Source organism: Atractosteus spatula, chromosome 11 (genome assembly GCF_055471065.1).
Source record: "Atractosteus spatula isolate fAtrSpa1 chromosome 11, fAtrSpa1.hap1, whole genome shotgun sequence".
Taxonomy (NCBI): Eukaryota; Metazoa; Chordata; class Actinopteri; order Semionotiformes; family Lepisosteidae; genus Atractosteus; species Atractosteus spatula.
The window spans coordinates 31,756,581-32,044,938 of record NC_142716.1 but is presented as its reverse complement, the minus strand read 5'-3'; the positions used below and the strand labels follow the sequence as shown (position 1 = coordinate 32,044,938).

The window sequence follows — 288,358 nt, the reverse complement described above, 5'->3', positions numbered from 1 at the left end:
ATAAAGGCTATTGTGTGATTGTTCCACCTTCTACATCCGCATTATTTCTATCCGTTTTTGTAACTGCCTTGCATTTTATTTGGAGTTGCGCGTTTTCCACGTATTGTAAAGCTCTTTGAAGCGATAGATTTTACACATCCATTCTAAAATGACTTTATTGTGAAGAGTGCTATAACAGGTGGACTCACCCAGATCTGCAGCTTGACCCTCTTGTCATTGCGGTACACAGTCTTGACCTTGAAGTCGATGCCCACGGTGCTGACGAAGGAATTGCTGAAACAGTCGTCGGCGTAGCGGAACAGGAAGCTGGTCTTGCCCACGCTGCTGTTGCCAATGATCAGCAGTTTGAATATGTAGTCAAAATTCTGGTCCGAAACGGGAGTCCACCTTGGCCATCTGAGTGAAAGGAAGGAACACCATGATATCAAACCTCTGATACTGGAGTCTTTTACAGTCACTTAGAATAAACAGTGTAATACACTTAGGACCACATGCAGCGACAGAGTTGGGTCTTGGGCAGCAGCTTCGTGATGATTGCTTTAACCACTAAACAGCCTTGTTTCCCAGCTGATGCAATCATAGTATCGTGGTATTAAGTGTAAATTACAATGGATTTACATCTGAATAGATTGTAAAGACCCATAATGCTTTTATTGTGTGTAAAAATGTGGCTTCAGAGCTCTTCTATTATTATTTCCACAGTACTCAGAAATAGGGTATAAAAATCAGCAGATATCATTGTGACATCCACATTCTGTCCCAATTCTAACAACACAGTGGATGCACTGTCCTAAAACTAAGCTCTTTAAGGCAAAGCTTAATTCTGGTAAATTTGTTCTTGCAACTTCTCAAGTCTCAAGTTTGTTAAAGTAGTCAAGATATATAAGGGCTCATTCAAAGCCTTATTTTAACCATTATTAATGAGTTTACTAATTTATGTAGAATTAACCTGGTAGAGGAGGTATTTGTATATCTGTTTGCTAAACACATAGACTACTCATAGCAGAGCTGCGGGCACACGTTGTTTGTCTGCCTTTTGTGACAGAGCTGCACATCATGAAGTGGGTAACTAAACTGTATGGAAAGAACTAATTACATGTCAAAGAATCATGACACTAGGAGATTTATAGGCCGTGGGCTGCCAAGCAAGCAATAATCTTCCAACATTTATGGTCACACACCAGTTCATTATCAGCCTGGAACAATAGTACATAAACAAAAATACTGTGCAATCAGGCATTGAGCCATCTTTTAATACTTTTAAAAGCCTTTACTTCAAGGACAATTTTGCAAAAGAACAATATGGCTCTGTGGAAACCACTGTTTCTGAGTTTTTTTTAAGTAAAACTGGATATTTTATTACTTATGTTTTTTCCTTAATTTGCATGACATCGTGAGAAAAATTGTACACACAAATATTTGATGAGCTTGGCCTGTAGGGAGGGCTGTTTCACTGTCTGTTTTTTTCAAAAATTGCTCCACAAAACTTAGCTTTTTGTATGTCCAGCACAGAGATCTGGTTGAAATAACATGCTGAATCATAGAGAAGACAAAAATACAATGTGCTTTGGCTTTTTCTCAGTTACTGTCACTGCTCAGTGGTAATTATTTTCCAGCTCAAGCAGAACAATGATCAGCTGAACTCCTGTTAAGCTACCATTCGTAAAAACAATAAACTTTTCACAACAGCATTAGTGTAAATTAATAGCACTTGTAATGAGGTGGCTTTCAAAGGCTTTCACTCTGGAGAATTATGTGGTCCCATTTCAAAATGTAACTAAAAGCTCAAGGGCAGGGATCTCTCAAGAAACAGCACATTGATGCAAATGATTTCACATTGATTCTTTTTTTTCCACTTTTGGAAAATTTTTGGACATATTCTGGCACTTACTTGCTGTTAAAAAGTGAGGATGAATTTTTTGGTGTGGCAAAAAAAGCTTTGCAATTGACTCTAAAAGCGTGGATTTTAACAGAAGCCATCTCGTTCTCCAGAAGAAATTATCCTGTTGCCTTGTTGGTGTGTTATGCATCAGCAGCTTGTCATCAGAGGTCTGAATAACCCAGTGAAACAACACTGATCACAGTCAACTCCAAAAAAGGACAGTGAATTTCAAAAGTAGACTTTGCTAAGAAATTACAATTTAAGCCAGACCTTCTCCTAAGAATGCAACCCACTAATTCTGCATTTAATGATGCAAATTCCTGCTTTATGCCAAATACAAATTTAACAAAGTGCTCCTGTGAATAGGTGTTTGTTATCACTATTATGGCTCTCCTACATAAAAGGGTCTGTCATCTCTATTGTGATAGGACTATTCAGGTATTTCAGAAAGGATGTCCACAGGACTCCAAAATCCACATAATGAAAAGATACTCGGATGTATTTCTAAACATACTGTATGCATATTACAAGCCAAATGAGGGTATAATGAAACTGAGCAACTGGACACGGATGGAGAAAGGCTTGAGATTTTATTATGCCAGTGAAAATGAACAGAATTTACTTTACCAACATTTGTCAATGTGTAAGGAGGAATGGAACTGAATTCTTCAAGGTATTAAGTGCAATAAACATCTAAAATAATTATTAATTTTGACAAACATGAGTAACTTCAAATGTAACATACCCAGGGAGGGAGGCCTGTCTTCTGACATCAAACTGAAGCAGATATCTCATAAATGCAGTAGCTAGTATTACAGAATAATTTGCGAGCTTGTTACAGTGGGTAACAGTGTAGCAGAGAGTAAAAAAAAAGCACATTTTACCTTCTCTATTGTTGCTACTGTACTTGCTATGTTATCCTGAAGAAACACTACTATGTAACTGAAACATGAATTGGAATATTATCTTAGGGTAGTGTTTCCCACTAGCAGTGTTTTTGTAGTATACAAATACGTACAGTATCTTTGTAACATTTTGCACTGTATCATCATTGGAAAGGACAATCTAGATTTCTACAGTTGACACTTCCCATAATCCCATATTAGGAGACAGGAAAGGCTAGGAATGAAATAATTCATTGCTTGTTTGGTAGCTGGTAATGTATTGATCCAGGAATTTCATCCAGTCTTTTTCCCAAAGGAACCGACAGAGTCACATGTTTGGCCACCTGAATCCAGCCACCCAGATCTCTGTGGGTTGTAAGAGGACCAGGGGAAGGGTCATTTATAACCGGTATTTCCGTAACGAAACGCTGGATATACTAGATATAGACCGAGGCAAGATGGCCGCCAAGGATAACCAGCTGACCCGCTGTTGGAAAAGATCTATGCGGCGAAACAATGAGACACAGGTGAGCTGCGTCAGGAAACGGAAAATAAATGCCCCAGAAGCAGTGAGTCGGGGCGGAAGTCGATAAGGTGAAAGTGTTTCGGAGGAAGGAGAGATTTAGGAGTGTGTCTGAAGGAATTTAAGAATAACGGACTATTGGATACGGGTTTTGACTAAGATTACGGATTACGTTTTGGATACGGCGCAGAGTAGTGTGGACATACGGATTTGGGAACTTGGATCGTTTAAGGATACTTGTAACGGATTGCGGAACGGATTTGGGGAGACATATGGACGAAGAACACAGAAGATCAGTGTGGTGTGAGTTAGATCTTTTGCACCTATTTTCCCCCGGCGACACCACAGGGTGATGAAGTGTCTTCTGGTGTACACCCCGAATGCTTTTATTTTCTGCTTCTGCCGCGAAGCCTTTGTTTTCATGTTGGTCTTTTCCAACAGCCTGCAGGGTTCCTCACATTTTTCCAAACCCCACCGAGACATAAAGGTTTGGAGTTGTAATTAAGACTAGTTTGTCAATTCAATCTTCAAAGGCTCAGGCAGTACAGAGACCAGAAGGCCCTGTGGCTCTCTGGAACCAGAAATGAAGGATTGCTGCTTTAGACGCAGATGTTTCGGTTGACTCAAGACTGTCTCAATCCTTTTCAAAGGTTCCTCCAAGTAATGTGGTACCTCTTTGAGTCTTAAGTAAAAACATTCATAATCGTTTTTTTGGGGGGTTAAAAAAACTTTGATTATGGTGTAGTAATTTAACATTCTGTACCATCTAGACAATATAGGCAAGTAAATGACCAGGGCACACAAATGACTACACGTGCTAGGTCAGGGGTCCCCAATCCTGGTTCTGGAGCATCGTGTGTCTGTAGGTTTTCTAGGTCTCTTAAAAGCACCAGGACCTGAAAATTTGGGAGGATTAAACTAGGGCACTTAAGCCAGTAAAGAGCTGATACTGAACTGCCTGTTCAAAACTGTTGGTTAATTTGACAAAAGATCTGCTTACTGGTGCCACTAATTTTAGGGCGGTTTAAGCATTAATGTGGAAAATTAGGAGGTTAGTAGAGTTTTCCAAATTGTTTTCCAACAATTTAATCTAAATGTAGAGAAAGAGTTTAATGGAAATAGTACAGTATACTGTATGTGTAGTAAGTGTCACATAGATTAAAATACTCCACATCTCTGCAAACACATGGATCGCTATGCCCAGGATTTGGATACACAAGGAGAAATATAGCTCCAGTGATATTCAAAAGTACTGGGACAGCAAAGTCAAAACTTATTTTTGCTTCACAGCCAAGCAATTTGGTTTTGCAATTATGAGATTAATTTAAATCATAAGTACCATATGGGTTTTATTTTTGAATAATTCCATGAATACATTTGATCACATTACAACATAAATGTGTAGAACCCAGTGAGGACTCAAGAGACAATAAGTAATGGGACACATTCACCTTAAATACATTTCACAGTGTAACAGCATTTTCTTGCCTATATCTGAGGATGAAAACTGCAAATATGCATCCCATTGAGCTCACCGAACTCTTCATATCATTACTTGAGATACTTTGCCAAGTCTTTGCTGCTGCCACTTTTGAGGTTTTTCCAGTTCTATGGGAGTTTTTCCTCCGGCATGTACAATGCATGCGCAGCCGGATTTTAATCTGGAGATTGAACATTTACATGAACAAAATGAACATTTAGTTGTTCCTCTGCAGCCTATGGATGTTGACTCAGTTTCCTACTTGAACCTCTTCATAATAATGGGAGACCCAGTTCCAGAGGCTGTTATGCCCACCTGGGCTGTAACACAACCTTCACCATGCTTCACAAGGTGCTACTCTTTGGGACCTCTGCAGTTCCTTTCGTTCTCCACACCGTCACCTTCCTTTTCCTATGGCAAAGGTTTATCTGGGTCTCATCTGTCAACAAAACTTTGTTCTACAACTCGTCTGGGTCATCTTTGTACTTCCAAACAATTTCTGATCTGGCGTCGGTTCTTGGTGTTAATGAAAGGAGCCTTTGTAATTCTGCTGTCTCAAGGTCCTACAAATTGTCGATTGGCGGTTGGGATATCGTCACCTCTGCACGCTGGAGGATGATGATGATGATAGCGCTGACAATTGTTTTAGGGCTTGTTGTGGGAATTTTTTGGCCATAAACTGCAGATGTTTAGATTCCATAGTAGTTTGGGTTTTTAATTCCAGTTTGGTTGAGCTCAACCTGGCCTGTCTGAATTTCCCACTTAATTCACAGGTAAAGCCATATTTCACTCATCTATATTGTACTGGGGCTGTATATTTTATTTAAAACTTGAATTCTCAAACTGAAGGCTTTTAAGGGTGAGAGAGGTTACAGTAAACAGAAAAAAATAATGAAAAATATTGATAGTATTAGACATGCAAACTCAATATTTGTTGGATATGCCCCTTCCAGCATTTTACACTAGCTGGGTGCAAGATTTGCTCAAGATCTCAGGTTGCTAGGAAATCACGTATGGACAGCAGTTTTCAAATCTTTCCACAGGGTCCCAATCAAGTCAGAACTTTAACTGGGCTACATAAGAACACTCGCTTTCTCATTCTTAAACCACTCCAGTGATTTGTATCTTTTCCCTCTTGAAAGATGAATTTTTAAATAGGTTTTAAGTCTGAAGCAGGATTTCCTTAAAATTTACTGATGCTTTCCTCTCTCTATCATGCCAACAGTCCAGACAAGCTCCCTGTCCTTGCCGATGAGGAGCAGAACTATAATACAATGCTGTCACAAACCAGGTTTGACAGCTGCAATGATGTTGACTGAGTGCTGTACTATGTAGGTTCTGTGTCAGATGCAATACATTGTGTTTAGAAAAAGTTCCAGTTTTGTCTCATCTGACCACAAAACATTTTGATTTTTGTTTGCAGTACCACTACACTCCTCTATTGCAAAACCCATGCAGGATTTGAGAAGAGTTTCCACTCTACCATACTGTGGAGTGACTGAGATTGTGTTGATTGATGTGCATTTTCTCCCAAGTAACTGAACTCTGTAGCTCTTTCCAAGTCGCTGTTGGCCTGACAGTTGCATCCCTAATCAGTTTCCTCCTCGTGCAGCTGCTCAGTTAGAAGGGACAGCCTGATCTAGGCAGTGTGTGGGTGGTGCGATACACATTTCACTTCTTAATGATCGACTTCACCGAGTTCAAAGCGATAGCCAGTGTTTTTTTATCTTTCTTATGCCTTTATCCCCATTTGTGCTTTTCTCCAATTTTATTCTGAGTTGCTTTGAAAACTCCTTAGACCTCATGGTTCAGTTTTTGCTTGACATTCACTACCTGGCTGAAAGACCTTAACAGAAACAGGTGCATTTATTGCACAATCCTGTGAACCACTATCTCACAAGGGGTCCTTAACTTTCTTTTTTGTATGGAGTATATTACAGTATGTGTATAGAACAAGTGATACATGCTACCTCAAAGACTGCCAGCTTTAAAGCACCAAACTGTTTTGCCCTTTCTGTATAAGGATGTTTGAAAACTCAATGTAGAAAGAAAACACCAGTAAGACATGGCTTGTGGGCTTCCACAACTGGACCTGTGAACCACTGCAATAGAGTAGGCTTCCACACAACTTGATGCCTTTAACCAGGGATGGGCACCTCATGTTCTCCCTAGGGTCTGAGGGTCTTCTTGGATTCACCTTTGATATGTGTTTCTGAACTGAACTAGTCATTTGACTGAAAGATACTCTACCTGTCCCACCTCCAGGAGCTCAGCCCGCGAGGCCTGGGACTGCCCTTCCCTGTCTTTACTCATAGTCAGCCCTGGGCAAGTAAAAAGCGAGCTGAGCAGGCTACATGGCACACAAGCAATTCACAGTGAAGGGTGAATGCAAGAAGAAACCAGACTTGGCAGCTCTGAATGTGACACTACACTAGTGATACGCACTCCTGGTCTGCAACCCTCCAGGTTTTATACGCAATTTATAATGCCAGTCAAAGAAGATGAACACCGGGAAACTGTGGTAAACGGTTAAACCAGGACCACTCAAGTCCACAATGGTTTCCGTCCAAGTCATGAGTCCACAGAAGAATGAAAACCAGTAGACACAACGGCACTCTTGGGCCTGATGTGAATATGAGCATTATTTACCAGTAACAAGAGACCACTGTGGAAGAGATGTAGGGATTCTGAACGCCATGTCACTCCTGTCCTGCTGCATAACTGCATTTCCAGGTCATTTTTGTGAGAATTTGTTCCCAATTGATTTATCTGGGTAAATGAAGGCTCACACATGATTGTTGTACAACACTCTACACGCAAAGCTTCACTGACTTTCAGCACCACTGCAAGGAATCCGGCTCACTCTTACATATCCGGGTGTCTTTCACCCTAGTCCCGGAGAACTTACAATTTACCCTTTAATCCAAAGATTTTGTACAATAAAAAGACATTGATCAATCACACAAGTACTGTATATTGTTACAGACCGCATAACAATACACCCATATGGTTGTAACTGGATTCTGATCAAAATAATGTCTTTACATTCCTAAAAATGTGTTATGTACTCATACTTTAAAAGAAATGAAAGGTTAATACCTTATGAGCTTTTTTTCTGGCCCGATCCTAGATTATTGAGAATTTAATGTCTGACAATTTGTTTACATTAGGGGGTCAATAAAGATGATAGACCATCGACTATCTATTTGATTTGTATGATCTATACACTAAACCCTGCAGCATATAGCCATTAATTATCAGGACCTCCAATATTATTTATTACCTTCATCGGCGCGCAATGTTTTGTTGAATAAATAATGCAAGGAGGGATTAAGAAGGCAAGGCGGCTGTGATACAGCCCAGTCACCCTCCGCCCCCCGTCAAGCAACAGCAATATGTACACTGCATTGATTTTGTTTTTCTATGAAACGGTATGACTATCTGTCACGACTCTCCCTCACGCAGGCAAGCGCTCCCGCATTCCCACGAGCTCTCCCTGTACCAAACGTGCACGCGTCAATCAGTCCTCTACTTCAACCCTCATCTGTTCCCCGGTCATTGCTCGCGATTGAGATTCTCTCCCGGAGCTACCCTACAAACTATGCCTTTGCCTTACGACGACTTCTCCCCTGGACCTCGACCCTGCTTTACCGACTACCGCTTTTGCCGCTCGATTTAGTACCTTCGCCCGTTTTATGATCTCTCGGATCCTGACCCCAGCCTGTCTCTTCGTTTACACCTCTGCCTTCAGATTCCAAACCGACGCCTCTTCTACGCCTTCCCGGACTCCGACCCCAGCCTGCTCCCTCGACTACGCCTTCGCCTGCCGACTCTACGCCTACGCCTCTACTACGCCTTCCCGGACTCGGACCCCTACCTGTCTACTCCGACTACGCCTACGTCTAGCGCCAACCCTACCAAGGGCACCGCATTGGATCTCCATCCTCCGCAGTCAGCCCCTGCGTGACAGAATCGTGAGCCTAAGTATGGATCCCGCGTGCTCTTTTAATTCCATGGCGCTGCTGTCCCAGTACTCTCAGGCTCTTGACCAGCTCAATGCTAGCGTTCAACATCTCGCTAACCTAGTCTCTGGCTCCCTTCCTCAGCCTCTCGTTTCCTACCCTCCCGTAAACCCCATTCAGCCACCGGTCTCTCTTGCCTCCTCCCACACCGGACCGATTTGATGGCACCCCGAGTATGTGTCAGCCTTACCTGACTCAATGCTGGATGGCTTTCAGCCTTCATCCGGATTGTTTTTCCACCGACTGCGAACGTATTGCATTTATGGTCGCGTACCTTTCTGGCCGGGCGATGCAGTGGGCTGCAGGTCTTCTCGCCAGGAATGCCCCCGAGACCTCGGATGTAGCACAGTTCCAGGCAGCCCTGATGGCCACCTTCGGACAGGTGCAATCTTCCTATTCCGCCGCCTCGCGTCTGTCGGCTTTGTCGCAGGGTACCCGCCCCCTCCAGGAATATGTGACGGACTTTCGGTTCTGGCCACTCAGCTCGCTTGGAATCAAGAAGCCCTCATTCATCAGTTAGGGGTGGAGAAAAAGGTGCAGAACAGCTCGACCTGCTGCCCCTCCTGAAAGACAGTCATTAATAGAATTATTGAAATGAGGTATTATATCAAAAGTACGCTGATAGAGCGCGTTAAGATGAGCAGATGTTTTTCACTGCAATTAGATGAGTCTGTAGTCGATTTGGCCAATTTGCTCGTTTACGTTAGATACGGGTTTGAGGGTACGTCCCGTGAGGACTTTCTGTTCTGTAAACCGCTACCAACAGGAACTACAGAAGAGCACATATTTCAGCTTCTGAATGAATTTATCGACGAGAATGGCATCGACTGGATAAAATGTGTCGGAGTTTGTACAGACTGTGCTAGAGCAATGACAAGCCTACACGGTGCAGCGGGAAACTTCTTAGATTCTGGATTCGCTGCCTCATTGAAGATTCCATTACTGCCCGTCTCCCCACCCATCTGCATCCAGTCCATCGATGGCTCCTCCCTCTCTCCAGGATTGGTGCAGTGGCAGACCATTCCTCTCTCCCTGCGCATTGGTGCCACCCACCTGGAACGTACTCAGCTTCTCCTACGTTCTCCTTCTCTGTCACTTATTCTTGGTTTCCCTTGGCTACAGTTACACAATCCCCGTATTTCCTGGCCCGACAAGGAACTCACTGCCTGGAGTGATCACTGCCTAACCCACTGCTGTTAGCTCCCCACGAAACCTCATGTTCTTCAGCTCTCTCACGTCACCTCCCCACTTATTCCCCCCGAGTATGCCGATCTTCACGTTGCTTTTAGCAAACGAAGAGCTCTTTCGCTTCCTCCTCATCGCCCTTACGATTGCGCTATTGATCTGGTCCCCGGAGCCTTACCACCTAGAGGGCGTGTTTACCCCCTCTCCGTGCAGGAAACGAAGGCACTGGATACCTACATTCAGGACGCCCTGCAGTCTGGTTTCATCCGCCCGTCCTCATCTCCTGCTTGCGCCAGTTTTTTTTTTATTACCAAGAAGGACGGTTCTTTGCGGCCGTGTGTTGATTACTGAGGTCTGAACGACATTACTGTTAAGAATCGTTATCCTCTGCCTCTCATTCCTGCTGCTCTGGAGTCTCTTCGTGGCGCAAAGATTTTTTCCAAACTCGACCTGCGGGGTGCTTGCAACCTTATCCGCATTCGAGAGGGGGACGAATGGAAGACGGCTTTTATCACCACTCACGGCCATTATGAATATTGTGTCATGCCTTTTGGTCTTGCCAACGCTCCGGCCGTCTTTCAGAATTTTATGAACGACATCTTCAGGGACATCATTCACCAGTATGCGCTCGTCTACCTGGATGATATATTAATTTTTTCCAGTAGCCTTCAGGAGCATGTTATTCACGTCGGGGAGGTCCTCACCCGTCTTATTAAGAACAGTCTCTATGCCAAACTGGAAAAGTGTTCTTTTCATGTTTCCACTGTCCAATTTCTAGGTTATGTCATCTCTCCCCTGGGCATCGAGATGGACCCCTCCAAGACGGCGGCCATTAGGGACTGGCCAACCCCCCGGAACTTGAAGCAGGTTCAGCGCTTTCTTGGATTCTCTAACTTCTATCGTCGTTTCATTCGTGATTTCAGCTCCTTTGCCGCTCCCATCTCTGCCCTCACTTGTAAGGGTCCGACCCAGGGCAAGTGCACTGATGAGGCTGATCGTGCCTTTTTACGCCTGGAACACCTCTTCACTTCAGCTCCCCTCCTTCGTCACCCTGCTCCCTCGCTGCCCTTCGTTCTGGAGGTCGATGCATCGGCGCATGGCGTTGGAGCAGTTCTGTCGCAGCGCTCTGGGGACAATTCATCTCTCCATCCCTGTGCCTTCTTTTCCAGGCGTCTCTCCCCTGCCAAGGTAAACTATGCGGTGGGAGACAGAGAGCTCTTGGCCATCAAGCTCACCCTGGAAGAATGGAGGCACTGGCTGGAGGAAGCCCAACATCCGTTCACCATTCTCACGGACCATAAGAACCTCTCCTATCTCCAGTCTGCTCGGCGCCTCAATTCTCGCCAGGCCAGATGGTCCCTATTTGTTGCCCGTTTTGCCTTTTTCATCGCATACACCCCCGGCTCTAAGAATATCAAGGCGGATGCCCTCTCCCGTCTGTTTGATCCACCGGAGCTCAAACTCCCTCCCGAACCCATCATACCCCCTCATCAGATAATTGCGGCGATCCGTCCCAACATCGAGCATATCGTCCGAAATGAACAGCCTGTATCTCCCTCATGCCCCTCGGATAAGCTGTTTGTGACTGATCGGGTCCGTTCCGAGGTTCTCCAGTGGGCTCATGACTCTCTTTGTGCGGGTCATCCTGGCGCCCGCCGGACTTTGGAACTTCTCTCTGAGGACTTCTGGTGGCCCTCCTTACGGGCTGATGTTTCGGATTATGTGAAAGCCTGTCCCACCTGCGCTCAGATCAAGACACCCCGTCACCGGAAGGCTGGCTTACTCCAACCTCTTCCAGTACCCACGCGGCCTTGGTCCCATATTGCTGTGGATTTCCTCACGGACCTTCCCAGGAGTCTTGGCAACAGGGTGATTATGGTTGTCATCGACAGGTTTTCCAAGGCTGCTCATTTCGTTCCCTGCTCCTCCCTGCCCTCCGCTCAACAAATGGCCAATCTCTTTGTACAGCACGTTTTTCATCTCCACAGAATTCCGGAGGACATTGTCTCTGATCGGGGTCCACAGTTTATCTCCAGCTTCTGGAAGGCCTTCTGTTCTGCTTTGGGCTCCAACGTTTCTCTTACTTCTGGCTATCATACAGAATCCAACCGTCAGACTGAAAGGCTTAACCAGGACTTCCTTACTTACCTGCGGGCTTACGTCTCAGCCACTCAGAAGGACTGGTCCTCTTTACTCCCATGGGCTGAGTACGCTCACAACGCTCTATACTCATCGGCTACTGGCATGTCTCCCTTTCTATGCTCCCTGGGTTATCAACCTTCGCTCCTCCAGAAACCCCTTCGGACTCGAACCTCCCCTCTGTTCAAATGTATATCTCTGCCTTAAGGAAACTCTGGAAGACTGCTCGCCGCGCCCTCCTGAAGGCCTCACACCGTTATAAATCTTTCGTGGATCGGCACAGACGCCCTTTTTCTCGACTTCACAGAAGGCAATTTGTCTGGCTCTCCACCCGCAACATCTCTCTCCATCAACCCTCCCGCAAGTTGGGCCCACGATTTATTGGTCCCTTCTAGGTCATTTCTCAGATCACTCCTGTCACTTACCGCTTGACTCCCCCCCCCACTCTTCGTATTCACCCCACCTTTCATGTCTCCCTTCTCAAACCTTACCACAGGTCACCCCTCTCCAGACCACAACCTCTTCCGCCTCCACCTCGTTCCATCGCCGGATCCACCACCTGTACAGTCAATAAGCTCCTCAGATGTCGTTGGCATAGGGGTTCGAGACAGTTTTTGGTCGACGGGCTCGGTTATGGTCCTGAGGAAAGAACCTGGGTCTCTGCACGGGACATCCTGCATAAGACCCTTATCTCGGACTTTCTTCACTCCTGTGCTCCTCCTCTATCTACGGCGTCTGGAGCCGCCCCTGAAGGGAGGGGTACTGTCACGAATCTCCCTCACGCAGGCAAGCGCTCCCGCATTCCCACGAGCTCTCCCTGTACCAAACGTGCACGCGTCAATCAGTCCTCTACTTAAACGCTCATCTGTCCCCTGGTCATTGCTCACGATTGAGATTCTCTCCCGGAGCTACCCTACAAACTACGCCTTTGCCTTACGACGACTTCTCCCCTGGACCTCGACCCTGCTTTTCCGACTACCGCTTTTGCCGCTCGATTTAGTACCTTCGCCTGGTTTACGCTCTCTCGGATCCTGACCCTAGCCTGTCTCTTCATTTACGCCTCTGCCTTCCGATTCAACACCGACGCCTCGACTACGCCTTCGCCTTCCGATTCTGTGCCTACGCCTCTACTACGCCTTCCCGGACTCGGACCCCTACCTGTTTACTCTGACTACGCCTACGTCTAGCGCCAACCCTACCAAGGGCACCGCATTGGATCTCCATCCTCCGCAGTCAACCCCTGGGTGACGCTATCAACACCTCCGAACCCGTTCTCCTGGGATTCGGGTCGTAATTTGATTCATTCGGGTTGTATGCGAGAGCAGACTCGCTCGACGATGTGCTATTACTACTAAATGCACATGAAAATGAAACACCGTTCCGTTGCTTAGCAACTGAGGGCTGTAGAGGGGGGGAAAAAAGCAAAGCTTACCATGAAATCATCTGGAAATCTCGAAAATAGCCGACAACATAATCAATACACCTTCTCAGGTACAGTCTTTGGCAGACGTATTAAAGGTAAAGGTGTATTATGAGTAGGAGTGTCTTCATATTTATGAATTCTAACGAAGGGCTGTTTTGTGCTCTTATTCTGAAATAGTCCAATGTCAACTGCAAAAAACACTGTGGGAGCTCCAGGGTTTAAAAATGCAAAAGCTTTAGTCATCTGTGCAAATCAGCCCTAATAAGACATTTTGCCTTGAAGTTACCACTAGCAAACATGCATAATACTCTGTTAAAATGAAATGCAATTCATTGTCATTGGCCAAAAACAAAAAACATTAATAAAAGCAAAATGAATGGCAGACAAAACAAACACAAAAAGGAGATTCTCACCTTTAATTTTCCTTTGTAGTTTTTTCTAAAACCCGCATGCAAAACTCTCAAGTGATCGAAGAGATGCACGCAACGAGCCGACAGAATTTCAGACGAGTTAACTAGACGAACTAAGGGATCTCGTGCAAAAAGATTTATCTTCGTTTTATTTTCTCAAGTGTAATAATATTATCTGTGGTCCAGACGTCGTTGCGCGACCTTCCCAACTGAATGATTATTTTGCCACGGGACGATGTAATTCGCACAACCTGCTCCTACCTCGGCGTTAGTCTCTGCAGAAGCTGCTGCAATTTAAGGTGGAGCAACGAAGAGGCTTTCTAAAAGCGTTCACCTCCCCCTTAAAAACATACACGTAAGCAGAGAACACTGCACCGTACAAGACCGGGACTGTATTACAAGGCCTATGACATGTATACTGTACATCTTATCATAAACGATCTACTGTACGGTCATCTATTCAAATACTCTCCCCTATATCACCATTATTGATTTGTTGATCTAGTGGGTAAATGTACAAGTTATGTGTATAGACCACAAGGGTATTTGTGATCATTGCTGTCCAAGATATAGCTCAATAAAATGTAGGGCAGGGGTAGGAATCGGGCTTTGAAACTCCCTTTAACTAAAGCACTTATGAGTGTAATTTGTTTGACTTGGTCATGCATCCACTGTGAACACCATCCTTCACCGATTCTGCCACACCTCAGTGTGATACAAAATCCAAAGCATTCATTTACAGTATGCCCATCGACCTGACCGATAGCCTTCTAGTGAGCACATGCAGGCATATTAGTCGTTCATGAAGAGAATGAAAATCTGAATGTATAAGAGAGACGCATTTAAGACATGTCAGAAACGTTTGTGGTTCTAAATGAGCAAGCAGGTGCTTTATAAGGGTAAGTCTTGCTGGCTTGCTGCTGGGGGGAGGGGTTAATGAGGTTTGATTCACACCGCCTGCATCAGCTGATGAAGAGTTTATCTATGAGAAGATCCAGAAGGAAACAGCACGATGATTCAAGTTCATCCATAACCCATTTTTGCAATGACAACTGAAAGAATGTGGCTACCTTTGGACATTCAGATATTCTTCTAAACAAACCTACAGCTATGTGCAAAATGTACCCATTTCCGTCTTCCAATTTGTCTGAGTACATGAAGCACATTGAAGTTGTTACATTTTGTGACAAAGGTCATACACATCGCAAAGGCTGATCTTAATCTTTTAATATGGTGGCACAGTAGTCAATAATAATACGGTTCAATAATAAAATTCCTCAATGAGACACGCTGTTTTCAGTTAGCATATCTGTTCTGTCAAGATAAACAGAAGAGAGGATCAAGAATAACTTAACACTATTCATTTTAAAAATCCAGGAAATGTGTTTCTTATAATAAGTATTGGTCCTGTGGTCAGGTTTCATCAGTAGTTTCTCTATTTCTTCTTATGGAACACTCGGGCCAGTGCAGCAGACACCCTGGTCAGCACAGATGACTTTGGTGGCTTCTCCCTGGGGTTTGGTTGAGGAGCAGAGACTCCTGAAATGACACAGTAGACTGGTTTGGCACATGAGCATTCAGGAATTTGTTTCGTTTAAACTAGAACGTCAGACCTGTGCACATAGATTTACTCACAGATGCCTCAAAAGTATCGAGCAGGAAATGACTGAATTAAACCCCCACAACTATGTGGCACTAAGAGCCATGGTCTCAATGTTTCTCCACAATTGGAAATAAATCAAACTAGATTATATCCAACTGTACAGAGGCAGCTAGAGTCACTGACAGATTTAGTGAAGAGTATTTCATTCTCTACTCAATGTATCAGACACACTCTCCCAGCACTTACGTAACACCTGTTATACAGCACTCAGCGCAAAGTGCATCTGAGGAAGGCCCCCTTTGAGATAAATCCTTTTTGGGGGTTCCCCTATGAAGTATTATTAGTTTGCCCCCAAAATATGTCTTTGTGCAATATCTTTTTTACAAAGGGCATTAGTTCTTTTAAGTTTGGACAGAGTTCGCCAGTCGTCCCCTGAATTTGAACAGGTTTGTTTTGGCTACTGTACTTTTTAATATTGTAGCAGAATGATATATACAGATAAAGAATAAGAAAGCGCTACTCTCATAAACGTTCATTACTTTCAAACACATTCAAGGGAACAGTGGGCACATACAGGCCAACCTGTTCAGAATTACTTCACATGCCTCTTTTCATATATATGTTTTTAATTGCCAGTTTCAAATTCTATAATGAAGGAAATGCACAGTTCCATTCAGTATTATGGTCAGACATTTCTATTTCAGAATCAGAGTGTGAGATAGAATTCACAATCCACCACTGAGAACTCACCTGGCATAGCACTGCGAGGCTGGCTCCATTGATATCTCTCTGGAGGGCCACTTTCCTTCTCGAAGATCTGTGTGCACACAGAGCAAACAGCCAACGGCATCGGCATGTTTTCTCATCAATCTTTCGAATCCTACTGTCACTTTATCCCCCCATTAGCACTTAAAAGCAATGTTTGTTTGCATAGAAAATGCAACAGAACCACAACATATTATCATAACTTTTTGTTTACAATAACATATCTGGTCCTCTTCCACAGTGTGAAACAAAGTGTTAAGCCCTAGTCCACAGTAAAACTGTATGTACTGTATACTACACTCCCTTGAAATTCTGTCAATAAGAAAGAACTATCATGAATCAGATCCGTACCTTCTTCCTTACAGTTTGTGGGATGCTGTTCTTATCCATCGGTTTCATGAGTTCCCTCTTCCCAGAGCTGTTGAAACTCGAGGATGTGCCCTGAATTTCATAGATCTCTAATAAGTTACCACGGTCGGCGCTGGCATTGTGGCATGGTTCGCTCTGCATCACAGCTGAAGTCGGCTGAGGTTTTTGGGGAATCAAAGGGAGAAAGCCAGAATTCACTCCCGGACGTGGAGCCTCGGAGGTCTGTTCCTTCCTCTTTCCCCTGGGTCCTGCCTGTGGCATCCTCTCAAAGGCATCAGAGGACATGTGAGTCTCATAGTATGGCACGTTTTGATCATTTCTCAGCTTGAACTGAAGCCTGTTCTTCATTTTGGTGCCAAAGTTCACCATCTTCCTGAAAGGATTTTTCTTTCCTTTTTCTTTGTGGCGAAACTCTGCATACATCAAATTAGCCTGCCATACAAAGAAAGAGAGAGTTAACTTCAATGTCTGTTGTGTTTTTTAGTTGCCACCAAAATTAGCCTTGACTCTCTTTGGGAACAGAAATCACATTTTGATGTGTGGATTGGTACTGCAGTTAAAAACAGATCAAAGTTAACAAATCATAGAAATGCACAATTCCATTCCTAACTTAATGTAATAATTAGGGTAATAGGGTTAAATATATTTTGTCAAGTTTTGAATCTCTTATCAACATACCTCAAGAGGCTTGATTTCATGCTCAGAAGGCTGCCGAAGAGATGTGGATGTTGAACTCTCAGCCTCCAGGGAGCATTTCTTTTTTGCTTTAAGGGATTTCTTCTTTGTTGCCTTAGCATGGTGTTGTTCGTCAACATCCAGCTCTCTTGGTACAATGGACTCCTTTGGCTTTTTAGAAGACTCAGGGGCAAACCTCTCTCTTTTCTCAGTTGAAACATTTCTCAGGTCAAAAGATTCACCCGCTGAGACCCTGTCATGGCCCATCTCTTTCATGCCACCCGCCTTTTTCTTGGGGAAATCAGAAGAACTATTCATTGGAGGAGGTAGTATTTTGTTAGCACAAGGAGAAATCATGACTCTTATTTTCTCCGTAGTGCGATTGCTGTCATCCTTAGGTTTGAGGGACTCTGGAGGTGAATTTGTGCCTTGCGCAAACTCTCCCTCCTGGATATGTCTAGCGACACAGCAGATAATTCTCTTCATTGTTTCAGGGTTTCTTGAGCCGACCGCTATCTGTAAATCTCTCTTGCAGCCAGTCGCCTCCACCATACTCCGATATACAGCTCTAGTAGTTTTCTTCACATGCTGTAATAGTAAATGCTCTTGCTCATCTGCGTTGCACGAAGCAAGGCTGGGAATCCTTACTATTTTCTTCATCACATGTTCAGTGAGTTTCAGGGTCAATTCAGTGAGCTGGGACTCAGGCACCAGATCCAGCTCTCCTGTGTCGTCTCTAGGGAATCCAGGCCGTATTTTCTCAAACAACCCGCTGATGATGCGTTTCACCCCAAATGCGTCAGAAGAGGGGGCTGAAGACATCAGCGGCACACTTCTGTTGCTTGCTCCAGCCTTGTCATTGTCATTGGCTTTGGCATTGGCATTGGCACTGGCATTGTCATTGTCCAGCTGAGGAGGACGGACAGGCTTTTCGCCTGTCAAAAAGTGCAAGCTTGTGAGTTCTCTAACCAGAAGCTAACTCATTAGTCTGGCAGTAAACATAAGAAAAAACTGCATGGCAATAGTAAAACATGAATTAAAATAGATCGGGAATTCACTCTTAAAATAATTGCATACAGTAATAGAACATTTAAACATAATTTTCCTTAAATACACTTTTGATAGATGCATACTTAAAACATATAGAGTTTCACAGCTCAACACAGCAACAAACGAGTCTGCTGATTTTACTGTAGAAGTTGTGGTTTTTGTATTCTGCCCTGCTGAAGAAACAGGTTCAACAACCTGCTGTTCTAAAGACACATCAGCTGGCTTAGCTTCTGGTCTCCTCATAGGCTCCAGAGTGGCTCCTCTGTTACCTTTTGCAGGAGGTTCCTGTTTTTTGTTCCACGGTCTCTCTCTGGGGGACATTCCTTCCACTGTCTGGAGTTCACCCACTGTCAGTTGTCCAGGCTCATCCTTGCTGCTTGGCTGCCCCTGACGTGGTCTCTCTTTTATTGGGGGCAGAACCTTGTAGGTTTCTAAAGGTCTTCCTCTTGTTGGTTGGATAAGTTTCCCATCTATTTCTCTTTCTTCCGTGTGCAGGGAATGAGCAGTGCTGTCAGAGCTAGGAACGTTCCCCTTGGAGAATCTTTTCGTGTCACGATCCAGAATCACTTTGTCTTCCAGGGTCTCCTGTGTGCTTTCCACAGAGACACTCCTGGCAATCCCTGGTGACATAAAAGTGCATGTTGTGTCAACTGTAAGTAATGAAAGGGTAGACAATTCAGCAGAAAATGTAGGTTATGTTATTGAATGGAAGGCAGCATGGGAAAATGGCATGTCAGAAAATGATTACAAACAACCAAAGGACATTCACAACAAACTTTTAAACAACATGATTCATAGTAAGAGAATACAGCAAAGTTAGACATAATATAAACACAAAATATCACAAAAATAAAATCTTTACATGATGTATTTACAGTTGCCTTTCAGCTGATACTATTATTATTATGATGAGACTTGGTACCGCCAGTATTGAAAGCCATCTCATTAGTCTGGCAGTAAACATAAGAAAAAACTGCATGGCAATAGTAAAACATGATCTAAAATAGATGGGAAATTCACTCTTAAAATAATTGCATACAGTAATAGAACATTTAAACATAATTTTCCTTAAATACACTTTTGATAGATGCATACTTAAAACATATAGAGTTTCACAGCTCAACACAGCGACAAACGAGTCTGCTGATTTTACTGTAGAAGTTGTGGTTTTTGTATTCTGCCCTGCTGAAGAAACAGGTTCAACAACCTGCTGTTCTAAAGACAATCAGCTGGCTTAGCTTCTGGTCTCCTCATAGGCTCCAGAGTGGCTCCTCTGTTACCTTTTGCAGGAGGTTCCTGTTTTTTGTTCCACGGTCTCTCTCCGGGGGACATTCCTTCCTCAGTCTGGAGTTCACCCACTGTCTGTTGTCCAGGCTCATCCTTGCTGCTTGGCTGCCCCTGACGTGGTCTCTCTTTTATTGGCGGCAGAACCCCGTAGGTTAATAAAGGTCTTCCTCTTGTTGTTTGGGTAAGTTTCTCATCTATTTCTGTTTCTTCCGTGTGCAGGGAATGAGCAGTGCTGTCAGAGCTAGGAACGTTCCCCTTGGAGAATCTTTTCGTGTCACGATCCAGAATCACTTTGTCTTCCAGGGTCTCCTGTGTGCTTTCCACAGAGACACTCCTGGCAATCCCTGGTGACATAAAAGTGCATGTTGTGTCAACTGTAAGTAATGAAAGGGTAGACAATTCAGCAGAAAATGTAGGTTATGTTATTGAATGGAAGGCAGCATGGGAAAATGGCATGTCAGAAAATGATTACAAACAACCAAAGGACATTCACAACAAACTTTTAAACAACATGATTCATGGTAAGAGAATACAGCAAAGTTAGACATAATATAAACACAATACAAATACACTTTTGATAGATGCATACTTAAATGCTGCATTTACATGAGTTGAGTTGACTGAGTGGTCCTCAATTGCAAATAGTGGAGAAGGTGGAGAAAAACTTGATTTCTTACCTTCACTGTCACTATCATTGGGCTCTAATGGCAAATCATAGCTGGCAAACAAAACGTCGATGACGAATTGTACCAGCAATCTGGTGAGCAGGTCCAATGCATCGTTATGTATCTGTGAACTGTGATTCCTCTTCTCTAGGCCATGTCCTGATTTCATCACAGACTCTTTGCCTGGCATTTTTTGTTCAATAGTACAGAATTTCTTATTAAACACATGTGGAGCACCAAAAACATCATGTTCCTCTGATTCTCTTGATTGAGAACCTGGGAAAGTCAGACACAGTTCCAAAAGCTTTCTCACCAATCTTTCAGCATACAGAATCAAAAACTGAATGGAAAACACAGACGTTTTCAAATTCTTGTCTGCTGTTTCAGAGTTGGGATTGTTATCTGACTTTTTTGTGATGCTTGACTCCAAAATCACTTTTGAAACAGTATCGATCAGTTCCTCTGAAAACAGACTGGGTATTCCACTGGTGAGAATCCCTACCAGTGTCTTCCCAGCAGCGTTCATTGTGGGAGCCACTGCAATGGAGCTGTTTGAACAGCCCCGTACTTCTGGCCCTCCTATCTGAAGTAGCGAGACATTTGCTGTGGCTCCCGGCACCTGAAGTCCATGGGACACCTTGTGAATCCTCCCAACTGACTCATGAGCTCGGCTCTTAGAGGTGGGAGTTACATCACACTCACTTGTGTCTTTGTTAGTGGCACGATTACATTGATGTTCTGCACATGCCAATAATTCAAATCTAGTCACAATTCTATCGACAATTTTCATGGCAATAAAATCAATGTCGGACAATGAAATTGCTGCCTGGATAGTTCCAGCAGGAGTCGCACAGGTTGGTGAGGTGAGGGAGTGGTCTCCTTCCTCAACACTGGCAGCTCTTGCTCTCTCTGGTTCCCTCAAAGTTCCACTGGAGGGTGATTCCTTGAGGTCACATGCAGTCTCTTTTCCTTTTAAATCCAGATCAGGTGAAGTAGAGAGTTCCTTCCCAACCAGGGCTTGGCTCAGCTGTCTGTTCTCAGATGCCACTGTGTCTCCCTGTTTCGCTACAAGACTCATTCGACTTGGAAGCTTGGGGAAGATACTAGATGGCATTTGTCCAGGAATATTGCAGCTACAGTACTCGACCTGACCCATGTGAGAAGGGAATACTGTTGCAGGTGCATTGACAGTTTGAACATGCTGACGAGAGCATATTTTCTTACGGACAACTGCTTCTTCATCTGCCTTTCTGTCTTTCTCAGACTCTTTGGCATTGAGAGACAGGTTCAGCTCTGATACTTTAACAGTCTCAATTCGCATTATAATAGTATCTACCTGTAAACTTGCCAGCAAGGATTCCTCTGAGAGCGTAGCTCTCATTGTTTCCACCCTATTCATCTCACTCTTGATGGTCTGCATTAGCTGGCAGACAATGTCCTGGGCACAGGTTTTCACCATTAACTGAATATCCTGACTTTTCAGGATAGGTCTCAACGAACTGATATCTCTTAACACACCCAAATGCTCTGAAGCATTGGGACATATAGGAAGAACGGATTTTTGCATCAAGTGGCTCTCCTTGAAAGAATAAGGTTCACCGGAGTTAGTCTGTGGTAGAACTCGTTTTAAAGTAGGAAAATGTTTCTGGGAGCCATCTAATTTATCTTGTTTGTCAGGTGAACGTTTTGCTGCACTGAATGCAATCAGAGTGTCCTGACTAAAAAAATGTTTTACTTTAGTCATCACAGTTTTAAAGACATCTTCATTTACTGAATGAACCTGCCCAGATGAAACTGCTGTTTCAAATTCTGGTGGCAAATCTGAGTTGCAGGCTTCCTTTGTATCCTTGTGCTTTTCAGTGGCGGCAGCATGCTGAAGTTTTTCAAGAATAGCATCAACAAGACCAGAAGCTGCTGCATCGACTTCCAGATAAAAACTGGAAGAGCCTGAGGACACTGTCCTCTGGGAATGTTTTGGCATATCCAGTGCTGTAAGTAAAGCTGCTTCACCAGTAATGCTGACTGGAGTCTCCAAAAGATCAGAGGGATTAAAAGACTTGAGCTTTGCTGCAGCTCTCATCATAACTTGACTTACTAACAGCGTTGCTCTCCCCCGAGATTCTGATTTGTGTCTATCAGCTAAACACTTAGCAACAGGTCTAACTTCCCTTTTAACTAGCTGCTTAGGAGTATTATTGATCTCAGATTCCGAGATTCCCATTACATTTTCCCTGAGTACTCTTTTGGTTCCCACTGGTGACTCAAAAGATCGAGGATTTATATCACAAGTCAGAAAACATTTAGCTTCTGTTTCTTGCTTGGGAAAGACTTCCTCTACAGTCTCAATGTGCTTGAGTGGCACAAGCTGAAAGGAGCTGCTCCTGGTCACAGAACTTCCAATGGATGTAACCATTTCTCTGTTTTGCGGAACATCAGGAGTTAACTCACTAACCCTTTGCCTGTCTTTAACTGTCTTGATCTCTTCTAAGACAGCATTGATGATTTCCGATGCCACGATTCCTAACTCGGACTCCATTTCCTCCTGAGTCACTGTTTCAACGGTGTCAGTGAAACAAGGGTCAAGTTTCTCAGAAACAAGCTGTAAGATCCTCCTGGCAACCTGGGTGTCTGTGGATTCCACCTCCTGGGTCTCCAGATGGTCTGGCACACCATTTGCTGGCCTCTTGGTGGAATTTTTTTGTATGCTTGTTGATAAGGCAGAATTGACACACTCAAGGACATCATCTAGAATTTTAGATGCTAGATTACTGGACCTAGAGGAAGGTATAAGGCTTCTGACATGAGAATGCCATGGTTCTTCCTGGGGGGCAGGATGTTGTATTTCAATGAGTGCTCTATCTATAACATCTTGTACTATACAGTCTGCATTTTTGATTATGGTAGAATTAGGGATTCCAAACAGTTTCTTTAGAGGTTCAGAGCTGTCTGCCTCAATCTTTTCCCTTCGTTCAGTATCCACCAGTTTGGGTGAGGGTGTGCCAGTTTTTATGTGGCATGGTGCATCATTGCCTCTCTCTTCCTCTGCGTAATTCTCCAGGGAAGTCAAGGATGAGCATGGTGAAGCAAAGGGAGTGGAGGTCCTGCTTCTCACACGTATGAAGCCACTGCTCTTCCTCTGGACCTGCACTGAGCAATGGGAGCCAGTTCTGGTCAGGGAGTGAGAGCTGAGCGTAGCCTGCAGGGTCTCCTCGTTGGTGCTGATATGCACCTGGGACTGGAAGGAGCACAGAGACAGACTTCTGCTTCTCTCTTCATACAGAGAGATGGCTGGGAGTAGCACCCTGGTAATAGACACCACCACCCATGCCACTATACTCTCTGACAGGTCATTAAGCTCAACCATTGTTATCTGGTTTGAAACAAGAAAAGAAAGGGAAATTAGCATTCTTTTATTCACTGCCCTTTAATTTACAGGCTTGATGTGATCTGATATTGCCCCAGTAGGATGTCAGGCATAAGTATCACTACAGCTATAATATGGTAATATTCAGGTTGATCACAGTCTAGTGAGTTCATGCAGTTATTAAAAATACTGTACAGGTAAATAGAAATGCTAGTGGAGGCCTCCATTTTTACTCCACCTATGAGCTGGAGAGCTCTGCGTTAATGTCCCAGAGTCCCCTGCATCGACAGATAATCATCTGTCATCATCCTCTGTCACTCAAAAGACTGAAATTTTGTCAATACTCAATCATGGCCAATGATCAAATCATTCCCACCTGTGGTAGTCTCTTTCTAGATATGAACATGTGTATCCTGAATTATCCTATTGCTAGAAATTGTTTGTATCCTGACTTATCAAAATCAAATCAAAAACAGCAATTACATAGCCTCCCATAAAAACATCCACCAGCTTCTGTAGTTAACATGTCTAGACTATTCTCAGTCTCCTTCTCATTAGCAAAACTCTCCAGTTTAATGGTTAGTGCACTCCTTTTTTCGGGTGGACCACACTTCCCAGGGATGGGCAGGTTACACAGGAGAATCGTGTATACATAAACAAGAAGAAAACAACCCTGCTACAGCCAGCTGAAGCTTTAACTGCCACCGCCGTGTACCTGCAGACCTTTAAAGATACTGTAGTTATTTAACATCTACATCTGAACCACTCTGCCACACCATCTTTATTCCCTTTTCTGAATCCCAGACATGAGCAATACTCCCATTTGAATTCTTCACTGGTTCCAGAAGGTGGCAGCATCCACATTCTCATAACAAATGTGGCCCCAGCCCAACTGGCAACTAATGGAACAATGCGACAATGTGCTAGAAATCACTTCTATAGTTAAGTACAGTACAAAATGAAATGAATCCTTTTGCATGAAAAGAAGTGTAAAAAGCTTACTGTGCCACATAGGCTGTCTTCAACGATCTTTATTTCCCTAAAAAATAAATTATTCTTATTAATATTAATCCTGTACATACTTGTGTAGAACATTTTGAAAATAATAACTAGTCTTATCCACACACAGCACACACATAGGAAAGACACATATTCACACACTCGGGAATTGTATTAGACACTCTGCTTTCAAAGAAGTATAGTTAATATTACTAGTTTTGTATACATAATCATTCTCAAACACAGCCTAGAGTCCACACTATGCTTTTCCCCTCTGCAGGTGTTCACTAGAGTAAAGACAAGCACAGCTTACCCATCAGACAGCTGCCTAATGAGATAAGTGCTGGAGGATGAATTGGTTGACATCTCTCCAAAGAAGTTGGATGGAATATTATCTGTACGGAAGCAAAAGAAAAGAATTTCACTCAGAATATATTTAAGAATATATATAAGAAAACTTACAAATGAGAAGAAGCCATATAGCGCATCTAGTCTGATTAGTTGCTGTTAGCTGACTAATCTGAGGATCTCAACCATCCATTTCATGAAAGAAATCAGTGTACTTCAGCAACAACTTTGCTGGATGGCTTTTTACATACTCCTACAACCCACTGTGTAAAGAACTGCCTTCTAATCTAAGTTTTAAATGTGCTTCTAAGTAGTTTCCTCTTGTGTCGTCTGGTTTGTGTTTCATTGTGTTATCTGCTGTGTGTTCACTGCTGATGCTGACGTCCATAAGATTATGTTTGCTACTGCCTTTGAGAATTTTGAAAACATAAGTCTGTTCTCTTCTTTGTCTATTCTGTTAAAAATTTTAAAAAGCTACAGTATTTTAAAATTCTGCATTTATACTTTATTATCGTAAGCATTCAAGTACCAAAAACAACTCAGGAGGATTCTCGGCCTTCATTTCATAAAAGGACTATAGATCTCAGGGATCCAATTGACAATTGGCTACCTCACTAGTGTAAATTGCCAAGTTTTTAAAACCCAAGATAGATGGGTGTCTACAATTATTGTATGTAAATTCTTGAATCATGCTTCTGTATATATTAAATTATAAAATATTTTTTAAACTAAATACACAAAATAAAATTGCTGGGATATACTTTTTCTAACCTGCAGAAATTGTAGAGATGTCCTCCTTGATCACTGATCTGTTGTCTTTATCATTCTTCTGTGACTTCTCTGTGAAATAAAGGACACAATGTTAGAATGACCTGACTTAATCACATTATTTCAGACAGTAAAATGTTCTTCTAACAAACAGTAATGTAAGGCAAAATTAGTAATTCGAGAATCGTTAAGAATACTGCAAAATACAGAATATATTCTTGATAAGTAATAACAATTTAAATGATAATAAATGATGCCATGATGCCGCTTAATGCAATATCAATATACAGTACAACAGCTACAGTTCAAGCTTTGGAAAATGTTCATTTTAAAAACTGTTTGATCAGTTTAGTTGATGTGACATTGCCAAGTGACTTGAAAATACAGAAGTTACTCTCACCTCATAATTACCAATGTTGCATTTTGCCGTTGATTTGAAATCAATGCACCACCATATTTAAATCTCATTTAGACTTGTAACATTAAAATAGTTTTCTACAATTTACCTACAGTACTAGTGGATGGAAACAAAACCTTACCCTGTTTTTCTGAATAAAATATTTCATTAAAATATTGTTTTTTAACAGTATCCTCCTTTTCTCTCAAATTTTCCATCCTCTCCTGCAACTTGTCCTTTAGTTTGTCCTCTAGGAGAATCTAGAAATGACAATCAGGTTTTTTTTTTATGAAGGTGGTGTTTTGTATCTTCCCTTTTAAAACATTCCTGTGGTCAGGCTAGAGTGCGCTGATTAAATAAAACACCAGATGAAGCTCTTTAATGTCTGATTACTGGCTAACCTGTAAGTCTGCTGGCACTTTGAGATCTCACTGAGAAAAAGAGGCTTTTTATATGGGTAAAATGTTGTCTCTGCACATCTATAGTGCATTTTGATTAGTGTCTGCAAGACTGGGTAGATTTTTCCTAAATCTAAAACCAATGTATTTGATATTACATTAACATAATGATTCTAGGGGGTCTGCTGTGGGAAAGATTCAGAAAGGTTAAATAGGACCTAATACGATCATAAAATATTAATCAAGATCAAACTGAACTCATTATGCTGTAAGGTTTTTGATTTAACCAAAGAACATCTTCAAGGAAACTAAAATAAATTCTGATGGAAAAAGTTTCAGATTCAGAGACCAAATCCCCGTTTCTACGGTCTACAACATCTACCCAAACAATCATGTAGTTCTTCATGCAGCAAGTGGAGAAAATTAGAAGACACAAATGAAGGCACACCATGTGAGGATTCCCAGTTGAAGAATTATGGTACATTATGGGACAGGGGGCAGTAAAGTTTCAAATTCCTTCCCCCCCCAGAAAACAACTGAAACCCTGACACATCCCTGACTAGAACCTCAAGCGACCGACCTCCCTTCGACCTGTGCTGTACCTGTCTTTGTTTTTGTGATTTGGGGGTCTTCTTGCTCTGGACCGGTTGTGGGGTCTCTGAGAATTCTCCCTTCATGCTTCTCAGGTGTGCCCTCTCCGTGCCCTTCCACTGCTTCCAGGTCAGCTGTGGAAAGAGACGCGCAGCAGAAGTCATCTTTCTCTTTCTAGAGTTTGTTCCATAGAGCCCATTTGCTGGATAGTTCTGTTATTTACAGTATGAAGAACCAAGAAGGAGACATTTCCGTAAGATGACAACATTATGCTGGCAGGTTTGTAGGCCAGAAGAGGACAGCCAAAAACTAGAATTTAAGGAAAAGGCTTGGAACACAAGTCAGGGGGTTTCATTCAGCATCAGATTACACATACTGTTGAAATGTTCTTCATTTTAAGAACTTTTAGTAGTTCTCCTACCTTAAGCCACCATAAAAGGGTGCGTAAGTTTAAGCGTGGCTATACAGAATTAATGTACTTGGAAAGATCACTCAATTTAAAAAAGAAATGGTTATTTTGTACATGTGATGTGAAATAAAACTATTTTGGCATCTAATAACTATTATATTTATAAGACTATTATTCTGTGATTAGACAGACATGTCTTCTGTGTTACCTGAGCCTGAGAGCAGGTTCCAGGGCTGCAGGCCTGTGTCTGAGCAGACAAAATCTTTCCCATCTCAAGAGTATCAAAGGCTCTCTAGTCCAGGACGTCAATCATCTTAACAACATAAGTTTCTTTTAACTACTCACCTCTATTGGTCTCCTGACCTGCAGGACTTTCAGATTCTGGGTTGGTCTGTTGCCCTTTTGTGGAAGTTCAGGCAGGAACCTTCAAACAGCAACAGCAAAGAAAGCACTGAGTATAAGATAACTAATGAAAAAGAACTTCCATTAACTAAAATCAAAGTCGTGAGTGTGTTACGTTTGAGGAAAGAAACAAGGACACACTGTAACACATCTCTGAACTAAAGCTACAGCTGGCATACAAAATGCAGTCATTAAATTTAAAAAGGAGACACATCTTGCCTTAAGAACATTAAAAAGGTGACAAATGAGAGGAGTCCATTTGGCCAATCTAGCCTTTAACTAATCAATCCAGTCCTCATACAGGGGCCAGGGTGTCTACTTCAACAACATGAAACTAATCCAGGGTAGAACCAACAGTAGCTACACTGTTGATATTCATGATGCTTTCAGCACTGGGACAAGATAATCTACGTTAAACAAAAATGTAGCATAAGAAACGCCTACCACACATTAAACAAATCTCACAGGTTGGCTCTTAACTTATGGAATTAAATAAAAGTATGAATTCCTTAAAATTCCATTAAAAAACTGAATGGTTTTTCAGCAGAAAGGTTAAGCAGCAGTGACCTGCACAAGAGGGATGTTAGCATATTATTACCTGTCTTTCCCAGTCATTTCCTGGGCCAAGAATCCTTTGGAGCCCCTTTCCTGGACCATTTTCCTTAATTGGTAGATGGCGATATCTCTGGGAATCGGACTCTGGACCAAAAGCCTTGGAAATGTTGTCATTTTGGATCTCTGAAACACAACAAATACTTCACTGCACTTCGGTACTTTCTTCATTTACAAATCCCCCTTAAGATACTGATGGCAAAATGGACATTTATGGTTGCAGTAATATGCCTCACATATCATAGATAGCTAAAAACCTCCCAGCTATGCATGCGACCTTCTTCCAGTCTTCAAAAGGAGACAGAACCAGAGCCACAAAAAGACAGACTGTAGAAATTTATACAGAACGCTAAAATTCCCTAACGGGAAATCCATCTATAATCAGCAGCTTTAAAAACAATAACATTTCTATTGCTATTAGCAAGGCAGTCGTAAATAAAGAGCAAAAACATCATTTAGCATCATATATAGCATTTAACTGAAATCAGTTAAATTAAATAAAGGCAGTATTAAATAGAACTGTGTTTTGTATAAATAATATCACCAACTCTTTAAATTGTTTTAAATGTTTCTGCTGTACGGTAGGTAAAAACTAAAATGCAGTCAAATGCTGGACATTTTTTTATTTTCTATATACACTGGAATTGTGAAGATCGAAAATGTGTTCATATTTGGTCCTGTATAGTAACAGAGAGCTCTGGTTTTCATTGTCAAAAACAGGTGAAAAACAACCTGTTCGCTCAGAGGGCTGTAACTCATGTCTGAACACCAGTTCATCTGCTAAAGGCCTGTGTCTACTGTACTGTATATACAGGGATTTAAGCAATCAGTAAGCTGTTATGCAACTAAATTTTGTAAAGCATACTCCAAATGTCAAAAGCACCATAAAAGATGCTTGTTTTATTACTTCACTTATTGGTAAAATACTGTTTATTCGATTTCATATCTTAAACTATACCAAAGTTACCTTCCCTGGCTTAGTGTGTAAGAGCTCAAGACTAATTAACAACTTTTGATCAACTTTCTGTGTATGTAAGCTAAATAGCCTATGTTTCCAGTCATCTGACTAACGGGTAAACATGTCACCAAGGCTGCAGCAAGCTACTGTAGCTATCCTGATATGCACTTTGCTAGCTACAGTACCTTACAATTACATGAACAACTGTTGATAAAATAAGCTAATTTTATTTTATCTGATTGTAGTTCATATCTCTGAAAAGCAACAAAGAGTAATCCTTTCGGTAGGCAAGTGTTTTGGCATGCATCAATTTTTTCTAATGGGTAGGCTAGGGTTTTCCAGACAGGTCGTTTTCTATTTATTCACCTCTGATTCACACCCTAGTAAAAGCTGGCTGCTAACGTTTTTTAAGCCAGGTACTCTGAGCATTTACTGTGTTGCTTTCTCTCACTGAGCAGACAACAAAGAAAACGTGGTTCTGACACACTCTGAGGTGTGAAGAATAATGTAAGTCTCCCTAGGTCTGTCCTAAATCAATCTTCATTCATTGCTCTTTGTCCCTGTGAAACTGCCTCACTTGTTCCCTTCCACAGTCACTCCCAGCAGCCCCTGATTCAGACACACACTCCAGACTGTCTTACGTTCTCTAGATCACTGTTGATCTCCTCTTTCCACTGAGTGTCCAGCTTGCCCCTGCGGCAGTCAGAGGAGCTCTGGTGGACTTCAGGAAGTCTGAGGCGCCTCGACTCTGGCCGGTAGCCACTGGCCAGAGGGGGAATGACAACAGGGGGCAGCGGGTGCAGCTGAAAGAAAGAAGTTTTACCATTTTCAAGCTCTTTTTCACTGCCATGTTACTTAACACAGGTTTTCTCGTGGAATTTGCCCTGATGTCTGACACTTGCAGATGACATTGGCGAATTCCATCAGGAGCATAATACCGTGTTTGAACAAGAGAAGGGTTTTTTTTTTAATAAAAAGCAGCAAACTTAATGAAAGATCTCATCCAGCCATTTTTTGAAAGATGCTGGTGTATCAGCATCAATATGACTAAGCAGGCCGCTTGTTCCATACGCCCACAACCTTGTGTTTAAACTGTTTTTTAAAGACAATCCGAATTTTAACTTTTTGGATTACAGGGAGTCTCCGAAATACTGTACGTTAGGAACCAGGAAGTCACAATTTACTTCTAAACAACATACTGTGTACAGGGGACGTTTTTCCTATAGACAATCTAAATATGGAAGATTAGAGACCTTCACTACGTAAAAAACTAGGGTTTTGCTATAAAGATTACTGGCATAGAGTCGGGATAGGGATCATAAATTAGATTTCAGCGTGTATTTCATTGTACTTCAAGACGCTAGCCAAATATACGTGTACACATAGCATTTGTAAATCATTTTTACACGAATCATTCACTTTTTTCTTGACTTACCAAGCATTTAAAACATCACATCAATTTAAGCGGTATTTTAAACAAACCAATATTAACCAAACACTCGTTTGTGTGATCGTACCTTGAGAAGTGGACGGGTTTTGCTTGATTGTTAATAAACCTTCAACAACGGTTGAACCCATCGTCACACGGATGTAAAGGAACATCTTACGAAAGTTATCGTTTTTACGTTCACCAGTTATGCCAAATGAGAAACGCACGGCTCTTTTTTTTCTAAACGAAAATAAGTCGGCCCTTACGAAAATTAAATATATGTCACATACTGTTTTAAAAATATATTTATACAAATAGGAATACATAATTTTACGACAACAAACTCCACAAGAGCGTGAACAGTTTTAGGGCGCGTGATCAAATAACGTCGCCTGCGGACATTTTAACGTTGAGCCTCGCGGCTTACTGTATAACGGTGAGCTGTAGTTTAAAATAACTGGCAAGACGTCTGCGGAAACTGTCTCAACACAATTTTTGAAAAGGTAGGTCTTCTTTAACTTGTCAAGAGGCCTTTGAGCAAGCTACTCCAGTAATGAATACGAACCCTACTTAAGATGTTCAGAAGGCTTTTGATAAAGCTCCTCCTGAGAGGTAACGGACGTACTTGGATTAAATAAAAGGCTAATAAGCAGGGGGTCCTGGTAAGATAGATAGATACTTTATTGATCCCGTGAGGGAAATTGCAGTGCAACAGCAGCTTAACACACACAACACAGCCACAGTGTAACGAATTATATAATAATAGTACAATACATACAATACAATACAAGAGTTACTCACAGTCCGGACGCACAAGAACAAACTAGAACAGAACAGTACACAGAAAATCGTATCACACTCATATCACACATATGAATATAAATATAGATGTAACTATAGATATAAATATAAATGTATTGCACAGGTCCCTGGCATATATTGCACAAAAAGTGGTTGTAAACGGGAAAAAGAAAAAAAAAGAAAGAGAACAGATGTAGCAGTAGATGTGTAGATGCGTTTAGTCCAGAAACAGGTCACTGTCGATGTTGCCTCTGCCAAGACGCAAGGTGGATGCGTTGTACAGTCTTATGGCAGACGGCAAGAATGACCTCCTGTAGCGCTCCCTGTCGCACCGTGGATGAATCAGTCTATTGCTGAACGTGCTCTTCATTCCTGCCAGCCTGTCAAAGAGGGGATGGGAGAAGTTGTCCATGATGGCCTCTAGTTTGGACCTCATTCTCCTCTCAGCCACTACCTCCAAGGAGTCCAGGTCAAACCCAATGACAGAGCTTGCTCTCCTGATGAGCTTGTTCAGCCTTTTGGAATCTACTGCTCTAATCCCAGAGCCCCAGCACACCACTGCGTAGAAAATGGCACTCGCTACCACCGACTGATAGAACATGTGTAGCATCTTACTACACACATTGAAGGACCTGAGCCTCCTCAAGAAGTAGAGTCGGCTCTGTCCCTTCTTATAGATGGCCTCGATGTTCTTAGACCATTCCAGTCTATCGTCGATGTGCACTCCCAGGTACTTGTACGAGTCCACCATCTCCACGCCACTCCCATGGATGTAGACAGGAGTAGGTTTGACCTTTTTCCTCCTGAAATCTACCACCAGTTCCTTTGTCTTCGTCACATTCAGTTCCAAGTGGTTCACCCCACACCACTCCACAAAGCTGCTGACCAGTCCTCTGTACTCCTCCTCCTGCTCACCCTTGATACATCCCACAATTGCAGAGTCATCTGAGAACTTCTGCAGGTGGCATGACTTTGAGTTGTACTTAAAGTCCGAAGTATAGAGGGTGAAGAGGAATGGAGAAAGAACTGTCCCTTGAGGTGCCCCTGTGTTACTCACTACCTGTTCAGACACACAGTTCTGAAGTCTCACAGACTGTGGTCTGCCTGTCAGGTAGTCAGTGATCCACGAGGTCGTGGAGGCATAAGAGGGGGTGATCTCCCAAATAGAGGTCATGTAATAAAAGTGGTATTACAGATATGTGCATTGGGGGAACTGGTCTTATTTTTTATAAGATTTAAATACTGGGAGTCAAATCCAGTAGGTTACTTTTTATACAAATAGTTGTGGGATACTGTAAGAAGCCATCCAGCCAGGTTGTTGAATCTGATACCGTCTTCTTCCAATAAACAGCTGGGTGAGGTGCTTGGAGGAATTAGCGAACTATTTTTTGTTGGTAGCATTTGTTAAGTTTTTTTTTTTGTCTTGGCTGCGGTAAAGGATCAATTTAATAAGGATGATGTAAATCTGTCTATACCGTTTTAAGGCATGGCTTTCCAAAAGCAAATAATGACCGTTATTTAGGTCTCATAAAAGAGAACAGTATTACAGTGGACGGTGGTACATGACAGAGACTGTCATTCAGTACTTGAAGACGGAAATTAAGTTTAAATGTATGCATTAAACACTTTAGCAGTTAAGATTACAGAAGAACATACAAACTCCACACAGATAGCTCCCCGGGTCTGGAAATGAGCCCATAGCTGCAGGGCTGTAGGGCAGCAATGCCAACCACTGTGCCATCTTGATGCCCACTTAAGATTATAATTAAACTTAAGTTTCTGTAGTTAATTGATGGCCATAAAATCCAATACAATACAAGAAACATAAGAGCAATGTCAGACAAACACAGCTCTAAACATGAGAACACAGCACTAAACATGTTGCCTGCCTGAAACTGATATAGACAAATGAGTTTAGTTGCAGTCTCCTGGGTATATTCTAACAAAATAAAAATCGCTTTTTTTAAAAGATGTTAAAAGCATTTTAACGGTGCCATCAGTGGTTAACGAGAACTTAAATCAATACAAAATCGACATATAAAGGATGTGGATTAGAGAATATGTATTTTCTAATTTACAATTAGTTCTTGAAAATGTTGCCTGTTTTGTTCTGCACAGAACAGCTAACAGAAAGCTAGGGCTCATCATACTAACAATGTCATTTCAGTTGTAAGATTTAGAAGTCAACAAAATAGGTGAGATTATTTTTAGAAGCTTTAATTTGTGTATTACACCAACCTCCAATATGAATACATTGCCGGCCATTTTAATACTTAACTTTTAACTGTACACGTAGCTGTTATATTCCTAAGATACTTAGTTTAATAGAGCAACATTATTATTTACTATTGATGATGACGGCGATGGCAATTCTATTGATGAACTTACAGCTCCATAATCATCCACTTTATTCTTTTTCTTCTTTGTAGATGTAGTTCGGGACTCCATAGTAATAAGAATTACAGTCGTATATTACTTGGTGTTGTGTTTGCCTTCGTCTTCAAATGATTTTCACGGTAAATACCGCCGCTACCCATCAGCGGCGTGATTGTTACGTCACCACTATGCAGTGCTGACGAGTTTCTTTAACGTGTCCAGCGCGCTGCATAATTAAACAGGAAGCTGTATAATTAAAATCCGTGTGGTCCCGTAAGGTGATGTAATGAGTCCAGGTACAAATCTGCCCTGGGATTCTCCCAGGGTCCCAACTCTTCCAGCTGTCCACTTAACACCCCACTGAAGATCACAGCTGTCAATGTTCCTTGACAACATCGACACATCGTTATTAATACGCGCTATTTACAGCCATGGCCCTGGTTAAAGACATAAGACGCTAGGAATATCCACAGGCCTGGCAAGAAATATTTTAAATATTTCAGTATTGCTTTACTTATTTTTCCACCAATTAGTCTTATATTGCAGTAAAGCGGGTAGTTAATACTGCACAGAAGCACTCTTTGCAATGTCCATATGATCTAGCTAGCTGTGATGCTTGATTCCATTGGTAAACACCTGAGCATAAGTTACTTTTGAGTTAAAGAAGCGATGAGCACGGTATACGGTGCATCTATTCTGAAAAATTCAAATAAACCTGGCCAAAAACTAATAGGCCAACCAGAAATGAACTAAAACCCAGCTCATTTCGAAAGCAGTCATAAAGGAAAAAGGCACCGGTCTACTGTACACTTCAGAAGTCTTTCGGGAAGACAGTAGCTGCGCTGGTTTGCACTGTATTCAGTATTGCTTTACTAATTTTTCCATCAACTAGTTTTACATTGCAGTAAAGCGGGTAGTTAATACTGCACAGATGCACTCACTGCAACGTCAATATGAGCTAGCTAGCTGTGATGCTCGATTCCATTGGTAAACACCTGACCAGCAACGAGCACGATATGTAATACTGTACATATGTGCTGAAAATTTTAAAAATAAAGAAGTCCAATAGGCTGATCAAAAACTAATTAAAATCAGCTCATTTCGAAAGCAGTCATAAAGGTAAAAGGCACCGGTCTACTGTACACTTCAAAAGTATTTCGGGAGACAGTAGCTGCGCTGGTTTGCACTGTATTCAGTATTGCTTTACTAATTTTTCCATCAACTAGTTTTATATTGCAGTAAAGCGGGTAGTTAATACTGCGCAGATGTACTCACTGCAACGTCAAAATGAGCTAGTAGTAGCTGTGATGCTCGATTCCATTGGTAAAACTCTCGGCCGTAAGTTACTTTTGAGTGAAAGCAGCAACGGGCACGTTAATAAATTAAAATACAACTGGCCAAAAACGAATATGCCGATCAAAAATGAACTAAAACAGCTCATTTCGAAAGCAGTCATAAAGTAAAAAGGCATCGGTCTACTGTACATTTCAAAAGTCTTTCGGGAGACAGTAGCTGCGATGGTTTGCACTGTATTTCCAGTGTCCTTGCTGGGGGCGATGTCGGTCTGGTGTTGTATCAGCTCACCTTCTACAGTTTTCAGTTGTAAAGTTGCTTCGGTGACGCTTCGTTTTTCCCTCGTTTGCACAGGAAACGGTTTATTTTAGCTGAAACTAAATCTCTCACTTCTCAAGGCTTCTCTTTATCATTTCTCGTGATAAATGTTTTCTGCATATTTATTTTACGTGTTTACCGTAAATGTTCTGGATGCTTAGCTGGTATTTGTAAATGCTACAGTATGGGCCAGGTATTGGGACATTTTAGTTCAATGCCTTCCGACCTCTGGTTGTAGTTTTTTTGTAGAACGTTTGTAATACTTAACAAAGGTATAATGTTAAAATAGATTATTGGTTAGGTGTTGTCGCGGGTGGCATGGGGTTCAGTCCCTGAGCTGGGCTGTTATCTGTATGTTCGCCCCTTGTTTGTGTGAGTTTCCTCTCCCGTCGTCCAAACACATACCGGCAGGTTAACTGGATTCTGCGATAATTTGCACTGAAAGTTGGTGCGAGTCAATTGCAACGAACCGGAAGCAGCGTATTAACCGGAGTTTAACCCGTAGCTTCGTGTTAAACTAGTGCGCTACCTTCAGACCAATTGTCCGCTTGAATTAGTCCGCAGCACCGTACTAAACCTGTTCTCAATTGCAACGAACCCAAAGTAACAGCTGCTGCCCTCTAGATATGACTGAAGTCCGGCACTAGTTTAAACCATCTTTCATATGGTTTAAGCAACTTACTACCGTACTAAGCTGAACACTAGATCACATCAGAACGTTCTCGAATACAGTGTAAATAACATCGTCACTAACTGATGAACTTACGCATCCGTAGCCTGAAAATTACTGTAATATTTAGGTAAAATTCCTTTTCAAACACGCCGCAATAATTCATAATGAAGTTTATCAATACACGTGTTTGTTACTGAAAGTGTAATTTATTCACAATTAACTTGAATGTCTATATTTATTAGTAGCTGTATTACTACAGCTAATGCATGTAATGCCTTTAGTGTATGCAATAGTGAATTTTCAGATATCCTGGGGAGCGAAGAAAACTGAAATGAAAAATACATATTAAAGCGGAGACGTGGTAACTGCGACGGCAATGGCGTCGGGCGTCGAGCGTCTGGCTTCTGACTTTTGACCGGAAGGTCCTGGGTTCAATCCCAGGTAGGGGCAAGTAATGAAGTTCCTTCCAGACGGCTCCCAGGTCCATTCAGACTGCTTTCCAGAAGAGTACCGGGGGTTAATACTTCCTGGGGTAATAGGCCGGTCGGAGCGTGACAACATCACGTCCAGTGTCGGGTGGTCGAGAAACATGGTGCCCCCCCCCCCATTCCCCGTGGGCCTGTATGGCCTGGAAAAGGGACCTACCAACTATTTTCTAACGGGCTGAAAATCTTCAATGTATTCTCTCACATCTGGGTGTTAATTAAATTGTTATATATTTTTTATGATTTTATATGATTTTTTATTGATGGAAGTCTGCATTTGTGTTTCTTAGGAAAAAGAAGGGATATTGGGGCTTTGGGGGGTATGGAGAATAAGTTGTGCAGGCAAATGGAAGGGTACGTTAAAGAAAAAAAAATATCGTCATCTTTTTAAAGGTGACTATTTAAGACAGTTCTTCGGAACAGTGTCCCTTCTCTTATCTGTGGCTGTGGTCCAATGATAACAGATAACAGTGGTGAAACAGCCGTAATGTGCGGGAAAGTCTTGGAGACGGAACAGGAAGCTCTTCTCGGTGTGTCGCAAGGTTGTTGTATTAGGAGCCACATGCACAGGGACGGCGTGGCTCGTAATGGACTGGTACATGTACAGTACGCAGACCCACTGAGAGGCGTGCAAAACGCTGTTTTAAAATTCCCAAGGCTCAAAAGGTCAGAGGAACAGGAATGAACTGAAATGACCTGAAAGATCTGTGCCAGACGTCTCCAACTGGTTTGCGTTTTTAGCGCTGCAATTTATTTATTTTTTGTTAGTAGACGCAATCTACTCTAATGAGTTATTTCTGTTTAAGAAATAAAATTGTCAACGCTGTTGGACATTAGCTGGTGCTTTTCGTAACGATTTACTAAATCCGCTGTAAGGAATCTGCAGTACATGCTTTTCTCCAGTCATCGTTCCACATACTGTACATGTACAGTAACTTATCTAACTACCTCAAAAGTAGAAGATCCACAAAAATAAAATAAAAAAACCCTCTTAGATGAGGTGCAAAAACGTAGCCCCTAAAATTGTACAACACTTACATTTATATTCTTGCAGACACAAACGTTACTTCTACATAAAACCAAAATAGCGATGTGTTCAATTATTCCTCTGGAGGATCTCCATGTGAATCTGGATCCTTTATCAATGGCAATAAAAGCAGCTGTAATACATGTTCAAACGCAAACCCGCGGCTGCTGTTCTCGTTTGACTCGTGACTAATTGCAATTGAGCATCGCATTAGTAGTTGGGTACGCTTATCTGATATAATTGAACATAAGTGTCATTCTTAAATTAAAAATAACATTACATTTAGGGAACGTATATACTAACATGAGCCAGAAAAAAAATAATAAATGTGGCCTGCATACGAATTTACTAATTAATTTGTTCTGCTCGTTTTTTTTCGTTGCAATTGAGCTCAAAGCTGGACATGATATCCACATCAGCACCGTATTAACTAGTCCCCAATTGAATACGCAGCTATGCGCTAAATCCAAAATATCGTTGCAATTAACCCAGGGTGTCTGTGTTCGTCCCGTGTACCCCGCCTTGCACCCGCTGCTAGCCGGGACAGACTCCAGCTCCCCCGCGACCCTGAATTGGAAGAAGCGGTTAGAAAATTGACGAATGTTTTGATGCCCCTGGGAGTCACGTGTGGTAGTAATCGATATTTGTATAGGCAGGTCCCAAGACACCAGACACGAATGCGCCTGCAAGTTACAAAGCAAGCGCTCTTTATAGTACTGTAAATGTATTGTTCGTCCCATGGTGGTTAAACACTGCCTTTAAGCATGGGAACTGGATGGAGACGGATATTCTTTTTACATTTTATCGCTGAAGAATCACATTTACTCCTGTTGTAAATTATAGCCGAGTGTTCTTTCTGATCTCTCCCTTCTTCCTCGTAACGTTATCCCGTAACCAATCAGAAAACTCAGAACATTTTGTTAACATTCTGAAATAGAAAATTCTACATAACTCAAAATATTTTAAACTGCTTAACTGAATAAAACAACAATAACAGGGCCTAAGCCTCAAGTATGAAAATATACAATAACCAGAACCAACATCTACCGATTTACCTATTCCTATGATAACTTAGTTTAACCGAGCAACATTATTATTTAATCATGATGATGACGGCGATGACAGTTCTATGAATGAACTTACAGCTCCACGATCCTCCTCTTTCTTCTTTTTCTTCTTTTTTGATTGAGTTCGTGACTCCATTTTGATAAAAAGCTACAATCCCTTTCTATTTTGTGTTGTGTTTGCCTTCTTCTTCAAATTATTTTCACGGTTGCGACCCAGTACCGGGGCTACTGTTACGTCACAACAGAGCCGAGAAGTTGAATTTCTTTTGACTTGTCCAGCGCGCTATAATAAAGTGAAGATGGCCTATTCAAATCTGTGTGGCACCGTAAGACCATGTCATCAGTCCAGGTGTCATGTATGAACCTGCTCTGTAGAGTCTCCCAGGGTCCCAACTCTTCCAACGCACGACCCCTGTTAAGATCACAACTGTCAGTGTTCCTTGACAGCATTGACAACCCTTAGTTTTTTATAATTCGCTATAACACGCACTAGTTACAGCCACGGCCCTGGTTAAAGACATAATGTTTAAACACATAAATTGCTAGGAATATACACAGGCCTGAAAATAATCTTAAATATTTCAGTATTGCTTTACTAATTTTTCCATCAACTAGTCTTGTATTGCAGCAAAGTGGGTAGTTAATACTGTGTGCAGTCTTTGCAATGTCAATATAATCTACTGTAGCTAACTGTGATGCTTGATTCCATTGGCAAACACTTGAGCATAAGTTACTTTTGAGTGAAAGGAGCGATCAGCACAATATACAGTACATCTTTACTGAAAAATTCAAATAATCCTGGCCAAAAACTAATAGGCCAATCAGAAATGAACTAAAACAGCTCATTTCGAAAGCAGTCATAAAGGGAAAAGGCACCGACCGGTCTACTGTACACTTCAAAAGTCTTTCGGGAAGACAGTAGTTGGGCTGGTTTGCACTGTTTTTCCAGTGTCCTTGCTGGGGGCGATGTCGTTCTGGTGTTGTATCAGCTCGCCTTCAACAGTTTTGAATTGTAAAGCATCTTTGGTGACACCGCGCTTTTCCCTTGTTTGAACAGGAAAAAGTTTATTCTAATTGAAACTAAACCTCTCACTTCTCAAAGCTTCCTAATTTGAAACTTCTACCTAGACTTCTTCTGACAAATCGCTGTCTGTTAATGGCGGGCAGATAAGCAGTATAGTTAGATTAGTGAATTTATCAAATTTGAGTGTTTGTGTAGCAGTAACACTACAGCTTTACATAATAAAAAGGGTAAGGTTTATTCTGACTACACCACCTACTCTTCTAGAGGATTGTGACCTCTCATTTCTATAGTCTGGGTTACAAGGGTCTTTAACTGGGTGAGCAACCATGGTGTCAATGCCAGAGAAGGGATACGGCATTCAAAAACACGTGATTTTGTTTTCCAACAGTAAGATAGATAGATAAGACTTTATTAATCCCGTAGGGAAATTGATGTGTTACAGCAGTCCAGCCCAAGACAAGCAAAAACAGACATCAGAATAGTTATAAAAACAAAAGACAACAAAATAAATATAAAATAAATACATACATAGGTGTGTGCAAAATGTGATGATCATAGTCACTGTAGAAATAATAAAATAATAAAAGTACTTACAGAGAAATCTGTATAGAAATAAGAAACTTACTAGCATACCAACCTGTAGAGATACTATAGAGATTTTTAACAATTCCCCAGTTCTAATATAAATTACCATATAGATAAAGAATGAACACAGGGATGAACTAAGATACAGCCAATCGAGATTACAGTAAATCAAAAAGCTGAAATATTTACATTAAACAAGGAGTACTTTGCAGAATAAAAAGTGGGCATGAAATATTCATTAAGCTTAGCAACAAACTTACTCCAATAAAGCACAAAGCAGTCAACATGAGGACCGTTCTCCTGGACTCCAGCAATGCTCAACTGAAGTTTGTTAAGCAAATGTTTGTTAAGCTTGTCCCCTGGAAAGAAAACCAAAAGGTACTGTACAAGAAAATCTCTCATTTGCCCTGTGGCCACTATACATCTTAAGGCACTCTCTCCATAACATACTTAGCAAGTGATAGAAATCTCCACAGATTGAATCACACACTGTTTGTGCCTAGATGTTCATCAATTACCGTACACTCAATCTGTGACACTTGGGGTGTGGTTCTGACCTGGAACAGAGGGATAGGAAGAAAGTAAAAGAGAAAGGAAAGAAAAGATGGCCCATCGCAACACCTGCCAATTATCATACGAAGCAGTCCTGCAAGTCACCATGCAGTTTGAATACAAGTTTCTGCATTGCTTATTCACGTTACCTCTGTTCGTGTTCAAGTAATGAAAATATTCAACAGGATCATACAATGCCTTACAAAATGAGGCATACACATTTTTATGTATACAATATTTTATTCAAAACCCAAAAGGTCAAACAGAAGAATAATAAAGGTAAGATAGGTTACAGTAAATGCCAGCAAAAACTAAAGAGATTTAATTGCATAAGTATTTAGAACTATGAACTCAGTATTTAGTCAAAGCACCTTTGGCAGCAATTATAGCCAAGAGCAAACAATTACCTTTTGGGTCTTTGCTCATTGGTTTGGAGAAATTGGACACAATTCTTCTTTACAGATTAGCTCAAACTCTCTAAAGTTTCTTGGGGATTGGTTATGCACAGCAGGTTTTTTTAGTCTTTCCACCTATTCTCAACAGGAGTAATGTCAGAACGTTTACTGCTCCACTCATTCATTTCAAGACATTCGCTTTCCTCCAATCTAACTTTGGATCACTGTCCTGAAAAGGTGATTTTTGATTCCCAGTTTTCGGTGGAGCAGGTTTTACTCCATTACTTTGCTCCATCTATGTTCCCAGTCTTATTAGTCTATTGTTAGTTATTAGTCTTAATAGACCTGCTGATGAGAAATGTAATGTGATTATAAAAATGTTACATTTTTGTCTGACCACAAGATATTTTGCCTCATGTTTGCAGTATCACTGAGGTGTTTTGCTGGAAATCCCATGTGGGATTCGAGATGTTTTTTTCAGGTCCCTACATGTCTCCTTTGTGGAGTGATCAGGATATTGTTGACCCATAGTCATTTTGTACCATCTCAGCCACTGAACTCTGTAACTCTTTCAAAGTCACCTTTGGCCTCACAGTGCCGTGCCTAATCAGTTACTTTCTTGCCAGGCTGCCCGGTTTGGAGGAACAGCCTGATCTAGGCAGTGTCTGAGTGCCTTCCACTACTTAACGAATGACTTTCTCATGCATAAAAAGCTTGATTGTTAAGGGTCTTTAAAATGTTTTTATGCTCTTTTCCAGATCTGTGTCTTATTATAATATAATATTAATATAATATAATATAATATAATATATATATTATATATATAATATATTATATACTATTATATATAGGCCACACAACTAAATGTGTTAAAAATAAATATATTGGATAAGCAATTGATACTGGCACGTGGTAAGCAAAATGTGATCTTGACTTCTTCCTTGTATAGTTACTTAGATTTGCTCTTGTTTGTTCACTCAGTAATTCGGTTTTTATATTGTATTGTGAACTCTCCATGTTGCGTTATGCGTAGTGGCATTATTTAGTCTTCAGTGGCACTGTAGAAACAACCAGCCAGGCCTCCCTGGCCTCCTGTTGTAAAATACAACTCTGATTTGACAAGGCGATTGATGAAAATTTGCTCTAATTGCTACCTGCAATTTAATGCACACACGCACCATTTCAGATGGCTTTTACAGATATTTCTTTTAAATGAACACGTTACCCTGTTAGGTGAGCATCTGGAACACTTTCATGGTTCAGGAGTTCTGACTGGAATGAATTTGACTTTAAGAATAATGGCAGGATGTCACTTTCCAAAGTGCATTGTCTACAGAAGTGAGTCATCCTGTAGAAAATGGGTCATGCCGTCAAAGCTCATGTCTAGATTTGAGGAATTGAAAGATCAGCAGGAATTTAGTGCTGATCTTGTCCTTCAGCCCCTGTTTGAAAAGCCGTGTTGAATGGAGAAAAATAATCGTGAAGAATAAACAAACAATTTCAGCATTTTGGAGAACAGCTGGTTTCATGACATCATGCACTGCAGAATTAGCTTTCCCCTCAAGTAACTAGTCAGCACCGTTTCCAGGTGGCTCACTTCTGAGAAGGACCTCTTGAAAACTAAATATTAACCCCAGATGCACAGACCTTTATAGACTGAAAGATGACAGGCCTGTGAGAAAACAACAGAAAAGGTCTCACATATCTGGTGTCTCAAAAACTACAACCAGTCTAGAAGGGCGTCAGTGTGAGTCTTGGAGTGAGCACAGTTTAGCCAGTGACAGTTTTTTTGTTAAGGTGTATAGGAAGTTGAAATTGATGACATGGAGTATTCATCATACTTCCAGATGAAGAGCTGCTTATTACTTGAGCAGATGTAGAAAACGTGATTCCAGACAATGAGAACTGAGGGTGAGTATCCCATCCCTGGACTGTGGTATAAGAGTTAGAAGAACAACCAGCCAGTTATGCACTGAAAGCAGTACAGAACCTAGACAAAAGGTGGTATAGGTAGTAGCAGGTTGGGTCATAAAAATTATAAAAAGAAAATCACCAAAGCAACACAGTAACTATCCAGTACCTTTCCAAGAGCATGTAATAAATCAACCCTCAGCTGATGAGAAGGAAGCCAGAAGTGTTGGCTTCCACCACCAAATTTGGTAGTTTGTTCCATACCCCCACAACCCTTTGGGTAAGGACGTGCTTCCTGTTTTAAGTTTTTCAGTTTTAAATGCACTTCCATGTAGTTTCCAGTTGTGCCCTCTGGTTTGTTTCACTGTTCATTAGGAGCAAATCTGCTGGGCTAACTTTCTAATTTTCTCTTTTCAACATAAAAAGGTCCAGTTCCTGCAGCCTGTCTGTGTGGAACATGCCTTTAAGCCCTGGAATGCATCCGGTTGCTTTTCACTGGACTGATTCCAGACTAGCAATATCTTTTCGATCAGATGGTGACTAAAATTGTACATAGAATTCTGAATCTGAGTCCTTACTAGCACTTTTCACAATTTCAGCATATCATCCCTTCCACACATTGCTTAGATTTAAATGATGTGTCAGAATAAACAGACTGTAGTCTTTTTCATAGGAAGCCTCTTCTACCTCAGCACTCTCCATTTTTTGTTATAGATTATGTTTTTGTTACCTGCATGCAAACTCCTGCACTTGTCTGCTTTACACGTCATTTTTCAGGAGTTTGCCCAGTCTTGAATTCTGTCCAAATATTTTATGAATTTCATTTGCTGCTTCTACAGTGTTTGCTAAATCCTGTTAATTTGGTATCAACTGCAGACTTGACTTGTTTACTAAGTATTACTAATTATAACAATCTAGATCATTGATATATATTAAGAAAAGCAGTATGCCAAGTACTGCACTAATTACTCCACCCTAATTTGAGTATTTACCCCTTATCTGTATAGTTTTTTCATTTGTCAACTGAATCTCAATCCAAACCCTCACATTTCCCTGAAAGCCAGCAATCTGAAAATTAACATTTAATGATGAACTTTAGCAACACACTTCTGAAAGTCTGAAAACACCATATTAAAGAACTATTTACAAGTTGGTTTAGGTAGACCAACCTTTTCTAAATTCGTATTGTTTCCATAAAGGTGATCCGATAGTTCAGTTTTAATAATTGTTTTCATTGCGTTCCATTACAATTAAGGTCAGTGGCTTCTGAATAACATCTGCTTTCTTAGTGCGCAATAAATAAGACATCATTGGTCCCTGGGAACTTATTAATCTTGGGTACTTACAGTATGGTATCTAAATCACTTCCGCCTCTTCTATGTTTAAATTGTATAATAGGGATTTTTTTCCTTCCATTGCTGTTGACCTGCATGCTGTTGTCATCCTCAGAGAACACCTGAGTGAAACACTCACTCCATTTGGTAAAGGCAAATATACCTTGTGACTGACCCCAACCTCAACTAAGGTGGCTGCAGGGATCTGAACGCATATAAACTCACAATGGTGATACCGCGGAGTACAAGAGGCTTTATTTCAGAGATCGTGCAGGTCTTTCCAGTAAGCCAATTCCTCAGCTGCCTTTCCTCCCTAGACATACAGTATATCAAACATCCAACCGCCAGCTAACACCATTAGGCTCTTTATATACAGTATCCTACATTGGTGAGTCATCAGTAGTGTAATTATCACCCAGTGTGTCTGTCTGTAAATGACAGATGATATACCAGCCTCTAGTGGCAGGTCTGCTGTGATGATAGTCTCCACAATGGCTGGAATGTCACACACCTACTATACAGTACATGTTCATGTACATGAGTGAAAGTGGGTTATTTGCTATCAACAGATTAGCTTAGAGAGAAATATTTTCACTGGATGATACAGCACAAAACTAGTTTTAAATGCAGAAACTAGGTCGTTTGGTTTCTGAAGGGGTAATAGGTAATTGTTCTTGGACGTGGTCATTATTTTTGTACTCTGCTCAGCTACCGTACATGAAGCGGCCCAGGAAAACTGACAGAACTCCTTGCGTGTCGCAGAACTCTGCAGAGGATGCTCCCTGAAACTGAGACGTACTGTAAGCAGCCAACTGTAAAGCCTATTTAGGTTGAACACAATGTATTCAAATAAACGTTTCTGGACTTGAAGGGAATGGCGTATTTATGAATCCAATTTCTTTAATGAGGTTCAGCCACAATTGTTTCTGTTGGCTGTTTTTCTCCCATGCTTATTTCTTTTGTGTCTGTTAGAGAACCTTAGTCCAGTCAAACAGGCAGAAGAAAAACGTAAACGGATAGGAGTTGAGATTCCGAGAGTAAATTCCCTTTGATTCATTGCTTTTATGCTTGACAGATATAAAAGAAACATGGCAGACAAATTGCTTACTCTTCTCAACTCTTGCTTTGGCTTTGCTTTAAAGTCTGCGTTGCATCTAATGTTCTGAAGGTGTTCTTGAGACTGGGGATATGAACCAGAGGTATGTGGTACCAACCCCAAGCTCACTCTGTGTATTTAAAACTGAGAACAGGAGGCACTTCTTTACCCATAGGGTTGAAGAGGTATGGAACAAGCAGGCATACCCTTTTTCTATTTTACCAGCAAGGAGTTATGATAACGCAATAGGTTTTCATAAGGAATTAACAAGTGAAATCTGAATTCCGTTTCTCAATAAGAGTTAAGAGTTTGTTCTTCATTTTAATTTTAAACGATGTTAAACCGCACAGTACCTTTCAGCTTCAGTACTGCTTTTTTGAATCCCTACTAAAGTGAGTGATTGATGCAGAGCTTTCTGGTGACAGATCCTGGTAGATTTTCACCAGACTCACACGGCAGAGTGTTACTGTATATACCCTCCATCTCTTCATGAGAATTGCTCTGACACCAGCCACATTCAATGGATCCAGTCTGGCCATTAACCTTGTTTAAAAATATTCCTAGTGACAATCACGTTGCTTAAATACTGGGTGAAAATGACTGGAAAAATCAGAAAAAACAGCAATGTGGTTATCCACGATGAAGTCACCACAATTTAAGGGGCAAGAGAGCTTGAAAAGCCTCAAATAACAAAACAAGAATCCTTTTAAACAGTATAAGCTGCTCTCTTGGGACTTGAATGTGTCTCTAACTGCTCGCATCATTAGACCCTTTGCCAATACTTCCTATTCACACAGTACAATCTGTCAATGAAATTCCTGCACTGTGTCATACTGATGGTTCTGTGTTCTGAGTCACGTCAGCAGGTGAGGTCAATCTTTCACATTCCATTATTGTGGGTATCATACCAGCAAGGTTTCTAATTACCTCATTCAATCATCACCTTTTGACCTAGGAGAGTTAGGTTTCTTTAGTTAAGAGAATAATTGGTCTAAGTGACCATTTACAGTGCTAAAGAGGAAAGAGGAATAAATGACATTTTAGTCCTTTGGGATTTATAGAAACCTGCAGTAGGTGTGCACTGCACAGTGCTCCCATTTCAAGCATTTGATACTGTAAGTGCTACCATGACAAATATGTAGAAGTGGGATTAAAACGGCTCCTGAAATGACTACTGTTCATTTTAAATGATGTATAATCCTTAACAAAGAGCGAAAAGCTGTAATAGGTGATAAATCGGGTGAAGCTGATTAGGAACACCAGACCTCCGCTCTGTGATAAAGGATGACTACTGGCTTTCAGACTTTTGTTCCTATAATGCCGTTTCTACCCCCAGTCACTACTAACTCAGTTAGGCCTAACTCTGCCTATGTGGCCTTCATCTGTCAATTAAATGATTTTACAACCTACAGACCTTGTCCCACCAGCAATGCACTCCTACACTGCACATTACAGTTATTTACATTTCCACATTCCTGTATGTCTTCTCTTCAAACATTACTGTGTTATAATCCCGCTGCACCTTGTTTAGGGTGGATACCCATGATGTATCCTGAGCACCAAGGAAACATATTTCAGATGTCTTCTGCAGTTTGTTTTAATACTCAGTATAAATAACTCATGAACTAGCTTTGTACAGTTATATACAGTATGTATATCACCGTTGGAAACATTGTACGGTATATGACTTTTAAACAGTGTAAATCATCTTGGCAAAAGGAAAACAACTTTGTTCTTCAAAGGGTCTACTGTATGGAAAGTAGTCAACACATGTAATTAAATAGAATGAGACTGCTATGGAATAGTGGCGTTACTGTCTTGACTGCTGGGATTTATGAATTAGCACCTTTTCAATTGCTTAACTTGCAGTTGCAGTTTCTCAAGAAAATTCACCTTCATGATAAACATAAACCACACATTTCAATAGATCTTATGTTGTACGTTTTTAAAGGATTGCTTTATTTTTCCCATTATTTAAATCTCTTACATCGTAGTGTGCCGTGAACACTCACAAGCTTGCATTTGCTCCATGAAGTTGGCTGCAGCACAAACGATTGCGGTGGGTTTTACCGTTTATGCTGTTTGTAGGGGGGGGCAACTTCATGGATCTGCTTATACCTTGCATCGCAAAGCAACCTTTCTCACTCTCAACATCAAAGCTGCCTGCAGTACTCGTGTATGAGGCAAGAGGGCAGTATAACTTATGAAACTAATGTCTGCTTCACTGAATCTATTATATCAGACTGGGCTGATCTTAGCCTGCCCGTGCACCTGTTGCTTGCTTAGATAGGCTCTGGCTGCCCCGTGACCCTGAATTGGAAGAAGGTTATAAAATGGATGGATGGACAAGCTGATCTGGTCTTTATGTGTTTCTGGGTAGACGTTAGAGAGAATAGCTTCATTACAGATTAAACACGACAAAGGGTACTGAAAGGCCATTCAGCCCATATACCTCATATACCCATATATTGGGTTGCCAGTAGTTAATCTGAAGAATTCATTTAGCCATTTCTTGAAAGGGGTCAGTGTTTCAGCTTGGCTGGGCAGCTTGTTCCAGACACCCACAACCCTTTGTGTACAGACGTGCCCCCCTGCTGATTTTTCATCAGCCTTTAACACAATGCAGCAACACATTTTGATTGAAAGAGTCAAATTAGATCTTATCATGTGGATCATTAGTTTTCTGACGAATAGAACACAAAATGTATCTATTAATGGTTTGACATCTGACTCCGTTTGCACTTCCACTGGTTCACCACAAGGCTGTGTTCTTTCTCCCCTCCTTTTCATCTTATATACCGATGATTGCCGAAGCAGCTATGAAAATCAGTATATCATCAAGTTTGCTGATGACAGTGTATTCATCTCTCTCTTCTCAGAGCCTGGACAAATTTGTCAACTGGTATAGTACTTCTTACCTTGAGATGATCATGTCAAAAACAAAAGAAATAATTGTTAATGTGAAAAAAACAAAGTAATGTAATTCCCACAACGCTCCATGGTAAGTCTATTGGTATAGTGCAAGCTTCCCAAGCTTCTCTCCCTGTCTGTGTGTCTGTGTCTCATGGAGAAAAGCTGGGGTATGCGAAAAGACGAATTCCTAATGCAAGAAATTGTATAGGGCGAATAAAGAAACATCAGGTGGGTAGCTGTGTCAGCATGCGTAGGCTGCAAAGGAACAAGTAATAGGTTTATTCCATACTGAAAAAAAGAAGAAAGAGAACACAACTTTTCGGCCGTGGAGCCTTCTTCAAGTCTTCACACACCTGAAGAAGGCTCCACGGCCAAAACGTTGTGTTCTCTTTCTTCTTTTTTTCAGCATGGAATAAACCTATTACTTGTTCCTAATAAGGAAACATTATCATTATTATTATTAACACAGTTACAAATATCTGGGCACCGTGTATGACGATAAACTTAAGTTCATCAAGAACATGGATGTCATTGTGAAGAAATGCCAGGAGCGCTGATATGGTCTGAGAAAACTGAGTTCTTATGGAGTCCAAAATAGAATCCTTTCAACATTCTATAGCTCTTTTATTGAAAGTACTTGAACTTTTCTTTTATTTGCCAGTTCACCTCACTCATTGACAAGGACAAAAACCACCTCCACAGTGTTGTAAACCTCAGCTCTAAAAACACTGGTGAGCCTTTCAGACCCCTGGCACAGCTGATTCCCAGCAGACCCTGAGGAAGGCCTGTGCCAACATCGAAGACCCAGCTCACATCCTTCATCAGCCTTTTGAACTCTTGCCTTCAGGAAGACGTTTTCACTGTCCACAGTGCCAGACAAATAAAAAACAATTTAGCTTTGTTTCAGAGGCTATCAGACTCGCAAACAATGAGTGTAAACAGTGTGTATTGGACAGAGCTCTGGTCCACCCCCACCCCCCACAAATGTGCATGTACTAATACCTTCCTAATACTGCACACTCTTACTTTCAATCACTTCTATGGTTCATTTACTGTTATACCTATGTATACTTTTTCTTAGCAATGTTTTATTTTCTTGTTTTGGCTTTGTTTTTGTTTTGTGTTGTATGTTGCACCGCTTGCTGCTTAAATGGCCCCTTCCAGGATGAATAAAGTATTTTGACTTGAACTGTTCACTTGCTTCCCGTTATTCTCACCTGTGCTCTCTGGTCTGTGTCACTGTTGACGCAGAAATGATTCGGACTCGTATTGGGATGTGCCATTTGTACCCCTGAGTGAGGTACTTCAGATTGCTCCAGTAAAAGTCCCTGCCCTGTAAGTGGAAATAAATTTAAGTCACGTCTGATAAGGGCACCAGGCAAATATATTTATATTTATGAATTCTGAACAAATCTATTGGGAGGACTTTTTCGATGTTTTTGAAGACTAAAAAGACACTGTTTCTTTAGACTGTCAGTGAAGGACAAGAATGATAGACTCTTGTCCTGGAAGTTTGTGTGTGTATTTTGTGTCTAGGAGTTTTCTTAATGTCTTCTGCTATTGTTTACTCAAAATGTTGACTTCACTAAAGGCACAGGAGGCCTATGAAGCACCTTGGAGTATTACAGTCATGCAGTGAATTAAAAGAGCAGAACAGCTATGTAACTATGGGCTCGGGTCGAACAAAAACTTGGCCCAGGTGTAGAGATTGACAACCCCTGGTGTAGGACATTTCTTTTAGCCCAGCAATGCATCATTCTTCTCTGGACTGATTCCACAAAAGCACGATCTATTTTGAAAGATAGTGACTAAGAGAGTTTTGCCATATAAATGAATTATTTGACTCTTAATTATTGTTTCTGTAAACGTACTGTACGTGTAATAGGAGCGGTTCTGTTTCGTCAACCCGCAGTGCATCCCAGACACGCGGATCCTTAACGTTCGGAGGCGGTGCCAAGGTGCTGCTGTCAGTGTGCGCGGTGACGTCACGGCGCCTTTCGGTGACTGTGATGGCGGACGGGATTTTCCTCAGTGCTGGTGAGAGAGCAGCGAAAGAAAGACGTTCGAGCTCCCCGCTCTTTACCAGCCACCACATCATTTAGCCACTTCTTTGAGAGGGGAGAGGGAGGTGTTTCTTGAGTGTCTGCTGTATGCTGTCCCTTCTCTGTGTAATATGTTGGAGAGGGAACCCGGGGAGTACGACAGTAGCCGGGACAAGACAGCAGGCAGCGGTGATTTTTAATCGAAACGAGTGATAAACACCACTCCGAGGAGCAGAGCCAGGAGAACACCGGGAGTAGAGCCGATCAGCGGGGACAACCGTCCAGCATGAAATTCGCGGAGCACCTCTCAGCCCATATCACTCCCGAGTGGAGGAAACAGTACATCCAATATGAGGTAAACATCGGGGGGGCAGATTTCAATGCATGAAAGAGAGAGGAAACCGGTTTCAAGACCCGACACTTGCTTGATGTGTCATTTTCCCGTTGGACTTGAGCAACCCTTAGCGGGCTCTGCGTGTGTCCGTTGCTCTCCCCGGGTGGTGAGATCGGGGCGCCGTGTGTGTGCGTGTTGTTGACGGGCTTGGGGATGCGCTGCGTCAAGCCGCACTGAACTCCCACGTCTGTGCGCTTCCCGTCTCCGGACCGTACTGTACCGGCGACACACCTGGAAACCGCACGGACACGGGTGCCGGTCCTCTCCCGCTGGGGGGGAACGGTTGAACCCGAGGGCCCACATTTGTTTTTTTTTACGGAGAATGCTTTAACTCCGCATGGCCAAGTGTTTTCTGAAAATGCTATTAAATTGTATTACATACGATGTGATAAATCTATAGTATAAACTATATACGTATCTGCCAGAGCTGTTAAAGTGCGTGCTTCTTTTGAGTTAATGGATTTAGCTAAGTAATGCATTTTGCACACGCAGCTAGATTTTATTGCTTCAGGTTCGCGACTATCCGATTTATGGAGGAGATACGGTGTGACTCAGAGAGGAGAGCTCTTTGTCCGGGCTGTGTCTGCGGGCGGGTCAGGTGCCTGCTGCTTTTGTAGAGGAAGAGTTGTCCTCGACGATGTACAACCTGATACGAAAATAAGAAATTGGCTTTCGGTAAGGGGGGATGTCAAGCCGTGGGTCTAATAAAAAGAGGAGATATTGAACTTAAAATTTATTGTTTCACTTTTCCCTGCGTTGTGTTCCTGACAGTTGGTGAACGTATCCATCTAGCGAAGTCATTACGTGTTCTCCAAGATTAAATATCTCTACCTTGCTTTGGCTTTGCAGATGTGTAACACCTGCATTATGAAACTGTTCACTGTTAATTAATATTATCCTGAGAAGGAAAATGTGATTAGAAATGTGTATATGTATTATATTTAAACACACAAAAAATGAGCATATTCTTGGGGCGTAATGGGGATTTGTGTTGTAAATTGTTTGGTCCAATTGATATAATTTAAGTGGTTTTGTCTTCTTTTTTGTAATTCAGATGACACATTGAGGCATGTCTCCTGGTAGAATCTGGGTGTGCTATAATGGCCACTCATATAGGGAAGGAGTGACCCCTTTGTGTGTTCTTAGAACATCTGTATTATTTTGCTTTGTTACTCCTGAAGGAGAGACATGGGATGTAAATCAGCGTGTAATCGCCGTAATTTCCTCTTAATCCACTTAATTCCTTGTGATGCCAGCGTCCCAGTCAAGTTTGATTTCTCAAACTGCCCGATCAGGATGCATGATGCCATGTTTTATTGCCCAACACAACAGCAATTCTATTTTGGCAGCATCAAGACTGCAAATTGGATGACAAAAACCCACACATCTGCGGGGAGGGGCTGGTGTTCTGTGTGTGAACCGAAACTGTGGCGGGGAGAAGATCATTGATCCGTCAGTAATCAGATTATTGATCTTGCACTCTGTTGTTTTAATGGCTGGCAGGTTGTGCTGTTTGTCCCCCCCCCCCCCATGCTTCCATCATGTAGTCTGAGACGTTGCGGTTCCACACGCGTGTCTCCTCGCCAGGGCACTCACTCGCTGCCTGCTGTCTCCTGGCCCTGCCAGTTGGCGGTCAGAGCTAGCGAAGGGGATTTCAAGTTCCATTTTGTTCCATGAATTATAGACAAAGAAGTGGATGTCTGCATGTTTCCCCATCACAATATTTAACCTCCAGCTTTCCGCTCTCATCACTCCTCCTGCGTGCCTGTGGGAGCAGAGTGGGAGCCGGCGGGGGGGGAGTATCTCAGCGGCCTGCAGAAAGCCAAGCCGAAGGAGGGCTTCCTTACAAAAACCCTTAGCGTGCTCCCGCTCAGCTCAGTCAGCCATCCCGCTTAGCCTGACTCAGGTCTCACTCGTCTGAGCCCTGTTCTCACGCCAGCAGCACTCCATTCATTTTCCAGTCGCTTTTTCCAGTTCTGGCTTACAGGGGGTGGGTGTCTACCCTAGCAACAGGTGCAAGGCAGGGTACAACCCAGTCCATTGCAGGGCACACACATAGAAACACACACTCGCACCAGGGCCAGTTTTCCCAGAAGACGATTCACCTACCAGTATGTCTGTGGACTGTGGGAGGAAACCAGAGCACCCAGGGGAAACCCACATGAACACAGGGAGAATATGCAAACTCCACACAGATAGCACCCCAGGTCCCAGCACTAGGAGTCAGTAACGCTAAGCACAGGGCTACCATGCTGCCCTCATTCTGACATGGAAAAATGATTGAATTATTACTGGCCTTGTGTTTGTTCCAAACATTCCCAGTATGTGTGTGTACACAATGTGCGTGCAGTTTTAAGATTGTTGTTGTGTGTAATAATTCTCCCTGGACTAGGTGCCTCAGGCGTTTTGAACTTGGTCCTTGTAGTGGCAGGGTCCAGCTGATTTTTGTCTAATTAATAATAGTCGTTCTGCCCGGTTTCAGGTTTCGGCCTCGTTAAGATTTCAGACGCTACGACTGCTTCTTGGCCATAGTGCTTTTCACGCTGAGTTGGGTGTGAGGAATGGATGTTATAATAAATGAATGAGTTCACATAATTTAATAAAGCAATTAAAGACAATTTTGATGTTGTCTGGTACCTGCCAAGCCACAAGACTATAATTATTGTGACTTCAGCTTATTCACAATTTTGTAAGTGTTTGTGAACCCAAGGCTTGCCGAACACACAATGTAGGTACACTCAAACAGCCTCATCCATTAGTTGGTGTTGTGATGCGAAATGATTCTCATTTTTTTAAGGCAAAAATTACACAAAAAAGAGATTTAATGCCAAACAAAGCCAGAGCTTTGAAATCTGATGCCATAATGTACAGTTAATGGTGAATAATATACTGTATATATACACCAGGGGTCTCCCACACCAACTTATTTTTCATTGTAGCTGAGTATTTTATTTGAATGAATCCATAACTGGATCAACAAGTTTTTTAGCTGGAACTTTTGCATGTTTTTTTCTTCAGTTCAGAGAAGTTCGTATTTGCTTATGATACGCAATACTTAAAAGGCAACCACCTACATTGCTTAGGAACTGTCAATCAAATAGCTCACGTTAGACCTACAGTACAGTTCATTCTATTAAGGGGTCCGGTTGTTTGAATTGGATGCTCAGGTGGAAAAAAGCCCAGCAGGTGTGTGTTTCCTCAGGATAAGGATTGGGAATCCCTGCTATATACAGTAATTATCATTAGCAAGGACCTGTGACCTTCCAGGTTCATGAACTGCTGTTTCTTGCACCAGCTGTACCGCTGAAGCAGAGAAGCATTTTTTAACTATTGAAGATCTCTGTACACATTTACAGAGCAGTTGTAGCAAGGCGGTTTTGGCCTGCTTAAGAGTCTGTACCCTGTCAAATCTGTAGTGGCACTTTCTGCAGGGCAGTGGGCATCTGTTTCCCTGGTGTGTTTGCAATGCATGGAGAGAAGCAGCTGTGAAGCCCTATTCATTACTATGAAGGGCATAGAAGTGTATTTTATATTTGGTTGCAAAACCTCTGTTTCCTAAGTGACCTGTGTTCATTTAAGCCATGTGTTTATCAGTAACTTTATTCTTGGCGTGGGTTAATCAATCCAGCTGGAATCTTTATAGGGTAATAAGCTTATGTGCGTGTATTTCCCTTGCAGAAATGTTATTAATATGTTTGGTTCTTCTGAAGCACTTAGTTATGCAGCATCTTTGTTTTCAAGTGTGTTATCCAGTGTGTGCAGGTTTAGCAATTAAAGGAAGAGAATCTTGGGTTTTATAATTTGATTGCATGTTCATTGAATCTGATTGTAGACCTGTATGATGCCGGGGCACCGTAGAGGAATATATAGGAGGTGTGGATCTCTGTGAAGCCCAGCTGTCAGGGTGTGAGGGCTAGTCTCTCGTGTACTAGGGGACATGGTTTTTCCTTTGTGCGCTCTGAGACAATGGTGTCCTGGGTAAAAGGGAGGGGTGGAAAGGGGCATTGTTTCTGTTTTGACAAAAATGACCCCTGTACACAATACGTACGGTATTGTTATTGAACGAATTGGGGGAGGAAAATGGGAATTGGAAATGCAGCTAAAACAATTTGGCCCAGAGAGCTATTGCTGATCCATTGATGGAATGGTGACGAGAGCACCGACTGGCCTGTTTCCAAGCAGCTGCCATCCCCCCTGAACATGATTTCTCTTTGTGATAGATTTATAGAGCTCTTTACATTCATTTCCCACTGATGGTTTACGCAAGTATTTGTACGCATCATAAGATGAAGGAGCTCTTTAAAATTGATATATGGATAAAAGGTGTTAATTAGTGATGACTGTAACTGTTCTGGCTCTGTAGCTTTCATATGCCTTTGTAGCCGAGTGGATGCAAAAGACAGACAACCGAAAAGTCATTTGACTTAAGTATTAACAAGGAAGAGTGTGCCTTTTTAAAAAAAAAAAACGGCGCACAAAACTGCCCTTTATCTGACTTTTCAGATTTTAGACCCGTGCTGTTTTTAACTGGGTTGAGTCCCCACAACATTTTTAAAGATTTTTCCAGACAGGTGTTTTACACGAAGAGTAAAACGCGATGCTGGGAGAAGTGTTTGTACGGTTGAACAGACATTTCTATGGATGTATGCAATCCTGAACCAAAACAATAACATGTCCGAAATGACGGCGGGCAGGAGGGCACCTCAGTAACTATAGTGGGGGCCTGTGCACAAGAAAAAGAAAATTGGGACTGAGAATTGTGCAAAGGGGGAATAGGGGCTTGTTTGATATATGACGACAGGTGGATTGGGAATGAAGAAACAGCAGTAATGTAGAGCCCTGCAGGTTGAGGGTTGAGGGCAGTATATTGTCGACTGCGCCTGTAACATGGCGTCAGTTGGACGAGCTCATTTTGTGTTAGGAGAATTTATTTTTTTCCATAGCTAAAGAAACGGCCCCGCTGACGTTTCCTCCATCGTAGCTGTTGATTCCAAGGCCTGGGAAGCAGCCTGCTGGAAGCAGAGGGCTGTTCTCCACCCTGTCTTTAGTGACCGAGTCAGTGGCTCTTTCCTGAGGCGGACAGAGCTCTGTGAGGTGTGGTGGTCGTCTAAACAACCAGATGACCATCTGGCCCCACCTGAGTAATGGTAGCTGTGTGCAGAGGAGGCTAGCCAGTAATTTATCAGCTCTCTTAAGGGTTTTTTTGTTGCCGTTGGTTTGTTTTCTGTGTCTATTTTAAGACTTGGCAGTGGTAGTGTACTTGTTTCTTTTAGAAATATGATTAGAAGCTGCCTGCATTTTCCAAGTGCAGCCGTTATCTAGCCTATGTGTTTATTTAGCGGTGATAGTGTCATAAAGGAGCCTAGCTTACCACTGTCTCCATTCCAAAGACAGTCCTACTGTGAGGCACCACAAGGCCTATTTATTTTGTGGTGAATGAAATCAGGTATTTAAATAACCGGCAGCAAAGTTATGTTAACCTCTTATCATACATTTTGTGTGAGCAAGTTAACTATCAAGAAAACATGATAGAGCACCTTTGTCTGCGAGCATGAAAAAGTAACTCACTTTCACTTCTGCAGGTCTTCCGTCATTTTCTATGCAGCTAATGAAAGAATGCCTTGACTGAGAAGACTCAAGTAATGGTGCTGCATGAAGTTATACATTTGAATTTGTTTATATCCCTAGACAACACTTGCCATTCTGTACTGAGGCTCCTGAGATCTGTGAGAAGTATTTAATAGACTTCCTGGCAGGACGACGGCCTAAATTTAATCTGGTTTTGTGTAAGTGTGAACTTGTGCTTCAGCCTTTTATTTTTGCTACGGTATCAGACAGCCCATTTCACAGACCATTGTCTGGATCAGACAGCCCATTTAACCACCCGAATAGCAAAGAGATCATCCCGCTGAATATAAACATCCATATTATTAGAAACATTCTGATCAGTGAGTCTGGAATGTTATCCGAATATACAGTTTCAGTGTACGTCCTCAGTATACTGTATTGTTTGTTGAGTGTATCAAATCTGTGAGGAATACCTTCTGACGTCAGTGCGTTCTGTGGTCCTTACGTATGCAAAATATTTTTTGAGTTCAGTTCTTTCACCTGGAGCGCTTATGCTCCTACTTTTTTCTTCTTCTTCTTTGCAAAGCTGTAATAGTTCATTAACACCCCGTTAATGGTGCTGCAGTATGATCCTGTAAGTGAAGACCACCGTGTGGTCCTATTGCACCTCCACACTACGTTTGTATTGCTGCCACCTCTTTGTCTCTGAGGTGTTGATGAGGTGGAAGATGGTGATCTTTTATTTTGGTATTTCTGTGCACAGTCCAGCCCTTTCAGCCATGTTGGGGACAGCTTCACCTCATCGGACTTTGGCAGCCTTATTTCTAGAGGAGAGTGCATACGGTATTTTTATATTACTTGTACAGTACGTCGCCAGAACCGGTCTCAGATTCAAAAAGCTGCTCTGCCATTTTTTGCAGTATTCCTTCCTGTTCCAGAGCTTGACATTTTTCTTTCTCTCCATTCAGGCTGCTAGAGTAGAGTTGTTTAATGTCCGTGTGCAAGACCTTATAAATGACTTTCATGAGCATTTGATTTAATGTTCGACTATTGTACAGCATGGAAACTGAAAAGGACACCAGCTGTGGACTGATACTGTAAATGCTGAGTTCCAGGGGGAAACCAGTTTAAGGTCTAGCATAAGTGACTGGATTAGCATCACAGTTTTCATTCTGTTTGAGCAATTTTATCTAATTAGCAGCACTATACTGCTGAATTTGTTGAACAATAGCACGAAGAAGGCGAAGAGGGGGGTAACACTCTCCCAGTTCATGTGAAGAAATAAGAGATGATTCAGGCACCTGTTGTTCTGGCATTTTATGGCTCAATAGTGACTTTGTGTGCTTTGCTATCACAAGGAGCTTGCCAGGTAATGCCTGCTATGAATGCTGTGCCCTTTATTTGATTTACAAAATGTAACGTTAGACCCTTTTCTCAGGAAACCACACAACTCTGATAAATCAAGCTAGAGATTTCTCTTTATTGCAATAAACCAAGGAGGACAGATGAAGGTAGCAGGTTTACTTTGTCTCTCACTTGCTTGCCTTAGAACAGCAGTAGGCTTTAATTCTTGAAGATGAGCAAAATGTTTATACAAAAACATACATTTGTGATTGGTCAGTAGCAGTTTCGTACCATATACGATGTAAACAAGGTCAGAAAGTAAGGCAGTTAGGTCACCCTTGGGCAATTAACCAAGACTTTAATCAGCTAAGACCCTATTCCTTCCATATTGCTAAATCACACGTAGGATACATGAGTTACGCCTCCACTCAGGAGATCTTGAGGAAACCTGGCCAGCCGGTAGTGTACAAAACAGCAAAACAGTTCTTGAGGGCCTAAGTGTTAACTCCTAACAGTCAGAGGGTCCTTCAGTAGGTTTAAAAAAGCAGAACAGCCCCTGAATATATCTGCACCGTCGAAGAAAGCCAGGGTGTCAACTGAAAATATGCTTCACTTTATTGATTACTGAGTAAGAGGGATGAAATGTATCTTGTTGGATTAAACACATGACATACAACATTCGTAATGCCCATCTGTGTTTTAACCCAGGTCCGGTGTGTTTTTCCGATTTTTCAGATGTCTGAAACTACAAAATGTGAGGAAGCTGTGGTTTGACTTGTAAATGCTGATACAGGATCGGCTTACAGAAGTGCAGGAAACATGTGGAATGTGATATGACAGGCAAAAACTAAATCTTCACTAGACACATCTTCATTATACACCTTCTGCTTTTCAAAAGGTCTGTGTACATCTTCCAAAAAGCACCAGTTACTTGTGATTCTGGTTCCTTCTTTACAAATTACCTATCGATTTCCTTGTACTCTCCCTTTGTCCGGGTCTGTTTTGGATGGGTTACAGATGTGCACACAGGTCTCGCTTCAGCTGTCGCGTCCATCTTGTCAGGATGGAATGAATGTGAATTACTCCGCTCTGCTTCCTCTCTCTGGTGGCACGTCCGCTCCACTATCCATAGACAGTATAGCGGCTTGTCAGCTGTGTTCCGAGCGCTGACTGGAGAGAGACAAAAGTGGAGGAATGAGGAAATGGAATGGAAATGATTAATGAGATGTAATGACCATTTTGAGGAAGAAAAGGCTTAGAAATCTTTAGAAAGTTCAAATATCTTAGTCTGTTTCTTCATAGCATCTCGGTTCTGATGAGGATGTATAGCATATAGGTAATATCTTATCTTGACATTTAAATATATATCATACATAGAGAATTTAGTAAAGAATGAACAGGTGAATGTTGAAATGTGTATATTTGGACATTTAATATTAAGTTTTAATAGAATGATGTTTCTTCTTCTGGTTCAGCTATTTCTGCTGTCAAGACAGCAGTCCTCAGATGCTGTAATGCTACAGTCTGTAATGTTGTAGATCACCTTGGTCCTCAGTTCTGCGGCCTATGTCTAATAAAGCTGGCCCAATCTATACTTAATGTGATTAAATAATTGGGCTCAGGTGGGGTGAAAATAAACTGATCCTGTGGTCCCTGATCCATCTGCCAGATCCGTGTCTTATGCATTTCTCAACTGGGAGTAATTTTTGACAGACGTTTCGAGTAGCTGGATTAGAGTTTAGCAAGCAGAATCAACAATATTACAGTGAAATCATTAGCCAGGCAGAGCGACTTGCTTGCTGTTACCGCATCACTTCAGCAGGCAATTAGCTGAACCTGCTGACGTGCAGAACAGAGGAGATAAGACTGTCTGCTTACTGTCCTGAAAACCCATGTGGAGGGGCATTGAGGTTTGCAGCCTCTCTTCTATCTGCCTCTTCTTCAGCGTGAAAAAGATTGTTACAATTGTTAAAAGCAATACACGTTCTGAACTATTAACCCACCAGGTTTAAATTTCCTGTATTGGAAGTTTAGTGTTATGTATACACCATAAGCTCTGAAGTGAGCTGCAATACATTCCTTGACATCGCACAGAAAAACTAGCTTTCACTCCTCAAGAGCTGATGCGAAGACCTTGACTGAAAATCATTTTCCATTCCTCTTCAGTGTTTTAGAATGGGTTTGTTGTTCTGGGGACTGTGGGAGTTCGGAAATGGAACCGAACGTCCAGCTAACCTTGAGTTTTCGTGGAAACGTATTGCTGATGCCAATTACTTTCTTAGAGTCACACTTGATATTTTATGAATGATTAATAAGCACGTGGAAAATGAGGAACTTGAGAATGGAAATTTGCCGTCCCTTGGATGTTTTTACCTCGCCAATCGGAAAAGACAGTTCAGGAGGGGGAAGTATTTTGAGTGGAAATAATAATACCTCAGCTGATTTAAAAGTCTCCATTTGCAAGTTCTTGACTCACTGTTGCCAGGTATGATTCAGGCAAGCGGTAGTAAAGATTACAGACTAGTCTCTTGGCCTTTCTGAGCACTGGCCCAGCGTTTGTCCTTTCCAGAGATGTCCACAGTCCCGGAGGTTTTGTGGTTACTCTGAAGTTTTCCAAAGCCTTGGACAAAACAGCCGATTAATCTAACATTGAAACTGAGCGCACAGGTGATTTGTACAAGAGTCCTGGTATTTTGTTCTTACAAGTCAGCGCTCGGTGATCACTAGTGCAGTACTATAGCAGGTGCTGAAAGGATGAACCTTGCTGGTGAAGAAAAATGATGTGATTCCCTTTGCAAACTGTGGGTGTCTGCCTCAGGAGGACCCTTGACTGATTAGCCCAGGGGTGTCTGCGCCCAGCACTCTTTTACACTGATCGTTTAAGCTAGTGACGGCTGGCTTTAGTACTCAAGTGCGCCACAGGGTTGCTGGCTTTTGCCTCATCTGTGCTCAGTGTGTTAGTTAAACTTTGATGAACTGGCCTTTTATTTGCCCAGGTCTTTAACAATTGAGGAGTTAAATCTTATCAGGAAGCCTACTGGTCTGTGTATCACAAGAGCAAGGTTTGACTGTGAGTGCTATCTGCCCTGGAGTGTCAGAATGAGCTGTAACAGCTACATTCTTATACTGTATGTAGGTGATTACGCACTAACGCTGGTCACTGCACATTAATTCGAAGGCTGTGTTTGGAGGAGGACTCGCTGTTTCTTTATGAACTGTAATTAAAGAAAAATAGACATTTGGGTGTCATTCATTAATGTAACATTAATTATTAAAATAATTAGAGAAAGTAAATGATGCAAGTGGAAGTGATGTCATTATTCAGAAATGTTTATGACCTCCACACCCCTATTAAGATGTTGTCGACGTTTCTGGCATTGGGATTGTATTACGATGGATATAATCACCGATTATTTCAAGAAATGTCTACAGTATTTCTGTGGCCCATGTGTGATTTGAAGAAGAGGAGGAGTTGGAAACAAGAGGAGGTTAATCACCCACTTAACCCCTGTGTTTGATATTCTTTGTCAGTACTTGGTGGGTTATTTGTTAGTTAAAAAGGAAATTTCAAAACTCTAAAAGTAAAAAGTTTGTAAAAGACAGTTAAAAAAGCTTTTCTAATCTGTTTCTTGACACATTTACCACTGTGTTGCTGCGCTGTATTTAATGACCTTCTGTAAATGTTCATTTAGTTTGAACGGGTCTGCCTTCTTACTCACGTTTAATTTTGAATTGTTCGATTTTCAAATTAATTTGTCAGTTAAAAAATTAAGTGCCATTTCTGAAGCTTAAATGATCATCTTATGAGCTCTGTATCCCTGTATTGCAGAGTCATCCTCCTCATTAGAGCATAAGAACGGTTACCAACTTAGAGGCCATGAACCATCTTGCCTGCTTCGTAGTTAATATCTCATCTGAGGATATCATCCTTCCTTTCATCCATTACCTTTCTTCTGTTCTCAGTCGAAGCCAGGGTACCAGCTTCAATAACAATAATAAAAATAATTATTATAATTGCTTACACTTATATAGCGCTTTTCTGGACACTCCACTCAAAGCGCTTTACAGGTAATGGGGACTCCCCTCCACCACCACCAATGTGCAGCATCCACCTGGATGATGCAGCGGCAGCCATAGTGTGCTAGAACGCTCACCACACACCAGCTGGTTCTGTTTGCCCTGCTTTGTGTGGGTTTGTGTCCAGTGAGGGGAAGCTCACCGATGTCTCTCTCTCTGCTCTCAGGTGCAGTCGTAGCCAATGATGGTCGTTGATGGTGGAAATCTGACACACGGTTCGATTCTCTGACTGTGCTCTATCTGTGCTCGTGCTCATACAGTATGTCTAAACAGGCCCTTTGGATTCGCTGATATTTTATGAGGATTAAAAAGATTTTAGGGAGGATATCTGTGTGTGGTCTGGATATATCTCCTTGACAGTGTTACTAACCCCTGTGCTGAGAGCCTACACTTCCGCCTTTAATTCACATTCCAGAGGCGTTTGCTAAAGGACATATCGGAACGCGAATCCACTGCGCTACAGTGAAGACGGAACAAAGTTCACGCTGCTTTCTCGTAAACGACTGTAGCTGCTCCCGCTATCAGACGAAGGCAGACCTGTTATTCGCATGCCTAGTGCAGAGGAAACCCATTGCCCAGTATAGTCTGGTGCATAAGCAAGTGCAGAATATTATCTGATGTCTGTCTAGAAGTGTGCATTAACAGATAACAAGTGGCAGCACTACATCCCCCCCCCCAACTCTTGCAATCTAGTGTTTCCTATCGCACGACCGGGAGACGATGTCTCTGAGCACTCTGCATACAAATGGTGCTGTGGTCAGGTGTTCACCCTGTAAAAAAAAACTCTGACCTTTTATTAATCAGCTTCAGGTGTTAAGTCTTTGTTTCAAACGGATTTTATTACCTCACAGATTAGCCTCTGGAGGCATGAGTTGTAGTGTCTATCTCATCCAGTTGTTTTTAACTAGTCACATAGTCTTTATTGTGATTTTTATTGCTGTTATAAACTACAGTGCTTTGTAAAAAAGCGTAGAAGTTCACGTCGAGGAAACATAAAGCCAAAGGAAATGTTTACATCTCGTGTTGTTACCCATTGGTGAATTGTACTCTGAACTACAGCTCTCCAGCCCCGATCCTGGAGAGCCCTGGTCCATCAGGTTTAATAGGTACAGTCGCCTTTAAATCATCAGCCTCTAAAGGCTGGGAACAATTTAACTAGGGGCAATGAAACAGGCGGTATAGTGAGATAAGTAAATTAGAGATCATGTGGACCGGAGGACAAAATGATGTTAAAAAAACCCCCATGAAAAACCACACTGAAAATCTGGAGCTTCAGCAAATCTGAAATCTGGGAAATCGCTCGTCAGCGGTGCTGGGGGAGGCAGTGCCCCGGAGCCGGGAGAGGCGCCGAGGGTCGGGCAGCGCTGCGAGCTGGGGTGGGGAGGGAGAGCGAGGCTTCTGCGGGGCCGGCGGAAGCGATCCATCGCGCTGTCGCTTGTACAGCCGAGTCACTCGTCTGCGCAGTTTGAGCTCCGTTCTCCCGGGGGGAAAACGCCGTAAAGAGCTGATCTGATTGAAACCCCAAGGCTGATACTAGAAGATCAAACATCGGAGTCAGATTCCTAGTCCTGGGCTATGAATTCTATTTCTGTAAAAGAAAGCAAAATGTAGTCTGTCTGGCTTCTCAAGGTTTTGTTTGACTAGGGGGAAGCTGTTCAAATGTTTTTCTTTGGTTAGACCTTTGCGTGCTACAGAAGAACACTTATTTACGCTGCCATCATTCCCCGTCTAGAATATCTTCTTCTGTGCTCGGAAACGCTTTTCGGACTGATTGCCGAAAGAGCTCGTTTATGTATTTCGCTGGTTTTGTATTTATTGGACAACCAATTTAGCTACATTGTTTTGTCATGTGTCCTGACTTGGAACACATTTGCCTCATCTTCCAGACCACCAACCCCTGATTTCACATCAAAGATTATTTCTTTTACTTCCTAGGGACAAAGGACGGGACTATCATAGGATTCCAGTGGGTTTAAATAAAAGTTTTGTGGTTGGGGAAAATGTAGTATTGATCAGGATCTAGGGGAGCACCTTGTGTGTTCTGAGCTCACTTGTGACCTTGTGTGAAGGCAAGGACACAGGTCAGCTCTCTTAAAAGAATACCTTGCATTGTACACTGCATTTAGTCATTTATAATACTATATGAAAGGATTCAAGACACAGATTTATCAGTCGGATCAGTGAGGGTGTAAACCAGTTGATTAAACAAACAAGTTTTGATTTGGAATGAGCACACATACTTTGTAGAAAATGGAGTGGTCAGAGAACATCCATGCACACATTTTTTTTGCACTGCTAATATGTGAGGATGATTGGAAAATTACCATTCTAATGTAGAATGTAGAAAATGTAGAAATGCATGAATCAATTAATGTTATGATCACTTGTAGTTCCATGGAGGGCATACACAGTCATATGAGGTAAATTCTGTCTCTTTTACAAGTAGACCACAACAGATTTTGAAAATTGTAAACATCCAGCCTCAGGCTGCCATTATGTTTACTGTATGACACTAGAGAAGACAACCAAGAAAAGGCATGAATGTGTGTTAAAGGAGTTTGTTGGAGTCATGGGTTTTCTAGAAGGATGGTGCGGGATTTGTCTCTTGTGTCATACCCAGTCCCTGGCTGTATACTGTATACTCAGGGAAAAGCAAAGCCTTGATTTAACAGTCCAGCCTTTTACCAGAACAGTTCGAATTGAGTCTTCCCCTGAGATCATGTTGGATAGTGAAGAGGGAAACTTTGAAGAGAAAGGTACTGCCACTGTTGTGCTGCTCCCCAGTTTAAAATGCATGTCCAGTGTCTGTGAATGTCATCCATTTTCCATGTGTCGTTTTGATACTAGCCTTGAAATCAAGATTAGATGTAAGACCTATTTATCAGATTTAACCAACGCTGACACATTGTGTCCTAAAGGGGGCCCCTGTACAATTCATGAAGAAGCTTGAGTTTTCACACCTTAAACATCACACTTTAATTAGTCTAACTGGCCAAAGTTTTTACTTAATATTTTTTACTTAAATGTGTTCTTTTTTGGATCACTACACTTCTGACTTACTAATGTGTTTACAGAACAGAATAAAACGTGCTTCTTTGCCCGTGGTCAGCCAATGTGTGAAGTTTTACTGGAAAAAAACTAATTATGATGGCAGTTGCAAATGTCTGCCTTTATTTCAGGATTTCTGTAATTATAATTGCAGTTATGCAGTGCCGTTCACCCCAAAGTGGATTATATGTTGGGGAGAACCCACCCCAGGTCCAGAGGGTAGTGTGCCAAATACTAGTCCCCTATTTAATATAGTGTCAGACTTTCACCTGTCACTCTTTAGCTCAGTTTAAGATGCTCTCTCTGACCATACAGCAATTTGTGCAGCAACTGAGTAATGTTGTCAAGTTGCTTGTGCGCGCAGCGTGTTCACGGTGGCCACCCAAGCCATTTCCAGTCCACTCCTGTGGCTCCCAAACTGACACTTGGAACAGGGCTCTGGAGTACAAAACAATGCAGAATTTCAAGGACATTTCAGCCCCCCAAAAACGAGTCTGAAGGATAAAAATTCACAACTGAAAGAGATCAGAGAGATGTTCCGCTCTTTTGCTGTAGTATTGCTGGTTTGTATCAGCTGGAAGGACATGACAGTGATGAAGAGCAAGCAGGGGGCCCAGCCTGGATAGCAGCAGCCTGTCTGTTTAGAGTAAGATGTAGCTGCTGCTGGAGACTGGCACACATGCTTCAGGCGGTCCTTCTCTGTGCTCCTGCAGAGAGGGCATCTGCTTGGTCCTGCTTGGCCCCGTTTCTAACTGCTGGAGGTCGGGCGTTTTGAGAACCTTGACAGAAGTCTGCTCGGCCCTGTAAAGTATAGCAACATGCATTGATGTATTACCGTGTCGTTGCAGGTCTGAATCGCCAAGCCGTCGGCTGCTTCAGTTTAGACTTGATAAAATATTGATTCGGCACACACCAAATGTAAGGTCGGTGGAGATCTCAAATGGATCAAACTGTAATACAGTGGGACTCGGATCAATCGAGAAAGTGAAGTGTGCAGTATTTGTGTAGCTCATTTCTGAACAGGGATTGCAGAGCTATTTTGTGTCCTTTCAATTGATAGGGAAGAGTGAAATGGCTGCGGTACGCGGCTTTTGAGTTGCGCCAGGCTGAGAGAAAAGCACTTTTAATGGCTACTTCACACTTCAGGAAACAAAAGGGACCTCAGAAGAATCAATTTAAGCGCCCTTAAGACCAAAAAAAAGGTGATGGGATCACAGACGTCAAAGTCATTTAATGTTCTTACGTCCCACGCTGAAAGGTTGGTGCTCAAAGACCCCCCCTTCTCTTAAATAAGCAGTATTGTCATGGCAGCGTGTCTTACCCACTGGAGGAAGCCCGAGACTGAAAGCAGTCCAGCACAGCGCTCAGTCGGGATCCACTGCTTTCTGCTCATCCCTCGGCTCAGGCTCCAGTGCTAAAGGCATGCAGCCACCTGGGCTGTCTGAGGAATAATGTTCTGAGTGAAGTCTCCCTAGATCTAATCAGGGGGAGGGCTCTTTGTGGGTCTGGTGCACAGTGCTCATTATCTCCGAGTTGCTATTCATTACTGCTCTAGTTCCAGGGCACAGACCCTGGGGTTGGATTTTTTTTTTAGATTCATCTCCATGCACAAGCCTTCTTGTTTTCAGTCTGTGGAACCTCTTGAGGGAGACTGGTCTGTCTGTTTTTTTTATTTTTTGATGGAACTCCTCTGGATCTTTGCTTGTAGATGTAATGCGTATTGTTTTCTTTTTTTCGCTAGACTATATTTTCTGGTTGCAAAAGTCCGTTAAATTTCACTCTCGTGCAGTAACAGGGCGTCCCTTTGCCAGAGCTGTCTTCCACTCTTCCACTTGCTTCACGGGAGTCGAAATAAAATCAGAAGTGAAGGGTAATACAGGGAGTTAATCGCAACTTTGTAACATAGCAGTTTGATCTCATTGAGGTCTCGCTCATACAGCCTGCAGGCGTTTATGTAAGTCATTACCCGGTGCTAGATACTGTATTTTCCGTCAACTTATTTTGAGTAGATGTTCATAGGCATGTTTGAAGTTTAAAGAGTACTGAATGTGTTTAGCTTCTGCACTCATCATTACAGTTCTAGTTTCTGCAAGAACCTCAAGCTTGTGGAGACCTGAAATTGGCAGTGCAATATCAGGTCTCTTTCCTTGTGGTAGAAACCAAGAGTTGGGTTTTAATTCAAGTTGCCTTTCCATTTTCTTTTACAAACCTGTTTCCAGTTTGTAGTCCACCTGCAATCGGCATTTATTTTACAAAATGTCCAAACTGTAAATAAATATAAATAAAACGATTTCCTCATCAACCTTTTGTTATAACCATATGAAAAAGGCAATTACCACCATCGTCAGTTTTGACACTTCTTATTGCTTTGATAAAATAGCTGCAAATCACAGTTACAGATTCCAGTTTATACCATTAAATTGTCCTGTCAACCCTTGTACCCCCAGAATACTCCCATCAATAGATAAGTTCCCATCATTTTTGTACATTTCTTTAATTGATTAATTAATTCAAAATATAAAATAGGAAGAAAAGTGGGAAAACAAAGAATTTATTCTGGCCCTGCGAGCTGAGTGGAAAAACCGGCCTTCGCTGGCGCTTTGGTTTTGTTACCCTTGTTTTGTGTTCAGTTCTTTCTCTGTGATGTCACAAGGTTAATTATCGTAATGACTTTGCGGCACTAATAAAATTACGCTGTTCTTTCAATTATGAAGTGACACCAGAGATTAATCTGCAGTTCTGTACAGGAAATTCAAATTTTCCTTTTTCTTTTTTTCTACCACCATCTAGGTCATATTTTTTTTCAAAATCTGGGGATGTTAATAATTGCAGTCTACCCCAGTTTCTGTTTTTTTTTTGTGCTAGAATGTGGTTTGAGAATGAGAATCAGTCTCGGGTTGTCCTGAAGATCTAAACAGACATCCAGCTATAGGAGTCACACTCACTTGAAGAAGGCTCCACAGTCAAAACGTGGTGTCTCTTCCTTTTCCTTTCAGCTTGGAATAAACCTTTACCTGTTCCTATCCAGCTATGGAGCCCTTTTGGAACTGCATTCATGGAGTTGTGACTTCAGTTATGTATGCGCAGTCTTAACACAAAGTCTGCTTTCAGTAGCTGTAGGTTTTTGGCCAGGCAGGGTGGTGTCTTTATAAACCCCCAGGCATGCATAGGCCATTTCCGCCTGGAAGGATGTTCCCTTAAAAATCTTGCATTATCCTTAAAAGTATAGACAGCACAGGCCTGACTCGGGACTTGAATTCCAGGTAAATGCAGAGCTTTTCTCAATTTGAGCCCGTTCTTATTAACACTAATCCCTCGGTTTAACAGTCCAATGGGAAGGAAGGGCTGTCCATTATTGTTGAAAGTCTGTTAGGAATGATGTTTTCAGGCCCCACAAAAACACTTTTGCGCGATCATTTTTTTTTATATATATAGTGTATATGCTTTCTGGATCTTTTGACTTATTAACAATTGCAATCAACATAATTGAAAATGGAAAATGTTTGTGTGCCTTTTGATCATGAATATACAGCCCTTTTATTTAATGTGCCATAAATATACTGTATAACATTAGCTGAAGCCTACAGGATACCATTGATATTCCTCAATTTTAAGTAGTGTTTGTTCTTGCATTTAATTATTGTTGTGGGGAAAGTCTACGACAGCTGATTTTACAATATTTTGTATAAATTCAAAGTCTATTAAAGTGAAGTCCGTTAAACTGAGGGTTTACTGAACTTTTTTCAGAGGACGCCTTAAGGAAAACAAATGTGTCTTGTTGATTTCTGAACGGGTGTATTCCTCACAGTGAGTGAGATTTTTTTCCCCATTCACTGTCTATTTTTACACACACCATAATTGCCTGACTGTTCTGGAATATTAATTGTATCACACCCAGGATGTGGCTGTTCCATAATTTCTCTTTATTGGTTTTCTTTTTGTATGGGTGTTAAATTAGCTGATCTTTGCAAACCAAACCCAGTAAAGTAATGTCGGTGCCAAAAAAAGCTTTTGCAGTTTTTACCACAAAACATAAATATTCATTATCTTAAAAGTTTTGGTGAAATGAGACACTCTCCTCAGCTGAAAGGTTCAGTTATTGACTGATCCAGTCTTACCTTTTCATATAGTATTAGCATCACATTAACCTACTGTATTGGGATCAATCTGAATTTATTCAGTTTACACATTACACATTTACATTGTAATGCAGTGCATTTCCGTGATTTGAAAATCCAATTTTATCCTGCTTTTTTATTATTATAAATCCAAGTTAAGCACCTTGGATAAAGTCATCAAATATTGACACCATAAAAGATGCAGTTTGAGCTGTGAGCTGGACAATCCGGTCTTTCTGACCTGGTTGGCGTCTTGTGGTTGTCCTGTCCAAAGCTTTTTTTCTGTCCAGCACCATAACCCAGATATCCGTTTGGTGTTTTGCAGGCTTTCAAGGAGATGCTGTATGCAGCTCAGGACCAGGCCCCATCCATAGAAGGTAAGGAAATGCCCTGTGGCAGGTCAACAACAAGCCATGCAGCCCATCCCCGAAATAAACCAGGGCTATATATAGGGAAATCGCTGAGATCCAGCCACTTTTGGGACAGCCCAACACACGAGCCTTTATTGCTGTAGCTGCCAGGAAATTTCACTGGTTGCTGAGACAAGGGCTGGGGCTATAATTAATGTGAAGTGTCACTCCTCACCAATGCGTTTCCTTGAACAAGCTTTAATTTTGTGCCTCTTTGCTGTGCTGGGGAGGGAAAGAAGGAACAAAAAAGGTCTTGAAATCCATTGTCCAGCTGTTTGGGCCTTGGGAGACTGATCCCACAATTTTTGGCATTTTTGCTTGCTTAGATTTGTCATGATGGGACTCTGTTAATGTTCCTGTTGATTCTGACTGAATTCTCAGATAATAAAGGTGTGGAACAGTTTCATGGGCTCATCTCACACTGGAGACCTTCTAATGGATTAAATCAGAGAAATGCATGCTGGTGCGGTGCTGCTAATGTTGTTTTGGGGCTGAAGGAAGCTATGCTTTCTCACAGAGCAGTGAGATGCATCTGGAATGAATAGTGAAGTCGGCTTCTTGCAGGAAAGGTCACATGCAGCGGCTCGTGTCAGGCAAATGTTTTTTCCAGACAGCGGTTTGTGCCTGTGTGAGTGAGTGGAGCGACGCAGGTTATTTAAAAGCACTGTTCCCATGAGATACAAAGTTGGTCATCCCCTTTGTTTCCATTTTGTGATTCTGTGTTGAGGAAAAAATAAGAAAAATATGCAAGAAAGCCCACTTTTCTGAAGCAGCCGAGCCCAGTCGCCTGCTGCCTGCTTCTGAGCCACCGACCCAGCCCACGTGTCTTAAGGGTGTTTGCAAAATGGTTATAGTAGAGTACATTTGGTACTGATCGTCAAGCTCAGTTCAGTCGAAAGCCCGCACGCTGGAATTGACCCTGACCATCAAGGCTGGAGGCAATTGAATGAAATCCTCCTGCAGCAAAGTCTGGATCTCGGCTGGGTGAATCATGTTAACAGCTCCTGATGAAGTGTCCTAAGTGGTCTCTGGAGCTAGAGAATGGGGGAGCATGGGATCTGGGTGTCTTGGGTTTCCCAGTGCTACAGGTGGTGGAGCTTTCATGTCTGAATCGGTACTGTTTGATCTGGACTTACTTGGGTGCTGTTTGAACCTGGTGGAACAGCGCCATACTCTCCTAGACCCATATGCTTTGAGAGAAATTCTGAAGATTAGGATAATGATTATAGCATATTTGTTATTTTAAATGCCCTCATTTCATAATCCTTATCCACAAAAGTAATGAAGTTAATAATGGTAGCTTGGAGCTCACGGCAAAGCTCTCTTGACAGAGCTTGTCAATGAATTAATAACTTTAAGAATTTATGAGAACAGGTCACGGTTCTGACCTTTAAGCTTTTAAGCCTTGTTCTGTAGGCAGAGCTGGACTTTTCTGTTTGTGGAAAATTGTTGTTTTGTTTCCGTGTAGCTAAGTGGAAAGTGCTTAATCATCACTGGACATGCAGACCTGCACATACATCATAGTGAAAGGATTTGCATGTCTGAGAGATAAAATATACTTTATGAGGAAGGATTCTGGATTTCCACAGCCTGCAGAAACACTGTAATTTGAATTCTTGCTCTAGACTTTGAAATACATACCGACAAGCCTGTAAAGCTTGTGTGCACAGAGTTGCCTGTGTCTCGTGTTAGGCCTAAACTTTACCCATGACATTAATGCATGGAGCTCTGCAGTGCATTTTGTGCTACGTTTACAGTGCATGCAAACTGACGGTTTAATTTCTCGCTTCTATTTTCATAATTTCTTCTGTCCTCTCAAGCTGCTGAGAGATAACAGCAAAGCACATTGTAGAATGCAATTAGTAGGCGTCTGAAAAAAAAACGAATTAACGATATTAAGAGGGACAAAACAGGCAAATATGAAAAACAGCTCTTTTATAAATCCTTATATTAACATCATGGTCTGTCCAGGCGTGATGCTGAGTGAATCTGAATGTGTTCAGATTGGGGAACTGATTCCCTGCTCTGTGAGCATTTGTCTTGGCCTGTCGCCTGAAATACAGCAAAGAGCCCCAAAGTGGGAGGCAACATCATCATCAAGTGCAAAGCTTTGCCACCCCCCATAATGAAATACCGAAGAACATTGATCTTTCTTATCATTGATATATAAACAAATGAAGTGGAATCGCCGATAAACTGGTTCACCAATAAGATGAATATTGGATCAGCAATATTAGTGATCCAATAAAATGAGTAATATGTTCTTTTCTAATGTGGGCAAAAGGTTTCCTTTTGTTTCTCTGGGCGCCTGGTTTACAGTCCCTGCCTTACAGTGTGTCCTACAATAACATGTTGTGTTGCAAAGGTTTGCCATCATGATGAATGTTCTGTTATTACAGCGTTTCGTCCCGTTGGTACGATATTCAGAAACAAACTTGTGCCAGGAGAGGTGTTTTATTAAGGGTGAAAATAAACAAAAAGAGGTTTACGGTGTCTCACAAAAAGCCTGTCAAGGAAAAGATCCATTATTTTCATAACCTGTGTTTAAAAGATGATGTGCTATTTCCATGCAGCCTGTGCCAACTGTAGCAATTTATTTTAAAAACAGCTTTTTACTTTGTGACAGCGGTTATTATTAGTGTTTATCTGTCAGGTGCAAAAAAACTCCAATCTGGAATTGAGTTGCCTTGGCGCACGCAGATAGGATGTGGGGTGGGGGGTATCTGGGGTGATACGGGCTGAGCTCACAGGTGGGCTATATGATTTGAACCACCCACTGTTTATAGTGCAGAAATGAAAAGCTGAGGTCTGATATCGTTGAACTAGGATTATCCTTTATAAAACTGTAAATAGAACAAACGTTACACATTGGTGAGACGCATCGTTTTTTTGCCCGGCGAGTTGCAACAAGTATTTGTATAAGCATTTAAAATTTAAAACCTAGTCATTAGGAGATTTCTTCTTCATAGTGTAATAATAGCTTATTTTTTCCGAGGGTTAGTTAGCATTGCAGTGGGTGTGGCTGTGTGATAGAGCTACTGTACCTTCACCCTGATTAAACTGTTTTTGTTCCTGCTGAGGCTGCAGTCAAAGCCGTCTGCCACTGCAACGCTTGTGGCTTCCCTGTAGCCCAGGCATCCTGTTCGGGATGAGGTCAGATTCGCCGCTGCGTCCGGGAAGACTCACGGGGATCTCTGGTGTTCAGCACAACATTCCCTGTTTTGAGCGACAGCGCGGGCTAGCCTCTTGCTGCTTGAGGGTTCAGATTGCCAGACCATAAATGCAGGTGTTTCAGCTGACTAGACAGACGAGTGATTGTAGGAAGGTTGATGGGCCGTTCATCATTGTCAGCTTAGTGACTCACGTCAGGCAGCAGCTCATGATGCTGACAATGTGTGGCTGAAGAGTTTTTAATTTAGTCGTTTCTAAAATGTACTACTTTCTGCATTTACATTTCTGACGTTTTTTTCAATGTGCTGATATGCTTTTGTTTTTATCTAGTAGTGTAAGAAAGTTTATTCTAACCTATAGATGCTCCAGTTCTCCTGGAATGCATTTTTTATTGGTCTCTTTAAAATGTAAGGTAAATGTAAGTGTAAGCTGATAATCGGTCCATTTTTTAGAGCTGAGATGCAATGAAAATAGTTTGATATATATATATAATCCAGGTGGATACAACAAGTTAGCCAGCTTGGAACAGGGTGAACATATTGTAGACTGGCTTCAAACCACATGGCCCAGATAGAGACATGCAATTCACTGTGTGTCACTCAGTCAAACAAGGGACTGTGGAAGTGTGGAACTAGCTATCCAGCCGTGCTGTTAAAGCTGATACTCTGGAATCTTTCAAGAAACAGCTGGATGTGATAAATTAGCTACTGAATGGAACCTTTCTTATGTTGTTCTGTAATTTCTAAAAAATTGTAGGCTTATCTTTTTATTAACCGAAAGGCTGGATGTTGTGTAAAAGGGGATGTCAGAAACCTTAAAGCAGCACAACTGAACTCGGGTTCTTAGTAAAATTACAGACTACTAAGAGGAGTAACTTAATTTTCTCTACTTAAGTAACATCTTGTATATACAGTACATTTCATATACAGTAATTAGTGATTTTTAGTTTTATACCTGTAGAATTTCTTTCTGCGGTTATTTTCCGATAAACTTCTGTTTCACCTGGTTTAAGAAGTCATGGATGTTGTGCAACAGCTGGTGCTTAGATAAGGCGTTAGGTGTTTCTTTGGGACTAGTCTGTATCGAGTCGTGCTGTAGAACAAATGATCTCTTTTACATAGAGTAGGTATCTTGTTCTCACACATGCAGCACACAGAGTAAATGTCTGAGACATTTTTTGTAAACATCTTCACCATGGTCTCCTTATCACATCCTGGCTGTGCTTTATATACATTGTGCTTGACAGCACCTACAAATCGTCCCACCTTACGCTGACAAAGCAACCAGCTCGTCTCTTGTTTGTGAGCTGCGTCCCCTCGCTGTGCACGACAACCTTCAGTCCCTTGAAGTCTGCTCAGCTCGGCGAGACCTGAAGGCCAGAAAGCACGACTGGCAGGGGCGAGTCAGATTATTATAGGTGCATTCTGATCGCCCTTTTCCTGATGTGCAGTAGAGACAAGCACACGCATACAGACGTGCGTCTCAACAGCTTGTGGCTGCTACGCTGTAATCTCTTGTCAGACACAGTTGAGTTAATGTGATGATTTTATTCATCATCCCCAATGAGGGAGTAATTATGTGGATAGCTGGAGTAAATCGGGAGGGTTTTATGACTGCCAGCGAGCGGTTTGGATTTAAATTCTGTAGATATCCCCATGCCCCAGGGAGGCAATTTACTGCGTTATGGCAGCTCCTCACACTGACCTTCTTGCTGATGCAGCTGTGGAATTTCACCGCCAATGGGGGATCAGTTGTTCAAAGACTCGGGCTAGTTCTCTGTACACCAGATCGGCAGTTTCCAGACCCCTCCCCTTGTCTCGGGGAAAAGCGCGAGACAGGTTATCGGAGAAAGGACAGAAACATCCATCAGTCTAGCTCTCTCTATGTGCTGCCAGTTAATCGAAAGAGGGCAGGGTATCCCGAGAAGATCAGAAAGGTTCCAGACGAGGGGAGGCCATTCCGCCAGGCTGGCCTGTTTGGTCGCGAGGAGCGTATTGTCCCAGGGATCTCATCAAGCTCAAGCAATGGGCTTGAACCACATGGCTGGGTGTTTTGTTAAGTCTCCCCCTCACCTTTTAGGTAAAGAAGTGCTTTCTGTTAAATGCACTCCCAGAGAGTTTCCCCTTGTCCTCTGGTTCATGTTTCACTGTTCATGCTGAAGAAGTCCACCGTGCTGACTTTGTCAATATCACCTGCAGCCAGCAGCCATATCACCCTGCAACTCACAACTGGCAACCCACTGAAGCTAAGCACGTGTGAGCCTGGTCACTACCTGGATGGGAGACCTCCTGGGACAAACTAAGGTTGCTGCTGGAAGAGGTGTTAGTGGGGCCAGCAGGGGGCGCTCACCCTGTGGTCCATGTGGGTCCTAATGCCCCAGTATAGTGACGGGGACACTGTACTGTAAAAAGGCGCTGTCCTTCGGATGAGACGTAAAACCGAGGTCCTGACTCTCTGTGGTCATTTAAAATCCCAGGGCGTTTCTCGAAAAGAGTAGGGGTGTAACCCCGGCGTCCTGGCCAAATTTCCCATTGGCTCTTACCATTCGTGGCCTCCTAATAATCCCCATCTATGAATTGGCTTCATTACTCTGCTCTCCTCCCCACTGATAACTGATGTGTGGTGAGCGTTCTGGCGCACTATGGCTGCCGTCGCATCATCCAGGTGGGGCTGCACATTGGTGGTGGTGGAGGGGAGTCCCCATTACCTGTAAAGTGGAGTGTCCAGAAAAGCGCTATATAAGTGTAAGCAATTATTATTATTGTTATTATTATTATTAATATCTGTGGAAATTTCTATCCCATTGTAATTGTCTCTGTTCAAGACGTGAAACATTCAGTTTTTTCTATTTTTCGGTGCAGCAGGATTCTTTTACATCCTGCAGTGCATCTGGTTGCTGTTCTCTGGACTTTATAATGACCAAATATTCAAAACTGAATATTCAATGTGTCAATGTAGCTTTCTAGCATAACGTGTAACAGAAATCTTAATGGCGTGTCTTCAACAATCTATCATCTTTTTACAGAGTGGCTTTTTTCTTGATATACTATCTTTTTCTTTTTTTGTTGAGTGTGTAAGATTATGGAACAAGCTACCCGGCGATTGTGGAAGATATTTTGGATTTGCTCAAGAAAAAGCTGGGTGAGATCTTGGATCAATTACCTACTGACTTGCATGCGTTGTTGATGTGAGCTTTGTGTAGCTTTTCTGTAGGTGATATAGCAGTTCTATGCGTGTTTCACACATAGCATCCCGGTATGCTGCACAAACAAAGCAAGGTAACATTAATAATGAAAATTGAGGTGATTTGACATTCATTTGTTTTTTTATTTTAGAAAAAGATCTTAAATTATTAGAAGATTCTTATATCCCACGAATGTGTTTAAATTTAGCACATTTGATTTTTTTTTCATAATACGTGCATCTGTTGCTGTATTTGTTAGCACATTTTTTAGCACACGTACAATGCTAACGCATGGACTGTATAAAGTGTTAAAATCAAACTTGGACATGCCAATTCATCTAGTTCATACAATTTTGTAATTAATTGGCTAGAAGCAGATTTACGGTACTGACTGTGGAAAAGGTGAAATGAGATAAAGGCAGAGAAGGAAAAACACTGGAGATATGAATCTTCTTTAATAACTTCACTGAAGAAATATCATGACCACATCCGCTCTAATTACATCACACTCAATTGCTTTCAGTCTCAAGTGATATGTAACTTCATCTAAATCCTCAGACTGGGCTTTTTAGTTTGAAAACTATGCTGCAAAATGCCCTTTTAATTAATGTGGAATGGAAGAAACAGTCAGGCACTGTGCACCTTATATCCGGCTGTTCACATTCTCGGGGAATTAAGTTACGTTGTTATTGGAAGAGATTCTCTCATCCTAGCGTTAATCCCACATCAGCAGGGTCCGCTTGTCAGGGGAGGAGAACAAAGTAATGTAGCCAATTCATAGAGGGGGATTATTAGGAGGCATGGGAAATTTGGCCAGGACGCCGGGGTTACACCCCTACTCTTTTCGAGAAACGCCCTGGGATTTTTAATGACCACAGAGAGTCAGGACCTCGGTTTTACATCTCATCCGAAAGACGGCGCTTGTTTATAGTATAGTGTCCCCGTCACTATACTGGGGCATTAGGACCCACATGGACCACAGTGTGAGCGCCCCCTGCTGGCCCCACTAACACCTCTTCCAGCAGCAACCTTAAGTTTTTCCCAGGAGGTCTCCCATCCAGGTACTGACCAGGCTCACACCTGCTGAGCTTCAGTGGGTTGCCAATTGTAAGTTGCAGGGTGACATGGCTGCTGGCGACCGTTATTGGAAGAGACTAAAAATGGTAAATAGTGGTGAATAAACTCAGAACGACACAGCCTGGGTAGGCTTTCCAGCTCTCTGCTCTAGACTTGAGTGGTCAGTTACACAAGTAGTGAATTTTGCAATCACTTGCAGTTACAGTGGCAATTGGCTTTGGGGTACAAACCTGTATTTTCCTCGATCACTTGCATTTTGTCATGTTGATTGTGGGTTTTTTTAATCATTTCATGATTTTGCATTATACCTCCGGAAGATGCGTACTGTACGTGCTCATCACCACACCTCCAGAAGGCTTGGACTTCAAGCAAGTGAATCAGCTGCTGTCTGGCCCCTTGGACCTGCGCTAGGGCAGTCCCCCTAATCCTGTTCTTATTGCCACACACACTGCTTTTTTAGTCACATTGAACTGAATGTACCACAGTACAGTTGCGAATATGGTGGTGATTGAAGCACACAATGTTCTCGCTTCAGCTAAGTGAGGTTTTCTAGCTCAGGTTTCCCTCAAACAGCTCAAGTACTGGGCGCTGCTGGTGGACTGGAGGGCTGCTCTTCTTCTGCTTGAACTGTGCAGGAAACCGTGAGGTCCTTGCTGAGACCGAGCTGTCACTGCTTTCTGGACTGGACTGGGGTGTGCCGGTGAGGTGTTCCAGTAAGTGGTTTAAAGGCACATTAGTCAGTTCCGTAGGGAAGCTCCAGTCTTTCCTGGTCACAACAGAGAAGCCTTCTGGACAGGCAAGCTAGATCTCCTTCCTCTGCCATTCAAAAAGAAGGGGAAGCAGCGTCAGTTTCACTGAATAGACACAAATAAAATACGGTATTATATTTGAATTGTTAGTCATATATAATTTCTTAATCTGTTAGATTTTTGGATTAAGGGAAATTTTAAACTGATTTTTTAAACTGTGGTATGAATCTACGTTCCCTACATGGGGAGATGCTGGAAGAAGAAGAATAATAATAATAATAATAAAGAAACCTGTTTAGGGTTAGAATGTTCATTTAGTACCTCTCCAATCGCCCTGGTGGGTGTCTGAATGGAGCTGATGATAACGAAAGACTGGTTTACTTAACTCAGAGGGAGATTGACTGTGGATCCTCTTTTATTTGGGACTGCACACAACAATTTGGCTGAAACTGCATGGTGACCTGTGGCATGTGTAAGAAAATGCACAGTTCTCTGTTGTGCAGACATTTACCTAGGCCGCAGATGTGTCAAAATGGAGCACATTGCTGTGTTGTCTTCTAGCAGAACACTCTGGTAGCCTGTGTCCTCCCCCGATCTTCGGCAGGAAGACCGATTGATTCCACTGAGGAATCACACTCTTCCCTTCCCATCAACGGAGAGTTTATTGCACCACAGCAAGGGGGCAGTCCTGTTTGATCAGCACAGTGTACTGTACTGTCTCCACCTCACAAAAAACACACCGAACCACTTGCGTTCTGTCTTTTTTTTCCAGTTATGTTTCTTATGGCGAAGGCACCTAACTTGCTTAGGGGTTGCTCTCATAACCTAGCTAAGAGACACACTTCTCAAGACCTTCAGTGCTTCGGAAGCGTGTGTAGCCTGCTCGCGGAGAGCTTGTCAGAAACAAGAAGGTCTGTGGAATATTCCACAGCTGTCTCTCCCCTCCTTGTGCAAATGCCATTAACCCTTCTCAGCTCCTCCTCACACGGGCTCAGGGTCTCCCAGGAGTCGTGGCCTTTAATGTTTAATGGAGGAAATCAATAAAAGGGAAAAGCAATTGTGGTGTCTCTCTCCAGGTTCAGGGTTGAAGCCCTGCATAGAGGAAATTTCAACAGTGTCAGTAATTCAGTGAACAGCAGCTGTATAATGGAAGAAGCTTAGGTGGGTAGCTGCGTCAGCATGCGTAGGCTGCAAAGGAACAAGTAATAGGTTTATTCCATGCTGAAAAAAAGAAGAAAGAGAACACAACGTTTCGGCCGTGGAGCCTTCTTAAGGTGTGACACTGCCACACACCTTCTTCAGGTGTGACAGCTGCCACACCTGAAGAAGGCTCCACGGCCGAAACGTTGTGTTCTCTTTCTTCTTTTTTTCAGCATGGAATAAACCTATTACTTGTTCCTAATGGAAGAAGCTACTGCTTTCCATAGGGGCAATATTGCTCCTGCAGCTGGATGAAGACAAAAAGATGTTTAAAAAAAGTCTGTCGTTTTCAAGGTGTTCTTTGTCTTCATTTTCTTTCCTTGTTGGTGATCTTTCCATTTTCAAATCACACACTCTCTGTAGATACCGTTTGTGTATTTGTATTGACTGTTCCTAATGGTGCGATAGGTGCCTTTAATTTTTGAGCTATGTTGTACGAAATCAAATTCGGTCAACACTGGTGCATAGAATAACGAATTCACCTGTCTGGCTAAATGCTAGAAATTTTATTTTGATAACATGTTACGTAATTTAAGAGTTTTTTGGGTTTGTAAGAAGGCGTAGAGATGTGTTTAAAGTCCAGTACAGTGAGTAGTGTCAGGGTCTAGATTTCAAGCTGACCAATTTTTCCATCAATTTAAAGACCCTGCACTGATTTTGCCAAGATGAGAAAAAAAAATATTCTTCAGTTAATATTGTAATGGGGATAGAGTGCTCTATTCTTTTAAGAGGACTTGGAAATATAAACAAAAATTGATGTACGACGTGCATAGCAGTGAACCTGAGCACTTTACACAGTTATGTATCTCAATAATTAATGCCCATTCACTTTGGTGACCATTGCTCCCTAGAACTGGTAAAATAAGATCCACAGATTAAATGAATTATATCAACCAAGTAAACGGGATGTTCTGGGTTAAACCTTCCTTATTTGCACCTGCTCATCCTGGGAGGCCTCTTTTTGTTTGCCTCAGAATTGCAGAGGTATCTCAGCTGCATGTGTACGCTGTAGCTCCTCGGGCAGGCTATCTGCCGCCCCCTAAAAATCATAGCCAGAACCCAGCGGCTCTGATAGCCCAAGGACAAAGACCTGTTCAAGTGGCAGCACCATTCAAGCTAGGGTTTCCTGCCGCACTGCATTATTGATAGGCTGTTGCACAAGCTGCCACGCTGATTTTATCAAGATGCAAATTGCTCTGTGTTAGCTATTATCACCCGTGGAAGTACAGTCGTGTGCACCTTTGACACACAGTAACGGGAGAGAAAGCGTGCTTTGGAAACCACGGAGGGCGCGCTTTCTCATTGTTGATGCGGCTGCGTTTTGGTGAACAGGGGCGGCAGGCTCCGCACTCGAGACCCTGCCGATTATTAAACTGGTTGGGCGGAAACGCCGGAATCTCCCCAGGCTCATTGGAAATTCACAATTTCGTTTCTCCATCGATAGCGGCAGATGAAAGTCTGCTCCGATAAATTATTCATCCGAATTATCCGCCTGAATGGGAGAGGTGAGCAGGGGTTGGGCTCCGAGACGTGGCTCAATCTGGAAACCTCCCAGGCAGTCCTCGCAGATTTCGAAAGCCTTTTGTTATCCTGAATCTCCCGGACAAGGGAAGGAATCCGTGTTTTGCTTTGTTTACGGGGTGAGGTTAGATACGAGGGACTACATCTGCCCAGCCATTTAAATCACACATCTCCACTTTTATGGATTTTAATTAATTGGCCAGCACAACTACAGTCTCAGGATGAGAATTTTAATTAACAAAAAAAAATAGGCTGGCGCCTGTCTGTTGTAATTTGGCTTCATTTACCTTTTGGACTTATTGCAAACAAGAGACTTTAACTGTGTAAATCAGATTCAGTTTCTAAAGCTGACCCGTAAGTCACTGCGAATCATTTAAACAGTGATAGTCTTTTTTTAATTAAATTATGAAAAGCATTTGATTTTTTACTATGTATTATTGTCATGTAACCTTCAGTGTATAAACCTAAATTGTTCTGTTCTTGCCTTGGTCCTTATTTATTGCTTTTCATAACAAGCATTCATGTGCCCTACCTAAATATTTTATAACTGTTGTTAAACAATTTCAGTTTTTTAATACTGCAGTTTGGAAACCACATCTCCTGTAGGTGCTGAACGCTGCTTGTGTCTGAATGTCTGTTTCTCCCACTAGAATGGCAGATCAACTGCTTTACATGATTTCAGGGTACCTGTGTCTTGCCACTCAGTCATCCCAGCCCATAATCTAACCTGCAGTACCGGGCAACAAGTCCATTGAATGAGCTCTAGAGCCACAGACCTAGTTTTTATAGGGGTCTTCAGCTAGTGGCTAAAAAATCAGGTTAATCTTGGGCTTAATAAGCCTTTAGTATAAATTCAATTAAGCAATTGAGAGCTGGGTTGGAATGGAGACTGAACAGTCATGGGGAATCCAATCCTGATTTGCAGTCCATTTGATATGAGGGAAAAAAAATGTTCCTATCCGTGTTTGCATTGCTTCATCCTCAGTACATCTTTCTCCCCCTGTTATATGGAGCCTCAGACTTGGAAGGCTTGTTAGGTCCTTGGTGGTGGAGGGTGGAATGTGATTTTTTTCTTATTCCCGAAATAATTACCTAAGACCAATGGTCCCCCATTCCAACGCTGGCCACTCGTGGTCTGACGGTCAGGAAGGATGGAGGGGGGTGGGTGAGTATGCTGTCGAATCTGGCATCTGTTGAGACAAGCCGCTACTCAGGCAGTGGATGTGTCCTGACTCACGCCTTCCAACTTTAACAGAAGCTGCAGTGGTTAAATACACTGCTTTAAGGAAAAACCGTTCAGCCGGATTCAGTCCGAGGAATGCTGCACAACCTCTAAAGAGCACACTGAACTGAGCAATTCTGTTTTCCCCTGAACGCAAAATTGTAGTGTGGTTATTGCATGTACGTTATAGCTTTATATATGAGTTGTTGTTAATTTGATCAGTCACGTTTTGGGCATTATTTTAGAATAAAGCAATTCTTCAAGTTTTTAGTTGGATTTGCCCAGATGATTGAGTGACATAAGAATCGATATTGAATTACTGCTGTACAATGAGAGGATCTCGGATCATTTTTGATTAAACAAAAACCCATTAGGTCCGGCAACCCTGCGTTTAAATTTACAGTCTGTTGCGTTGGGGTTTCTTCACCTGCACCTTTTGAAATGCTCGATCTGGGAAACCACGCAGCAAAGCTTGGCTGGGCAGCCGCCATGCTGCACAGAAACGGGCTGCTTCACTCCAGGTGGATGTACTGATGGTGCATTGGCTGCTATTATTCTCTGGAGGACCCCGCTGTTCGGCAGCCCGCGGAGCTGGGGGGTCTGTGGGGGTCACCTGCTGATGTATTTTTAATTTATATTTTAATAGGGCCTGGTCACCTAGGAGATGGCTGCCAGCGTGTCCTCCTGATGTGATTCTGAGATTGACTGGTCTGCAAGGTTTCTTGTGCAATAGGGGGGAGAGGGAACTCGGGGAGGTTTTAGGCCGTGAAGTGATGCGAGAAACTCGCGGGTTTACAGGAAGAAAGCCGTGCAGTCTTCTACTCGTGCTTTTCTTGATGTAAGCCATTAAAAGACCGAAGGTGACACCTGGGAGGAGTTCTGTTTTTTTTTCTAAATGACAGCACTACTGCAGAACCTCTGATCATGTCATTTAATAATGTCTGTCTGCATCTTCCTAAGGCTTTAGTCTCAGTTCATGAAGACAGCCTTCTTTACTCACCAGGTAAGAGGAAAAAGGCAACCTGCTGGGAATGTGTGGCTTCCGATTAGTTTCTTTTTAACTTGCATCTGCTGCCTTTTTCAGAAAAAAAACAACCGTCTACAGGTAACCACATCATTTATTTTTTGTTACTGTTGCTTTAATACTCAAAGAGAAATAACAGAACTGTTGTCTAGTAAAGATTAGAGGGCATATTAGGAATCATATTAATTGTATCACACGTTCACAGCTTGTGTTTAGTACTGCAGTCCAGGCATCACCAGGTGCAGTCTGGGATATCATTTATATATAACCCTGTGCCCAGGGTTCCTGATGTGATGGTACAGTGTTGACCATGGGTGTCCGCGGCCTGCCCCACCTCCCTCTGTGCTACTGTATGTCCAGTGTCTGTGGCATGACAAGTACTTTTCAGTGATCCCTGTGCAAGGAATAAGGGTCGCAGAGGTGAATGTTAACGATGTTGAGTTGGCGATTTCACTTTCTAGGGCATAAAATGGAAATAAATTAGGTCAATTCTTCACTTTAAAGAACAAAATGCCAGACAGAATCCTTTATAAAACCAAATGACAGAAAGGTGGTTATAACTAAGATTGATCTGGGATCTGAACAACAGGGTTTCTGAGAGAGATTTCGGGTTTTAAGAAACTTACAGAACTTTCTTACAGCCAAATCTGAATAAGTAGACAAGATGGATTGAAACTAAAGTTATGTGATGGATTGAAGCCAAAGATAACAGCATTTCTTTGAATATGGTTTTTTCAAGTCTTTAACTTGTTGATCATGGAGTTTAAATCATCATAGTTATAAAGTAACTAAAGATACTGTTAATCATTTGAATTACTTAACCAGTTTCCCCAGCTGACTTTTCTGACTGAGCATCAGTTAATGGCATGATAGGAAAGTTAGTCATCTGTCTAACCTCAGAATGTATGTTTATTACAAAATGTGAGCATGTTGCCCTGAATATTATTGTTTTACTGATCACACACACTGAGGGTATATTTGATATGTGACCAGAGGTGGCCCTGTCATATTACAGCCTTTCTCTATTTATTTCTGGGACAGCTGTTTTCTCAAAAAATCTAAATCCTCATACTTTGTTAATCACTGTACCACTGTGCCACCTATATCTGTGCCAACTAATAAAAATGTGTTTAGGGAGTTGCCTACCATTAATAAAGATTTGAGAAAAATTACAGCACTAGATTTTGTTTACAGGAGAGTGCCTGCAAAGAGAGGAAACTGAGTGGTTCTTGTGAATCTAGTGAAAGCTGCTTAAGAAATTTGCATTTAATTTTCCCGGGCAATATGCATACTTGATTTGTGCATCATTTACTTTTAAAAAAATTCCAACTCAAGCACAGTGGGATGAAGAATATAGTATGTGAATTATTTATATGATAATGTCTTGTCTGTGTGTTTATTAACAGTTGAATTATTTAGAAGGTGCTGCATTACATAGAGACACCCTTAACTTGCTAAAAGTATTCAAAGGACCTGGCATTTAATCTCAACATACGCTAGATAAAAGCTGATATTTTCTAATATAAAGTTTAATCAGTGCAGTTCTCAAGTTCAAGTAGCCATTCTAAAAGTTAAATATTATATATTAATATATTACTACCGATGTTTAAATTATATGGCTGTGTTTTCTTTTTGGTTTATTGTTGGCCATGTTTTAAGCTTTTTTAATATGTTTTTTCAGTTTGTTTTGTTGTTACTCACAGCTACTGGACAAAATACATTTTAGGTACCTCCACCTGCAGAGGCTAGAGAAACTTTATGGCTGACTGTACACAAATATAAAGACTGATTTAGAAAGCTTAGTGAAAGATATCCCTGGCTGTAAAACTGCACTGATAAGATTGCAGCTTCTTGTTTTCTAACTACTATGCAGTTTCATGTTTATTAAGGACAAGTGTCATTGTACTTTTCAATATACTCTAAAGGTTCTAGTTTCTTCAGGTACATTGCATTTCAGTGCATCCGTTGTGAGAAGTCGTGGAGTGCAGGATGCAAAACGTACAGTGGCTGATTATAAGGAGCTGCTGTTAGTTTGTGAGCTAATAGCTAGTCCATTTTATGTGACATTTCGCTCTGACACTGACGTCAGTGGGTCCAGTAACTCATCCTTTCAGCTAACAGGTATGAAAACCTGGAAAACAGGAGATTCCTGGGTAAGGCTGTTAGCAATGGAGTAGCACTGCACTCATACAGGAGCCCTGAAATGGAAATAGTTCCTGATTTTCTGTCAGTGTTTCAAAGGAGCAGTTGTTAGTTCAGTGTGATCTTCCCTTTCTCAATGCATGCGTCAGTGAGATTTGTATGGATTTGAATAAATCAACTACAGATCTGTATGCATCATACGTCTGTGTAATATGTGAAGATAAAAGATGAAGATAACATTTAATCAGGTTATTAAGGCATTCATAAAGATCTAATTATGTTTTAGGTCTAAAATATACGAGAATACAAATCAGCCTTAGGGGTTTACAGACATTTTCTCGTCACTGCAGAAAAAGTGCCTGCAGCGGAGATTCCCAATTTTTCCATGTTTTCTGTTAAATTGAGGATAATTGTGAGTTAAATGGATACTATCAAGCCTTGATCGTACCACTTTATTCCTTCTCTAAAGGCTACAGTTGTTGATGATTTAGAGACACAGAGAACCTGCCGGATTCTGAACTGCGAGTAGTGTTACTAAAACCATCAGTCAACCCCTCCCATGTCAAATCTGTAACCAGGGCTGTTCCTTTAGGTCCCTTTTCCCCTGTTCTTGGTGAACACGCAGTGATGTTTCAGCTTCAGTTCCTTCAGTACTTGTTCCATGAGCAGTACTGTGAGGTGTTGGAATCTTTTGGATTAGCAAGACTGGCAAGTTGTAATTAAGGTAATTGGTTGTAATTTGTTTTTTTCCCTGGAGTGACAGAATCTGATGCGGTTTGCGCACAGTGTTTCTGTATAAAGTGGTTGGCTTTAATTGCAGCGGCGAGAGAGGTCTAGATTTGAGGTTTTACTAGGGCAGCTCTAGGTAGCTGACACAGTATACTGTAGGTCTTTTCACACTCAGGGGGTTTCATTCCACTGACACCTTCAATCGCAGTTTACGTCCTCACATAAAAATAATCCCACGCTAAATGATGCCAGATTTTCATGAAGCTTTCCAGTGGTTCTTTAGAGCAGCAGCATACCCTGCCTCGCTAGCAAGAGCCTTTGATTATAAGCTTTCATCACTAAAGGAAATTGAACATTTTTGTCTTGTACTGCCTAAGCCTTACTGCCATTCTTTAGACGTTTGATAGTTTTCTTCTTCTGAGTGACAGTTCAGGTTAGAGCACCTCGCACTTGTCCAGGAAGGCAGGGCTTCAGAGGACAGCCCCATAGATGACCTCACTTTCTGTCGAGTGCACGCAAGCATCCACCCATACACGAAATCCCCTGCTGTTAGAACCTGCAAAGTGAAAAATCACAAAAGGTAATTATTAACTCTAAATTGCTATCCATTAGAATAGTTAGAAGTCTGTGAAGTTGTGATTACGGTGCTGTTTGTTGGTAAATTAAAGGTGCTTTAAGCATAATGAAGGAGTGAGAAAAGAGCTGATGAGAGAACGTGGAGGGAGGCAACACTGGCTGCTTTTTCGGGAAGCTGACTGCATGTTTTGTTTGTTTCTGAAGTTAAAAAATAAAAGCTAGTGGACGTACACCAGTAATCTACAGTGGAACTTAAAACCTGCTCTAGACATTACAGCAGTGACGGAATACAGCAGAAGAAAGGTTTGCTGAAAATAGTTTTGTGTATATTGTTGGCAGACTTTGTGCGAGAGCACATTATATTTTGGTTCTAATTCTGGACAATTTGCTTTTGTAATTGTAACAGGGTTGCACACAGACTGTTTCTCAAGGTGATGCTGCCCCCCTGAGATATCGCGCAGAAGGAAACCTGGCCTCTGGTGTAGCAGACTTCTGGGCTGTCTGGGTGTCTGCGAAGTCAGAGGTGCCTGTGATTGTGGATGAAGTCCAGCAGGGACAGAACCACACTTACCACACGAGTTCAACAGGAACAGCGCAGTATTGTTTCCTGGTGCTTTTCTTGGCTTTTGTTTGCTTATATTCAGATTTTAATGTTGAGTAGGCAGACCTGCTCTAAAATTAATTTTGCTGTGAACATTGCAAACATTTTAACATGTTTTAAGATATATATATAAAAGTATTGTTCTCCAGCTGACGAAAAAAAATATTGGCAGCAGTAGCAGCTTTCTAGGTCTTTGATCTTGCATGTAGCCAAGTATATAATACTTTTCCATATGTCAGTTACCACGTTGGGTCAGAATGACCCGAAGCTGTTAGCTTTTCACGTCAGAATGCAACATCACTTGCCCAGAAGCACTCATCACCCAGGTGCGGATGTGGACCCAGTCCACAGTGAACTGGGTCTCATCTCCTGGGGGCCATATAAAATGCCTGCAAAATATTTTACATCAGGTGGTTGGTTCACGTTCAGCAATACTGACAGTGGATGCGATGGCAAAGCTTGCTACCCCCAGTGTCAACCGTACAGAGCAGTATGATATCCTTTTCGGGATCGTGCACCTTTGACGTTTGACAGACTGGGAATTGCGGCAATAGAAAAGATGCCAATTTTGTAATTGTCGGCCGTTGTATTTGATTGTTTTCTTTACGTTCATGTTAATTAACATTAAGTTTAGCGATGTTTTGGTGTAGATTCTTTGCACCGTGTTTTCGAATTGAGCAGATCGATATGTCCTGAGTGTGTCAAAACACAGACTGTTGAAGATTGGTATCTGGGGTTTTCTGGATGCAGAGATTCGGCACACCTGTCTTTTCCTTGTTGTTGAAGAAGTTGTGATTCAGCCCAGCACACACCAGTCTCCCTGTGACTTTGGCGGAACTGACAGTGCTGACCTGCAGGTGGGCTGAGTCTTATCATAGCATTAACGTGTCTAAGCTAAGGGGGATCAGTACAGAGCAGAATTAATAGAATTAACAGGAGCATCATCTAACCCTTTTTGTCCTCCTGAGACTTGTCCTAGGGACAAGACTGTAAAAAAAAAAACATTTCATCATGCACATTTGTATCTGGAGCTCTGCCTTTATTACTGGTACATCTCAGAATCACTGGATGCCATTATTGAAGTGTTTAAAGATGTATTCGAACACAAACGCAAAGCAAAAGAAATGTTACCACCCCGACCCCTTGTTGTACAGTGGAAAAAGTGGATCTTGATAAAATCAATAATTCCTCTGCCCTCTACGTATTTGTGTTTGTCTTGTTTTTCTAAATCTAACATTTGCCTTTCACGCCTATAGAACTGAAAATGCCCGTTTCCTATAAAACTCAATATGCGGCCCTTCAGCATGTTTAATACCGAGCATAACCTAAATCGATCTTGACCCGTTCTGGCCTGAGTTGTCTTGTCACGTGGGCCAGACAACACCCCGCTGAGCCGGCCCCTCTGTCTGAGCCTGCGATCTGGCGATTGTGCCCTTTGTCTCACTCCTATCCGCTGTCTTGGTGCCTCTATCCTTTGGTCACAGTAGGTGCTGCCCTTTTTCCTTTGACATCAGCATCTTCCCCCTGTGTCTGCAGAGTCTGTGCTCTGCTTACCTTGTACTTAGTATGTGGTCACTAATATCAAGGTAATTGTGTGTTGAATCATGTTTTTTTGTCTTGGAAATAGGAGACTGCTTTTGCAATTATTACTGTAACAGTGTACCTACCAGAATGTTGTTTTTAACTCCTGGGGATACGTTTTCTAACTTTTGCATGAGTACCTGGATCTTTTCACCTTATGTCTAAGGGGAGTTATGTAAAATGCAGCAATTTGACATGTCTTGGGGAAATAAAAACACCTGCAAGTTCTGTTTAAAAGGTTATTTTTCTTGTTTAATTAATCCCAGATTTGCAGCATTTAGTGGAATAAAATCCTCCGAGAGGTACAAAAAAGGAGCAGCATTTAATAAGCGTGTCTCATGATGCAAGCCGGTGTTTGTAAGAGGATATCAGTAGGAAGAGTCCGGCTTGGCTGGAATCTGTGTGACCTCACTGCACTCATGGGCCCTAGAGAGCACTGAGAAGAGAAGAGCACAGCAATGTGTTCTGCAGGATCTGCCCCTTCTGAATCTGTACTCTTCTCCCTGTCTGCCTCACATAGATTAAAAAGCAGACTTTTGGAAGTTGAAAGTACTTTAGGCTTACAGTATAAACGTGTCTTTAAGAAAGGATGAGTAGATAATGGCAGCTACTGTACATTTTTTTGCCCTGTCCTCCCTGTTGGCAAACAAATGCTTACTTCGTTTTTTTCGGGACTTGCAAGGTACAGTAGCTTGTTCAAAGCACAAAACTCGAAAAAACTTGCTTGGAAAAAGAACCATCACTTTTGATAAGGACAAGGCACCCTATCCTCAGGTACACTTTCTTTAAACGCAGGTTTTCAGGATATCATTCTGTTTCTGAGTGCGTTAATACTGTATTCCTTTCAGAGTCCTTATATTTGAGCTTCTGCTGATTTAAATCCTAAATTAAAGTAATAAAAACAAAATAAAACCAGATTTCCAGACAATACTGTAGATATGACAAGAGGGGGATGGCAACTTACAAACAATATGAGTCATTGCGGAATTTTCTGAGCGGTTTTCTTTTATTTGCCTGCCTTTATGAAGCAATATCCTCTTTTGAGCTGAATTTGTCGGAACCAGCCCATCACCTTTCGCTGTGGTATTTCATGCTTTTATGTGGACACGTGTTGTATAACCAGTGCCCACCTGGGGCTGCCACCCTATCGCTCAGATTTTAAAGAGACTGAGCTTCCCAAATCAGCCATGCATGGAAACCGCAGCTGGTGCTGCATCTTCTTGTAACCATTTCAAAACATGTTTGTGTCATGACCTAGCCTGTTTTTTCTTTTCTTTTCTTCTCCAGAGCGGGGAAGTTTCAAAATATCTTGGTGGACCAAAGAAAGGGGCTTGAAGACAGTTCTTCAAAATGGCTTCAAAATACGAATTTTATTTACATGCGTATTTATCGTACTAAAATGGTCTCTTCAGATCTTTCATTCTACACGAGGCACGGCCGTTTTCGAAAAGTGGGCACTTTCAGGCAGATTTTTTTTTTTAATTTGCTGTTCACTTACACGTGTGATGCCAGGGTGAAGGTCTCTCCCAGCCTGAAGCGGGTGCAAAGTCTATCTCGTTCCCTTAGGCAAGCAGGATTTCACTCTTGCTGACTCTTGCATTTTGATGTTTTGACTGTAAGAATAGGTTTCTGTCCATAACCAGGCCCTTTTCTTCATTTTTAAAAGAATTTGCTGCTGTGCAGTGAAACATTTCAAATGGATAATGGTGGAACTGGTCATGTGTGTCCAATTAATCGATTTCCCATCTTGCAGTGAAGGGCTTCAGAATATCACCCATACTGAATCCAACTGAGCTGCCTTCCTTGTATACATTAATTATTCTGTCTTTTAGATATCACAGAATGCAATCCTTTGGACCCCTTTAGGAATAAGAAAGAGTATGTAGATCTTTCTGTTGCACATGGTATGGAAAGTGTTATTTACTAATGGAATTCATTCATCTTACTTTTGAAAGAACTTTGAATTTGAATACTACAAGTCGGTACAGTACAGTACAGTATGTCCACCCTTGTGCCCAGCTAAATCTAAACATGCAAATCTGATTCAGTTTGCCTTAACAGTGGCATACAGCTCCAGCCCAGGGCTGCAGCAGGATCTCCAGGTTGACAACCCACCTGAGCTCTTAATTTACTGATTCAACTAATTATCAGCTTGATCGGACTTTTTGGATTCTTTCTCTGCCTTGATTGTCGATTGTTTATAAAGACAGTAGAAACCTTCTTTTTTTTTTTCCCGGACATTTCCGTCTAGGAAACCAATCACCCTGCAAACCACACACACAATGGTCTCTGATTACTGTAGCCTTTTGCCTTTTTTATTAATACACTTCTTACAGTATATATTATAATAAATATCCATATTAACCAAGCCCAAGGCAAAGAAAAGGACTTGCATATTTAATGTTTGACATTTATGCCACTAAAGTTTGCATACAGAGATTACAGAAAATGCGAGACAAATTAAATCTATTTACAACTTGATTCTGATTCACTGGCCAGCGGTATAGCATCGCCGTAATATTACAGTCATTAGAAATGTAGTTGCTTCTGACTACCTGCTTCCCACGAAAAACTGTTGCTCCTAAACTTTGGCCCCTCACTGGCACCCAGACACGTGTTCCAGGACCCGCAAGCCGATTTATTTAAAATTGAAAAACAATACATACCGAACAGGTTAAACAGTGACCAACAAACTGCAGGCCTTTCATTACATACTTCCCGTTGGAAAGAGAACTGAAAGTGCTTATATGGGAGCACAGCTCATAGGAAGGGAAGACCGGACACATGATTCAGCAGGACAAGCACTGTAATTTACTTGAGCTGTTCTGGGAAGATGGCTGAAAACCGCAAGCACAGTTAAAATGCTCTAAAATTGAAGGGAAACTGTGGCGCACCAGCAGTGGAGGATATTAGCATTCAGCCAGATTGTCTTAATAGGATTAACTGTCTGAAATCCTTATTAAAAATATATATAAAGCTTCACAATCATTAACCACTATGTTCTTGACATAATAATATTTTAAAATTGCTTGCAGCACCTAATTGATTTATAGCTAGACTGTTTATCGTATAATGAAGTGTCAACTTTCCCGAGAATTCACCGTGCTGCTGTTACCTGATAATGATGTATCGAATGAAGTAAACATTTTATTACTTTATTAGTGGAGGCTAAAATCCACCTGGGCCTTGAACAGAGAGGGTAATGTCCGACATATGGTGAAGCAATTGCAGCAGACAGACTTCGAACGTGACACTCCATACTTATTAGTATGGCGGAAAGTAAGCGATTGCACTTGAAATTGCTGAGATGGTGAACATGTGCTCACACATGTCCAGCTAGTCAAGCAGCATGTTTCAAGCACTTTTGCCTTTTTAATTTTTTATTATTCCTTTAACTAGATAAGCTGATCAGTCTGTTCTCATTGACTCTGGAGACCTGTTTGCACAGCAGGGTATCCAGTATGACTGGAACAGTCTGAGTGAAACACCTTACTCGGGGGAACAGCAGTCTGTCCCAACTGGGATCTGAGCTCAGGACCCACCAGTCCAGTGGCCAGAGGCCAGAGTCCTACCCTCTCACCACACTGTTGCGTTTACTGTCATTTTAACAACCTTTGCCATTGGAGGTGCATTATTTTTTAATGAAAAGTAATGATAATACAGCAATTTTTCATGACTAGGTGCATAGACTATTTAATATACGATAAGATCGCTTTATCAGCCATATACAATTTCTCGTATTAGGAACTTGTCTTTTCGCATACCCCAGCTTGCTCTCCATGAGACGCACAGACAGGGAGAGAAGCTTGGGGTCAGAGCGCAGGGTCAGCCATTTATATGGCGCCCCTGGAGCAGTTGGGGTTAAGGGCCCAGCTCAGGGGCCCAACGGAGTAGGATTCCTCTGCGGCTGCGGGATACGAACCGGCAACCTTCCAGCCACAGTTCCTTAGTCACAGAATCACCGCTCCGCCCAGAATTTTTTCAATTTTAATTGGAATTACACCTTTGCAATTGTCGTCGAAAAGAATAAAGCTGAACAGACCCTCTCTGCACGTAGTGTGTAGTACAAGACAGGAGACAGCTGCCCAGACGAGCTGCAGTCCTGAGTTTGGCAGGTTCCTACGGCCTTGCTGGGCACTGGGGCCATGCAGAGAGGAGAACCGGAATCAGCTGCTCTCTCTCGTACATTATACTCTGGTTCGTAAAACCAGTCAATTCAAACGAAGGCTCTGCAGGATGTCATTGGCTTCCTTTATGCAGAAGGGGGAAGGGCCTTGTGTATCCACAGGCCCTTCTCTTCTGGAGCAGTTTGAGCACCCACATGCTTGAGCTTCATGCCGGCACAGTGTGGGCTCATTACCCATCTGTTGGCCTCTCTGGAACTGGACTGTATTCTCCAAAATGTAGAACTGAGTAATAACCTAATAACTCTTACAGTGAACAGTCTCACTGATGTCTTATTTCTGCAGGACACATTTGTCTTTAAGTGTTGATCTTACATGGCAAGAATTTTGATGCCACAGTGTCTTTGAAGGGCAAATGAATTGTTTTATTGGAAGCCTAGTAGCTGTTTGTTTTTGCCTTAAACATGTTAGTATGCCAAACAGGTTCACCTTTTTCTGAAATGGACTTTAGATGCAGATTTAGCTATTTACGAAAGCCTGCAACTAATCAGAGTTTCAGAAACTCCGAAAATAAACACGTTGGAGCTCTGGAGTTCAGAATGCAGCATGCAGGTTCGCTGCCAAAAGTCTTGTAAACAGCACAGCACATAGTTTGAGTATAAAAGAATCTGCACTCTGCTGCTCTATCTACTCTGTTGGATCTCCTGTTGTGAGGATACGTTCTGATTCCTGACGGCATTCTGCATTTGTTCCCTGTCATTGTGACACCACCGACCATCCCCTGTCCCGCCTGCATCGGCTGCCGATAATTTGTTGACTGTGGTTCTTACAGTCGTGAATAAACGAGAATTGTCTGGGAGAGAAGAGGAACACTTTAAATCTGCTGTTCAGAAGAGGCATGTGGGTTTGTGCTGTGGATGTACAGGATGATTTTTGAAGAATGTTTTTTTTTGTCGTACAAAGCTTCCACCTGATTATGTTAAAGTAGTTATATAAAGCTGTAGTATGTAAGCATTACAAGAGATTAAATAAGTCAGAAAATGTTACATTATCAGGGCTGTAAGATCTGGAGCCTATGGCATTGTCTTCACATTGCTCCCCTCATACAACAAGGTATATACACCAGCTATCTGCAACAGAGACACTTCAGCTTTCCTTATGCTGTCTTAATTATTTATTAGTGCAGGCATCATATTAAGCAATGAGCTGTTTTAAAGTGACTGGTTTATTGCAGCTCTGTACATCGGCTTCATGCACAAGAACATGCTATCAGGTCACAGCTGCTATGGTAATTTCCCTCCACACACATTATCAAGTCAAGAGGGCACCCAATTTGTCTTTAAAAATGTACACGCTGCTAATTGCGTGTCTGTGTCTGTGCATCATAAGCCACGACAGAGACTGCCCCAGAATTGCACACAGCTTCCCTGGAGCTGTTGTATATTTGTCCTCAAGTCTCCGTCAGCTCACGTTAGGGAGTTCAGGAGAGGTGGAGCTGCCCAGCCATGGGATTGCGTGAGTATCCCCTTTGATGGTGACGGCGGAACCTGAGCTGCCCAGGGCACGGGCATCTCAAGACAACAACTTCACAACAGTAGATCTCTACCATCAGCAAATCGGAGTTTTATCACTGGGATGTTGGAAGGGGAGAAACTGGTTCACCTTGTGAGAGAAGAAGATGTTTCTTACAGAGACAGTTGCGTTTTAGGGTTTGTTTGTTGATCCTAATCACTTGGATACCTTATTTTTTTCATCAAATAATTTTCACTTGATTGCATAATTGCCAGACGTTGATATCCTGGTACACAAACAAATCAATGCATAAGCTCAGTCAGTCCGTCTTTTTCAGCTTCTGCTTGTGAAACTGAATCAACATGATTTTTTCACGCAATTGTAACCTTTTTGAGTAACTGATACCCAATCATAATGTTGACAACACGTTGGGCATTTTAGGTTACGGTACTGAGGAAATCAATTTTAAATTAAGTCTCATGGTAGGTTATACAGGATGGCATGATTAGCAATGCTGCCTTGCAGAACTGGGGCCCAATTCATGGGGTGCTGTCTGTGTGGAGTTTATATGTTCTTCTTTCCCCCCACAGTCCAAAGACATGCTACTAGGGCTAATTGGCTTTTGGAAAAGCTGGTCCTGCTGTGAGTTTGTGCGAGCGTGTGTGTGTCTGCGATGGACTGGTGTTCCTGTCCAGGATCTATCCTGCCCTCATTGCCTGCTGGAATACTCTCTGGCTCTTCAGTTTTCGTGCAGCTTACTGTCATTTACAGTTTGTAGAACATGGCATTTTTTAATTCAGTGTTGTTTTTATTTCACTAACATCTAAAATACAGTTTCTGATTAATTCTATGTATGAACAATAAAGCCAGAAACCAGTTAATAAATCAGTTAAATATGCAATCAGTAAATCAGTAAATATGCAAATTTATTTGATCAGGAAATGTTAAACATCTGTGAAACGGATTGATAGATTAAGAGTGAAATGGGCATTTTCAGCATTTATTTTTTGTCACCTGGCGTCCCTTTCAACTGGGCCGATTCTGTTTCCCAGCTAAACAGACTGAATCTCACAACAAGCCCTGAGCTGCTTTTCAGTTCACCTCACGGCCACGAAGGCGTCTGTCTCATCAGTCCCTTCAGCGGAGTTCACAGCTGATGCTGATCACCGATCCCAAAGCCTTGTAACTCGCATTTCAGTAGTGTACTTTTTGATGTACAGTGTCCTCCAAAGGTATTGGGACAGCAAACTGTTACTTTTCCTTTAAAGTCAAGGAATTTCCAAATTAAAACCCAATTGATCATGTTATCAAGTCCATGCTTAAGAAAAAATACCCTAAGAATAGGCAAGACCTCAAATAGACTGCTGCACAGGCTCGGTCGAACATCTCAAATGATTCCAGAGTTTGATTAAATCACTGGGTCACAGACTTCATGCAGTTATTACCTCTGATGTGCTACTACATATTATAATAATGACAACTGCAAGATTTTGAAATGGCTGTTAATAATTATTCAAACATGCTACTCGCTCGTGGTAATGAATGTTGTGCTAAATGGGGATGTAGTGAGAATGCATGGACTCCTAATTGCCTTTTAACATGAGGTGTGTGGTTGTACAGTACACTCGGAGTAAAACGGTGGAGTGTTTATTAATGAGTCGTCCAGTCACGGTAACAGAGTTCATTATACAATCTGTGTTTCCTGATGCAGGGAGGCATATTTGTTGACCTTTCTCTGCTGTCTTCTGAATACTGTCTCTACTTACTGGGCACTCCCCACTGTCCAGGTCTGAGCTAGCAGAGTACCGGGAGACGACTGAAGGCTGGTCATGATTTATGCTGTGCAATTGACAGAAAACAGTGAGAGCTGATCATGACTCCAGAGTCATAATTACTCTGTCTTACAGCCTTTACCCACCTGCTAGGCTGCCAGTAGTTTGTGTATTGTAACTGTCTGCGAGGTGAAGTGGGTTTCTACACCCCAAGAAGTTCTGCAGAGCCCTGGTTTACAGACCAGCATTGGCTGTCCTGAAACGTATAGAGCACTGTTTGTTATTATGAAGATAAAGTGTACACAGTATGGAGATATTCAGGATTTTCTTAAGATTCCTTTTATTTCTTAATGTTTAAACTATTTGCTTAGTGTTTCCCAAACATACCACATTGTTGTACCTACTGTATACACTAAGTACTCTTTTGTAAATGAGGTAATTCAGTTGTTTTATTAAATGCAGTATAGTTTGTTTTGTTGTGCTGTATTACCTGTCAAAAGGACCTCTTGTTAGTGTGGAACGCTCATTTATCCCAGCAAAGGGTAGCTGTACTTTTCTAGTAAAGGTATGGAATACCATTGCTTATGTATGCAGGTCTGTATTTCAAAGAGAAAGCAAGTTGCAAACTATTTTCATGGCATTACTAAAAACTGCTCATGATAGCAGCTAGACAGGCAGGGAAAAACTGTGTTCATCCCTCATTTGTGGCATACAGACAGCAGTATGAATCAGGTCTGTGCTTCCTGCAGGTTAAAGCAGGCGCCATCCTAATTTAGTTTCCCTGGAAATTTTTCGTTTAGAAAGGAATTTTTAGGCAGCAAGTTTAGCGTCTATATCTGCCATCAGCAGCACGCTGTGTCAATGTGATTGCGTGACTAAAATACTTTTTTTATTTCGTGCGTAATTTAAACTTGGACTCACGCAGAGTTTTGTAAAATCACTGTAAGTCATTGTCAGGTCACCTCAACGAGAGGAAGTCGTAGGTTAATACAAGACAGGATGGATGAATGTTTTGATGTTGTTTTGCCTTCCCTGTCAAGTTACCTATATACAAAAGTAGGTCCACATTGCTAAATTGTCTTTGTATTTTTTTTTTCTCCGCTAACACAACTTGTCCAGAGAGCGCGGCTGTCCTTGAAACGTCTTAGCACACCACCGTCAAAGAAGGTGGAAGCTATCTGTGTTGTGCACAGAGGGCTCAGAAAATCCGGAGTGTGCATGCTCCTAATTCATCTCATTAACGTCAGTAGAAAATGTGACTGTCGGCCGCCTGCCAGTTCTGCTTATCATACCTTTGCAGCCTGCCTGAAAGCAGAGGTTCCATGGTAGCCGTTCACTCACCTCTGGGGCAACAGGATTTCTGAGACTTCAGGGAGATGCTGCGTACGGGATTACAGCCTGCAGATTTTTTTGTGGACTTCGCCAGGAGACCGGATTACTCCCAGAGATTCCAAGAGTTATCAGAAGTGTGGCTGTAAAACTTTGCTATTGAGAAAGTAAATTAAGCACATAGAACATAAGGTAACAGAGGAGGCCCGTTTTATGTTGTGTGGCCGTGTTGAGTTGCTCGTGTTCTTACTGATCCTAGGATTTCATCCAGTCCTTTCTTGGAGGACCCTGAGAATGCGATTGCAGCAGGAGAGATTGGAGGGCTGATATTGTAAAACCACCTCATCTGCTTGTGCTTTTGTTTCAAGACTATGTAGTGTAGATGTGCTATATAGACCCTTTATACAGCTTTGAATCTGTGTTTAAAGGGCTCAAAAAGATTTCGAAGGGTGGAATTAGAATTAAGCTCTTTCTTTTATGTAGTTATAATTCAATTACAGTAGATGTAAGGGACTCTGGTCTCATAAATGGACGATCACAGGGTCAAATCCCAGGTGGGTTGTGCCTTCAGCAAGGTACTACACTGAGATTGCTTTAGTTGTATAAAAAGGGTGTGAATGTAAGTTACTTTGGATAAGAGCATCAATCAAATAATAAGATTATTATTAATCTCTCTTGATCCCTCCATCCACTTTTTCCAAGTCAGGGTCGTGGAGGAGCCGGAGCCTATCCCAGCAGGCAACAGGTGCACGGCAGGTTACACCCTGGATGGGACGCCAGTCCATTTCAGGGCAGACACACAGACAAACACAATCATACTTCAGTCATGCTTCTGAGACAGCTTTTGCAACATTGATCCGAAAAACATGTTTTGTCTGCAAGTGAGTGATGGAATCTTTTTAGTGAAGAAGAAAACTAAGACAGGCAGTCACTTCAGACCTTTGAAGTGTCTGTTACCTTAAAAAAAGCTTACTCCTCACGTAACAGTGAAATAGCAAAGAAAATAGGGTAAAGGTGTCTTACAAGGCAGTAATCTTGGCCTGTTGAAAGATATTTCAGATGTCTCTCTCCAACAGTTGTTTGATCCATTTCTTCCACTTCATCTTTCCTCCATCTGCTGGTGAATTGTAGTCACCACGTACGCAGACTCCACCAGTGGAAATTGCCTGTAATGACACCTCTCTGGATGATGGTATACAGTACATGGTCTCCCATACGTGCAAAAATTGAACTTACTGCATATGGATTGTGAGCTGACCATTTCTAAAATGTTTTTGGTGGAATCAGATTTTATTCTGTAGGGAACTGGGAAAGAAAAGCTGGAAGGTCAGTGTGTTCTTCACAGTCTTATTATATGGCAATTTACCAGCCACTACAAAATAGCTGTTACAGAATCAGCATGTGGGCTGTTTCAGCTGCTATTACCTCCACTGCAGTGACTATTCCTGTGAGTTTCGAATAGTCACTTGCCCACCACAAAGGCTAAGCCGACGTGCTGCTGTCATCATTCAGCAATAAGTAGAATTAAATGACTTGTGTGTGTTACAGTCAATAAATTAACTGACGGATGCGTGGGTATTCACATGGTAATACAATTAATGAGCTGAGAAATGAAGCAGTGTCTTGAGTTGCTGTCTCCTGGAAAGGTTTGACGCCCCCTTTGTGGTAAATAATACTGAAGGGTACTGCGATTCTTTGAAGGGTACCTGACAGGACATATTTCAATTGAGGAATCAAGCAGGTGACAGATTTCGCATCGTACCTCCTGCCAGCGGGAGTTACGAGTAACAGATTGCCAGCTCTGCTCCGGAGAGGAATCGGGCTCTGTGCTAGGAATGAATGAGCCAGCCCCGGCGACCGGGGAAGTACTGTCGGTTTGATCTTCCCCCTGTTGCTAGGATTCCGGCTCCCCTTCCGTTTTCCTGTTTCTGTCAAGCGCACTGTATGTTCATGAAATATTTGTAATGAGAGAATCCCTCCAGGGTGGCAGAATGCAATATTTTCAGCTATGGTTTCACTCGTGTGGTTTCGGTGCATCCGGCTATGGATCGCTTTTGCACAGTGCGTTTACCGTCTTATAAACAGCACCGACTCCTGGGAAAAGGAAGGAGCTCAGGAGTGTTTCTTCAGATTTCATGTTGGTCTTTTTTATTTCAGTGCCTTGCAGGTTAACTTCAGGAGTGATGCTTCCCCAGATCCCTTACTCAAGCAAGTCTTATGTCTAGTTTCTTTTATTAGCTAAGTACTTGAAAGGTGAAAGATTCAGAATGCCTTCACAAGAACACTTAGTGTCAGGCATGTTAAATATGTTTGAGTGGGGTGCTGCATCATCCCACAAGCTCCAAAGGCGGTAGTCAGGGTTAATTCCATGCTACAAGTGAACAGAGAGAAGAATAAGCACAGTGTTCTGGCAGTAGGAGCTTCCTCGTCTAATTGTGAGATGTGGGAGCGTGGAACAAGCTTACCCAGCCATGTTGTTGAAGCTGATACCCTGGCCTCTTTTCAGAAGCAGCTGGATGGGATCCTATGACTCAGCCTGTGCGGTGCAGCTCTGTTGTGATGCTGATCGAAGTCTGCTTGTGAAGCAGCACAGATTCAAGTCTGTGAAGTGTCCAAACCTGAGCCAACAGACACCCCCCCCCCCGAAACCGTGTACAATCACTTGCAAATTTAATGGTCTCGTACTGTAATGTAACTCACTTGATAGTTTTCTGCGTTACAAAGAGGTTAACATTGCTGTCTCCCAGAGCTGGGGCCCTGGGTTCCATTTCTGGGGTGCTGTCTGTGTGGAGTTTGTATGGTCTCCACGGGTTCATGTGAGTTTCCTCCGGGTGCTCAGATTTCCTCTCGCAATCCAAAGACATACTGGTAGGTTATTTGACATCTGGGAAAACGGGCCCTGGTGTGAGTGCGTGCGTGTCTCTGTCTGCCACCATTGCGTCTACCTGCAGTGGACTGGTGTCCTGCCCAGGGTGTACCCCGCCTTGCACCCATTGCTTGCTGGGATAGGCTCCTGCTATCCCATGACCCTGGGTAAAACACTTAGACAATTGATGAATAGTTTCATACAGCACAAGGCCCTGTTGAGATCTGTCACAGAAGTCAAAAGGCTTTTCCTAGCAGTATAAAGTAAATTACTCCTTCATCTAACCTTTTCTTTTAAAAAAATGTTCTTAAGCCACATTTGTAACTGTTCTAATTTTTATTGAAAATGTTTTAAAGCAATTTTGTATTTATTATACAACTTATTAAACGTGTATTCCAGTGGCATCAGTCATGAAGCAGTATGAACAATAAGAAAGATCATTCTTATATTTAGAATTTCTTTTTATTTTTAGAAAGAGGTGCTGGGATTCTGCCTTATCCTTCCCAGGCTCCCATCCTGCGACCTGGAGTCTTGGTCTAAACCATTTATTTTGGAGTCACCCATGACATGCGTACTTTTAAAACCTATCATCAACATAAATGACGCACTAATTAGTTTACTGTAAAAATATGCGGCACTGGCCTTTGAGAAAGTAAGGAGACGGTGAAGATGTGGAGTTCCAGTCAATTCCATGTTGTTGTTACTTTTTATTTTGATCTTAAAGTGGTTATCAGAATCAGTGATATTATTGACACATTAGTGTGCACACCCTGCCCACATACTGAATATATACTGTACACTGTTTGAAAAACATAATTTTTCAAATAGAGATGCGATTAAATTATTTTGGGATTAAGTTGCAGTTCTTACACCTCCTTCCAACTTTTTCCTTTTTGACGTGAAGTCCAACTTGCAGTTTCTTCAACAAAGAGCTGGAGATAGTAAAAAGAGCTGTATCGCTCTTGTCTATGAAAAGAATTGAGCACATTCCTATGCTGTGCCTTCTTGCTCTGTGAACCTTGGCAGCAGAAGTTGGTGGATTACTAAATCAGACAGACCTGATAGTAGGGCTTCTGTCTGGCCTTAGTGGGCGTCTGCTTGTGTGTTATTGTGCTCATATCTCGGTATTATCGTTATTGAAGTCACATTATTGTCAAACTTTGAGCGTTTTTCACACAGGAACTGTCCTCTGAAATCTTATTTTCTGGTGTTCTCTCTTACATGCAGAGCCCAGCTTTTCACAATGGAGACTTTTGACCTGAATAAGAGCACTGCACCTCTGTCTCAGTCCAGCTCTTTCACTCAAACGCAGCTGTGCATTGGAGTCAAAGTTAGCAGCCACAGTCTGAACTGCACAATGGTATTCTGCCCAGTCAAAACAAATTAGGGCATCAACCACTTGCACCAGCTGTAATAACTCAAATGAATTAGTCATGCTTTTAAGCAATGGTAATTGATCACATTCTCCAGTTTGTGTTCCTTTTCTTTGTGTGGTTCTGTGTTGTGTTAACTGATAATATAATTCTGGTTAAAGGATGCCTTCCAGGGAATTCCCATGTGGCACAAGCAGAAAAGCTCGTTAGGCGGATTTGTAGTTAAGTTGCTGCTGGTATAATTTTGGGTTGTTACAGGCCTGCTATAACTGGGATTTCCCCAAGGATGGTGAGCAGTAGTCCAAACGGTGATGGATTGATTTAGGATCGCATGCCAGAGGTGGCCCTGTCTCTCTGAAACCTACCAGTGCCTTTCCAGTCACCTTGGAGGTTGCAGTGCTGTCCCAGAAAGCTGTGTTCTTCCTTGCCCTGATGCCTTAGTTTAGGTATTAGCACTGTGGGCTAGCGTACCTGTACATTCATCTCTTCTGTGTGTAACATGAGAAGGATATAGAGGTATATAAGGTCTCTTCTCAGGACTCCAAGGGCATTCAGCTCTCGCATGATGGGCAGCTGGCTTGTGTTCGATCTGCATGTCAAGTGCTCTGAGGTTCTGGAGAGAAGATGGACCCACTGGTAAACTCTGTTTGCAGTGAGCCCAGATGATCAAGACCTAGATTAATTGTAAAATTCTAAGATGAATTCTAAAATTAATACAAAAGCCAAACTGAAGTGCATTTGCGATGGTCTTCAAGTAAAAATACCAATCAAGGCTTTTGCATTCTCCCTGAATTGTGTTTATGCAGTGCTTATCTAAACATTTATTGCTGCTTTTGCTCCCTGTGTTGCCTGGATACTCCATGACCCCTGACACTTTGAGAACAGCCTTGAAAATGCTAAACGAGCTGAACACTTCTGCAGCTTCATTCTCTGCTAGTGTAGTCTATACTGTCCTCTTAAATCACCGCCATAAGAATTTTTCTTTCAAGCGGTAGAACAGATGTAATTTTTTATTGCACCTGTTGTTTCAGTCAATTGAATTGTCCAGTAGTGAAAAAGAGAATCCCTTTAAGACGCTTGTACATTGTAACACTGGTGCAGTTTGGGCTTCTTAATTGATGAGTCGTTTGGCTGCTGAATATTTTGAGTGTGAAAGTGATGAGTAATGATTGTGGTTTGGGTTTGGTCTCCAGTTGCTGTGTGAGAGCTGTGTGGAAACAGTTCTGTAAAAAGTGGAGGTTTAAGCTGTTACAAAAAGGAAAACTGCAGAACACGCACTGTATCTCAATCTTGTCCGTATTATCTGTGCTGTAAAATACCATGAGGCACTTCACTTCAACACTTGGCTTATAAAGTGAACTATAGCAGCATGCTGTAATATGCCGTGACAACTGTTCAGCTCCTGAGGGTTACACTGCAAAACACTGGCTGACAAAAAGACCTTGTTTTCCAGAGCTGTGGCACTCTGAAAGTTTGCACCGAGCTGTTACTCATATCAAGTAAAATTGTGGTCAGAGTAAGATTTCAATCCAAGTGATGTTATTTGTATTAAAAGAAATGAACTAAGACTAATGGAATTCATTTTTTTCACCTCCTTTTTCAATTATTACATACAGTATCCACTGTATCAGTGAAGACAGTTTGGTGACAAACCTCTTGGGGTTACAGCAGACAAGCACTAAAAAATGACGAGTTGTAGAAATGTAAAATCAGTACCTGTTATATTTTTTTAAAGTAAATACATATATCCTAGAGCCTAGAGTATCTTCTCTTTTGAAAAAAAAAATACTTTTTAAAGCTTTAAATTATTGTGAAACATTACTTTTTTATGAACAGGTTTTTCATTTTCATATCACACAAAGTTGCTCATGTATATTTGAAAAGTATAAACATATTGGAGATGATAGTGTCGAGTTGACCTCAGTATGGACCTAACCACTTTATATTATGTCTGTGTTTATATCCTGTCTTCTTAAGACCCCTGCCGTTCCAGTGGCATTAACTCTCACCAGGACACAAACATTGCATGTGGTCTTCGGTATAGAAATGTCAAAATGTTGTAGTGTTCAGTTGCTTAAAATAGGTATGATGTTTACTGTATATCATTGTGTCTATTGTAAGGCACTTAAATAGCAAGGCCTTTATATTGACACTCCCTTTCAACCTGGCATTTCAGACATGGATGAGTCCCCATATATATGGTATTTTTTTATGACATACTGTATATGCCCGGTTGACACTGTAGGTCTATCCCTTATTTTCCAAATGAATCGGCAATTTTGAGCGGCTTTTGTAATGAGCAGGTAGAAATGTGGCCTGTAAAAATAAGACCAAATGCACTAAATTAAAAGGGCTCTCCTTCTTGTGTTTTATAAAAACACAAAGGCTGTGTGAGCGTGTTGGCAGCCAGCGGTCTGAAACACGCTGCAGCAGGGCAGTGCAAACGCACAGCAGAACAAGCGAATCTCCGTAATTGCAAAGTGCTTCCATTATTGTAGCCATCATAGCAATCTGTGGTCTGTTTTATTCTTAGTCCACCCTCATTACGGGCTAGAAAGAAAGGCCTTCAAAATATAGGACTAAAAGACTATTAAAGTTCTTGTTAAAATCCGTTTGCGCCAGTTAAACTAGGCTCTTAAATGCAGATTTGACACACTAAGGAGAATGGAGCGCATACTTGTTGTGCCAAAAGACTATAAACGACTGATCCATGTACGCAGCTATCAAAACTTGCAGTTATCTTTACATAATTTGTTCGTTATGCCTTTGAAAAACCTGGCTGTAGCTCCAACATTTTCTCATCATGGTTTTTTAACTTCCATTCTTTCTAATGACAAATTGTTACCCAGACCCTCTTTTTGAATGGACATGTGTTTTGCAGGCCAGCCTGCCATTCTGCTAGGAAGCTCTAGAGCAAGAGTGTGTTTGGAGAAGTCGGGGGAATGTGGGCAGGCGTCTCGCGCTGGGCTGCTGAGGAAGCGCTGAGCAGCTTCGGCTGTGGCTGGTCGTCCTGCTTCCACCTGAGCCCCCCTGTATTTTACTCCGTCACCCTCCGACTCCAGCTCCTGCAGAACACCCCCGCCGGCAGCCGGCGATTAAAGAGCCGTGCAGTCATTTACAACGCTTGCACTTCCCAAATTACAGCGCACCCCAACAGTACACGAGAAAGGGGGGAAAAAAAATCCGGATTGGTTTCCTCGGTATGTGAAGGCAGTGTAAAATAAAAATGACTTCTGGGGCATCTCGCTCCACCTTTCCCAGAAGTGCTGGCTGTGGTGTCATTTCTCCAGTTCTCTTTGACTTGGCTTTGGCACCAGTACAGCATCTACAGCTCCCACTGCCCCTTAAGCCACTGCCAGCCCTTCGCCAGTGTCTGCCTGGGCATCGGCAGTTTGCCTTTCCTCCAGACTCGCTAAGCCTGTTCTTGCCAGAGCACAGACTACCTGTATATCTGACAGGGGTCACTGGGAGCTGATTACCTGAAAGAGACTACAGGTTACTTTTAACACACACGGTTGCATCTAAGAAAGCTGTCTTTGAAAGACAGCTTAGAATCTGAAATAATTGTGCTGCTCTGTATTGTAATGTACACGTGATGTATGTCTAAACATACAGCCTATAATACTTTAAAACTAGCCAAAATAATTTCCATTTTTTTATTTTGTTTTCCCCTTCTGCAGTTTATTTTGGTCTTTGACTTCTGTGGTTTTAGGCTCCTTTAGGACGGTGCGATGAGACAATCTAAATTCAGAAATGAGCTTTTACAGACGCCGGCGTCTCGCGCAGAAAAGGCACAGGTCTTACTCACGTCCTGGCAGCGCATGAGTCAGTGGGTATGATCCTTTCTGGGAACTGAATGTCTGTCATTCTCTTCAGTGTCACCTGCCGGTTAGTCAAAGCTTCAGAGCTGGTGATGGAGTTTTTAGTTTTCCACAGGACAGCCTCCTGCCTTGAAGCGTTTCTGCCAGTTATGAAAAGAAAGTTGGAAAACATGATAATTTTACCCCCCCCCCACGCAGGGACAATCAGACACAATCATTACATAAAGCATGATCAGACCTCACTCATTTGGGTTTTATTGCACTGGAGCTTGTCCTGACTTTTTCAGAAAGAAATTGTTTGCTTTGCTTTTTAGTCTTCTTTCCTTTACTGTTTTTCCACACAGTATAACCCCTTTCAGTTGTGGTTTAGTAATGATGGTCAGGGTGGGAACATAGGAGCCACCGTCTCTCCCTTTTCTTCGCTCACTGCAGCCCCATGTGACCCAGTGCTTCTGTATTCGGCATATCGACTCCCTGGTTAGTGTGTGTTAGTGTTAACCGTGTTGACTCGATGAGCTGCACGCTCTGTCTCTGTATGGGCAGCTTTTTGACTCACTGGTGGCTGGTAAGTCAGCTCAGTCTAGTTTTTGAGTCAACTTGATCAACCTTCCCTGGCCAGAATGTCGTCGTCTCTCAGCCTAGACCTCTCGCCTTTCTCAAGCTGCCTTGTGGAGGAGCCCAGGCGTCAAGCAGGAGACAGCTCAGCCACTGCTCCGTCTGGCTCCACACTCCTGATTACTCCGACAAAATGAGATTATCTCCTAATGAATCTTCTCCGAGGTCACTCGGTCACCATTAGAGCCTGATATAAATAGGCACTTATCTTCATATTCATTCTGGGGCCTGCTGGTCCGTTTTGGTAAATAACCGTATTGAAACTGGGGAGAGCAGTTGTGTGCAGCAGCACAGTTTGTGTATCACAACACTGCCAGGAAGGTATTGTTTCTCAGCTGAATCAAGGCTCTCTCAAGGTCATATTCCCTGCTTTAATTTCTCTTAGTTTTACTGTGACTAATTGTTTTAGACTATTTAAGGTGCTCTTTGCACAGGAGAAGAAGCTGTTCCCCTTTGCTGCACCAGAGCAGGATAAGTCACGATAGTCTTTCAGTTATGAGTATGTCAGACCTGGAAAATATCAGCCGCCAACAGAACATTTCAACCAGCGGTCAGTCCACGAGAGTGATGGAGTGAGTCAGAGTCTCACAGGCGCCCAATCAGTGGAAAGCAGCATGAACCATGCACACGCTAGTCCATCACAGGGCACACAGATTCACCCGCACCTGAGGGACAATTTAGCGTATTTAGGAGTGCCACTCTCTGCATTTTAAGTGGAATTCAAATTAGACGCAACTGGTAAAAACTGGACCGGTAGTCACTTTATTGTACAGCAGTTTATTGTGGTATGTGATATCAAAGTAATTTTATTTGAACACTGCTGAATTATGCTGTGAGCACTGAGACAATGCCACAGAGAGGGAAGTGAATAATTACACACCCTATCTGTTTAATTAATAGTAGATGTATTCATGTCTAAGAAGATGTTTAGACATTAATACAGATTAAAGAGAATGGGGACCCCTTTCCTTTCTGGGTGAAGAACGGATCTTGGGAAGCCAACAGAAGCTGCGTGTTGTAACTGAAGTATGGAAACTTCACCGAACTACCTCCTGCTTTCTGACATCTCAGAATTTCAGTGCTGAAGTTCTGAAATGTACTTGACGCTACAGGTGCACCGACGCCTCCAGGAGTATTCTCAACATCCCGTCCCACTGTGGTGCCAAGCCGTGCGTTTAGAGGGGGGTAATGGGGCGACAGTAGGTTTAGTTAAGTGAATAACTGGATCAGTCTACCAGTTGAAAGCTCAGCCAGAGTGGAAACAGAAGAGGGCCCCAGCACTTGGGAAGTGGTTTCAGAAGCACCTGTACTTTGGCCTCAGGTGAGCCATCCCCAGGGTGTGTTAGGGTGTGAATTCTGCCTCAGCTGGGGGGAGCATGACGGCTCTATTCCGTTTGTTGCAAGATGAGAAAGTGCAGATCTTCCTCTGTAGCCGCTGAGCACAGGTGCCGACTACGCCACGCACAGGAGCCAGGTGTATCGAGGGCGTCTAGCCTGTCCCCTTGCCCCTTCGCCTGGCTCTCTCCAGTTCCCCCACTCTGCCATCTTTCAAAACCATGGCTGTTGGTTGCCGTGACAACGCTGCAGGGATATGCAATTTGCATTTCATGATTGTCCGATAAGTGCTGCAATTATGCAAATTCCCAGAGCACAATGCAAGTGTTCCTAAATTGCCGATCACTGTCGCTTGTTTGATGGCAGACTGCTTCCCTCAGCCTGCACTCGTCTCTCCCTGCTGAAAGGTGCTCTCACTGTGCTGCTTTTCAACCTTTTTCAAGGATGCCATTAGCAGCTGAGCAGAAATCGTGTGCAAGCTGCTTCGCAGCGTAACAAAGGAAAGCCGCTTGTCTGGGTTTGATTTCATGTTAAACACCTCTTTCAGATGTGACAAAAACGACAATTATAAGCCTGATCAGTTTACATTTTTTAAGTACATTTTACTCTTCTCCTTCCTGTCTGCTCAGGCCTGACTGCTAAAATTTCACTTGGAATATCTGTTCGTTCCGAATACTTTCTTGTGCCCTTCCAAGCTCTGTGGTACATCTGTGTTCCAAGCAGTGTCCTGTACAGTGATTTCTTGTTAACACTGTGTTTTTAAAAGGAAACGGTTTCTCATCAAGATGGGTATTGAATGACTAACCATTGGGAAATGGAAGGCCTCCTGTTTGATTTGTTTCTGTCAGTGGCATTGTCCCTGCATTGGGAAAATAAGAAGGTGGTAATGTAAAGCAAATTTTGACCTTTAAAAGCCTTTTTCATAATTCTTTTCTTTCCCCTGGATTATGTTCAAATCCTGTTTCTTCTTTGCCTCAGCATGCAGAAAGATGCATAAGAGCCCTTTCGGGACGGTACACGTAGCAGCCAGCGGTGTCCCAGCGCTGGCTAAGAGGTGCAGGCGAGTTGCGGTGAGGAACAGATTCAACGAGGGATTGTTGTTCTGCCAGAGAGAGATAGCTTCCTCAAACAATCCCGACTTCCTGGCGATTACAGCCCCTGGGAGCTTTTGTCGCCTTTGCTGTAGCGGAGGCACAGCGACGTTGTTCTGCTTAGGGCTCGGTTCTTGAGACAAGCGGATGCCTCCTTGATGCCCTCCCCTGCTATCATGTGGAGAAATTCCCCTGCAGGGAGACATATCTTACTGTTATTCTCAGTTGGAATGCCAAGTGCTTCGGTGAAGGTCAGCCATTTATTTTGATACTGTTCTGGCTGTGGTGTTCTCTCCTGAAACCTGAAATGCAAGTGTGTGCAGCTCCCACTGTTCCAGCCTGTACAGTTTTCTTCTGCCACACTGTCCAGCAGGAAGCAGGGGCAGGTTTTAAAGCATTTCATTGCCGATTGATTTCAAACCTTGAATGATTGACTGACTGATTCTGATTACTCCACTGTGGTATTGTTGGACAGTCAGTGACTGGATTGGTTGATTAAGTTTGTGATTGATTCTTGAGCTGCATTTGACATTGTTTTGCCCTGCCCCACATCGAGGACCTCGATGTCTGATTTCAATTTTAAAAGTCTTATTCATTTGTGAAACAATCCCTTTATTAATTTGATAGCTTACCAATTAGACCTCTTGAATTTCCAGCACTGATGTCTCTGATATTGATTAAAAATTCATAAGAAATTTGAAATTCCTATTTTGTAGGAGATGAAAAGCAATTTAAGGGGAAACATTTGAATTTCTGTTCAACTGCGTCCAGCTGGAAAGAAGGTTTTGGTATCATGAGCACAAGGATTCATGCTTTTGCCAGGACAGCTGTCTATTTCCTGGGATGCCAAGTGAAATAAAAAGACTGAGGTCTCTTCTTACCAGTTTAATTTAAATGCATTCTTACTGAATGTGTGACTGTCTACAAATTTGTGTACAAGAAGCTCACTGCTGAAATTAGACAGCCATCTTTAGTTTCCTTTGACCAGTCTTTAAAACACCACTGAAGGTAAGCTGTAATGCTATAGGCCTATACAAGTGGTCAGTATGAGGACTTGTAGGATCTAATCCATCACTTTGACCCTTTGTGATGATGAAAAACTTTTTTCATGACAACCCCACATATGCCCATATGTCCTCAGAGACCCACACATTAATGTTTAATACTCACCTGCGGTTCTTTAGTATTGTTTTACTTTCACCTGTGTTCTTTTTACCATTATATAGTTACATTGCCTTGTCCTTCATCCTGTTTGTCATTGTCCACCATATTGTGTTATATTACAATCTGGCTCTGCCCTTTGCAGTACAGGGGGGTCCAGAGGCAATAGTTTTATGGATTTATGGATTATAAAAGTTTATATCCTGGCACGTACTCAAATAGCATTTTCCCTTGAACCGTTCCTAAATGCCAAGACCTTAAGCCATGTTTTCCTGCTTAATGGAGTGTACAGTATGCTTGCTTGGCAGAGTTTGTCATTGAGAATTTCCTTAATAAATAATTTCAATTCTTTTGTGGAACATCTTCCTAAATAAACCTTTTGACCTTTGTGAGACTTCCTGGAGCTACCCCAAGGAAGTTCTCAAAGCTAATGGAGCTGGGATTTTCCAGTCCCTGTTGTGGAAGTCCTGGACGAGAAGCCGCTGAATATGAAACATACATTGGTGTGGCCTCAGGTTGCTCTGGGAATCCTACCAGTTTTCATGTATCTGAAGCTTGCGGCTCATGTTTTTATTGTTGCCTCTGTGAGTATCTTTTACCCTTCTAATTCCAGCACGTGTTCGTGCTGCCTGAGATAATGCCTATAAGCCAGATCACTTTCTCACTTATGTAGTGGACCAACCTGGAAGCACATGCTAGGGATTAGATTTGGTATTCCAGCCCTCTTTGAGGCCCTTGGAACATTTCAGAGCCATTAGGAGTCTGCAGAATGAAGATAACACATTGTACATGATACCGTTAATGGGGCAGAAAGAGATCCTTTTCCGCGACTGTCATAAGAAGGGTTCATAATGGCATAATGGCAGTGGGAGCAGATATTATTAATAGCAGTGTAACCCTGCTGGGTCAGCCTGAGAGAGTGAATCAGCCCAGAGGTTTTCTTGTATTGAACTGCATGGGCCTGACTTATCTTTGCCTTGAACAGAGGGCACCCCGGCCTGACACACTGCTGCTCCCCGGGCCTTGGCCTGGTACCCTGTGCACACTACTATCAGTACAGGGCAACTCTGCTGAACTGGCCCCTCATCAGTGGAGTAACGTGTGTAATGATTCAGACATCCAGGGTGTCTTAAGGGTGGTGCGGTGGCTCTGTGGCTGGAAGGTTGCTGGTTCGTATCCCGCGGCCTGCAGAGGAATCCTACTACGTTGGGCCCCTGAGCAAGGCCCTGAACCCCAACTGCTCCTGGGGCGCCGTATAAATGGCTGACCCTGCGCTCTGACTCTGGATTTTTCCTCATAAATTCTTAAGGGGATGTGCGTCTTTAAACCACTTTCTCTGAAAGAAGAAGTGTTTGGTGTTTAACATTGCTCTGATTTGCATCGGTTGATCGAGTCTTTGAATTCAGAGGTATATTTTTTGGCAGTAATCACGCCTAGATGCTTTTCGTCTTGGAACTGCCTTCAATCTTTAATGCTAGTCTGATTGTTTTTCCCTCACAGCCTTTTTCTACATGTCTTCCCCTTGTGGATGCCTGTTTTTAGAAGGAGGGGCCCTTCAGAGACCCACGGAGCTGGTTGGCAAGGAGCATGGAGTGTAGCAACACCAGATTGACCTGTAGCCCAGACAGTGGAATTCATGTGTTGAAAAACATGACAGATTCAAATGCTTTGAATTTTAGGGTAATTGGCCGGTTACTCTTGACAAATTATCCTGCCGTCTCTGCAGTGTTTTACACCAATTCTTCTCCCCCCCCCATGCTGTAAGTAAGCCCAGATAAATACAATGAGATCCCGAGGCTATGAGCTTTACAGTTCTCTTCTTTTTGCCCCGGCCAGCCGGCTCTGAACTCAGGGTCATGCTGTACAGACAGTGACATATAGAACGTGCTACTTTGCGTGCAGAGATTAACAATGTGTTGAATAGCTGGAGCAGGAAAAGAATAAATAAACAGATAACACATAATTACACGAAGCTGGAGTGGCAGCCTTTCACTATTTTCCAAGCCGTTTGCTGCAGCAATGTCTTTTACTGTATATAACCATTTGCCTTACATAATGAAATAGCTGTTTTAATTTCGGCATCTCCCCAAAGTAATTAGTTTTCCTCTGGCCTATGTGGGGTTTTGTTTTTTTTGGGAGTGCTGGCCGTTCATTGTGTGAACGTTCTATACGACTCAGAGTTCTTATTTATGTGTGGTCTTTTCTCATTTTCATTATCACTTATTATTTTGTCCAGTAACTTGGAAACTGTCTTATATAGTGCCATTATCCTCTGGAATTTGACAGGTACACAGTAGCATTCGTAGACCCCTGCCGAAATGAATTCTACTCGGGAAGAAAGCTCGAAAAGGACTAGTTTGTCTTTCTAATCTTAGAGCTTCTTGCTCTGTAATTAAGACTCTCGGCTTCAAGCTCTGTCTGTCAGTCTTGAAATTCAAGAAGTCTGGACACAGCAGGGATTGATTGGAACAGGACAGACTGTTCCGGAGCACAAAAAAGCAAGAAGAGAAAATGATTCTCCGGTGAAAAACTAATATCATACCATATGATCAGTCATTGTTCATTTGTTTTGTTCTCTCAAAAGTCAGTCTTGATGTATTGTTATGTCAATAGAAAGAAACGCATGCCATTTTTACAGCATTGATTTGTGATACAGCATCACGATTATGGAACACTAAATCCGGAGGGCAGCAGACCAGTTGCAATCACTGCACAGTAACTGCTTGTGGAAGACCGGAAGGACACAAGCGGTCCTGACAGCCTGAGGGCCTCTCAGCACGCTTCCAGACGCGGAGGGTATCTCCCAGCATGCAGGCTGTCCATTTAGCAGTCCGACAGCCCCCACCGTGTGTGTGGGAGAACCCATCTCATTCATGGAATCCCCAGGAGTCCCCCACAAATCCAGGCATGAGATACCAGCTCATTAATTCCTCAGTCATGTGCATGCCTGTTTGGAGGATGCTACTGTGACCTTAACAATAAATCAACAGGCACGGTACCCCCGTTAATTTCAGTACATCTTCACTTCAGTGAAATGCAAATCTGGATTCAGATCAATCAATCAAAGTTTACTTATCAAATGCACAACAATACAGCGTGCAGCAGTAGGGGCCGGCAATGCAATGTCTTTTGTACAAGCTCACCGGGGTGGGGTGGGGGCAATCAAAATCACAAAATTAAAGTTACATAATAGATAATAGTGCAATAGAAGTTGAATAAGATAAACTCAGACAAAACTCAATATAAATAGAGCTGCTATGTGTCCAGGGTGCATGCGATACATTATGTCCAAGTAGTGCAGTATGTCGAACACAATGAAAACTGTATGTCCATGTAGCCATTAGGGGTGATTTGCTGAAGGAACTGCAGCTTGGCTATTTAGCAGTCTTATTGCCTGGAGGTAAAAGCTGTTCCGTAGTCTGTTGGACTTTGACCGAATGCTTCGATACCATTTACCGGACAGTAGGAGAGAAAACAGTTTATGACTGGCATAACTGGGGTCCTTGAGAATGGACCTGGCCTTCTTCAGACATCTAGCTTAGATATCCTGGATGTTTGGTGACTCACAACCGGTAATGAGCTGCGCTGACTTCACCACCCTCTGCAGTACTTTGGGATCCCAGGTGGAGCAGTTCCCATACCAGGCAGTGATGCAACCAGTCAGGATACTGTCAATCAGATTCAACTGAAAATTGTTAGGAGAGATTCCACTATAATGCTGTTTGTACCCCCTGTACTGAAGCAAAGGTTGTTCTCCTGTGCTGAACATCCTCTCGCAGGCTGCCTTACCCCTTTGGTGTGAATTACCACAGCACTTTATCTAGGTATACTGTCAACGTTTTTGTAATGAAGCAGTAGTGACAGAACAAGGTGGCTTTTAAAAAGCAGTCTGCTACCAAAAGTTGAATTTGTGTTGGTGTTTGGCATGTATCTCTGGGGCCATGTCATGTGGTTTTCATTTAGCCTGTTTTTTTATATGTACTTTTTTAAGTGGTCATATGCTTATTATACCATATATGGGTTTTTGTTGAGCAGGGGTGTTATTAAAAACTTAGATATTGTTTTATTGTGTTACTTATTTATGTTAACTTGTATGTATAGTTTTAATTATTTCTAATAAAAAAGGCAGTTTTACGCCTACATTTCTTGTGAGGATGGGAAGCATTTTATTGAATTCATTGTCACAGAACTGGATTCCATTGGAGCCTGGGTGCAGTGTCGATAGAGCAGCACACCTGAGAAAGGAGCTGGAAGAGGTTCTCACTTGTCCCTCACCTCCCACGAGTACTGCAGGCAAAGTCTGCCACAAAAGCTGATTCACACAGACTGCTGGCGATGCGGCTGAACAGCAATGTCTACCGATTGAAACGAAGCAGAGCCCGATTACACATTCGGGAGTTTTTTTGCAATGATTAGGTGCACAGATAACCTCTAATTATTGGTAAACCTGCCCACAATGAGAATATTGTTGGAAATGAGATGCATCTAATTTAATTAAATTTACTAGCTGATTTAATTAAGAGGAGGATGGGTTAGCCTTCTGTGCGCCCAGGGGTAGTTGTTGGGTGCAGGGGAGGTCTTGTGGTGGATACTGAGTCATTTTTGATTAATGTTGATGGCTTTTTTTGACATGGCTCTTGAAACCTGTGCCAGCAGGGTGGCCTGAAAGCAGCTTCACTTGGCTGTATTATTAAGACCAAACTACATTGGTGGTGGCAAAGAATCTACAGATACTAAAGCCATATAAATAGGCGTCAGCTTAGCTCATTTAAAAATTTGGAAGAAGACAAATGTGTAAAGGAGGCTTGAGTAAATCAGTGAGTTGAACTGACTTGTTTTCTTTCTATAAAAAATAACCTTGTGTGTCTGTCCTTCACTGCAGTTTGATTAAAACGGCAAACCTGTCAATCAGTAAGGATCATTGAGAGGCTGGGCTCAAAACGAGCTCCTCATTAGGATGGGTCATGAAGGCACACAAAATAATTATGTTTCAGTGATTGACAGTCCACTATATACACGATAACAAACAGCGCGTTTGCACTCCCGGCCTCCAGGAAAACATTCTAAATCCAGTCTGGATTCTTGCCAAAGAAACCAAATGAATCCCAATTCCTGCTTCAAACATTACTCATCCTCTCTGAAAATGGGCTGAAGCAGTGCAGGAGGACCTAAAGCATGCAGGCTCGTTTAGAAGCAATCAGGGCTGTCGCTCTAGGCGGGGGAACTTTGAAGATCAGATGAGGTCAATAAAATGTAAAAGACGTCACTATTGATCAGAAGCTGCCGAAGAGAGACGCGTTCGGTTAGGAGTGGGTGCTATATCGGAATAAATTAAGATGTTGAGATCAGGATGCAGCGAATGAAACTGGGTTTAGATTGTGGAGAGGGGGACTGGCAGTGTCTTTGCGTAGGACAGAAAATGTGGTGATATTTAGTAAGCTTGCTTTTTAGTTCTCGCAATATTAAATCCAAAAGTGAAGGAATTTGCAAGCTTCGGTCTTTACTTTTAAGGTCAGAACTGCACACATACTGTACATTTCCCAGATTAATCTTAAGAGCTTTGCATTCAATTTTTTCCCCTATGTGGTGTCCCGCCTCCATGTTCAAATGTTTCACTTTGGCTGATATCCTACGTCTTGTGAAAGAGAGGTGCAAAGCTATTAAGATTTAATGTACAGTACTTTACTGGTTTTGCATCAAGGTACGTTCTGATGAATAGTGAACAGACATTTTGGTGTCTGTCCTGTTGCCGTACACCTCAACAACACAGACTGATGTGATAGATCAGTAATCGGTGCTATGTGTTGTATGTAAGGCTTCACTGCTAATCCTTAACCCTGCAGTGTGTATCCGTACTGCTCCCACAGTGTGTAGCTCGCATGTGGAATTCAGCCACTAGGACACTTGAGACCAGTCTGCCTTCCCTCTGGTTATTGATTGCTGCCAGGAGAAAAAAGGCCCTGAAACTCAGCAGCCCTCAGGCCCAGTAAATAAGATTGACCTCAAGGGGAGAGAAGGGAAACTCCATCTCCCAGTGTCCATAAATCAGAGCTCAAACTAGGCTGCTGTCTCAGCATCTGTGTTCAACGTGCTCCTGGTGGGCGCACAGTGTCTTGTAAAGGCGTTGGGAAGCATGGATATCGACAGGTCGCTAAACGACTAGGATCACACTTAATATGTCAACGATATTACCCATTAAGGGAAGAAGAGCAATAGTCATGTTGGAATTTCTAATGTATAAAGAGGTGTCTGTCCATTTTAAAAATAAAGCATTTTTCTACAGTGCATAGGCATGTTGCAGTGCAACGAATTCAAATAACAGGACAAGCTAAAGAGCAAACGTTTGTGAGCAGTCATGTTTATATCATTTTTCTTCAAATAGGTTTTATTACAGATTAAAACACCATATAGCTGGAACCTCCAAAACACATAAGTTCCTGTGACTTCCATAAGATGGTATACTTCAAATGATTCTTCACCTCGTGTTTCCTTCATTTGAACCAAATCTTTTTTTTTTTTTTAGAGAGGACCAACATCTCAAAAGAAGAAAAAAAACCATTTCAGCATCAGTCCATTAAGTTAACTGCAAATGATTGTTTTAGAGGGTCTGATATCCAGCGTAGGTCTTTCTTCTACCAGTCACATGCAGTCACTACAGTGAGAATCAAGCCTGCCAGATAATTGGGATTAGAATGCTGGTGTCATCCACTGAGAAGGAGTGGGTGCAAGTGCTGAGAGACGCCCTACAGGCGGTCGCCAGGATACTTCCCTTCAGTTCGTTTCCTGCTGCTGGCGGTGCGCTCTGCTTTTGACATGTTTACCAGAAGTGTTAGAGATGTGCAGTGGAGCGAAGTGATTTTCAGCTGAAAAAGCCTGTCTGTGTTGTTATTAATGCTGAGGTTAATGAGGTGAGCTTTGTGTGCGCACCGAGTAATGTGTGGCTGGCTCCCCTCTCGCTTTGGGGTCCTGATAAAGAGTCACTGACAATCTGTTTGCTTCTGATGCCTTTCAAAAGGAATATTTATTTGTGGATGTTACTGCAGCGATATTAATCACATTTCAGCTGGTTCAATCTAAAAGCAATAGAAAAAGGGACACTTTTAATTGTAGTCCGCTACCTGATAAAATCTGATAAAGCACTAAGTCAGGGGCTGCTCTTCAGCTTGAAGAACAGTGTGGGATTTCTGTATGGGTTGAGATTGCAAAAGGAATCGGACGACCCCTGAATTACCGGAGCGATGTGATCTCCGCGAAAGCCTTTGTGTTTTGAAAGTCTCCAGCCTCTGGTGAAGCACACGCTACATGGGCCAAAGTCCCAGGGTCAGTTCTGTCATCACCGTGGTTTTTAAGAGGGCAGTTCATTCAGCCCTCCTCCTCCACCCTACCAGCAATTCCTCACACTGACACCCAGTAACAGCCAGGTCAGTTTTGATGTGCCGGTTGTGTTGCAGAAACCAAGAGCTCAATGTTTAGAAGAGCCGTGCTCTGGAAATCGAAGTCTGGAATACATTCCCCCCCCCCCCCACTCAAAAGCCCAGTTTTCTGGAGTGCTTTCCTCCAGACTGCTTGCCTGCTTTCTCTTCTCTATCATTTTGTAAAAGTAATTTCACCTTGTAGCGTCCAATTGTAGGCGTTTCTCTCCTGCAGTTCTGCTGTTGGTGGTGGACATTCGCTAATAGATTCTGTTTCTGAGGTGTATTGACATTCTGCAGCCTGTGTTCTGTGCTGGGCTAAAGGGGTTTATTATGAAACCACACAGAGAAGGCAGAGCATTGATTGTCAAGCAAGGAGCTGCCTGTCAGTCATGGCAACAGCAGAATCAGACTTGCTAATCAAAGCCCCATTGATTACTTTTTGCTGGGTGGGTAATCATTTGATGTTAGCCACTAAGTGGTGTGCTGCAGGGAAACGGAATGTGCTTATCCCCTTCTGTACAGTACTGAGGGGGGTGGGGGGGAATGTAGACTATCATGTTTATCTCGTTGCCTTTTTTCACAGAGAGCAAATGTTTTCCTCACTAAAAAATGGGGTTCTGATCTTAATGCAGACACAAACACAGACCCACCTTTAACATCTGCTGGCACATACTGTACCCACGTGAAAGCAAAAGGTGACATGACAAATGGGATTCACTCAGACGGCTTCATACACCTGAAAACGTTCTTAAAAGCTTGTGGGTTTAAAATGAGCTGAATTCAAATAGGCTGTGTGAAAGCACAGCCAAATGACACGTCGTATTTAAATGTTAAAATGTCAGAAGATGGTTCAGAGAGCTGTCCAGCTGTCTTGGAGCACTGCTGCCAGCTGTGGGAAGGTCCTGTGGGATTCGAGCAAAGAGCAAAGGGAAAGTCTGTACTGTTGTTCCAGGGCAGATCTCCATGAAAAAGATGCACACTTATTTCCCTCTTTACAGACTGGCAGAGAGGAAGTGAAGGTCATGTTTTTAATTTCCATCATATTTTGGTCAATGTAAATGCCTGAAGCTCATGTACCGCTCATGTGCCTCGCCTACTTGCAGAGTTGTAGAGCTACTGATATCACAGCAATCCTGGGATCTCTGAGCCAGGCCCCCAGGTGTAAGCCTTAAGAAAGGTGTGTGATATAAATGTTTTCATACTAGGATATTAAGCTAAAATACAGTATTTCCTTTTTTTAAAATTCTTGCTTTCTATTGGGATGTGTAAAGAATCATATAATGGAAACTGACCTGACTTCTCATTGTTTGTGTAAAAGGAGAGACAACTTTTAGAACAGAATTACCAAAATTATACCCCGGAGTAGCACTGACATCATTGTAATTAGCTGCTTTTCCTTTAAAAAGTCTTGCCTGATTTGGGATCTCTTTCAAGTACATTGGCTCGATCATATGATTTATTTGATTGGTGTGTTAAACACATGATCAACGTTAGTTATTCGAGGTTTTAGATTTTTGCATTTCTGTTTTTTATTTCTGCACAGTTAGAATAATTTCTGGGATTGGGGTGGTAAATGGTAGCAAATATATTGGCGATCTGATACATGAATTATGCCAACAAATGAATGAATGCTTCTGCAGAAACAATACATTTTTTATTTTTGCGTTTTGACCATTATGCTGGATCTTTTGGACTGTTAAGTTCTTGAATATGGGCTTTCTTTTCTGTGCACTTTTGAGTTACACATGAATTTAATGCACTGTCTGCTTGGCTCAGATCACTGTGCAAGTGTGGTACAGGAGCCTTTCTTGTCCCATGGCGTTTTATGTCCACTTACTCTAATTTTATTGACTGTGCGTACAGGTGTCTTGTGCACCGCACTCTCTAATGCGTCCAGCGCTATGGTGACCATGACATAGTCCTTGTGTACAAGGGAACACAAGACCCATTGGCAAAGCGTGTCTGGTGTAAAGTCCTGCCCCTCCCGGATGGTCCTGTTCCTGTTCTCAGCCTGTAGCCTGTTTCACATGCTCGAGAAATGATCAGCTTTTAATCTTTGACATAAATGTGGCTCCAGGACCAGTGGCTGCCAGTGTGCTTTGTTAGCGCAGAAATTCCTTTCCGACTGGGAATGCAACTAGAGATTGATGATGAAAGCCGCCTCCGAGAAACAGACAGTTTGCTTGCTAATTGAAAATGACTCCTTGCTTTGATCCCTTTAAGGATTAGACCTAAGCCGACGTATATCTAAGGCGTTGGCCATGTGAAAACATGAGACCTCGTGAAAAATCTGGAGCCAGTTCAAACAGTCGGAGACACTGGCCAGACCATGGCCAGCCTGCCACCAGCAGGTCCTTTTAGTTTAGCTTTCTCTTTTTTTCATCCTTCTCTCTCCATCTTGGTGGGTGTCTGTTCAGTGTTCAAAGATCTCTTTTCTCCCTCCCACCGGCAGCCTGCTCCTGGAATGAATTATTGGAAACATTGATTTTATAACAGATGAAAGCATAGCGTGTGCCTGTCCGATCCTGAGACCAGAAACACAGCTGCCGTTAATCTTTCCAAAGAGGTATGAAGCAGGCTACCCCTTCTACGTTTTTGATCCCCACAACATTACAGTGTTTGACCTGCTGTATATTTCTACAGGTGCGTATAGAAGATTATTAGCTGTGAACGAGTTTCAGGTGTGCAAAATTCGTCTCGTTGTGAAATGCCTAGTATGCAAAGATGGTTTGAAAATGTTTTAAAATGCCGGAAGAATAATGAGCCCATTGCTGCTGTAGAAGCATTCTGAAACAACTGCAATAAATGCTGAAAAAAATAAATATATTTAAAACTCAAATGTCAAGCTATGAGTTATCTTTGAATTTCACTTGATGCATTAACTTGATATCTAATAGGCTGTGCTTGTTGTTTTCTAACATGTCTTTCTGAAGGCCGGGATGTTAAAGAGCCGTGATCCCGAGCAGCATGTCTCTGCGAAGACAGAACCAAGTCTGCGGTAAAGTCTCCGCTTAGAGCTTTAGTAGTGTCGGTGAGGCTGGCTGTAAAAGCGAGCAAACCGTTCCAGGCGCGGAGCATCTGATCTCACCGTAAATGATGCTGATGAGCCAGGACACCCCCGACCCCCTCCCCACCGCCTCTGTGTGTTTGAAACTGCAGATTTCTACCACAGCATAGTGACACTTAGCACAACAGTGTGGCCCGGGACTCCTGCAGTCAGCTGTGTTTTTTGCAATGGCATTTGCAAGATGCATTCACTTCCAAATACCAGGCAGTGCTCGGTTTTATTAAGCCCCGATCCGGATGATAAATACTGTGCTTATTTGGTGGAGATTGCTTGAGAGGAGTGCGTTCTCCAGCACAATTCTAAATGCCGTATTCTGCTAATGCCATGCATGACAGAGTTCTTAAACATCCTTATCAGCTGCACCCTGCTCGGATATCATTAAGAGGTCCCTTGAAATTAGGACTAATTTCACATATTAAATTGTGCCTTATTGCTTTCTGCATAACAATCTGAAGTGCTGAAATATTCATATTTGTAGCGCACTCCCAGGGGTTCCACCACATTCTCAACAGGTTTGCGTTATTAAAAAGAGCGCTAGTTTGTTTCAGCCGTGCCCTTTGCACCTTGTAGCATTTTGTTAGATATTGATAGAAAAGTGTGGAAACTTGGCTTCTATGCCAGCGGGACACTTCTTGATTATGCTAGAGGCTGGAGTATTGAAACAAGTACTGTAAATAGGCAGTCATCTGATGTGGTGCACACTGTTATAGTAATGTTTTGTTGTAAGGGGGCATTGAGTTGGTGAGTCCTGCGTATCTGTTCAAAACACAGAGTGTATGTAGAATTTAGATATAATATGTAAATAAGGAGCAATGATGGAAAAAATCCCACTTAATTTGGATTTCAAACTTGGAGTTGTTCAAACTATAGGATTAATATAAGGACCCAAAAGAAAACCTGCCCAAGAAAGATGACAAAGACCTTCCTTTGAATACCAGATTTCTTGTCATGCGATATTCCCTTACTGTCCAGCTCTGACAGCGCATTAAAGGAATCTTCATCTAAACCATCATCATCTAAACTTCCACACATTAAGACAGGAACATGAAAAACAAGCCAGGTGGTCCACTTTTGGACTGCCGATGTTTAAGTTCAAATCTTAAAAAGGAAAGCAGATAAAGTTATTAAATGAAGTTAATAGTTGTAAGAGAAAGACCTTCATAAGGTATGCTTATCCACTCTGAAACCCAGGGGAATTTTGTGAAGCTTTTGCACAGATCAGAAAGATATCAACCAATTCAGGCACGTTGTGTGTGGAATGACTAGATGCATGCTATTTCCATTCTGACAAACTGAGAATAAGATCTGATATGCTGAATTTCTACATCTCGTTTTTTAAAATATAGTAATAGGATAAAATAATGATTTTCATATTTTTTGTACGTATGGATGCATGTACTCAGAGCCATTGACAGAGTCTTATACAGTCTGACTCAGACACATTCTTGGATATCTTTTCAGAATATGGAGATACTGTGCACTCAGAACTATTGATTTTAAATTATGAGTGCAGTACAGTAAAATGCCTTGTTCCGCATTCTTATTATCCCTTAGGGAAAGCTAAGACAGATTATGTAATGTCTTTTCTTGAAACGTATGCACACACTCTCACACAAGTATAGATTGACAGATCTAAAACCTACTGCAAATATACTGTATAACTCATTATATCTGAGGTCTAACTGTCTCAGCAAGTCGGAGTTGTGGAAAGAACACTAACAGTAAAATGAATCAGACTACTGCATCAGGAATGAGGGAGCTGATTTGTGGAGCATAATCATCACAGCCCCCTGTCTTCAAGAGGGTTTAAATGGTCTTCTTAGGCTGTGTTAGCAGTTACAAAGGCTGAGCAAAAGTAATCCCACACTTCTGTTTACAGTTATATCAAACAACTTTGAAAATGTCAGAAGACTGGAAATGTTATTTACGCTTATGTAGTGGCATTTATGAACACATTATAATTTAAGGCTTTTCCAAAGGTCTGTTCTGTCACACTTGCAAAAATGGAGTGACAGTTTAATTAAAAGGTTTCAGGGTAGTTATTAAGAGGAATTTTAAATATTTTTCAGAAATGTGGCAAGATACTGTTTTGAGGAGTATCTGTGAAAATGTCTTTGTAAAAAAGTTAGATAACATTACAGTGAGTTTACTGCCATAAGGAGTGTTCGTAATATTTCCTGTGGAATTAATATGGGGCTGTAAAAGTTTTTTTTTCTACTAGTTTCCTTGCGGAAATTTCTTTGAAGCGGCAGCAAGGAGGAGATATGAACAGGAACAAAATGTATCTGGGGAGAAGAGGTGCTTCATTACTGTATGGAAAGACCTTGTACAGTATGTAGGTGTGTGGATCAAGCTGCCTAGCTGAGGTTTTAATGCAGATTATCTGAAGGCAAAGTGAGTTTGTTAAATCGGTGAAGTCCTGGACAAGTAGTCCTTTCAGGTTTAATGATCCCTATGTCATGAACCCCTGAACTCCCAGATGGCTTCACTCAGAGCCATTGATGGAGTGTTTTCCATTCTGACTGGGACACGTTCTTTTATATCTTTTCAGAAAACAGTTACACTGTACGCTGAAAACTGTTGATTTTCAATTATGAAGTCCTGTAGAGTGAAGGGTCTTGTTCTTCATTCTTATGGGTCTAGCACTACTGACTAATGGAAATAATTGATGTTTTTTTTTGGTTTGTGAGGTCTCCAGCCTTTTAATTTTGCCCCTTTTTCGTTTCTGGGTACCAAAGTGGTGAGAATCTTTTTTTTCCCCCGAACTTGGAAAAGTAAAAACTAAAACACCCTGCAAAATGTAAACTTTAAATCCTGTTATCAGTTAGCTGTTTGTTTTTTTTACCTTCTCCGCTGAGTTCAGTAGCTGCTTATACTGTATGAAGCCCCTGCCTTCCAAGAGCCGAGTTTGAAGAAAAGTTGACCCCTTTTAATTCACCGTCACCCCAACAGGGCTGTGAGCGAGACTGATAAAAACTTCACAGCTGTGTGACGTGCTGCCCCAGCAGGCAGGCAGGTTGGCTGAGGCACAGAACTAAGCTGAAATGGGGCTTCTTCTCGGGGAAAAATATAAACAAGAAGATGAAAAGAGCAGTGCTGCATATCTTAACAGCCAAGAAAGGAAAGGGGGCTTGGAGTTGAGAGTAACACCTTATCTGCCTGATGCCTGCTTGCTCCTGTGTGAGGGGGGCTCTGTAGCAATATGGCTCTTTTTCAGAGATAAGAGTAATGAAGCAGGGGGACGAGGCAGTGTGGACCGCAGACATCTGTCTGTTGCAGCTGGAGGAAGAACCTGCTAATGGATGCTTAGTCCAAATTATCTTCGTAGGATTGAGCAGAGATGTCTTTTGTGTACGCCAGTTCAGTTAATTATAATTGTTATACGGTCTGTCAAGGAGATCCAAATGAAATTCAGTGCAATGCAGCCTCATTTGCCAATGATGGAATCGGGTTTGTCAGGCATTATGTGGATCAGATTGTGTAGCATATTCCAGTTACAAAGTGTTGTTCCTTCCCCCCACTTTTTTTGCAGTAAAGATTGCGCATTAAAACAGTCTTGAACTTTTGTGGAACAGGTGTGCCCTGGAACAGTTAGAAGAGGTGACAGATCAAGTGTCTACTACATGCAGTACATGGCAGAGCCTTTAACTACCCACTAAACTGTGGAAACTAACCTCCTAAAACATGCACAGACAACATATACTAACAGATAACTCTGACAGCAGACCCGCTACACCAGGATTCCAGCTTTTAGCTTACAGAGATTGTCTGTGACGTGTTAAGCTTAATGTAGCACAAGCTCATTTGTTTTCCTCTCCTACGTGCTTACATGCCTACATGGTCAGCTGTTAATACATTAACTACAATAGTAACCTGTAAAAGCGCTCTGTGGCAGACTGTTGTGAAGGGAGATACTCCATAGCAAATTTATTGATTAATTGGTGTACCCCAGGCATACTACCAGTAGAGTGCCGCTTTGTTTTCTGTCTTCACCAGCTCCTTATGTCCTGACATTCATAGCTTAAACACAGTAACTGGGAGATACAATTCCAGAGATCTCCATATTGCTGCATTGCTTTATCTTGAATGAATTGCATGTACAGACCCAGGCATTACAAGTCAAACAGTCTTATTGAAGTATTAGTGGGTAAATATGCAGTCTCTATCCAGTCAGTTAACTATTTTGATGGATTTCAGACAGAAAACAACTCTGGACAAGAGGGATGCTATATAATGAAAGTGTAAATCTGTTGAACTTTTTTCTCAACTCACTCAATGCTTGTTTAAGTGCTGATTTGATTTGTATCTAAGTGGAGAAGATGCAGTTGTCAAGTTTCAGCCAATATGAATCTTCTTCCTGCCTGCACATATAGTCTTTGCTCTCCAGACTTCCAGCCTGGGTAATAAATCTGCCTTTCGGGAGCCCTGTTGCAATAAAATTTTGAACCCCGCGAATCTAAAGATCACTGTTGATTGTGTCAGCATTAGGGCTGTCGGAAGCAATTTCAGTTACTCAGGAAATGCAGGCAAAACAATGCAGGGAATTACAGCCCAGAGTCAGTCGATGCAAGCTGATGTTCGTTAATGTAATTTTCTACTCCAGGAATTCCAGAGACTATTACAGGAACATCTAGATTTTTTTTTTAATGGACATGATTAGGAGACTTTTTTTTTCCCTTTGTTTCGTGAGTTGGTTTGTTTTGTGATGATTCGGGCTCAGCTCTTATTAGCAAGGCGATTGGCTATGTTAATATGCCCTGCACTTGTATAGAATAAAAGACTGTGCCAATTCCCTTAAGACTGCATGCTGTAGCCTTCAAGACAAGAAAAGGCAAATGGAAAAGCTTTGTGATTTGAAAGTAGTTTCAAATGATCTTCTGTTGTTTTGATCAATGTAGTCAGCTCGGGCACAGAGTTCATTCTGAAGGCTTTAATAAATGTAACTTTCTTTCTTTTTTCATGCAGCTATATTCTCTCCAGTGGTTCTCCATGACTAAATACATCTGATTTTCTTGCATACCTGCTGTCTTAATCTGCTTTTGCCTGTCTTCAGTCTCTAATCTCTCTCTACAGTATACCCCATCTCTCAGCTCTCACTTACAGGCTTCAATAACTACGATGCAATCACTGATTACACTTTATTGCACAACTGTTTCTAATTTGGTAACTAGTCATTTGTGCTGTTTTGTTTGCGTGACACATTGCTAGTGCAGTATACCCTAGCCTTGTTATTTTATTAATTTAATTTACCTAATTTTACTTGCATGATTGTTCCTTGTGTCTGCATTTAATGTATTTCTTCTGTATTTTAAATAACTTTTGAATAAGGGCACCTAAGTGAATGAATAATAAAATATTAGTTACCCAGAGCTTATGTACTCACCTTCCCTTAAAGAATCAATAATATGGAATGAATTTATATTTTGCTTAAAGTAAAATTGTTATACATATATTGTTATTTAAAATATCAGGAGCTGTTTCAGGACCTTGGAGAGCTGTCACAGCTTACTGTACATTAGCAGGAGAGAGATAAAACGGTTTTGCATTGCTTAAATGTAGAGAGATAACAATGAGACTATTTTAGCCTAAAATAATCAGTAATCCAAACACAGTCTTACAAATTGTTACAGTTTTGTATCATACTTTTTCCTGAATTCTTGTTTCTTTTATTTCCATAATATTAAATGATCATTCTTGTAGTGCAAAAGTCTTTAGTTGTTCTTCTCTTTCAATACATTTTGTATTATTCATCATCCTATTCCTTTGAGGGTTGGAACAAAGCTCGGAAAACCTCAAAGCATGTAGTTCAGTAGGAGGTACCTGATAAAAAATTTGTTTAAAGTACAGTATGAATTCATACAGTGGAACTTCCACAATTTAACATAAGCGAGCAGTGCTGGAGCATGAATTCAGAAGATGAGATATTGTGATGAAACTGTCATTTTGCTTTTGTAAGAACGCAAAACAAGAAAGCTGCAAGTTGTCACAGAAAATCAAGGAAGCTAATTAAAGAGTCCCAGTAGACATTTTCACCTTGTTGGTTTTCCACAACACTCTGAGTTTTTTTCCTTTTATACAAGAAGGTATGTTAGACATAACCTGACAAGAAATAAGTAATTCAGTGTATTATGACTGTAAAATGCAGATATTTCTCCAATATGTCTATAATGAACACAAGTGAGTTCTGTAAAGGTTTCTTCTTGTAGTCTGGCCTAAGTGGCTCAGAAGACTCAAGAAGCTGATGGAGTAATCTAAGTTTGTGTAAATTAGATTAATTTACAGAATTTTGAATAAAAGTCACCTATTTTCTCCCTCTCTTCACTTTCAAAGAGATCTCAAAGAAGGGTTGTGGGCAAGAAAGTGCTGATATGTACAAGTGTGAATGTTTTGATTAATAATAATGCATTAATAATGTCCATCCTGTGATAGCTGAGGTACATTTGCATTATCTGCTTGTTTCAGGCAAAGTATATAACCCCCCCCCCAACCCCCCCCAGTGTGTCTGTACTCTGTTATTGTTCAGGTCTGTTCTCTTCTCTCAGTTATGGCATATATCTGTATAATCAAAGAAAGAAAAAAAATCGTTAACTGCTTTCAACAGATTAATCTGGTTTGAGGCAAGTCATTTTTATTGCTTTGTGTGGAGAGAAGTGCTAAATCTTTCATGATGCTGCCAGGGCTATATTCACTCCAAGAGTCCGTTTAATAACCCACGTGGAGCTCTTGTCTCAATATCCTAGTCTGCTCCCTAAGCGGTCTCATTTCCTGGCCAAGGAGAGCCCAGCATCCCTGTTGTTAATACAGTATATTCATGGCAGGAGCTCGAAGGATCTGGTAGATGGCCCCAGGCTACTAACAGAGAAGATCTGCAACACACAAGGTTTACTCTGTAATTTTCTCATGAATGAATTTCAGTCCCGTATTTCTTTTTTGGTGTCTTTCTGGATGCTGTCTGTTTTTTGTCTTGGATGTGTGTTTTTGGAATATGCTGCAGGCTTGTCTTCATGTGCACATCTTTTCTTTTCTCTAGATTTTAATTAACTTCACTGAAAAGGCTTGATTACTGCTTGAAGCAACGTTTTTCTCAAACGTCTTGGTTTTCATGCTCCTTCTGCTGAACCCAGAACTGGGAATGACTGTTGTGATAATCATTGACTAATGGCCTGTCCCAGAGATCAGTTATTATAGATGTGAAATTTGTCTCGCTTTTCATCAGTAGCACAGGAATAGTCTTGGCCCTCTGTTCTGCCAGGTTCCCATGTTCCTAATTGGTCTTGTCTTCAGAAACCAATATTTTCACTTTCTCACTGACTGCCCCAATCGGTTTTGTTTTAGGAATGCAACCAAAACAGACTGAGGTGATCATTTGTCATAGGTGTTAAAAATACACACAGTGCTGTGTCTTTCATGCATGCTGTGAGGACTATTGTGAACTGTTAACAAGGCGTGTAAATGTGTGGTCCGTAGAATGCCCTTTCAAAACAGCCTTACATGTGAGAAAGTCCAGGTGTGGAATCTGAGGAGTATAAGACCATTAGTCATAATGCTTCATCAACATGTTCACCTGAAGACTTCCAGTGAACCAGCTTCCTAAGCAGGGTCTGGTTGTTTGCTGCACAACAAAAATACAGCACTATGTCGAGCCAGCCTACCTTTTTTTCTTTTCTAGAATACTTCTGCTCAACTTCCATTTTTGTTCTGCAGTCCACATTTGAAGTCCACTGTGCTTAACAACTCCGGTGTAATTGAGTCATTTAATCTGTTGATTAATAAGTATACAAGTTACAAAACTACAGGTGTTTGCTGATAATAGTGAGGGAATACAAGATCAGAGTCCTAGGAGAAAAGCTGTTCAGCTCACAGGTGTCGGTTTTGTTAAGTTGAGCAAACCTGAGCTACCTCCAAAAGTCCAACACAATACTCAAACCGGTTGTATGGTTCCTTTAGTAGAATCCTGGTCTCAGTCAGCTTTAGTTACAAAGCCCAGATTCAAGACAAAGATCTTGTTATAGGATTCAAACTGCTCTCCAGACAAGTGTATGTACTGTTTGAGCCAATATAGCTGCACTCAAACTGTTCTCATCAGGTCCTGCAACATGCAGTGTCTTTGGGTTTGCTGACTAAAGATTCTGAAGAGGGCAATACACTTTTGATTACTTCAGAGTATTTGTATGAATTGCTGCAACATTTTGTTTATGTAGTTCTTATTTTTTCTCAGGGTAAAATGTACTGACAGTATCGAAAGTTTTCTTGTTTCTGCAGCAAAAAGTGTCAGTGTCAGCAAAGTCAGTCTTTCATAAAAATAACCAATCTGTAACGCCCTACACCGACAACCCATTTTTTAAGCTCTCAAGATAGCAGTGGGCTAAGGTTTCCCAGCAGTGGCAGTATAATCCAGTGGTATTGTGTATGAAGGATTTATGTTGTTTATCTCGGCGTCTGTCAAGTAACACTGATGAACCCTGTAACACTGATGTTTGCAGGGGGGTCCATGGTGTTAATTTCAGGATCATCGTTTCTAATTTATGAGGGAAGTTTTGCACAAGCAGAGGAGATGCCCGGTCTTATTTCTTGAGAGCTTTTAAGGAAACCAGGACATGAAGCAATCATGTATTGCAGCAATGTGCAAGACACACAGTGTACAGCAGAGCGACATACCAAGGAAAAATAAGCCTTGAAGAATGCTTTAATGAGACATCTGAATTTGTACATAGGGGAAGACAGAATACACTACACTCAGTACATTTTTATGGTTAGTTGAGATTTTACATAAACAGCAGTGATGTTTGCATTTTGACCTTCGTTTGTTTTAGTTAGTTTTTTGGGTTCAAATGGAATCTTATTTTTTCTTCTGTGCAAATATCTTCCATAGTTGACTGAATGTCTGCTTTTGTGCCTTTTCTCCTAATTTATTCCTGGCTTTATGTTTTGCTTTTATCCAGATCTATGATTACATGTAGAATGCTATTCTGTACACTGAAAGCCAGAGATTCATTTGTTCTGTACAACAAAAAGTCTATCCTGATCATTCAGCACACTGATTTACAGTGTTTTCAGGGAGGAATTGTTGGTTATAGTTTAAACAGTATTTAGTTTTCAGTATTTTTTTCTTTTGCTTAGTTATGAATAATCTCATGATTTAATGCTAATCAGAACTGCTGATATGTGTAGAAATACCAGGCACGACAGAAGCAGTATGAATCTAGTATCTCCTTTTTATTCTATTCCATCCATTGTAACAGTTAGATTAGTTGCTGCAAAATGGAGGTCTGTCCTTTTTTCCCCAGTTTGTGCTGTCCAGAGTGCTGAAATTCTCCCCGTAACATTGTCAGCAAGTTTGTGAATCTGCGAACTGGGAACACATTGCCTAATCTTGAAGGTTTATTGAAGATGTGTGAGTTCTGTTACTCCTGATCTTTCTTTCTCTCCATGTTACTTTTTCAACTAGCTGGCAGTTTCCTGGGCAGTTCCTGAACGTGCTGGAAGACCCCATAAACCTTGTTTGTAATTCTGAGTTCTTCAGTGGAAACCCAGCTTTAATCTGCTCGTTACAGTCGGTCTTCAGGCTTACTTACTATGCTTCCTTTAGGCACATTCACCCTCTATTAATGGCATCTTTATTCCACTCCGGAGACATACTGTTGGTTAATTTGCTTCAGGGAAAACTGGCCCTATGTTAGGGTCCCCTGCCTTGCGCCCATTGCTTGCCGAGATAGGCTCCAGCTCCCCCCGGAGCCAAAATGAAGCAGTTAGAAAATGAATAGATAAGTATTTAATATTGAATTGCATTCAGTCTGAGAACAATGGCTTTTCATAGCAGCAATAAATAAAATAAAGCATGGCCCACATAAGGCCTTCTGCATAAAAGTAGGTGTGGAATAGCACCTCTCCACACACAAACCTCTATACTTCATCTGTTGTTTTAGTGCTTTTGATATGTTTGCTAAAGCTTTTCTCACATGGCCAAGAGGACATGGCCTCTTTCATGCACACAGTATAGCCTGACAGTTGAGAACAGTAATTCGATCAAGACAGGCCCAAGAGTTCGGGCTCACTGGCTGGTTTCTGTGGCAAGACCCCGTGAAGCTCTTTGTGGCTGCTGTTGAGTTCTCGCTGGCCTCCAGGGCGACAGTCTGCACAGAGCTATGCCTTTTACTTGTGGAAGATCGAGGAAAACCTACCATTCCGAAAGAATAATGACCTGGAAGTGGCTGACAGACGTGCAGTGATTTCCTGAGAAAGATGGGCATTTACACAGAACGAGACAGACTTTTTTAAGAGGCCACATTCACTTAATCGCCAAGCCTTCAAGGGGCTTCTCGCTGACAGAACGCCAAACCTCCTGAACATAATGACACATTGACCTGTTTGAATTACATAACTGTTACAAATGGGGGGTTATGAAAATGGTGAAAATCAGGAATTGACCGAGCAATTTAGTCAATAATAAAATAAATATTCATAACCCCCAACTTGTAAGTAATTTCTCCAGAATATACCCGAGCGGTTGGTATTAGTTAGAGGCACTTGAATTCGTTGTTTTCTGACACAGCTTTGGTGAAAAGAGTAATAATTTAGGCACACTTGATTAAACAATTACTTATTAAAAATGAGGATACAAACACGCAACAAAACACACAACACACAAGTTACTATATTTACAGTACAGACAAGGCATTTCAGAGGCCTAACATCCTAATCACCCAGAAAACCCCAGACTGCTACTAAGTATTAGAATCTTAAATAATGCATACACAGGCCAAATAAGAGAGAAGCTGCCTTCTTAATAAATGCAAAACAACCTGCAGTTAAATCTCTCTCTCTGCAAACAAAAAAAATGGAAGTCTGTCTCCCTGTTCTAGAAATGCACTCACAAACAGGAAAGTCTGTCTACAACCGAGGAATCTTTCACTCGGGGAAACCCAAGTTCACTAAATACACACAATAGCAAGCTCTCTCTAGCAAGGTTCAAATAGCTCCAATCAGCTTTTGTCAGGACGATCATGAAATCAGGGCTCTTGTCTGACAGAAGCGTCACGTTCCAACTCCTCCCTACTCTTCTCTTGTGGTCTCTCCTTCTTTCTCCTCTTTTCTCCTCTTTTTCTCTCCCCTTTCTGTGATCTTATATGGTGTGTTTCTGAGCTGCTCCCTGGCAATCATTTATCCACACATTAATTAACCAGGTAAACCAAGCTAAACTTTGCAATTGATTTTGATCTTGGGAGCAAACATCCCTTCTGCTGACAGCGGACAGTTTTTACACTGCTAAGTGTTACTTTTTTCTAAACTCCTAGAGCCACTTCATGTCATCTATAGCTGTAACATAATAAGATTCAATTTTGTTTTTGCATAACGCCCTTCGCAACCACTTTTCACTGACCTCTTTCACAGTTGTTTGCACAGACTGCACAAACTGGGTTGTACAGTACAATAAGTCAAAAAGAAATAAGTAGCGCAGTATAGAGTAACACTGTAACCTTCAGGCTCGGAGAAGAGAAAAACAACTCTGCGGGGAGAAAAATAATTCTCTGGGGGTGCACGGCCCGGTGGGCTGCCTCTCCTCCAGGCAGGAGCTGTGTGTAAAGAGTCTGTGAGAGGCAGTGGGTGTGTCCCAGTCCTGTGGGTTGATCAGTCTGGGATCCCTCATCTTATAGTGTAATATCCTTGTCCAGTTAGGGCAAGTGCTGTGAGTAGCCCAGGAGTAGCCCAGATCAACAGTAATCATCACATCACATCACCCTTTACAATTTCTTGCATTAGGAATTTGTCTTTTCGCATAACCCAGCTTGCTCTCCATGAGACACAGACACACAGACAGGGAGAGAAGCTTGGGGTCAGAGTGCAGGGTCGGCCGTCGTACAGCGTCCCTGGAGCAGTTGGGGTTAAGGGCCTTGCTCAGGGGCCCAATGGAGTAGGATTCCTCTGCCGGCTGCAGGAGTTGAACCGGCAACCTCCCAGCCACAGGCGCAGATCCTTAGCCACAGAGCCACCGTGTCAGTGCCGAGAGAAGGTTAAGGCAAATAAGACACCATGGAAAAAACAGTCACATTACGTTAATAGTCAAAATACAGAACAAATTACTTTTGACTCGTTTGAGCCCCTCATCTTCATAGAAAGCTTCAGTCAATCTTTGATGCACAAAACTGTAGCTGTGCCAGTTGCATTTGTGCTGTGTATTTTAATAACATTTAATATACTGGCACTGACAGCAAGGGTGTCACACGTCCTCAGTATGCTCAGACAACGTCCATAATGTGTTGGAAGCAGCAATCCAAGTAAGCTGCTGTAAAAGCTGGGCTTTTTCATGCTTAATCTGTACTTTTGACTAATTGGAAAAACCCGACTCGTGAGGAAAGTGAAGGCAGCCTGTCACTTAGGCAGCAGTGTGAGCCAGGGCAGGAGTCGGCACTATCATGCAGCTCCAGTGTTTCACCATCTCAATGGAAATTACACCTCTGACAGCACGGAGTGGGCTGTGCCCACACTTTACTTCAAACAGCCGAGCTGCATCTCTGACAGGCAAGGCTATTAATAAGAAGCGGGGGTGGTGGGCAGAGAGGGTTTTGAAATGTAAAGCTTCATAGGAGAACATTTTCTAACGCCTGTTACAGTGATTTGCATTCCCACTCGGAAGTGAACTGCAGACAAAGGGGGTTTAAACTGTGATGTGTCTCTGCTAGAGCCGAGCCTCACAGGTGTGTCTCTTTAGCGGAGTGCGACGCAGGCTTACTAATTCAGTTCAGTGCTTTTTGTACCATAGTCTGGGTACCGCAATAGTATTGGCCAGTGTGACCCTTTTCTGACTCATAAAAAACAGGGTTACTGGGGAGCCTCTATCTTAGAAAAGTGGTCTGCTCAGGGGTCGTTGTCACAGAATCACTCTGTATAATGGAGTAGTCTTAAATAGCCTGACCAATTGCGAGCTGTTTACTCATTTTTCTCTTTCTGGGTTGGGGAGGGAGTATACCTCCATTGCTTATTTTTCACCTTTGCAGAGGCTGGTTCCCATTCGCATTGCAGAGCCGTTGTCATCCGGTGGTATTCTCATCTGTTAAAGGGACTACTAGTGCACAGCAAGGCACCAGTGGCAACAAGACTCAGTAAAACAGTCACCAAACATCACATTTCCAACCTTTTTAGTTGCAGTCTGGATGTTATTGACAATTGAAGTAGGCAAAGGAAGGCACTGCAGACATCAGATGTGTTAAGTAGAAGTGTTTGAATCAAGCCATGTACAGTATGTGCCATTTCACTGCTAGATCACGTGCCTTGGTGACAGGAGGTCAGGGGTCACGCCTCCCTCTCTCCCTCTTTTGCTCTGCTCGGTACTGCTCATTTGTGAGCTAAAACCAGGAGATCTGTTCGGCTTACACAGTTAAAAGTAACTCATGCGCCCATATGAACATATTTGTTCTTCTCATTTTGAGAAACGCTAGAGAGGTGTGAGTATTTGGGCTATATTGTAATCTTTTCTCAGAGTGTGTTGTGACTTCAAGTAAAAGCTTCAAGTCATGCGGAAACATATTACACATGAGACAGTTGCTGGAGCGCAGACCTGCTACAGAGCACTTGCCCTCATTTCTTTCCCTTTCAGTGTGTCTCTTTTTATAGGAACAGCCTGTCACTGATTGGGACTGCAGTCACCTTTGGGCACCACAGTATTTTGGACAAAGGGTTTGTGTATCCCCTGTAATTCTCTGCCAAAGGGCTTCCTAATGATCCTGTGTGCAACAATTCTGAATTGTTGTCGGGATCATTCGGACCAAATCCAGCCTTTTCATCAAATCCCAAACCTAGGAATACTAGCAGGGTGGTTTGTACAAACACACAACACAGGGTCTTAAAATGCTATCAGCTATAGTGCTGTCCCATCTGTGGCTTTTAAGGTATGTTGTTGCTACAGTATATTAAAATTACAATTCACTCAAATAAATACTTCGTAAGTGCTCTAATGGCAAAAGTACTCTTAATGCGCCAATGAAATGTCTACGCAGGGTGCTTTTATAATTTTATTCAATTTTTACCAGAAACCGGATGTGAAAAGCACATAAAAGAGTTCTTGAAAAATGGAACCAACTGACATGTACCTCCCCTGTATAGGCTGTGCTGGTGTGGTGTTGCTACTAGTCATTCTGCAGTTGTCTTTTTCATGTAATGCCAAGTTAATTTCTGTCTCCTCTGCAGTTGCCTGGCAGAAAGCAGGAGAATCTGTCAGAAGCTGTAATAGTCAGAATAACTGTTTTGCCAGGCAAATTGAAGCTCCATTACAGTCGACATTTGGGAAATGCATCATCCATATAACATTATATGAGGCATGAAGCAAATGCAGTACTGTTATTTCATTACCGATAATGCCAGTTTGTTAAGGAGCCATTTATAATAATTCCATTTCCAGAAATATTTTTTACATCCCAGTTAAATTAACCTGTCTTAATAGCTTTGACCCGCACGGGTCATGGGAGGGGTGAGGACTAAAACGGAGGTGTGCGATTCATACTGTGAGCCGAAACGTGCCTGCAGCTGAAAGCACCAGCCTTAGGGAGTGATGCGTCTTGCACAAAACAACAAGCCGAGCTTTACTGGCCAATTTAACTCTCCCCCATGGATTCTGTGAGGCTATTTCTTGCAAAGATGATCTTTTTAACCAGGTTGTTGAATAATGTACTGTTCCACGCAGAAACACTGAAAAAAAAGAAATGGTGCTGTAAATTGGAGATTAGAAACTCTGACAACAGGTGTACTGCTTTAACTTCAACTTCTGTACCTCCTGAATGATTCTAGAGTTCAAGATGGTAAGACTGTTTAGCATTCGCTTGTTTTTGCTGGATATTTGTTTTCTTCTCCTTTTGGACAAGTATATTCCATCTGATAATAATGCTTTCTAACACGTTTCTCACAAACTGTGTTGGGTGGTGTCTTATGTTACTGTGACAGCAAGCAGCAGTGTAAATGAGAGACCCTGGTCAGTGGTGAGAATTGTTTCTCTTTTGTGTTGATCTGGTCTCCAGGTCCACTTTCAATCCAAAAAAAACAATGAAATCGGTCAGTGGCTGAGGCGCACCGACCCAGAAGCTGCACTTTCTTCAAGTCCTAGGCGAGCACAGTCTGTTCTCCCACCTGGTAACAAGATATTGTGCGAACCGAGTTGTGAACAGTACTTTGTTGAATTTAAAATACGTTTTTTTTTTTAAAACGCTTTATGTGTGTTCTGAGAGCTCCTTCAGAGTCTGACATTTTCTCGCTTTAAAGCTTCCCCTTTTCAAAGAGTAGCACAGGCTGGCCTTGAGAAACAATAATGCCTTTCCCATTGGCTTGGCAGGCTTCTGTGAGGCACAGAAAGGATGCAGATTGATAGGCAGTGGCCTTGGAGGCTCTGACTTATTAAACCATTTGATGGATTATTCTGCTCAAAAGAGATTTTATTTAAAATGTAGCATTTCTGTTTTTTTTCTCATTTCTGAGATGAAATGAATACCATACAATGGTATTTGAGATAGCTTTCGCAGTGTTAATGACTGACATTTACTCAGCAACAGCAGGGAAAAAAAAGTCTAACATTCAAGGTGTCAGCAGCCAAATTTGTTTGCCTTTGAGAACTAGAGCTGCCAAACTAGAGCAAATTTAATGTAGGTTTGACCCCAGGTTCAGCCTGTTTTTATGTCCTTACCATTTCCTCTCATCCACTTTGTGGTTTTTTTTATACAGTAGATAGGAACAAGCAGTTTCTCCTTTGGAAATGACGATATAAGTTCTACGATTTCAGATGGTTTTTGGGTTTAATAATTTTCTCATGTTCCTTAATTAGGGTCTTATTCTGATGGTCAGTGACTTCAATTCATCATAAGATTTTAAAACGCGCCAGTGGTAAGTGAAACCATTAAAAGTGAAATAGGAGTATATTAATCTCAAAGTTTCTAATCTAATTTGTAAATACAAGAAGTGCAATTTGTTAAAAAGCACCATCTACCTTTGACAACAAGACTCCCTGCGTTCAGATTATTATAGGAAATGCAGGCATTTAAAAAGATGTTGTGCTACAGAATGAGCCCAGCACAATGAGCAGGAATACAGAGTCCTTGAGCCCAGATGTACAGTGTGCAGATCTGAAGGATTTTGCAAGATAGCCTTTTCTCTTTCCCACAAAGAAAGGAAAACAGTTTTTGTGTGGTGGTATAAAAAAGCACTGATCACATAATCAGTTGAATTCAGCCTTTAAAAAAAAAAGTCTGCAGAGTCACAATAATGAAGTAGATTTAACTAAATGTTTTTTGGACTTTTTTCCAACCCTGGTGATGTGCAGATGAAGCCAAACCCCAAATCTAGGACGAACATTAAAATGGCCCATCCTCATTGAATGTTGAATTCTGTGAATGCCAAATGCACCGAGCGCCCGAGACGGTGAACATGACACTCCTTCACTTGGTGTGAGCTAGTCCTGTGAAGGAGAACTTCAGACAGGCTGAAAATAGCACCTGTTCCACTCTAAGATGGGCACAAGGTTTCTATTTTTGCCTGTAGGCCTTTTCCCCCCTAATGTTTTGACCAAAAGGAAAACTTTGGTGCTCTTTGAAACGAACTAAAGAAAAAAGATATAATATATATATGCACAAAATATTTTCAAAAAGTCCTCGGCTTTTTTTAAACCAGCACCAAATGGTCTATGTTCAAATGTATGTACAGTAACTGGAATTATATTTGAAAAACAATCTTTTCTTACAGTCAAATCAGAATTATTTGTTAAAGGGCATTTCAGTCCTGCTTTATGTTTATGTGGCTCTACAAACTTGCTCATGTGTTTATCCATCCTCAGTTTTCAGGTAAGCAAATAGACTGCCTTTAGCATAGTAGTTCTTCCACTTCAGGTTTTATATCCTACAGGTGCTTGTGATCAGAATAGCTGAGTGGCTACAGCGAGCGTGTCAGTGTTAATTGAACTGAGAGCGTGTGTGTGGTGAAGTGAATACAGTATGTTAATTACAGTACATGTGCAACAAGGCAAGACGAGGAGGTGTACAGGGTTTTGGGAGCTAGGTTTTAGGGTATCAAGGTTCAGTTGCCCTTTTCCTTGGAACAGAAACAAAATCAATGACGCATTCAACCCGGTTTTTCGGTGATTTCACTCTTGATTCCTGCAGTTACAGAGGTTTGAGCTGTACAGCAGGGCGTTAAGTGCTTTTAAGTGCTCTCGGATGCAGGATGATTACCGTGCTGGAAAATAATGGCTTTGAGCCGATTTTATATTTTTACTTCTCCTTATTTTAACTATTCCATCTCTATTGTGATGGGCCATGTCACATACAGTACTTCAGCGCTGTCTAAAACCAGTTGACACAAATTTCATTCTTTAATCAATCGATTGCTCTACTTCGGACCCCTTTTTGCATAATTGTTGCTGTTTAGTTACTGATATTTATGTTTTTGTAGACAATAGACACACAAGTATCTTATTCCTGTTTCCTTTTTAAATAAAGCACTTTCCCGGCAGTGCAGTGTTTCAGACCAAAGTCCGGTTGTTTTTTCTGTCAGGGTGTCGGCGTGGTGTGTGCTGGAACTGAGGGTGCACAACTCCTGGATGTGGTTTTTTCTCAGGAGAATCATTCTGAAGTGCTCTGGGGCCTGTCAAGAATCAGATTGTGCTATTTGTGATTTAGCAATTGCTTTAATGGTTTATGACATGTTTTATGTGTTCTGTGTAATTCCTTTGGCATTGTTTCCTGTTGTATTAGTTTGCAGTACGTAATGCATTGGTGGTTAAAGGTACTCTATTCAGTCATTTGGCCATTGGCATTGTCCTCATTCTGTATAGTTCACACTACAGTATGAATGTGCATATCTAGGGCCTGAGTGGGCCATCCCCACTTTCTCAAAGGAGCTCAAATGCAGCATGAAGAAGTCTGTCTGTCTGTCTGTCTGTCTGTCTGTCTGTCTGTCTGTCTGTCTGTCTGTCTGTCTGTCTGTCTGTCTGTCTGTCTGTCTGTCTGTCTGTCTGTCTGTCTGTCTGTCTGTCTGTCTGTCTGTCTGTCTGTCTGTCTGTCTGTCTGTCTGTCTGGTCTTTGAGTTCATTCACTATGAAATCTTAACAGTTGTTCCATGTTGGTTGATGAATTTTACTTCTGTGTTCCATTGTGTATCTAGTAGCTCAATACATTTACGGTATGGGGATTCAACAGGGCTAATCTTGGACCCTAGTTTTGGATTTGTCTACCTAAAACTTTGAAACATTATATGTGCTGTCTAAAGTAGACATCCGTTAAACAGTATTGTCGCCATCCTTTTAACAAATACTGGGGTATTTGTTTGGTGTTTCATGATCTATATGGAAGTAGTGCCACCTACTGGTCCACCAAGATCACCACCAGCAGCAGCTTGGATATTTAGGATATATAGTTAGAAGCATAACAATCAAATCGAGGAATGTTGAATAATATACTATTAAGGTCTCATTTACTGTGTACACTATGTTACCACTTTATAGAAATTGTATGGTTGCTCTGGAATTGGTTCAGAGAAGAGCAACTAGTTACATTCTAGATCTTACAGTAATGACCTACAGGCTGAAGGAACCGTTAAGAGTTTTTTGTTTTGAACAGGGAAAATTCTGAGGGGACCCGGTAAAAGTATTCAGTATCATTTAAAAAAGGAAACCCAGTGGACTTTAATAAACAGTGAAACACAAGCCAGAGGACACAAGTTGAAGCTATGTGGAAGGGCATTTAAAATCAAGAACAGGAGGCACTTGTTTTCCCCAAAATGTTGTGAGACTATGGAGCAAGCTGCTTAGCCGTGTTGTTGAAACTGCGGCATTCTTTCAAGAAATGGCTGGATGAGATTTTCAGATCAATGAGCAGTGGTTACTATTATAATGTTATGAACCAGATTTCTTTAAATCTCTAGAACAATCAGTTTTTTAAGTGTGTGGTTGTACATGATGCCACAAACAATGTGAATGTGATTAAAACGCTGATAATACACACAGGCAGTACAGGGAGAAATACTGCTCTACTCCCCAGACCTAAATCTTTCAGTGTGATGGTTTACTGTGTAAATACAGAACTTAGTATTTGAGAAGCGGTTCAGGTGAATTGCAAAAAAAGATGTTAATTTTTTCCTTCTCTGCTCTCTACAGTGACAGATGAAGACACAGTGAAAAGATACTATGCCAAGTTTGAGGAGAAGTTTTTCCAGACTTGTGAAAAGGAACTTGCCAAAATCAACACATTCTACTCAGGTATGTGTCTTCTGTAAATTTATAACCAGATATTTAAGCACATGTTTGGTAACACATGTTAATAGATACTGGGGTTTGGAAAGAATGCTTGAATGGTTTATTCTGAAGTCCTAAACATAGTGTTGAAATCCTTAATCTCTCAATGTGATAATACTGGTGCTCATACCTCATAAGCCACAGTAGCATTGTTCCATTGTGTTTTGGGGTATTTTTAGTGTCCTGAAACTCTGCTGTCATTACAAGCTACCCCATTGGAGGATCGTGTGTTTCAGAGAGTGTGCAGTGGAAAAATCACATATGATAACAAAAATTAAGTTTCTATATTACTTCTTCAGAGTCGCCACAGTATCATACGGCACTTTCAGTGCATGCACGGGAGATAGAGACCACACTCGAGTCACAAGGGAATAGTGTTTTTCAAGTTTGACTGACATAAAATAAACACTGAGAGCTGTCTGAGAAGCATTGGGCAAAAGCTCACTGTTTTGCTGTATAAGACAAGTAGGCCACCTCAGATTAAATACTGAGATAAATTTATTTTATAACATTGATAAAAAAAGTGCTTGGGTCAGTTGGGGAGGCTCTTGGTGCTGCAGAATGTTTATATTTGTGCAAGTGGACCGTGGCTTCGAAAAGGTAGAGAAAATTCCTTCTTGGTCCATTTCTTGGCCCGCCTGGGCAGATCTTCTCCCTCACAGCTTACTCTTTCACTCTCCTGCTCTTTGCCTCTGAGTGTTTTCTCTCTGTGTTATACAGTACTCCCACCTCTGTCGGCCTCTCACCCTCTTTCTCCCACAAAATACCTGTTATCAGACACAGAGTTTTAATGTGGCAGCTGGCCCTTTCTCTCTCAAAACACCTGAGGCTAGTCACCCATCTGTAGCTTTTGTTATGTAGAGCGTTCTTCGTTAATTTTTTCCATGAACCCTAAATGTGAGGTCTTTCTCATCTAAACTGAGAATGTTTGCCGCTAACTTGGCAGACAGAGACTTTTCAGTGCACAGCCTTTCAGATAGTGTTATGAAATCATAAGTCCATTGGAGAAGGATGAAAAAAAGGCATAATGTTTTAACAACTGTCATGTAAACAGTCTTTCTAGCCTCTAAACAGCAGAAAGGAATAAAACATTTATCCATCCAAACCAGGGAACTGTGAAGAATAAACTTCAACAATCAAGACTCAAGACAATCCTGTTTCCAGGGTGCCTAGAGTTTTGTACAACACAGTCTTTTTCCACAACTCACTCAGACCTACTTTAAACTCATTTATACTCATTAATCTTTCATCTTGGCAGCAAATCTTACATTTGTTTTTGATAAGAAGTGCATGCTGTCTTCCTTGAATTTGTTCAATGTAATTGTCATTTAAAGCAGCTTTTGTTGAAAATTTCCATCTCTGTAATCATTCCCTTTCTTGATGAAGCAGACAATTGTCTTGATATCTGTACTTAAAGACAGATTGCCACTGCTTTTAAAACGTGTTTGGTCCTAATGAATTAATTATGGAGTTTTCAGGCCATGAGCTACAACACAATGATAAAATGTTGATTTTTAAATACTTTTTTTATTGGCCACATATCCACATACTGTGCTCTTTTGCAAAATCGATTAATCTCTGCACACAGCTGCTTCCTTTTAGAAACACGTCAGCAACTTTAGTATCTTGTTGTGTAATTGTGAAACTGTGCAGCTGGAAATTCCCGACTGAATGTTAATGACCTTTTTAAAAACAATTTGGATCATGTATACTTCATCATAAGTGCATGGCAAGAATTTATATGCACTGCGCTATACACACTACATACTGAACCTGTATGCTGCACTGGCGCAGGTTGTGACTGCTGGTACAGGCTCTGTACAGATACTATAAGCTGGTGCTGTATATGGAGCCTGGTCTTTCCTCTCTGCGTGCGTCTGTGTGAAGTTTGGGACCTGTGCCATCCAGCAGAGTTTGTCTCGCTGGGAAGGAAAGCGGCCTGTCAGCCTGGTCCAGCACTGTGTCCAGGAATGTGTCGCTGGGGTGGGACTGACTGGGAGAGACGGAAGCTGGGATTCGGGCCAGAGACTCTCATGTTACCTTAGCAGCACTTGGCAAGAGGTTGTTAAACTGTTGATGACCTTTGTTCGTGGGCATCCAGAGCCTTTGATTTAATGTTATTGCAGGCTAATTCCCCCATCCGCTCCACTGTAAATAGACGTTGCACTGTTGCCACACTAGAGCTTTCTCCCAGCTACACTGACATCAGGAAGCTTCGTTAAGGTTGAGGGGATTCTAGGTGTGTTTCCATCACCAAATCTTTGGGAACTCAGGTGTCACCCTTTTCAGATTGCCTGTGTTCTGGCCCTGCCATTCCCCACCATCAGAGAGTGTTTAATCTTTTATTGTGCGTTTGTCATGGGTTATCTTAGGGGTGTTCTATTGTTAGTTATTAGGTTAAAGTGTAAAATAATTCACATTTTTAAATAAACTCCAGAGAAAATGATCTTCATTGCAACACCTCAACCCAGTAGGTTTCCTCATAGTAGTATACAGGGGGTGGACTAATTCTAAAGCAATTTCTGCAATTATTTCTGCATATGTACAATGTTCATTGTGTATATATACTTTATATGCAGGATGTTGATAGTTTTTTTTGTAAGAGAAATTGGCATACAGTATAATAGAGCATTCCAGTTCTCTGATCAGTTCACTTTAGAGGTATTGAAGCAGTAAGCTGCATGGCATTTAGGAAAACAATATAAATATTTAAATCTCTGCCTGTGCTCTCAATCACATGTATACATTTAGAGAAGCACATTCATTTGTAACCCAGTATTCTACCAGTTTCTAAAAATCGAAAGCAGTATGACTAAACAAAATCTAACCTTTGATTTTTCAATAACCACTGTATTCAATAACCACTAAACCATATAATACTATTGGGATTAGATGCTTTGATCTCTTTTCAAGTTCGTTATTAAATGTCATAGCATTATAATCTCAGCTTTGCTATTTCCCAGTCTAGGTCTTTTCTTCATTTATTGCAAAAGAATTGGAGTTTGTCTCCCTTGGTATAACATATTGGGAATTCACAAGCAGAATAGCTGTATATTGTAAAAATTTAAATATGTACACTGTAGAAGTCATTTATAGGCTTATATATTAATGGAAAAATAATATTGAAAAAAATACTTAGGTCTGAGCTTAGAGACACCTGTAGGGGCTATAAGTAAGCTCTCCCTATTTAGCTTATTATAGTTACATGTATCATGTTACATGACATTTAAACCATTTGTTTATATAAAAATCCTTAACACCCTCCACTCTCTCCCTTCCTCTTTGGATATACAGACCTGATGTCATTGAGCCCCCATACCCTGTGCAGTTATATCTGGAGTTGAGCAACACTCACTCCTGTGTTAAGACCCCTGACAGCTCTCGCAGTGTCACATCCTACTGTGGGAAACTAATGGAAGAACAAAGCTCAGCCTGAACCTGAAATGAAAGAGAGAGGTGTGTGTGGTCGGTGTCTTGGGAACAGATTGCTTTTCAATTTCATTTTTTAAGAACATTGTAGGTACAGTATGTGTTTCACAAAAGAGGAATGAAAGCTCTACCGACTTGTTGTGTGGTGTTTTTGTGGGGTCCTAAGATGAGTAGTGTATTAGGACTCTGGGCCCGTGTTCTATAGAGAATTGGGTAAACAGGAACCCTGCGTGTTTAAATCTTTCTGCAGTGCTGTGGGAATAAATACCGAACAGATACAGGGCATGAGGTGCTGTTGCTTATGTACAGCATATGAACAATCTCCAGATGAGTTTTGTTTGACTTTCTGGTACGCCATCAAAACTCAGTGCTTGTATTACTAGTTGGAAAACAAGCATAGAACAGGTGGATTTGTTTTTCAAACATTAACAAAGCTACATCTTTGACTCACAACAAACTCAGTATATTCCTTGCAGTAATTTTTGGGGGGTTCTGCCTGAGCAAAAATCACACTTTGTAATGCTTCAAGGTAACAGGTTGATTAAACAATGCACTCAGTGTATTTGTATTGTCATTCTGTGTGGTTATTTTGGGAACCTCAGCAGTTGTTTTTAATGCCTGATTAAATCACTGGGGTTGCTCACACTATTTTTGCTGCTGTGCATTACATAATCGCATTCGGTTTATACTGTATTTTGTCTGACCACTGTGCTTCACACCGCATGGAGAAATGTCCTATCATAGTCACCTGTGTTTCAACAGAAATACATTGGAGTATAATGAAATTACACCTCATTTCTTATGGATAAAGACATCTGCAAAAGGATCAGATCAAACCAACATAAAAAATAAGTAAAAATATAACAACGAGAAGTGCCCCTTCTACAAAATGGCTGCTAAGTAATTCACTCAGTTTCTCTGCAGTGATGGAACGCAGTTATTTTCCGAGCTTCACTGTTCATAAATGCTTTGTTTTATACAAGGCTCTGCCACTTTTAAATGAATGCTGCACCCCAACCAGTAGCAGAGGGGCTAAGTTTGTCATGGTAACAAAATGGTACTTTTATTTAATCAAACAAGTCAACTGAGAATAAATTATCATTGAAGCTGAACCTGGAGAGTATACAGTATGTATGTGTACAGAAGGGCATTTTATATGAGCAGTTTGAGTAAATTACCTTGATCAGGGGTGCTGCTGCAGCTACTCACCTGAGATTAGATCCAGTGACTGTCAGGTCTGCAGTTCAAACCCCTAATCCCCGCATTGCAGCATCTTTGCGGTTGTGTCACAGCCATACGTAATCTTTGATCTCGCTTGTCCCCCTCCTTCATATCCAGAGAAGCTTGCTGAAGCCCAGCGCAGGTTCGCCACCCTCCAGAATGAGCTCCAGTCATCTCTGGACGCCCAGCGAGAGAGCAGCACTCCGCCGGGCCTGCGCCGCCGCCGCAAGACCGTATTCCACCTGTCTCACGAGGAGCGAGTCAAGTACCGGAACATCAAGGACCTGCAGCTGGCCTTCAGCGAGTTCTACCTCAGTCTCATCCTGCTCCAGAACTACCAGGTGCGTCAGCCTTGCCCGTTGCTGAAGAGTCTGGAAAGCTTTCCTTGAGATGTGCACACTGCGTCTTCCCTTCCTCTGGTAGATTGTGGGGTCTGAATTCCTCTTGCAGCAGCGAAAGCATTTTTGTTCCATTGTCATAGAGTTTGTTTGGTTGATTTGAATATTCTTGAGTTTCATATTACATCCCCCTCCAAAGCATCAGTAGGAACCAGATAAAGGTTACAGTTGACACTGTACAAAACACTATATAAAATAATGAAACACTTGCAAAGCATCTGTGCAAGAGAAAAATCTGTCTGTTAATCGCATTCTGTTAATCGTTAGTAAAGTTTATTTAATGCCTGGCAATGTTTTTTTTATATAGACCAGGATAGTAGACTTTGAGGGAGTTTTGAACATTCTGTACTTACACTGTCTGTGGTAGGGGAACAGTTTGCAGTAACCCAGCTCTCAGGAGACATTCCTGCTTCATGCCCGCTATGGGATCTGTGAGAGAAAGTTACTTTTAGAGCTGAAGTGGGCTTTGCATCACAGAACATAACACAGAACAAGAGATTATCCTGAACGCAAACGTCAGTTTTGTTACAGTTACAAAAACTGACCATTGGAGACATGAAAAGGGTTGATATCTACAGTAATATCAGAAAAGGCAAAAATAAAGAAATTTGAGATGCACTAAATTATTTCTAGGGGGGTGGTATCTGTAAAATCTTTTTCTGCCATTTAAAATGGAGGAAGTATGTACTGTAGTATGTAGCCATAATACAAATGCTATGATGATCTCCAAATCTGAAAGTTACCCTTCCGTTGTGCCTTTAAATAAACAAATGTCCTTTTACAGTAACATACGGGAGTGATCATCTATTGCTGTTTGTTTCCAGAATCTGAATTTTACCGGATTCCGAAAGATCCTGAAGAAGCATGACAAGATCCTGGAGACGCCCCGTGGGGCTGATTGGCGGGTGGCCCATGTGGAAGTGGCTCCGTTCTACACCTGCAAGAAGATCAACCAGCTCATCTCAGAAACGGAGGTACCGCTCGGTGGGCCCGCACGCTCTTTTTAACATCGGGGCCCCGAATCGGCATGGAGCGCTGGAGCTGACCCCCCCCTGCGTGTCTGTTTCAGGCGCTGGTCACGACAGAGCTTGAAGGTGGGGATCGACAGAAGGCAATGAAGAGGCTCAGAGTGCCCCCGCTAGGGGCAGCGCAGGTGAGTGTCGCCGCTCAGCACGGAAAACCGCTGACAGAACTCGCACTGACTTTGTCCTTTTCTGATCTGCTTGCCAAAGACAAGGCCTGCACAGGGAATTCAGGGCATTCAAAAGTATCCTGAGTAACCAAACATGTGTGAGCGATTAACCAAATCTAATTTGTGCTTGTAAGCTGTTAAAAATAGATGTTCTTTCTGAAAAAGGACAGGAACATACATTTATAATGCTAGGGACAAAAGGGACAAATCTGTCCTGTTTTTCTGGGCAGTTGTGCCATTAAAAAGCACCATAAGACTTTAACAGAGTTAGACCAAGGCTTTTGTTTTGCTTGTCCGTGGCACTGCAGGGTTGCCGCAAGAGATGTTTAACATGGGCCAGCAAGAGAGCAGCCCAGGAGGCAGCGAAGGATGTCCTGAGTGCCAGCCGTGACAGGAACTAATTACAGTTTCTTTTCACCCCTGACATATAGAGCTCAGCCCATTTTCACGTCGTTTTTTTTAACCCTGGAACTTAAATAGATGTTCTCTTTCCGATCCAAAGTTTGTTTGTTTTTTCTACTCTACAGCTGGAAAGGAAGGATTTAAGGAAAATTAAATTCTCAGCTGAGAAATCGCTTTTCACTCAGGATGTGGCTCAATCCTGAAGTCAGGCTGGGTGTGTTGTGGGGGACCGTGAGCTAATCCGATCTTAAGAGACACTGACCTTCGTGACCTTCTTCTTTATATCGGTGATAAAATGTAAAATTTAGTTACACTCTTGAGGCATCGACTGTTTAGTAATTCACCTCCCAAGGTGATCTAACCATTTTCTCAGCTTTCTTTTTCGAGCACTCCAGTGTCTAAGGAAGCAGGAGTCTATGGTTTACTAGTCACCATTACCCTTGTTGTACTCACGTGAACTAGGTATTTGAATAGAAAATCAAATCACCTTTTGTGCAGTATGTCGCCATCAGTTGCTAATTGAAGAGTACTCATAACATCTGTGGGCTAATCCCTGCTTTACAGATATCGTCCTTCGTAAAGGATCCAGCACTTGTAGTGTATATTATGGTTCTTGGAGAAATACTGAGGTTTAAAGAAGCAAACAGTGTCCTGCTATTTCCAGTCAGGTGTGCTAGGAGTACGTTTTGTTTTTTGTGCTTAGCTTCACGCCAGCAGTTCTGATTTTAAGTACCAGTATTCAGATATCTAACAAATTTTATATTATAAAATAATCTTGACACCTAGATATTGGAATGTGAGTTCAAGGACCAGCCTCACAGCGTGCCCTTATTAGTGGTTTGAATGAATTGGTTGCACTGTTTTTGCATAACCGTGAATAGACGGTTTTGGAAAGTTTTCTAATTGTGGCAGCAACTGCTTTAGCCATTCAAATAAAAACTGTAAACGGGACTATATGCAGGCGGTTTCAGCCAAAGTTGATTTTAGTAATTGTTACAGTGTTATCCGTTTCATGGAAGAGCTTCCTTGTTTTATTTGGTATACTATGTTCATTTGTTAGTTGCTATTTCTCTGCAGGTGATCAGCTGAGGTTGTAGAGTTGTGGTAACGCGTCTCCTGCGAGTGGCGCTGTGAGCTGTGTCTCTTGTCTCTTCCAGCCCGCCCCTGCCTGGACAACCTTCAGAGTAGGACTGTATTGTGGAGTCTTCATTGTACTGACCGTGACATTCCTTCTGACAGGTATGCTCAGGGATCCTTCGAAAAGCTGTCGAACCCATCAGTCTTGTTTCCCAAGGCAGAGTATGATGTCTCGAATTCAGGGCGGCTATCACTGATTTTTAGGGTGGCTGCAGATTTCCCAATATTTTGTCTAGTCCCACAAAACCTCATACTGTAGCTTAAAGTGTGCATTAACCCTATAACTACCAAAATGGAAAATTGTAGGACTAGATTATTATTTTTATTGTTTTGCAAAATGAATTAATATTGAATGAATGTTTCTGTTCCCCACATTGGCTAGCCACTCACAATTTAGGAATGATCGCACCAGATAGAGTATATAGAGTTTTTTACTGGTTAAATGTGATATGAAAGCTCAATAGCAGCAGCATCTCTGTTGTTCCCCATCATCCCATCCTAACCAAGTTCAAGTTTATTGTCATTATACTCATATACAGGTATATGGTATATGGTATAACGAAATGCTGTTTAGCTAGCTCTGTAGTGCTCTAAGAATTCCAGGCTGTACCAAGGACACTGTCAGATCAGTGACGCTTGGTGAGACAGCAGTACATCCAGGCTTAGGTCAAGGATTGTACATAACGAGAGGAAGAGATGGCCTGATGAACTGGACCAGTTGCAATGAATTTGCTTCAGGGTAGTGGAAAAAAGACAGTAATGCAGTCACCAGTTTAAAGTCCTCAGAGGTTAGTTTGGAAGTGTGTCAACACAAAAGAGTAAGGAGGATGAATTGGGTAAAACCCCAAAACTGGACCAGAATGACAGCAAAGCCTCCTCCTCCATTCCGCATTAATGTAAAAGAGACTCCTTACCAGGAAGAGGAGTGCTTATGAAGAACGGTTGTGTTTCTAATTAAAGCTAAGACCCTGGCAACACACATTGGGACTGTTTGTTGTCTGTAAACAGTTCCCTGAGAAGAGATGACATTTAGTCTGAGGCCTAGAGATAAAATAAGGTTGTTGGGTTTTTTTTAAAGAAAAGGGAAAGCCACTTTGTGCCTGCAGACAAACATAAACAGTGCAGCAAACAGCGCAGTCTAGTGGTGGGAATAGCTCATGGCACCCTTCTTTGCTTTTACAGTGGAAGATAAGTTGACTTGCCATAGCGGCCTGAGTCCTAGCAAACAGCTGGGGCAGGGCTGATGGTGAGCCGCTTTGCGTGGCAGGAAGATAAGGTCCCTCCACTCTCCTGACACTGGAGCTATGTGGGGCATTTGCACTGTAAATTTCTGAGGCATCGGGGTCAGAGCTGGCACGAGCGATAAATGCCACACACGGCACGGATTTAGTTTATAGTTACAAGGTGGCCCTCCTGTACCACGGGCCTGGACCAAATTAAAACTGCCTCTTCATTTTCTTTATCAACTCGGTGAGCAAAACATCTGTAGCTCATTTTTAAATACAGTTTCCCCCCCAGAAACAATTTTTGAAATGTGAGTATTTATGTTCAACCTTTACCCAGATCTAAATTGTCGAGAAAGAAGGAATCTATTCCTGTACTACAATATTGAATTAAGTAGCGTTTATCATTTATCTTCTAGCTCGACGGATCCGAGTTGTGAAGCATTCTGAGCTCTCGGTATTTACAGACCTTGTTCAATACTTTTGTGTCATCATTCTGAAATAACTGAAATAAAGCAGATTCAACAACACCAGAGAGGTTGTGTGAGAAAGAAAAACGACTTCCACCACCTCATGGCCTGTGTAGCACATCTAGTTCTGTCTTACTAAAGCAAACGCTGCACAGGTGAGGCCAGAGTGCCAGGGGCTCACTGCTGCCTCCCCTGAGAGCTCTCTGCTGCCCCCTGCAGGTGTGATGACGAAGGAGCTCTCCAATGTCTGGCCCCTGGTGCGGATCTACAGGGGGGGCTTCCTCCTCATCGAGTTCCTCTTCCTGCTGGGTATCAACACCTACGGCTGGCGCCAGGCGGGGGTCAACCATGTGCTGATCTTCGAGCTCAACCCCCGCAGCAACCTCTCCCACCAACACCTTTTTGAGGTGAGACACCCCTCCCCCCCACCTGCCTGAGACACTGCGATAATAAATATAAAAATAATGATACATACAAATATTACAATATAAATAATAATAACAAAGAAAAATAATGTAAAAACATAATTATTTGAACATGCACTTATTCTCTTGCAAGGTAATTAGACTTTTCATTTCTCCCTGTGTACTGTTATTTATTTTTATTCCTGCTGTTCTTTTCTGGTAAGTGGAAATCACCTCCATGAGTATCACTCTAACCCCCTTAGCAGAAAAAAACTGCAGTCCAGCCTTATTTTACTCAGATCTCCTGGACAGGAAGCATAGGACCTCTGAGAGCCATGGTGTGGGTGTTAAGGGCTAATTATCACACTTCACCAGCCCACTAGTTACCTGTGAGTTAGGAATTATTTTAGAGATTTTACTGCTCTGTTAGAAAACATTGTATTTTAAATACCCTCGGATAAACTGCATCGTTTTGAAATCTGTAGGTTGTTCTTAATTGCAGTATGTGCTGATGTGGGAAATTATAATTCAGTCTTCACACAAGCTTTTCTGGGTCTTTAAATCGCCTTTAAAGATGCATGATCATCATGTTAATATTTGTATTCTAATTAAATTAATTTAATTTTTATAAGCTCTGAACTGTTGATGTCGAGTTCAGTTTTCTCTGCCTCTTAACCACGGTATGGTGCCTTGAGATGTGTACTTTGTGGGATGTGCTATGCTGCTAATGACGACAGCGTTGCCAGCTTGAAGCCTGTTCTCAGCCGATCTTGGATGAGAAGGCTGGGCCTGGTTGGCAAGAGACCTACTGCAAGAGGTGTTGGTGGACCAGTAGGTGGCACTCTTCCCTTTGGAGCAGTGCCACAGTATTGTGACCAAGGACACTATACTGTATGAATGCAGACAAATATTAATTCAGCAATTACTGTGTCCACAGATCGCTGGGTTCCTGGGTGTGCTTTGGTGCGTCAGCATCCTGTCCTGCCTGTTCTCCGAATACATATTCATCCCCACACAGGCCAACCCCCTCATCCTGTACGGCTTCATGCTCCTCTTCCTCATCAACCCCACCAAGACCTTCTACTACAAGTCCCGCTTCTGGCTGCTGAAGCTGCTGGTGAGCACGGAGCTGCTGGGGTCTTCTGTCTTTTCAGTTTGCTTCAGGGTGAAGAGGCAAACCAGGTTTTCTGTTTGTAAGCCAACAGCTGGAAGCTCAGAACCCGAGCTTCTTAACCAGACTGTTGTTAAATAACGGCTCAAGCAATCATAAAGTAAAAACGCTGGGGAACTTTTGGATGATTTATGGGGCTTTGAGCTTCCCGGTAGCTCCTTGCATCTGGCGAAATGTCAAGAGGTTTTGGGTTTCTAATGTGTTATGGCCAGTGGGATAAAGTTTGATTCAGGCTGGTCAAAAGTTGTGTTAGTTTCATTATAATGTGTTTTAATGCAGATCTAATAGTGTGTCAGCTATAAAAACATACTCGGTGTGTCAGCTATAAAAACATACTCAATGAATTGATGCGGCTACTTCAATTATTCACAGTCAAGCTCAGACAATAAACTTTAATTGGTTACTGAGGCATTTGGTGCATTCTTTGATCTAATAGCTGGGCTCAGGCAGGTTTTCTTATATTTTTTATTGGTACGCCACACGAGTAACAATATATTTGCAGTGCAATGCAGAGGGCAGCAGGGTTAGGTATAATAAAATGCGGCATCTTTCCTCCAGATGCTTCTCCTGTGACTCTGAAATCATTACTGGGATAAATCTATCAGCACATTTATTGCCTCAGCCTTCTCTGTCAACATGAGCCGGACTGGAGCCAGAGACATCTCTGTCGCATGAAGCTGCAGAGTCTATGCTTTTTTCACTATAAATCAGCACTAAAACACCAAAGTAAAAAAAAAAGTAAGCTTGTCAGGCCAAACACCTAATTGTTATTCACTTAGTATGATGTATCTTATTTTTTTCCCTGCCTTCCTTCAGAAGTAATAATATTTATATTGACATGACATAGCATAATCTGCATCTCCTGCAGTACATTTGAACTGAGCAGACACAAATGGGATCCCTGTGATGGACCGAAAGACCTTGCAGACAAGTACAACTTGTGTCAGATGTGTCCCATGTTAAGTCACACATGTTGAGCTGAAGTACGTTATGGTCATCAAGGTGTCATAATGGTCATGCCTTAAGATGCCTGGAATGGCACTCTTTATAAGTTTTTTTTTATTAAATACTAATACAGCACTCATCTTCGGATGGCTTAACTGTAAAACAATGCAGGCTGCCAGTTAACAACAAATGCCTTCTTCTTTCTACACCTTCCATAACAATGGGATAGGATTTCTGATTTAAAAAAAAAATAATTTAGCTGTTTAAGTATTCCAGCTCTATTGCCACCGATAGAAAAAGGTATCCTAACCATTTACCACTTTACCATTGCCTTTTGTTTTTATTTTCTTGGGTATAAACAGTTGTTGATTTAGCAAGTTAAAGGGTTTTGTTTGAAGTGATCTAATTTTACAGCGTATTTCTTGCCTGTTTGAATTATTATTGCATTTTTTAACCAAACATCTTACTGACTTGAGTTTGTCCTGCCATTCACCAGCTGTGACTGGGATATGAAGTGTGGGTTATGAAGCTGGGTGAGCTAGAGTTGGGTATCAAGTGTAGGGTTGCCACTGTAAGCTGCATCCATCCAGTGGATGCTATCTGCCCTGATATACGCACATTTATAGGACAGTGTTCTCCGAATGGTCCCCTTACCTCCTGCGTTCAGTTAAGGGACCATGACCTCATTACCAGTTGATGATTCCAAATTGCTAAAAGGAAGGAAAAATGTTGATACAGAAATGCATATGGTACATATTAGGATTTGTGGCTGTATACATCACCAAATAACTAAAAAAGCATTTTGCTTTTAGTTTTCCTGTCAAAAGGTCTTACCATGGATAAAGTAATCCTTAAACTTGATATTGTATACACTGGGTTTTGGTCAGCTGTGATATAAGTCTATGCTTTTAATGCTCATTTAGATAGAAACATAAATACATAAATCAATCAATAAATGGAAACATTTACTTTCTGGGATTTCACAGGGTTGTCTTATCCGATTAGAAACAGATGGGGAATGGAATAAGGCAAGCTGTAGTATAACTTGTCATCAGAATGGCTGTGATGGGAAAAGGAAGCACGTGGTTTCCAGAGCCCTGTTAATCTTAAAGTAATTATTGGAGTGTTCAGGACCAAACTGTGACATTAATAACTTCATTTAGAGAACTGCCACAGGGCATCTCATTATACATTTTACCTAATTCAACCACCATAGTAGCAGTCCTTTCTCTGTGTTTGTTAAAATGTAACTTTGCATTTCGATGTTCATTGACACAAGAATGAGCCTTCTGTTAGCAGCTTGGCTTTCTTCTTGAATCCTGAGGAATTTATCTGAGATATCACTAGTACTGTATATTCCACAGAGACCGCATTCAGCTCAGCCTTAGACTCCTACAGCAGTGCTTCCCATCCTGCGGTTGCCAGAAACAAAGGCAAGACTTTGAACCCTTACATCTTGCAGTGTGTAAATTCAGCACAAACGCACACAGTAGTGTGACAGCATTTCCAGTGCCTTTATTAGCCATTCAGTAATATTTTAATAATCTATGTTCAAAACGGAGCAAGGCTGGGCCTGGTCTGTACATTTGTGGAAGACCTGCAAGTAAAATAAGGTTTCTTAGTGGTGCTAGAGGGTCAGTTAGAGGTAGCACTCTTCTCACTGAACGTGAATTTTTAAGCCAATAATCCAGTTGGTGACTGGGGATGAGGTGTGAAAATTGATAAAGGACATTTTCACTTCTACACCTAATCTGTTAGTGTGTAGTGGCTGCTATATAACCCCCGCTATCAAAAACGGGTCCAACCCCTTATATTAAAAATTCTGTTGCTCGTCTTCAACCACAGTCACTTTAAAGGCATCTGTAAATGGTATAAGAGAAAAGCAAGAGAAAAAAAAACCCTACATATTTGTGCCTTTCTTCCAATAATGAGGAGCCTTGAGTGATTGGACTGTACCTGTAGTGCCTGAAGGTCAGAAGATGCCTCTTGGTTGAGTTAACCCTACTAACGCGAGTCTTCTCTCCTCTTCTTTCCTCTCACAGTTCCGTGTCTTCACAGCTCCATTCCATAGGGTGGAGTTTGCAGATTTCTGGCTGGCCGATCAGCTTAACTCCCTGACAACTGTGCTGACCGATCTGGAGTACATGATCTGCTTCTACAGCTTTGAGCTCAGCTGGGGTGAGAGAGACGGGCTTCTGCCATTGACGTCAGGTGAGTTTCACCGCCAGATCCGCAGTAGCCTCTGTTACAGTGAGCTTCCTGTCCTTCCCCTTAGATTCTGTTTTATACATTCTGTGGCTTAATTTCTACCCCAGTGCACAGAATACAGTGGTTTGAAGACATTTCTTTACAAATCTCTTGACCAGCGATGGGCAACTCAGTCCAGATGAGCTGGAGTCTGCCCCTCAGAGAATGGTGATTGGACTTATCCATATGAGTTCAATTAAGAAGCTTATTAGAGGTTGATTAAAAACCTACAGACCCAGTGCTCTTCCAGGACCAGGGATGAGAACCAATGAGCTAGAGCCATACTTGGCCATTCAGTAGCCATTGAATAAAGAAATGATTTGATCATTTCTGTTGTCTGGCCTATGAACATGCCATGGAACCTTTGTTTTAATTTGAACAATATTGCACATTTTACAAAGGGTATTGAAAAAAATACCAATAAATTGATATTTAGTTTACCGGGCATCTTTGTGGACTTCTGTTAAGCAAAGTCCATACGCTATGAGTGAACACTTGAAATACATTGTGGAAATTGAGCTGATATGATGAGTTTTTCATTCTAAATTTACTCTTTGCTGAGAGAGAGACATCTTTGTGTGTGTGACATTTATAGAATAACTGAAAGGTTAAGTCAAAAATGACCATTTTGCTATGTTCAGAAATATTTGTATATGCAATGTTCACTTCTAAAAAACGTTCTTTCATGGCATCACTAGAGAGCATCTGGGGCTGTACTTGAATTATAAAACCTTCCTTTGTTTCAATTCAGAGGATCACAGGAAGATGCGCTGTGTATTTTTTTTTACATTAAGGAGAGTGGCCTTCCCAATGCCCATGTCAGGAACAAAACAAAATTGGCAAAAAAATGTATAAAAGCTGTAAAAATATAGGCAAGCTTGATAAAGTCTCATACAAGCGTTAGAAACCTTTGCAAGGATTGTTTGAGGGGAAAGAGTTAAAAACAAAACAACTTTTGTGCAGAAATATTCCCAGTGAGCTGGTGAAATTAGCTCCTAAAAGCGTTTGCCTGCAATTAGCTGCTGTGTAATTAAATGGAAAAGCTGGGCCTTTGGAAAAGCTTTGACCCTCATCCTGAGCAGTTACAACACAAAGTAATGAGAAGGAAAAGCAACCTGTAGGGAGAATTCAGTGGTCTGTCCATGTGCCATGAAATGCATCAATGACCTTGATTCTCACCTGCCATTATCTTAGAACTGGTATCTCATGTGCAGTTTAAATTGTTCTGACTTTTGTGCCTCATGTGATGTTTTCAGCTTGTCTGCTGCTCACTCTGTATTTTGTTGTCCAGCCTGTCTTATATGTTTGTTGTAGGGAATTCCAGGCAATTATGAAAACATTAGTGTTCTTTTCATTCTCCACAGTTGAAAGGAAGAAGGTGACGTAGCACACTTCATCGGTGCATTACAAAAACAGCTGTGAAATTCTTGCCAAAACTTCAACAGTGGCTGCAGAATTGCTCTTACAGTGCTGGGAACCCTATAGATATTTCATTGATTGGTGTATAATATTACAGTATATTTTCTGTAAACATTCAATTAGCCAGTCTTAAAAGTAATGAAAAAGTATACAAAATGTAAACTACACCCTTAATATTGACACTTTAAATGGGAGTTAAAATATCTCCTGCACGGATGTGTTCTTTAACCATTTCTTAATCAAGGACACTAAGTGTTCTTTGGGATCAGACTTGAAAATGCTCCATCTTGCCGCCACTGTTGTTGTTCAACAAAAGAAAATGTCAGCTGGAAGAGGTGTTAGTGGGACCAGTAGGAGGCGCTATACTGTAATAAATTACACTGTACTGTAATAAAAAGGTGGTGTTCTTTAGATAAGATGGAAAACTCACAGTCGCAGGTCCTGACTCTCTGTGATCATTACAAATCCCAGGGCGTTTCTTGAAAAGGGCATGGGGTGTAACTCTCGCATCCTGGCCAAATGTCCCCATGGCCTTTACCAGTCATGGCCTCCTAATAATCCCTATCTATGAATTGGGTTGATCACTTTGCTCTCCTCCCTACTGATCGCTGGTGTGTGGTGAGTGTACTGACGCACTATGGCTGTGCATTGGCGGTGGTGGAGTGGAGTCCCTATTACCTGTACAGCGCTTTGAGTGGAGTGTCCAGAAAAGCACTGTACAAGTATCATTTTACTGTTTTATAGTTGTTGTCAATACTTAGAGGTTTGGAAAGGAAAAGATCAACAGAGAAATAAACACAGAGAGGTGAGGTAGGAAAATGAGACAGAAAGCTCAGGGTAGAGATGAATCAAGAACTATCCTCAAATATTAGGTCTTGGATCCTAGGTTTAACTGAGGATTATTCTGTATGGAGTATGCATGTTCTCCTTATGTCCACATCAGTTTCCTCCAAGTGTTTTGTTTTTCTACCGTGTTCCAAAGACATGCTGGCTATTTAGTGTTTTGCCCCAAAATTGTCAGTACGCTTGCATGCCGGAGTAATATATTGGAGAAACATCCTATCTTGCGCTTAGTGCTTCCAGGACTCATTGGGGAAAATCGTTTTACAACACACTTCCAACGTAACAACACATTGACAGAATAGACTCAAGATTGCCACAACCCTTATCAGAAATAAACCCTTATCATCTTTCTTGCAATCGATGAGTAGGTGATTATAGACTATGACCCCTCACCTCACTGGTTATGAAAACCTTGGAATGGATTGTGAAAAACAAGATTGTAGCAAAGGAACAGGATCAGTCTGAGCCATTTCAGTTTGCTTATAGGGCAGGTAGGGGTGTGAAAGATGCTAGAAAATGCTTTTTAACTTTGTCCTCCAGCTTCTTAATCAAAAATAAGACTCATGCAAGGTTGCTATTTCTGGATTTTTCTTCAGCGTTTATTTGTATTCAACCTTATTAAATTAAAACTAAGCTGTTGTCTAATTTTGGTCTTCATCTTAATTTTTTCAGCCGGGTTATTAATTTCCTTACAGACAGTAACCTTACAGTCACTCGGAGAATAAGAGTCAACAATGCTTTGTCTAACAAGCTGTATTCTTCCAGTGGTACCAGTGTTACCCCAAAAGGATGTGTATTGTCTGCCTTACTCTTTGTTCTGTACACAGGTTATTATAAAAATTTTCAACACTCAAGACACATAATTAGGCTCTTATTATTTGTTGCAAGCAGATGAATGGGACCGTTGGTCAGTCGTAAATGAGTTTGCCACCTGTTGTGAAAGGAACTATTTGAAGTTTACTTCAAATTACTGGTCTCAAAGGCCAGGTAGATGCATTCTCAATAGAAAGTTCATATTTGTGATTTATGATCATTCATAACATGTGAAGAGATTTTTCATCAAGTTAAGGGAAGTCTTCGTGTGCTAGCTGCATAGCCAGACTTTTGGTGTGTTTGTGTCTGTTCTACTGTCATTGCCAGTGCAAAGACATTTTGTTTCTCACTCTTCCTGAAAAATTGGTTCTAAATTTACCAAGCATACCTTAAATATGTTTCCACATCTATAGACGGTGGTACAGGAAAGTCTTGTTTGGTTCCAATTCACCTTGTCCTGGCCACTATTTTAATTTCTCAGAATGCCCCTGTATAAAAGAATGTCTGTTTGTTATACAGTTAGTGCCGCTTGTAAATGCTCATCAGAAAGGCGATAGAAAGTGAAAAAGAAGTCTCAGTCTCCCAGGATGAGCCACAGCCTGGCCCATACTGGCAGATGTAGCTCCCTCCCATCAGTCTGCTGCCAGTGCCAAGCTGGAGGAGTGAAGGCAGGCGGTGGTTAAACTACTCAAGCTCTGACTGCATGTATTGCTGTGTTAGCCAGCTTTTATGGATTTATTCTGGACTTATAGTTGCAAAATAATCTCCCTTCTGTTTTAAAATGGATTTTTAATTTTATTCTGCGGTAACAATATCTGTATGGTCAATTCCAATTCGCCAATGAATCCCTCATATGTAAGTCATAGTCACTCATCTGTAAAAAACCCAAGTGCTCCTGGAAGACATTCCCATTGCTATAATTACTTCTGTTAGCACAGTTCTGCTTTCTCAGGAACACATCCTCGGCACTAAGCAAAGCATTGCTGTACGTGACCACCTTCTACTAGACTGCTCGCTTAAGTAACTTGCCATTTATCTGTTTATTGTTTATTTCCTGATAATGTTTTTTCGTTAATGTTTAATGTTAATCCTGTGCAGTGTTCTTGTACTTCAGCACTCAAAGTAAGGAATCAGAGGCTCATGACTCTTCTGGTGTTGCCTTGCTACCCTGCAGGTAATGCGGTGTGCAACAGCTACTCCTACGGCTTGCGGGCCATCATCAAGTGCTTGCCGGCCTGGTTCCGCTTTGTGCAGTGCCTGCGCCGTTACCGTGACACCAAGAGGGCCTTCCCCCACCTGGTCAACGCTGGCAAATACTCGACCACCTTCTTCATGGTCACCTTCACAGCTCTCTATAAGACCCACAAAGGTAAGAGCCTGGGTTCTCGGTAGATACTAGTCTGTGTGCTTCTGCCTTCAGGACCTGTCGTGAACTGATCTCCTGTGACAGTTATTTACTGTAGCTGGAAAGCAAATTTTTGTGTTTGACGATGTACCATCCTTCCAAAAAAGAGCTGCTCCCAGCATTAGTTCTCTGTTTCCAGTGAGATGCTCATTCTTCTATTCTGCTTTCACCTTAAGGTAGCTACTGTAACTCTTGAGAATTAAACGTAGATTGCATTTATAATTCAGTCATTTTGAACAGATGCAGCAGCCTTGGTTGTTCCATTTTATTCCCTTTGTGAGACTTTGTTACAGGGTATCTTTAATTATCCAACTGACCTTGGGTAGCAGGGTTAATTCAGCAATTAACTGGCATTTTTAATCATCAAGGACCTGTTTAGATGAAAGTTGTGCAGTGGTACCGACTGCTATGGAATATGATTAAGCTTCATAAGATGAGTAGTCAATCATTTTGCTGCTGATGGTTATGCAGGGCGCAAGCAGAAGTACAGTATATAAAATCTACAACTGAGAGGTGGCCTTTTGCCCCGTCTGACTCATTTGGTTGTCATTGGCTTATTGAACCAAGGATCCCATCCAGCTTTTTCTTGAAAGGTCAGCTTCAACCACGTGGCTCGGTAGCTTGTTTCTTATTTCTATACCTTTTGGGTAAAGAGGTGCCTCCTGCTCAGCATTTTAAATGCACTTCGACTTGTGTCCTCTGATTTGTGTTTGACTGCTCATTCTGAAGTCCTCTGCATAGATTTTAGGCAATGTCTTTGAGGATGTTGAATATGCGTATCAGGTCCCCTCATAGTCTTTTTTTTTGTTCAGAACTAAAAAGGTTCAGTTCTTCCAGCCTGTCAGTGTAGGAGATTCCAGATTTCACATCCCAGAATGCATCTGCCTGCTCTTCTCTGTACTAATTATTGAGCAGCAATCTGTATTTTGTAATGTGGTGATCGAAACACTGCACGGTATAGGAGAGGCTTAGATAGTGTCAAAGGAACAAGTAATAGGTTTATTCCATGCTGAAAAAAAGAAGAAAGAAAACACAACGTTTCGGCCGTGGAGCCTTCCACGTAAAGTAATTTACATCCTCAGTGTCCAACAACTTGAGAAATTGACTTTTGAAGAAAGACCATAAATTGCATCTGTTTGTTTGTTTTTTTGGTTTTTTCCTGTTTTTGTTCTGGATATTTCTTCTTATATTTCTTTGTACTGAGAAAGACATAAAAAATCTGAAGTTTCAGTCAGGATGTCCAAGGGGATCTCTTTAATTCAAGACACCAACCAGGCCAGTACTGTGTGTAGTTTTCAAGATAATTCACGATATTAGGTACATCCATTCCAGGACATTGACCTTGACTTCCATTTTGGGCGAGGGGATGGATAAGGTTAAACTTACAAAGTTTCACACTTTGTGTTGCCCTAACATGGCTCTTCCAAATTCTTGCTGCGATTTTTGTGATTTTGTTAATTAATTTCCACATACTTGCATATTTGCTTTCCTTGTAGGTCTACATTATGTGACAATTTTCAGCAGTGTTTTTAATCCTGGCCTGATCTTGTCAGACCATAGAAGCTAAACAATCTTTTGAAGAACACTACGGTGGTTTTGGAGATTGTAACATAGTGAGAAGTGTTCAGCATGAAAACCCGTCTCCACAAACTGCGGAGGAGGGATGAATGTGAAATTTGCACATTTAACCCTGTACAGTTGCTATCAGAATTCACTGTTCACTCCAGTTTTTCACAATAGCTGACGTGTAGCTGAGACTTTAACAGAGTGACTTCCAGACCATAGGGGTCGAACTGCACATCTGCCCCTGCTGCAGAATCATTTACAACAGAACCTCGTCTGGCTGTCTCATCTGAAGGTGATGGAGGCTGAGTCACACTTTCCCAGTGAAACGCAGTGAGAGCTGAAGCCCAAACCTGAGAAGCTGCCCCATTATCTACACAACCACAAACCACCTTTCCTCCATTGTAATTATTAACAGTCTTCAACGTCTATAATTCTGCGCTTACGCTCAGACTGACATTTCTTTTCCTGCTGCCATCACCAGTTGCCATCTCAGGCCTTCATTAAGGGTGACAAAGGAAATCCACACAGATTGAAAACGGAGTGCAACTATCTTCTGTCTCAACCACAGGCTGCTGACTCAGTAACTTGACAATGATTATGGAGTAATTCTGACTGCTCACGCAGGCCTCCATAATCCTGCACATATCATGGAAGACATCTGAGATGGCACAAGAGGGGTCTCATGTTCATAAACCAAATCACTGAGTAAGAACTTGAGAAAGGCACATACATGAAGAGACAAGTAAAGTGTTATTCCATGCTGAAAAGAGAAGAAAGAAATACGACATTTTGGCTGTGGAGCCTTCTTTGGGTGTGTGTGTTGTCAAAGTCAAAGCAAAAAATGTTACATTTCAGAAGAAATCCTTTACGGATGATATTAAAACAACAACATCTGTAAAGAATTAGGAGGTGGTTAGAAAGCCTGGTCTTGGAACAGAGCACTGTGAAGAAATGGAATGCTGGTTTGGTGAGAGGAGGGGGCAAGTTACCCTGGTAGGAGTAGAAGGAATGATGAAGAGATCTAGAAAAAGATTTGGAGGAAGGCATAGTGGGTTGCAGCAGAAGTAGGCTTAAGTAGTTCAACTAGGGAGCTGCGTCAGCATGCGTAGGCTGCAAAGGAAAAAGTAAAGGTTTATTCCACGCTGAAAAGAGAAGAAACACAATGTTTCGGCTGTGGAGCCTTCTTTGGGTGTGTCATGAAGAGACTAATTGGTCTGCTTGCTATCCAAGCTTCAACAATATGCCTCGAATAGTCGTTTTAGACTGCCACAAATGTTCTTGTAAAGAAATGTACCTGTTTTCTGTTATATATTTCCTTCCTCGTAATTTTCACTTGTATCCTCAGACTCAAGTTTCACTGTTAATAACTGAAAATGTCAAATGAGTTGACTTTGTCATTGCCTGAGGAGATTCTGAGCACTCAAATCAAATCCTCTCATTGTCCTCTCCATCTAAGAGTAGGAAGGTTGTTTTTTTTATCCTGTCAATCCTGTCAATATCGGAGCCATTTGACAGGTAAACATTGTATTATAAATATAGTGCTGAGAGCATGGCTATCATTTCAAGGTAAATATTGTGAGGTTCCAACAGTCAAATATTTCTGCTTTGAGATGTGGATAATAATGCTACAGATGTTAAACCTTTTTGATATAAAAGCAGTATATATGGAGAGTGAGTTATGTTGTGTTCGGGATATGAAACAATGTATTTTTAAAAATCTTTGAGAAATTCAGATGGCTTTTTCACCTTTAATTGGTTTTTCATGCAGAAAGAGACTGACTAATGACTTGTCTTTCATATGTGAGATTCTGGTCAATCTGTGTTCGAACCAAGTTATTAGCAGAAAATGTCATGTAAATGAGATGCGATTGCATTAGCAGCCAGTAATTGTTGGCTTTCTCTGAGACATCAAATTCCCTGTGCTCTTCTGCTTCAGTGAATCTCCCTGATCAGTGCATGCTGCTGCAGTTGGCTGGATGTGCATGCTAATAAAGAGCTTTGCTCTGGTGTAAAACACTCACCACAAGCAGAGCTCTCTCCAGCTATGAACAGGCTGTCAGCATCTGTAGCCAGGGAGAGGACTTTGCACTGCCAACAGTTGAGATGAGGGGAGGAGGGACTGGGGTCCAAACAAGGGTTAGTCAAGTCTGTACCACAAGATGTCACACAAGAGCATGTGTTGTGCCTGCTACAATTGCACAACCCACTGTAAGATGTTAAAACCTTTCTGCTGTTTTGCTATTTTTGTGATTACAGTTGCTGTCCTGCGCTGTGTTGTTCCCAGCATGTTTTTTCTTGATACACAAAAGGTCTCTATTACGCGCGATGCTTAATCGTTCTTTTACCTCAGCTCTACTTCAAGTATTTCATTTAACATTAGCATATTGCACAATGCTTCAGTACCATGGAATTGGGAAGTGAATAATTGTTTGTTTCTCCTTTGGTCTTCTTTTTCTGCAAGGTATCATTCAGGGCTTATGAAATTCACTCAGTTGCATGCTCATGGTCTGGGTGAAAATAGACAGCGGTGAAGTACATGTGCACTGAGGCTTTCTGAAAGATTCTCTGAGCACTACTGGTGTACTGGATCAGCACTCCTGTCTCTCACCTGCTGAGGTCTCCAATATCTACCTGACATGACCCTCACCTCACCCAATCTGATCCAAACCCCTCCCTAGCTGTAAGAATAAGCTCAACCCAAACTCTTACTTCACTTCTGATCTGTACCCCGATTTTAACATGAAAAAATCCTTATCCTAAACTCAGCCATCACCCCATTCCTAGCTGTGACTCTGACCCTGACTTCACTTTGGACCTCAACCCCAGCTGTCCTCCAAACGCACTGCAGATTTCTCTCACTTGCGATCCTCATGTTGTCCTTCAGCAGCCTGACACTTAACCTCCTACCTGTAAATCATTTACAGTAGTTCCCCTGGGGAGGGTCCTGGTTTATATTCCTGTTTACTGTCCTGATAAATCAAAATCAGGATGACATGCATTTCATTTTCCCAGCACTGCATCCTCTGCTAGTTATGAAACTCCTTTTTTGTTCTTTGTCCATGAAACTAGTACGAACTTATGTTCAGTTACGCTTGCAAAAGCAGCCTGACAATTACGAGTTTGACAATGTCATATGGACTAGGGCAAAGTAGTACATCCAGATAGTTAAAATTCACTTGATAATTACCAGATTGGAGGCATTGAAATAGAAGAAACCACTCTGAAAAAGGCCGTGGAAGTTAAAACTAATTAATCGTTCTTCTAATTCACTTTGTTCAGTTTAGCACAACCATATTGGCTCCTCCTCTGTGCAATACAGGGAAGTGCCTATAAACATTTAACAGGATAGAAGGCATGTAAACATTCTACAATGCACTAGTAGACCTTACTTTAAACAGTGTACAGTGCATAACACAGAGCAACCAGAATACTTCCAGGTCTAAAAAGATCAGCATACAAAGATAAGACAACGGACCTGATTCTCTTTGGTCCTGAGCAGAGAAAATTACAAAGGCACTTAATACAGGTATTCACAAAGCCAATGGATTACTTTATGATTAGCAGTGAGCAACCAGGCACAACCAGAAATGATCAGGAAATGCAGGTAAAGTAGACAAATGAGGGAGGCAGAGTAGCAAGAAACTCCATTTACTGTACTATGAGTGAATGAAGAAAAGAGTGTGGAAAAATATTTCAAATGACAGGTCTCTTTTCAGTGAAAAGATCTTTTTTTACTATTTCTTTGGGTAATGTTGAAAGCACAATAACACAATTTATGACTTATGTCTTTATTATTAAGATGCTCTTGCTGTCACATAGTTTAATGCTTCTTGCCAAAACAAAGATGCAGCCTACATCCCCATTTTTGTCAGGGTATCTCCCCCGAGCCGTCTGAGCCTCTGCGTGTCTGTACAGTGATGGAGGAGCTGCATTTAGAATGTAAACATTCTCAATTCAAAACCTTTGTGTCAGTGGACACATGAAATCAATGAAGCTGTCAGCCCAATGACAGTTACATTCTTGATGCATTGTCAAAGATCATTGATTATATGTTGATAAAAAAAATTAGAGGCTCAGACCCAGTCTTTTTTTAATAATTGACCTTGTTCATGCCTATAGGGGATTTACGCTTTAAAAATGCAACATAATTATGCTTTATGTTAAACCCTAGTTAACATAAATCTACTGCTTGTCGCCCCTCAACCTTGATAGCCACAGGGCCTTTTGCATTTCATTCTGCCTTAATGGATTGATTGAATATGCTGTAAGCTTAATTGGTCCTAACTACAGCCGTATTCATGGCTTGGGTCATTGAGGGGTTGGGGTTCCCTTTAAACCTTGCCGAGCAGTGACTCTCTAGGCCCAGAAGAGCAGCCCAACCTTAGGGAATCCCCACTAAGAGTTGTGTCTTGTGTGCACTCGGCCAACACAGACCTCACTCCTTGCTCCTGGAGAGGGGCATTCCGGCATGTCCGGTAGCTTCCCTTTACTCGACATTTTATAAAGCCGATCCGAAAACAGATGTAAAAAATAATTTATGTCACAAAATTAACTCTGTGATTTGTTGCTTTTCGGTCTTTTTCAGACAAATGCAGATCACAAACCACACACCTATTTCTGTCTGCATCCGTCGTCCAAGTTAAAAGCTTAAATACAAAAGCATCAGTTATTATGCACTCCACAAGTTTCGTGGTTAACAACTACAAGTATACAGTAAATGCATATCTTTATCATTGCTACAATATGTAACATATGCAGGAAAGAAACCATGTTCAATTTATTTTTCACTCCATTTGGTGATCACTGTATTTAGAGTGTAAGATTTATAGTGGTCTTTTCTATATCAGTGCATTCAGAGTAGACTTCAAAGTATAATCCTCCTCTTTTGCAATGAACAGATTATAGACAGCAGTATTTCTTGAAGGTCATGGGCTCCTCTGTATTTGTTGCTTCAATTTCAATTGAGCTAATTATGTGGATGAGTCTGAAGTTGTATTAATCAGTTTGCTAATCAAAAACCAGCTTTAAAACCAGGAGGATTCAGACCCTTGAGTTGCCTGTGTCAAGCAAGGAAGAAACTAGAACTAAACTTTGAAAAAGCTGGATTAAAAGATTTCTTTGACATTGTATTTTTAACTCCAACCTGAAATCAATTTTTCATTTTCCAGCAGTGGATCCGATACTAAATGGGCATTTCTTCTGCTCTGCTGATCACTCATATCTCACGAACAGCAGTGAAGAACAAATATCCTTGTAACGGTTGAATTGGAGTGTAATAATGTTCAATGATGAAAATGCATACAGTACTTGGTTGCTGTTACCTTTTGGTTTTAGTTTGTGTGTTGAGAAGATCTGAAGGTTCTGTACTTTGTTTTACAGCAGTTTAATACAATCTTGGCAGGAAATTGGCTCCATTGATGCCTCCAGCATCAGTTCTCAAGGTATCATGTTCATGAAACACGCCCAGCAGGGAGAAGTGCCCAAGGCAGAGAGGTGAAAGTACATCAGCTTGCCTTCAGTTTGAAGAACATTGTCTTTATGGTATCAGAACATAGCTTATTGTACCCATCTTCTGAAAATGATCTTTAATTCTGAGATTGTTACCATAATTTTTATACAGTTTCTGACATAGAATTGCTACCGTATGTACAGTATAACACTAAACCTAGAAAAGTGTGCGTTAAAATTTTGTAATGACCTGAGAATTATTAGATAGAGGGTCTCGATACTTATATTTCCAACTGAATTAAGAAACATGAACATGCCATTGTGTTGTTTTACCTTGTGTACAGGATGGGAATTATGGATCCATCGGGGACAGTGAAGTCTTCTGGTAAAATACTAGTGCAGTCGGCATTTTTCGTTGAGCTGTGACCAGTGCTTGTTAAAGTGTCAGTGTCGGCCTTCTTTTGATATCATTTTGTAGAGCTATATAAAATTACAGAAAATGTGAAAACTTCAAATTCTCAGGAGTTCTGGATTTTAGACAGTGACGGGAGTTTTATTAGGAGTTCTAGGTTCTTGGTTCCAGGGCATTTGCTCTCATTGTGGTTCAATGCCTGGTTCTGGGCTCTTAGCTGCGATTGTTACTGGACTACATTGTTCCAGGACCTTGACTCTCATTGTGGTTCATTGCCTGGTTCAAGGGTCTTGGCTGCAGTGGTAGGTGGTTTGCCTCCTACTTGGACTTCACACTACACTCCATTGCCCCCAGTCATCAATGGATGACAGGCTCTGTAATTCCCCCTCAAGTGAGCTGCAGTCACTGTACAACCAATAGCAGAGGCAGAACACGAAATGAGTTTTGTAAGTGGAGCAATAACTGGGCTGCGTGACGAGGAATACCAATGCCCTGCTTTCTCTTCGGCAGCAGGCATGGGGGGAAGGGGACTTGCTGGAGGAGATTGAGTTATAATTGCCTGCCTGCAGAGAGAACATGTCTCCTAGACACCAACAGAATAGCAATGAGGCTTGGGTATGACTGTATATGATATTAGTTTCTCTCTTTGCAGGCGTGTGTGAGTGTGAGTGCCTGTGTGCGATGCCCCATTGTACCGCTGAAAGTACAACGATTCACTTTTGTATCTTCCAAAATCTCATGGATGTCGGTATTATTTTCATCATCCTGAGATGAGAATCTAAGCCAAGAGCCGTCTTTTTAAATGGGCACTTCGGAAGCTGTTCATTGAGTAAAATGCACATATTAAGTTCAGAGGTTAAACTTGGAGGACAGATGAATAATGTTGTCATAACTTTTTTCTATGAGCTGACTCTCAACGGGGAAATGGCAAATTCCCACAGTTCCATGCAGGCCTTGTTCAATCGGCTCAGCCCAACAATTCCCAGCTTTTCACAGGCGGGGACCGATAACAGAACCAGCTAGCTCCTACAGCATCTTTTTCATTAAACGTACCGTATTTACATAAAAGGAAGGGTTTTCATATCACATTTTAGTATTTAGGGCATGTGAGAGCTCTATATGTCATTTAAACTGTTAAGGATTCAATGTAAATGTTTAGATGCTAGTTGGACTTCGAATCTGCAGTGACCCACCCGTAGCCTAGAGTATAGAAGCCTCACACAGAAGGGGCCTCCAGCTTGCAGCACAATAGTGAGCTCAGCAGACACAGAGGAGTGCTGGCTCTGCTTGTGCTCAGCCCTTCTGCAGAGCTTCAAGTTGTTCACAGACAGAGGTCTTCCAGTTGTCCTTTTGCAGTTGGCCTTGAAGTTGTCCTGTTTTGCGCTTACTGTGCACGGGCAGGGGAATTTTGGGAGTAAATGTATAAGAAAATAAATTTGAATTGAAAAATTATTAAAAATAATACGGAGGATTGGAGTCATTTTTGTTTCTTTCTTGTACATCAGCCTCTGTGTCTTGTGTTTATGTAACCATTGTTTCTCCATGAAGATGCTTTCAAACATCCTCTGAATCACAGAGGTAGATGCTCTCAGTCTCAGTGATATATTGTTCATGCTAGTTCCTCTTTTTTTTACCTTTGCTTCTTGCATGCCAAGATCACAACCTCTCTTTAATACACATCTCCATTGTTCTGCCTGTCTCAGTATATGCCACATGGATGAGAGCAAATGTATGCTTAAAAGTGAAAAGGTTTTGGAATGCTTAATATTTGCAGAGCTTTAAAATATTGATGTCATGGTGAATGAGAAGTCTTACCTTACACTCAAACCCCAGGCTGTGGATTCATTTTCATCGGCTACACTTAAAATTTTCTTGTGATTTATTTAGTGTGTCCTGTTCAGTTCTGGCTCAGCGTGTAGAATACCCACTTCAGCAGTTTGGCTAAGTGCCTCCACTCTCAAGCGAATGAAAACAAGAGAGAGAGATGTTCGTGTGTTCCTTTTACATTTGCTGATCCCGTTCTACTGTGACTGACAAACTTTGGCACTTTCTGTAGAAAGATAGAGTTTAGGATGAATGATTTTCCTTGTACTAACTGAATTCATGTTCATTAAGGACTGTTCCCTGTGTGAACTTATGAAGTGCTACAGATTTTATTAGATTTTATTAGATTTTCTAATCATGAGTTTTATACTGCAGCTCAGCACAATTAAGACTTATATGGCTCACACTTCAGGAGATGCAGAATAAGGACTCCCTTTTCTGCAGCACACCGATCACGGGCTTGTGGATGTGTGCTTAAAAGGAAGTCATCCTATTTTTTAAATGTTTTTCTTTACCTGCAAACATTTCAGCTGCTCTTTTCACTAGTGGTTTGTACACTAATTACAACTGAGCCTTCTTTTTGTCCTTTTCGATATTAGAATGGGTAAGTTTAATAGAACTATCCCACTGCAAGAGGACTGTTATCTACTGTTGTTTCTTGTTACTCTGTATGGCACTCTGACCATATCTTTCACCATAACACCTACACAAATTTTTTAAATGTCTCCCTTCGTGCACCTTCATGAACTTCACAAGTTAAGCAGTTCCATACTTAAAACGTATCCTGCTGTTCTGCCATTTTCTGTTCCTGACTTAACCTTTGCTCCTTTTTAATATCCCAGTAGATCGTCTTAGGCTGCAGGAACACGAGCTCCTCTCAAGGTGCTGAGTTTGTGCAATCTGACTTTGCTTATTTCAGTATAAGAAAAAGTCTGCTTTTCATTAGCAATAGTATTTAACAGAATGTCGCAACTTCGTTGATATTTAAAGTGTGCTGGCTTTAACCACTGGCTAGACGCATATGCCTAGTCTTGTGGTAGTGCACTGTGGCTGCCATAATCTTTCGCAGAGACCTGAAAGCAATTACAAGTGTAGATCACATGTGGTAGCGTGGCAGCAAATTTAATGCTTCAAATCACCTGGAACAATGAATCTCAGCCCATTAGTAATTCTTAAAAAGAGTTCATTACGCCTTGGATGATATTAAAATAAACAAAAGGATCAAAAAGATAAGAGGTAGATAAGAGATATTTTTATTAGCAATGTTTTCACAGTTTTTTCCCAAAAAAACGTGGATAGATGAGCTAGGCAATGTGATGAAAGAGTAAACAACACAGTAGCACCTGGAGCTGTGGACTGCAGTGCAGCTGTACAAGTGCGTGACTGAAATGGCATTTCTTTATTTACCTCAGTTTATGTTTATGCAGGCACACATCTAACAGTACAGATGTATTTGGAACCACATGTCACCAAGTCGTTGAGTGAGATGGAAAGGCAGCAGTGAATCTCTTTGCTGCTCCTGGTTTGAAAACACCACATTTTTACCTATCCCTGCAGAGTAAACACGCTCAACCTTGTTTTTCTGTTCCTCTCTTTGGTATGGTCTGATTGCTATTTGGTCTGATTTTACTGTGGCTTGCACCTGTTTTTTTCTGACAAGAAAATAATAGAGAATTTTGCAGGAGGCCTGCAAGGGTGGTGTTTTAAAAGTTCTGCCAGCACATGAGTACTGATAGTACTATGCTGACACCATTTTTCTCTATTTTTATATTTTGCCATGTTCAGCAAAGCCCCAACAATTACTTGTCCGTGCTGGAATAAACATCACGTCTTGTTTACTCAGGCAAGCTCCTTTACTGGTTGAACCATTCAGGAGGCCAGCAATACAATGCCTTGACATATTGTTGAATCTCAAACATTTGTGAAACAGAAAGGTACAACATAAGAATGGTTACAAACGAGAGGATGTGTTCTGCCTGTTCAGCCTACCTAACTTGTTTTTGTCAAGCTGAGCCAACTGTCTTCTTAAAATAAACTGGAAAACATTAACATTGCCTAGAGAATGCCGCCACTCTTGAAAGAAATGGTTTTTTGTCTTCCGATAGCATGATCTGCCATTCTGGACCAGGGTTATCATTTTCTCAGTGTTCAGTGTCCCTGTCAGAAGCTCTTTATTGACTCTGAAATCTGTCACAGCGAGTTAAAGACTCATTAGCTGATCTAGAACAGGCGTTTCATTCTGTCAGTAGAGATCACCTGCAGTACTCTGCAGCCACTGATAAACAAGGCTTCTCAGCTTCGCTTCTCACCACTGACTGCAAGAACATGTGTTTCAAATGTGCATCTACAAACTCCTGTGTATGCCTGTATAGCCCTCCTTTAGTTAAGCTGCTAGACCTTTTTCATGACTTACAGATATTTACAAAGCTATTGGTCTGTCAGAAAAAAAGTTTTCAATACTAATGACGGCATTATTACATTTTGACAACATATTATACGGAAACATGCAAACTCGGAAAATCAGAAAAGGTGAAGCAATCTCCGTAAGTGTTTTAAAAGAATAAAATCCAACCATGAGTTGGTTGTGGTAGCAAGTGCTGTTTTAGTGCTGAAAGAAATGGAGGAAAAGGACCTGTGCTGAAGACTCTGTGAATGGAGCTCCCTCTGCTGGGTCTCCCAGGCAGTAGCACAGGTCGGACCAAAAGAGATGGTTTCATTTACTCCTGTTTGAACTGCTCTCTGGTTCAGTATTCATTTCAACTTAACTGAATTCTGCAAGACAGAAGGTTTATGTTGTTGTATTCCCCACAAAACACATTTTTTTTTCATTCCTAACAGGTGAAGCAAGCCTATGGCTTTGAGGGTTTTTCCTGAAAGCTAAAAGAGTGGTATTGAAATGGGGAGCATTTAGAGTGGTGCTCATTCTGCCCTGTGGAAACAGCTGGAGATTCATTAAAGTACATGATAACGCAGTACATTCAGACAATCATCTACAGGAGTTCTTAATGCACACAGAGCTGCTTAAAGTAAGCATTACAATACCCAGTGCTGTGCTTTACAACCCCCCTGAGAATTCCTCATGCCATCTGCCCAGAGACCAGGAACAACAAGACTTGTAAAGAAAAAAGTGATTTTGATTTTGAATTTAGGGATGCCATACGTTAACAACCGCTTGTTTGGCGTGTGTTTTTGTGCTCCCAGACCAGGATGACTCCGATTCGCAGGTGTTCTTCTACCTGATGATCGTCTTCTCCGTGATCAGCTCCCTCTACACGCTCATCTGGGACCTGAAAATGGACTGGGGGCTGTTTGACAAGAACGCTGGGGAAAACACCTTTCTGCGAGAAGAGATCGTCTACCCCCAGAAGGTAAGAGGGAACTCCTCTCTAGCTCTGCAGCAAGACTCCTTTCACAGCCGTGGTCCCGGTCTCCTGCTTTCCCTTCTAGAGCAGCTCCTAGTTATTTCATCGAGTTAGTGAACTAGTCATTTGTCAATTTATCTGCAAACTACTGCGTTAGCAGGCAATTCTAATGGAACTGAAAAATAATGAAGAGGGGTGGTAACAAATACAGCGAGAGTGGATAATCAGCAATCTGAAGAGACAGGAGAGTCCAGAGAGGTGGAGGTGTACTCTCTACTCTGTACCCGTACATCAAAAAGAGCGTTCAGAATTTAATCTAGGAGAGTCCAGGATCTCAGAGTGTACTGTATATTGGTCATATTTATAAAAAAAAAGTTTCTAAGGGCATATTGATAGGTTGTTATGGGGGTTTGCATTTGCTACAGTCCAATGAATTCACATCTGAATTGTAATTTGTACGGTACGTTATGGTATAATGAAATTGTGAATGATATTCGTCAGTGTGAAACTGAGGAAGTATCTATCGTTTTAAATTTCCTTCCTTGATGTCAGTTGTTAAAAACTGTAATGGAAGACAAACCTAATAATGATTGAGGATTGAGGAGAAGGCACTAATGATCTCATATTTTCAAACAATCAAGCAAGAGTGAGTAATTATTGGCCATTGTGTCTTATTGTACGTAAGGTTGTAGAAAAAGTAATTCGAATTAAAGATTATCTGTATTTCAGTAAGTTTCTAATGGCTAAATGCACAAATTTAAGGTTGATATAATTAATGGAGTGCCAAAGGAATCGGAACTGAGACCACTGTTTTTCCTGGTTTATATCAATGACTTCGATTCTGGTATAGCTAGTCTATGCTACCTAACAATGAGGATTGGCAAATATTTTAGAGACGGCAAAGAAAAATCAGAACAATTCAGGTAGAATAACATTTAATACAGAAAGGTGCTACATGAAGGTAGAAGAAACATAAAACTACAAACATGGAAAGGAAAAAGATCTTGTAGGTGCCTATTAAAAAGACAAGGTGTTTATGTGCCCTAATTTCCATCTTCTAGACAATGTAGAGAAGCACTAAGTATCACAAACTAAATGTAAGGATATAGAGCTAGACGTGTACAGTTTAAATCCATGGATGTTTTGTTAAAATCGTGCGGTGTGCTGGGTAAGTAATCATATAGAAAATTGTGTTCAGTTCAAGTCATCACATATGGAAAAATATATGCTGCTTTTCTGGAATCTGTCCAGAGAAGAGCAGACGGGTACATGCCTGGGCTCAGAGCAACACTATCAGACTAAAAGAGCTGAGTCTTTTCAGCTTGATGTGAGAAAAATATTATTTGATGTTCAAATTGTTTATTGGTTTTAGGGGGAAAAAATGTATATTACATGGTAAAACTGTAGTAATTTTTAAGCTGCAGTTATAAAAGAGACTCACACTAAGGTAGGCAGACACTAGCAGCTGTCTGTTGTGAGCTTTTCACATGGTGCCATGCTCCTGTGAGCTGGGGGTGAGCCAGCGCAGCAGTGAGAGCTGCGTCAGTCCTCCTCCAGGTGCCTCAGGCCAGCTGTTGGCAATCTGCTTGTGGTGTGAAAGGAAGTGGTTGGTCTGACAGTGCAGGCTACTGGTCTGCCTCTGTCTGGGGAGGGGCTTGACAGATGGCTGTCACTCTGCCACAGGCCTACTACTACTGTGCCATCGTGGAAGACATCATCCTGCGCTTCGCCTGGATCATCAAGACCACCATCACCACCATGGACGTGTTCCCGTCCGCCGACGACATCCTCTCCACAGTGCTGGCGCCCCTGGAGGTCTTCCGGTAAGACGGGGTGCTCGACTAGCTCACGTCCAAACCACGTGGGGGTTTTGTTAAAACAGCACAATGCAGCAGTAAAACAAAATTGAGAAAACTGTGTTCACTGCTTTAGAAAAACATACTGTATACTGCTGCTCTGGACTCTATACAGAGAAGAGCAGCCAGGTAAATGCCTGGGCTCAGAGCAGCACTGACAGGCTGAAAGCACTGAATCTTCTCAGTCTGAAGGGAGAAAACTGTGAGGGAGCTCGGATATTCAAGTATTCAGTGTCAAACCAGTGGAGGTCTTCAGTGCCAAGAGTGAAATGTGATCCAGAGGGCACAAATGAAAACTAAGGCAAGGTGCGTTTAAAATGGTGAATAGGAGGTTTTAGGTATTCAAGGAAAACTGGACAACTTTACACAAACAGCAGCGGGAGTTGAGTACCTCCATGTTGTGAAAGCCAATACCATCTCTTCTTGATTAAATCTTCAGATCAATTAGCTACTGAAAACCAAGGCTTTCTGATATTCCTATGAGATTAGTTCCTATGAGATTAGCTTTCATAAAAGGCCAAAAATGTATAAATCCCAGCAATTTAAATAATAAGATTGATTGGTTAAGTGTTTTCACCTACATACTGTAGCTGAGATCTCTACCAGGTCGAGAAGACACTGGAGTTTGGAGGACCCTGATATTGTATCGCCCATCTTGTATATACCCAGTAGGTACTGGGCTTGTGATTGGTGACTGGAGGGCAAGGTTTGGTTTACCCAGGTCTCTCCACTGGGCACTGTCTCTCCTGCATATAGATGGTGGTTAGAACTGAACCTCTCAGTATTGTAAAATTCAGAACCTCCAGTCATGAGTGCATTACAGGGATAAATCTTTCATTGAATAGAGTTTGATCTCGTCCAGATGTAATGAGCTGCTCTCTCTTGTCCAGACTCGAACGCTGAATCAGAAATGTCATCTGTCATATTATCTTAGGCGAATTGACCAAAAATATGGTTTCAAGTTTGAAATACGCTAAAGCTGGTAGTTGCGAATAGCTCAGGCTGCAGTAGGAGTTCTGTCTTCTTTATAGTACATGAAATATTTAATTTAATATATATTAATTACTTTGTAGAAAAATACATTGTCGTGACATTTTATTTTCGAACAAATAATATTACATATTGTTTTTTATTTACTTATGGCTTATCACTACATACTAGTATTAAATGTTTATACTTTTACTTTTAGGGGATAAATTACAAAATGTAACACTTTTCCTCAGTGTCTCTTAAAACTCAGGGATGAAAAAAGTTTTATATACTTTAGTGGGTGATGTGGAGAATGGAGAACATAATGGTCTTCTGGGATAAAATTTCATGGAAAGACATTCCAATTTTTTTTAATGTGGATATATCCACTTTTCACAAACATTCTGTTTTCACAGCATTCGGATGCAGCTGAATAAAAAAAAGGTTTCCTCATTTAACCCCCTTTGTACTGTATGTTATGTACCTTGATTTTAGTTTAGAATATTTTAAAAAGTGGAATAAATATTGCATTGTAGCAAAAACCCTGATTTGAAAGGCACTTTGCTTATCTGGGATTGGTGTTTCAATGCCACTGGCTCTGAAGTGTTAGAACAGCAGTCTGTGGGGGCAGATTACAATGCCAAGGCCTGCTGTTCTCCATTGATGACATTTCTTTGTTTTATTTTTAAGTGCATTATTCTGGTGTTTATGTATTTTTTTTCTAGACAATTTATGAGAAGAAGAATGGTTTGAGTTCTGTGCAATGATTATAATATATTGGTTTAAGTAGCAGGGGTGTAAGGTCCTTGTTTGGCATTGCAGCTTCCTTTAGCCATTTAAAAACCTTGAGGTGGCACTGTTCAAGTCTGGTCCCAGAGTAGTTCCTACTTGCACAGGTGTGGTAGAGTCACGTATCTACAGGAAGGTTCTGATGCTCAGGTACTGATCTGGGCAGCCTGTGTTGGGGTGTCCAAGCTGAGCCCCGTTCCTCTCCCCGCCTAACCGCTCTGCTCTCCTCCTCAGGCGCTTCGTGTGGAATTTCTTCCGCCTGGAGAATGAGCACCTGAATAACTGTGGTGAATTCCGGGCCGTCCGTGACATCTCGGTGGCTCCGCTCAACGCCGATGACCAGACCCTCCTGGAGCAGATGATGGACCAGGAGGACGGCGTGAAGAACCGCCAGAAGACCAAGGCGTGGAAGAGGAGCCACAGTGTGTCTCTGCGCCGGCCCCGGCTGGCCTCACAGTACGCACCTCGCACTTACGCCCTCCTTTGTCCTCGAGAGTGGCCTCCCCATAATGCAGCATTGCCTTGCGGTGCATTACAACAAAACATGTTCTCAAGGACCTCTAACCCTGACCTTTCACGTGCTTTGATTAATTAAGCCACGGTAATTCCTGGCTTGGTTCAGGTCAAGAGCTTTCCAGCCCTGCTGTTTCTAGAAGCAGCTATTGAAATGACTTTCCAGAGCTTGCAGCCAGGAATGGAAGTAGAGCATGCTGATTAGGCACTCTTAATTGTTCCTAATTAATGAATATATTGGCAAACATTAAAAGTCTTCCTGAGGCCTGCACCTCGATTGATGTTGTATCATTAGTGCTGGAAAACTCCAGCTGAGCTCCCAGTGGCTTCATCATGCGGTTGATTAAATGATTTTTCCTTCACTCATCCTCATGTTGACATTTGATGACCAAGCGCTCCTGACTTCTCTCTCCTGCAGGTCAAAGACACGAGACACCAAGGTCTTAATAGAAGACACCGATGATGAAGCCTACACCTGAAGCCTGGGCTTTCTGCTCAAAGCCTGAGGGCCCGCGCCTCTCTCCAGCTTTTCAGTCAGTCTGCCACAGAGCTGCCTCAGCGCACTTTCCACACACACACAGACACAATCTCTTGGGGTTTCACTCTAAACTTTGGTTTTGTACATCAGTTTTCTTTTTTTTTATTTGTTTCTTTGTTCGTTTTGAGTTTGTCGCCAATAAGTTGAAGATACATTCAATCAAAGACTGTTTACAAACGTTTATATATATATATGTATATCAGGATCAACAGGAAAAAAGAAACTAATATAAATAATACTAAACAAGAGCAAGGACTCAGCACTGGACAATAAACAAAGCTAATTCAGACACTCAGCTCGGGCCAGTTTCAGCTGGTTCCAACTGGTTTTTACTTATGTCTTTCTTTTTTCTTTTTGTCATTAAGTTGTTTAAGTCAGTGTATGACCCTGGGTGCACTTGCAGGAAAAGTGCACACAATATCTAAGAGAAAAACAAGCAAACAAAAAAAAAACCTACTGTTCTCCATTGGTGAAGTTTTTTTGTTTTTTATTTTTAGTGTATTATTCTGATGTCAATGTATTGTTTTTTTCTGCATTATTTATGAAAAGAAGAATGGTTTGAGTTCTGTGCAATGATGCTGATGTATTGGTTTAAGTGGCAGGGGTGTAAAGTCCTTGTGGGGCATTGCAATGCTTTCTGGCAGTGGGCCCTTTCTTTAGCTGTTTAAAAACCTTGAGGTGGCCTTGCTCAAGTCTGGTCCCTGAGTAGCTCCTACTTGCGCTGGTGTGTTAGAGTCATGTACCCAGAAGAAGGTTCTGATGGTCAGGTACTGATCTGGGCAGCCGGTGTTGGTGTTAGTGGTGATGTTGCCAAGGTCCTGAATAAGATCCTACACTTGGGTTTTCTCTCTAGTCAACCACGAAAGTTGAAAAAATTCTGAATGAGAGTTTTACAGTTTTGATGCTATAATTTCTTTAATAGCTCAATCTGGAAATTAAGGATGAAAATTGAAGGCCCCTTTAGTTTCTCAGTGATTAAAAAAAACAAACAGGGCCAGAGAAACCCAGCACAATGTTTTTATTGCCGCAAAAAAACAACAATTGGTGGTAGTTAAAATCGGGGTCTTGGTTAGGGTCAGTCCACAGGTGCTTTCTATTGCCAAAAGCATTAGATTTTTTAAAGAAAACTTTTTTGCTGTAAAAAAGTAATGTAATACCACAATTTACTCCGTTTTCATTTGCTTCCTAACTGAAAATGCTGTCAGACAGCTGCACTAGTTCTCTTTGTCAGTGTGCAATCTGCAGTTTGAGACAGACCATAGCAAGGTCTCCAGCTCTGGTCCTGCAGAGATACGATGTCTCTAGTTGTTTCCTAATCCAAGCGAAAATACCTAGAGTGAATCAGTTACCCATTTAATTCACAAAGATTAATGATAAGATCCATATAACACCTGAAATTGTAGAACCAGGACTAGGGACCTAACTGAAGGCCAAGCCAAATACTGTAGGAAAAGCATTAGACTGTGGCGTCACGAAGCCAGAGAGCTTAGCTTCGGTGTTAAAGCTTCGTTTCTTTGTACTGCTAGGACCACCAAAGTATGATGTAGCACGCACCCAAATGAAAGTTAATAACCCAAATCATAAATTCAGCTAATTAGAAACTCAAATAAAAGATTAGCTAAATGCATCAGGTTAAGAAGTAATTTCAGATGAATAGGTGTCTTACTTAACTCAATCTATTAGTTTTTATTAAGCTTTTTTGGTATTGCATGAACCCAAAAGATTACAGTATCTGAATGAATCAGGCTTCCCTGTCATAGAAAAAAAAAACAATCCTACAGACAAATTCACAGAGATGAATGGCAGTAGAAAAGCTGTCTGCCTACTCACAAATTAGGTTACTAGCAAATCTTTTTTGTTTGAAAAAGGTATAATCTGTTAAATTGTTTCTTCCCTTAAACCTCCTTCAGCAGTCACAAGGTCCTCCTGTATGTCGCCACATCACTGCAGTTGCTATCCTATATAAGTCACAGGTTATATAGGATAGCAGCTTATATAGTGTTCATAAACACATTGTAGTGTTCATAAACTACATGGACCAAAGTTTCACTAGTTTCTATGAGAGGATATTCTCATGTTACGCTTCCATGATCATTTCATTTACAGCCTTTGATGCATTCCCCGTCACTTTCATTTGTATGGACTTTTACACACAAACCAGTTGAAGGCTTCCCCAATTTTTCATTTTGTCCCATGTCAGGACACTAACCAAATCTAAACCCAACAAAACCAGATCGTAAGTTAATTTACTGTATAGCCACCTTCCCAACATGTCTAAACTTCCTGAGTGAACTCATCCCAGTGGCTGTCAGAGATGAGGTTGATACCATCATTAATGTCTGCCCAGGGTAATATAATGAGAAATAGAGGAGGGTGTAGGGGGATACAGATGAGCAGTAAAGGATCAGTGTTTCATTCATATCAGTGCCATGTTCAGGCAAACGTCTTTTCACCACACCTATTTTAGAGCTTTTTTTTAAAAAAAAAGGTTGTCCCCATTATGCTTCCAAAAAATAAAAAGGCTTGACTGATGTTTACTGTCATAAATTTTAATACAGGAGCCTTTTAATTCAAGTTCTTTATACCTATTTTTATTTAAATATTTTGCAAGTGACACTTGTATCTTTAACAGACAAAAAGTGACTATTAAGTACTGGGTGAGGGACAGTTTTCTTGTCTTGTTGGTACCAACCCAGCCAATAAAATAGGTGTTTAAACTCACTGAATGAAAAAAGCTTAAAGAGCAGTGAAATTTGAAAAGGACAGAACATGTTTCCGTTATCGGAGACCATAAGCCAACGCCATCCTCAAGGATTTTAAATGTGCAGGGGAGGTTTTCAGATGTCAGATGCACGGGCAAGGGGCTGGTTAATGTTGCAATGATACCTGGTCTAAAGAACTGTAGAGAATTTTTTAAACTTGTGAAAACAGGGTGGACTTCAGTTGAAGCTTTATTGCACAGTTTATTCAAATGAGCTGTTTTTGTCCACTTAGTCTAGGAAATGAATATGCATTTGTGAGATGAATACCTTTCAATTGTTTTCAAGACAATTTTGTTTTCTTTGATATTTCTCTGGAATGGTCAATGCAAAGGACTCCTTAGTGCTCCCAGAAATCTCTCAGGCCAGGCATTTGAAAGATGGACATGGGCTCTAGTAGTAATCAGGAAGGAAAGAGCGCACTGCCTTTATAACCTTTGTCCCCATGCGACAGGAGACCCCAGAAGATGACTCAGCAGTCTTCCTGTGGGTGAATTCTCGGAGATCAGGCTGTGTACCCCTAGAAAGTGTGAGTCAGACGTGATCTACCATTAAATACAGGTATTCCACAGGGTATAACTGTTCTTGATGTCACATACCCAGACGTCTGACAGGCACAATAAGCGTGCTTGTGTGTTCTAGAACAGAGAGTGATGGAGCTATAAGGATAGCTGGAAAGTTAGAAATTCATACTAACAAGAATTGATTGTCTAGACAGAGGGAACTTTGTAAAACCCAACATTTCCACCTTTAAAGAACGGCTCACAGCAGTTCCATCTGAGATTCGGATTTCACGTCTGGTCTGTATGATATGCTACAATAACACAACTGTAGTTTCCTCTTTGCACTTTGGTTTTGCAAAGCACCTTCTATAGAAAAAAAAAGTTGTGTTCCTGCTTCTGAAAGCCTGCATAGTTCCCTGTGCTCTGCCAAACCTGAGACAAAAGTGGGTATGTCAGCGTTTCCTTCTTGAGTAAGATGCAGTGTTTTCTCTAAACATTTCTTTTTGTAATAAATTTCCATAAATTGTAATGTAAATTGTAAAACTTGTTTTTAACGACGACTGTGTTATGACTGTATCTGACTCTCAAGGAACATATGGCTGGTCTCAACAGTGCTGCTCAACACAGGGAACTCCCCATCAGCTCAGTACTTTCATACAGTCAGCTTCTGAATTTTAACGGTGGTCCTGCTAATGGTCAGTTAAACCATTGAGGAGCTGGTTATAGCAAAATATTGAGTAGATTGCAAAGGGGACATCTGGGATTGCCTTGATCAGTGCATTTCAGTATAACCAATGATATCTGAAGGCTTCACAGCGAAGCCTTATCTGATCTAATAATTGTCCACAGATTTTCAACCACCTTATGGGTACGACCTGAAATACTATGAAGAAAAGGATCACAGCAACCAAGTATGTTGTTCAGGAATGGCCAGCATTGCTCCATTCAACTGACTCAAGACAGACTTTTGTTGTACAATTTTAAAGCACCACAATCCTAATAGTAATTCCAATATTACAGACATGTTTTTGGAAACCATTTGGAAAAGGAGGAAAAGGCAAAAAAAAAAGTCAAATAACCTCTTCCTTTGAGGGTCTTAAATGATCTATTCCATATTTGCTTCTAATATCACAACACCATAATGAGCCATGCTTGAGAATCTATAATAGAGTAGTGCTTGGTTTAAAGTGCAAACTACAGACAGGTCTGTGGGCTCCTATGATCCCACATCATTATTAAGGAAGAAGACAGCCTAGTATTGTTTTGAGTCATACGGACTTGTATCACGATGTGGCCTATGGGGTGTCATTCCTTCTTGACAGCATGGGCTGAGCTTCTGGAAAAGTGAATACTATAAACCTCTGCAGCTGTGCTGGGTCCAGTGCGTGCGCTTTAGAAGTTGATAGTAAAGCTGATCAGCAGTGGGATTGGGGGTGTTGTTGAGAGGGCAACCAACTCATTAACCCCTCAGAGTCAGACTGACTAGTCCCCACTCGTGTCGTTGCTGTGCTACTGGAGTAGTGAAGTGGGGAGTGATCGAATCACTGCCATGCACAGTTCTGTTCTCCTGGGATTCTCCTACGCATGTGTTTGTTGTTCTTTTATCAATGGAGAATGGAAACTGCAACTACTTTCCTGTATTGTTTGGTGATTTCTGTATACATAGCCTGGTGAAGGTTTACATTTAAAACTTTTGCCAGTTTTAGTGATGTAATGACCAGTTCTTAGTCATCCGAGCTTGAACATTTGCACAAATACTCACTGATTTACAAGCATTTGCGATACGGTCAAAATTGAATAGAGAAACCCAGGTGCCTTCCTGCATGTACCTCTGAGAACCTTACCGTACTTTCACACATGGGTTGTTTTCAGGATGGAAATGTTCTGTGTCATAACAGGATTCTGAAAAAAGAGATCAGTTCACTCATCAGGAAAGAGCTACAGGGCTTCGAAAATAGATTGTGTGAACTCAAGTGGATCAGCATGATCCTAACAGGACGTAAAAGCCTTTAAGAATGTGGCCTTCTTTCTTAAAAGAGATGCTTTTACCAAATTCGTATCGCTCAGGCTCTTGGCACTGGAGACTCCTTGTTTTTTGGTTTCCATCATGTACAGTATTAGTTAACTTAATTTATCCCCATTAATTGAGCCCTTCTAACCCTTTTCAGCTCATAAACTGTGTGACACAGGTAGAATTTAGTGTCACCCCCTGTAAAAAATGCTGGGTTTCAGAAACTTCCAAGACTCTAGGCTTGACGTCTTCTGTTTGAAAGAGTAGGTCTGCTGAGGTACACTCTTGTACTTTCCGTTCTGAATCTGTGCAGTTACTCCACTGTCACAACTCATGCATACGCGAAGGCAGTTTGTTTAGAAAAAAACAAAACATTGACGAACAGTACGTGCCCCATGTGTTGTCACATGTGGAACACCACCAAATCTCAGTGCAGATTCAGAAATCTAGTTTGGCGCAGGGAATAATGTGCACATGCATTCCGATTCTGTAGAAGCCAAGAAAGACAAAAACCTTAAATGCCTGTTAACATCTGTCAAATAGTTTGAGACTTGCCCCTACAGATCGACAGCTTCTGGACTGGTGTCTCCCTGCACAAGCTGTGATGGCAAGTGGGGCACCTGTCAGTCTGAGTCTGCCTGTAGGACTAGCTCTTGTGTGGTCGTTGCTGTGCCAGGGCCCAGCTACAGAGGTCAAAGTGTTGTCACCTTTGGCAGCAAATGCACGGACCTCTCTGGAGCCAGACCCCCTCTTCCCCAACTCCAGGAGCCTGTCACATGGGCAAAAGGGGAACCTGAGCTTTCAGGAGGCTCTTTGGAAACCCCATCTGCCTCTTGAGTCCCAGTCCTGGACCACACACTTTCCTCCTCACAACGTGGTGTATCCAGGACTTTGTTGCTCAAGAAAAGGAAAAATACGTTTCTTGAGCGTTGAATCCGTTCAGAATTTTACATAAGAGTTATTAATAAACCTTGAGGTTTGAACTGTTGTAGTTTTCACTTTCCATGAGGTCGTCTCATCGTGCATTGATGTTTGAACAGCAGGTTGTTACTCTGCTTACAGCAGCGTTTATTTCCCCTTGAAAGACGAGTTCTGTTGCCTAATCTTTGTAAAGAGATCTGATTACCTTTAATTAGTTCTCAATCAGAAATGCTAATCCTTTTGGAAAACAAGGTTTTTATTTTTTTGTTGCATTGAAATGGGTTGAAGCACCCATCTTGGGAATCCAAACAGGAATGTGGGTGGTAAATTTAAGGCACATGTGTGATCATTTCAATTGTGAAAGTGCTGTTCAGCTTGCGGTCATGTTTCAAAAACAAACAAAAGCACTTTGGATGGCACCATATTCCAGGCAGTGCAGAGAGCCTCGTATTTTAATGTCAAAGCTATTGCTCCGTAGTGATCTGGTACTCAACCTTTGATTTTTGCTGATTATTTCAGAAAAAAACGTTCTCCCATTTTCTAACTACAATATTTAATAGTGTTATAACTGACAACTGGCGTCCTAATGGCTTATATAACAGACGTGTATTGTGTTCCACCAGCTGCCTCGCCATTTCAGCCTGCCTGTGTACGAATCAGGCACTCAAACTGAAAGGCAGGTAGGAGGAAGAGTAACATTTCCATACAGGGTAGAACTGAAACTGATCGCTCAGGAAAAATGTAGTAGAAGTTTAAACATCAAGAAGATTTCCAGCACAAATGGTTAAGGATGTAATAAATGGGGCACTTTGGTGGTTCTGTAGAAGCTACTGGATAATGTGTGCATGTAAGCTCTGCACATTCCTGCTGACAGCCTGTGCCATCCAACTGAGAGATGAAGGGCAGTCTCAAGCATTGAATTTCTCCTTCCCCCCTTGGACAGGCCATGCCTGGCCCTGGTGGTGTGTGGCTCATGGAGGACTGTGTATAGGTAGGCATGAACCGAAAATACTGTTCTTGATTTAAGGGGTTTCCATTGTAGCGGGTGACCTTTGAAAGCACAGATTTACATTCGCACACAGAGTTGCCTGTACACTCCTCCAGTGAGCCAATCATCTAAACTTTTTGGGGAAGTAAGAAATAAAATAGCAGCCACCAAGAAGCAGAGCGATACGATTCTCTGACCGTCACGAAGCAACGTGAAAGACTCAAAGGACTGCTGAATGGAAGACCACAGCAGATTTTGGCCTTGATGTTGTCTGTGGCCGACTATATTCTGTAATGTCCTAATCTGACTGAAGCTCCTTCAAAATAATTCAACTTCAAGACAGACCCATATAATTTTCTATCCCATGTAAACTGAGGAGCATTACTGCTATGGGGGTTTAGAACCATAACTGCAATTTCCTGATATCTTGAGTGCCACAAAGCTCCTCTGAAGTGTGCTTCTCTTACAATCTACTTTTCTGGGTTCTCTGTCAGAACAGACTGGGCAAAATTGGGGGTAATGTAGTCATCCATTGAACCTTGGTTTTACACATCTCTGCTAACGAGTGCTGCAAATACTGGTTGCTCCTTCACAGAACTAGAGGGCATAAATATTACAGTTCCATTTGGTATTTTATTTACATTATTCATTAACATTTGTGATCAAAAGTTAATATTTTGATCATAATGAGCCCATTAGCATGGAAATAATTCTTAATTTATTTTATTGTTTTTTTTCAACCCTAATCACCCCTGAAATGCATGAAGAGACCTGAGACCTTCCTCGTTCCCCCACTGCAGAGGAGATGCTGGGGTAACGAGAAAGTGAACGTGTGCTCACACAGAAGAGCGACCACAACACAGCGTGACACTATACGTCCGGACGTGTTCACTGGGAGACTGGGGGAGTTTCCATTGATTAATGAGACATCTGTCACCCTCTCTTTAGGGTGATGCACGTGAAATGTCCATCTCTGATAGTGTGGGGAAAAAAAAGTTCTCTGTGAGAAACTACCGCTGTACAATCGGTTCCATTTAGCACCTGTCCTGCGTTCAAAGAGAGCTGACTTGTGTTAATGTTAAAAGCTGGTTCTTTTGAACTTGGAACAGGGGACCGTGAGGAGGGCTGATGTAAAGAACTAGTCAGGGGTCTTCCTCTTCATTCAGCCACTGCAAAGTTTAGTCCACTATCTCGTCCTCACTACTCACAATTAAGGTGCTATCCAGGCTCTTTCCTACTGGGAGAGCTCTTGCCAGCCTTTTACAGTCCCCTGCTTCCTGCAGAGACCAGCTTTTCGGTGTCTAAGGTTTCAGACAGCTTCACAAGCGGAAAACAGAAGAAAATGAAGGGACATTTCAGTTTCTTGTCTTCTTCCAGACATCGCCTGCAGTTATAGTAGCTCTTGACAAATCAGCATTTTGAAAGTTCCTCTTTTCTATAGGTTCTGTCTTGATATGTGTTTTATTTTTGTTTCCCTTAGTTGCTGTAGTGTTCTCCGTTACCAGGGTCATGAACAACTGATATCTGCCTTTGTCTAAATAATGTCTGCTTTTCTCATAACTACCTGAGCAGATATTAGACTTTACAATCTTACTTACCTAAGCTGGAAACAGAATTTGTTAAACCTGCGAGCACAATCTTTGGGCTTTACTCTTGAAAGCAGGTGACCCTTGGCAGAGTTCTGCTGTAGGGGAGTCTGGCTCTTCAAAGGAAGTTTAACTGTACTCAGTTCTGTGTTGCTGTCCACTCTCTCTTCTTCTGTATCTCACACCTGTGGCTATGTGTGCTTCTTCATTCTGTCACAGAATAGGTGCATATCGTGATCAGCTCATGTTCGCCAGCATCGCCGTTTTCTCTGGCAACAGTGGCTGTGCTGTTAAGATGACAAAAGGGGGCCAAGGAGCTGCTTTTCAAAGAAAACATTCCTCATCTTGTACATGTTGGGAATGTAATAGACTAAGAAAAGGCGTGAAGGACAGTTGGCACAAGCATTGTCTGGCACTGCTTCAGCTGCCACATACTGTACCAGACCTCAGCTCACAGCATCACAGCTGTCATTCCTGGACTCTGTCAACATCGAGCAGTTTGCGAAAGTGGAGATACAGGTGTAGCTCAGGTATCCACAAACCCAGGAAAAGCAAGCTATAGCAATTTAAAAAATACTTACCTCATGCATAAACAAATATTGACTGGCGGACTTGTGAATTTAATTGGACATTGTCTCCTCCTTATGCGGATGAACAAGATTAGGTGTTACTTACAGGTAGTTGCATCTGAAGCCATATTAATTGCTATTTAGCAACTAATGAATAACATTGGGCAAAAGGGTGACATAGTGTTGTGCATCCACTGGCCAGACCACCAAAGAACTAAGTAACTCTTACAATCCTAAGGACTCCTGTAATTTCTTTGCCACCTGCTGTGTTACTCTACGTTACCCCACTTTTAAGGTAAAAAAGAACTTGGCTCCTACTTGTGTGACAACAGCACAGCCAGAGCTTTTCATAATTGCTTTGCCAATGTCTCACCAGCATGCTGCGTTGTACAATTGAACTTTTTCCATTTTCCATTTTATTTTAAGTCAACTTTAAAGAAGAAAAAAGCAGTATTTTAGCGGATAAGGAGCAATCCTGATAGTTTCACGAACCTGCACTCTTTCTAGTGTATAAAACCTGTCGAGTCCTGTGTGTGGAAAAATGAATCCACGTGATTTTGGAATGTGATTGGTCTTTCTCGTTGGTGCTTCTTTAGTTTCCTGTTCATCAGCTTTGCGTGCTCCTTCATCTGCAGGGCTTGTGTTGCCAGAGGTGGGTGGGGGCATGCCCCAAAGTCCACCAGAAAGACTAAGGTGCTGACAGAAATAAAAATAAGGTGGGAACTTTTTGGAGGCAGATCTCAAATGCTGTAGATTTAATAGAAAAAATACTGACTCGATAGGGTCAGACGCTACTCCTCAAGCTTGGAGTTTGAGGAGAGCCATTTTTTGTAAAGTGTTTTTGTAAGCCAAAAGACTTGAATACGCAAGCCCTGACATCTGTTTTTCTTACAGGGAGTAAAAACCGAACCCTATTATTTGCTAATTAACTGCTTGCTCTATCCATGATGTAAAATGCTAGATATCTCTCTGCTTTTTTCTCTTTCTCGATGTGTTGTATCCTTTCTTTCTAGTTAGGCAACTGTGACAGTGTCCGTAGCTTATAGATGGCTGTAATTAAAAACAAAAAGGAAAAAAAAAACTTATGTGGTTATGTGTTTAAACAACGGAAAAAAAAATGAAAAGCAAAGTCTTAAAGTCCCCTTTTTACAACTAGTTTGTGAATGTTGAGTGTATTGCGCTGTACTATGATGGTTTTACTGATGGTCTAATTTGTATTTCTGTATACACTGGTGATCCTGTAATATTTGGGTTTTATAAACCACGCTTATTTTTAAAAGTGTAGCACTGGGTCTGGGCTGTTTATTCTGTTTTTATACACTGTGAATGACTTGATGTCACCGTCACTTTCACTGTCACACAAACGTGTCACAGGCGCCCTCTAGGGCGAACCCTGTAGAACTACAGTGCTTTCCCCTTCTTACTTGTATAATTGGGCTGTATCACCTCAACCTTTGAAATCTTTACTTTATCTAAATTCTTAATTCAGTGGTTATTATCGGCACGTTTCTTTCTGAAATGAAAGATATGCAGTAAAGTGCTCCCATGTAGTGATTTGCTCCTCTCATAAGCTGGTGGGGTTCCACCTCTGTTCCTGGAGAGCTGCAGTCCTTTCACATAGTATAGGCGTTTTACATCACTGGCCAATGATCAGCTCCATAATTGGTTCAGTCAAGCAATTAAAAAGTAGGAAGGAAGTGGAAACTGGAAGGTCCTGTGCTTTCAGTGAAGCAACAAGATTAAAGGCACAGTATCGTTTCTCCATCAGTGCAGCTCAGAATGTCACTGTTTAAAATCCATAAATAACTAGGCTAAAAGGCATTACATATCTTTAGGTAAAGTATCTTAAAACCCTTTTTGTATGGTGGGGGAGTTTTGTGAAATTTGTGAAAGCTGGGAAGAGTTTTCTTGTTAAGTAAAAGTATTTCAGCATTTAAAAAAAATGCATTTAAGACATACTGCAGCATGTTAGAAGGCAGAAAATATTAGATGATATGAAAGATGTTTTTTAATATAAATCAATTCACAGTAGATTATACATTGCATTATGATAATACAGTAGATCGATACATCTTATTTTCTGCAAATACAGCTCATTTTCATGATGATTTTTGAATCCACAAAACTGCAGAGTTCTTCAGAAGGTAGGTTAAATAAATCGTGATTATGCCAAACCTCTGTAATTTCATACAACGGGTTGAGAAACCCAGGTAGTCTTTAGCAGTGATGGTGACCATAAAACAACAGTAGTCACTTCAGAAAATTCAAATAAAAACTCTCCACATCAATATATATATATTACCAAGGTTTCATAAGCTGTCTACCATTGGTCTGTCTATCCTTAAAAAGTAGTGTAGCTCCAGAGCTATGGGTCTCCCATCATCTCACCTCTCAATTAGGAACTACAACTGTATGACGGGCTTTTCTACAAAGGTTACAAAGAGAACAGGCCATTCAGAACATCTTTTCTAGTCGATAATAAATCCCAGCTTCACATGCAGCTTTTCATGTTTTGGAGATTCTATTTCAAAACCTGTTAGGGAACTTGACTGTGGACCCCCACCACAGCAAGCTTCTACTTCCACTTCTGAATCATGTTCTCACAAGTTATTTACAGGTGGTTTATTTGCAGATGCTGCTTTGTGAACCGAGTGCAGTTTATGAATGCTCTGAAATAACTCGGTACACTGCTGAATTCATTTTAATCAAACCAAGACTGTCTAAGAGAAAGTCTTTGCCGTTTTCCGAACCAAATTCAGTTTTGCCAAAACCTATAGTTCTTTTAATGGTAATCCTTACATTTATATAGCACTTTTCTGGACACTCCATTCAAAGTCCTTTACAGGTAATGGGGACTCCCCTCCACCACCACCAATGTGCAGCATCCACCTGGACAATGTGCCTGTACGCTCACAACACACCAGCTGTCAGTGGGGAAGAGAACAGAGTGATGAAGCCGATTCAGAGATGGGGATTATTAGGAGGCCATGATTAAGAAAGACTGAGGGGAAAATTGGCCAGGACACCGGAGTAACATCACTACTCTTCAAGAAACTCCCTGGAATTATTAATGACCTCTGAGAGTCAGGACCTCAGTTTTATGTCTCTTCTTAATTGTGCCTTTTACAGTATAGTGTCCTCATTACTATACCGAGGCCTTAGGACCCACACATACAGCAGGGTGAGCACCCCCTGCTGGCCCCACTAACACCTCTTCCTGCAACAACCTTAGCTTTCCCAGGAGGTCTCCTATCCTCCTATCCAGGTACTGGCCAGATTCACACCTGTTGAGATTTAGTATGTTGCCAGTTGTGAGTTGCAGGGTAATATGGCTGCTGGCAATAATCCTTTATTTAACCTGATAAGTGGTTAAAAAAATTTCAATAACAACCTGGAGAAAGAGTGGCATTATCGCGAAGTGGTTAGCATTGCTTTGGTTCAATTCAGGATCTGGGGTGCTATCTGTGTGGAGTTTGTATGTTCTCCCCGTGTCTCCAGGTGCCCACGTCTCCTTCCGTGCTCCAAAGACACACTGGTAGGTTAAGTGGCTCCTTGGAAAACTGGGGAAATTGGCCATTGTGTGAGTGTGTGTCTATGTGTGCCCTGTGATGGACTGGTGTGGATGTTCCTGTCCAGGTGAAATGTTTGTACGCATGTGGTTCCAAGTGAGTCAAACAGTGAAGAACATAATCATTACACAGCGGTAACTATCAAACACATGTCAGATAAAAGCAGTAACACCATTTATTACACTTAATTCTGTGTTGCCCTACATAGATGCTGGACAGATACAGCATCTTCTGGCTACAGTCCTGTACATTCTATGAATGGCATAATTCTGTCACCTGCAGAAATATGGTTAGTTCAGCCTGAACTTGAAAATGTTTTATAATCTGTGAAGACTGTGTCCCGCTGCCTCCTGCTCTCAGGTTTACAGGCATTCACACTTAGTTTCCACTTTTCCACCTGTCTCCCCTCGTTCATGTTTCTCTCCTGATTCCATAGTACTGACATCAGTCACTCATCAGTGCACTTGAGGATTCTGAGTGTTTAAATCCCCTATAGCCTTCTGTGTTCAAGACTAAAATGGTTTAATTTTGTCAGGCTATAGGTAATGAACATGGATTTGAGCCCAGGAATGTATCTGGTTGCTCTTCACTAACCAGTTCCAGAGCAGCAATATCTTTCACATCAAAAGTAATTGAATTACAGCTATAAAACAAATTTCCTTTAGGTGCATAGTCCTGGCTTTGCCAAAGCCCATGTCAGGAACACAGAATTCCAGACATTGCTGAAATGTCTCATCTCCAGGGTTTGGATTGGACCCTGGTTGAAAAGAGGGGAAACTACTATAGTTTTACTTTTGGGAATAGTGGAGTGTATCAGGGTATGTAAACCCCTGTTCCGAGGAGCTAGTGTCACTGGTTTGAGGGCTGCCACCTAGTGGTTGTTTGGTCTTTGCACATACCCCAGCTTGCTCTCCATGAGACACACAGACAGGGAGAGAAGCTTGGGGTCAGAGCGCAGAGGTGGTCATTGTACAGCACCCCTGGAGAAGTTGGGGTTAAGGGCCTTGCTCAGGGGCCCAACAGAGTAGGATTCCTCCCCTGGCTGCGGGATCTGAACCGTCAACATTCAAGCCACAGGCGCAGATCCTTAGCCACAGAGCCACCGCTCCGCCCTTCATAAAGCCCCTACACTTAACAATAAATAATTGTAATAAAATGGGGGGGGGGGGGGGTAAAGTTACAAACTAAGAAGTATCAAATCCATTTCAGTCCAGATAAACAGGGAATACCAAGTGTTACACGGTATGATTTCTTGGTTTTCCATTACAGGATGGTAATGGTAACAGTCACATTCACTACTTTTAAGTACCAATAGTTACAGATGTGTGAGAATCATAGTCCTACCTTTTATAGACATGGAAACTCAAAACACTGCCCATCAACTGAAGTTCAATTACTGTAAAAAGTAAGGACTGCCAAAGTCAGGACTGCATTTCTCTCTAAAAAATATTAAACAAATGGTAACCTTTTTCCCTATTCAAAATAATGCAGCACTAACAAATTGGGACATTTAATTTACTCTGGAATCAGTATTTCCAGTCCCATACTGAAGGCCCTAGGGTTGGTCTCTGATCTGGTCCTGTATATCTGTATATGAAGGAGGAAACATTTTCTTGGGACTAATTGCTTCTTTGGATTTCTTCACTCTTGCTTCTTCTCTCCTCCATATTACCTGTTCCTGCTTCTGAATGCCCTTGTTATCCTGTCTTAGTGACGACTTTGCCTATGTCTCATACACCTGACTTCATTTAAGTGCTATTGGTTTCATTTTTTTTAATTACTACAACTATTTGGCTAAGATTACTTCTTCAGGGACATCTGTGCAAACATCCCACAGCTGCCCATTGATTTACTTTTAAAGAATCTAAACTCCAATATGAAAGAACTTTATATTTGTTCACAAGTTCACCAAGGGACTATTTAAAAATAGACAAAGAGAGAATCAAAGAGTCATCACTTCATTGCCACATAAACAGAACATGGGAAAAGTTACACACAAGAGGAGGCCATTTGATCTACAGTATCTAGCCTGTTTGGTAGCTTATTGATCCAAGGATCTCGTGCAGCCATTTTGTGAAAGAGGACAGGGTATGGGTTTAGGTAACATGACCTGTCACATACCCCCCACAACTCTTTGTGTAAAGAAGTGCTTCCTAATCTCAGATTTAAAAGCACTTTCAAGTAGTTTCCACTTCTGACCTCCAGACAGAATTGTTATCCTTCACACATCAGTGATGATTTATTTAAAAAAGTGAGATACAAAGGACACAATGGGAAGAAGCTGAACTTTAGCATCACAGCCCTATTACACAAATTAACCAAATAGAATGTCATACAGCTGAGGACACAGCTCTACAGAGGTCCTTAAAAAAACATTATAAAGCTATTTGGAAGCCAGGTGCTTGTGATGGCTGGGATTCTGCTTTTCCTCATCCAATGTTGGATCTCGACCAACTGCCTGAACCAACCCCTCTACACGACACGTCCGGGTCTCTCATCACCAGAGGGTTCTAAACTGCTCAGGTTTCAAGAGCACAAAGCCAACTTCTGCAACAGGCCCACTGCCTGCTGTTTCTGCGGGGCACAATTTGAGTTTAATTCCTGCTAAGAGCCCTTAAGATTGATAAAGTCAGCTGGAAACCAATTACAGAAAGGCAGAACCACAGACCAGGTCTAAAAATGGACAGACAGAGACCAGGTGGTGCCCACAACAGGAGGCACTACTGCACACCGAGAGAAGTGGATGTATGGAACAAATCTTTGGGACCACACTCCTGCTACAGATGTGTTGGAGTCTTTTGTGAACCACCATTTCTTTTAGAATTTCACATCGACTTTCAAAGAGTTCTTATTTAAACATACATAGACAAACTATGGTCAGACGTTCAAATAGCAAAATCCTAAACCCTTTGTCTTGTGTCAAGTTTGTTTAGTCAGACAAACATTCCATCATCAGCTTCTCCGCTGGTATGGTAATATAATATTGTTTTTTTCTTGTCTCATTTGTTCTGTGTTTTATGGAAACATGTCTAAAAAGTTAGTTTGATCTTTGAAAAACAAAAATCCAATTAGCTAAGGGATTTCATTCCACCGGAAGCTTTGATCATTGCTAACAAATGATTGAAGAGTTATCTCTATTTAAAAGAGCGAGTCAGACTGTAGTTCACAGCTTGAGAACTATATACGTCATATTTATAATACTATATTCTATTTACACTGAATTGTGAAAAAGGCTGTTCTTGATGAATCCTTAATTAAATTAAATTTCGATCGCTGCAAAGATCGTTACTTTTTAGGATTATCACTTTTCCGCAAGGCCAGTGCTTAATACAATACAAATTGTGCAGAAAACCTATCCGTGAAAATCTGTGTAATTTGAATCTCTAATAGCCAAGATTTGTGATTATCCGGTGTTTGACCATTCTTTTTCCAAGTTTTATCCGGAGTTGGTCTCGGAACACAACAGGTCGATTATCAAGCGAGTATATACTACATCCGACCTTATACTGTAGCTCGCAGAGCTGCAAGCCGAAACACCAGTAACTGCTTGAGAGTCACGCCCCTCTGTTTGATCCACAATAGTACGCGGTGACGTCATACCCTCCGCTGTCCTCCTATCAAGCCCCGCCCCTTCGAACCTTAGCCAAGTTTAAAGATGGCGTCCATCATGGAAGGGCCGCTGAGTAAATGGACTAACGTCATGAAAGGTTGGCAGTACCGTTGGTTCGTTTTGGACTATAATGCTGGCCTGCTGTCATACTATACGGTATGTGCTGTTACGGAAAATTTTAAAAAAGATGTTGGTTTGGGTAAAGGCTGTGGCGGTCGCGGCTAGCGTTATCGTGAGCGACTGTGTTAGAACTGGCTGGCGGCGGGGGGAGGCCTATTGCCAGGAGTTGGGAATCTCAGCTGGAAAACAGGGGGCGGGGACTGAGAGTGACACCTTGGCTGGCCTATCGGAGCCCGAGCTGCGGAGATAGTAACGAATAAGGTAGGAGTAGGGGAGGGGCTTGGAGTTAGGGTATGGAGCAGCGCATTACACAAACGATATGCAGATGTCTGCCACTTCCAAGGGTGGTGGCTTGGAGAGTGTTTTCAGAGCTTAATGTAAACGTGTTCGGCCAGAGTCGTGTCGTTTGTGTACAGCATGTGCTCTCAAGCCCCATACCGCAACTGTCACGACCCTCTGTTTGCCTTGTCAGAATGTTTTGCTGCAGGAAGTAGTAGAGGTTTGCTGAATAGATGTCTTCTGATAGGAACGCAACGCGGAAACAAGTAACGTGACTCTTGTTCTGCAGGTACGGTTAACACATAGGTAAGGAAACCTAGAGGAAATTCGTTTAATAAACTTCTGGCTTTTAATTCCCTCTTCCTTAAGGCGGTCTCATACGGTTCTTAATGTAGTGCACAGCCCAGAGGAGTGTCTTCATTAGACGCTCGCCTGAGATTTACTGAGTCAGCGTTCCTGTGACATGAGGGAGTCTGCCTAGCACCAGCGAAGACGTGCTGCAGAATATGGAGTCTTTTATTCTGATCATACAGATGCCACCCCCCGACGTGTCTTAAACCACGAAGTCACTAGTGCGTCTGGTGCTAAACTTGAAATATTTCAGCTGTATTCATGTCCTTAAGGTGAGGCTATTTTATTAGTAAAATGTAGTGTTCCGTTGCCTCCAATCGTTTAGGAAAGAACCCCCTTTTCAGTCTGCCCTGACAACGATACCCTCGCAATATCATGAACCTGGATACTATCACGATGATTGTATGTTGAATGACTGCCGGAGTTTTTAGAATCTGTTGATGCACAATCCTCTGTCATTGTCACTGACTGTAAAATTCAATACTGGTCTCCCCTTATATATGAGCTCCTGCTTCAAAACTTTTGAAGAGTACTGAAAAATTAATAGAGCTGTTTACAGTCCATTTATAAATTAACTCCTGCTTTAAAACTTTTGGAGAGTACTGAGAAATAGAGCTATTTACAGTCCAAAGTAAAACTTTTAAGTTTTAATCAGAACAAAGGTGGATCAGTGTGTTCAAACCAAAATGTCTCTATTAAAACAACATTGCACTGCACTTTAAGTTGTAAACATAATAGATAATACTAATGAGTGAAGGCCATCGAGAACACCAGGAGTAGATATCTAAAACGCAGGCAAAAAACGCACATCATGTGAAAGACGGCTCTGACAACTAAATTAGAAGTGAGATATACTACTGCTGATAGAGCTTGCAACAGAAATCTTCCTCTTGCTCTAGATGGTGAAATACTTCCTTTACGTCTCTGCTTGATATGCAGTATCACCAAGAACCACACCACACTGCAGGTTGCCTAGCTCATATCACCCAGGTGGTTGATAGTGAATAAAGTGGTTTATTTGAAGTGCTTTGAATCCTTTGGGATGAAAAGCACTGTATGAACACAAACAATTCTGATATGATCAAGGTGTGGAATTTTCTTGCATGTAGGATAATACGTGATCTTTTATTGTGGTGCAGAAATGTTTTGGTATAGAATCACAATGCTTTATCTACTTTGTATGTTAAAAAAATAGAGAGTACTGTGCAGTTGATAGCAGAATATATAACATGAACAAGTAATAGGTTTATTCCATGCTGAAAAGAGAAGAAAGAAAATGCAATGTTTCGGCCATGGAGCCTTCTTCAGGACACCTGGAATAAACCTATTACTTGTTCCTTTGCAGCCTACGCATGCTGACGCAGCTACCCACCCGAACATATCGCATGTCTGTTTTTCTGTAGGTACATTTTGTGCATGTGTTTGCAACTTGTGAAATTTGGAAATGCTGTGTAATCAGAATGTTACTGTCAACCTTGTAGAGCTTTGTTTCATCTCTAGTCAGAAAGGGAAGCTTGTGAAACGTCAAATAAATGTTATGGATGACCAGTCTTTATGGTTATGCAAAGTTTCATCTGTGTTTGACCAGCAGTGTGTGTGAGGCAAGTTCACCAAGCCCTGTATCTCCTGCAGGAAAAATCAGAACCAGGGCCAGGAGTTTGGGTACAGGGCATCTGTAAAAACTCTTCCTTCTAATGTCGGAAGTCAATCCAGAACTGGTGCTCCTGACTTCTAAAAAATTCATTTAATAAGATGCTTTGAAATTTGAAATTTTCTAAATACTAGAATAAAAATATACATTTTCAGAGTGTTAGCAGAAGATTCCCATTCCTGTTGTTTTACATTTATGTAAAATGAGCATGATCAATCACAGGTATTCATCTGTTCATGTATAATAGAAGTGCCATACAAGGGGCATCCTCCAGGGCTATGGTGGCCTTATGAGTACTTGCAGTCGCTCTGAATTCTAGGTCTAAATATTAATGAGCTCTTGCCTTCAGAGAGTGAACTGTTTTACAACTTCTGTTTTCACAATGCTTGCTGCTCACTCTTGTGACCTCTTTTATGCAAAAAGAGGAATTGGCTTGGGAGACTGAACCAATTGAAAAAGCCATGTTGTGCAGTAAGAGTTAATTAAGTGATGCCAACTGTAGATATTAACAATGTTCTTTCCTTTACACGTTTTTGTATTTTTCTTCTAGAAAGCACACAGAAGAATAGGATCTGTAAAGACCTATGCAATTGTCTGATTCCATCCTGAGCTTGTCTTGATATACCTTATGTTTTAGACTGTGGAATCGTCTTAAAGATACGTCATATATCTAGGAAGAAGATGAGGTGAAAGATCCTAGATGAGATGCTTATTTTATAAAACTCAAAGTCCTGGGGCTCCGTGAGTAGCCCAGCTGCTGCAGGTGCTTACCTGGGTCAGGTTGAGCTCTACAGTTCAGAGATGGCAGGTTCAAGCCTGCTCAGTTGACTGAGTGCAGCCGAGAGCAGTGTCGGCCAGGGGTTTCTCAGCAGACATGGAGACCCCCCGTGGCCTCCCTGGGACCTACAGGTGTGAGGTGCTGTCCGTGAGGGATGTGCCAAGCAGCTTCAACTTGTCATCCATAACATGCTGGCTTCCTTTCACCCTTAATTTCAGAGCTGTAGGTGAGAAGAACAGTGAGCTGATGACTACCTGTTATGACATTACTTAACATGAAGCATCTAACAAGCCAGCCTAACCCTGCAGTGGATTCCTAGTCTGCTTTCCACTTAGAAACCAGGATATGCTCACAACTGATGAGCCCCTAGGCTTGAGTGTGTACTTAGTGATACATTTAATCCTTATCAACCAGGAAACACACTTGGTATATAGTAAGTGTTACATACAGTCTACTTCAAACAGAAAAGCTGTTCGTTTGCAGCTCAGTTTGAGTCCTTATAGTCCAGACATTGAAAGTCAGATTCGGTGCTGAATGACTCTGGTCTCTCTCCAGAGTTCCACAGTCTCTTGTCTCAATCACTTGTCTGGGCACCAGCAGGGCTCCACAGGCGTGAGACAGCCTGGGTCTCCTGTGGGGTCTGAAATGTGAAACATTGTGAATAGGGAGCATTTCCAAGATGTGCTTTGTTCCGTCCTTTCAAGCAGAAGCAGAATTTCATTAACAGTTGGTGATTTCATGTTTGAGTGATGAGATAAACGGAAAGTTTTTTTTTTTCAAATTAAAAGAAAAGATCATTTCATAAGACAGTTGAACCTTTTTTATTTTTTACAGCAGGTTATTCTGAATACTACTGTATTAGGTAATATTTAATGCAGGATCCAGGTTAGCACATTTCAAAAGAGTGAAAACATTCTCAGCTCATTTCCTATAACAACACGGCGACTCAAGCTACACTTGTGGGTCCCCGGGAGGAAACTGAGTTATAATTAGTGCTAAGTAACTCTGTGTTCAGTTTTCAACAGGCACATGATACCAACAAACCATCTGTTTATGGTTTGTCATAAGACTTATAACATCAAGATCAAACAATCCCAGAAGTGTAGTGATTATCATCACAAACAATGTGGCAACTGCAAATATGGAAACAGTATATGCTGAAACTTTTACCTGACTCCTACGATCAATCCAGATAATAGGTGAAGTGTAATATTTACACTTGGAATCTTAATGGATTTCATCTGTGAACATCCATTTGCACGTGGTCTTGGTTAATTGATGTCTGTAAGATAACTGTATAACCGTTTGTCCAAATGGCTTTGTGTCAACGAGTGCTTCACTGATGAAATAGAGGCCTTTTCAGAACACGCTGGAGTTACATACTGTAGGTCCTGTTCCAGTTTCTAGCTGCCATTGAAAGCAAGGAAGGAAGGGACATAGCATTTTTGGGACAGATAACAAAGACTTTTCACTTAGCTATAAAATAGCAGAGGGAAATGTTTTACTCCAGGCTAACATTCCAGTGTTTATTAAAATCTTTTAACAAATTGTTACTGTCTACTTGACCACTGCTTCACTGCCATTAAAGGCATATCAGTGATCAGGAGTTTTTTTTATTTTCAAAGCAGCTATATTAGTTCATTATGGAAAGACATTGGGCATGTTTTCAGAGGCCTGTGATAAGACCGTGTGCTTTCCCCATCAGGATGCCCCACTTTGTTCCATTTGTGCACAAGGTACTTGAAGTTATATGCTGAATTCAAGCAACCACAGCAGACTGTGTACTGTGACGCACATCTAAATACAGTCAAGAAGAACACAGTCAGTGCTCCTACAGTGTGTGCCTAGGACAGCTAGCATAAGAAGAAGAGCACGGTCCAGGAAGCTGAACAGATGTCATTGTCCATGGGAATATACTCATAACATCACTTAACATCATAACATAACATCACTGGGTGGCTCTGTGGCTAAGGATCTACACCTGTGGCTGGAAGGTTGCCGGTTCAAATCCTGCAGCCGGCAGAGGAATCCTACTCCGTTGGGCCCCTGAGTAAGGCCCCTAACCCCAACTGCTCCAGGGGTGCTGTACAATGGCCGACCCTGCGCTCTGACCCCAAGCTTCTCTCCCTGTCTGTGTGTCTGTGTCTCATGAAGAGCAAGCTGGGGTATGTGAAAAGATGAATTCCTAATGCAAGCAATTGTATAGGGTTAATAAAGTGATGTTATGTTATACTCCCCATAGTTTTGTTTGTCTGTGGGTCACATTTCATAGGTCATGTGTCCGTCACTTTTGAATAGGCCAGCTAGCTGTCCATCATTCTGTTTGTGACACATTTATGTTCTGCACAGCAGCCAGTGTGTTTACACCGGTTGCCTCACTGGCCCCTTGTGAACTGTGCAGGACTCATCTTTCGAGCAGAACCTTCTGTGCCCTCCCAGGAGATAAGTGACCATGGTCATGCTCTTCTGGCGCAGCTGTGATGCATCTGACAGCCCCTGGCAGGAGAGGTAGTGCTGACTAATGGAGAAGCGAGTCTCTCCCTGACATTGCTGCAATCCTGCAGGTGTGCAAAAAGTCCAAGGAATCCTTGTTTCCTGGACCATACCAGAGAGAACGCTGACTGACTGACCCCAGCCCTACCCTAAGCTGCGCTCTGCTTGTTTTGTCCCACATGTGAAATTTTGGTCATTCACCTTTAATGACATGGGCCAGGAATGCAGTCACCAGTGAGCACCTGTCCTGATTGATCTGCCTGCGAGTCCCATATAGTTTAGTGGACCATGTTTTAAGGCTGTTTTTTTTTAAATTTTGTTTGGGTTCTGTGAAATTATTTCTCCACTGTAGTAAAAGCAATGCGGTGCATGCGTTAGTGTGCTGTAAAGGAGAAGTGTAGAGTAGGATGCCAAACAAGGAACCTGCACTGTTTTTAAACACCAAGTTCTGCTTCCAATCCCACAGAATGGTGCAGAAAAAAAATGGTAGCTCTTTTAAAGCTGTTAACAGTCTTTTCTTAATTTTTGCAGTCAAAGGACAAGATGATGCGCGGTTCCAGAAGAGGATGTGTGCGACTGCGGGTGAGTTTTCTTCATCTCTCTCCGGGGCCAGGATAAGCCTTAAACTCTTCTTATGTCTAACCTTTTTAGAGGTCTTGCATCATTTCAGAAGTGATTCCACCCTTTCCCAGAAGCACACCTTGCCTCATGCAGTTTTTTGGGTCTCTTTACTCTCCCACCACTTGCCAGTAAGCTCTAGTCATATGAATTGCGATTGCATTCACCCCTTTTAGACTTTTTTTTCTGGGTTCTGTACACTTTTCAGCGTTTTTCATTTTTAATTAAAATTATTTTTAAGCCCGCCATATTTGGAATTGCCAGTTTTTTTTGTTTGTTTTTCACGCCTCGGCAAACCCTGAGACCACACGCAGGGGGAGCATGTGGAAGTGTAGGTGGACTTCTCCAATCTGCCCACCTTCGAGCCACTCGTCTCTTAACATGACACAGGCAGCAGAGTCCCATATCGGAGGTTCAGCGCTGATTGGAGGAGAACCATGTCCCTCACCGACAGCACCATGCGTCTTTAAGCACCCTGGAGGCAGCAGGGGGCGCTGTGCTGCTGAGAGCCAAGAGAGCCCTGGTCAGCGAATCCTGCCAATCCCACCTTGATGGTGCTCAGCCAATCGTGCGTCACCTGTAGGGGAACCCTGGTCACAGTCGGCTGGTGACGTGTCCCAGTACTTCTCCGTGTTAAAGTGGCTAATTTGGCAATGTGTTTCAGCCACAAAGTCAGGTTTCTCAACCTTCTATGAGAGGAAATGCATCACTGTCAGTGTTACACTGACATCAATCTTGGCGGACATACAGGTTATGAGAAGCAGACTTTATTTAACTCCTTCAGATTATACCCATTTCTACAATGTGGCGGAAAGATGGAACACAGAACCACTTTTGGCCTAAAGGGTGATTTGAGTCCCATCAGGAATGTGTTTTTGGGGAGTTTCCACTTTAAACTTTCCTCCTTCACCACCCTTGCAGACAAGCCTCATGTTTGCTTCCAGCTGCTCTTTATCTAAACGGAAAGCTTTTGAGGAGGAAAACAAAAAAAAAAAGGTGTAGGGCTAAAAATTGGATCCTCAATACAGCTACACCTGGTAGACTAGCAAAACAGCATCTAAAATAGTTATTAAAATTTGAACAAAATTATATGAATTGTTATGAGTTACTTGAAAAATTAGATTAAAAGCATTCAAAAACAGGTAAATTAAGATGTAACAGGTAATTATAAACAAATCTTTTTTATCATAACTGGTCATGAAAATCACTTGTGGTTTTTACTACTCATTACAATAGTTGAGGTCTTTTCACATTTAACACTTAAGTTTTAGCTCCCATCAATAAGAAAAGTTTCCTCGGACTTCTAAATTTATCAGCTGATATGTATTCGCTAACCCCATGATATGGTTCAAGAAGTTGCAGAGTTATGACAGTAGGGGGTGGTGTTTACACATTAATGGATATCTGAAAGCCGTACAGTACAGTTTTTGTGTATTGCTTATGTCTGTTGTGAGTCCCTTTCTGCTCATCTCAAACAGCCCGCATATGCCAATAGATTAATTTATTAATTTATGGCAGGTTTCGTATAGATTGGTTGGATTAAAGTGTCATGAACGATTTATATTTCAGAATTTTATAAAATCTAAGTCCCGCTAAAGTATAGCTGTAGAAGATAGATTTTATCTATTTAAATTTTATCTTATTTAAATTTCTCATCATCTCTTAAGCATTTAATAAGTACTGCTGTGTACTACCCCATAATGTGCAACTGAGGTATGCTGCAACCTGAATGTTACTTTTTAAACAATATCTACTGAGGGATTTAAAAATGAAAGAGCGATTTGGATGTAAAATGGTAACTGTTGAGTCTTTTACATCTAAATGAGGAGGACACCTGTTGTTTTGGCATAATGATCCACAGAGAAATTCAAAACCATTAAACATAGAATGGAGGAGAAGAGAGCCCTTATAAAATCCTACAGCAGCCTACATGAGAAGTAACCCCCAAAACAGACAGGAAAAAATAAAATATCAATGGACAAGTTAATGACGTGTTCATACAGGATAAACAACAAGAGTATGAGCAACAAAATGCATGAGATAGAAACGTCTGCGTTGGCAAGCATGATTGCAATTGGGGTCAGGGAAACATGGCTAGCTCAACACACGCTGATGAATACATTATTAGTGGACAAAGCAAAGCTGGAAGACAAGGAAGTGCAGCATGACATTTAGAAAAGGGTTTTCAGGCACAGTAACATTACATAGAGGAATGTTGGCTAGACTTCTAAAAACACTCAACAGATATAGTGTTAGGGGTATGATACAGACCACCACATTCAGATATCCTAATTGAACACTGTAATGAAATTAATTCAGTTTTCCTCCCTTAGGATGGGAGCTCAATATGAATTTGATGTATATTTGGAAAGACTGCAGGCACAAGTCCACGATTTCAGAAAAGCAGACTGAAGGAATGAGACAGAGCCTAAGAGAAGTTGAATGGGAATTGGTGGGAAATACGTGGCAAAAAGTTAAAGACCTTCCTGAAGAACAAATGGGTTTATCCTGAGTGGTAGAACACAGTGATCCAAATGGTTGAATCAATCCAATGGGAAAAAACAAAGGGATGGACTGAAAGGAACATAATGAGTTGTAAAGGCAGGTACAAAAGCATATTGGAGAGGCCAAGGGACCAATTGAAAGGAATATGCCAGTGGAGGCTAGATTAATAATAAAGAAGTTGTTCAGTACTACGACAGTGGGGGGAAAAAGAAACACAAAGAATGAAGTAAAATGTACGAGGGATAATAATGGAAGAGTTCAAGAGGGGGCGAGAGAAATGGCTGATAGAAGAGTTACAGGTGTTGGAAGCACTTCAGATCACCAAATCTCCAGGGCCTAATGGTATTCTGCCATTTGTACTTAAGGCAGGGAGATGCTATTCATAGGCCATTAAATAACTTGGAAGAAGCAACAGCAGTAATGGGCACCCTCGTAGCATGCAATATGGTATATTTAGATTTTCAGAAGGCTTTTGCAGACAGTAACATTCAGTGCACATGCTTGGATTGAGACCTGGTTAATGGATATAAACCAGAGAGTACAGGTAAGGAATGAAGCTCCCTTTGGCAGTGTATTTATAGTACTGCAGTGCTCTCCTTGATACATAGCTATAATCTCAATTCTGGTTAATAACCTATTGCTGACAATGCTAAAAAGGAGGATTAACGAACACTGTAGAAGCAGATGAAGAAATTTAAAACCGTGTAAAATACAAAATGGGAAATGCTGAGCTTGAACCAGCTGCTTATGAAAAATCTTAGCTGAGTATGTCTACACATCTTTTGCATTATTTAAATATGCTAGGGTGAGAGGCATTTACTGATTACAAATGTGAAGAAATATAGTTAAAATATAATCTTAAATCAAGGAGTTTTGAATATTGCTGCTCTTGAATCAGTCCAAAGGAGAGAAAGTGGACACAGTCCTAGGATTAGGTCTTAAATAGAGAAGACTGCAGAAGTACCTGGATCAAATATTGGAAATTCCCAAAGTTAACACTAGGACCTCTTTTAGAAAATTCATTTAAAATGAAAAACAGGCACTTCTTTACCTGAAGGGATGTAGGAGTATGTAACAAGCTGATACTGGTACTTTGGCTTCTTTTGAAGAATAAGCTAGGTGAGATCCTGTGATCTTTTGTCTCTTAGTAACCAAATAGGTCATAAAATGAGCTGAATGGCATTTTCTCTTTTAAAACTCTACTTGTATTCTTAAATTATTTCATATTATAAAATGTTGGAATGAAAACCATACCTTTTAAATCATCCCGGTACACAAAAATCCTCAAAGAATCTTCCAAATCACATAGCACAGAGAGGGCTGTACCCTGCAAATTTCAGCTTTGACACATAAACTTTTTTCCACATTCAGTTCACTTCATCAGACAAACAGTTACATTTGAAAGCAGAACTCCAATGTGTTGTGTTCCAAAATATAGCACCATATGGTACTCTTATCTCCTTGTCACCCGCAGTAGTAAAATATTTACTGATGGCAAGTAGGTGTCACTTTCTTGGCAGGACAGTATTCTTTATGATGGAAGACAGAATGTCAGATCTTTGTGATGTGAGATTTACAACTTTTCAAAATCCTCACAAGCATTGACAAAGCCAATCTACAAACCTCATAGTAACTGTGAAGTACAGACCAGAGGACAGATGCAAACTAGGCAGAAGTATGTTTAAAACTAAAAAACTGGAGGAACTTGCCACAGAAGAGTATGGAACAAGCTGTCTAGCCATGTTCCCTGTAGCTGATACTCTGGCTTCTTTGCCTAATTGGCTAGATAAGAGTATGGAACAAGCTTCACAGATATGTTGTTGAAGCCGATAGTCAACCTTTTTAAAAAAAACAGCTGGGTACGATCTATGAATCAATAAGCTACTAATTACCAAGCATGCTGGTTGAGGTGAATCTCTTCTTGTTTTTCAACCATTTTTATTAAATGTTTATGGAGCTGGCAGAAATCATTTCACTTTTTCAATTATAAAACCTATAGCAAAAACACAGAACTCCACCAGAAGAAGCTACATATGTTCTACTATGTGTTTCTGAGATTGTTTTATAGAAACATTTTAACAGACTCACTTTAGGGTTTTCATTACACGGATTACTGGATTGAACCTGATTCACAGTATTTTTATGCAAGATATACTATATCATGTAAAGGTTAAAGTATTTCTTCACCATAGCTTTGTTTTTTAAAGTTTTTCCTTCTCCTTAAGCGTCAGTGCCTATAACCTCGTTCTTTTGATGTTCTTGAAGTTCTGAAATCTGTGTTGCTGTGAAAAGTGCAGTCTGTCTTGCAGTCAGATACTCAATGCGCTTGTCATTCCAGTCATGGTCAGTGTAATGCCACAAGCCCAGCAGCCAGATGGGAGCAGATTCTCTGCTTTGTTGCTGACGCATGGTTTACTTCAGCACAGGTTGTTCCTGAATGATGGTAATCAAACTGAGGAGCAGTCATTCAGCCAACCCGGAAAAAAAGATGAAATTTTATTGCAGTAGTTGTGACTGAAAATAAAAAAGGATGTACTGTGTTGATACTGAACTTCAGGGCAATGTTAGATTTAGATTTTCTATTGTGGCTGGGTTTTTTTTAAAATTGAACCTACTTCTCTTTTTAAATGGAGTCATTTGAACTGAATATCACTTCATATGTATGGGTTTCACTCAACCTGTTCCTTTTGAAAGTGTTCTAGTGTATCCATTTTTCTGATCAGTTTACTATCTAATTAACCTCTCCTAGCAGTTGGTTAAATCTTTTCAGAAAGGAGACTTTTCAATTCTACAGGTTGTCTAACATTATATTTTACACAATCAAGTGTGTATGTATAGCATTGTTTTAAAAGTTTACAGAATTTAGATGTCTATCTGTATTCATTGGCAGCTCATATAAGGAAGCTACTAAGCAGTATGGGAAGGTCCTTCCTCCTTTTTTAGGGTGGGACAGAGTACTCGCTTATTGTGTGTGTGTGAAGGAAGTAAATTGCATGAAGTAAATTCCTGAAAATTAAGAGGTACCTACTTAGTGGACCTACTGGATTCTTAGTGACTGCTTATCTTTTCCCTCTGTGTGCACAGTAATGTTGCCCATTCTGATTGAGAGACTAATTTAGCTACATTAAGAATATGTAAAGGATACTGAATTGTTGTTCCAGCCATGAAAAATGTATACTACACTAGTTATTTTAACAATGTAAAAAGGTGATGTTTAAAAAAAAACAACAGAGTCTGGACTTCCTAGTTATATGGCCCTGCGGTATTTTTTTTGCAGCTGCTGGTTTGTGTGCAAACGCCTCCCTCCCTCTCTCTCTCAGCCTAGACACCCCCCCCTCACTTCTCCTCCCCTGGCTTGTGTGTGCGTGCATGAGCCAGAGAGAGAGCCGGTGACGTCTCCTTCAGCCTGACTGGCCCTCTCTTTTGTTTCCCAGGGAGCTGTGATTGGTATTGACGACGAGGACGACAGCACTTTCACCATCACCGTGGACCAGAAGACGTTCCATTTTCAAGGTGAGCTGCGCGCTCGCCTCCTCCCCATCGCTTGACAGTCAGACCGTCCGCGCCCGTCGGTCAGGCTCGTCTTCAGTCTGCCTGCCGTTCATGTGAGCTCTCAGTCTGTCTCTCTCCTTTTCCCTCGCTCGGCGTTTTTTTAAAAGAAGGATTATTGTGTCAGCTCCGAACACATGCACAGCTGTGCACTCCCAGCACTGTAAATTCACTGCTCTAGAGGGAAATCCTAATATCGCATCTTTCAGCGACTAAGGAAACGCATAGGAGAGAATAACTGCAAGCTCTTCCTCGCTGCGGACGGGTCTGTTTTCTGGTTGGTCTTTCTTTGGGGGTGCCTGCGTGTCTGTGGACAAACGTACACGAGTCGTGCTGCACCAAGCTTCTTCCACCTTCAGTGTGGTACAGGACCTTCTGTGGCGACAGGACAGCCCCCTCGCCCGCCCGCCCGCCCCGGTCTGCTGCCCCTGCCCCGCGGGACTGGCAGCAGGGAAGCGATGCGCCCAGGACCGTTTCCCAGGTCTTTCATCTCCACCTCCCTCTTGTCAAGCCATCCTCATCCTATCATCCACCTCACTGCCACCTTGTCGTTAAGTGGCCAGCCACCTCTATGCCATCTCCCATTGCTATGTTCCGACATTGTATGCTGTGGCTCTACAGTAGGAAGGGTAAGGTCAGAGGAATGTAGACTTTTGTTGTTTAACTCTTCAAGAATGGCTAAAGGCATGCTTTTCCCCACCTAAGTTATTTTGGTGTAAGGACCCTTGGTGGCCTTAGAGTGGCTGAGTGCTTGGCTGCTTTAAATTATTCTCAATTCCGGTATAGCTGTGGTAGGTCGCTGCAGGATAGTTTTTCGCTGGTCGTTGGCAGTTATTGATTGGAATGAGATGTTGGATGAAACAGCATGTCTCTCTAGTTGAAAGCTCACTCTGCTCGCATATTTGTAGACTCTGTTATTTTTAATTCATTTTTTTTCGTAGGTGGTGGCTCGTTATGCTGGGTCAGATTTCAGTCAGTTAGAAAAGAGAGAAGAATATGTTGTTTTTTTTACAAATAATTAACTTTCAGTGCCGTCTCTCTGAACCGATCTTCAGTGCGTAAATGATTGGCTCATGTCATGACCCTCTTCTTTTCTGACACCTCTGCTGTGAAGCAGCATTGTCTCACTGCTTCCTCTAAAAACACCACCACAAAATCTGAAGCACGAAGGATTAGTGAGAATGGATTACCCTCTATAATTTGCCCCACATCTCTTTCTGTGTGTATGTATACTTGATTTTCTTTGTCTATATATTAACTATATATGTATCAACTTTTTGAAACTATTTTGACAGCGTTATATGGGGATTCCTCTAGCAGAGCAATAATTTCACATAAGGCTGCATGAAAAAAAACAATTGAAAAAGACATAAATAGCAAAATATAGCAGAAGAGTTATTTTTACTGAAAGTGTATTGCATTAAGCTTAAATATCCCAGATTCATGTTGAGCTTTGTTAAGGTTAAATATTGAACAAAAGGTAAAACAATTTTATGATGCTGCTACACTTAAAGAAATAACAGTCTTGGTTTCCTTTGTATTATAACATAAAGTTTCAAAATAATTGACATGTATTTTCAAAAGACCTTAATATTGAGATACTACAGATAGTTTGATACTAGCAGTGTCAGTAGTCACCTGGAAGGTATACAATTTGTTTGTTTCCAAAGGACTGTTGCATCACATTCCAGTCTTTAGCTGTATGGGCCTTGGAAATGGCTCTGTCATTGTATTCAATTCACACTTGATTGTAAATGATTTTTCTCTGCTGGTACCCAGACCTAAGGAGTCAAGATTGTTAAAAAGTTTAAATTACTGTCAACACCTGTGGTGTACAGCTCCAGTCCTGGACTTATTCAGGTTTTGATTCCACCTGACTACTTGGCTCTGGAATCCAGGGTTTTTGTTATGTTTTTGTACTTACAAATAGCTCCTGAACTGTGAGAATAATTATACTCAATCCAAATGAGACTTAAGTGGACCAGTTAATGCATTCATAACAGCTGTGGAAGATTTCTGATACAAATTTATTCCTATATAGTCCCCTTCCGATCTAGGAAGTCCAGAGTGCTTAAGAAAAAACAAAACAAGACATGAGCAAGAGCAAATCTTGTTCTTGATATGTAAAAAAGTGCATCTAAAAGGATGAGATTCAACAAAACATCAAACTCTTGTTTTATTCCAGACTCGTAGGATCAGAGTTTGGGATCCTCTGATCTAGTTGGCTTAAAAAATTAAATAAAGCACTTTAAGGCCTTTCAAGTGTCTTTAGCTGTGGATGATTGGAGGACTGCAAGCATAAAGACTGAAGCCCTCCACAGGTTTTGCACCTGTTCCCTGTAAAAGCAGTAATTGTCTCAAGCACTGCATAGTTTATGCTGAACTTTTTTATACTGGCTAGCCTTATGTGGCCAACAACTTGTTGGTTTTGAATAAATGAAAGACCATAAGTCCAGGGCCCCTAAAGTGTTTATCCAAAAAAGTCCTTTGCCTGGAATTCATAATGAAGTCTTCAAGGAGCAGAGCAGTGTCTGCTATTGCTGTGCCAGACTTCAAGCAAAACTTCACAGCATCTTTGTATTTCTGTAATGCTCTGACGTCGAAAAAAATATTTCTGTATGTTCTATGTGATCATTAGTGATCCAACCAAATCTGAAAGCTCAAAGATGGTTACAGGAAGCAGTCTGTCTCTACAAACCTCTGAAGACCATTATTAAAACATCCTATCAGAAGCTTCTGATTTTTTTTGCAGGCAAGGCAAATATCACACTTTTGTAGAGATGCAAACAGCATTTTGGTGCACAGCGTAAAGGATTTGTCCTCCTCACCTCTGTCAGCATTGTAGTATTGAATAGATAAAAACGAATGCCAGAAATAAGACAGTTTCTCTTGCAGTAATAAGTTAGTTCATACCTGATTCATACCTGGGGTACTGTTTGATAAAGCTTTGTGTTTAAAATATATCCGAAGAGCATAGGTCATGCCTGCACAGCTTTACTTTAAGTGCCATTCATAATTCATGAAGCCTGTATTTAGCAGAGCAGCTGAGGGCCAGAAAAAAACATCCCTCGCTCAGATAGGACCATACTGTAAAAGAAAATCTTTAATACTCTCCACCTAAAACTAGGCACAAATGGTTTAGGGTCAGTAGATGGCTGCATGGACATCAGTGCTTAGTTGAAATTAGTTTGCCAGGTTCAGTGCTCCAGATTGCTGCAGTTTATGGCACTGAATCCAATCTTTTTATTGTCAAACTGCCTTTCAGAATGCCTATGGACGGATCTGCAATGAATGTTCAGTTCACCACACTGGCAAAAATAAAATTGCACAGCAGTAACCTTAAATTATTCCTTATCAGTTTTAGAAATGAGTACCCTACACAAGAAAAGAGAGGACCGTTTGAAGGGTAATGTTAAGGTAGCCATTGAGTCAGGATTTATTTCTGGAATCAAAATGGGATTATAGGAGGATCCTTCCAGGCTTCAGAAGAGAAAATGGAAATGTGTATTTGAGAACTGGCCTGTGGGTAAAAGGGGAGAGATAGCTCCTGAGGTAAATTGTGTACAGTAGTGTGTCGTGGATAAGAGGAAGGGTATCCAAAGCTCCAGTGCTGTTCACACGGATGGTGGGAAGCAACAATACCACTTGTGGAAAAACACTTTTCACCAGGAGTTTGCAAGGGGTTTGTATGCATGTTAGTGGCTCCAAAAGGTCTTCAGCCCTGATTTAATTGAACTCACAATTACTATTAAATAGATCGTTAATCTAATTGAGAGCTCAGTTAGAAGGAAAAGGGCATGGAAACAACGGTGGGGTTGAGAGGACCAGGATGGGCATGGAAACAACTAGAAAGTGCTATTACCTTTAAAGAAAGAGCCACTTAGAGGGTAACAGTCTGAGTTGAATTCTTCAATTGGTAGATGCTGTGTAAGCAATCATCTTAACGCCTCTTAAAAGAGTATAACTAATCCAAAACATTTCACTAGCATCTGAATGGGCTGAAGTGCGAAATGACTTCTCATCTCAGCAGTTAGTCATAATAAGAAAGAGAATAAATATCTGGAAGGGAGAAGCTGGTGTCAGCTGTGGGGTTTGGAAAAGGTTTCATTTGGAAAAAAAAACTAGTTTGCTTTGATTGTTGGATTGGTGTTCCCCTTTTCAGATATTCAGTATCTGTTTGCTTTTACTGTTTAGTGACTTAGAATTGTTTAGCCACAGAAGTTCAATTTTCTCATTATTTGTTGTCTGTGGCTGTGTTTAGTTTCATTCTTTAATTTTCTGCTTCTAATGGAAGCCATTTATGGACAAAAAACAGCTGCCAAAAAGCACCTTGATTTTTCTCTCTTCCCTTTTCTTCAGAAATAAACTGTACATAAGACAGGATACATGTACAGATGTGGCATGAAGAAGTTAATTATAATGTGGCGCGAATAAGGACTACTGTTGCTGCTATTTTTTTAAAGGCGGGGCCTTAATAAAATTCATGTGACTTTACCCAGCAAAGGTGTGTCCTTTTAAGAAGGTGTAATTCCTTGTACACAGGGAGATTACAACTGCATCTTCCACATGGTCAGGCTATCATCCCCCAAGCCGAACCAGTTAAAGTCAAACTTGTCCTGAAGTCTTCACTTCATGTAACACAGAAGCATTACTGTTTGGTATGCAGAGTATATCTCCTGAATTTTCAGTTGAGAGGTTAAAGGTTTGATTTTGGTGTCAATAAGTAAGTGGGTGTCAAAAATTAATACTGGACAGCCTAATTGTCCTCACAGTAAAGAGGATTAGTTAAAAAGAAGAGCGCTCCCTTGCGCACAGTTCATATGTTTTACTCGTCAGTTGAAAGGTACATATTTACAGCTTGTAAAAGACGAGTTAGTAATTTGACACCAACTCTAGACCAGGGTGGATTAATCTAAATGTAGTCCCTGTAGTAGACCAAAGACTAGGCAAAATCCCCTCTCTATTGCTGCATTCCACAGCAGTCATCCCAGACTGCTTCCTAAAAAACCCAGCCACCACGAATGCCTTGAAAACCCCACTTATACACTGACACCTCTAATTAACCCTGTGAAAACTTGGCTTCTAAACCCTCCCCAGTAATATAATTATCTAATTGACTCCTAGGGAGACTATTTGTAAGTGATTGAGGCCTTTACAGGAGTCTGGTGGCAGGTTGACTGTTATTACAGTCCCCTCAAAGACGAGCCTGCAATATACTTCTCCAGCAGAAATCTGTAAACGTCAATTAAACCATTTACACTGCAGACATGATTGTTAGTGAGAATTGAGACGCATTCTTGTCTTAAATCCATAACTTACAGGAAAGTAGACGGGTTAAAAGAAAACACCAGAGCATAGGAAGTATAAGTTACCCATCCATCTATTTTCTAAGAGCTTTATCCAATACAGGGTCACTGGGGAACTGGAGTTATCCCAGCAAGCAATGGGCACAAATCAGGATACACCCTGGATGGGATGCCAGTCCATCGTGAGGCACACACAGACATAAACACACTCACTAAACACGAGGGCCGTTTTTCCCGGACGCCTGTTCACCTTCCAGCATGTCTTTGGACGGTGTGAGTAAACCAGAGCACCCGGAGGAAACCCATGCGAATACAAGGAGAGCGTCCCAGGTCTGGAATTGAACCTGATTGAACCCAGGGCCGCAGCACAGTGAGGCAACATTGCTAACTACTGTGCCACTGTTCCACCCAAAAGTATAAAGAATGATTACTACTAATTAAAATCACTCTTTATTTGTAAGACTTGTGAAAAACTTGTTTGGTAAGCTGTGTTTCTGTCTGGTTCGAGGCAGTTGAACGAAGTTATTATCATGATTTTGTGGACTGTTTTTGTACTAGTTATAGTTATACTAGATGCACTGACTGATTGTATTAATGTTATATGTAAGTGGCATTTGCTTCCAGTATTTTATAATGTTAATTAGAAACTGCTAATGTATTCTTATTGTATAATTCAATATTTGCTATATTGAGAAAAACATGCTCTTCACTGTTTTATAAAAACTAAAAATAAATTTGCTGAAGTGACTAATGATACTATTGAAATAACCTTTCTAACACAACCAAAAATATGTACTTTTAGAAAATTACTGAAAACTCCACTTACTCTAGAGTCCAGGGATAGTAAGGTGGCTGAAAATCCTTTGCTTTGAAACTTCCAGTGAATTAAGGAAGAAAATCAGTTGCTTCTAAAGCCCTTATTGCATGAGTTTTTAAGGGACAGCATTCTTCAACACTGAAACAGTAACACTCGGGGCTAGTGCAAATTATTCAACTGAGGGTAGATGACTTTTAAAAGGGATTATTACAAAGGAAAACATTGAGAGTAAAACTGTTCTGTACTACAACCAAGAAGAAGTGCTAATGTAATAAAAAGCTCAGTTCTGTAACATTGCTGTTTAGTGTTATTACTTTATAGCTAAGGTGTGGTTTTAGTTTAATGAGGATTCCTGGAGACATGATGCAGCAGAGCCAGATTTTGTTTCCTGAAGTTTATCTCTTCATTTTTAAATATTTATAAATGCATGTGATTTGAATTTCCTGATTCTGTGTGATGGATATCTTAACAAACAGATCTACCCCCCTCTGTCAGTGGCACCTGAAAGTATGCAAATATAAATATGCATTATGATACAAATAAAGAGTGATTTTAATTACTAATTATCAGTAAGACTTGTAAAAAACATGTTTGGTAAGCTGTCATTTTGTCTGGTTTTAAGCAGTTATACTAGATGCACCAACTGAATGTGCATTATGGGATTCACAGATAAATTTTAAAGTGCCTTGAGATAATGCGTAATGGAAAAATATAAAGATGATGATGATGATTATTAAGATTGAGTCAAATTTCAACCTGTCTGGCAAATCACAAACCTGCTATCTGACAGTTGCAAACATACTGCCTGTGAAAGTGGATATTCACTGGGCAGACACAAGCACTTCTAGCAAACTGAAAGTCATCTTCCTCAACGAGACAAATATACCATCTCATGACGGTACCTTTTGTCATAACAGGTATTTCAAGTAATCTCCAGCGATGCACACGTGGATTTATGTTTAGATAACTTCCACAGTACTAAGAATAGTGCTGTTTCATACCTCAGATATTATGAAAACGCAATAATCAACATTTATACCACTGGGTATAGAGTGCCGGAATCCACAAAAGAAACAGCGAGTGAAATTAGATTGGGATACAGTAAACCTTCGGTATAACGTACTAATAGGGAGGAAGATGTCAAGATGAATGACATTTTTGCATTTTGCTGAGATTTCTAACATATTTAACAATTAACAATATAACATATTTAACAATTCTTATACTTTCATTTTTTATTTTACTCAAGTTTTACAAATTAATTGAACCTGTGCTCAAGGCTTGATACAGCTTTTATCGGGCAACAGGCTTGGTTATTTTGTCTGCTACTATGGGGAAAATCCAGTATATCTGATTTTTAAGACAAAATTCCCCTTTGGACATTTTTTTCATAAAATCCTAAGTCCCTTAAACTGAGGGTTTACTGTGTATGTAATGGTCGCAGACTTTAATTTTAAGAATGCAATCTGGTGTTTTGCTTGAACCATTCTCAGTCCAGTGTAATTCAGTCCTGATGAAGGGAGTAAAAGCTTTCTTAGTACTTAGAAGCTCTTTTTTCTCAGACTCGGGAGAATGCAGTTTTTGTGCTTTAATGACTAGAGTGCTGAGAACAGACCAGATAACATGATTTACCTTCTGTGAATAGGGAAACATTAAACTGTAATTGAATTTTCTGATTACTCTCCTACTTTTAAATAGAAGGTGCATGCCATCCATCCTTATTGGTGAGGGAAAAAAGGACCTGTTACTCCTGATTTCTAAACTCTCCTTCCCTGCAAGGGCATTACACATCATAACTGCTTCTGGACTGAGTAGACCGGGAAGCCTAGAGTTGACAGAGTTTGGTTTCCTGTCAATCTTAAAAGTCTCGAGTGCTAGTTACTCCAATAATAGCACAAAGCAGATCCACTCACCGCCCCTATTTGCAAGATAGCTCTGAAGCCTTCCATTGAAAAGGTCTGATTGTAAGAGGCGCAGTCTAGTCTGATTATTTGACTTAATATTTGAGTGAATGATTAGTACTGTGTTATAACTGGTGTCGATTGAATGTAACGCAGACAGACGTACTTTGTGAAGTTTAGACAAGTCACCTGCACATTGCTTTTCCCCACCACAAGTTGCTAAAGTCTGGGTGTCTTCTCAGGCAGATCTTTGATTTAACCTTGGATTGTATGACATAGAGAACTCCAGACCCAGGGAGAGTCATGAATTCAGATCTCATTTTTCAAAAGTGCGCCAACTTCAATCCACCCATGTTTCATTCAGATTCAGGTTGTCATTATAGATTAGAATTTGTTCCAAATTGACTGTTCAATAAAAGAGAAAAACAACTTTCTCTTTCTTTCAGTTCCCTTTGCAGCACATGACATATCAGAAATGTTTAGTGATTAGGGAACATCAGACCTGGATGTTTTATACACTATTTTTAACTGAGTCACTCTGTCCTCTCCCTTTGCAGTTTTAAAATGTTCTTTCAGGATGTAATTGTTGAGCTATATGGCTTTCTCTTGCTGGAAGTAGTTTTGCATGATCTATAGGGGCACTTAATGCCTTGAAAGCTTTGCGCTTTTGCTGAGCTTTGACCTATCCATCATTCTGGGTTCAGCTGTATTTTGCATTTTAAGCAGCTCGTTCTTCCTCTGGGTTAAATATTAATGGGCGCCAATGCAGTTCTTTGCTTGGCGCAATGAGGTGCACTATATATTTTGTTGCCTGGCCTGATTGTTTCAGCCTTTTCCCCCCTCTCTTTCAGCTTTGAGAAGCGCTGCAGGTGGGCTTGTTTAGAGTGCAGTCAGCGTATTAATGTGCCTGAAAGAATTAACATGCAAAGATCGTGTCGTGTGGAAAGAAACGCATGGTTTTTCGGTACAGCAAAAAATGACATCATAATATATGTTAGGAGTGGTGTACTTTGTTAGCGCCTTAGCTTTTCTTTCAGTGTCAGTGGAAGACATTTACATGGAAGATGTTTAAAAATGTAATGCTTCCATTTGTGAAAAATACAAAAAGCCAACATCTAAAAATGTTAATAAATTTTTATCTTAGACATTCCAGCTTGTCAGTAAAAGATCAGTAATTTTATTTCTGGGCTGTGATTTTTAATTACAGTGGTATGAGTTAATAACACAGGAGCAGTTTGTTCATACTACACACTACTGTACTAGATTATTCTGCAGAAGGAATTAATGCTCAGATGTTGTAAAATATTTAAAGTAACCTTTACCATAACCCTTCTACATCCATTTATTTACCCTGGTTTTATTTGCCTTGCTCAGGCTTCACAGCAGCCTTGCGTGTAAGACTGACAAGCTGTCTGCTCAGCTCTTGCAACAGGTTTGTGTGTGGTGTTTCTGCTGATACACAGCTCTGGGTTTTACAACAGAAGCTTCCAGCAAGCAGCCCAGCTGTGTCTCAGCATGAGCAGGGAGGCTATGCAGAGCTGTGCTGGTCTGTGTGGCGTTTGTGTACAGTATGTGTTGGAGTGGTGGTGGGTGTTCCAGGGGGAGGATGATGACGATTATGTAGAAAAGGAGGTCTGGCAACAGCGGATTCCAGAAAAATCCCCATGACTCAGGATTTCCATTTAAAGGAAATGCTGGAGCTCAATGAGGGATGCTTATGAGCAGAACGTCACATCTGAAAATTGAAGAGTCGAATTTGAAACTTTGGAATGGAAACACCAACATGTTTTAGCTCTCAAGGCACACAGGAGGACATTCCTGACACCAAGGAACCCAATTATTTACTAAACTGATCAAAACTCACGTGTCTTTTGTAACTGATAATTCAAGAGCGACCTATGAAACATGCTGGATTGTAGCTGTCCAGGATAGGGGTTGACCCTCCCGAACTAGAATATTCATAATTTTTAACAGATCCTGGAAGATCGCGTATTGTTGGAGAATAATAATCAAACAACAGAAGGAACATACCATCAGTTTTCTAATTCCCATATCAGGTAGTCGTATATGGATATTCTGTTAGGCATGTAAAATGATGACTGTCTTTCTGCTGAAACTCATCTTGATTAAACAAAGACAGATTATTTAGCCTATCTATTGTAGGTGCAAAGATCTCATTAGTTGTTTTTTTGAAAGAACAAGTAAAGGTTTCTTCGAAGAAGGCTCAACAGCCGAAACATGTTTTTTTTTCTTCTCTTTTCAGCGCGGAATAAATCTTTACTTGTTCCTTTGCAGCCTACACATGCTGACGCAGCTGCCTACTTGAACTTTTTTGAAAGAATTCAGGATACTGGCTTTAACGACCTGACTGGGCAGCTGATTCCACATTCCCTCAATTGTTTGTGTAAAGAAGCGCTTCCCGTTCTCATTTTTAAATGCTTTTCCCTTTACCAACCTGTTGTCCCCTCTTGGTTTGTCTATCACTGTTGATCCTGAAGAAGTCTCCTCTGTCAACTTTGGCAATACCTTGGGCGATTTTGAAAACTCGAATCAAGAAAGAAGAATCGTGTCCTTCTGTATTCAAAACTAAAAAGGTTTTGTTCTTTTAGCCTGTCAGTGTAAGGAATCCCTTTACATTTGGGAATGTAGCCGATTGCTCTCCTCTGGAAGAGAAATTCTGTTAATTGATATTTCTCGAACAGATATATATATTTTTATAGCATAATTACAAAAAAAGGCTCAGTATTCTAAATGAGATTATTATTATCTTATTAATGCATTGTACAACTTTAGTAGTACGTTTTTGCACTTTTCCATATTAAATGTCTACCAAGTGTTTGGTAGTTTGGACTACTTTTTTCTTGAACTTCTGTACTTCAAGCTGGAGTTGATCATTGAGTGTTTCAGAACAGATTTGTCTTTCAATCTGCTAGGCAAATAAGGACCATCCATCTCATCACTAAACCTGGGGACTGCTCAGGGATCCCTAGCGATAAACGTTTTTGAACGGGATGAGAGAAATCCAGGGATTATTACAGCCAAAACAATTTACTTTCAAAGAAAGATATAGCCAATAATGAAAGGTCATTTAAAGCCACTGTAAGGACGTTCGGGTACACAAAACCAAGATTCGCAGGACTACAGAAGACCCAGTATGCCTTAATTAGTGTGTCAAAATGAGATCAGTGTTACTGGCATGTGATAGATTCCTCTTCACACACAAGCTCTTCACCACCCCCAACTCTCACCCAATCATTTTAATGTGTAGTGACATTTTTAATCAGGTGCGTAGCCGTAGGATTCACTGGTCATAGCACAGTTTTGCTTCCTGTGACACAAATACAAATGTGCAGAAGTGGTGAAACAAAGTGCTGTGAAAGAACATACTAGTTCTAGTGTAACCCCCGTTTACAAAACACCAGTTTTGGCCACTGCACTGTGAAAAAGGATATTGCAAATAAGCTGTAACCAGTTGAGTAAGATGTTCTGAATGGGCTTCTCTAATTCGTTCTTTAAACTAGACAGTGTATTTTTTCCTATATGGCTTCTGATCTGGCTGGGGTGTGTTTGTTTTCTCTTTCTTTCTAGCCCGTGATGCAGACGAGAGGGAAAAGTGGATTCATGCCTTAGAGGGCACTATCCTGCGGCACACGCTCCAACTGAGGGTAAAGAATTTCGTCTCCTACCTTCCAGGCTTAATCTCTTTATAGTGCTGCTTTTAATGGATTTTACAGTGCATTACCTGTTTTGCACACAAGTGGAAATGAAGAGGAAAGGCATTTAAGGCTGAGAACCGAAGTTTTTCCATCTAGGTTTAGGAGCCTAAAATGTGATATCTGGATGTGTTCTTAAGATGGAGTTAAGTTACTTCAGGAAATGTATAATGAAATCCTCAGATCAGTTAGCTACTAGCAGCTAAACAAGGAAGATGATCCCACTGTCCTCTTCATATTCTTTATGTTTGTAGAATTTGGTTACTCTTGCTCATATGTTAATTTGTGTAATGCTGGGAAAGCATATGTGTTTGTGCAGTTTTTCAGGAAGGGAGAAAACAAAACTCTGTGAAATGCATGTCTTGTTTAACACAGGAGGAAAGCAAAAAAGAAAATGACACCCAGTTTTAAAATCTGATGGTCCCGAGTTGTTTATTTAAATAAAGAAAACAAGCATATTGCTATAAAGGATCGCATTTTATGTTTTAGTATTTTACCATTAGGGAAGGGTAGTAAATGTAAGCAGAAAGTGTTTTATGAGTGTGGTCTGTGGAGTGTGCCAATTCACTCTGTACCATTTTTCTTGCTTAGGGTCTCTATGATGGCTTGGTTAAACTGCCCTAAGCACCTGGGTTGTAAAATAGCTGACTGGGTACCTCCACTCACAGACAAAATATATTTTTTTAATTATTTCAAAAATGCTTAATGACATTACCAATTACTATCTCCTTAAATTCTGTAGGGATTTTTTGCCCTTAGTATACAACCTTCATGTAGAAAAGTCGCTTTTCCATAGCTCATTCTGGCTGAGCTGTAAAGCCGAATTTAATCTACAGCGTGCTTCACTTATTGCTTAATTGGTGTGATACATTCAACATCATCTCTCCCTCAGGTCCTAAACCTTTACTGTATGTGATATTAATATCATAGCATGAAGAAAATGTAAAAAGACAAAATAAAATCCGATACCAAGAAAGGTCATAGTATAAAAATATAGCATGATTTAAAAATAGATTTGAGGTCTTGGGAGGATTCATTGCATTGTTGTGGGGACAAGCATCAGAAGGCCTAATGATCCATTAAGTGTCTTTAAACTACGTAAGGAACCAGAATTGGCAGACTGTAAATCAGAAGATAAAGTCTGGCAGCAGAACAAGTCTTTGAGATTGATGGAGCTAGACCGCTTAGTTTCTGACAAAAGCGAGATCTCTCCCATAATTCACGGGTTCCCAATGCTGAGGTGACAAGACAGGGAAGCAAGCAAGTAGGTGTATTAAAAGCTAAAAAGTTTTTTTACTTTGGAATCTCATAATGTCAACATCTGAAAGTTCCTGTTTTTCAGAAGGCTTTCAGGATTTCTGCTCTTGAAAACCTTCCGAGAAAGAACTGATTGATTTGTTTTCAGGGTAGCTAAGCATTTGAATCTAATCAATTATCAAGACAAGATCATTCATAGACGAGGTTAAACAGCTGACAAAGAAAGACAGTAGAAAAGGTAAATGTTAAAGGCACAGAAATGCAGTATCACTGCCCAACTAAACTGCATTTTGCTTGTTACTTTTAATCCCCAATTTTCATAGAGAACTGTTTTGTTCTTAAGTGCCACAGAAATTGTTTTCCGTACAGTTTCCTTCCTATCTGCATTACAAAACAACTCGTGTAAGAAAGATTTGCAGATTAGGAGTGTACCATAAATGCCTCTTTCAGATATGGTTTTGGATCATTTAGTATTTGGTGCCCTCTCATTAATTTTGTAATGCTTAGGTCTCAGAATCATAGAGGAAAGTCTGTGGTTTTAAGAAATGTTCCTTCAGCATAGAAATGGCAGTTTCACATTCTGTCAAAAATTTGTTGGACAATTATTTTTAAGATATTTCTTACATTATGTTATTTTCATATCTCTATGTATCTCACATATCTTTATGTCAGAGCACATTTCCAAGAGACGATAAAGATTATATAGGTAAAGAGAAATATAATCCAGCCAGGTTAGGAGTTTTCAGCTGCTATATTATGTACCTTAAAGATAAATCTGATTGTTTTCTTTTTGTTAGTATTGAATTTGCTTGTGCCAAATAGCTCTAAACACTCTTTTAGCAAGTTTAATTAGTGGAAATATTTTGTTACAAATGTGCCTCTCTTTCTTTCTTGGAAATTGCACAGAGCTGAGTAGTGTGAGAAGTTTAAAAGGGGTTACTGTAAACTTCATCTTATTATGAACATTTTCATTCTGCGCTGAGTCACTGTGTGCAGACGGAACAGCCCAGCCCCTTGTTTGTCTCATAGGAAGACAGGGTGAGGAGTTCATCACAGAATATTGAGAATAGAAGGAAGTGAGTCAGAATATGAGTGAGTTGTTTAATGATTTGCTAACAAGAAGGCATTTGATGATGGCACACTGATTCCTTTTAACTGTGCGATTACATTCCTTACTTGATTATGCATAAGGTCTTTTTGCACTGATCTGCTTGCTTATTCTGTTGCATGTATAAGCAAGCCCTCTTTCTCTGTCTCTCTTACATTCTGCACAACTGTGAGTACATGTATCTATCAGAAAATCCACTACATGAGGTGGGGAAAGCATGTGACCAAAAGCAAATCAGAGCAGAGCTTGCTTTAGCTGTTACTCATCTGTCTGGCCTCCTTATCCAATGAGAGCAGTTGTTGATGTGTGTCACTTTCTGAGGGCAATGCTGTTCTTTTTTTAAGGAAGTGTCCGCTTCTTCTCGGGCAGGGTCCTGGATTACAGTTTTCTGTGTGTGGATTTTTCTTTAAATTTCTCTGTATACAGATTGCAAATGATTGGATTAGTCGTAATCTGTCGAGAAAGGAGAAATTGTGCTTTGCAGTTGGGACAGAAGGGAAACACGATTCTAATCAGGCCTGCAATGCCTGCTGAGGCATGTCACTGAAAGATTTGTGTGTTGTAAGTACTATATTACTGGAAATATTAAAGAGACAGGGCTGTCGTTGTGGTGTGTGTGGGGACCAATGTAGGAAGCAGGGGTAATACTGAAGTTATTAGATTTTATTTAGACTGGGGTAGCAGGGAGAGCTACAACTGCTGTAAGGGACAGGCTTTATAGAACAGATTGGGACATTTGCTGAAGCTGCATGCTTGTATGTTGTGGGTTTATCAGCTGTTTTGCTGAGGCGGAAATATTGCATGTAGAGGGAAAATGCCTGTATTAAAACAGGTCAAGGGCCTAGAATTGGTTCTGGTACTTAAACTCTTCCGCCATTTTCAAGGCTGTGTTAGTTGGGGTTAGTGTAATATGTTGGGTGGGGGGGTTTAGAGTACTTTAATTAAAACCAGTACATCTGCCGAGTAGCGTCTCAGGTTTCCTGCCATGTCTCCAGTTTATCTTCTTTCTCTATTTTATTGCAAAATCATTTTTTAGACAATGCGAGAGGCTGTTATTGTCTTTTTATGAAAAGGGTTTTTCAGATACCTGATTTCTCATACCTAATGCGCGTGTGTGTATAAGCATATAACAGAAGATATGAAATAAGAGAACTATGCAGTATGGGAACAGGAGTCAGTTTTTAACGTGTCATGTTCAAACCGATGTCCTAGCTTTCTTCAAGAAATGGGTAAGGTGTTCAAAACAGTCATCTCATGATAAATGGGTTAAATGGACCGAATGGCCTCCTCTCACTTGTAACTTTTCTTATATTCTTATTTTCTAATGGCTTGCCGTTGAGCAGCCCTGAACAATCCTGCTAAAGGCAGTGGATGAATGATCACTTGATTCTTTTACTAAAGTCTGAAGGAAGTCAATATTCCCCAGCTGCAGCTGGAGGAGTGCCTTCAGCTTTGTGACATCCTGTTCAGGGCTTTGTTTGCTGGTTTAGTTTGTAAAATAATCATTGTAAAATATTTAGAAATAAGTTTGAGAAAAGAAAAAACTCATACCCTGCAGTATACAAAATTCTCATTCTGTAGATTGGTAGGAAAGCTGAAGGTTCTACCAGAGACCTTCATCAGTGCTTCTTTTTTCTCTGTTAAGATTTTTTGCTTTGCTTTGTAAACTGTAAATGGCACACATTGTGGTGGTTTTGTAAGTCTTGAAAAAGTCTATGGTCTTGAATGCCATCCATTGCCAGCTTTCAATTAATAACTTAGAAAGCATTTGCTGTTGTTAAAAAGGGTTTTATTTTTTCTGTGTTTATAATTTAAAAGCATGCACACATCCCTGCTATTACAGCAAATGACTTAAATAGCTCAGGTTAAGAAGGAAGCTTAATTGTGTTGGTTAGGAGAAAAGCACACTGTAGTGGAAGATTACACGTATATTGGATGGGACATCGGCGTAGGTTTAGCATTACTGCCTTGCAGTAGCTGGGGCCTAGTCTGTCTGTCTGTCTGTCTGTCTGTCTGTCTGTCTGTCTGTCTGTCTGTCTGTCTGTCTGTCTGTCTGTCTGTCTGTCTGTCTGTCTGTCTGTCGTCCTGCAATGGATGGGTGTCCCGGTTGCACCCTGCCTTGTGCCTGTGGCCACCAGGACCCTGAGATTGGACTAAGCAGCTAAAATGGATGGATTAATAAATTTGCACAGACTGGAAGAAAAAGACAGAGTAGGGACTTCCCTTTTTCCAAAGTGGGTAGGCATGACCTGTGGCGCTAATTTTATAATAGACAATTTCGGAATCGTGCATCTCAGTCATTCTGGCATGGAAATGGAAAATCAAAGTTAATGGTATGGCAAATCAACATATAAAAGACCTCTTAGGAAGCAGAAGTTTTATGCATAAGCGCTAATTATAGCACTTAGTTTTCTTGAAAACAAACTTCAGAACCTCTTTTTTTCAGCACTGTGCTATAGTCGTTGGCATGTGGGGAAGTTTTCCAAAAACTCAGAAACAAGAAATAATGTGAAATACCGTTTCCTGTTTTAACTGTTAGGCTCTGTTCTGTAATTAGAGGTCGTCTTGCTGAAAAGTGAGCTTGAAAATTATAAAGAATGAGCTTGAAAATTATAATTAACCATTTCAGATGTTTTCGTCACAACCTTCCTTCAGTTGCACTGTACAGAGCCCGCTTAACTTAATTCTTTTTCATTTCAGAATGAGTGAGGTCTGTCGTTTTGGTATTGTTATCATTGGGCATAAGAACATTAGAAATGTTCACAAATGAGAGCAGGTCATTTGGCCCATCTGGCCCGTTTGGTAGTTAATGCCTAATTGATCTGGGGATCTGATCCAGCTGTTTTGTGAGGGAGGCCAAGGTATCAGCTTCAACCACATGGCTGTGTAGCTTGTTCCAGACTTCCACAGTTCCCATAGTGTCCCCACTTCTGCACGTTGTTTAGAATGCTAAGTTACATTGGAATGGCAGTTAAGGTTTTTGTGTAAATTCTGTGATGTTTCTTGCTTTCAGCTTTCAGAGAACCTGATTTAGATTATTTTGTCTGAAGTCATTTGTGTGTTTGTTAGTAGCTATTCAGGCAATGCACTAGAGCTGTATTGTTTGTTACAGCTGAAAGTTATTAACTCAAGCCTTGTGCAAAAGACCTTTGATAACACAGAGTTGTACAGGGATAGGAAATGTATATTATCTGCTTATACAATTCACAGATGGTGAAAGAATAGTCTCTAAAATATGTGTGCTGTTTTTATTAAAAACATTTGAAAAGACACAGTTGGAGCTCTCCCAGGTAACCTTCATGGCAGGAAATCAATTTTGCCAGTTTTCCCAGTAAACTAGAACTGCATTTATCTACAGACACTATATAGTCAGAGGTTTTGTGGTTTTCTGGCTATGTACTGTACATTTATTTCTTTATGTTTTCCGTTGTCAGCCTGATCTTAAAAACTTGTCAGTGCAGGTGGAATTGCACCTTTCTACAAATTGCTCAAGTGGGAATAATTATTGGGGGAAAAAGCACTTGGAAAGTGGAAAAGCTTTAGAAGATTTGGAATCTTTGCTAGATTTCCTGTTTGATACCCAAAGAGGAAAATCCGTAAAGGTCTGCATCCTGATAGTATTCAAATTTTATTCCTGCCTTTGGTTTAGTCCAATATATATTGTATTGAACATCTTATAAATGTTTAGGATTGAGTACTTAGGGAAGCTGGTGTTGACCACCTAATAACCTTTTAAGTGGTCCTCTGAAAGTTTCACTGTAGTGGCAGCTGATAGACTTTTTTATCTTGTGCAATTTGGGTCTTTGTAGTGTGTTGCCAGCTGGCACAGTGATGCAGTAGCTAACATTGCTGCCTCGCATCACTGGGGCCCTGTTTCCGTTCTGGACCCGAGGCGCTATCTGCTTGGGTTTTTTATATTTTTGTCCATTCTCGCCAGGTGCTCCAGTTTCTTCCCGCAGTCCAGGGGTTGGACTAATTGGTTTCTGTTGAAATTGCCTCTTATGTTCTGTGTGTGTGCCTGTATCAGTGTGTGACCTGCGATGGACTGGTGTAAGCCCATTGCTTGCTAGGACAGGCTCCCACTCCACCCCATCCTGAATTGGATGAAGCCGTTAGAAGATGGATGAATGAATAGTCTATTTCTACATTTAATACATGAAATCCCCAAAGCATCTGTTGTTTGTGCTGCCAGACAGTACTGGAATACTTTCTGGGGGCACAATATCAGCCATCAAGTCAATTTATCAGGCTTTATTCCCCGCACTGTTAAACTAGACAGACTGTCACCTTTTCTCTTCATGAGAAAATTGTCCTGCACCAATAGCATAAATATTAGCCTTCTGCATCAGTGTCAAAGCTACCAGATGCAGTTGTATCTGTGCTTCCACCTTTTTGTGGCAGTGATTTCGTTGCAGTGGTATTGTGTTGAAGCTCTTTATAGTTTAGGGTTTTGTTCTTTCTTTAAGCTTCCTATGGTGCAGCTCTGGACTGCAGTCATGTTCACCCCGCCTCAGCTGTGAGCATGTAGTCAGACACCTCAACAGTTGCCAGTTGGATATTGAAGGATTGCTGGGAAAACCATATAGACGGTGGCTGTGTTCTGTTTGACAGAGTAATTGGCTGCCTGCAGCCCTTCTCACAGCTGGGCAGTGCAGCCAGCAGACATGACATTTAGGCCTGATTCCTGAGGCACATGAACTCACAGGGCTGAATATTCATTATCTATGTTGTTGTAATGCAGTAGTTCTTAACTTATAGATAAAAAGGTCATTAAATGCATATTCAAGGGAGGCTGTATTTGCCATTGCCAAATTCTGAGAGTTGATAATTCTTTGATAGAACTTTTACTTAGGTGAAAGAAATGTTATCATTGTGTTATCATAAGGGAGCCACACGAAGTTACCACATGCTGTTTTTAAGTCTGTGGCCCAGTTAGATGTCAGTCTAGCATTATCTACCAATCCTAGAGTGGTGGAGAACTTTAGACTTTGGCTGTGCAACACAGACCTAAGGCATTCATATCCATTACAGCAACTTTGCTGTGCATTTTTTTCTTTTTTTTCTGACTCTTGCCAGGATGAAAATTGAGCTTCAGTAGTTATTCTCTTATTGTGTTACTATCTTGGACAAGGAGGTTTACAATTTAATGCCTGACCATCATTCCATTTAAAAGTGTGCTAGTTCCACATGCAGTAGTGTACTAACAACAGTATCCTGGAACAGTTAAACAAGCTACTTTAATTCCATAAAATAGGATACAGTTCAGTCTTCTCTAGAAATTGAAAACCTGTCATAATGTAAATATTTAGATGGGGATGAGTTTCTGAAACAGTACTGGAACCATGCAAATCATGTGTTTACACTAACAGGGATGAGCTTCTAGTGAACACAAGTCACCATTATAATACTAGTGTTGTGCCCCAGTGATGCTACATGAGATCTTGTAGTTGGTTCAGTCAGTGCTGAATCATTGCATTTTGATTAGCAATTCTACTAGGCATCCACTATGGGCAATAAGATTTGGGAGCTTTGTACCCTTCCTTATACTCTTGGTGTTCCTTCTAGAAATGAGATTAGAATTGTTCTCAAATAATTTGGTCAGAAACTCTGGAACTGTACATTTCTGTAATGTGTTTCTGAAGTGTACCTGTATGCGGATCTTTGCTGTTTTTGTTTGTAGCCTTCGAGCTGAGGGAGGGAACATGCTGTTTTCTGCAGGCTTGTTCGAGATTAATTCCTTTAATTCTTTATCCTCCAATATCTGTTTTAAAATGTCTGTCTGCTCTCAGCTCAGGTCCTGGCTCAGTGTCAGTTGACGATTCTGCAGTGTTTATTATTGTTTTGCTCAGGGTGGAATGATGTGCGAGGTGACTAATCATCTGAAAATATACTATTTAGCAGTTTGTTATCTTTAAATGAAGGAAAGAGATTCAGAAAAAGAGAAACAAAGTTAATTTGTTAGGCCATAATCAACCATAAACACATGCTAAACATAGTTTAGCTTAGCATGTCCATGGGCAAATTTAGATGACTGGTTTTCAATTAAACATTTTAGCAGTGAATACCTATTTTCTTTGTCTAGCTCAGGTAGGCTGTATAATTTATGACAAAAAAAGAAACAAAGGTAAATGTTTGTGTAGTATAAATTAATTGACAGTCTAGTGTTCACGTTTGTGTGTTTTGCTGTGTCTTGTGTCAGAAATGGATACATGCATGGATGAACTGTGATCAATCTAAGCACTGCAAAAACACAAGGTCTGTAGGATTTGAACTGGAGCAAAGCTGTTGCACATTGTCATTCAGCTGGCTTTGCTACCTACTGTATAAATATTACTATACAATATTGTATACAACACAGAATGGCAGCAACAGAATCCTCTGGCTCTGCATACTGCTTCTGTAAGAGAAGACAGGCTGTAAAATATCTGTTTCCTATGTGCCAACATTGCTAGCCATTTCCCTGTTGCGATTTTGTTGTCACACTTCCCAAAAGACAACATTTCTTTGTCAGGTATTTAATTGCAGTACACTGTCATGGTGGCTACTGCATCACATCTCTTAGTTCCTGAGTCCCGATCTAGATTCTGAAACATGGATCCTTTTACAGTATGTGGTACAGCTGTTCTCCTCAGATCTGCATGGGATTTCATCAAGTGCTTTGGTTTCCTCCCACCTTCCAGAGACATCCTGACTCAGTTAACTAGATATCTCTTAATTCCTGGGTGCCGTATGCTTCCAAAACAGGGTCCAGGTTGCTGTGACCCTTGTCAGGATTAATACCCTTTCTGATGATGGATGTTTGGATAGATTGTCATTTGTTTATTAAACATAAATGTTTGCAGCAATGCACTAGGCAAATCTGGACAATATATGTGAATTCAAGTTATAGTTGCTGGTCACTGTTGGGGTGCGCACAAGGCAGGACAGGATCTCACATCTGAATGTTCATGAAGAATTAAGGGATTCTGTCATTCAGGTTCAGCCATAAAAAACTGTTGGTTCTGGTAAATCTCTGTAGATTGACTGGTAGAACCAGACATGTATCGCTGAGACCACAAAACTGTTTTATTGTCTGTTACCAATGGCATTATAAGTTACTAATAGTACTGGAAGCACTGTACTGAATCTGTAGAAGTTAAGTACATTCAGAGTGTTGTTTCACTTTTGTTATTATTATATACATAAATAATCAGGTGGGAGTGTTTACTACAGGGTGGCTGTTTTAATGTGCAAAAACTCAGTTTGCAGGGGAGACCTGCAAATTCAAGTATGTTGTATAGATGAAGGATTGCTCGTCAACTTGAACAACATTACTTTGGAGACTGAGTCAATAGCTAGGACAGGGTTTAACACACACTTCTGTTTGCTTTGCAGGAGGCTGAAACAGGGCTTGTTCCCAGTGTTCAGGATTTTGACAAGAAGCTGGCAGAAGCAGATGCCTACTTGCAGATATTGATTGACCAATTAAAAGTAAGCACTATGATGCAGACTCATTTGATACACCCTTTGTTGCTCAGTGAAGCTTTTGCTTTGTACCTTTGAATTGTGATTCTTGCCATTTGAATTCTCATTTGAATGGTTGTTTTTAATTTGCCAAGGCAGATATCAGTTTGTACATAAGTATTTGATGATAAGCTTTTCCAACACTGATGTGTTTGTTGAGCAAGAATAGAGATTTTGTGCAATTTCCTTATCACCTCTGTTCTTCATCAAAACTGCTGATATAGGCAGAACCCTTTTCGATTTTATTTATTTTAAATTTTCAGTACAAACAAGGTTTAGCACTGGTTTTAATTTTTATGCAAAAATTCTGTTTACATGGTGTTGCAGGAAGATCATGTCAAAATTCTGGTGTTTTTAAAAACAGGATTACTTTTTTGCTTACTACTAACAAAATCAAGATCTGATATCAGTGGTACATTGCTCACTTGAACAGGGTAAGAGTATAGACTGTATGTGCTGTATATAGTATAGACACCCTGGAATCCCCAGTTCCCCTGACTGAGGATCCTAAGTGCACCATGGCTGAACAGTGCCCTCCTCCCTGTTCTCCACAACTGCCTCTTGCATCACCTATACGTAATGTATTGTTTCGTCACAAGTTTGCAGTAGATTCTGGGGCAGATAGATAATCATTTGACTAAACTGTCCCTGTAAAATGCAGTGCAGAAGTTATCTTGAATGCCAATGGCTTACATGAAGATAACCCACTGGTGTCCAGTGTGTCAAGAATGGTGTAAAGCCTAGATCCTACCGTAAGTATAGGTCCTAAACATTTATTTAATTGTTTTCAGCTTTTTGATGAAAAAATCAAGGACTGCAAAGAAGATGAATCACGCAGAGTAAGTTTTGACTAATTTTGATTAATTTGTGGTGCATTTGTTGTTGACATCAGTTAGAAAGCTCTCCAAAGCCATCAGTTTACAAGGTAGAATTACAAAGGAGGTTATGATTACAATGCCATTCATCTTCCTCATTCAGATAATGTACAGTGTAGATTTGAAAAGAAGTATTTTTTTTAAGTTATTTTTTAAAAGTAGGTATCACTAATTTGATTACTATGGCTGAGATGAACAGATATCCACACTGAAACCTGTTCTTACGGCTGCCATCTTAAAATTAAAAATGTGATTGGATACCTCTTTTGGCTGCTCAACACAGAAAATGGAAAAGATTCATGTTTTACCAATTGTGAAAGTGACATTTCTCAAGCCCCTTTTGTTCATTGCACTCCCCATTGTATGCGCTGTGTCCTCTGGTTCACTCTGATGATGTACAGTGGTGTGAAAAAGAGTTTGCCCCCTTCCTGATTTCTTATTTTTTTGCATGTTTGTCACACTGAAATGTTTCAGATCATCAAACAAATTGAAATATTAGACAAAGATAACACAAGTAAACACAAAATGCAGTTTTTTAATGAAGGTTTTTATTATTAAGTGAAAAAAAAAATCCAAACCTACATGGCCCTGTGTGAAAAAGTGATTGCCCCCCCCGTTAAAACATAAATCAACTGTGGTTTATCACATCTTTGGAAAGCTGAGTTCAATTTCTCTAGTCACACCCAGGCCTGATTACTGCCACACCTGTTCTCAATCAAGAAATCACTTAAATAGGACCTGCCTGACAAAGTGAAGTAGACCAAAAGATCCTCAAAAGCTAGACATCATGCTGCGATCCAAACAAATTCAGGAACAAATGAGAAACAGAGTAATTGAGATTTATCAGTCTGGAAAAGGTTATAAAGCCATTTCTAAAGCTTTGGGACTCCAGCGAACCACAGTGAGAGCCATTATCCACAAATGGCAAAAACATGGAACAGTGGTGAACCTTCCCAGGAGTGGCCGGCCGACCAAAATTACCCCAAGAGCGCAGCAACGACTCATCCAAGAGGTCACAAAAAACCCCACAACAACATCCAAAGAACTGCAGGCTTCACTTGCCTCAGTTAAGGACAGTGTTCATGACTCCACCATAAGAAAGAGACTGGGCAAAAATGGCCTGCATGGCAGAGTTCCAAGACGAAAACCACTGCTGAGCAAAAAGAACATAAAGGCTCATCTCAGTTTTGCCAGAAAACATCTTGATGATCCCCAAGACTTTTGGGAAAATACTCTGTGGACTGACGAGACAAAAGTTGAACTTTTTGGAAGGTGTGTGTCCCAAACATCTGGCGTAAAAGTAACACAGCATTTCAGAAAAGGAACATCATACCAACAGTAAAATATGGTGGTGGTAGTGTGATGGTCTGGGGCTGTTTTGCTGCTTCAGGACCTGGAAGACTTGCTGTGGTAAATGGAACCATGAATTCTGCTGTCTACCAAAAAATCCTGAAGGAGAATGTTCGGCCGTCTGTTCGTGACCTCAAGCTGAAGCGCACTTGGGTTCTGCAGCAGGACAATGATCCAAAACACACCAGCAAGTCCACCTCTGAATGGCTTAAGAAAAACAAAATGAAGACTTTGGAGTGGCCTAGTCAAAGTCCTGACCTGAATCCGATTGAGATGTTGTGGCATGACCTTAAAAAAGCGGTTAAGGCTCTAAAAACCCTCCAATGTGGCTGAATTACAACAATTCTGCAAAGATTAGTGGGCCAAAATTCCTCCACGGCGCTGTTAAAGACTCATTGCCAGTTATCGCAAACGCTTGATTGCAGTTGTTGCTGCTAAGGGTGGCCCAACCAGTTATTAGGTTTAGGGGGCAATCACTTTTTCACACAGGGCCATGTAGGTTTGGATTTTTTTTCCCTTAATAATAAAAACCTTCATTTAAAAACTGCATTTTGTGTTTACTTGTGTTATCTTTGTCTAATATTTCAATTTGTTTGATGATCTGAAACATTTCAGTATAACAAACATGCAAAAAAATAAGAAATCAGGAAGGGGGCAAACTCTTTTTCACACCACTGTAGGTTCATTTAACCTACCTAAAGGCTTTTAAAACATTAACTGCCAAATTGTTGATCAGATTCTCACTAGAGTTATTAAATAAAGCTGCCAGAGTTGTCTCCATCTGGATCATTACACATTCATCACACTGCAAACATTTATTTAATCTTTGTACAGTTATATATCAAATACATCAATTATTTGACGTCTCGTCTCAGAATCTGCTGCAGAGAGATGTCTGTGTCACTGGGCAACAACATGTGCCAAAGCCTGTCTTGTTTGCTGCTTGGCTAAGCTGAGCAATGCATTAGTTAGAATATTAGATGGCTTACCTTTAGCCCTGTCAGTGATCACAGCCTGAATTTAAGCTGAAATCAGAAGAAAACTGGGTAAAATTTGAATGCCATACATTTTACCAGTACTACTAATATTATGCAATGAAACTACTTTATACTGCTTATACTAAAACTTCTTAATACTACGTTACTGGTACTACTGCTACTACATTATTCTGATGCTATGCACTGAAACTGCTGTAGAAGTATTAAACATCATAGATCTGTCAAAAAAAGAACAAAAATCTTAGCTGTATAACAGCTATATGACTCTTGTCTAGATCAGTGTTCCAATAACAGTGAAGAAGGAAGCAGGCATATGATCAATGATAAAGCATTTAGTCCTGAGAGAAATATCTGTGTGGATAAGTATCTAAAATGTGGACTCCATAAGTGAATCAGATCAAATTGTGCTGACTGCTGTGTGTAAGAGCACATACATGTAGCAGCCGACTCATTGTCATTGTTACAATCCAGCCATCATTAAACTAACCGCTAAAGTGTACATATTTCCTATGGATATAAGTGTTAGATTATTGAAGAATTATGGACATTCATTCTCCCACACTACTGGTTATTTCATTTCAGTGTCTCAGAATTGAAATGCAGTCCTAATAAAGGCTAATTAACTTGTATGAAGCACCTGTTTAATCTTCATTAGGACTTTGTAGGGTGATTTGGTGTCCCTAGAGTGTCTAAAGTAGTGTGGATCCTGGGTGTAGTCCCCTTACCCCCTTCAATTCAGGTTGAGCTTACGTCTTGTCACTTCATTGTGATTATAGTGAACTTTCCAACATCAGATCTTACATTTTTACTTTAAACATCCTATGTGTTTTTCTCGTAAAGCTAGCTCATATTACAGAATAAAAAGAACGCAAACTATAATACATATATAAATGTAAGAATATATATATTATATCAAATATATATCTTTGGTGTTGTTTACATACTTGTTGACCTCATTTGAGCATGACAAACATTCCTTTAAATTAACATTTTTAGCAGTTATTGAGGAAACAGTTTTTGTTCAGCTTTTGTTCACCATCGTTTTTATTTTACAGAAAATTGAAAATCTCAAGGAAACAACTTGTGTGAGTATATCATTTTTTCCTACCAGTATCAACCCTTAGATGCAGTTTTAGGAGTCTTCTGTTTTAACTAACACACATTTTTGTTTTATTTTTCAGAGTATGGTAGAATCCATCAAGCATTGTATAGTATTGCTGCAGATTGCTAAGGTAATCCCTTTCTAAAGTCCTAGAATATATATATATTTTTTAGAAAATCCCTAATTAATATCACCTCCAAAAGTGTCTTAAAACTGTATTTCCTGAAAACTGCCTGTTTTCTTGGATTTGAGGATACTTGTTCAGTGGAGGATGTTTTTTTTAAGTATATCAGATTCTCTCCTGAGAAACAGGTCTATATTGAAGCCAAATACATTTATTTTGAGGGTATTATTACATCTTCATGAAAAAGACAAAAATATAAATCCAGAATAAAGGTAATCCAGAAATAATATTTAATGTCCGAGTATTTTCAACATGAATTATTAAACAGATATAACAGCCTTTGCTTGTATTATTATTTTAGCATAAGGAAATAATTTTCCAGTCAGCCTAGAACCCAACATTGATTCCAAGAAGTCAGCTTTAATGGAAATAGGGCAGATAAAATCTGGTGTCTCAGTGTCACATGAAAAGGAGGCATACTATTCTGACAAATCAGTTACATAGAACAGACGATGAAGATTTTTAAAGTCAATAAAAACCAATCATTTGTGTTTTTTTTTTCTTATTATAGAAAATAAAACAGAAAATACTCCAAAGTGCTTAATACTAATCAAGCTGAGGTGATTATCTCAGCCTCTTAAGATCTGTAGGATAATTGTGCTCCACAAATGTTTCTTTGGCCATTCTTTGTCTTAAACAGTAAGAAACTTTGTTGGATTAAGTAAGGATAACAGTAGGATGTTTTTAAAATAATAAAAACACCACCAGTGGAGCAGTAGGAAATATAATTTATACTAAACTTTTCACTTCAGTTTCTGTCTAGAAATTTCTAGAAACTGTACTGCAGAAATACTTTTGCTTGTCATATAGATCTGCGATAGCATATTTACTGATACAAGAGATTTCTAATTCATTTGTCATTTTAATGAAATGGAACGGATAAGAAAAAATGAAGTTTATATTTAGACTTATGATCGTATCAAAACTAACCCTCACTGAATCAGCAACAAATCTGTGTTTGAACTGTTTTTTCTGTTTTTCTAAACTGTTATTTCTAGATTATACTGCCATAGAAATTTGTTCTAAAATTCACTTTTCAGACTTCATTATTGCTATTGTCTCTGACACTTTGGCTCAATTTAATCATCATGCAGCCCTCCTTTCTCTGTGGCTGCTGGACTTATCCGTCTTGCCTTTGCTTAGAATGATTGTTCTATGTAATATTGAAGGACCAGTTCGTTTTTTAATAGGAAAACAGGTTTGATGTAATAGAATTTTTGCCTCAGGTCTCAGGATTCCCACATCCCCTTTTTGGTTTTAGACTTGCGTTTGTAAAGGACTAACACTATAGGGATGTTGACCTCAACCCTTTAAAAGTTTTTTTTTAAAAAAAAGTCCCTAAGAGAAATTCCCAAAGCCTTTCGTAGGAAATCTGTCATGTTTCTGTCTTTCTTACGTGAAAAAAAGAGAATTGGGCACATGTTATTATTTAAATTTCTCACGTCGTCGGGGATAGAAGACGGTAAGTATTTAATACCTTTTTTTACAGAAGTACTTGTTTTTTTATTCTGAATCCAGATATTAGCACTAGTTGTTTTGTGCGATGTGATCTATCTCTAAGTGATGTTCTTTTCTTACTGCGCCTTACATTTTATGAGTTTCAAGGACTCTAACCTTTTCCATGAAAGTGAGCTTACTAGGGTAAACATGTTAAGCGTACCGTGTAGAGTCCACTGAGATAAGTGTCAAATTTACATATTTCAAGATTGTGCATTACAGGACACTTGCCTACTACGGTTATGCTTCTGGTTGAGTGTTCCCTGGTCTAAATCCTGGGATTCACACAACCTCTTTTATCTGTGACCTGTGAAATTCCTGCTCAGATTTAATTAATTAAATAATTAACCCACTCTGTCATCACTCCTTTCATAATCAGAGCAAAATTAGCTTTGTTTTGCATACATCTCAGGTCTCATCTAACATGTGAAGCTGGATATATTGCTTAAAATAATGTTTTCTTTTCAAAATTTTAAGGATCAAAGTAACGAACAGCAGCACGCAAACGGACTGATAGTAAGTCTCGATATTACCTAAACGCTAAAAATAAAGACCTCTCTCCTCTTTTTTTTTCCCAACTAATTTGAAAAATGAATCAAATCAATCAGCTATAATAGAGGGCATGTCTTTTTTTGCTATTTGTAATGCTGACCCTCTTCTATTTTCTTCTGACATTTCTCTTCTATCTCCCTTCTCTCATTCACTGGCCTTGTACTGTTTCCTCCTTTTCCTTGAAGTGCCTTACATTTCAGGTTCAGGTTTCCCCTGTAACAATTGCAAGAAATGGTTTGTCCATCTTTGTCCAATCTGCAGTCTTCCTTGCCTTCTAGATGCAGCAAGTTTATTCTCCCGTCATTCTGTTTTTTTGTGGACAGCATCGCATTTTTCTTTTTAACAAGCACTAGGCTGTTTTATCTTGCATTCTGGCAGCTTGGTTGGCTAGATTACAGGTAGTTTAAGAACCTTGTCTCTAAACCACTAAGCCAGTAACACTCATAGCCACCTACATACCCTGAACTGTACGAAACCTGTGCATATTATGCATATTTGTTTGTTAGATATTTTCTATAATGTTTCCAGCAAGTCACAGAAGCTTTTTCGTCTGTGATATAAAATCTGCTTTGTCATCAGAAAACAAATCTGAAAACAAAATGAAAACAGCAGAAATAAAAAATAGGCATAGTGCCTAATCACTACTTATGGGATGTGATTTGCATTGCTAATTTAACCTTTGGAGTTGCTTTGGTGCTGAAATTCAAACCTTCTGCTTTTAACTAATCAAGACTTTTGCAACACCATATCTTCGCTATGAACAGTGTGCCTTACTTTGCTCTAACACGCTGCATCACACTGCTTTCCTGTTTTTGTGCACTAATCACAAGACTGCCCCAATATTCTAGCTCCTACCATTAAAACAGCTATCAAGCTTGTTTCAAGTGCACCAGCTGTACCATATTTAAGTATTCAACTTTTTTAATGCCCATCATTTTAGTTTGAATTCATTTAGCTTCTCTAGATCATTCCTTCGTTTTTAAAAGAATACTAAACAGGGGTGTACCAGAGCACAGTTAGTGTAGGAATAACGTAACCTATACTACTAATAACACTGAAATATTGGCAAGCAATATGAATATTGCAGGAGTGATCTGAGTAGCCTGAGGTGGACTGGCATCCTGTTCAGGGTGTATTTAAAAAAAATCCATATCAGTGTCGTTTTGAGGCAGATGGTAAATTTTCAGACATCATAAAAATAAGTCCTGTAGCTGGTGCTGGCAGAGGGTGTTTTTATAGGTTGCCTTTCTGTGTACAGCTATAGACCTCTTGTTTTTTGTTCACGCTTTTTCCCCGAATTATAATTGGGGGTTCAAGTGGATCATTTCTACTGTATTTTTAACTTTGATATGATTGTCATCATGAAACCAAGCTATATAAAATGTAAAATCTAATTAACTACGTACTGGTTTATACAAGGTTATTGTCTTCACAAAAAGCAGCAGCTGTTTGATCCAGTACACCAAAGATTATCATCAAACATTTGCTGTAAATTACACATTTGTTAACATCTTGGTGGGCACATGGTATGCAAAATCAAAATTAAAATTGGTTTTGAAATGTCCAAAGTATTGCTTGAATTGGTAAATGGATTTTGTTCTACTGGAGAAAATATTAAAAAATCCCATTTGAAGTGTGCAGTGCTTCAGATACTGTTGAAGTATCAAAAAGAAAATAAAAATGAGAAATGGGTGACTGCTATGAGCTATTTTTCCCTTTCTCAAATGTTTTCTCGATACCTTATTTTTCATAATTACGCCTGCTAGTGATATTGGTCACTGCAAACACTACTTTATATCATGGGCATATGAGTGAATTAAAACATTTATTTTGTGAGTGCAAAGTATTGTGTCCTTCACAATCTGTGGTCATACATAGTTTTCCTGTTTTCCTAAAAGTAGTCTTTTTTGATGGTTAATGAATACGTGAGATGTACAGTAACAGTTCTTCTGATTATGTTTCTCCCAGTACAAGATATACAAACATATAAGAACATAAGAAATGTTACATACAAGGGGAATCCAGTTGTTTCTAAAAAATGGGATCTTAACTTCAAACACAAGTCTAGGTAGCTTGTTTCATACTTCCTCAACCCCCAATGTAAAGAATTTCCACTGTTTCTTAGTTTTAAATGTATTTCCACATTGTTTGCTTCCTCTGGTTCGTGTTTCACTGTTTGTTCTGAAGAAATATACCAGACTGACTTCGTCACTTCACTTAATAATTCTGAATATCATGTGCCCTTGTAGTTTTCCTTGTTCAAAACCAAAAAGGTTAATTTCCTTCAGCTTTATTGATTGCTCTTCTCTGCAGTTATTGCAGAGCAGCAAAATCGTTTCAAATCATGGCAATCAGAACTGTACACTATATTCTAAATTAGGCCATTCTAGTACATTATACATTCTACATATTTAATAAGGGATCGGTTTAAATTCTCTGGGTTTATATATTAACTTTTGTTTGCCTTTATAATTGCCTCCCCTAATTATCAACATAAACACCTAAGTCTTTCTCAGAAGTACGTACTCCACGACCTGCTTAATTGTTATCCTGTGAATTCAGGCTCTTCAGACTTGGTGGTAGAAAACATAAACAATTTGTCTCTTTCTTGTTCGGGTTGAGTTGTTGCAGGATCGATGGGCAATAGTGAAAGCTGCTCATTGGTAGATACATGCTATGATTTTTAATATGGAAATGTAGTGCAACCTAAGAGGCTTTGGCACTATGTTGCATATAAATCTGTTTACATGCAAAAATAAGGTGCATCTTTCTCTAGAGTGAGCATTCCTACTTCATTAAGATTCAGGCAGAGAGTGGGTATCAAAGGTGCCAAGAAGCACAAATTAATGCCATAAAAAACTGTAGGTCTTAACTTCTAAAATGACATTTTAAGCTTAAAATCAATCTCAACCCTGAAACATTTCTCATTATATTTCAAAATGGGGGGCTAAATGCCAACTTGTATTTCTCATTTCTACATAGCTGTTTAAATAGCCTATAACAAACATTAACATTTCTTAAAAGAGAAGCTGTCATATTTGTCTTATATAGTTCATACTTTTTAGCACTTAATTTCTGATCCGTTTCATATCTTCTTATGCATGCTTTCAATCTTCTTTCATGTGCTCAATTCACTTGGGTACGCACTTTCGGGTCAACTTCTGATCAGAGTGTGTGCAGCATTTTGTTTTTATACTGTAGACAGCTCTGTAAAATAATGGCTCACCTTTAAACTCTCAGAGCAGTTGATCCAAAATGAGTAACCTGAAAAGCTCAGTAACCAATAGGGACAGGATCACAGCAAAGAAAACCAAAAGCTACAGGGAATTGCTAGGATTAAAGGTTTGGTAGTCATGAATGTTTATCCAGCATATTCACTTAACACTCAGTTTGAAGTGATGATAACTGTGACATCAATATGAATAGCCTTGTATATTTGCATATTGTTTAGAGTTTTTGCTACTACAGCCTTTACCATGAGAATAGGGTTAAAAATGTATGAGGTTTTAGACCACCTCAGCTGCATTAGTGCTCTAGGCAAAAAACTTTTTTCTAGTTATGCAGGATATTTCTCAGTAGTATTAAGACCACATTATCTGTTTATTTTTTTAGAACAGTGCATCAGTCATGAGTTATCTGTTAATGTGTTTCCATTTTCTAGAGTACTATTAACCCCGTGGATGGAATTTACCAGCCTAACCCTCTGGAATCATCTATAATCAGCGCCATGCCGACTCAGACTGCCCTTCCAACAGGTATGTGACCTTTAGGATCACAAACATGCCTTCAATCTGGAATAACTGACATCCTTGAAATGTTGAAATATGTGCTTTTAATTAGAATAGTTTTGAATAAGGATGGCCCAGATCATCAGAGCTTGCATTCACACTAACATGCAGTCCCAAACAGAAGATCATGATGAGGGCATAAGCGATCTCAATTATTTTGATATGGTCAGTTCTTGTATTTTATTTCTAGCGCTGTAGAGGGCTAGGGAGACCGATGTATTGACAAGGAGGGTAGTGCGTTTTCCCATTAAATGTCAAACAGGTGATTTATAAATAGTATAATGTCTCGAGGTTGTTATTTGGGCTTGTCTAACACAGTTTATAACTAAATATTTAGTTTATATTAAATACAGACTTATTCAATGAGGAAGCTTCCAGAATCTTGAGCAGCAGCACGTAATTTATCAATTTTTTATATGCATCTTTTTTTTTCCCAATTTTACAATCACATTTACTGAATATTAATCTGGCAGTGGATTTTTTTGTTTATTTAATAGATTGAATAGATCCTTTCTTGATTGAATAATGAGCTCATTAGTACTTCTCTCTTGTAGGTGAGTGTATCTCTCTGCTTGGTAGTCCCTTGAGTACTTTGGTAGGGGTAGCTGAGATCTCTGTAGTAACAAAATAAGTGAATTTTATGTGAAAAGAGACAAGTAGAAAAGGAACCCAGACAAATAGTCAACAACAGTGGAGTAAAACTGAATTTTCATGTAACTTTTTGTGCAGTTTTGGCTTTCACAGTGAAACTCAACTGAAAGGTAGAGACATAAAATATACTAAACATTAAGTGCTTCAGACATTTTCTTTAAAATTAAATATGGTTTCCACGTGTTTCTAAAAGGTCTTGACCTGACTCGCTGGTTCTGTCTCCCAGTTTTTGGGATTGATGATACATTAATACAATTGTTTAAAAAACCAGGGTGTTCAATCTTTTTTTGTTTTTTATTCTAGAAAGTTTGTGCTTGTGCATGTAAATATAAAGTCATTTAAACATATCTAGAAATGTAATGGAAATAAACGTTTTTTTTTTATTTTTTTGTTTTGCTTTTGTGACACAACCACTCACAGCTCCTGTCAAAATAATCATATAGCTGAAAGTTTTGATTGTGGTAAGCCAAGCGTTGGAAACAAGTTATTCACCAGCATAACAATCATATTTTGTAGTGCATCACCTTCCCATATTTTTTAAAGCCTGTCTGTTTCCTGTTTACTGATCCCTTTAAAGCAGTTGGGACTAGCTCCTAGAGCACCAGACATCATTTATTCCAGCAGCAGCTATTGACAAAAACAAAGTGAGCACAACAGATTGCTGAGTCTGAATGCCTAGAAAACTAATGGTTCAGCTCAGATGTCTGTGAGCTTCGCAGGCCTCTTCTCCAAAACTGCACTTGCATTGATTTTAAAATGGCCTTAAAACCATTAGAATGTGACAGCATCTCATTTCCCTCCTCTGATGTGACATATCCACTACCATGGCAGTATGCTCTGTGTGAACTTAAAACATCCCTGTGTACAGGTTTGGAACATCATTTTAGCAAGTATCTGACATGTAGGTCAATCCGTGTTGAACTGTTTCCCAGTCAGATAATAAGAAAATCAATTTTTAAGAACAAGGCATGTGCTTCACCATTAGCAGATCGTATTGGGGAGGTGGCTAACCTCTGAACTGTGGCTTGTTAACACTTCAAATACCAGGCTTTGGTGAAACTAGATCAGAATAATAAAACAGTCTTTATTGATGACACAAGGTAATAAATACCTATCTATGCTTTACACAGTGGTTATCCGTCATTAATTGAGTGTCTGTGCCACTTATACAGAGCTAGTATATGGCTTACAATCTACTCCAAGAATAAAATATTAATTATGCTGGCAACAATGCCCTAATACATAACATAGCATGAACCATACCCCTAACCTTAGTGTTAATTACAAAAGGTAGTTTGTTCCACCCATAATTATATATAAATATGTTAACTGCTGACGTGTTTTCCATTCCTAATGTTGCATATTTATGTATATTGTATTTATATGTTTTGCCTTTATAAAACCTGGGAGTAAAGAAAAACAGATTTTTTAAAAAACGTGTGTCTGTAAAGATCATTATGAAATACTGTATCTGGACAAGATCATTGAATCAGTAAGATAATAGGCAATATGGCCTGATTGGATTTGTAATCTTTCTTCTGTTTTTATGTGAAAGTTACACTTTTAGCCTCAGAAAAAAAGTTACAGAATAGTAGCTTTTAAGGTATGTCAGCCTATAATCAAACATTTTCTTCCTGTTAGTGTAAAATATGGTGCCGGTACCATATTGGGTCTGCCTGTTTTAGAGATATAGCAGACTCTGCATTGCCTGAGACATACATGTGGAAGGCTGCAATTTACACAGTGGACACATAAGTGCTGTGGGAAAACTGGGCTTGTATACCTTTGTTTGAGGGTGCTCTTTTTAGTGTGATACTGAACCTGATTATACAGTGACCTGCTTTTTCTCTTTGTGTACAGAATGCATTCCCATCTTGCGTTATTAACAGTGTTATGATATGATGTACAGAACAAAGAGAGAATTTTTTGCATCTCCTTCCCCAGATGCGATTCTCCTTTGCTGATGTGATTTTATTTTTCATCTGTAACAACAAATCCTAAGGATCTGCTTACTAATGATGTCTTTGTCCTCTTGTCTGCAGTCAGACCAAGCCAAGGGCCATTTTAACTTTAAAGGACTTTATCAAAGTGTCATTAGCGTGAGGTTGTGTGACCTGAATGTGCAATCACACGATGTCCTGTGTGGCAACAGCCCTGTTCTAACATCTGATAGTGAGGGAAATAATAGAGCTTGCCCTGGTGAGTACTGGGGTTTCAGGGTAGGGCTGTGGCCTCCTGCTCTAATATTAAAATGAAACTGCTAGTTTCACAGACAGTCTCACAGATTCATAATATACACTCTTCCTGGTGCTTTTGGTCTGCAGTGAGTTGTTTTTTGTCTATTAGAAAATCTTCACACCTGAAAACACTTTTTGAAGGTTTAAAAAATTACTTTTATCTCTGCCCTATCCAGTAAGCTGTGAGAAATGGTAAGCACAACATTGACTTGAGCATTTCCAATCCTGTGACATTTTCAGTGTGAAAGCCATATATCGGAAGGGAATGTGTTTGTACATTATGTGAGGCAGGAACACAAGGAGAAGGAAGGCTGCACTCTGTGTTTCGTGGGAAACTGATATCTGTGTCTTCCATCCGTCATTCCGTGCTGCACTTACATTTGAGTCGGTCTGCGTCTGTCCTGTCGGTCCCAAGCACTGTTAAATGTCCCTGCTGCATGGTAGTTATATATGTGTTTAAAGGAATTAAAGATTTGTATTAAATTACATTTCTAGTTTTTGTGTATTATGTGGCTTCTAAGAATCGCCATGCTACCTTAGAAATTCTCAGAGCAGAAAGAGTGGAAGTTTTTAGATAAGTTTATACAGTTTAAAGCACAGATAATCATGAAAAACCTGGTTTCAAGGAGGTGTACTCAAACTTTCGACTGGTACTGTATGTTCATTCAAGACATTATAATGCTAGAAATGCACAAGTCTATTCCAAGGGTTGATCCATGAAGAAACATTCATTACAAGGAGTTTTCAGTCTTAAACGCTAATAACTGAACCTGGGAGATACTAAGATTCCAGTGGAATGAATTTCTTTAAAATCAACAGAAAACATGTATTTGATTACCAAATGACTGAGTATTCTTTTTAGCATGATGGTGTATTTGTGCTTGAATAATTACAGTAATTATAATAATTACATATTATATTTTGAATGACCCTGAAGAGACATTACAAAAGCATCATTATTTGTGAAAGTTTACTTCTGTGAAGTGCGAAGGAAGTAGGTGCAATGCTGCAATAAGCCCTGTTCACTTCACTTCCACTCTTTCTGTGTGAAACTGGCCTACCAGGAGCAATTACTGCAAAGATAACACTGTTAAGAGTGCAGAATAAGAGGAAGAGACTTGCCTGGGCCAAAAAACACAGAAACTGGACCTTGGAGGTTAGCTTCACGCAACCTCCTCTGAACAGTTGATGTTGAAACATCTGTACTTCTAGTTGCATTGAGCTCAGCTTGTATTTCAGGGGCAGTTAGTCGTCGGTTTCACAGACCTGTGACTCTAATGAACGTAAAGATTGACCTTTATTTTAATTATGGACTGTCTTTTTTCCTTGCTTAACTGAGCAAATTTTGCCATGTTCATTGAGGAATTACAAACTTTTGCCCAAGCTCCCTATATTTATAGTAATCGTGGACCCTCACCTGTATACTAATAATTGGTGACAAAAGGTAAATGAGATAACATGCTAGTTAACTGTGAGAACATCTAACAAAGACATTTTTCAACTTATTTTCATGATCAAACACCATGTTATACACATTTCTGACTTTTACCTAACCTGGGCTTCAGACTGAAATCTGCTTGCTTTGAGTGTTCATTTTATTGAAAATGAAAAACTTAACATTTTCAATGCAGTGAACTTAAGATTATAAGACAACAGATCATGTAATTAAATATTAAGTGTTTATAGACAAGGTTATACAGTTTAAAGCACAGATAATCATGAAAAACCTGGTTTCAAGCAAGTGTACTCAAACAACAGAGTGAACCATCTGTGATTTTGGTTTTGTTCTAGAAATCTGACATCCAACCAGCTTTCTTTTTCTACACAATAATTGATTGTAGATTGATACATTGATTGTATCTGCTTGCTAGATAAAAATATCAGACATTTTGTAATTCAGCCACCACATTTCAACAGTGACTTAGAGTTACTTTCTCTAGTAGTATTGTAACCTGGGAGGTATGTTTGCTTTTCAGATCTGGTTTGCTTGACACTATCTGAAAGAACAGTAGTATCCTGCTTTCCTTTATGCCTGCTACAGACAGGTTCTTATAAGTACATAGAGCTAGAGGTGTTCCTCTCTTTGTTTCAGATGGCACCCCGATGTGCAAAGCAGAGCAGCGGCCATCTTCGTTGGCGGTGGGAACTGTGGGGACAATGATGGGGAACCTCCAGACTCCCACACCCAACAGCACAGGTACTGGGCACCCTGGCCTGTTCACACCCTCCCACAGCCTGTGACATTGCTCTAGCTGCCTATATTTCAGAAAGAGTTAAAAATAACTACTTAGAGAAGACAGTGTGATACTGTGGAAGAGAACGAACTGTGCTCACAATTTTCCACTTTGTTCAGACGCTGAATGAGCTGCAGACGACATGGTAGGTGGTGGTGTCTGGAGTCTGTTTATGTGGGACATGAAGTCCAGAGCCTTAGTATTACATGGCTATCTTTCAGTACATTTCCACAAAGAAATTGTCTGCTCCTGGAGCACGTAAACGTTTTGTGCTGTGTTGCATTAGCATTTTTCTGTTATTTATTTTTACTTTGGGTAGGCTTATTTTATAGTATCAGAGTTTCTTTTTTGTCAAAAGACACGTTTACTATCCTTTTCTTAGTGACTTTTAAAACTTTAGCAAAGGCGTAGCAACAATACTTTTTTCCCCCACTTAAATGTAGTTTTGGACAACGGTCTAGTGTTTATTTGGAGTGAATTTAAGATCTATCTGGTTACCTCCTCACTGTGTTTTCTGTGATTGTTGCTCTGCAAGTCGACAAACTGCACCATGAGAAAATCAGTTTTAACACTTTGAAAGGTACGGAAGGTATGGAAAGTACATGAGTCTGAAAACTGTGCACCATACTTCCTAAAGATTGGAAATTTCATTAGATAATAAATATAATATGTATAACTGGTGCTTTTACATGTAATGTTTGTTGGTACTTCAGAAATGAAGTTACCTGGAATGAGATCTTAAAGTAGCACAACTACTACAGACATTTACTATTAACTGCACACATTACAGCGTAACACACATGCACATATTCTGGAATACTAACTCTTAAACTCTTAAAAGGTTTAATTCGTATTCCAGACTGAGAAACCAGATTTAGTTTTCTAATTTAATTTTTCCAGTGTAAACATGTCATGGGTCTGTTCAGTAAGGACTGCATGACAGTGCTGATTCCCATAATTCAAATGACTTTGGAATAAAAAGCAAGTAGAGACAGATGGAAAGACAAAGAAATCACTTTTGCAGGTTTCTTCCAATTGTCTTCAGCCTCCACTGCTAAAGGTATTTTCAGATATTTTCAAATGATGGTGCTCGTTGAGCACAAGCTCTTTGTTCCTTACAAAGGTATATACAGTCATGTGTAAAATAAATCAGTTCTATGGTTTTATATATCAGGACATCAAAAATAATCTGGTCCTTACCAGGTTCTAAACTTAGGTCAATCTAACCTCAGGTGACAAACAACACATAACAGATTCCACTATGTCATTGTTTATTTAACACAAAATAAGCCAACATGCAGAAGCCATGTGTGAAAAACTAAATACACCCCATGATTCAGTAACTTGTAGAACCACCTTTAGCAGCAATAACGTGAAGTAATCATTTTCTGTATGGGTTTACTGTATCAGTCTCTCACATTGTTTTGGAGGAATTTTGGCCCACTCTTTTGTACAACATTGCTTCAGTTCATTGATGTTCGAGGGCATTTGTTTATGCACAGCTCTCTTAAGGTCCTGCCACAGCATTTCAATGGGATTGAGGTCTGGACTTTGACTTGGCCATTCCAACACCTTGATTCTTTTCTTTTTCAGCCATTCAGTTGTAGATTTGCTGGTATCCTTGGGATCGTTGTCCCGTTGAATGACCCAGTTTTGGCCAAGCTTTAGCTGTCAGACAGATGGGTTCATATTTGTTTCTAGAATACTTTGGTATAAAGAGGAGTTAATGGTCGACGTAATGACTGGAAGGTGCCCAGGTCCTGTGGCTGCAAAACAAGCCCAAATCATCACCCCTCCACCACCGTACTTGACGGTTGGTATGAGGTGTTTGTGGTGATACGCTGTGTTTGGGTTTTGCCATACATGGCATTGTGCATAATGGCCAAACATCTCCACTTTGGTCTCATTTGTCCAAAGGACATTGTTCCAGAAATCTTGTAGTTTGTTCAGATGCAACTTCGCTAACCTAAGCCGTGCTGCCATGTTCTTTTTTTTTTGGAGAGAAGGGACTTACTCTTGGCTACCCTTCCATGAAAGCCATACTTTTTCAGTGTTTTTCTGATCGTACTGTCATGAACTTTAACATTTAACATGTTAACCGAGGCCTGTAGATCCCTAGATGTAGCTCTTGGGTTCTTTGCGATTTCTCTGAGCATTATACGGTCTGACCTTGGGGTGAATTTGCTGGGACGCCCACGCCTGGGAAGATTGGCAACTGTCTTGAATGTTCTCCATTTGTAAATAATCCTTCTCACTGTAGAATGATGGATTTCAAATTGTTTAGAAATGGCCCTATAATCCTTCCCATATTGATGAGCAGCAACAACTGCTTCTCTGAGTCTTTTCTCCTTGGCATGGTGTTAACTTACACCTGAATGCTCCAAACTGCCAAAAGTTCTGCATTTATAGAGGTGGTTACACTTCCTGATGATCAACTAATCAAGTGCATTTGATTAGCAGCACCTGGCTGCTAATTACTTTCTTAATTCCTATGGAAGCAGTAATGGTGTATTTAATTTTTCCCACATGGTTTCTTCATTTTGGCTTACTTTTTGTTAAATAAATAATGAGATAGTGAAATCTGTTATGTGTTGTCTGAGGCTAGATTTGTCTAATTATAGAAGTTGGTGAGGACCAGACAATTATTAGTTATGCCCTGAAACCATTGAATTGAAAGAGAGTGCACTTTCATTTTCACATGACTGTATGCAGTAGTCTGCTTCTGCAGGAAATACTCCCTTTTGTTTTTAACCAGCATAAAAGCTCCATTTCAGGGAGAGATTCCAGTTGCATAAGTTGTTGTGTTTTGCTGAGCTCTTTAACCCTTCATGTGTTCTGTCTAAGAAAACATTTGTGCTTATATATTGCTGACCACAATTCTCATCTTTGGTAGAAGAACTTTGGCCACTGTCCATCTTGATTTTGCAGTATCGTGTATTGCTTAGTGAAAATCATCTTCCTCCTCTTTGAAGTACAATGCAGAGTGGACTTTTTCTATTGGTGGAACTTTCAAGTCCTAACAGGACAAAAAGGGCTAAAAAGCAATTGACTGTACATTAACGTGGTAAAGATACAACATTTGAAATGTTGTAGTTGCCTGAATTTTGATTTAGAGTGAGCAGAATTTTGTGAGTGAGCAAAATGATCAAGTCATTGTTATTTTCTTATTTTAGGTAGTGGCCCATCAGCTCCTAGCAGCAGTGTCACCTCTCCCAGCCATGTCACCCTCTCTTCCAACACTGTCCCGGATTTCTCCTACTCCAGCAGCGAGGATGAGTTCTATGATGCTGATGAATTCTATCAGAACAGTGCCTCTCCTAAGCACTGTATGGAGTAAGTCCATCTCTTAGTCTCCACAGTTTTTTGTGAGCTTAAATTATGTGATGATCTGAAATGTAATCCTCATAAAAGCTTAAACGGCTGATGGGATTGTGGTGTTATCATGGTTTCTGTAGCATTAAGAAAACTAAGGGAACACAGCTCCCCCTGCAGGGGAAACTTGTCCATCGCATGGTAACTGGTTCAGTGGAGTTGCAAGCAAAATCATTCAGTTCCATTGCACATTGAATCACCTTCTTCATGGGCAGTCTTCAAATTGAAATAATCTTGCTTCTGTATGAGCACACTGCACTCTGATACAGAGTTATCCCAGTCAAGTTCTTCAGATTAAACAGTGGAACACAGGCTGAGAACAAAAGTGGAAACTACATAGAAGGGTATTTCAAACCGTAGGACAGGAGGCACTTATACAAGCTAATATTGCCAAGCCAACCCTAGCTTGAAGGAACATGGCTGAGATCCTCAGATCAGTAAGCTACTAACTGCTTGACAGTCTGGGTGGGTTGAATAACCTCCTCTTGTTTGTAACTTTCTCATGTTCATTGTGTCTCTCCAGCTCTTTCATGACTCAAGCTACTTTGCCTCACAGTGGGACAGGAACGAGCCTGAAGAGACCAGACACCAATGAGTCTCTCAACTCCTCCATGTCCAATGGGACCACAGATGCAGGTGACAACAGAGGGTCTTAAAAACCTCTAACATGACTATAAGCTGGGAATCTTCAGCTCTGCAGACAGATCTGGTGTCTTAATGTTCTTTGGGAAATCACCCTTTCTGGCCATCGTTTTAAATCTTACCCTGAGAATGACAGGTGTCAACACATCAAAAAGCATACCGTTTCTTATTGCTGCTGCAGTTCATTCTAAAATATTAAAAGCTAAGCACAGATTCTCAGATCTAGGTGAAGTAATTCCGTTTGCTTTTAGTCAAAATTATGAATTGCTGTTCAATTTAAACTAGTTTCTGATTGAATAATTGAGACTGTTAGAACCTCCAAAAAACAACACAGAAAACAAAAATAGGGCATATGACATTAAGGAAAGGTCAAAAACACATCTTCCCCCTAGGGGGGCAATGTCCTTTCACTTTCCCGAAGGTAGACTTGTGCTCCCTGTGTTACTTCTGGGCTGTGTAACTGTGTGTAGGATTTTCTTCTGTGTGTGTGTTGTGCTGCTGTTATTGTGAAAGAAGGATGTAGGAAGGAGAAGGATGATACATTTTGACTTGCTTTTGTTTCAGACTTCATGCTGAGTGACCAAAAAGAACAAGCTCACCTGCTGTTAAACTACTGAAATGATTTTATGACTCCACTACTTCTCTATTTTTTTAAATATGTTCATCCTCTGTCTTTCATTATGGAAGGGAACCTGCAGGTTTCATTTCCAGGTGTTAAATTGTTTAAACCAATTTTGGTATTATGGTTCTTGGGATTGAATCATAATGTTTAACTCCTTAGATGGAACTCATAAGCCACCAGGGTTTTGGAACGATCTGATCTCTTTTTGTATTTCTATTACCACTTGTCTCTTAACACTTAAAATATTAAGGCATTTTGAAGACCTTAACAGCAAGTCTTGCTTCTTTTTAGCATTAGGTAGTGTAAAGTTAATGTTAAGTATAGTCTATGAAGAACACTGGTAGGGAAAAAGAAATCTAATATGTTAGCACATTGTTCGACATGCAGAGCTTTTCTGATTGGCTCAAGGTTTTAATAAGCTAGTATCGTATTGCTATTAATACTGGTAAGTTACGGATTTGTAATAACATATATTAATTTACTGTCCAAAATCTGTTATTAATAGGTTTAAGCAAATGTTATGTAACATTAAACTAAAAAGCGATGGGTTGTGTTTTGCAGTAAGTTTAAGAATATCATGTCAAAATATTAAAATATTTTAAATTGTATATGTGGTAAATTACAAAATATTAATAAAATCAGACAATAGCTTTCTTATGTGGCCAGTTTTCAAGGATATTCAGTTTGATATTATATAGTGTAATACATTTTTAGGACTACAGAATGTGGTTTTCTGAGTTATAAAAAAATAAAGCACTAACCTTGTGTGGAGGTGTGGTTATAAAAAGGGGAAATCATGCTTCAGGTGGGCAGGATTTAAATCGCACAGACCCTGAAGGGAAGTAAGCATGACCTATTGTACTAAAATCTGAATTGGAGGATACAGCAGTCACTCAAATAGAATAACTGCTTTTCTGGTCTAGGAACTAACGTGTTCATCTGGGAGGAGAGATAAAAATGAGAAGTGCTGGATGTCATTGTACATTCAATTAATTGTCAGAGGAAGCTCAGGAACTGCCTTTGCTTGGTTACAAGTAAAGCCTGATTTCTGTAAGACACATTCATGCAGAAAAGGAATGGAACCAGACGTTTTAAGAACAGGTTGTAAAATTTGCAACATTACAAGACCTAAAAATATACATGTTGATGATTTTTGTTCTATACTAACCAAGCTGCTGTTCAGCTTAATCATTTGCATTATGAATGGGAGTGTTTAGTAATTAAAGTTTAATATTTTTGTTGTTGTTCATTAGTTTGAAAATAATTTGGAGATTCACAGCAACAAGTGGATCTCTCACCGTCTTGGAGAATGATTGATAATGAATGCAAGAAACAGAAAGAAACAGAAACACTGTTAGACTACACATGTGCAACAGTTTGGAGACAAAACTTCATTCACCCCTCTTAAACAGGCTTATAATCAAGTTGGACTGATTTCCATGGGACTTGTAGAAATTGCACCATACCAGTGCAAGGACACAATTTCGTTGAGGGACAGGGTTTCATTGTCTGCTGTCGTGTCGACAGATCGGTTCGACAGTCATGATGATCGAGATGACGACGGAGAAGGGGAGTCAGTGGAGGAGCACAAGAGTGTCATCATGCACCTGCTGTCCCAGGTGCGACTAGGAATGGACCTCACCAAGGTAACCCTTCCATGCTACTATAAGGGGTGTGCTCCTGTGCTACTGGTTTGGGCCTGGTTTCTGATCTTCTAAATGAAGAGGCTAATTCTTGTTCCTGTTTATATGATCTTTTAAGCATTCACTTACTTCACAGCATGGATATTTACATACCGTTCCCACAAATAGGAAAAAAAGGTGGTGGAGCACTCAAGCTTTAGACCACCTAAACTGAAGAACAATCTGGACTTTATCTGTTAGGGAAGCACCATCTTTTGCTGGTTCTGAGTACTGTATTACCAGTATGCTTATTCCTGGTAAGAGCTGTGGAAAACATTACCCTGTATGGACCTGAACCTTCACATGGCACCTGCGCATGGACACGTATGCACATACGCCGTCCTAACCACTGTGTGAACCATTTTAAAACTATATTTAATATATTCAAAAAAGAAAACGGAAAAATACATCTTACAATTCTACTTTTTCATGGTAATCTTCTGTTCTCTTTTTTAAGGAAGGGTAGGTTTTGCACTAACTACACTTCCCAGGAGAAATTTGATTCCTGGCAGTCTGTGCTGTGGGGTGAATCACAGTGGTGCTAAATCCAGAATTCATAAAAACTGCTGTTGGTTCATTAACAGTGGCTACTGTAGCATTGGTACTCGCACATAAGGTGGTCAGACTTTTCTCTTTGGAGGGTTTTCTCCTCAATGCCTGGGTGTGCCTTGACTGGTTTTGGTTTGCAGTCATCTTAGAAACTAAGAAAAGTGTTTTTTTCAATCTGTTGCTTTCTTCATATTACCATGATAGATGGTACTGGGACTAAAAAAAAACAATAAATTGTAAATATGTTCTAAAATTGTACTCGTCTCCTCAATATTGCCTAGTAAAGGAAAGTGCATGAAGGCACTTTTTTACTTTTACCTATTGCTTTTGTAATTGGAGACAGAGAGAGTCTTTATTATCCTCACACAATTTGTTTTACAGCAGTAGACAATATAAAGAAAACCCACAGACAACAATACACATGCCTATACACGAAATAATCATTTGTTAATCAAGGCTATAGCCACAGGCACAAATAAGATCACAAAACTATTTGTTTTTAAATTGGTAAATCTGTATCTCCGTTCTGAGGGAAGTAATTCATTAGACAAAGGGTGTGAAGGGCCCTCTAGAAAGGAATTTTGCTTTATGTAGAACTCATAACTGATAACTGATCATTATTGTTATTATTTATCTGGGTGTGACATACAGTGTGTACTAGGTTGTGTTGATATTCTTTGTGTCAGCACTGATGTACTGTAATTGATAAACTTGATTCAGGCTTTTCTTCAGTCAGTAAGGCAGATGTGCTTGCACATTTTTAAAGTCAAGTCGGATCCCTCTCTTCCCATAGGTGGTTCTCCCTACTTTCATTCTGGAACGGAGGTCACTGCTGGAAATGTACGCTGATTTTTTTGCACACCCGGATCTGTTTGTTAGGTAAATATTTTCACAGCTCTCTTAAAAGCCAAAACATTCTCACTATGCCATACAATCTACACTACGTATGTAATAATTGTAAAAAAAAAAGAAATTATTGTAAAATAATCAGAAATGCATCAGCTTTGTAGACTAAAAGAATGTTTTAAACATTGCTCTTATTCCTCTGACAATTCAAACTCAATTGTTCCCCCATTACTCCTCTGAAGTCTCTTGTCTTGTCATGACAGCCTGTGCCCTGCCTACAGCCTGTCTCTAATACCTGTGTGTGCCAGTATTGCAGATCAGACGGACCCCCGGGATCGCATGGTGCAGGTTGTGAAATGGTACCTCTCTGCCTTTCACGCAGGAAGGAAAGGCTCAGTGGCCAAGAAACCGTACAACCCCATTCTGGGAGAGATCTTCCTCTGTCACTGGGACTTGCCTTCGGAAAATGAGGAAAATTCTGTGAGTGCACTGCTATCTCAAACTCACACAAGATCAGAATCCTGAGTCTCAGGGCATGTTGCTTTAATACTCACTCTGCTCTCCTTTCACGCAAGACCCCGTCGGCCAGACTGAATTGAAAATAAGCACATTTGTGAATGTTAAATTTGCAGATGTTGAGATCCTACTGTAATGTGTTTTGCATGTAGGAGACAGGAAAAGGGTGTATGGACAAACAAATGATCAATAGAACATTTCCTGAAAAGCAAATAAATCATGGTAGCCATTGCATTTGTCAAATCTGGGTAATCAGAAGGACTGAAGGCTCCTGTGTTAAGGAAAAGAAAATGTAGGAACCATATTTTCTCCTAGTTAAAGAAGTACATCCGTGTGCTTAGCTATTATGTGTTAAAAGGCATCCTATTACTTTTTGCAGCAGCCTTTGCAAGCGTCTCAGTGTTATGGAGAGAATCCTTAAGGAAGGGATTAAATTCTGACCACATCAGCAAGGAACAAGGCAGTGTTCAAAGGTCTGCTGTGATAGAGCAGGCTGGTGTTGTTAATACCACCCTCTTGCTTCTTTTCCACCAGGAGCCTGTGTCTGAGGGACCTGTGCCTTGGTGCACGAAGACCAATGTCTCATTCGTAGCAGAGCAGGTCTCTCATCACCCACCCAGTAAGTGCTTATGGTCTTCATTCTTTTGGAAAACTAAAGGGCCATGTTACTTTTAACAGCCTTAGGCTGAAGGTAATATATATGCATCTGAACATCATGCACAAAACAGCATACAATAGCAGTGTTGGGTAGCTTGTCCTTTTACTTCATGCATGGCCTGACACAGATGCGTAATCAGGAGGCCAATTATTTATACTCCAGGTAATAGGTCTGAATAATGAAAATTCCACAATGTTTAATGAGGCTTTCATTAGGTTGGGTAGCAATTATTTTAATTCATTAATCTAATATTCAAAATTTATGGTTTTTAATGCATGGTTTTCAACAGCATTTCTTGTGCAACTTGATCATTATGAGGGCATATATTGAATCTGAGAGCCACATTATTAAAATTGTTAATCCTACAGAGAGTAGCAGAGCTTTTAGAAACCTGCTGTGGGTATCAGCAATAGCATGACAATACCTTTAAGGGTGTCACACAGTTGAGTCCGCCCTGTCTGTAAATGTGCAGCATCACAGCATTAACCCTTACCCTGACTGATAAGAAAGACTTTTTTAAGGCCTTCATTAAAAAGAGATATAGTAAACATATAGTGACACATTCAACACTGGGCAGCCTTCATGCGTCTCCATTGCTCTTTCGTAGAATAGATGGCCCAAGCCTACTATACCAAAGTTTTGACAAAGGCATCAGTGCAGAGTTTAATCCATCTGCCGTCACACCATAATGTTGAATATGAGTGTTGATTATGAAAGCCTCTTGCTTAGGAAAAGATTAAGAAGCTGTAAAAACAGTGGTTTCTTTATTTTTTTAATGTACTTCAGCTGTGAGCAAAGTACGTCTATTGATCCTATGTTCTTTTTATACAAAATGAAGTATGTTAATATTTCTGATGTTTTTGTAGTATCAGGTATAGTGACTTTACTTTCAGCTGCTGCATGTGATTGACATATGCTGAGCACAGTATTGGTTCCTTTTCCATTAGGAAGTATTGTAACGAACGCTGTATCGCATTTACTGTTTATGCACAGCACTCCCTCACCTTGTTCTCTTTCCTCCTGGCAGTTTCTGCTTTCTATGCTGAGTGCTACAATAAAAAGATTCAGTTCAACGCTCACATTTGGACAAAGTCAAAGTTCTTGGGAATGTCTATTGGAGTGCATAATATTGGGCAAGGTGAGTTGTGAAATGACATTTTTGGATCATTTTTACCCATCTATGTCCATGTTCATTTTGCAGAGATGAATACCACTGGCAAGCTGAACTCAAGTCTGTTAACCAGTAATGGCCAATGTGGTCAGTGGGCCACATACAAGCCTCAGACACACCTTAACAGATAACAAACTATAGAATAAATATCAAATTATTTTAACAGGCCTTTCTAAATTAATTATGCTAATTTAATATAATGTTAATGGCTGTAATTGGGGAGTGTTTAGTGCGGCTCAAAGATCTTTGCAAGCCCAGTGCCCACAAATATAATTTGCCCTGCAATAGTAGGAATCACGTGTTCAGAAAAACTAATTTCCCATTTATTAAGCAAGAGATAGACATACTGATGTCTCAACACACAATAATGATGCAGCATTGCACTGTCAGTGACTGTGCACTGTCAATAAAACATCAAAATTCAGATTTAAACTTTCTTTTTCATCCAGAATGAAAGATGGGCTGCTCTGATTGTTGCAAGTCAGTTAGGCAGCAATATATAGAAAGGAGAAAGTTACTGTCAGAATGTACAAAATATTTCATTATCTGTAGAACGGTGTGCCATTAATCATCTGGCTGTCTTCTAATATTGTTCTGCAATCTTAAGTACATTCTATCTAGCTTTCACAGGAAGTTTTACTACACTTTCATGAAAGGAACTTCTGTGTTCTCGTACTTCTTAACCTCCTTTTTTTTTACCTCATCCACCTTTACAAAATAATTGCATGGTTACTCAGATTAGGTTCTGGTGCTGTATGTATTCTTTAACCTGTGTTCCATGCTACTGGTATGCATTAGGTTTGGGCTGTGATCAAACATATCCTTTTAGACTCCTTGAAACCTTATGATTGTGAAGATCTCCTGTGTATCATATATGCCTTTAAGTGGCTAGCTCGTATAAAGCAGACTTTTGCTCCCAAGGCATTAACCCACAACTAGCATATGTAACACTTTCAAGCTCTTCCTCTAAAAAATTCTAAAGGTGGATTGTATAGGAAACATTTTTTATTACAGTGTCTGAAATAGTGTCAGCAGTAAATGTCTGATCAGTCTTACTGGAGTTACAGATCTGATGTTACAGTGAATCTACCTGTACAGCATCAAATTATTTCCTGTGTCTGCAGGCTGTGTGTCTTGTCTAGAGTATGATGAACACTATATCCTTACCTTCCCCAACGGATATGGAAGGTAGGCACTTTCCCTTGTTACTTATGATAATACATTTTCTTAAGTTTAATCTAATGAGTATATGCTTTTATGAATTATGTATTTGTTTCTGTAATAGCAATCATTTAACAACATTCTGTACTGTTATAAAATAAAACATTTTAGAAAGTAACTGATCCATTGCTGAACATCTGATGTTTGAAAACCAGTGAACAGAAAGCAGAATTCCCTGGCTACCCCTGCGATTTGACAGGTGTATGCAGTATCTTGACATGCAGTTGTTTCTTTTCAGGTCCATTCTCACAGTGCCCTGGGTAGAGTTAGGAGGAGAGTGCAATATCTCTTGCTCCAAAACAGGCTACAGCGCCAACATTGTTTTCCACACAAAACCTTTCTATGGTGGGAAGAAGCACAGAATAACAGCTGAAATTTTGTAAGTTTCCGAGTCAACTGTAGGATTCCTCCTTAGTATTTAAAGAGGAATATCCAGACATGAGCTGTTGAGTAGCTCTGAAAGGAAAGACCTCCACTTCGAGCACACATTGGACCCTGTAGACCTTGCAGTCACAAGTATGGGCTATGCAATCAGTTAGCCTTGTCCTTGGGCTTTCAGGACACATGCAGTAATTGTCTGGGGTATAAATTGGCTTAGACTTCCTGCACACCAGTGAGCCTGCCTGCCTATTGCTGCCCAGGCAGTTATGAGCAAGTGTTACTCGGGGCTTGACAGCTCTCCCTTTCATATCCATTGGGCAGAAAACATGGCCATCATGACAAAGCATGATGTTGTGAATTGTTTGCTCTTTTTATCTTGCCTGGTGTGTAAGGAGGCCGTAGTGATGAGCCAGTCAAACATAAAATAATGAGTCATTCCAAAATTATGCATAACAAAAAGTAATCTAATCTGGAGTTTAAGAATATACAGTACATAATAATTGGGTCTCTTTCTGAAAGGTGCATCTATATGCATTTAGAGAATGGATTGTCCCAAGTTTATAGTGAGGTTTATATTTATATTGTTGCTATGCACAAATTACTATAACAGATTGCTTGCCTTCTTTAAGTTAATTTTGTGTAAGATGTTCTTGACTTCTAAACATTTTTCTGAGCAGAGGTAGCAGAGCTTGCTCATTTAAAGTGATGACCCCTCTGTGTGTGCAAATCCCAAATTAAAACTGCCTCATATCACTTAATTTATGATATATGCATGCTAGAAGAATCCTATCCCTCCCTCCTTACTTAATTTACAAAACAAAAATACACTCAAAACCTACCTCACCTCCTGAACTATATTATAATGAGTACTCTTTACTCAGGCAAATCAGTTTAAAAGTCCGCTTAGCCCTTAGGAACAATGGAGTAGTGCTTAAGGAATATTTGTGTTTTCTGAAGGAAAGTCTTTTATTAAAATGTTAGGTGCACAGGCAATGGATAGTTAAACACTTTCATTAAAATAACAGAATCTCTTCAGATCAACACAAGTCAAGTGTTTTTTATTGTATTTTGTGCATAGCAAAAATATAAACATTGAAAAAGAGCGAGCCTGTGTATGATATAGTTCTCGTCTCCTCTCTAGCCATCATGCTCTGTTGCACAAATGACCATTCAGGGAAGAGTATGTGAAAACAAATCCTTATACCATGTAAAGTATTATGTACTGTTTTGAGACATTTGTATTGACATCAGCTCAAACCCAACAACCGCATCAACATTTTAATCTTGTCCATACTTTTTGCAGTGCCCCTAATGATAAAAAGTCCTTCTGCTCAGTTGAGGGGGAGTGGAACGGTGTGATGTTTGCAAAGTGGGCTACAGGGGTGAGTGTTTAACTTCTGTACTTATAATTAAAGCCTTCCAGTTCATGGAAACACAGTGGTCCTACTGCATTTCATTGCTTCATATTCATTGTTTCAAATTTCGTTTTATTGGATTTTCTCCTCTTATCAAATGCTAGTTTGGAATTCAGATACCAGCTAGTCAGAAAACCCCATCATTTTTTAAACCTGGACATTTAGAACTATTCCCCTTTAGAAATTCTTTCAAAAATGTGCTTCTGTAATCCTATTCAAAGTTTTATATTCTGAAAAGAGTTTTTCTGCATATCCAATGCAAAGATTTTACCGAGATCAAACAATGTTTACAGTTCCATAATTAAGGAAACTTGGAACTGGGAGGCAATACTGCAGTTTCTGCAGCAGTGCCATGATCTCGGCACGTGTTTTATCATGTTGTCCAGGAGAATACGCTGTTCATAGATACAAAGAAGATGAGCATCATCAAGAAGAAGGTCAGAAAACTGGAGGACCAACAGGAATTTGAGTCTCGGAAGTGAGTAATTCCTTGCATCTCTAGTTTTTCTTTTTTTTCTTTCAGATTTGGTGGAAATTACAGGTAAACATAGCAAATGAATCATCAAAGCTCAGTCCTCACCTTCGTAAAAGTCTGTTGTCAAACCTCTGTATTCAAGTTGGAGGTGTACTCTGCTTGGCTGGATATAATTCTGCTAGGAGATTGCTATGATGTGATGGGAGTGAAAACTTGTACCTGTGGTGATTATGCATAGTGTTCTATTTCAGTGTACGTTATCTCCAAGAGAGCCTTCACCTTTGATCAGTTAGGAAAACTACATATTGGCGTCCACAGTGGGTAAAGTGTGAAAGTGCCCCTTGTTTGTGGAACACTGCAAAAAAACCAGCAAGGTTCACTGACCATCAAATAAAGGAAATAAGTATATAGTGTAGTAAAGTATATTGTTACAGTCAAGATAGGATTCCACGACAAGGTCAGATTGCGTAAAGCCTGGTAGATTGTAAATTGCGCAGAGTTTGGCTTGCTTGAAAGGATAGCACAATTTCTTGCAACAAATCTTAAGTCATGTCTGGTGGGCCAACCAATAAAAACCCACCTAATAATTGTATGATTCGTTTTAACCTTTTAACATGAGACAAGATTCCTCAGGCTCTCAGGTTTGATTAGGACAAAATACATGATATCTCCAGCTCTGCCTGAGAGACTTGACAGTTCTGGTGGTTCAAATCAGGAGTATTCAAGGCAAGATAAAGGGTGGTCACTGAATTTTGAAAAGGCAAAAAAAGTTTGCATAAGGAAATCACTCTTCAATGCAGATGTAAATCTGTCCTCTAACTAGTTGTAGTAAATGTAAACTTAACAGAATAACGTCCGTAGAGTGTTACAACATAATCAAGCTATTTTCCATTAGCCAAAATAACATTACCTATGTAATGAGACATTAGTACCTTGATTCTCTTGCAGGCTGTGGAAGGATGTTACAGTGAATTTAAAGCTGAAGGATATTGACTCTGCAACAGAGGCAAAGCACAGACTGGAGGAGAAGCAGAGGGCCGAGGCCCGAGAGAGGAAGGAAAAAGAGATGCAGTGGGAGACAAGGGTAAGGAGTCTTGTGTAGGACATTAAAACCTTTTCTTTTGTCAGAACCCATAATCTAGTATCAACTAGCCAAAGCCCTGAATTGTTACCCTGTTATTTTGTGCACAGCAGGATAATGTGTGTTTGTCCCCATTACTTTACTGCTTGCTTACTATGTCAGATACAGGGTTAGGACTCAGGGCCTGGACTTATAGGAGGTTTTTCAGTGGATTCCTGCATTTATTACTTTGTCTGCCAAGCAGTGTTGAAAATATTGTTGACCATTTTCCAAAGCAACCTGAAAAAGACTGGCACCGATTAAATGGCATTTTTTTAACTAAGTCTTCATTTTATCTATACAAAAACAGCTCAGATTTTAACTTATTTTTAACTGATATCTTTCAAATATACATGGCAAATCAGCCATATGTAGGTAGAACAACTAGAACAGATTCTGAATAGGCAAATTACACAACCCACATTTGACGTTAATTGACTTAGCTCAATACCTCTAAGTCTTAGAAATGAACAGCGCTTTGGAAAAGTATTTATCCCATTTCCATTGGTATCCAATTCTGTTGAATTATACGTAATTTATACACTTTTTAAGGAGAGTATTTTTATTTGAACTGTGAATGTAGAAACATGACAGAAAGTTAATGACACTTTCCATGCCACAGATGTTAAATCTGGACATGGGACATTGCATTAAGATGATCAATGGACTGGAGTGGATAATTTTGCAAAGCGCTGTAAATAGAGCAGTGTATAAAGGTCTTCTATATAAAAAATGGGTAACCCTAAAAATGGGGTAATAGTTCCAGACTTCCTTCACACATTGGTTAGAAATAACAGTTCTTCAAATATGTACGTGTCAGGCCCTGCATAAGCCTATTGCATTCAGAGTATCTGTGTCTTTTCTGTAATGCAGTTAGTGTCTGCTATTTCAAAGGTTACTCCCTTGAAACAGCAAGGAAGGCTCTGTTTGTGTTCAGTGTCACTGAGTCTTTTGGCTTGTTCTGTGTCACCCGCAGCTTTTCCATGAGGATGGGGAATGCTGGGTTTATGACGAACCTCTGTTGAAACGCCTGGCTGCCAACAAACACTGAGGACCCAGGGGGAGAGATGCGAAACGCAGAGCCTTCAGCCAGAACTGCTTATGAACCACACCTCATTGAAAAGCCTTTGAATGATTGACTACGTACTCAGCTTTGCATTTTTGAAGTAAAAAAAAAACTCTCAGAACTGTGTTCCTTGCCACCACCAACAACATTTTTGTTCCCCCCCCCCTCCCCCAACAAATACCACCACCACACTGCAAATTACCCTCCCACCATCTCTCACACACAGTCTCGAAGGAAACCCTGAAGGATGCGTCTTTTTCCAGGGTGGTCTGGATGGGATTGACCTTGAAAACATACAGCAGTCTTTATCTCAGGGAATCTGGCAACTTGGGGAAAGGCTGAAATATAGGAGGAGCTCAAAAGGCCTTACTGGTGGAATGGAGGGGAGGACTTGGCTTGCCTACAGCTAACTACAGCTGTATATAAATATTTATATATTATATATATTCTTTTTTATGTTATTCTTTGTTTTCCTTCCTGGCAATAGTAGCTCTCTGAGGATGTGACTGATCTCTTCAGCCAGACATCAAGAAACATTAATCTTACCCCCCGTGAGCTGAGCCCCGTTCTCTTAAGTTTCTCTCCATTTTTCTCGGCCACCTCACAAATAAACAAATGAAGAAAAAGCAAGATCAGCAACTGATACACCATTACCAGGACAAGCGCCACAAGCCTTTAAGGATCTGACGCTGCAAGTCATCACTTTGCAGAGATACAGTTTTCAAAACGGGCTTGGGTTTTCTCTCAAGGCATGCTTTGAGTGAGGTTAGCATGTAGGGAAACCTAAGTTTTTTTTTTCCTCTGTTAAATGAACCAAAAGGCACAAGGCTTTGGACTGTTGGCACGGGATGCTGTTTTAAGTTTGGGCTATTGAGTAAGTAGAACATTAGGACCTTCTCTTGGCTGCTGATGGCTGCTGCTGAGGTGATAATGTTCCTTCAATGCCTCTGCATAGATAGTCATACCAGATGCTCCCACTCTTTCCTTTAGAGATTTCAGTGTTTGGAGGTGATGTTGCTTAAATGCAGAACCTTTCAATCTGTTCTGTTGTTGGTCTGTGGCTGACTGTCTCAACTCTGTAGTTGACTTTAATTATCTTCCAATCAGAATTGTTTAGAAGGTGGTTTGCCATGGTCCTTCAGAGGCATAGGTAGGAACATCTGCTAAACCCTGATCCCTGGGCAGTTTCTGTTTGGTCCTCTGTGTACAGTATATCCGTGCTGATCTGGGCTTTGATTCTAAGAACAACACAATACTCCCTTATGGTCTTCTAACCGACAGTACGAACAACTGAATGGACTGACTTTTTTGTCTTAAGTAAACAGTGGGTATGTATAATGGAATTAGCAGAGATTACAAACTCAAAAGGCCATTTTTCTTTTTTATTGTAAATTAAGTTCAAATTAAGGCCTTGCCATTCATTTCAGTGTCACTTGCTTGAAGAAAGCAATCAACAAACAAAACTGTTTTTATTTTACATATATTTGAAATTGTAATCATTGATTCTCATTGTACCAGATTCTCATGTTTATTGATGCAGAATATTAAAACCTTCATGAATTTAGTTTTGTGTGTGTTTGTATTGATTGTTAGAAGTTTTCTGAATAAGCAGGAATTAATCAGTATTTTTAGGAATTCTGACATAATAATTTGGGTAGAGAATGATACAAAAACACATTCCAGTAATGTACTACTTCAAAGTCTTTTGAATAATCAAACAGGTGAAGAATGACCAATATGACGGATCTTGTATAAAGGGCTAGTTGGCTAAAATTATTCAGTGGAGTACTGTTAGGGTTAGGGTTGATTTCATTTAAATCTAAAATAAAGAATTTAAATAAGTTATATTGTATCCACAAATAAAACAATACATGAAAGTTCTAGTCCACTAAATTGTATACTTATACTATGGCCAAAAAGTTAAAATGATTAAATTCTGTTTTGAAACTACTTGTAGATTACCATTACTCTTCTAAAGTAAGCCTCCATGTTTCTTTAAATTTGATGGTGAGTTGATGTGAGCTGAGATGTTCACTGCCTGCAGTGATTATCCTCTCTTAATGTCTCTCAGCCTTTACTTTTTGTGACCATGGACATAAAGATTCCCCAACTTTACATCAACTCCGCCCTAAAAACAGAAGTCCAGACTGTAAAAAAAAAAAGACAAATGTCTAGTACAATCTTCAAACATAGATTTCTATCACATACATTCATTGTAGATATTATATATTGCTGCATTTTTTATCACTATAAAATGTTTGAAATGCTTATGTAAAACAAGTCTATTGTATGCCTTGGATTTATGTTCTCTGAACTCAAAGTGCCCTAATAGGTTCAGCATAATGTTGAGAAAATCACACAGATTCTTGATATATTTAAGTAATATTACTATATACAGTCTTAGATTTCCCTGTTTATCGTACAGTATATACAGCATCTAATGTAACTTTATGTAGTACTATCGTATAATAACTTATGCAGAACATAAATGGTTAAAAGTATTTGCAATGTTGGTTTCATCTTTGTGAACTATACGTATGCGAAACACTTAAAATAACAGAAATTTTAAGTTGAATGTTTGAAAGTAATGTTTAAAAATCACATAACACACACATAACGAGCTCTCTTTCTCTCTCATTCGTTGTTAATGTTCAAATGTAAGTTTTTCTGAAAAGTTTCAAACATGGTTAAAATGCATTTAAGTGCTCGACTTAACAGGTCATTTGTAATCATTCTGTTTCTACACAGAAAATGCGAATGAACGCCAGTTCTGCTTGGGCCCTCTGGACTCTGGGACAACCATACTACTCTGACGGACACACCAAATAATCACTTTAAAACCTGTAACAACAAAAAATGTTTTACAGTAACATTTCCTCTTAATTCAGCATTTTATCTACTGAATGTTTGAAAGTATTAGAAACTAGAGCTTTGTAGCTGCCACTTCATTTGTCTGGGCAAAAAGAGAAACATGAGCCTGGATTGGAGGTGGACTTTATGAAATGAAATAAATGAGTTTATAGGATAATTATGCAATTTAGAAGCCTAGAGTAACAACAGGATGAAACCCCTGCTTTATTGTTTTGAAATGAGGAAACCCAGCTGCCTTGTAATTTGAAGGTGTAGATCACAAAAGCTGCTACCTTCACAATTCACTTTTTGCGATGTGAAACATTCAACTGTAAAGAATCTGTCTTTGCTGACTGGGTCTAGAAAAGATAAATTTGTTAATCCCTCTGATAAGTGTTCTAGCACCACCTGCAGGCCACCAATTAACAGCTGCTTCTTCTCTGTGGTTTAAGGACAGTGAAGCATCAACCTTCCTAAAGCTCATAATGGCCCAGCCAGACTGTGGTTGCCCATGTGGTATCCTCGGGTAATATTGTAGAAGATGAAGACATCACCGCTGTGGGTGGAGCTGGGCCCCACCAACCTAGTGAGACGACAGGAGGAATGAGTCTCAATTCCTCAATGGCTGTCACACCTTCTCATACTGTATTGTTTCACGCAAATATCTTGGTTTCTTAATTGGATAAATCGTTGAACAAGAAACATTCAACATTTCTCCAGGCCAAAAAAGAAAAATTATTTCCATACATTATACTTACTCAGTATGGCAAGAACGACTACGTAAAGTGATCTTATTCATAAGCCATTGACTCAGCTCTTCTAACAAGATAGGTTTAGCTCCAATGAGACTTGACAATTGCTAAAGCAATACCTATCCAAAAGAACTACAGAACTGATCCAAGAAGCTACAGTTGAAAAAAACTTGACTTACATTAAATGTTTTGGAAACAATAATTAGAACTAATCTACAGAATACTCTATATGGAAGCTGTTTGGAAGAGAGGAGACGACTGCATCCATCCAATTGGAAAATATGATTAGAGGGAAAGACAGACTGATAGGAAAGGTTCTGCTTATTCTTCCTTCCAGCAAGGTCTGTCCTCCTTCTCCGAGTTTAGTGCCAATCTGTGTGCAGTCATGGAGTTCTGCCAAGTTGTGGGTGAGTGCATTATGTTTGTTGTGTATCATATTTCCATTGGGAATGCTTCAACTTCCAGGATCCAGGAGGTGATGTGGCTGCTTGATACCTGCCCCTCCTTTCCTTTCCAAAAAATGTTTCCAGAATGTTTTTCACACTACACACAGTATACTGTATGCAGTAAATCTAGTTACCAGGTGAAAATCCCTGTTCTTTTCAGGATAAGCAGGATACGCTTGGGTGATGCACCTTTTAAAGAGTCTGCATTGCTTTTTCTTGTTCTGGACCTTACACCTAGTTCTCTCCTTTCTTCAATAATTTAAAGGGGAATTTTTTCAATTCTAAAAGTAGTCAAATTGGTGGAAGCAATTACATACTCCCCGAAAACTCTTCGGTTCCCTTAAGGAGGGGGGAGACTTGAGGGCACTGATGGCCTTTGTGTGACTTTTTTTGGAGGCAAATACCGCTGGACCCCATTTCAAATCCACCTTTCTACAGCCCTACTGTCCCTCAGAGGGTGAAATCTTATAGGGTGTTTGTTGGAACTGACTTAGCACGTACGCAAGAGTGTCTAATTTCTTTTGTAAGGTTTCACTGCAAATCAAAGTGTTGTCCAGTTAGATTGAAATTTTTCTGGTAGCCACGTATGGTATCACCTTCCTGAGGAAAATGTTACTTTGCAGGAGAGTTGAAGTACCCAAATGGGCATCTGGTCCAGGTATACTGTTGGTTATTGAAAAAGAAGGCTAGTTTGTACTGGTCCTTTGAGTTTACTTTGAGAGTCCAGAATCTATTAGAAACATCTAAGGCTGTACGGTAATTGGCCTCCTTGACTTTGGCCTTGTCTAAATAAATCATGGGCTACCTTGAGCCAAGAGTCTATCCACTGTTTCTTGTTTCTTGTACAGATTCATAGGAGGCCAGGGAAATACGATTTTGTCAAATGTACACAGGATTGATGGGAATCTTGACCATGTGTGCTTCCATTGCACCACATAAGAATCAGTACATTATAATGCCTTCTATTTCAGCATGAGCTCTTCCAACTAATCTCTCTCTGCATCTGATCTTCTCTGGAGACTTCTGTTTTTCATGGTTTCCTCCAGTGCCAGTTCCTCTATTTGTCCTTGGTAAATTCCTGTTGTGTTTGTTGTGCTGATTGTTGACACAATATGGATTTCTTGGGACAGGTGTCTGTCCAAGTCATTGACAGGCACTCGGGCTGACATGATCACTTCTCGTGAACTGCCAATGCTGCTGCTATGTGTAGAATCTTTACTTAGTGGGAAAATAGACTGAACTTGGATATGTTCATGAGGCAATGGGACATCACCCTGCTCTTCAACTGTTACTGCACCAATGAAGAGATAGCGATTAGAATTCATGGACGTTCCTAGCACAAGGAAAAAACAACTGCGATGGGTGGCTTGTTCCTGACACCCACCCCACCTTGTTTAAAAATTCTTGGTCCTACATACACTACCTCTTGTGTTCATTTTAATTTTGTCCCCGAAGTAGTCCAAGATATTAACATGGTCAGTTTTAAGGTCTTATAATTAATAAAATAATAGCAAGTGAGATGATTTTGAGCCTGCACCACTGTATTTATCAAGTTGTGTATATTTTGTTGATCTAAGCAAATCATCAAGCTTATTAAGAAAACACCTTATGTAATTATGAGAACATTTTAGATGTTAAACTGCATTACATAGATTATAACAGAAGGATGGCTAAAATATCTGTATTGGTGCTAGCAATAATAGCATATTTTACTGTATAATTTCTACTGATATGCATGCTATTGAACTTGGAGAAAACTAAAAAGTTGGTTCAGCTACAATTTTTCGCTAGCAAAAAATCAATCTCTAGCTGGTAAGGTACAGTATGTTTTGGACAGCTGGTGGTTGGTTGCTACTGATAGCTGGTTTGGCCATATAAAAAACCAGCTGGAGCTGTTTTTTCAGACTTCATAAAGCATATGCAGCCACAAATCCATCCCATCAACCAGCTTGGTTTAACAAATGCCGAGCTGACCACTTGATTTCCAGCCCACCGACCGGCTTGACCAGCTACCGTCCATTTTAGGTACCAGCTTGACCAGCTCTATAACCAGCTAGACCAGGGATTCTGAGCTGGTCAAGTCCTGAGCTGAGCTGGATTTTCCGCTACGTTATTCCTTTACTTTCTTTGTGATGGCAGAAAGATGTTTTGGTAGGGGCGGGTTTCCGTAGCTGTGTAGAGACATGGAAGGTTATGCATGTTATAAAAGCTAGACGCGAATGAACCGGAAGTGTTTGTTACCACGGGATCCTCCTTTTAAAAAAACCCAATAAGATCTCCGGTGAGTGGGTGGTATTGTTTTTTTGTTGTTGTTGGTTTGAGTCACATACACACAAAGCCTTAAAAACGTACAGATAAGTCTTTGAAATCCACTAAAAAAGCCGCGAGTTTTTGTTCAGTTAGACAATACCAGAATACTGACACGATTGAAAGAATAACCTGGTCTCGCTTCAGTAGGCTGGTTAGAATGACATCTCAAAATATTGTTTCGGTGCTCCTTTCAGCATGCAACCGAAATATTTTTAAGTTTAAAAATAACTTAATAACGGAAATTGTTAATTATCCTATAGGTATCCGAGTATTTTTGTATCACTGTATGCGTGCTTAGTGTGAGTTTCGACTTCAGCCAGGGGTAAAATCATAAAAGGTGTTGAATTGATTAGCCTGTGCAAACGTGAGCACACACAGGAAGCAACAGTTTTGATAGCTCGCCCGTTTAGTTGTTACAGGTGTAGTTATAATTAGGATAATCGTTTTATTTTTGTAGTTTACAAACTGATTGTTCTGAGCAATAATGTGACATCACAATAGGTATGTACAACTCAACATGACCCATCCAGTCAAAATATTTTTCAGGTACCAGTCCTGAAACTCACGCATCCTATTAATATTACATTATTATAATTATAATTTATATTTATACCTGTTACACTGGAGGCCATCGTTTTGTCTGTAACAGGTTTCGGTTAAGCACAGAAAATTGAGTATTTAATCCAGGTCTTACTTTATCAAATGCACTGACTGATCATTGTAATTCTTGAAGCTGACTTTTATGTTGTTGGCTAGACTTCTTTTACTCAGGAGACTGTTTTTTTTTTACTGTTTTCTCCTGTTGTTTTACTGTAGTGTCCATTATTGCACTTAACTTCCAATCAATTTTCATATACTGTATAGTTTTCCATAGTGATTACCCAAGCGTAAGATATTATCATTGTTTGATGTACTTATACACAGCGACAGCTAAAAAAATACAGAATTATCAAACAAGAGTGTCATCCTTCTCTCATAAAAGAAGCATAGAGGGGGAAGTATTCTAGTTGTATACCTCTGGAGCCCATTAGACAAGATCCAACACAACCACAGTCCTTCCTATGCTGTTTTGAACTGTGTTTTCAGTAACTTTTTTTTTTGCTGGAATACTGCGGTACCATGAATTTACCACCTAAATGAAATCTCAAATACAAAGATAAAAAAGATATAAAAGCTAAAAAGATATAAAAACATGTCTACGATATTCTCTTGTGACAGTTGGTGTTGCCTCAGGGCTCTTGGGTCCTGGGTTCGAGTCTTGCATTGGGAGTGTCATTGTTTTCCCTTGTTCATGTAGGTTTTCTCTATTCTGCTTTGCTGCTCTCCAGGGTGTAGTCCTGTCTTGCTTTCTTATGCTGCCTGGTTAGTCTCCGGCCTAACCCTGTGACTCCTAGGGGGAATAAATTGCCTTACTGATAACGGATGTGTAACCGATGGCAACTCTCCCTGCCCTTGCCGGAATCAATCCCAGCTGCTCACAGGCTCTGAGGACACAAAGCGCCCCTCCCTGGACAAGCAGGTCCTCTGCCACAGGAGTTTGACTCGGTCTAGATTTCAGAGGGGGGTGACATCACTCACGCATGAGCCCCGTCACACATGGAAGTACCGCTGCCTGTCTTGTCCTGTGTTGCCATTGCAGTGGCTGGCAGGGAGATGCACAGCACAGGCATGGATGGAGGCCTGGAGCTGACGGAGTTCGACCGCGGGATGGTGGTCGGCGCCCTGAAAACCGGCAAGTCTGTGAAGGACATCGTAAAGATCCTAGGCCTCAAACGGCAGGCGGTGGAGAAGTTTGTGGCGGACTGGGAGGACGGAAAAGTTGATGTAAGAATATGGCATCTTACTCTCATCTTCTTGGAACATTGTATTAAAAAAAAGCAACAAAGTTTTGGCTCATGGGTGCCATTGTTAGTTTACATTTTAATGCCCTTTTGTGTCTTCCAGCCAGAAACTGGCCTATACAAAGCGTTCAGCAGTGACAGCTGTGAAATCCAGGACACAGACACTGCTCAGATGTCCTAGTGAGTGTGCAGGAACTCACCTCCTGCCACACGCTAAACAGTCTCTTCACCCCTAGGCATGTGGAACTTCTCTCCTGCTCCCAGCTGAGTTATTCAAGCAAACCTGGGGATGTACTTTTATTTTCTGGCATCTGGGAGAATTCTCTCTTTAATTCTTCTCTTTTGGTTTTAGGACCACCCTGAAGAAAGGCTATTCTTTTCAGTAAGTTTTATGAATGATTTCTCAACTGAACTGTTGTAAGTTCTTTGTTGAAGTTTAAAAATGCTGCTATGTTTATGTTTCATTTATAAAGTGAGTGTAGGTGATTTCTGAAGGAACAAAAACTAAACAACAAATGCTATTAGTTAACTGTTACTTGCTATTTGAAGGCCAAATCAGTGGAGTAGTAGAAAAGCCTGTGGTCAGTATGAATGACACCTAGTAGTTGTAAAGGAATGTCCAAATAATAGCTTGTACTGTAAATGTCTGTAAATCTTGTTCTAATTGTATCTGCGTTGGCAGTACTGTAACGTATTGGTCTTGCCAATAAAACTGTTTAAATTGACAGAATTAAAGGTATTTCATACTATGTCTTGGAGTCAGCCTGAGTTTCAAAAACGTTGGCTTGCATTTCCCAGCTGGATTGCCCTACTGAGAAGGTTTAGAATAAAATGTATTTGCAGTTTACCAGTAATTGTCTCGTTATCTAGCTGTGCAACCTAAGAGGCAAGTAAACACAGGGGGAGACACTGGGTGTCAGGGGTGTATCTAATCATTTACTCCTCTAAATTAACTTCACAGTAAATCATTAAGGCTGCCATATTAGAGAATAAAAATTCAATAGTGAGGGGCATTAGTACTAGTACAATTAGTACATTACTCTGCTCTCCTCCCCACTGATAGCTGATGTGTGGTGAGCGTTCTGGCGCACTATGGCTGCCGTCGCATCATCCAGGTGGATTCTGCACATTGGTGGTGGAGGGGAGTCCCCATTACCTGTAAAGTGGAGTGTCCAGAAAAGCACTATATAAGTGTAAGCAATTATTATTATTATTAGTGAGCATTCACTTCATGCACACTCCCCTCGTTTGTACTCCAACTATGCTAGCAACTATGCTAGAGAAGCTTAAGGAGAAGTCTCGAAGAATATTAGTCCCAGTCCCAAAGCTAAGACAATAAATGAAAAGGAGGCTGTTCTGTCGGCAGAATTACAGGAAAGACAAAGTGGGAGGAGCAGAAAAAAAGAGAGTGGAGGAGGATGAAGGAACAGTGGTGTCATTATCCATTATCTTCCTCTTCCTCCTAAGCTTGCACTGTGACAGAGTGTCGCCTTGAAATTAGTCTTTAAACAAAATTCTGTCCAGGGAACCTGAATGCTGAAAGAGTACAAGACTGAGCCTTATTCTAGAAGAGAGCTTGCTGTCTTATGGATTTGGAAGTTCTGATTTCCTTCATTGTGGAATCTACAGGCTAGAAAATAACTCCCCTATTTAGAAACACCTTAGTTGGAATACAGCGCTACTTCTAGAGACTCTTGGTAGTCCACTCGAGGTAGTGACCAGACAAAGCTAAACACATTCGCAGGCATCTGAGTCACAAAGGTTTATTGGCATCTCAAAGCGATACGAGATCAAGGATTCACACACAAAGCACCAGAGAAGGAACAGATCACTAGACCCCAGCAAGAAAGTGCCAGTACAAAGGAAACAAAAGGGTAGAAAAAATTAGTCTTGCCCTTCAGGGCAGAGGGGTCCACTGAGCCAGGGTCCCCTTCTAGCTACAGTATAAAGGGCTCCTTTCCCGTGTGGTTTTACTCATTGCTTTGTGAAGAGCGTTCATCTGTCAATATCTGGAGCTGAAGCTGGAATGAGAACCACGTCGCTCTTCAAGGCAGCTGTGTAATCGCTTTCATTTAACTTTGTTTCTCTCAAGTGGGATCCACTAATGGAACTGCCCCCGTCAGCGCCAGCAGAACCAAATCTAACAGATGTTTTCCGTGTTGCCCAATTGTACAACGAGTTTCTTTTTAAATAACGTTTTTATTAAGTGAATCGACTAATTCGCCATCAAAGTGAGAATCTGATATTATGATATTATTATCATATTTATTAATAATAATATTATAATAATAGTAGTAGTACGTATTGTATTGCGTTTCGTTATTTAATACAATATCTCCCCAATGAGTACCTAGTTTTCCAGTTCATGTTCATATTTACCACCTCACTATTGTGCCTCCTGATGGATTGATAGCGGTTATGCTCGATTCCTTCGATTTCTTTGGCTCAGCAGATTCACTGTAAGTATTAAGAGTGGCAGCCAGATGTGCCCGAGTTCCCACTTAACCGGAAAAAAGGATAATTGTATCATTGCTCAATTAACCAGAATTAATAAATAGTTAGGCCATATTATAATGCCAATATATTAAAATTAAATACGTTACGTATGTGTAAATTTGTTTTCTAGAACATATTGCTTGTTACAACACTAGCAATGTAAAATGTACTATAAGCTATAAATGATTATTCTACTATAGTTGAGGGTGATTATCCTTATTTAGTGAACAGTTATGCGCTGTACCAGAAATTCCTCCTATTTAATTTCTAAAACTAAAATGGGAAAGAAGAAACCCACATTCGGGCGGCAATGCGTTGGGAAAGGCCGTCAGAGGGCGCAATAGAAGTGGTAGAAGTTAAAGTTTCACTGACTCTGATAAAAAGATCAAAATTTGCAGAATCCCAGTTTTGGTCTTTGAATCGTCATATAGCCATATAAGCCCTAATCGAAAGGAATTTAACCGTAAAACTAAGTTGTTATCTTTTGTTTGAAGTCGGGGAGTTTGAATCAGACTTAGGACGATTAACTTTGTAACATTCACCGAAACTACTGCTAATTCACTATTATCCTGTTAATGCATATGCCACGATATGGTCTGATGAGAAATGAAACGGAATATTTCATATCACGTCAAGAAGAAAGTATAAAATTGAATACGGTACATGTGTTATACTAGAAGCTCATTGAAATGCAAAACATATTCTCGAAAATACGGTAAATGTAAATTTAAATTTACCGTATTATTTCGAAGACGTATTCTAGCTCTGACTACTATGCATTCAAACTTGTTTTAAGAAATATAATTTGTTTCTGCAAAAAGAAAAAAGGTTTTTCTGGATATTTTAATAAGTAAAATTGCAGTTTCCGATGACGCATTTCCGACATTTCCCATGATCCAACGGGAAGACGGGATTATAAATTTCGAGGCCACGAGCTGCTCTGTCTCATTTTCGCGGTGTTTTGGAAGAGGTAAGAGCTCTTGTGAGGGTGGAAGGTGTCTGGATTTCTTCCGTTGGGGATAACACCCATTATTATGGACTTTTGCATTTTCATTTTTAAATGAAAATGTAGCTTTTCATTTAAAAGGAAGTGCTAGACAAATTACTAAAATTACCATTTTTTTGTGTTGGAGGCTGATCTGTGATTGCCTCCACACCCTTGGCCCTGCAGGCCGAGCAAAACCTGCACCACGTGTCCTGAAGGAAAATGTTCAGGCTCTTACGTCTTCACACTTAATAACGATAGGAATAGAGGAGTGTATTAAGTATGCTTTGCGTTTCTTTTCTAACCATAGTATAGTTTTATGGTAAATATTTATTCGGGTCTGTATGTCAATGTTGGACAAGTCTGTACACAAATATCGATGCGCAGTCATGTAGCTGTGTAAGACCTTCAACATTAAAGCTTTATTAAGATTGCGGCTTCCGTAGTAAATAGTATTGAAGCAAAATCCCGTCCTTTTGGGCCTTGTGTAGGTGCTCGGAATGATAACGAATTCTGTTTCTGATCCTGCAGTAGTTCTAAAATGCTGCGTGTTAATTGTGGTTCTGCGATATTTTGTGAATGCTGTGTGAGAGCTCAGTTGCTGGTGACTCAGTAACTGCTGTGTTTTTACGATAACGTCAGAGGACTTCAATGAATTAATATGTAGAACACTAGATTTAGTGGTTTCGTTGCTGTGATAGTCGACTACCGCTTCTGAAACTACTCACTCCCAGCTGTGTTTGCTGGGGATGATCTAGTTTCTGTGCCCAATGTCTGAATGATGAAACAAAGTGTTGGTAGGGACATCTGAGTAGTACTGATGAATTGCCAACCTCTCTGATCTGGGCATGGGCTCAGGTCTGTACACATCACAAAGTTTAGTGACTGGATTTAACTCCTGTCCCTCTGCTTTTCTTGAAAAGGGCTCTTGTGGGCATCTGAGCACAGAAGAGCAGGATGACTTCAGTGGGCAAAGTGGAGGTAATGATCCATCCTCTTTCAAAGCAGCGGGGCTTTATATATTTTATGATTTCACTAAAAAGGTTAAGATAATAGGTTCTCTTATCTGTGGTTGACTTGCAAAAGCTAAGCTTTTTTTGGGGGGGAGTTGCTTTTTGTTACCTCTTATCTGGGTTATTGCCTTTTCTGTGCCTTTGTAAGGTGGAAAATTGTGCTGCAAAACGGCATCCATGTGTTAAATAGTATGGATTACTGTTCAAAAGCCTGGGATGATATTTGTGTAAGAGTAGTGGACAGAAGAGATTTCTGAGAAGTTGCAAACTGAGGCTTTTAACAGCTAATGGCTAGTGCCGAGACCAGTGTCTACTTGGCTATTCGTTTTAAGTTGTTCATTCCAACATGTTTTGTGACTGCAGTCTGGAGGACTGGCTAACTGTACAAACCACAACAAGCCAAGTTGAATTATAGTTTGCATTTTTTTTAGTAATGTTATCTTTTATGTCTGCTCAAGTTGAGTTTTATTTTACAGCTCCAAAATGTTACGCCACCTTGGGATGTGAAAGGTGAAATTGCAGGTAATTAAGTCCTTTGGTTTTTAGTTTACAGAGGGATCCCCAAGTTTAGTATCTTGGGCTCACCCCATTCATGTCCTCAAAGCTTCTTGCACCATCTGAGCATAAATTCTGAATTGACAGGTTTTCCTGTTTCCCGTTACTACCCTCAATAACTACATGTACTTTGAATAGTTTTGTAATTAAATGGCAGCAATGACTGTTGTAATATTTGCGTTTATCTTCTCTGATGTACTGGATATATCCATGTGGCATTTTTATATGTTGGGGTGGGGGGATACTCCCCATCCTGTGTATACTTTTGTTTGAATAAAGAGGGTTTTGTTGTAACAAATCTGAAGTGTTGGGAGTATGGTCAGGTCCAGCATTCAGATTTAAAATACTATTTGGATATGTTTTTATAAAATGTTGGTGTTCTTTAAAAGCCTGGGATGATTTTTGTGTAAGAGTAGTGGACAGAACATTTTTCTGAGAAATTCTAAACTGAGGCTTTTAATCTAGTTGTGCCAAGTCCAAGGTGAATAGACTACTTAGGCTTAAAATGCTCTCTTTTTTTTCATGCAGCCCCTCGATGGTGGACCCTTACAGCCTGTGGAAGCTGAGATAATGGTAAGTTCATCCTGAATGCTCTTCTATTAGTCTTGAAACTAACTTCCTAGATATTTTTGACCTCTTAATGGCATGCGACCATTTTAAGAACAGTTCAGTGCCCCTGTTGTGTGCCATAGTGATGACATTATTTGCTACTCTTGACCCTCAAGGATGATGAGTCTTGCAACCACCAATTGTAAAATCTGAGGCACAGAGCTAATGGGGAATCCCTTTAGTGTGATTTGTGAATTTCATCTTAATGGTTTTTTTTCCCTTTGCCTTTTTGCAGATGGAGATCTGAATGATCTATTTGCAGCACAGGTAAGCTTCAAAATGCAAGATAAATGTAGTGCTGAGGAGTCCTTTTCTGTTGAGTAACTTATACATTCTAGTTCTTAAAAGGCAGAGTAGTGGTTTTCAGTCCTGGTCCAATCCAGCAAGTCTAGCATTTTAGCAGACCACCATCTGTGGTCTTTGGAGTAAGCTGTACGTGGAGCATTCTTAATTCTTTTAAAGTATTGGACTGGGGATTCTGGAACCGGGGCTGGGTACTCTTGCTCTTCACTTGCTGCGTCACAGAACAAAAGCTGTTAAGCCGTGGGCTTACCTAGGATGGAAGGGTGTCAGGAAATCATGCCCTTCTGTAGTTTTTTTGGGTGTTTGTGGCATTTGAATTCTCTTCTGTACTGTTTATGATGAATGGTTTTTTAAACAATGGGAATCTCTCTGAAAAAGAGTGAAAGAAACCTTTCTACTGAAACAGTGCACTAGAAACAACTGTGTAGCTGTTAAATGTATGATGTATACTGACTGATTGCCTTTTCTACAGATCTGACTCATCACTGGAGAGGGGGTTGGGGGAGATCCCAAACTGTATGGAGTTCCTTCATGTGAGTAACTTTCCTTAGCTGAAACTAGAGAATGCAAGTCTTCACAGGTACGATGATGGTTGCATAGTTCAGCAGATGCTCTGTGACGAACAAGTTTTATTAGCTGAGTTACCTACAGAATTGTATTAAGTAGTTAAGTAATGTTGAATGAAATTTTAATAGTTCTCACTTTTTTTACAGGGGGGTTTCATCATATTGAATGGAAAGGTAAGTTTGCAGTTCCTACATTCTTGCAAGAACTACATAGGCTATCAAGATACAGTGATGACAATATAGTTCAGCTTACACTCTGTGATGAACTTTTTTCGCCCCTAGCTGACGTATCTTTGCTGAACGCGACTTCTGCAGATGTTCTATGGAACCCATCTAATTTTCGTCTGTTTTTTTGTTAGGAGCCCAGAGCCTAACTGATGAAGAATGTAGAGGTAAACTTATGTTTCTCCTTAATTTTAACTGGAAATTGGGCTAATCTTGGAAATGATGATCAGAATTAGGTCTCTGATTTTGCTGAGGACTCTTCTGCGAATCTGATCCAGAGATTGCTTTAGTGTACATGTAACAGTGGACATCAGTGCAGACACAAATGGTATGCCATCCTGACCTTTGCTCTGGAATTGTTGCAGGTCTGTTAATCTTTTTTGCCTCTCAAAGGCAGTTGGTTATAGGAGAAAATTTTAATCCAATTTTGCTGCACTATAGAAATCTTAAGGATGTGTTAAGCTGTAGGTAACCCTTGAAAACTAATCTTGAATTGGTTTTCTGAAGGATTAAAACACTTCAACCTAGTTTTAGTCAAGCAAATGTCCTTGTACTTTTATGTAGCTCATGCTGATTTTTGTTCCCCACCCCTTCTCGCGTACAGGCAGTTAACTCCTGCATTTGGAACCTGGCACTTCCAGTAAGTCATTGCATTTCTCTTAAAATCTCTAGTTTTTCTGAGCCTTTTTAAGCTTGAACAACCATTTTTGTATTGTAGTGTTAATGCTGTTGCCTTAATGGCATAAAAGGGGGGCCCTTCCAGTTGGCAGCATTGTTTAAATCACTCAAATGAGAGCCTTGGGATGTTACGGTGATCTTTCAGGATCAGACTACAAAGTGCATCTGGCTTGGACCGCATCTAGTTTTTATAGAAGGAGGCTTTCGCAGTGTAGCTTCATCTCTGGCCTATGTGGTGATGATGATCTCAATAACTGACTTTCCCATGAAGTTGGTATTAGCTCTAGCTGAACTGGTCATGACTAGCATAGCATCTCTTACATGACTAGAGTTTTGGTCAACATTTTAATCTAATGTTTGTCTACTTACAGGTGTGCCCAGGACTCCAGCTAGCATTTACTCCCAGGTGAGGTTTTAAAGATTGTTTAGCAGGAATGAAGCACTTGCCCTTGAGTCATTATTGGGTTCATTAATGATGGTTCCAAATGTCTGACCTGAAAAATACATGTAGAAATCTCTTAACTGAAGAACCCATATGTACATGGAATTAAAGACTTGTAGGGTTATCTTAATCATTGTTGTTTTTGTAATTCTAGGTTGGACTCTTTTTTTCATCAAGAGATTCTAGTTGGTAAGCAAACCTTATTTTTAAAGGAATGTTAAAATTAAACCAATGATGAACAGATTCTGCCAAATGAATTGGATGATTATACTCCATACCGTTCCTTTTATTATTCTGAGGTTAACTCTTGGGCTGTTTTATCTGTTGCAGTCTTTGTCAAGTCTAACTTTTCACCTTCTGTCCTATAGGTGAACATGGCACACAAATGTATCCCCCCTATGTAGAAGCAAGGTAAGATTGGAACTTGGCACTTTTAACTGATTTTTAACCACCCAATGTTGGGATGAATGATGAAACTTCTTGAACTCTCTCACTGAGCTATTGATGACAATCAGGTCTGATTTAATCCCATTTATCATTTGTAAAATCCAACAAGATTTGCAGGGAAAGTTTTGGTGCTGGGTTTTCTTAATGGTTTGTTTTCCTTCCAGGACTTGAGGGCACCATGAAGATCCCTGACCTACTGGGACAATACATTTTCAAGAATGCAAAGCTGTCGCCCTGTAAAAGAACATTGAAATGTGGTTCTAATGGCTTGTTTGAGCTGTTCCCCCATCTTGCACTTCGTTAGTAACTTTGCCAGCGAACCAACCTCTAACCAGTCACTTTTGTATCAATAAATGTTTGAATTTTGCTTTGACTCAGTTGTCTGTTTTAATCATTTAAGGAAAGGTGAATCGGGCCTCTCTAAAACCGGCATACAATGTCAGTTTGAGGTGGTTTTAATCATGAAGGTTGTCTGCTCTTAATTGACCTAAATTCACAATTTTATCCAGAAATTTACATGCTTCTCTAGGCAAGTAAGTGTGGTTAAATTGAAATTCCAGCTGTACAGGTCTGGTAACCATACCCATGTTTTTTTTTTGCTATGTACATTGTGCACTGGTATTTTCTTGGTAATTATTTCACTTTGTGTGATCCAAGAATTCCTACACCACCCACTGGGGGAGGAAACTCAAGGTGGTAGCCTGCTCTGGGATAGTTCGGTGATGGTGTGTTGGCCTGTGGCTAAGGATTTGTGCCAGTGGCTGGATGGGTCTCTCTCATGGAGAGCAAATTTGGGCTATGTGAAAAGACCATCCCAATAAAAGGTATAGAACCAATAAGTGATGTTATTCACCAGTCGTACCAATAGAGCTGGAGGTTAGGTTAGATTAACTTCCTGCTGCAGAGGGCAGGGTGGTGCTCTTTCACTACCTGGTTATTGGCTGCTGTGTGGGGTCTTCTGCTTCCAAACACTTGAAATGGGCCTGCCTCCCCTTCCCGTTTAGCCATTCATTAATGCTATATTGTAAAACGTGTATTGATCCAAGCCCCAGCACTTGCGTTGTTACGTCTGTATTTTTTATAAAGAGTGGTCGAGAATGGGCTATAAATTTAAGGGTGGGGGTTGTTTTTACGCTTATACACATTCGTGTACAGTCAGTTCTGTCTGGGTTTGTACTATATTTTGGAGTAGTGGCTATTGCAAGCCTGTTCTATAGCTAAATTGCTAGTTCTATGGTGTCTCCGCGCTAATGATCTGTATTGAATTCAATGAAAAATAATGTTCATCCCCGAGGGGGGTATTTAAAAAGGTTGTTCTTTACGTCACAGATTTAAAAATTTGCACTAAGAGAGCTACAGGAAACTAAACTTTAGCTTTTGCTACAGAAATCACTAATCGTCTACAAGTAGGCACGTAATGCCTCAGATTTCCAAACCACAGGCACTTTGGATAGGGTTACAGATTTCTGCGAGATTCAGATATTCGTACGACAGCTAACTTTTTAAACGCTAGAAATGCAGAAAAGGAGACAATATTGAAATATATGCAAAAATAAACACTTCACAGCCAACGCGATTCACAATTATCAAATGATAATTTGTGCTGTACATATTTCCATTGTATGTCTTGCCTTTTATTTCTTTACATTTCTAAAATCAGCTTAAAATATAAAACGAAATCTTTCAATTTAACGTTTACCTTTAAGTGTTAAACAACATTTTGCAAATCTACCGAAACAGTTTTGTATATTTGCAGTAAACAAACAAATGTAACATTTCTTTTCATGTTTCAAAATGCACACAAGTCCTCTTGTTTACGACAGCTCATATTAAAAATGCCCGTTCCACATTGTGAGGTCAATATTCAAGCCATATTGTTTTTTAAAAAGCAGATTATTCTGGAAAGACTATTTTGCCTTTGAGTTTTGTGCATAAAAGTTTTAATTTGATATACCTCATGTTTCTAAAGGTTTTGAGCTTTACTGTGCGTATTTTGTGTGTGCAGGAGAGCGAATATTTGAAAAAATGGCTAACCTTTCAGTGTAAGGATATGTTAGTGTAATGCAAAATGCCCAAATTAATTTAATTGACGTGTTACATAATTGTATTATTAGTTGTGATGGTAAAATGTTTGTATGTGAATCGACCGCATATTTACTAAATGTCCAGCAATCGGCGCGAGCGAGGCCAAGCGTGTGAACCTTGTTTCAAAAAAAAGAAATTCTAACGTAAAACGGTCGCACTGTGGTGAAACGCAAAAACGCAAACCGTTATTCTTTGTAAATTTACTTTAACCCTAAACAAATGTGTTGTGCCTGGATGGACATTTCGTTTGATTCCTGAAGTGCAACATTGGCTTTGAATCCGCGCTGCAAACCCAGGAAAATACGTACGCCTGTGCGTTCAAAATCAATATTCCGAGTCACCAGGATGTGACGTTTGATCGAGGAAGCCTGGTTTTTATTTCGGGGGAAGTCTAAATGAAGTGAGTGAGTCTGCACAGGCCCTGGTAGTGTATGTTGCTGTGTCTCCGGGTTAATGAATGGATCGAGTTGAATAATCAAGTCCGCGAATAGCTCCGCGGTGCCGACAGTTTCAAGACGAGGTGGAAAGGGGCTCATACTCAGATGATCTTGCTTCGATTGCTGCCCTTTATTTGGGCTGTACCTGTAAAGGGTGATTTTTTCCAGTTTGAGAGTCTTTCAAACGTGTCCAAGTATTATTTCAATTACATCTACTGTAACATCTGGGAGGGGGACTGTCAGCCGCACCAGGATGATACGAGTCAGCAAGGTAAGGCTGCCCTCGGGGTCTCTGTGGTCCTGCGCGGTCGGACTGCCTGTCCGCCCTGCAGAGGCGCTGGGGTTCCCCGGGAGACGGATAGCTTGTCTGCAGTGGTCTGATCACACGACTGATAGATCTCTATCAATGCAATTTATATTTTGGCCCTCTGTTGTTGTTGGCAGCGTTTTTTTTTTCTGAAAGAAATTAAAGAACTACGTCCTGTATTAGCCTACTCGACTACTCTTGCATTTCTAGGTACAGTACCCCAGAATCTGACTTTAATTATGCAATCCAATAGATAAGAGATTGTAGTAGCTGTCATCTTGCGTGAAGCTAAATTGAATATGCAAATTACAACACCATTTATGAAGGCCGGGACACATTCAATTACATTGATTTTGGGAGTCCGTGTACTTAGCCGTAACATGGAATGAAGTAACTTTAAATTTCGAGCTTTAATTATTCTTTGGAAGCGACGCAGAAATAGCCCTGTACATTATATAGTGTCGGTAGGTCACCACAAGCGTGGATTTTCCTGTACTCTTTTGCATCAGAAGAACCCTGGCATATGCTACTAAAATATAAAATTCTCTCCCCCACCAATGGGCTGATTCAGTCATTTCCAAACTCCTGTTTATCGGTGTGTGTGCGTAGACACTCGAACACCTAAGTTCTAACACCCTCCATCACAAAATTATTTGCTAATTTAATCGCTTTACAATAAGTATTTTCTTAAGATAGTTTGAATGATATTACGTGGAGTTACTGTTGGAAGCACTCGACTACATTTATTGAGTTACAATGAATCAACAAACAGCATCTTATATCGTTGAAAATCATCGAAACGCTGCGATTCACAACTCATAAAGCAAATTTGTGCAATGCATTTTAGTAACGTGTGCAATTTATTTTGTGATTTCTAACAAAATGTTATTGAAAGCTTAAATGTTCTGCTTTCGAATTTACATCTAAAATAAACGGAACAGCAGGGGGCGTTTCAGGCTTTCGCGAAACAAAACCGAGAGAAAATAATGCGAGATGTATTTGGTGTAAATCCAGCAATTGAAGGTAGATGCTTATCGATTCATGAGACACGTTAATTATTTTTAGCCGTAAGATAAGTATGTTGGGCGACAGTGGCTTTGCTACCTCACAGCGCTGTGGCCCTGGGTTAGATCATGGATCTGGGGATTTCTTGTGTTCTCCATGTGTTTCCTGTGGGTGCCCTGGTTTACTCCCACAGTCCAAAGACATACTGGTAGGTTAATTGACTTCTGACAAAAGTGGCCCTAGTTGGAGTGTATCTGTGTTTGTGTGTGCCCTGTGATGATGGACTGGTGTCCTGACCAGGGATTAAAGATGCTATAGAACTAGAATGTAAGAACGTCCAAAGGCTTGCAAACAAGTGGTGGCCTTGTGCTTGTGCAAATCATCATGCAGGCTTGGTTCCTAGGTAATTTGCTCTGGGAATTGGTGTATTGAAAAATCAGAGTGAGTTTGCCTCAACCTGCTTGGCTGTGTTGTTGTGTGCTGACTTTCACTGGTTTCTGTGCCTGCAGTGCCCACAGGGGACTTCTGGTCTGTGTTCTCCAAGGACTATGCGCAGACCCTCTCTGACTGGTACTGCAATCTGGGCCACTGCTGTGACACAGGAGACTGCAGGATTATCAACAACATCACAGGTACCTTCACCCCTGCAAAAATGGCAGATCCTTTTTCCACTCAGCAATAGAATATAATAATAATATTTAATTCCTTACACTTATATAGTTTTCTGGACACTCCACTCAAAGCGCTTTACAGATAATGGGGACTTCCCTCCACCAATCTGCAGCCATAGTGCACCAGAACGCTCACCACACATCAGCTGTCAGTGGGGAGGAGAACAGAGTGATGAAGCCAATTCATAGAGGGGGATTATTAGGAGGCCATGATTGGTAAGGGCCAATGGGAAATTTGGCCAGAATGCCAGGGTAACACTCTGGGATATTTAATGACCACAGAGAGTCAGGACCTCTGTTTTATGTTTAATCCAAAAGACAGTGCCTTTTTACAGTTTTGGGGCATTAGGACACACACAGACCGCAGGGTGAGCGCCCCCTACTGGTCCCACTAACACCTCTTCCAGCAGCAACCTTAGTTTTTCCCAGGAGGTCTCCCATCCAGGTACTGGCCAAGCTCACACCTGTTGAGCTCTAGTGGGTTGCTAGTTGTGAGCTGCAGGGTGATAGGGCTGCCTGGTTAGCCTTTTCCCAGTTAAAAGAAACTTCCAGTGCAGTGTTAATCTGCGCGTGTATCTGTCTGCAGGCCTGGAGAAGGACCTGGAGCAGAAGCTCCACGGACAGCACCTGGTGCAGGCTGTGGTCCTGAAGGCCGTGCCCGGCTTCCTGAAGAATCCCTCTCCGGACAAGGCCCTGGCGCTCTCCTTCCACGGCTGGTCCGGCACGGGGAAGAATTTCGTGGCCCGGCTGATCACAGACAACCTGTACCGGGATGGTGTGAAGAGCGAGTGCGTGCGGCTGTTCATCGCTCCCTTCCACTTCCCCCACGCCAAGCTGCTGGACGTGTACCGGGTGAGACGCGTGTCCGTGGCGACACACTTGCAGGCGTCGCCTAACAGCCACTTCCTTATCCATTTAAATCGAACAGGATTGTGCACGGGGTGGCGTACTCAGACAATGCTGTTCTTAACCTGAGAGGTGTCCTTCTGGGACAGTATTCACTGTATGTTGAGCTTATTCTGAGCTGACACTGTTACTGAATTATTTTCGCCATTTTATTTTCAGTGTGCAGAGTTTTCCTTTGTAAGCACATCTCATGAGAACGTAACTAGACAAGATGTGGTCATTCAGCTTATCTAGAGTGAAGGCTACGTGGAGTCTGAGTTTTCTTGTGTATCTCAGAGTACATGTTTTTACTTGTGTTCCCCAGTGTTTGTCTGGGAATATAGCAACTAGTTCAACAGGGAGATGTTTTACGTTTGGGTTTAAATGTGAAGAAATAAGCGAGGATTGTATTACAGTAAAAGGAATTCAGTTCCAGCCTTTGCACAGCACTGCATGTGAACAAGTGCCTCCAGTTGTTAGCCCACCTGACTGCAGGACTGCTGCCCCTTAACGTTAGCCAGTTATAATGTAGTTGAACCATGTGGTGTCTCACACTGATTTCAGATAACCATGTCCTAACGAAGAATGAATGACCCAGTATTACCATGACAACTTTATTTTAGTTGCTTATGATATAAAATGAGAAAGAAGCACATTCTTTCACAGGGTTTCACAGAGTCAATAGATAAGATGAGTGTTCTAATAAATAAATGTTGTTCGTAAATAAACACTATTATGTATATATCCTTAGTTATATGCTGCATAATTACATTCTCCTGTGTGGGGACAGTAGGATTTTCAAGGAAAGTGCGAGTGAGAGTCATACATTTAAACAGAAAGGTCAGGCAGAGTGAATTTCTTCCAGCTGGGGCAGTGGTGTCAGGGTCCTGGCCCTGGCCTTATGTAATCTGGCCGTAGGTCTGTGCAGCAGAGCAGTGTCAACACAGCTAGTTGTAATTCGGTTTTCAGATGGCCGTCCAGCAGGACTTTTTTCCGTGACGAGAAACGCACAGGAATCGCACGAGTTCGGGCCTGCATTCCAGCTCGATTCGAACTCAGATCCCAAAGCGCTTGAACGTTACAGGTTCACCAGTAAATAAAACAAAGGTGAAATGGCACCAATAATAAAAAAGACGTAGAAAAATATTAACACACATAAAATGTATTTTTCCGCGGCTCAAATGATGCTGTCTAAAACTTTATACTCAGTCTTTTCTGCGGGTTTAGGGCTCTGTGCTCTACTGCGTACGACTTTTAGACAGAATTCTGGATTCCAGCGGTCAATGAAATGGGACGTGTCAGCGTGTTTGCCAAGGGGCGGGTGTGGAGCTGTCTAAGTGTGTGGAGGCAGGCCAGGCTGAGTGTCGGTGTGTGTCCTGTCCCAGGGCCAGCTGAAGGACTGGATTCGGGACACAGTGCGGAGGTGCGAGCAAGCGCTCTTCATTTTCGATGAGGCGGAGAAGCTGCACCCTGGGCTCATAGATGCCATTAAGCCCTATATGGATCATTATGAAAACGTGGATGGGGTGGACTACAGAAAATCCATCTTTCTCTTCCTCAGGTAGGGTGGCCATCAAACAGATGGATCACGTAGCAAGCTATTTTCTCCAGAGAGAGGGTTCTGACCTGTGTGTCAGTGTGGTGAGTGCAGCTGGTCCTCTGCTGGGAATCAGGCTCCATCTCTAGGATCTCTGTCATGGCAACATCTCCTCCAACCACTGGTGAATTCTGCTAGTCCCAAAGGCCAGCCTCCTGCAGTGGAAGGATTCCAAGCTAGTGTAGTAGGCTCAAGCACCGAATGAGCCCCATTACATCAACACCAGCGACTGGGATCTTTTATCTCAATGTAAGGAGGGAGTACAGGGAGTAAATCAATTAAGCAGGATAGATTGGGTAAGTGGCAAAGCTGGTCTTTGGGCTTGCAGAACAATATTGATCTCCAGATGCTATATGTTAATTAAAATAGAAGTAGGCTGCCCCATCCTTTTAAGCTTATAAAATAAAGCACAGAGTTCATCTTGTTCCTCCTTGATGCTGCATAGCTGCCTTAATTAAGCAGTAGAGTGGAATGGAGAGTTAAAGATTCAGAATGTGCTAAATCCCCTCCTCAACTCTTTTTCATCCTTGAGTTCCAATATATATCTATTGTTATTTTTTCTTTATTGTATTTGTATTCTTTATACAGTATGTTCTGTTTTCCTCCCCTCAAAACCTGTTTTTTTTCTTATTATTGGCACTTTAAAAAAAGCACAAAAAACAATTCTAAACAGCAGTATTGAGGCATTCCGTGACCATTAAAAGATGAAGACAACTTGAATTTTTAAGGGATTTGCAAATGTTATTCAAGGAGACAGGGGGTCATGTCACACACAAGTCAAGGGCTGAACATGGCTTGGCATCACTCTCTGGGCATCTTAGCTGTCCTGTTGTATGTAGGCATTCTTGCCTGGCTTGCTTGGAAAGAGCAACAGGCCTGTTTTTCTTCAGACTCGTAAGACCGGAGTACCATAGAAAAACCACAATGGAAAGCAAAATAGTATGCAAGATTTTATTCAACAACATAGAGCAATATATACAAAAAGTTGTACTCTGACACCCCAACACCAAGTATCGCCATGAATCCCTTTACATACCAAACATAGTCTTAAAACCCATGTGAGAATGTGGTTCTGTGTCCTTCACCAGTTCTCTATTTAATCAATTAATAAACCATCTGTGAACCTGTTTACAGAATAGAGATTAAATGACCTCTAGTGGCTGGTCAGCTGAAGCTACTAGCCTAATTACTGCTGCTCTGTCACAAGAGGTTTCCAAAAACACAAAAGGTGAGGAAGATGTGAGGTGTAGGAAACGTTCAGGTAAAGGAGTAATAGACCCAGATGTCTCTCTTAATCACACCCAGGCTTTACATTAAAAAATGTGGCTTATATGCTTATGTGTTAAAACACAGGCTTGCTCTTGTTCTTGCAGTAATATTGGAGGTGCGGTCATCAACGAGGTGACTCTGGACTTCTGGCACTCCGGACAGAACCGGGAGGACATTGGAATGGAGGACCTTGAACACAGGCTACGGACCGAAGCCCTGGACTCTCAAGGTACCTGCAGCGACAGGGAAGAGCCCTGGTGTCCTGCTTCTTAACTTTCTTATTCCAGACTGAGAGCAGGCAGGCTCGGCTCTTGCAAATCTTCACCTGGAGGTTGAGTCTTTGAGTTAACAGATCTTGCAGTAAGATGAAAGTGTCAAAGGTGTATCAAATTACAAATTACTCTTGCCAATCATGGCCTCCTAATAATCCCCATCTATGAATTGGCTTCATTACTCTGCTCTCCTCTCCACTGATAGCTGATGTGTGGTGAGTGTTCTGGCACACTATGGCTGCCGTTGCGTCATCCAGGTGGATGCTGCACATTAGTGGTGGGGGAGGGGAGTCCCCATTACCTGTAAAGCGCTTTGAGTGGAGTGTCCAGAAAAGCACTATATAAGTGTAAGCAATTATTAATTATTATTATTACCTCAGCATGCCAGTGATCTGCTGTTTCTCTTTATAAATGGCCAGCCACCAGCCATATCACTCTGCAACTCACAACTGGCAACCCACTGAGTCCCCATTACCTGTAAAGCGCTTTGAGTGGAGTGTCCAGAAAAGTGCTATATAAGTGTAAGCAATTATTATTAATTATAATTATTATTAATCTCAATTATGTGCAGTTGCAGTTGTATCTCAGAAGTCTTCAGTTTGAGCTACACCTGTATATATCACAGACACCATGCTCAATTGATGCATGCTACAGAGTATGTCCTTTCACTCGTTTAATAAATTGGCATTTATGTATATTTGGGGAAGCATAGTGATCTGTTTCATGAGAGAGTTTTGCTTATTGCTGTGAGGGAACAAAGTGCTTTCTGAGTGACCGGGTCTTTCGCCTCTCTGCTCGCAGGGGGCTTCTTTCAGAGCCAGCTCATGATGGGCAACCTCATAGACTTCTTCGTGCCCTTCCTGCCGCTGGAGTACCGGCACGTCAAGCTGTGCGCCCGCGATGCCTTCCACTCCCGTGGGCTGCCGCACACAGAGGGGACGTTGGACGAGGTGGCCCGGGCCATGGTGTACGTCCCCAAGGAGGAGAAGCTCTTCTCTGCGCAGGGCTGCAAGTCCGTGCCCCAGAGGATCAACTTCTTCCTGCCCTGAGCCCAGCCGCTGACTTGGCGCTGGGGCTACTCCCGCAGACCTGGGGAGGCAGCGGTCCTCCTGGAGAAACCCCTTCGAGAGCCTCCGAAGGTGGGAGGAGGCCAGCCGGTGAGAAGAGGCCTTCCCCCACGCCTCCCCCAAACCAAACCATTATTCTTGCTCTCGTTCATCCAGATCAAAGAGGTCTGAATCGGGGAGGGTTCAACGATTCTGCCAAGTCACTCTTCTACTTTATATTGCAGCTTGCCATCTGGATCTTCATCTCAAGGCGAAGTCACGTTACAATAAGAAACAGGTTCATCCAATCCACGTCAGGCTGCATTAGGGACTCTAAGGAGAATCAAAGTTCAAGCCAGTCTAGGTCATTTAGGAAACAAGTGGAGTGCTTGCTGGGCATTGATGAGGTGAAAGTTATTTTTGGGCGGAGAGCGTCCTTTTAAATATTCACAAATGAGATTCTTTTTATCATATTGTAGTGTAATATTAGTGCTTGGAGAATTCTATCAAATGATTTCTTAATCGATTTTATTTATTAGGTGTTTTTCTTTTTTTGCTTTATATAGCACTCTTGCTTTGATAAGTGTGTTATTTGATCAGGGCCTTGGCAACTTGATTTGCTACCAGTTTTTAACATGAGGGGGTTAGTGTTTTTACAGAACTGGACCTGTGTTCTTGCCAGGTCTTTACAACCTCATTTGTTTAGAAAATTTTTACTTTTTTCACACTAAGACACTTGGCTAATATGCTAAAAACCTGACCATGCATAATAACTCTATTTTGAAAACCTGTTACTTTGCACTTTTTTAATGTTACAACCATGATCATATGGACTTTTTTTTTTTACCATAGAATAACCAATGTGCAACAAACCATACCGTTTTCTGGATACCAGTGGCAATTGGTTGTATTTTTAAAACGCTACAGGAGTCCACAGAATTTGTTATTCTGCTTGCAGCTGTGCTTTAGTTACATTATATTCCCCGGACACAATTTGGTGTGAGTTAATAGAATGCATTAGTTATGATGACTTAATTTCTCAGAGTAAAATTTAGATACTGTGTATGTCTCTTAAGACAGACAGCATGTACTGTAGGTCCATTCAATGCATTACTCATACAGTACTGGTATAAGTAAATGAGCTGTTTGGTTCTTGGATGCTCAAATTGACAGGTCTGATGTGTGATTCTGCATGTGTGTCCCACACTAATTGATTGATCTGTGGGAGACCCTGCTGGAGCTATGACACAATTTAGATTTAGGGTACTCCAAATTAACAGCTTCAAGAAGTGTCTCAGGGGCCTGTTCTGATTTGTCATGGTTTCCATCAGTAATCAAGTGCAAAAGGTTTTGTGGTCAAGATCTTCATCTTGTGTTTTATATGTTTTTTGTAAGGCAGCATATACTGTATTTGTTTTGGAAAACCATGTTTGGAGCCATGGTAAAATTCTGAGCAATACAACTGCTTGTAGTCTTGGATGTGCAATAAATTGTGCTCTTAGTACTTTGTACTTTGCAGTCTAGAAGTCCTCTATGCACTTTACTATAATGACTACAATTAGGTGTTCCATCAAAACAGTGTGTGCATTGGCAGCATCTACTGGTCTTAGACTGGAAACATCCAGCAGCAACAACGAGCCATTACTGTACTTTCATATGATCATGCTCCTAAAATGTCCATTCATTGACACTGCAGCCAGTGAAGGAGTGTTTGTGGGAATGAGTGTGATTGCTTGTATTTTTGACAACTATGCTTTGAAAAGGATCAGTTGAAATCAACAAAAAGCGAACAGAGCCATACGTACCTATTAAACTTCTCTAGGAAAGGTGTTTGCAGTTTCATACCAGGCATGAAAAGGAATGAGCTGAAGCCTGACCTTGAGTATTACAAAGAGACTAATGTACAGTGCCTTGCAAAAGTATTCAGATCCTGTCTATGGTGTTGCATTTGGTGAAATTATTATTGATTCATGCATTTTTTTTAAACTTAATGTTACTAAGCCTTCTAAGTATAATGAAAGTACAATAAATATCTGCAAAACTAAAGAGGAAAAAAAATGAAATAGTGATTGCACATGTATATAGACCTGTGAAATCAATATCTGATCGAAACACCTTTGGCAGTAGTTACAGCCACAAATCATTTTGAGGAATGCTCTACCAAATTTGTTCACTGGCTTGGTGCAATTCTTGTCCATTATTTTTGGCAGATTAGTGTGTATTTGCCTCATCCTGGAAGTAGAGTGTTTATTCTTAGCACAGAACCCACAGCTCCAATAACTATCCAGAACCAACAGAGCTGCTTTTCTTTACTTGCAAGCTATTGATTTTTGAGTAAATGAAGCTCTCACTGTCTTTCTGAAGAAGCTGGGTGAATTAATCTTCAAACTAACTGGGATCTGATCTGATTAAACCTTGCTGGCATAATAAGGCACTCTATACTTAAGATATTTTTGTGGATGTCTCCCATTTATTTGTGACTTTGTTACAGCTCACGTATGTATGTATATCATGTTTTCAGATTCTAGCCAGTGGTATAATGTTGAGTTCAATTACACGGCTAACATGACAATAGCAGGATAAGTTCTATTTTCTCCTCTGTCCTCTGTACCTTTTTATCTGTAGTAGTTTGTGGTTCCCATCCCATCCAAGTAATACTTGAAATTGATGTGCTCAGTTTGTTTACTGTACTTAAAGTATGTTACTGAAGTCTGTCTTCATTTTTGTTTGACCTCCGAAGGCTTCAGTTAGGCATTAATACGTGTGCAAATGTTTGACACCTGAATATTAATATGAACATAGGAATGTTCATGTTGTGTTGGACTGTTTTTGAGTAAAATGTATAGTGACAAATACAATACACTGAAAAAAGGCAGAAACAGTAAGTTGTAAACATCTGCTTTTTATGGATGACCTACTATTTAAACTTTTAAAGAGTTTTCTGCTACAAAACGTACAGCACTTACATCCTGTGTTCATTATTTTGACCATAAGAAATGTCTCCTTACTTCTCCTAAAGGAGTTTTGTTTTTATTTCAGTACAGCAGGAGTCTCAGACTTATGTTCTTGAGGTCCATACTTCTGATTTGTGTTCCACCCAAACTCTCAGTTGTATAGTGGGTTTCATTATTAATTAGCTTAATTGATTCATCCAGGCTCTGATGGCTTTTTTGTTAACTATAGCTTTAATGTTGAATGTTTGGAGTGATCAACTGTAAAAGAATTTAAGAAAAGCTCCATACAAATCTAAGAAAATACTTGTTAATTGATTGCTCAGTATGAAACAAAACCCAGAAGGCTCTAGGTACTCCATGAAATGAGTATGATAATTTTTTTAGCTGTTGCTGTAAATAGGAACCCTCCAACTATGAGTCTCACGAACCTCACCTTCAGATTAACCTCTTTTACATTGAATTCTGTCTCTGTCTGCAAATGACCTCCTTTGCTGCTGTACTTTTGAGCTGTGAACTTGTACCATTGTTGTGTGTGACAGGACATTTGTTTTTTTTTTTTATACAGTTTGAAGGACTATGCATAACCTGGAATTTATCACGTATACTGCATAAATAAAGTATTACTGGAAGAGATGGTATTTTTAATGTGTTGTACCAGTTGGGAATTGCTTAAGTATAAAAAAAAAATGGGTGTTTAAGTAAGTCTTCAGTGTGTCTTTGTAAGGGTACAGTTATAAAAGAATAGAATGACTACACACTAAAAGGGGTGGAATTTAAATCCGGGGAGGTTATGGTAAGTGTTCAGATCTCAGAATTTGTTAAGCATCGTCTCCACTGATAAAGATGCATCACCACAAAGGGCTTAAAGAAGAGTGAGCAAAATATGTCTTTATGTGAACAATCTCCTACTGTCAGGGATGACACATCTCTCACTTAGCTGCGTTTAATATCCCTTTTGCACAGGGAACAAAGGATTTTTGACTTACACCAAACCCTTTCAACTTTCTGATTAAAAACCCCCCGCTGTCTAGCCTTCTTAAAAATGCAATTGATACTCTCTGCAAAGTTTAAATGTCTGTTACTGTTCCTAGGTTTTTTGAAAATCTTTTGGGGTTGAAGAATCTAACTTATTACTGCCAGACGTAGCCAGTCCTTTGGTTTTACAAACACTCATATGAAGCTTGACTGACACCACCCTTCCAGTTTACTTACCTGCTCAAAGTATTTCTATCATCCTCATTAAAAAAAATCCTACTAGAGTCATATCATGTACTTTAATAGACATCCCCTGCATTTTCATTTCATTTGCATAGAGGGAAAATAGTAAAAGAAGAAAAACAGAAGACTGGGCAACACCAGTTTCAAAAACAATTTCAGTTTTTACAGGAATTGTGGGTGAATGAAGTAAATATGATGTACTACTCCTCACGGAGATTAAAACAAATTGAGATTGGTCAAACAGTCTTCTGAAAAGGCTGAAAATGACCTTGTCATGTGATGGTGTAGACTGAAGCAGTTTGAGGAAGTATTCTGAAGTTGCAGGGTTATTTAAAACAAGAAATAAAGAATATTATTTTGCATTTAAAACCTAAATTTTTACTACATGTTAGTATAGGAATTGGTAGTAAAGTGGTGCAGGGGTTAGTATTGCTGTCTCGCAGTGCTGGGGCCCTGGTTTAACTTCCACACCTGGGGTGTTTTCTACATACAATTTCCTCTGGGTGCTCTGGTTTCCTCCCATAGTCCAAAAACATTGGTAGGTTAATTGGCCCTGGTGTGTGTGCGTCCGTGTGCGCGTGTGCATGTGTCTGTGTGTGCACTCTGATAGACTGGTGTCCTGTGCACCCCTTGCTTGGCAGGATAGCCTCTGGCTGAGCTTCAATTGGAGGAATCAGTCAGAAGATGGATGGATGGATATTACAGAAATTATAAAAGCTAATTGTACATATTTCTCTTTTATGTGAAGGTTCAAAGCCATGCCACATTTAAATGAGCTCCCTGAAACAGCAGAGTTTAGCATAAACATTTCCTAGTGAAATAGTTTAAGCAAAAGCAAACCATTTTGTTTATAAACAAAATCACAGAAATTAAAGGGGCTTGTAAATATTGTCTGCACCATAGATAACTCAGTTTCAATTATCTATTAGGAGAAATCCATTTGCGACACAGAGGTAGTTTGTGGTTGTAATGAAAAGCATTTGTAAATGTAGTTTTGACATGCACGCCTTTGTCATTGA

General features: G+C 40.8%; 5 protein-coding genes, 2 long non-coding RNA genes and 7 other non-coding genes across 18 annotated transcripts in view; 12 read left to right on the top strand and 2 right to left on the bottom strand.

Annotated features, from left to right (window-relative positions):
* LOC148823851 (ras-related protein Rab-3B-like) overlaps nt 1-3,166 on the bottom strand; it is an 11,389-nt gene extending 8,223 nt beyond the window's left edge. The window contains exons 1-2 of the mRNA XM_088928156.1: nt 3,111-3,166; nt 189-396 (exon numbers count right to left, since the gene is read on the bottom strand). Of these exons, the coding sequence (XP_088784282.1) occupies nt 189-396; nt 3,111-3,166 (264 nt within the window). The remainder of the gene's footprint in view (nt 1-188; nt 397-3,110) is intronic.
* A 12,217-nt stretch (nt 3,167-15,383) lies between these two features.
* Nucleotides 15,384-17,846, bottom strand: LOC148823850 (uncharacterized). Its single transcript, XM_088926773.1, has 4 exons — nt 17,364-17,846; nt 16,668-17,117; nt 16,302-16,368; nt 15,384-15,487 (listed from the first exon to the last, which is right to left on the bottom strand). Exons 1-4 carry the CDS (start codon nt 17,844-17,846, stop codon nt 15,384-15,386), a joined length of 1,104 nt encoding a protein of 367 aa, XP_088782899.1.
* A 33,025-nt stretch (nt 17,847-50,871) lies between these two features.
* xpr1a (xenotropic and polytropic retrovirus receptor 1a) lies at nt 50,872-178,445 on the top strand. The gene is made up of 15 exons (XM_088928334.1): nt 50,872-51,284; nt 69,804-69,855; nt 139,273-139,374; nt 144,178-144,401; nt 145,283-145,432; nt 145,528-145,611; nt 147,210-147,291; nt 149,102-149,289; nt 150,224-150,403; nt 153,445-153,613; nt 157,899-158,093; nt 170,581-170,747; nt 172,425-172,564; nt 174,590-174,811; nt 175,287-178,445. Exons 1-15 carry the CDS (start codon nt 51,216-51,218, stop codon nt 175,345-175,347), a joined length of 2,085 nt encoding a protein of 694 aa, XP_088784460.1. The 5' UTR covers nt 50,872-51,215; the 3' UTR covers nt 175,348-178,445.
* Nucleotides 178,446-191,940: 13,495 nt separating this feature from the next.
* On the top strand, nt 191,941-258,637 carry osbpl9 (oxysterol binding protein-like 9). 4 transcript variants are annotated; one of them, XM_088927245.1, is made up of 24 exons: nt 191,941-192,078; nt 198,126-198,176; nt 204,152-204,230; nt 215,879-215,955; nt 225,743-225,838; nt 226,663-226,710; nt 230,150-230,179; nt 230,276-230,326; nt 232,355-232,393; nt 236,091-236,184; nt 241,198-241,302; nt 244,513-244,672; nt 245,235-245,347; nt 247,503-247,621; nt 249,000-249,085; nt 249,361-249,532; nt 250,103-250,187; nt 251,254-251,364; nt 252,522-252,585; nt 252,857-252,997; nt 254,303-254,381; nt 254,801-254,892; nt 255,838-255,973; nt 256,986-258,637. In XM_088927245.1, exons 1-24 carry the CDS (start codon nt 191,968-191,970, stop codon nt 257,058-257,060), a joined length of 2,214 nt encoding a protein of 737 aa, XP_088783371.1. In that variant the 5' UTR covers nt 191,941-191,967; the 3' UTR covers nt 257,061-258,637. The 4 variants fall into 4 exon arrangements, with proteins under 4 accessions (XP_088783371.1, XP_088783373.1, XP_088783374.1 ...); XM_088927247.1 differs by lacking the exon at nt 232,355-232,393; XM_088927248.1 differs by lacking the exons at nt 191,941-192,078; nt 198,126-198,176; nt 204,152-204,230; nt 215,879-215,955 and adding an exon at nt 218,654-218,929.
* A 4,734-nt stretch (nt 258,638-263,371) lies between these two features.
* LOC148823847 (uncharacterized) lies at nt 263,372-266,023 on the top strand. The gene is made up of 3 exons (XR_016093748.1): nt 263,372-263,404; nt 265,073-265,257; nt 265,378-266,023. It is a non-coding gene; the product is annotated as an uncharacterized LOC148823847 (long non-coding RNA).
* A 2,691-nt stretch (nt 266,024-268,714) lies between these two features.
* On the top strand, nt 268,715-273,966 carry LOC148823839 (uncharacterized). 2 transcript variants are annotated; one of them, XR_016093792.1, is made up of 13 exons: nt 268,715-268,740; nt 269,679-269,736; nt 270,245-270,290; nt 270,852-270,896; nt 271,168-271,199; nt 271,708-271,768; nt 271,949-271,975; nt 272,161-272,193; nt 272,631-272,666; nt 273,076-273,110; nt 273,301-273,335; nt 273,515-273,557; nt 273,758-273,966. It is a non-coding gene; the product is annotated as an uncharacterized LOC148823839 (long non-coding RNA). The 2 variants fall into 2 exon arrangements; XR_016093791.1 differs by lacking the exon at nt 268,715-268,740 and having other exon boundaries at nt 269,660-269,736.
* Nucleotides 269,526-269,605, top strand: LOC148823846 (small nucleolar RNA SNORD74). The gene has a single exon (XR_016093808.1). It is a non-coding gene; the product is annotated as a small nucleolar RNA SNORD74 (small nucleolar RNA).
* On the top strand, nt 269,977-270,044 carry LOC148823845 (small nucleolar RNA SNORD75). Its single transcript, XR_016093812.1, has one exon. It is a non-coding gene; the product is annotated as a small nucleolar RNA SNORD75 (small nucleolar RNA).
* LOC148823844 (small nucleolar RNA SNORD75) lies at nt 270,711-270,778 on the top strand. The gene has a single exon (XR_016093813.1). It is a non-coding gene; the product is annotated as a small nucleolar RNA SNORD75 (small nucleolar RNA).
* On the top strand, nt 271,563-271,643 carry LOC148823843 (small nucleolar RNA SNORD79). Its single transcript, XR_016093797.1, has one exon. It is a non-coding gene; the product is annotated as a small nucleolar RNA SNORD79 (small nucleolar RNA).
* On the top strand, nt 271,816-271,882 carry LOC148823842 (small nucleolar RNA SNORD77). The gene has a single exon (XR_016093799.1). It is a non-coding gene; the product is annotated as a small nucleolar RNA SNORD77 (small nucleolar RNA).
* Nucleotides 273,172-273,234, top strand: LOC148823841 (small nucleolar RNA SNORD78). Its single transcript, XR_016093814.1, has one exon. It is a non-coding gene; the product is annotated as a small nucleolar RNA SNORD78 (small nucleolar RNA).
* LOC148823840 (small nucleolar RNA SNORD47) lies at nt 273,373-273,448 on the top strand. The gene has a single exon (XR_016093798.1). It is a non-coding gene; the product is annotated as a small nucleolar RNA SNORD47 (small nucleolar RNA).
* A 2,067-nt stretch (nt 273,967-276,033) lies between the features above and the next one.
* On the top strand, nt 276,034-286,753 carry tor3a (torsin family 3, member A). Its single transcript, XM_088928230.1, has 6 exons — nt 276,034-276,386; nt 277,937-278,059; nt 278,685-278,950; nt 280,369-280,544; nt 281,954-282,078; nt 282,923-286,753. Exons 1-6 carry the CDS (start codon nt 276,221-276,223, stop codon nt 283,168-283,170), a joined length of 1,104 nt encoding a protein of 367 aa, XP_088784356.1. The 5' UTR covers nt 276,034-276,220; the 3' UTR covers nt 283,171-286,753.
* The last annotated feature ends 1,605 nt before the right edge of the window (nt 286,754-288,358 follow it).

Bases quoted from the DNA above. Each gene is read 5' to 3' on its own strand.
- xpr1a (XM_088928334.1), top strand. From the start codon at position 51,216: ATGAAATTCGCGGAGCACCTCTCAGCCCATATCACTCCCGAGTGGAGG. The intron at 69,856-139,272 runs GTAAGGAAATGC...TGCTCTCTACAG, and splicing joins CCAGGCCCCATCCATAGAAG to TGACAGATGAAGACACAGTG. The intron at 149,290-150,223 runs GTGAGACACCCC...CTGTGTCCACAG, and splicing joins CCCACCAACACCTTTTTGAG to ATCGCTGGGTTCCTGGGTGT.
- LOC148823850 (XM_088926773.1), bottom strand. From the start codon at position 17,846: ATGAAGAGAATTATCTGCTGTGTCGCTAGACATATCCAGGAGGGAGAG. The intron at 17,118-17,363 runs GTATGTTGATAA...TTTGTATGGCAG, and splicing joins ATGAAATCAAGCCTCTTGAG to GCTAATTTGATGTATGCAGA. The intron at 16,369-16,667 runs GTACGGATCTGA...GTGTGCACACAG, and splicing joins CACAAACTGTAAGGAAGAAG to ATCTTCGAGAAGGAAAGTGG.
- osbpl9 (XM_088927245.1), top strand. From the start codon at position 191,968: ATGGCGTCCATCATGGAAGGGCCGCTGAGTAAATGGACTAACGTCATG. The intron at 232,394-236,090 runs GTAAGTCTCGAT...TCCATTTTCTAG, and splicing joins AGCACGCAAACGGACTGATA to AGTACTATTAACCCCGTGGA. The intron at 245,348-247,502 runs GTGACAACAGAG...TCGTGTCGACAG, and splicing joins CAATGGGACCACAGATGCAG to ATCGGTTCGACAGTCATGAT.
- tor3a (XM_088928230.1), top strand. From the start codon at position 276,221: ATGATCTTGCTTCGATTGCTGCCCTTTATTTGGGCTGTACCTGTAAAG. The intron at 276,387-277,936 runs GTAAGGCTGCCC...CTGTGCCTGCAG, and splicing joins GGATGATACGAGTCAGCAAG to TGCCCACAGGGGACTTCTGG. The intron at 282,079-282,922 runs GTACCTGCAGCG...CTCTGCTCGCAG, and splicing joins CGAAGCCCTGGACTCTCAAG to GGGGCTTCTTTCAGAGCCAG.